General features: G+C 43.3%; 1 protein-coding gene across 1 annotated transcript; it reads left to right on the forward strand.

The window, feature by feature from the left end:
* The first annotated feature begins 19046 nt into the window (after positions 1–19046).
* On the forward strand, positions 19047–152834 carry LOC148502768 (17-beta-hydroxysteroid dehydrogenase type 2-like). Its single transcript, XM_088449399.1, has 5 exons — positions 19047–19324; positions 63444–63656; positions 67496–67681; positions 150226–150363; positions 151885–152834. The coding sequence occupies exons 1-5, from the start codon at positions 19048–19050 to the stop codon at positions 152247–152249; spliced, it is 1179 nt and encodes a 392-aa protein (XP_088305525.1). The 5' UTR covers position 19047; the 3' UTR covers positions 152250–152834.
* Positions 152835–288358: the final 135524 nt, after the last annotated feature.

A 288358-nucleotide genomic window follows, 5' to 3' on the forward strand; every position in this document is an offset into this window, starting at 1 on the left:
CAGAATGAGATTAGCGACTTGATCAATGTGCCAAGGACCTGATCCTGGGATACTATTGGAATCCACCTTCTGATGTACATCTTCATAGTATATACAGTACATACAGAGGGATGCAGGCAGGAAGCCGACGGTCGAAATGCCGACCGCCGGTTTCCCGACTGTCAAATCCCGGCAAGGTGCTAATGACCGGCATTGAAATCCCGACGCCTGTCATTAGTCCTACGCGGGGGGGGCCTGACGCCCGGCATACCGAAAGAAGGTTAGCTGGGCGCAGACAGCCGTAGAGGGGAGGGTTAGGTTTTAGGGGTCCCGGGGGGACAGGGTTAGGCACCCCCTCCGGAGGGTTAGGTTTAGGCTAGGGGAAGGGGAGGTTATGGTTAGGCACCGCCGGGGGGAGGTTAGGGATGGGCACTCCTCCAGGAGACTTAGGTTTAGGCTGCGGAGAAGGGGGGGTTAGGTTTAGGTACTAGCTGTCGGGATCTTCACCCCTGCCGGGCTTCCGCTGTCGGGATTTGAACCATGCGGCCGGCGGTATTACATACTGATCCCAATACAGACTACACTACCAACCAGAGTGCATGAGCTGAAGAACTTTTTGTTACCTTTTGGAATTCAGTGAGAGTTATATACAATGCTCAGGACACAGCCTGGAAACAAACATTGTCTCCCCACCGCTGCTGCTGTGATGCCAGCTGATCATTCTGTGCAGGAGGCTGAAGCACAGCCTGGTTATGTCACAATGTACACAGGAAACTTTCTGAGAAACGCTACTTGCAGGGGATTGTGAAGAACACACGTTCTCCCCCGGGCACGCTGCCCTTGAACATAATATTCACAGCAGCGAACAGAAGCCTCCTGACAGAGTAGTGTTCTCCAGGCCTTACATAACCAATTAGAAGGTGAATTTGTTGTACAGTATGTGTCTTGCATGGATAAAAATAATAATGTAAATCGGATCCACTTGTATCATAGTATTATACAGATGAAACTGCTTAAGTTGTTGCCCCTAGTTCATCTCTAATTCCTCTTTCCACACCCCCCACCCCGTCTTGCTCGTCTCATTAAACTGCCACTAAAACTAAGGGGTCTATTCACTAAGCAGTAAATAGTGAAAAGTGATAAGGTGCCAGCCAATCAGCTCGCATCTGCCATCTCACAGGCTGTGTTTGAAAAATGACAGTTGGGAGCTGATTGGCTTATCACTCTGTCTCCTAACACTGCTTAGTAAATAGACCCCTGAATGACCTAATTGTTTGTTATTTAAGATAATTTTCACAGATATACTGTACTGTACCTGTGAAAGTTTCGGGAAAGTCTTAGAACTAAAGTTATTTCACATAATCCTGGGATAATCCACAGATAATAATGTAAACTCATTTACATAGCTAGTATACATTCTACCGGGTGTAGTTTACGACCAGACGGCGCATGGCGGATTGTGCTTGTTCATTTATCCCAGTTCAGACAAGTCCATGAATCAATGGATGTGCAGTTGCGTCATCCATCATCTCAAAAGATTTATTGCGAACGCATCTCAGCATGCGCCATAGCCAAGGATACGCAACTTCCAACCACTACATCCGAATCAGAGTCGTACACATCACAGCCACATCTCCCCTTGTGGCTGAGGGCTGAGTTGGTATCACGGGGCATTCGTACATGGGCTAAAAGCCTGATTCATAGCTGCACGTTATAGCAGCCAAGAGTTTTTTTGCCTCACCGTGACTGCAGCTTTATTAGTGTTCATTCTAGCACCCTGCACCTGTCACAACCCGTGCAGTTCCTTTTTCCTGCCTGAGGTGTCGCTGTCTGTTCTGGTGCTTCTAGCACACTCAGCTAATACAACAACCTGCTGAGTTACAGACCATCAGAGTGCACTAGAAGCACCAGAGCAGAGAGTGACACCCCAGGCAGGAATGAGCAACTGTGACACGTGCAGGGTGCTAGAATGAAAACTTTATGCTAATGACACGGGTAATGGACTTCGTACAGAGACGTCCACCACCTGTGGCGCTAACCAGACGCACCATCGGAGATTGCACCTATTCTATAGCAGGTGCAAGTGCTCTGTCTGAACATAGTCACCAGGGGTCAGTACAACTGCAACTTTGGGGGCAATCGTGACCGTGAAACTCCCGTATCTGACTAGCCAACCCCGTGTTACTTCCCAGAAATGGATCTCCGTGCAATTGCAACCTGTGTCTTGGTGCGGTAACCATCGGGACGCATACACAAACTGACTTGGATGCAGGAGCAGACTGAAAACATTTTCCTCATTGCAGTGCAGCATGTATAACATACACAGTATGTGTCAGGATTTACATGGCTGACCTGGGAACTATGGGCCAGATTCAGACCCGCTTGTTAGATGCGTTCGCACGCAGCAAAAGTATAGAAATCCCGCAATCGCACAGCAAGGCATTAGCACGCCCACTATGTCTTGGCGTGCGATTGCGGTGTGTATGTAGACACCCAGCAGCCTGTTTTAAGACCCCCACTTATACACGTCATCTTCAGGATGTGTATGCAACCATCGAGTACCATCGGAAGCGTTCGCAGCACTGCGAGTGCTTCAGTGTGAATTTCAACCATGTGACGTGCACTATGACGCTGCATACCTCTGAAACGGCATTAAGACGCTCAGGCACGCCTGCGTTTGCACCACCACTCCCCCGTTTCCGTCGACTATCCCCCGTCACTACCCACAAACGGCTCGTCCTGTCACTCATTCTAGCGAGGTGGCTAAGCGCAGCAAGTGAACGCTTCCAGTTCGCATGGACTAGTTTGCTCACTGCGATGCATGTGCACATTGCAAACATCTTCAGAATGCATGCAAACTCATCCTAGCGAGCGGGTCTGAATCGGGCCCTATAATCCCAGTAAAGCTAACACATTGAGGCAACTTAACATTTTTTTCTGACTATTGATATGCAAACTACCCCAGATATGAAGAGGTTAAAAATGACTTAATCGTGCCAGGGCTTTGCATTTGGAAATTGGTAGAACATTGTGTCCTAGGTTAGTTAGGTCACATAGGAATGTATGCTACTTGAATTGAAACCAATCTTAATAAGTCCAGCACAAAATATGTCATATGGTTGCCAGACGAACAATTTGATACCAGGCGTGTGTGGAATACACATGATACATGGAGCCTATGCATAGTAAAAAAACCTGCATGTATGCAGCCTGCCTCTTATCTGATTGTAATGCAACCAAGCTGTTATGAACCAGGTCTAACCCAGGTCACAGAATGCATGGAACATAGGGCCTGATTCAGACCCGGTCGCAAGCGCTGAGCGCTCGCAACTGGGTCGATGGTGGCCCACAGCACATGCGCACAACAGAGCCGGCTCCGTCGTGCGCATGCGCGAGACCCGGCATGCAAAGCGCAATCCGTCGCTCCGGGTCACGCACCAAAGGGGGCGAGCTGTCGATGTTGAGTGACAGCTTGCCCCTTTTGGTTGGGCGGGCCTGGGGTGAGTGGCTGCCCAAATGGAGGTGTTCCCATGAGAACGCCTGCCATTTGGGGGCGGCCCCACTGACATCACGAGTGATGTCAGTGGAGAGATACCGGTTCTGTTAGAGCCGAAATCTCTTTTGGGGCTTGCAGCCACGAGACCCTACCACAATGGTCTCGTCGCAAGCCCGATGGTCGCGATGGTCTTGACCATCGCGACCATCATCATGGCCGTTCGCAATAGCTGTGGGTGCTATGCGAGCGGCCGCACAAAAAAAAACAAAAAACGCCCTGATTCAGAGCGAGCGCTCTTTCAGAGCATCCGTCTCTGAATCAGGCCCTCAGTGGGCTTATGCGAGCGGCCAAGGGGCCGATCCAAAAAAAAAAAAAAAGCCCGGCCCTGATTCAGAGCGAGTGGCTCTGAATCAGGCCCATAATCCCGGGCTTTTGGTGGAAAAGTGGTGTGGGCATATCAGTATTGCAACAGTCCCATTAGAAATTGTTCTTATTATATTATTATATGGACAGAAAACATCCAGCATAGAAGGAAGGTAAATAACCAGTTTGCACTTCATTGATGAGTTCATCAATGTTGTAACAGGTTCAATCAATCAGCAGGAGTTAATGGCAGGGAGATGGGCAATCCATTAAAATTATAGAGGTGAGTGGACACAGACAAAGGAATCCAGTTAACATGCAGAGGTTTGTATTTAAAACTGAAGCAAACTATTGCACATGCTGTGATGTGAGGAAGTGGCCAAAAATATCCAGTAAACAGAAGTCTGTGATAGAAGATGAAGGAAACTGTTTTAGTTTGCAGAGATATGAGGCTGCAGACAAGAATATCTGGTAAAAATTCAGAGGTCTGTGATTGCAGATGAGGGAAACTTTTCACTTGCAGAGATGAGTGGTAGAAGAGAAGAATATCCGGTAAACATGTAGATGTCTGTGATAGAAGATGATGGAAACTGTTTTCATTTGCAGAGATGAGAGGTTGTAGACAAGAATATCTGGTAAATATGCAGAGAGGTCTGTGATTGCAGATGAGTGAAACTTTTCACTTGCAGAGATACTGTAAGTGGTAGAAGAGAAAAATATCCGGTAAACAGGTAGAGGTCTGTGATAAAAGATGAAGGAAACTGTTTTCATTTTCAGAGATGAGAGGTTGTAGACAAGAATATCTGGTAAACATGCAGAGGTATGTGATTGCAGTTGAGGGAAAATTTTGACTTGCAGAGATGAGTGGTAGCAGAGAAGAATATCTGGTAAACATGCAAAAGTGTGATTGAAGATGAGGGAAACTGTTTTCACTTTCAGAGATGAGTGGTAGCAGACAAAGAATCCTGATTACTGTACAGATGTTTGTGGGTAACTGAAGATAACAATCCATACGGCAGACAAGGTCCTATGATAGGCTGCAAAAAAGGACATAACAAAAGTAGAGGAGCTGCAAACATATGACAAGGAAAGTCAGACTAAAAATAAAGGGGCTTGTTTGACTGACTGACTGACTCACTCGCTCACTCACTCGCTCACTCCCATGATTCACAGGAGTAGCTGCACACACTTAGCATGAAAAATGGTGACTCCCATGGCAGAAGCTCAGGATCACCATGACAATAGGATGCACTGCATAATATATAGAACCTGAAGATTATCTCTGGGCTTCAGTGTCCTGAATAATGCAATTTTTGGGGACCAAGATAATCCCCAGTGGGCTCTACTGACAAAGCCCCACTCTCTACTATTGACCTCAACCTTCCTTTGCTTAGTGGGGTAAGATGCTGCTCCCTACATTCTTAAACCTGATAACAGTGGCATCACAATGTCATTGTGTCATGTGACACCTGCGATACTGTCAGTAAGAATGGAGACAGAAAGGAGAGAACAATCTGAGAGGTAAGTGTGACCGGGAGAGGAGTTGAGGGAGTGGTGAGAAAGAGCTCACAACACCTCTTGCTCATCCCCATGGGAACTGGGTTACTCCCAAGTGAGCAAGCTCTGCGGTTGATCCAGTAATGTTTTCTCTGACTACGGTCATTGTGCCTTTCCTGGCTGCTCACTCCCTTCATCCCTATTCTGGGCAGGGTTTGTTCCATGTAGGCGGAGCTTGATGCAGTCACAGGAGAGCAGCAGCAGATATTGGTGGCTTCAGGTAGGAACATGGCCACAATATCTGTGACTGCTGTTCAAGGCCAGATTATAAGTGGGGAGGCAGGGGCTCCCACACAGTGACCACAATCAGGGACAGGCTAGCAAGGCTATTATTGCCCGGGGAGATGGGGGCACAGCCGCAGTCACCCCACTAGCGTTGTCTGTTAGATTGCTGCCAGCCATCAGGCATTAAAATCCAGCTGCTCTCTATGGAAGCGTGACCTCTGACATGCACTTTCTTTTGTGCATACACCGCTCACTGCTGCGTGTTTCCTCCACACCGTGCCACTGAGAAAGAGGAGCATGCAGGCTGTCAAAAAGGAAGGTAAGTTGGGGGCTGGGGAGTGGGTTGACTCTTGAGATGACACAAGAAGCTGGAGTGACAGGAGGCAGGATGCTGGAGACACTTGGGGCAGGAGGCTGGAGATACTTGGGGCAGGAGGCTAGAGAGACATGGGGCAGATGGCTGGTGAGACATGGGGAAGGAGGCTGGACAGACTTTGGGCAGGAGGCTGGAGAGACATGGGGCAGGATGCTGGAGTGATGGAGCAGGAGGCTGGACAGACTTGGGGCAGGAGGTTAAAGAGACATGGAGCAGAAGGCTGGAAAAACAAGGTCTGGAGTGACAGGAGGCTGGAGTGACGGATCAGGAGGTTGGAGTGACAGGACAGGAGGCTAGAGTGACTGGAGGCTGGAGTGATGGGAAAGGAATCTGAAGAGTCATAGGGCAGGAGGATGGAGTGATGGGGCAGGAGGCTGGAAAGACAGGTTGGAGTGATGGGGCAGGAGGCTGGAAAGACAGAAGGCTGGAGTGTCGGGGCAAGAGGCTGGAAAGACAGGCTGGAGTGATGGGGCTTTAGCTGGATTGACAGGGCAGGAAGCTGGAGAGACATGGGGCAGAAGGCTGGAGTGACAGGCAGAAAGAAGCTGGAAAGACAGGAGGTTGGAGTGACGGTGCAGCAGGCTGGAAAGACAGGGGTCTCGAGTGACGGAACAGAAGGCTGGAATTACGGGGTGCAGCAGGCTGGAAAGACAGGAGGCTGGAAAGATAGAAGTCTGGAGTGACGGGGCAGGAGGCTGGAGAGACACGGGACAAAAGACTGTAAAGACAGAGGACTAGAGTAACGGAGGGCCGTAGACTGGAGTGACAAGGGGAAAGAGGCTAGAGTGATAGGGCAGGAGACTGCAGTGACAAGACAGGAGGCTGGAAAGACACTGGAGTGTACACGGGGCAGGAGGAGACAAAGGGGGCACTAGTCTGGTTGAACCTCTGGTCTATGATGATGACATTCCTATACAAACAGGCATCTTCCAGACCATGTGATCACCTATATAAATAGTGAATACGAACTGAAGACACTTTCTGCCCAGGGAGGATCAATTTATTCATAGATTCCCTGTTGCAGAGAAACCACCATATAGTGGATGAGGTGAACAAGCCCTCAGCCGGGCGAAACATACGTCCTCCACTTACTACACATATATTGGAGAATCAGTCTGCGCACAGACCGGACTCCAGGCCACTGTAACATCGGTATTGTATGACCTTGCAAACTAGTTGATGGACCTCCGTGTCTAATCAGCAATGTAGTCACAAGCTCAGTAGGCATCGTGTAAATGCTGTGCATTTCTATCAAATTCCATGTCTGGCTAAATGCTTTACCTGTATGCAATGTGGTATGATAATGATGATAATGAATACTGATGCCTGTGTATACCTTTTCTATGGCACTCTAATAAGGAAGTGCTTACTACTCATTTTTTGAATGGTTTGCTATTTACAGCAAGGATATTATATGACCATATGAGCTAAGGTACAACATTGGATACAATACTTAGTGATGTTTGTTTGATGGAACTCTGATACTTTATAAACTGTTATGAGCACTGAGAATATTGGAACATTGTGATATGTAAAAATTAATATCTGTATACTATAACATAATGCACTGATATGACCACTATTTATTTAGTGATGATGTGACATATGGGTTGGTAATACCACCTTATTATTAGGGATGTGCGCTGGACCATTTTTGCCGGATTTGGATTTGGTTCTAATTTCATCATCTGGCTTTGGATTTGGATTTGCCAAACTGATTTGGATTTTTTTTACAAAAATTAACAACAAAAAAAGCTAAAATCACATAAATTGGGCTTTTTGTTGTTCCTAGAGTATTATTAACCTCAATAACCTTAATTTCCAGTCATTTACAGTCAATTTAGACCACCTCACAGTTTAAATTATAGTTTTCACCGTTATTGGCCAAAGGTTGCAGTGAGCTGGCTGGTTACCAAGCAACAAAGCAGCGGCACAGACACCACAGTTTAAAGCACATCTATGACACATTGCCACACAGCAGTGGCAGAAATTAAAAGTAGTGCACCCACCCAGTGGGGTACCGCCCTAGGAGTCACAGTGCACAATCCTATTCACATTACACCGCACATAGTGTCCCTGATTCACATTACACCATAAAGTAGTGTCTCTTGTTTATGTTACGACACACAGTAGTGCCCCTTTTACACAATGCCCACAGTAGTGACCCTTATACACAAAGCCCGCAGTAGTAATGCCCCTTATACAATGCCCACAGTAGTAGTGCCACTTATACAATGCCCCCAGCAGTGGTGTCCCTTACACAATGCCCCCTATGCAGTGCCCCCAGTAGTAGTGCCCCCATTAGCATGCCCCCCAGTAGCAGTGCCCCCCAGTAGCAGTGCCCCCCATTAGCATGCCCCCAGTAGCAGTGCCCCCCAGTAGCAGTGCCCCCCAGTAGAAGTGCCCCCATTAGTATGCCCCCAGAAGAATGCCCCCCAGTAGCAGTGCCCCCAGTAGTATGCCTCCCAGTAGTATACCCCCTAGTAGCAGTGCCCCCATTAGCATGCACCCAGTAGTATGCCCCCAAGTAGTAGCGCTCCCATTAGCATGCCCCCCAGTAGCAGTGCCCATTAGCATGCCCCCCAGTAGCAGTGCCCCATTAGCATGCCCCCCAGTAGTATGCCAGCAGTAGCAGTGCCCCCATTAGCATGCGCCCCAGTAGCAGTGCCCCCAGTAGCAGTGCCCCCATTAGCATGCCCCCTGTAGTATGCTCCCCAGTAGTAGTACCCCCAGTAGCAGTGCCCCCCAGTAGCAGTGCCCCCCAGTAGCAGTGCCTCCATTAGTATGCCCCGCAGTAGTATGCCCCCCAGTAGCAGTGCCCCCAGTAGTATACCCCCAGTAACAGTGCCCCCATTAGCCTGCACCCAGTAGTATGCCCCCCAGTAGTAGCGCCCCCATTAGCATGCCCCCCAGTAGCAGTGCCCATTAGCATGCCCCCCAGTAGCAGTGCCCATTAGCATGCCCCCCTGTAGCAGTGCCCCATTAGCATGCCCCCCAGTAGTATGCCCGCAGTAGCAGTGCCCCCATTAGCATGCGCCCCAGTAGCAGTGCCCCCATTAGCATGCGCTCCAGTAGCAGTGCCCCCATTAGCATGCGCCCAGTAGCAGTTCCCCCCAGTAGCAGTGCCCCCCAGTAGTAGTGCCCCCCAGTAGCAGTGCCCCCATTAGCATGCACCCAGTAGTATGCCACCCAGTAGTATGCCCCCCAGTAGTAGCGCTACCATTAGCATGCCCCACAGTAGCAGTGCCCATTTGCATGGCCGCCAGTAGCAGTGCCCATTAGCATGCCCCCCAGTAGCAGTGCCCCATTAGCATGCCCCCCAGTAGTATGCCAGCAGTAGCAGTGCCCCCATTAGCATGCGCCCCAGTAGCAGTGCCCCATTAGCATGCGCCCCAGTAGCAGTGCCCCCATTAGCATGCGCCCAGTAGTATGCCCCCCAGTAGTAGTACCCCCAGTAGCACTGCCCCCATTAGTATGCCCCCAGAAGAATGCCCCCAGTAGCAGTGCCCCCAGTAGTATACCCCCCAGTAGCAGTGCCCCCATTAGCATGCGCCCAGTAGTATGCCCCCCAGTAGTAGTACCCCCAGTAGCAGTGCCCCCCAGTAGCAGTGCCCCCATTAGTATGCCCCACAGTAGTATGCCCCCAGAAGAATGCCCCCAGTAGCAGTGCCCCCAGTAGTATACCCCCCAGTAGCAGTGCCCCCATTAGCATGCACCCAGTAGTATGCCCCCCAGTAGTAGCGCCCCCATTAGCATGCCCCACAGTAGCAGTGCCCATTAGCATGCCCCCCAGTAGCAGTGCCCCATTAGCATGCCCCCCAGTAGCAGTGCCCATTAGCATGCCCCCCAGTAGCAGTGCCCATTAGCATGCCCCCCTGTAGCAGTGCCCCATTAGCATGCCCCCCAGTAGTATGCCCGCAGTAGCAGTGCCCTCATTAGCATGCGCCCCAGTAGCAGTGCCCCCATTAGCATTCGCCCAGTAGTATGCCCCCCAGTAGCAGTGCCCCCCAGTAGCAGTGCCCCCATTAGTATGCCCCGCAGTAGTATGCCCCCCAGTAGCAGTGCCCCCAGTAGTATACCCCCCAGTAGCAGTGCCCCCATTAGCATGCACCCAGTAGTATGCCCCCCAGTAGTAGCGATGGGAACGACTAGTGATGGGAACGCCTCCGTCTGGCAGGCACGCCCCCGGCACGCCCACCAAAGGGGGTGTGCTGTCAATCAACATCGACAGCACGCCCCCTTTGGTGCGAGACCCGGAACGATGGAGAGCCCGTCGCTCGCCGGGTCTCGTGCATGCGCACGACGGAGCTCCCTCCGTCGTGCGCATGCGCAGTGGGGAACATCGACCCACTTGCGAGCGTTCTGCCGCTCGCGAGTGGGTCTGAATGACTCCCCTGATTCACTACCGATCGCGGCTGTGACTACGCACACAATCGGCCGATTGTTGCGTACTGCACATGCATCGCAGTGAGTGTGCGCCAACCGGCCACTATGATCGCAGTGACTACGCAGACCCATTGCAGAGTGATTGACAGGAAGTGCCGTTTAGGGGTGGTGATGGGGGAGGGGTGGTCAGGGAAACGCTGGCATGCCAGTGTGTTTGAACGCCGTTGCAGGGACGGGCATAAATTATCCACTGTGATGCCTTACGCAGCTTGAGGACACATAGCGTGCGGTGAAGTTAGCGATTCCTGAGTAAGGTCAGAGCTTGTGCAAGTGTGCGTGAGGCTGCGATGGTAGTCGATGTTACCGATAGTTTCGCAGTCTTGCTAAGTATTACGGATGTGTGTAAGGTAAAGTGGGTGTCCTTATGTTGTGCTGTGGCGGCATAGCGATCGCAATGGATTAGCATACTATCGCAGTTGCGATCGGTAGTGAATCAGGGCCTCAGTCAGAGGCTGCTGAGCAGAGTCCCAGAGGGATCAGGAGCTGTCCAGGACTCAATATAATTTGCTTCTCAGCATGATCCGGATGGTAGGTGAGAAAATCAGGTAGGTAGCCTCATGTGTCTACATACATATATCCACCGTGCGCTACAAGTCGCGTTACACATAACTCGCGAGCACAGCATGACTCGGTAGCGCCAAGCATCTTTTCGTGTGACTTTTTCCCTTCAAATGCATCTTATTCACACAGTGATGCAACTAGGATGCACAGGCAGCTTCTGCTGATTAAACTGATATGCGGCATGCCTTTATTCTGGGCCTGATTCAGAGCCGGACGCAATTAGCGCTCGCTCGTCCAGAAAATAGGGGTGGCTATTCAAATGAACCATTCGCTCTTTGCGGTCTGTTCACGCCTCTAGGTCTGAACGAGCGAACAAAACTTGCGGTCGTTTTTTGGAAAACTACACCCCCTGGCCGCTCGCATCCTACGTCATGTCCGCTATTTATTAGATTAATCGAGTACATCGACCAGCGTATGAACTGCTCGCTATTCTTGTGGTTGGTTTTAGCTACCACAATCTTGCGAGCAGTTCTGACTATAAAATAACCCAGTGACGTGGTCAATGACGCTGCTGTTTTAATTATGCACACCCTTAAAACGCCCGTTTTGACCTTTAAGCACGCCTGCGTTCGGATCTCCACTCCCCGTTTTCAAGCACCTTCCCCTGTTACCACCCACATACGCCTCATTCTGTCACTCAAAATAGAAGGCATTCGCTATTTAGCGAACAAACGAATTTCGGCTGCACTGACTGGTTCGCGCATGCGTATAACGATCCGTACGCATGCGCAGTTGGGCAAACATCGCTCGGAGCGAACGAGTGGCCGCTTACAAGCGGCTCTGAATCAGGCCCTCTGTGTGTAACTGCGGCTGTATCTGCATGTGAAACTCTACGTTACAGTGTCAGCAGCTATGACACTGTAACGATATGTGTTTGGACTTACCTCACTGGATCGCATGTAGAGAGCTGTTATACGCTCGACGTTGAGGAACCTCGGTGGATTGTTACCGTTCCAGCACAGAGTTATTCCCATATCAAAGGACGAACAATAAGACACGAGACAGATAAACTTGAATATATTGTTTCTTTTGTCCGCACAATTACAGAAATACAGCACGTAGTCACTTTAAAGGAACATTTGCACTTTTAGCACCAGTCACTTGTCTGGATTTCCATTATTGCACTATTGTGGCCCCTCTGGTATTTGCAGCCCCTGGAATATGTACTCCCCAGGGCCCATCAATTGTTAGACTCACACGGCAACCCTACAATCTGATTGGCGCACGATTAATACCCAACACATCTGAGTCCAGAAACATGATTCATATCCCTGGGAAAAAAATTCCTTGTTGCCGCAATGTACCTCAATAAGGAATGTTCATTTTCGGCAGCATATTGCAGTTTTTAATAAATATGCGTCTGATTATTATGAAGAGTAAATTGACCACACGTTAGCTGTAGTGATTTATTTTAATGTGTCACAGCTGCGTTGCCAAATCTGAAGAATAAATGCATGGCATAGTTACGCTGTCAGGAGTGAGGATATTAGAGTAGGATGAGAGGTGTATTTACTACAGGTGTCTTGAAAGGGGGGGGAGTAAGGGAAGAACAGTGGGCTTGTAGAGGTGGGTTTAACAGGATTGGGATTGGAGAGGTGAGGATAGTATTGTGGTGTGGGAAGGGTTAGGATTATACAGCCATGGCCATATTGGTTTTCACAGTGTTTTTAGACCTTTTTGTCAGATGTTACTATGGTATACTGTAGTAAAATTACAAGCATTTCATAAGTGTCAAAGGCTTTTATTGACAACTACATTAAGTTTATCCAGAGTCAATATTTGCAGTTTTGACCGTTCTTTTTCAAGACCTCTGCAATTCGCCCTGGCATGCTGTCACTCACCTTCTGGGCCACATACTGACTGATCTGATGGCATCCCATTCTTGCCTAATCAATGCTCGGAGTTTGTCAGAATTTGTGGGTTTTTGTTTGACCACCCCGCCTCTTGAGGATTGACCACAAGTTCTCAATGGCATTAAGGTCTGGAGGGTATCCTGGCCATGGACCCAACATTTCGATGTTTTGTTCCCCAAGCCACTTAGTCATCACTTTTGCCTTATGGCATGGATCTCCATCATGCTGGAAAAGGCATTGTTCCTCACCAAACTGTTCTTGGATGGTTGGGAGAAGTTGCTCTTGGAGGATGTTTTGGTGCCATTCTTTATTCATGGCTGTGTTCTTAGGCAAAATTGTGAGTGATCTGACTCCCTTGGTTGAGAAGCAACCCCACACATGAATGGTCTCAGAATGCTTAATGGAAGATACACACGGTCAGACCATCGGACTATCAGATAACAATCGTTATCTGATCGTCCTGCATGTGCTGGATCGAACATCCAGCATATGCAGCAACCCCCCAACTACTATAATGACCGTCGATCAACGATCGCGGGTCTCTATAGTAAACAGGCATGTTTGCCTGCATGCACAGGCAATGGTTGATATCTATATCGATATTCATGCAAGCGAATCGACCATCGTTTGGTCGTTTGAGGGGGCGAGAAACAGGACGATATGAACGATTGTACCGTGTGTACGCAGCTTTACTGTTGTCATGACAAACACTGAAGCAGCAAACTTTGTGAAGGCCAATACTTGTGTCATTCTCAAAACTTTTGGCCATGGCTGTACAGTGGAATGGGAGCAGTGTAGAAAAGGGAATATTACAGTGATTAGAGAATTAAGGATGGGTGGGGATACTAAAGGAAGCTGGAGGAATGAAGTATTAAATCCTGCTGTTCTGCCCGGGTCTCTTTGACCCAAAACAAAATTAATTTTGGAGTCATTTTGATATTTATGTAACTATGATTTTCACGTCATGACTTTTAATTTTAATTTTTAAAGGAAAATAGTTGTTATGATCAAATTATTATAATTTTTTAACATTTTTACAAGTCATGAGTAGTTAGTACTAATGAACCGTTCAGGTCGGTATGACCTGACTTGAATATTATACCAGTCAGTGACATATTTTTCAATACACATTATTTGAACAACAAAAATGTAAAAAAAAAAAAAATTATGAATACAATGTCAGTTTATTGTTTTACATGTGAAGTATGTCAGTATTTCACGTATTCAAATAGTTATACAAGTATGAACAAGTCCACATGTTGAGCCGGATATTTACGCTGAACTGCAAGTTTCTTCAAGTCTGTTCCATACCTCCCAGCTTTCAGTGGTACAGTCCTGTTTTTCTGGGACTGTCCCACCCGTGGGCCGCAGTCTCCCGCAGGTGGGGGGTGAATTGGGGTGGGGGGCCACTGTCACCGCTGCTCATGGTTTAGTGTGATTCCTATTCAGTTTGTGATTGATCTATGTACAATCAATCCCCACAATTAATCAATCAATATCCACTATGGCTAATCGAAAACCTTTGATCAAGGCTGAGATTCAAGTTCTGGTGGAAGCATCTGATGGTGGAGATGTATCTGAAGAAGAAAATCATACAAGTGATGAAAGTGAAGGTGTTGATTCCGGCAATGAGGATCCACCTGTTGCTACAACTCCATATGTTCTTTCCAAGGATGGTCAAATAAAATGGGAACTCGATCCTCCTCAAGATTCTGCTGGTAGTCTCTCTAAAGCCAATGTTATCTAGAATACTCTTGGTGTAACAAAGGGATGTAATTTAAATACCCGCTGTTGAGATGCAAGCGCTTAGAATGCCAGTGCCAGAATCCAGACACCAGTCAGAATCCCGTCCGCAGGCATCCCGATGGTAAGTAGTGGGGCTTAGGCACTAGGGGGAGGGTTAGGTTTAGGCATTTCGGGGAGAGTTGAGGTTTAGGGTGCGGGGAGGGAGGGTTAGGGTAGGGGTACTTACCTGTAGGCATTGGGATTGTAACCCAGTCGGGATGCCGGTGTCGGGATTCTGACCATACCCAACCCGTAACAAGATATGCAATAGCACGAATATATGATATGCAAAGTGCATTCAATGTTATATTTAGTTTCATCAAAAATACTCTCCCCAGCCAATCAATTTCTTTTAGGCGTTACGTGGTACAACTTTTTCACCTCCTACAATCGGGAACTACTTCTGCTCAAACTAAATATAACGCTATTGGGTACTATAAGAAAAAAATAAACCGGAACTACCGTGGTAAATCACAAGTAATCAGGGGCATAGATCATCTTTTTATTTCACTAAAAAAACAAAGGTAGTAAATGATGTTCCGAAAAAAACTACGAATGTCATTCTATTGAGCACCTTACATAATGACAAAGGAGTTATTGATAAGCCGGACAAGAAGGCAAACATAATTTTAGTCTATAACGTGACAAAAGGCGCAGTGGATACCCTAGAGATCAACCTGTGAACACGTACACTTGCAAAACGAACCAATGGGCAGTGATATTTTATAATATCATTGATGTAACTGCATACAATGCCTTTGTCCTGTGGACATCCATAAACCACAACTAGAACAGTAAGAAACTTACCAAGAGGAGAATATTTTTGGAAGAGCTTGAAAAAGCACTCATCAAGCCCCATATTTCCTGAAGGCAATCTATGCCATGGACAGAAGAGTCCTGGAAAATTGTGAAGACTATACGAGCATTCAACTACTCATGATCCTGAACCAGGAACTCCTGCAGGGAGAGTTGGAGCGGTGAAATGTGCCAGATGCAAATTTAGTCTGTCAAAAATTGATAATAAAACAAACATTACATGTAGAAAGTGCAACAAAAATATGTGCAAATCCCATATTACATATAACTGCCCACATTGTACAAACAGCTAAAAGCTATATATATATTTTTTTTTTAAATAATATCTTTTTAAACCCCCCAAAAAGTTTAGAGAATAGTCCCTTGATTTAATAATAATGAAAATTGTAATTTTATGATACAGGTCATATTGACCCGAACAGAACAGCAGGGTTAACTAGGAACTGTGGAGAGGGGGGATATTACAGTGGGCTGGGGAAAGTGAAGCGGTTAATTGCAGTAGCCTGCGATTAGTGGGGATATTACAGTGGGCTAATTGCAGTAGTCTGGGATTGGTGGGGATATTGCAGTGGGCTAATTGCAGTAGCCTGGGATTGGTGGGGATATCACAGTGGGCTAATTTCAGTAGCCTGGGATTGGTGGGGATATTACAGTGGGCTAATTTCAGTAGCCTGGGATTGGTGGGGATAATACAGTGGACTAATTTAAGTAGCCTGGGAATAGGGGGATATTACAGTGGGCTAATTGCAGTAGTATTGGATTGGTGGGCATATTGTGGATGGGCTATTTACAGTTGCCTGCGATTAGTGGGGATTTTGCTGTGGGCTAATTTCAGTAGCCTGGGATTTGTGGGGATATTGTGGTGGGCTAATTGCAGTAGCCTGGGATTGGTGGGGATATTACAGTGGGCTAATTGCAGTAGCCTGGGATTGGTGGGGATATTACAGTTGGCTAATTGCAGTAGCCTGGGATTGGTGGGGATATTACAGTGGGCTAATTGCAGTAGCCTGGGAATGGTGGGGATATTGTGGTGGGATAATTGCAGTAGCCTGGGTTTGGTGGGGATATTAGAGTGGGCTAATTGCAGTAGCCTGGTAATGGTGGGGATATTGTGGTGGGATAATCGCAGTAGCCTGGGTTTGGTGGGGATATTAGAGTGGGCTAATTGCAGTAGCCTGGGATTGGTGGGGATATTACAGTGGGCTAATTGCAGTAGCCTGGGATTGGTGGGGATATTACAGTGGGCTAATTGCAGTAGCCTGGGATTGGTGGGGATATTACAGTGGGCTAAAGGTTGTGGAGCAATGGGGATATTATTACAGTGGGCTTGGGGCCTGTTTCAGAGATGTACGCTATTCCAAAAATGTACACAGTTGAGCTATAATCGGTCTACTGCGCCCGCGTCGTGGTCGCACTGCATATGCTCCAAGGTACCTTTGCGATGCTGCTTGCATTGAGGATTACATTGCAAAATGATGGACAGGGACTGATAGGGGGAGGCAATGGGGAGTGGATAAAAAAAAACAGGCGTGTCCTGTCCGTTTTCAGAGTGCGATCCTGTATGCAGATAACGCGGTACCAGCGTCTCAGTTCAGACGGCCATTCTGTGTCACCATAGGGCTACTCAGATGGGGGATTAGCAAATGGTCTGCGACAGCGGCTCCATATTTGTATACACTTGCTTGGATCTGCGAAGCCTCCAGTGGGTGTTTCAGTACATTTTCAAGCCGACTAGAGCATTAGCAGAGTTTTGCACAGCAGCTGCGTACGGGATGGCAGGTGGGAATGAATTAGCGTACATATATGAATGAGGCCCTTGGAACAGATGGAGGGCTGGGAATATCCAGTGTCAGAGTAGAGAGAACTGGGAAGAAGGCATTACGTTGTGACTTCTATTCCTTACAATAGGTAACAATAGTCCGGACTGCGTACAGGTTTAAGCTGTCTGCAAAATCTTTTACTGTCATTCATTTTATATCAGGACTGGTTGCAGGTAGGGAGGCCTATTCATTTAACATGGGTGCTGTGTACATAATGTTAGTGATGGTCTGGTTGAGGCCTAGAGAGTGCACTCATTGCTAAACTTTTCATATTTCATGTATTTATCCCTTTTTTCAGAGTCCCAACATTCCAGGATCAAATAAGCAGCAGCAGGAAGTGAAATTGACACTGGTCCCGAGGTAAGGTTACTGCCCCACACAGTCGGTGAAAGATGAGCTGCATGAACCTGGCAGTAAGGCACGCAGCGTTGCCTGTGTATTTGAAGGACAGGTATGTGGTAAGGGTTTCGAGAGAGACCTCACACTGCCTAAATGGATAAAGGGGTCTATTTACTAAGCAGTGTTAGGAGACAGAGTGAAAAGTGATAAGAAAGTGATAAGGTACCAGCCAATCAGCTCCCAACTGTCATTTTTCAAACACAGCCAGTGAGATGACAGTTGGGAGCTGATTGGCTGGCACCTTATCACTTTTCACTCTGTCTCCTAACTGCTTAGTAAATAGACCCCAAAGAATCACTCAGGGCAGTTCTTGTTTTTCCTTCCGCACTGAGGTGGCTGACCTCGTTCATTCAGCGCTGTGCCACCGCCCTTTAGCCGGCCTCTATCACTGGATTCCCCTGGAGGGCCTTTAATGCTTCATGTCACTGCTAAGTGCACCTCTACCTCCCACCTGCCAAAGCTAGGACTGGCTCTGGAACTGATCAAAGCTAATTAGTGATGACATTTATTGCTGGTCTATTCCCTCCTGCAGTTTTTTTTTTGTATTTTTTATAAATACATTGCTATGTCTTTCGGTCTATACTCTATTTTCAGTCATGTCTTTATATCAACAGACAGTGTCGTGTATGTTCATTGCCAGTGGATATGGTACAATTTGCTCTCTGGATACACTGTTTAAAATGCTGGGTTATATCCCGGGGCATAAAAAAATAAACAACACTGCTATAATCACATGATTGAAAAGCACAGAAGGAAAATAAAGCACTGTGTTTAGTAGAAGTTGCAGGAGAACCTGTAGTCCAATTAATTAAAGTGGTGGAAAAAGAATTTAATTGATGGTATATGTTCTCGTGGTATCGATTTAGCAATAAGGTCCAAATGTAATAGGTCCCGATTTGGTAAAAGTTACATCTTTGCAATGTTCCTGCAGGATTTAAAGAGTTGATTCGTTTAAAAAGTCTGGTTTTGTATTTAAAAAAAAAAAAATCAACGCTATATATCATACAGGTCCTAATTACTATAAGTCAGCTGTTAAATACCTAAAACAAGAATTTAATACCTTCTAACCTGAATGGTTAGGGAGCCTTGAGGACATGAGTTAGGGGGAAACGCTGTATTATATAGTATGCTGGTAGTTTCTCCCCTCTATAACATCTTGTAGTAATGAATGGGTTATTGAAACTTCCTATACAAGTGAAGACTGGTGGGGAGGAGACAATAACATACTTATAAAACATACACACAAATAAAAAGAGGTGGGTAGCCAATAGTTATAACCAGTAAGTTAGGAACTACTCCTACAATTTGTGAAACACCCTTTTCTTCCCCTGTTCAATGAAGTGTCCTTGATCTGGCAGCTTAATCTGGAATATGAAAATGGTCCCGTGTGACTCTGCGCTCTTGTATTTAGCCCTGAGTGCTCTTTTCAGTGGATTCTTCATTTATAAATTGCTCAAGTACAAAGTGAAGATAGAGAATGCTTCTGTGTGTAGTCTGCTGTCACTGCTCATTCTGGAGATTGTCTGCTGCTGTGTTTTGTCAGGCGGCCTGGGGCTGATCCTCTTCATAGTAGCCTGTGTCATGTATTACATCTCTATACCTGTCAGGGAAATGGTACCCACCCAGGACAAGACCGTGCTCATCACAGGTAAGAGATCACTGCGTCACCTGTCCACAATGCTAGTAGCAACCAGTGGCTGTGTACTGTGTCTCACATTTATTCCACTGTACATCCTTTAAATCAGCATTTGCTACTTGTTCAGTATTATTATCATCACTTGCGCTGTTTTTGTTGCTTTGTCTGTGTCAAAGGTTGATACGTGCTGCTTGGAACCCTGGCATTTGCAATGCAATAAAAAAAATAGGGATATAAACCACATTATAGAGTTTATACAGGTGTTGGATGTGCATTCTGATGCGGTTACAAGCGAGTTCAGTCGGCGTGTTTAAAATGTGCGCCTGACGCAACAGGAAGTTTGTCTTGTTTTAACCGAAGGCACTTGGAAAAGGCGTAACTCAGTGCTTCTTAACTCCATGACATTACATTTAAGGTGAACTCCCATGGGGATGTGCATTTTCAGTTTATAAAAAAAATTACAAGAAGTGTTTTAAAAACAACACGACCCATGTGACATGCACGCAAACGCGCAAATATCTGTTGTTTTGCCTTTTGTACAAAGTTAGATTTTATTTTTGCAGTTGTCTATGCGAGCCCAGCTTGCATTAGGAACACAATTTAAATGCCAAATTGTACCTCTAATGTGCACGTAGCCTTAACCTACGGGTGCCTCAACTATAATTATTTGGGGACTTTATTTGTTTTAGAAATCTCTAAATCATTTTTACACACTGACCTTCAGAATTTTTCTCATTCAAAACTTAAAAAAAAAAAAAAAAGACACAAAAAGTTATTTTGCATTAAAAAATAACTTAAAAAAATGATTACAACGATTTTTGAAAGTGAATAATTACTATTAGATGAATATTATTATTAAGTATTTCAGATTTAAAATACAATAATAATAAAAATAAAATAAAGAAACCGCAGGTGTTACATGGATTTATTTATTTATTGATTGATTTTATTTAGGTTAAATACACATAATAAGTTACACTGGAAAAGAAGTAATTTTAAGTTGTATAAATAAATAACAAATATACAAATAAATCTGGTAACATATGTAAACTGGCAGATGGATGATATCCTAAATGAACCAATATATTTGTAATTATTTGTCTAAATAGCAGTTTGCTGTACAAAATAACTTATGTCTATCCATAAAAGTTTATTGGGGATGAGTTAGGCGCAAAGAAAAAAAGAAAAAAAAAAGGCAAGTAACTTTGCACCCGGACAAACCATGTTGCACTGCAAGGGTTACAATTACGTGTATTATTTTTGCATGCAGGGCAAATACTGGCTACTTTTGCATGCAGCCCACAAAATGCTGGACAGCTTTATTTTTACACTGCAATTTAGATGTCAGCAAGGACACGCCCCTCCTAAATCGAATCTCCCTGCACATCTTACATCTGCCCCCCCTGCAGTGCAGCATGGTGTTACCCAGGTGCAAAGTTACTTGCTGTTTATTGTTTTGCTCCCAACTCAGAATCACTCCCATTGTTTAGAATGTAACTGATGTGTTTGATGTATCAGCAAAGGGGCGATGGATTAGTTCTTACTACAAGATTACAATGTACCTGGGCTAGGTCACACTACGGAACACAAAGTTTGCAATTTATGATGAGACCGTTGCTACGACTGCTGGTTATCATGCACTTGTTCTTACATTACATACAGTATTATCTAATGTGAGTACATGTACCCATTAAGTCACTCTGCCTCCCCCGGTTTGTTTCATCAACCACACAATATTCAGGGCAGATTTTACGGATTCTTATGGGATAACCTAAACACACAGACACCCACTCACTCACACACACACACTCTCTCTCTCTCTCTCTCTCGCCGCTTTGCAATACCGTCCAACAAAATGTAAATCAGCAGGAATCCTCTGTATGTAATAGACACCTCCTTGCTACATTTGCGATCTGACTGCAGTGTCTAAAGACGCTGCCTGGGATCACCGTCGCAACCATAGCGACCGATGGTCCTCAATTGCCCATAAGAGGTCATGTATTTAATCATCCACAGGGGAGTTAATCTAAACGCCTGAAACACAAACATGACCTGTTGGGGTTGCTTGAGGGCTGGAATTAAATACCCCTGACCTAGAAGCTGCAATTTCTCACCTTGGCAAAATAATGATGCATTTCAGACAGATTTATATTTATAGTTGTCAGGATGGTGCAACTTAACTCTATATCACAGTGCAAAATTGGAGCTGGCCAGTATTTACGTGCCTCATGCCAAGGCAGGTTGTAAAGTAAATTGCATCATGTAATGGTTTATGTACAGTAGGTACAAATGTCTTATACTGGCATTGCTCGTAGCCCGGAAATAAGCCCAACCTCATTACATTGCATCCAACACGAATCTGTCATGTCATCACAGATTTCATTACAGATGAACCATATAAAGGCTTCTGAACAAATTGCCTGTTTTACATATATATATATATATATATACATATGTGTCCTCACTCGCCTTTGCTGCAGCCGCGTCAAACAGCCCCTCTTGTCGTGCCCGGTCCCGTGAGACTCTACTGGGGCCGGGCGTCTTTTTCGCGTCTTATTTTTAGCCGAAAATATGTCTGATTTGCAATGTGATGCACCCGGAGACTGTGCTGATTAATTTTATATGTGACACTTGTATATCTGTGCACGACCGAGTCTCTCAATCAGCATGCGAAGTGCTACGATGTAGCGGCCGCCGATTTTTTTCCACGCCAAGTTCCGTTTACAGACTCAGTCGCACATTGATATACAAGTGTCACAAATCAAATGAATCAGCACAGTCTCCTGGTGCGTCCGCCCAACGCTAGTAAAGTTGCACGGGACCTGGCGGCTCAGTCACGTCGGACATATCGCGCTGCATGGCGTATTGAGACTAGATGTGCAAGGACACATTTGTAGACTCTTGAATAAAACATTGCCTCCAGTGTCTATTGATTCCTAATAGTCGCTAGTCGCTATTTAGCGCTGCAACTCGCTTAAGAAAGAATTGCTTTCCAGTCCAATCGTGTGGTTCCAAAGCACAAAAAAGTTATTTATGTAAAGAAAAAGTAACACGGTGAAAGATTTAACAATTAGAGTAAAAAGCAATCAATAACAGTACAAGCCGATACATACAGTACATGTGTGCACGGGTCCCAGTATACAGTCATCAATCCTGAAGCCTGTGATTATCAAAGAGGATGTCTGAACACTGGGTTCGGGACACAGCTTATATACCTTACAGAGTTCAGAGTTAACAAAGAGACTAGTTGGCAAGTTTCCATTGGTTCTTGCTTCTGGATGATCTGGTCATTGGTGGGTTCATACGGTGTCATCAGGGGCATGGCTCAGTCCTCCAATGGTCTCTTTGTGTAGTTTCCCGCCGAACAACTAGTTAATACTGGCTACAACACTACATGTATGTTATAACATTACTATCCAATAACTCCCTATCATCCATAACTAGCGGACACATGATGCGACTTCTTTGCCTTTAGATACGGATGTCTGCAATTAAACAGGGATTTAGTATGATACCAAGCATGACGTGTCCACTATATATATATATATATATATATATATATATATATGTATATATACATTTATATCTGTGTGCATTATGTGCATCAATGTATGTATGTTGTGAATACGCAGTTTAGCGCATCGGATTACGCGACACAAAGTAGCGTCGTGGAAACACATCGTCAGAGCATAGACGATTAGATCGTCAGATAATAACCGATCATAACCGATTATTTGACTTTGACATGTCTGTACAGTGACGGGACATAATGTAAACGGTATTAATTTCCTGTGCTGGATTTCCCATATAGTCCTGCCCTTTTTATGATAAATAAAAACAATGACATAAGTTATGGTGCATGTTGCCATACACTGGAAAACTTGGGTCCAGCTCACAGTACCCTTACAGTAACTCTGCTGTGTCTCCCTAAATTGTCTTTCCTGCGCGTATATTAATGTGCTGATGCTGTCGCCTTGACGAGTGCTGCTTATAGGGTTACTGCAGACAAGAGGTGTGATATGTATCAAATCCCGACAGCGGCAGCCCGACAAAGGAGGAAATCCCGATCGTCCTAAAGGGTAAGTATAAACTAATCTAACCCTAACCCTCCTTTAGGGTGCCTAACCCCCCCTCTAAGTGCCTAAACCTAACCCCCCCTTCCCCGTGCATAAACCTAAGTCCCCCGGGGGGGGTGCCTAACCCTAACCTCCCCCCAGGGGTGCCTAACCATAACTCCCCCTTCCCTTAGCCTAACCCTCCCTACTCCTAGCCTAACCCTAACCTGCCAGGGGGTGCCTAACCCTAAGTCCCCCCCGGGAGCCCTAAACCTAACCTACCCCCCACGGCTGTCCACTGCGGCGCCCAGCATCCGCTCGATCGGGATGCCGGGCGCCGGTCTCCCGACGTCGGGCAAATGACAGGCGTCTAGATTTAGACGCCTGTCATTCGTCCCTAGTCGGGATTACAGTGTCTGGAAGCCGGCAGTCAGCATTTAGACCGTCTGCTCCCAGACTACATCCCCAGATAAGTATTGTACAGGTAGGTATTCACCACTGCAGTTTGGGCACACAAAGTGTGGGGGGCATGGTACTGTGAATCCTTTCATCTTGACCAGGGCCGGATTGGCACTTCTGGCAAATGCCAGAAGGGCCGATGATCCCAGGGCTGGCTCAAGGAGTGCGGCTGCCACTGCACAGGACGGAAATCACCTGCCCGACTTCGGAGGTGTCTCCAACCCCTCCTGCTGGAGTTCATGGTATGAGCTCAGGGGGATGGAAGGGATGACGGCATTGATGGGCCAGTCCGGTGTTAAATCCTTGCCGAGCAGCACCGCCTCCCGGCACTCTGCTCGGCAGTACTCCCCTTTTGCCAGCGCACACACAGGGGGGACTGCCAGGGCTGATCTACAGTCCCTGTCCGTCCCTGATCATGACCCTGGCTCCTGTAGTGTAAAGGCCCAGGAACGGGACCATGTGAAGTGGGCGGGATGTCTAGTCTCCTGTTGGCCTAGGAGAACGATCACAAATTTGTGAGTATCCCAGACATTCACAGGAGAGTAGGTAAGAATGGGTTTATTCAGGTTTACCCGGGGCATGGCCAAGCGCCATAGCAAACATTTTACAGGGGCCTGAAGCTGCTACTCTTGCTTCCTGGTTATCTGCTCTGCAGACCGATGGCCTCTTCTAAGCCTTATGGATTCACTTATTCACTGTTATATCCCCCCGCTGGCATCTTGCTGCTCATGTGCCAGACACTTGCATGGTTAGGAGAGGTCTTCACTCTGCTCTTGTGAAGGAGGCTGGGGGCCTTTCCAGGTGGTAGATTCCTACACCACCTCGGGTAGCAGTAGCTATGCCACCACCTATAGACAAGAACTGAACAAGCTGTGGCTCTCCAGATATACATGGGGAATTACTGCTGGCGACACTCTGCAACAGCCACTGCTGACGGTAGACCTTGATAAATAGCAAATAGGTATTTTTGGGGTTATAAAAGTAGTAATTATTACACCTTCTCCGTGAATCACAACCCCTGAGGAAGCCTGATTACCCAGGAGAAACATGCTGGCGACGATAGTCAAACAAGGGACATCAGATCACACACAGGGCCTTGATTCAGCAGCGCACGCAAAGCCGATATTTACGCAGATTGAGAGATTATTTGCCATTGAGCATTCGTGTAAATTGCACTGCGCACGTGTTGCGGTTACATATGCACAGAGGATCCACTCGCAAAGTGAGCGTTTGGGGGAGGTAACGGGGGGTGGTTAGGTAAACGCAGGCGCGTCTTACCGTTTAAATGCCGTTTTATTGATGTGCAGTAATTAGCCACTGCGATTGCGGCTGGTCAGACTTGCTGTACATGCTGTGTAACTGCTTGATGTGCTTCGATGGTACCGATGTTTATGCAGAAGAGCGACATCGGACAGATATGAGAAGGCAGCAGGGGGCGTCTTTATGCCGGCTGTGCTTTGGCAGGCATTAGAATATTTTCGTAGCCGCGTTCTGTGATTGCATGGGCGGCATAGATGAATCACCAAAACACCTTCCTCATAATATATATGTATGTCTCCCATATACGTTTTTCCCCTCACTGTCATGTAATAGTCTATATCGCTAATCAGGATCCCCCCTCCCCAGTATTTATGAACACATACACAAACAAATGCGACTTCACCTGGACTGACAAGAAGGATAACCTATTAGCTTCCAGGGATTAAACCAATTGAATACAGGAACCGGGACATTGATCGACCATTTAAATGGAAACATTTGAGCATACTTGGTAAGGCCACCGTAGCTGGCTGAAACGTGTTGGAGGCATCACCGCTCACGGCACCAACACCGCAAGACTACCAGCAACACCCAGCCCCAGGAAAGACAGGGATGTACTAACATTTTCGCTACTTACCGCCAGTCACCGCATCCCTACTGAGCGCATATGTACTAACATATGCGATCAGTACTGCAAAGAACAGCTCTTCCGATAAGAGCTGTCCTTTGCGACCTGCTCTTCGCAGTGGACTTCCGGGTTTATGTTTTATTTATAAGGTGGCGGGACTCGGGGCATAGCTCCGCCCTGGCCCGCACCCAGGTTCTGATTGGCCTACATGCCAGTTAGGCCCTCATTCAGAGCCACTCGCTAGCAGCAGTACGCTCGTTCCGAGCGATGTTCGCACTTCTGCGCATGCATACGGATCGTTATACGCATGCGCGAACCAGTCAGTGCGGCCGAAATTCATGTGCTCGCAATATAGCGAATGCCTGCTATTTTGAGTGACAGAATGAGGCATTTGTGGGTGGTAACAGGGGAAGGTGCTTGAAAATGGGGAGTGGAGATCCGAACGCAGGCGTGCTTAAAGGTCAAAACGGGCGTTTTATGGGTGTGCATAATTAATACAGCAGCGTCATTGACCACGTCACTGGGTTATTTTATAGCCAGAACTGCTCGCAAGACTGTGGTAGCAAAAAGCAACCACAAGAATAGCGAGCAGTTCATACGCTGGTCGATGTACTCGATTAATCTAATAAATAGCGGACATGACGTATGGTGCGAGCGGCCAGGGGGCGTTTTTAACAAATAAACGAGCGTATGTTTTGCACGCTCGTTCAGACTTAGAGGTGTGAACAGACTGCAATTTGCGAACGGATCATTTGAATAGCCACCCCTTGTTTTTGAACGAACGACCGCAAATAGCGAACGGCTCTGAATCAGGCCCTTAGTCACAAAACAGGGATGACCATCGGTTGGTGAAACCATCGATGGTCATCCACTGAATAGTTTGTGGCCATTGATGGTAACACCACCGATGGTCATCGCTAGGCCGGTGAGCAATTGAGATCTTAGTGCTCCTTTTTGTGAGTTACTCTATGAGCCTATAATTGTTTCACTATTAGAAACTAAGGACCTCATTCAGAAGCATTCGCAAAAAGCGAGCACTCGCTCTGAATAACCCCGCCTCCTGGCCGCTCTTAACCCCGCTCCTGGCCCTCCTGGCCAGCCGTCGCTATGGGTCTCGCACCAAAGGGGGTGTGCTGTCGGTGAGTGACAGCACGCCCCATTTGGTGGGCATGCCAGGGGCGTTGCTGCCCTGACGGAGGCGTTCCCATGGGAACGCCTACCGTCTGGAGCCGGCCCCACTGACATCACGAGTGATGTCAGTGCGAGTGCTTTTGGCTCTACCGCAGGGTCTCGTCGCAAGTCTGATGGTCGCGATGGTCTTGACCATCGCGACCATCATTTTGGCCGCTCGCATAAGTTGTGGGTGGTCACCCACAGCTATGCGAGCGGCCAAGAGGCCGCTCCAATTTTAGGTAGGAGGGCCCTGATTCAGAGCGAGCGCTCTGGTCAGAGCGTCCGGCTCTGAATCAGGCCCTCTGTCTCAACGGTACCTGCAGCCTGAGGGGGTGTTTTATTTTTTATTTGTACTCATTTCTATTACAAATGGGCGCTGACCCCCGTGTTTTGGATTTGGTTTTGGTCCAGAATCATCTTTGTGTTTTGGTTTTGAATCTATATTTTGCAAGAATTAAAAAGAAAAACCGCTAATATGACGTCATTGTGATCTGTTAGCATGCAATCCAAAACCCGAGTTCAGTTTTTAGATCCTAGTTCCGAACCGCGAGAAGATCCGAACTCGGACTCTGTTCTACTCGGGACCCCTAAATTCGGTTGTTGTCAGTTTTCTGAGAACCGGACCTGCACTTCTCTAATTTTTATTTTACAGAAATACAGAATCATAATATTTTAATTGATAAACTCAACCCCGAGATTGATATTTTTTAAATTCCAGAGTTTGGGTTCGAAAAAATGAGGCGGGATTGGCTTCCCTAATTTCAGCATAACCGGATGATATTTCTGTGCTAACCGGCACTTATTCCACGTTCTCTTTAGCGCTGGTAGTAATTACATTTGCGCCTTTTGGGAGTTTGGGAGATTCCAATCCACTCTCTAGCACTACACTACCTGGCAGCCGCTATTCAGTTTCCCGCTTCCCCTCTGTTACGTGGGCTTGCACTTTTTCTCCCTAGTTTTAAAATCACAGTCGCTATTATTATAGACTAAGGACCGTATTCAACTAGCCGGCGAAAACCCGTTATTTTCGCCAGTTTCACTTATCCCCATATTCATTTTTCGCAGGTGCGAAAAGTCTTTTTGAAAAAACGGGGATACATTTTCACCCCTGGCATAGGTGGCGAAAAAAAGGGCAGAATTGGGGTTTTGGGGTGCAGGCTTCAAAAAAAATAACCTGCACCTCTTGCAATGTCTCCTAAAAATAATCTGTGTCAAAAAAAATTCTCAGGACACCCCAAAAAATATACTTTCATTTTGGGGGCAAAAAATAAATAAATTGGGGAACAAACTTCTACACTAGCGAAATTGACTCGAGGGGGTCCCCAAGTATGCGGCAGGTGTTTTCTAGAATGCGGGTGGTTGCGGCAAGTGGATTTTTGAAGAATTTTAAAAAATCACTTTAGGGACTTAAAAATATGCTTGCACCCATTTTCATGCACCCCAAATTTGATGGGACTAATTATTTTTCCCAAAGAATGCTATTCCTCATCACTTCTTCACAGGCGAATTAATGCACCTGCCGCGGCGACTGTTTAAAGACCCTGACTACCTTCAGCAGGCCAAATCGGGGGTACCCATAGTGATCCCTCATGTCAGACCATCTTCTAGGGGGTATGGATGCCGTTTAGTCGCTAATGAAAAATGATTGCTTTCCAGTCTAATCGTGTGGTTCCAAAGCACAAAAAGTCATTTTATGTAAAAAAAAGTAACACGATAGAAGTTTAACAATTAGAGTAAAAAGCAAGAAATATACAATAAGTACAGCCGATACATACGCATGCGCACTGGATCCAGTATACAGTCATCAGTCCTGAAGTCTGTGGTCACAAAATGGAGATGACTGAGTACTGGACTAAGGACACAGGTATATATACAATTCAGTTTACATTGGAAACAAAGGACACTGGGCCTGATTCAGAGACGGACGCTCTGACAAGAGAGCTCGCTTTGAATCAGGGCCCTCCTACCTAAAATTGGAGCGGCCTCCTGGCCGCTCGCATAGCTGTGGGTGACCACCCACCGCTTATGCGAGCGGCCAAAAAGATGGTCGCGATGGTCAAGACCAACGCGACCATCGGGCTTGCGACGAGACCCTGCGTTGGGGTCTCGCTGCCGCAAGCCCAGGAGTGCTTTTGGCTCTATCAGAGCCAAAAGCACTCCCACTGACATCACTAGTGATGTAAGTGGGGCCGGACACAGACAGTAGGCAGCAACGCCCCCGGCACGCCCACCAAAGGGGGCGTGCTGTCACTCACCATCGACAGCACGCCCCCTTTGGTGCGAGACCCACATGCGGGTCTCGTGCATGCGCACGATGGAGCTCCCTCCGTCGTGTGCATGCGCACTAGGGCACCATTGACCCACTTGCGAGCGCTCAGCGCTCGCGAGCGGGTCTGAATCAGGCCCACAGTTGGCAGGTTTTCATTGGTCCCGCCTTCAAACCAGTCTGGTCATTGGTCAGGTCATACGGTGTCATCAGGGGTATGGGTCAGTTCTCCAACAGTCTCTATTATGCGTTTTCATGCTGAAGAACAACTTTAAACTGGCTACAACACTACATACAGAAAATAGCATTCTAATCAATAACTCCCTATCATCCATAACTAGCGGACGCATGATGCGATCTCTTTGCCGATAGAAATGGATGTCTGCAAATAAACATGGATTTAGTATGATACCAAACATGACATGTCCACTGTATCCTGAACCTTAGATCTCTAAAAGGCATATCTTACATTATTATTAATAACTATAAATAACTCTGGTTATGAAAGACAGTGTGTAGGAACCATTTTATAAGTGAATGTGTATGTGTGCAAATATATATAAATATGCATATGTATAAAAATGCGTTCGCATGTGATATGAAAATACAAGCTAGCACGCCGTGGCGTGCTAGTCGCATATTTTCACACAAAGATGATAATATCGAAAGATGATAATTGCAAACGACTTCATCCAATTGTTTGACTTTAACAGGGGTGACAGGCTGATTTCCCCAAAAGTGACAGGACTTTTCGATACTTACTTTTCCGCCAGGTCCCGTTTTCGCTGATTACTAATTGAATACGGGGATAAGCGGGCACGCGCCCGATACTTTATCCCAGCAAAAAACGGCTGATGGACTTTTTGCCTCAAATTGAATATAGCCCTGTAACTTTTAATTTATTTAATAATAAATGATACTTTCCAGGTGGTGATGCCCGTTGGTAGCCTTATATATATTTGTAATAAACTGAGCAGACGTACCCTCCATTTTCCCAAACGTTCCATCTGCTTTTGTGCAAAATAATAAAATAAACTCTGCAACAAACAAAGAAAAAGAAATCGAGCTTTATGGCAGAAGGATTTAACTAAAGTTCATTTATGACTGTGAAAGCCCAAATCATGTCCATGGCCCTGATTCAGAGCCGGACGCAAGTGGCTGCTCGTTCGCTCCGAGCGATGTTTGCCCAACTGCGCATGCGTACGGATCGTTATACGCATGCGCGAACCAGTCAGTGCGGCCGAAATTCATGTGCTCGCAAAATAGCGAATGCCTGATAATTTGAGTGACAGAATGAGGCGTATGTGGGTGGTAACAGGGTAAGGTGCTTGAAAACGGGGAGTGGAGATCCGATCGCAGGCGTGCTTAAAGGTCAAAACGGGCGTTTTATGGGTGTGCATAATTAAAACAGCAGCGTCATTGACCACGTCACTGGGTTCTTTTATAGCCAGAACTGCTCGCAAAATTGTGGTAGGAAAAACCAACCACAAGAATAGCGAGCAGTTCATACCCTGGTCGATGTACTCGATTAATCTAATAAATAGCGGACATGACGTAGGATGCGAGCGGCCAGGGGGCGTATTTTTAAAAAAACTAACGCAAGTTTTGTTCGCTCGTTCAGACATAGAGGCGTGAACAGACCACAAACAACGAACGGTTCATTTGAATAGCCACCCCTTGTTTTAGAACGAACGACCACAAATAGCGAGTGGCTCTGAATGAGGGCCCATATGTTTAATATATATGATTTTTGGTTACATTTTTTTTTTTATCCTTTTGAGCTTGTGGATAATCTCAGTATTTGTATTAATAGGAACGAGGGAGCGTTCTTTGCATCTCACCCCATAAATAATGGTTGCTAGGGAAGTTGCCTGCCAGTTATAGGTTCCACATGTGCTTCTCTTTCAAAGCCCTTTGATTAACTGTGGAAAGAAATGGCAGACTGTCAGCAAAGTGAGCTCGTCTTATATCATATCTGCCATATTACCGCCATATTACTTGTGCCCTGAATTTATTCTACTGACAGAACTGCTCAGTATAAAGGAGTAAAAATAATGTTCTATAATATAATGACATTGTATATTATGATGTATAGTTATTTAGAGTTACTAATAAATAATGGACAGTGTCTCGCAGATAACACACAAGAGCTGGCACTCCGTGTCTTGGGGATCACTGATCTAATTTTTTGACCTCTACAGTGCTACAGTGTCTTCTGTCGCAGCTTTCATCTTTAGACTCCCTGATGCCACAGCCTGGATATTCTTTGCTGACATTGGGTCTGATTCTGGGATTTACGCTAATGCAATCATAACTACAATCTCTTACGGATCACAGTTGCTAATATCTGCTAATGCCTTCCAAAGCATACCCCAGCATAGGACCGTACGCTGCTGGCTTCTCATATCCGTCCCACAATGTGCAACAGCGTAAACATCGGTAACATTGACACCGATCGGGCAGCCACTCAGCTTGTAAGTCATGTCTGACCTCAAGCACTGCTTCTCTCCTGACATGCAGAGAGCTCTAATGCTGCGAAGGAGATCGCAATGGCTAATTTATTTTATACACACCCATAAAATGGAGATTAAATAGTCCCGACACACCTGAGTTTGCCTAGCGACCCCCAGTGTTACCTCCCCCAGACGCTGACTACCTGTCACTCACTTTGCGAGTGAATCGCAATACAATCACTGCATGTGGGCAGTGCGGCACACTTTGTAAATATCGGCATTGCATAACTCTGGGAATCAGGACATTGTGCATCCCTTTATGGCCACAGTTTACACATCCTCTACTGGTTACTTCCAGCAGGGTAATGTGCCATGTCACAGAGCACACAGGGTTTATTTACTAAGTGCCTTATTGCTATTGAATTACAGGGCTATCACATGCGCTCAGGTCTGGTGTCTGTGCAGGGTTGGGGGTCGATGCCCAGTGTAGAGGGATGGTGAGTGTAGGGGGATGGTGGATGTAGAGGAATGGTGGATGTAGAGGGATGGTGAGTGTAGAGGGATGGAGAGTGTAGAGGGATGGTGAGTGTAGGGGGATGGTGAGTGTAGGGGGATGGTGAGTGTAGGGGGATGGTGAATGTAGAGAGATGGCGAGTGTAGAGGGATGGCGAGTGTAGAGGGATGGCGAATGTAGAGAGATGGCGAGTGTAGAGGGATGGCGAGTGTAGGGGGATGGTGAATGTAGATGGATGGCGAGTGTAGGGGGATGGTGTGTGTAGAGGGATTGTGGGTGTAGAGGGAAAGGTTGAGTGTAGAGGGATTGTGGGTGTAGAGGGATAGTGAGTGTAGAGGGATGGTGAGTGTAGGTGGATGGTGGGTGTAGAGGGATGGTGGGTGTAGAGGGATGGTGAGTGTAGGGGGATGGTGGGTGTAGAGGAATGGTGAGTGTAGGGGGATGGTGAGTGTAGAGGGATGGTGAGTGTAGAGGGATGATGAGTGTAGGGGGATGGTGAGTGAAGAGGGATGGTGAATGTAGAGGGATGGTGAGTGTAGAGGGATGGTGAGTGTAGAGGGATTGTGGGTGTAGAGGGATGGTGGGTGTAGAGGGATGGTGAGTGTATGAGTGTAGAGGGATGGTGAGTGTAGAGGGATGGTGGATGTAGAGGGATGGTGAGTGTAGAGGGAAGGTGAGTGTAGCGGGATGGTGAGTGAAGCGGGATGGTGGGTGTAGCGGGATGGTGGGTGTAGAGGGATGGTGAGTGTAGCGGGATGGTGAGTGTGGAGGGATGGTGGGTGTGGAGGGATGGTGAGTCTAGAGGGATGGTGAGTGTAGCGGGATGGTGAGTGTAGAGGGATGGTGGAGGAGTGTTTTGGGTGGATGGATGGTGTGGTTGATTGGGCTGATGGTATGTACCTGAAATGTATCTAGTGCAGGAAATGTGTTTGAATCAAAGGAGAGACAAACACTCATGTGTAGGACCAAATACCTCTTTATTGGAGTAGATACAGTGCTTCTCAAGGCTGGTTAAATAGGTGCTATACACTAAAACCTGATCGCATGTGATACCCCTATATTTCTATTGCACTACAGTAGGACCGGACACCCCGACTTCACAGTGCCGCAATCGTCGACTCACTCCCGTCCACCCCCCTCCAGCCACCCCTGTCCTTCTCCACCCCCTCCCCTTCCTGTCCCATTCCCCCATCCCAGTTCTAACTCCTACACACTTCACCACCCCTATGAAGCGCAACTCACCTCCAAATATTTCCTTATTGCTATTGGACTTTCCTCTTGCTAGAGCTCCAGGAGATTAACATGACACACTTGATCCTTTTCCCTAGATGATGTAGCTTCTAATTTACTGGACCAACCGAATCTCCTGGGGCCTTTGCCAGTGAGCAGAAAACTTACACTTTTGTATGGGAACTTACAGCAACAATTTGCCCCCTGATTTAAATGACCAGACTGCCGCTTACCCATTATGATTTTGACGCTGCCTCCCTCAGACTTCTACAAGGTCCCTGCAAACATGCTCAGAAGGGACCTGCACATTACAAGGGTACGACCGCAAGTTTTGTTTGCTAGTTCAGACATAGAGGCGTGAACAGACCGCAAAGAGCGAACGGTTCATTTGAATAGCCACCCCTATTTTCTGGACGAACGACCTCAAATAGCGTCCGGCTCTGAATCAGGCCCTGTGACCGGTAAAAGTGTCTGTCATAAACCTTAGTGGTTCCGTGTAAACATCGCTCGAACCATAGAAAAACACACAGCAACCAAATCACATAGCATTGTGTAGGAGACCAGTGTAGGTAAGCTCTTTGCTTTGGTTGTGCCACGGCCTTAGGCAAAAATGGTTGTGGCTTAGACATCTCCTGCATAGGGGCTTATTCATTTAACAGTACTAATTTAGTATCCAAATTGCTGCGAGTAGCAACGGTGGATACTAAAACACTGGAGCAATTAAACATTGCTCCGGTGTGAAGACAGCTGGTCCCAAGATGAGCTGTCCCCGCGATCCCTATCACCACCACTTTGTATCAGTGAAACTAGGGTCTGACTAGGCAGTGCTAGTGCGCATACGTGAACTAGGGTTTATGCACACGCATTAAGCTCCAACGGCCAGCGGAGTGAGCTGTACAGGGGTAGAGGGATCCGAAAAGATTCCTTTTCGTAACTCGAACTTCCAATAGGTGGTATCAGGGGTCCGGGAACAAACACCATCTGAATACAAGTTAGTATTTTTGGAGCACAATAAATTTCACCAGGCCAGATCGGGACTGAAAGGTACGCAGGAGATATCCGTGATATCTCCTGCTTACCTGTATAATGAATGGTCCATTGGTACTTCATTTCTAGACACATAGGTGAAAATCTTCATTTTCACCTACTTTTGTAGAACTTAAGGGATAATGAATAGACCCTACAGTCTCAAATCATTCTACAGTGATGGCGAGTTCCCCTAGTTTGTGGGTTACTCTGCAGGACCCCTGCACACCTCAGTCCAGACTAAAATGGGAAAATGATCTATTTCTAGAAACTCTTTTATTCACATTGCCAAATTAGCTTCGGGTGGAAGCCCTCTTCTAAGAACTGTAGAACAAAATCAGAGAGCTGTGACCCAAACGGTTTCTCTATTTCAAAGCAACAGTCAGAAAATTGTCAGTTTCTCTGAGCAACTGAGGCCCTGATTCAGAGCCGGACGCTCTGACAGAGCGCTCGCTCTGAATCAGGGCCGTCCCTGCTCCTTTTTGGAGCGGCCTCCTGGCCGCTCGCATAGTTGTGGGTGACCACCCACAGCTATAGCGAGCGGCCAAAATGATAGTCGCGATGGTCAAGACCATCGGGACCATCGGGCTTGAAACGAGACCCTTGCGGTAGGGTCTCGCTGCCGCAAGCCCTGGAGTGCTTTTGAGCCAAAAGCACTCCCACTGACATCACTAGTGATGTCAGTGGGGCCGGCCCCAGACGGTAGGCGTTTCTATGGGAACGCCTCCGTCTGGACAGCCACGCCCCGGCACGCCCACCAAAGGGGGCGTGCTGTCAATCACCATCGACAGCACGCCCCCTTTGGTGCGAGATCCATAACGACGGCTTGGCCGTCGTTATTCGGGTCTAGCGCATGCGCACTTGGGCAACATCGACCCGCTTGCGAGTGCTCGCAAGCGGGTCTGAATCAGGCCCTGAGACTCCAATGCAAGTCATATTTATTTGTTATATATATTTAATGCACACATACTAATATGTTAATCCTCTTATATTGTTTTGAGGTGTGCCATAGTTCACTCTTGTGCTAACCCCAGGGCTGTAGCTAGGGTAGTGCGGCCGGTGCCATCGCACAGGGCACCACAGGTCAGGGGGCGCTGTTTGGACCTGTCAAATGTCTGTTTATTATAATTCTCACTTGTCGCTTCCTCTTATTTCATCCCCAGCATCTCCTGGCCTCCCCAATCTCTTCCCTGGCCCTTCCTCATGATGCCATGGCCCTTTTTTGGGTGCATTATGTCCCTTTGAAAAATGAGGGGGGCGCCAATGCTCTTTCTGGCACAGGGCACCAAAAAGTCTAACTACGGCTCTGGCTAACCCCTACAGCAGAGGTTCCCAAACTCCGCCATTACAGTCTAGGTTTTAAGGATGTCCATGCTTAAGCACAGGTGAATCAATTTGGACTCAAGCACAGATAACTTTAAAACCTGGACTGTAGTGGTGGAGTTTGGGAAACTCTGCCTTACAACATGAAGCACACTGTTTCAACTCATTTACCCTTAATGGCAAATCCGGTTAGAGTCAATATCATCACCTCCCCATAGCGATGCATGAGGCGTGTACGCAGGCTTTGAGGAATTCTTATATGCAAATAAAACCCTGCCTGTATCTACAGCAAGTACCGGCCAGCATTTGTTTAACACTGATATAGAGATCGGCTAAGGTGTGCGCCTCTACCAAATCTAAAAGTGTAACACATCTTATATTTACCCCCTCTGACTTGAAGCATGGCTTTATCCAAATTGCACTCTCAGGTTGGCATCAGTCCTAATAGCTAAGACCCTTTACGTATTCTGCAAAGCAACACACTCACTTACTCACCGAGCCCTGGAGTCCCGGGGTCCTGCAAACCACCTGTCCCTGCTCTGGACACAAATCTAGCATTCTTTTGGGCTAGAGTAGGCCAAAGTATAAGTAAGCCTGTGCCATTCACTAGCACTCAGCAAGGAATGGCACACGCACAAAACATATGATATTTTAGAAGATGCAAATTGTGATTGTATGGGAAGACTTTTGGGGTAAACCAATCAGCTTCTAGCTATCATTTACTAGCATTTACTAAATACATACAGTATTAGCTAAAATCTGGTTGCTATGGGCAACATATATATATATATTTTAAGGGATATATTCATGATGCTAATTATCAGGGGCCGGAGTAAGTCATCATTGCTCTGGAGCGGAGACAGCTGATCCGAAAATCATCTGTCTCCCCGAAGTGTATCACTGCTCCTAAAGGAGCAGTCCCGATCGCAGTGGTCAGCTCGCGCATGTGCATTGCGATGCCTACGCATGACCAGAAGACATCAATCGACCGGGTGCGTGCATTTTTGAACTTGCAATCCTTGCTGAATCAGGCCCACAATGTACTAGAGATGCTAGGCTGCGACTTTAACTGCACAGGAATTGGCTTTACACACCCATTGGTCAGTAAGTACTATGCTGCCTGTGGACGCCCTGTTTCACTCCTCACTCGAAAGGGGAAATTAATTTATTTGAGCATCGCGGTGGTGCTCAGCTGCGCACATATCATCCACTTACAGTACCATGAACATCGCACATTTTCCTGCGCAGTGCTATGTTGGCATTGCGTTGCATTTAATCCCTCCCCCCATAGAATGGGTGGATATAGAGCTAGTTGGGGGGGGGGGGACTCCGTAGTGTTTTCATTCCCACCTTTATAAACTCGCTCATCATACAGAACTGCAGGTGGATCCATGTGATAATAACCCAGTCATTCACTAACTTACCATCAATATGCTGGCGCTATATACTGTAAGTCACGGTTAATAAAATAAATTATCTTCTTCCTGCAGCCCAACTGGTTGGCATGCTGGTGGCAGGCAGGATAATCTGCAAGGGAGCTTATGGCAGAGTCTAATGGGCATGACTGGAGAAAGAGTAAACTGTCATTATCTATCTTTACAGAGCCTGAGATGTAGTGTTCACCTTATCTCATGGTTCTAATGGCTTTATATCCAATATATCGCCAGTGGTTACTTTCACGATTTAAAAAGGATTTCTCCTAATTCTTGAAAAGAGGAATACCTGAGGTATGAGTTATATAAAGTCCGGGGAAATGTAAGTTTTTTGGTGTTTTTTAATTAAAGATAAATACAGGGGATAGAGGGATAAACTTTTTATTATATTATCATGGTACTCCTGTGGTACTCCAAGTCAATTGATGGAAGTTACTGTGTGATGGATCTTTTAGCAGATTTCGTGTTGCCTTGTTGCAGTGGATTGTAAGGAGTCCTGTCACGTCTGAGACTGGAGGAGAGGACGTGGTGGGCCTAAGTTGGGGAAGGAAGCGGAGACGAGGGGCCTGGATATAAGTTCTCCTCATCCACAGGTCTTGAGTGTTGGCGAGACCTGGGCAAAGGTGCGGAGTCTAACCCACAGGATGGTGTTCGCCAGTGACCCCCCCAATTGGGATTTGGGCTTAGCTGCACCCCGTGAGCAGGTCGCGGTCCTTTGACCAGGTACCCAAGCCCTGCAGGGATAGAGACACTACACCCGTGGCCCAGAGAGGTTATGCCTGCTTAGGCACAAAGCAATTCCTTAAAACACTGTACAGTAATACACCTTGACACGAGGAGCAATAATTAGGATTACAAGTGGGGAGCGACTCACGGTTACTTGAGAATTCACCAGAGATAGAAGGCACACAGGTAGAGGTGGTATACGCTGTAGCACGGATGTTCACTGGAGACGTAAAGGCACACAGGTGGAGATGATAACGCTGCTGCACGGGTATTCACCAGGGACGTAAAGGCACACAGGTAAAGATGGTAACGCTGCTGCACAGGTATTCACCAGAGACGTTTACGGCACACAGGAAAAGATGGTAACACTGCTGCTGTAAGGAAAATAGGAACCTGGACCAGGAACTCACTAAAGCACGCTAGGAGACAACCGTTGTTCAGGCAATTTCCTGGAACCTGTGGAACAGTTTTATACCCAGGGGAACCCTTAGACAGGTGCACAGCATCAGCTGATCACGGACCTATCAGGGAGAAGGATACAGTCACATGGGCCGACTGTCATGGCGGTGCCCATGTCTGGACTTGCGATGCCGGACACCAGCCCACCAGGAAGCCACTGCATGCGGGGAGAATACTCAGCTTCTCCCCCGCTGTCGCGCAAGCTGCCGGACCACCCAGGAAGACAGGGGAAGCCGGCGGCGCGGTAAGCGGGAGCCGATCCCCGGCTGAGCCCTGACAGTACCCCCTCCTTTAAGGGTGGGCACTGAACACCCATCAGGCTTATCTGGAAATCTCCTATGAAAACTCTGGATTAGTCGCGGAGCATGTACATCAGAGGCTCTGATCCAGGCCCTTTCCTCGGGGCCGTAGCCCTTCCAATCAATGAGATATTGAAGGGTGTTGAATCTGTGCCAGGAATCCAGGATCTTCTCCACCTCAAATTCAGTGCCTTGTAATGTCTTGACTTGAGGCAATTTAGGAGAACAATTCTGAAAACGATTGAGCACCAGGGGTCGTAAGAGAGAAACGTGAAAAGTATTTGAAATCTTTATTTGAGGAGGAAGTTCCAATTTATAAGTTACTGGACTGATTATCTTAAAGATACGATATGGCCCAACAAAATGTGGAGCGAGTTTCATGGACGGGACTCTTAAGCGAATATTCTTGGAAGATAACCAAACCCTGTCCCCAACTCTCAACAGTGGAACAGCCAAACGTCTTCTGTCCGCAAATTTCTTGTAATTCCTTGAAGATTGCTTTAGGGATAGGTAAATTTTATTCCATAAAACTGAAAAGGATTGGATCTCTTGATTCACAGCCGAGACATCTATAGATGGAAGCTCTGGAAATCTGGAACTCGTGGGTGTCTACCAAAAACCATAAAAAAAGGAGTGGATGTAGAGGAAGAATGGAATTTAAAATTATGAGAAAACTCTGCCCATGGTAGGAGGTCCACACAATCATCCTGGGAAGATGACACAAAGAGCCTAATGAAGGTCTCCAGCTCTTGATTGACCCTTTCCGTTTGACCATTCGACTGTGGGTGGTAGGCTGAGGAAAAGTTCAGTTTGATTCCACAGGTATTACACAGGGCTCTCCAGAATTTGGCTGTAAATTGAACACCTCGATCAGAAACTATTTCCTTGGGGAGACCGTGTAATCTGAAGATGTCTCGAATAAAATTTTTTGCTAATTGAGGAGCAGAAGGAAGGCCAACGAGTGGGATAAAGTGTGCCATTTTAGAAAAGCGATCCATGACCACCCATACCGTGTTATGCCCCTTGCACCGAGGTAATTCAGAAATAAAATCCATTGAGATGTGGGTCCATGGAGCAGCTGGGATAGACAAGGGACGAAGAGGACCAACCATCTGTCTACGCAGAGTTTTATGTTGGGCGCATTTGATACAGGAGCGGACAAACTCCGTGACATCCTTCTTCATGGTCGGCCACCAGTAAGATCGAAGTAAGAACTGGTAGGTTTTGGTGATTCCAGTGTGACCTGCGAACAAGGATGCATGAGCCCAAACCAGCAATTTTTTACGTAAATTAGGAGGTACAAAAATTTTCCCAGGCGGCAGAGACACTACTTGAGTAGGAGCAAATACAATTGGGTCCAAAATGGAACGAACTTGAGAACACTCCTCCTCCTCCAAGTTAGTCATAAAAGAGCGAGATAATGCATCGGTTTTCTTGTTCAACACACCAGGACGAAACTGGAGTTTTAAATTAAACCTAGAAAAAAAAAGTGACCATCGTGCCTGCCTGGCATTCAACCGGTGTGCAGTTTGCAGATAGATCAGATTCTTATGGTCTGTAATAATCGTGACAGGAAATTTAGACCCTTCAAGAAGATACCGCCATTCCTCCAAGGCTAAACGCATAGCTAGAAGTTCTTGGTCGCCTATAATATAATTCCTTTCTGCAGGGGAAAATTTACGGGAGAAAAATCCACAGGGATGCATCTTCCCATCTTCAGCAGACTGAGATAATACCGCCCCTACTCCAACAGAGGATGCGTCCACTTCCACAATGAATGGTTTGTCTATTTGAGGCTGACAGAGAATTGGAGCTCTAGAAAAGGCATCTTTTAGGTTTTGAAAGGCTTGTACTGCTGGAACAGACCATTTAGAAGGATTGGCTCCTTTCCTTGTGAGGGAGGTAATGGGTGCTACCAGCGTAGAAAAGTGTGGAATAAACCTCCTATAATAGTTTGCGAATCCTAAGAAGCGCTGAGTACCTTTTAAAGAAGTAGGCAGGGGCCACTCAGAGATTGCTTTTAGTTTATCAGGATCCATCTGGAGACTCCCCCGGAGATAATATGGCCTAAAAAAGGTACTGAAGTTTGGTTAAACATACATTTGGAAAGTTTTCCAAAGAGTTGATGAGTGCGAAGGCGGGACAATACCTCCCGTACATGAAGACAATGGCTCTGTAAATCTCTGGAAAAGATTAAGATGTCATCGAGATAAATCACAACAAATTTATGAAGAATATCCCGGAAGACCTCGTTGACATAACCTTGAAAAATAGCTGGTGCATTGCAAAGACCGAAGGGCATTACGAGGTACTCGAAGTGTCCGTCTCTGGTATTGAACGCGGTCTTCCACTCGTCCCCAGTTTTAATTCGAATCAAATTATACGCACCACGTAGATCCAGCTTAGTGAAAACCTGAGCCCCTTGAACCTTGTCAAAAAGTTCTGAAATTAAAGGTAAAGGGTACCGATTTTTTATGGTGATTTGATTTAAGCCTTGATAGTCTATGCAAGGGCAGAGTCCACCATCCTTTTTCCCTACAAAAAAGAAACCTGCCCCTGCAGGAGAAGAAGAAGGCCGAATGAATCCTTTAACAAGATTTTCCTTAATGTATTCTTCCATGGCCGCGGTCTCTGGCACGGACAAAGGGTAAACACGGCCACGTGGAGGGCTTTTCCCGGGAAGCAAATCAATAGCACAATCCCAAGGTCGATGCGGGGGAAGTTTATCTGCGGCTTGTTCACAAAATACATCAGCAAAGTCTTGATAAGCCTCGGGCAACCCCGGCTGGGGGGAATGTTTAGGAGACTCAGGACGGAGGAACTTCTTAGCTGGGTTGGCAACCGTCGCCTGGTTACATACTGGAACGACCTTGGTCAAACAATTTTGGAAACAATGTGAACCCCAGGATAGGATTTGCATAGTATCCCAGTCGAAGACAGGATTGTGTTTTCTCAACCAGGGTAGCCCCAATACCAGCTCATAGGAAGATTCGGGTAAAACAAAAAATTCCAACATTTCTTGATATAGGCATCCAACTTGGACAGTCACAGGATGAGAGAGCGAAGAAATGGGTATAGGCGGATTGACAGTAGAAGAACGGGCTGGTAGGCGTTCACCTCTTCCCCTACTAGCCCATCTTTCCCGGTGGCGAAGATCAATTTTGATGCAAAGAGAGATAACGTCAGCGAAAGATTCTGGCAAATCTCTGGAGGCAAGTTCATCCTTCATTCTCTCAAACCTTCCATGAAGGAAGGACGCTTTGAGAGCTTCCTCATTCCATTTTAATTCTGATGCCAGGGTCTGAAACTGGACTACATACTGCCCCACGGATCGTGTGCCCTGACGCACTCGGAGAAGGTCAGAAGATGCAGATGCAGAACGGCTTGGCTCATCAAAAATTCTCTTAAATGCAGAAACAAATTCCTCGTAGGTAGATACGATGGGGTCGGCCCGTTCCCATAAAGGGGAGACCCAGTCTAACGCTGCTCCTGTTAATAGTGAAATCACATATGCCACTTTTGCCCGAGACGTGGGAAAGTTCTGGGGAAGACATTCAAATTGGATTTCACATTGGTTGATAAATCCGCGGCACCGCCTGGGATCGCCGTCAAATTTTTCTGGAGTGGCTAACTGTAGTCGGGGTTTGGGGGTAGGAACCACCAGTGAAGGAACTGATGGAGAAGGTACAGGGACTGCAGCCGGGGGAGCCGGGAGAACAGAGGCCAACGTGGTTTGAATAGAAACCAGTTGCCTCAAGAGCTCCTGTAAATACTGAGCCACTTGTTGTTGTTGCGCCTCTTGGTTGTCCATCCGAGAGGTCAACTCTTGTAGTGACCCAGTACCTTGGGATCCTGCAGCCTCCATTGGGCCTGAACAAACTGTCACGTCTGAGACTGGAGGAGAGGACGTGGTGGGCCTAAGTTGGGGAAGGAAGCGGAGACGAGGGGCCTGGATATAAGTTCTCCTCATCCACAGGTCTTGAGTGTTGGCGAGACCTGGGCAAAGGTGCGGAGTCTAACCCACAGGATGGTGTTCGCCAGTGACCCCCCCAATTGGGATTTGGGCTTAGCTGCACCCCGTGAGCAGGTCGCGGTCCTTTGACCAGGTACCCAAGCCCTGCAGGGATAGAGACACTACACCCGTGGCCCAGAGAGGTTATGCCTGCTTAGGCACAAAGTAATTCCTTAAAACACTGTACAGTAATACACCTTAACACGAGGATCAATAATTAGGATTACAAGTGGGGAGCGACTCACGGTTACTTGAGAATTCACCAGAGATAGAAGGCACACAGGTAGAGGTGGTATACGCTGTAGCACGGATGTTCACTGGAGACGTAAAGGCACACAGGTGGAGATGATAACGCTGCTGCACGGGTATTCACCAGGGACGTAAAGGCACACAGGTAAAGATGGTAACGCTGCTGCACGGGTATTCACCAGAGACGTTTACGGCACACAGGAAAAGATGGTAACACTGCTGCTGTAAGGAAAATAGGAACCTGGACCGGGAACTCACTAAAGCACGCTAGGAGACAACCGTTGTTCAGGCAATTTCCTGGAACCTGTGGAACAGTTTTATACCCAGGGGAACCCTTAGACAGGTGCACAGCATCAGCTGATAACGGACCTATCAGGGAGAAGGATACAGTCACATGGGCCGACTGTCATGGCGGCGCCCATGTCTGGACTTGCGATGCCGGACACCAGCCCACCAGGAAGCCACTGCATGCGGGGAGAATACTCAGCTTCTCCCCCGCCGTCGCGCAAGCTGCCCGACCACCCAGGATGACAGGGGAAGCCGGCGGCGCGGTAAGCGGGAGCCGATCCCCGGCTGAGCCCTGACTGAGTCCACTCTTGCTCTGGCACTCTATCCTTGCCAGCACTGTTGCTGCTTCCCTAGATCCACACCACAGCAGAGAGGCAAGGTTTCCCACCCACAGACACAGTTAACCAAAATGATGCAAATAAATACTGTACTTTTACTTTATATATTCATTCATATATTATATCATTCATATACCATTAATATATTAAAAAAACAAAAAACAGTTAGCAGGCTTTATGAAAAATAATAAAATAATTAGAAGCTGGCATGCAGCGCCTTCTTACTGCTTTGTCTCCTGATTCCCAGTTTTGTTTTATCACTGTATTTTCTCACAAATGTAACGTGCTGCAGAATACACTGGCACTGTATAACTAAATGTAATGTGCTGCAGAATACACTGGCACTGTATAACTAAATGTAATGTGCTGCAGAATACACTGGCACTGTATAACTAAATGTAATGTGCTGCAGAATACACTGGCACTGTATAACTAAATGTAATGTGCTGCAGAATACACTGGCACTGTATAACTAAATGTAATGTGCTGCAGAATACACTGGCACTGTATAACTAAATGTAATGTGCTGCAGAATACACTGGCACTGTATAACTAAATGTAATGTGCTGCAGAATACACTGTCACTGCATAACTAAATGTAATGTGCTGCAGAATACACTGGCACTGTATAACTAAATGTAATGTGCTGCAGAATACACTGGCACTGTATAACTAAATGTAATGTGCTGCAGAATACACTGTCACTGTATAACTAAATGTAATGTGCTGCAGAATACACTGGCACTGTATAACTAAATGTAATGTGCTGCAGAATACACTGTCACTGTATAACTAAATGTAATGTGCTGCAGAATACACTGTCACTGCATAACTAAATGTATATAAACAAATAAAATGATGCAAAATGTTGATATGTGACGTTTAAAATTGTGTCATGTCCAGGAGACTCCCCCTAAAATTCAGGCGTCTCCTAGATGTTTTGGGAGAGTAGGTAGGTATGGTCAAGTTAATGATGATTTTTCTACCTGTACCCAGGTGTGCAGAGAAGCTAGTAAGATTGGTGCCAAGCACCTGTGCCCACGAATGCCTTGGTGGCCTGCAGTGATGAGTATGGTGGCAGATGGGCTTGGCTCCCAATCTATGAAGGGTTATAGGCAGGAGAAAGTGAATGCCTGAATCAATGCTATTGATCAGCAGAGACCTAGGCTGTGCACACCGCAATGTATTTTGCTGTGGGTAGTTTGCACGATCACACACGCATAAGGTGTTGTCCCCCCCTCTCCTGTTAAGATGCATACAGCGTAGAAGGGCCTAAGTAAACAGCCACCCCAGGGCACAGAGGAAGCCATTTTGTTGCCAGTCACTTTGTGGCACTGAGGGGTCTAGTTACTAAGCAGTGTTAGGAGGCAGAGTGAAAAGTGATAAGAAAGTGATAAGGTGCCAACCAATCAGCTCCCAACTGACATCTCACAGGCTGTGTTTGAAAAATGACAGTTGGGAGCTGATAGACAGGGGGCCAGATGTACGAAGCTCTGTGAAGTGATAAACTGGAGAGTGATAAACCAGCAGCCAATCAGCTCCCAACTGTCATTTTTCAAACACAGCCTGTAAAATGACAGTTGGGAGCTGATTGGCTGCTGGTTTATCACTCTCCACTTTATCTCTTCCCAGAGCTTAGTACATCTCCCCCCTAATGTCTTGGTGATGTCATTACTTATAGGCTGCATTGAAATTAATATTGCTAGAGCTCATATTGCCCGCACTGTGTCTATGACACCGATATATCTTAAAGGAAATGGTAGGTCAAAGGAATTGCCTGAGTGCAGTAGTTGGCAAGAAGAGATGGCAATTTGCATGGAGCACAACACAATACATATTTTTACAGAGCGTGTTTAGATGCCTCAGCAGTCCTGCTGTACCTCATCCTCCTTGCCACAGGCCGTCAATGACTCCCAAACACAGCGATTGTCCATAAATCCGAAGCACAGTCTATAAAAACCAATGTTCCCACACACCATAACAGAGGAAATTGTATTTCTCTTTAATGTGCTTTAGCAGAGTCCTACCCGCTAAACCATTACATCAAATTGTCCTTTGCCATTTGAATATGTAGTCCTTTGCTATTACGGCTTCACCGTAGCCTCCGCGCCTTCATTTATTGACTTATTATTTATAAAGATGGCTTAAGGTTTTTAGGTTTTAAAACTGAACAAATAAAAGGACAAACTGGGGAGAAGAGAAGTTTTGAGGTCGTGAGCCTGTTCGTTTCCAAGGGCACATCTTACTGACGTATGATTTCTCAATGGATCTGATAGTAGCCGGTATTTCATCCCTCAATCACAGTATATGTTACAGTCATCTTGCTGATTATATTTTTCTGTAATGAAAATTTTGTTTTTATTTTTTATTTTTTTTTAGTAGTTATTAGGCTGGAATCGGTATGTAATATCGCCGGCCGCATGTCCGGCGGTTCTAATCCCGACAGCGGAAGCCCGGTAGGGGTGAAGATCCGATCGCTAATTTAGGTAAGTACCCCTAACCCAGGGGTGTATCTAGGGATCCGAGCACCCCTGACAAGGTAATGGACTGGCTCCCCCCATAATTTCAGGAAGTGCCCCCAGTAGTAGTCTCCCCTATGCAGTGCCCCCAGTAGTAGTCCCCCCTATGCAGTGCCCCCAGTAGTAGTCCCCTCTATGCAGTGCCCCCAGTAGTAGTCCCCTCTATGCAGTGCTCCCAGTAGTGGTTCCCCTTATGCATTGCCCCCAGTAGTAGTCCCCTCTATGCAGTGCCCCCAGCAGTAGTCCCCCCTATGCAGTGCTCCCAGTAGTGGTTCCCCTTATGCATTGCCCCCAGTAGTAGTCCCCCCTATGCAGTGCTCCCAGTAGTGGTTCCCCTTATGCATTGCCCCCAGTAGTAGTCCTCCTTATGCAGTGCCCCCAGTAGTAGCCACCCCCCTATAAAGTGCCCCCAGCAGCCACCCCCCCTCGTGCTCTGCCAGAAAAGGATCACACACACACAAAAATAAAGCAGCTTACCTGATCCCCGCTCCTGCCGACGACCGCCGCTGTCCACTTCTCCAGGCCCGCTCTCGCTCTGCACTATGGGAAGGGAGAGACGTCATGACGTCTCTCCCATCATTCGCTGCGGGGGGGGGGGTGGCCGGAAGACGGAGCTCATGAGTGAGCTCCAGCCGGCTCCCTCCGTGGACGCAGCAGCCAATGAGAGCTGGCGGCTGTCTGTTTGTTACTGTGTAGGGCAGACTGTTCTTACTGTGGTCTGCCCTACACTTGTGGGGCTCGGGGGAGTAGCGGGGCTATTTCAAGCCCCTGGGGTAGTCCACCAATTGGATGCTGGTGACACTGCTGGACGGTGCCCCCCCTTTGGCCGGCGCCCCTGGCGAGTGCCATCCTGATCAATGGGTAGATACGCCCCTGCCCTAACCCTACCCTAACCCTCCTTTAGAGGTGCCTAACCATAACCTCCCCCCTAGTGCCTAACCCTAACCACCCTCTAAGTGCCTAAACCTAACCTCCCCCTTCTCTGCGGCCTAAACCTAAGTCTCCCGGGGAGTGCCTAACCCTAACCCCGCCTTCCCCTAGCCTAAACCTCCCCCCGGGAGCCCTAAAACCTAACCCTCTCTCCTTTCGTTCAGGATGACGGGCATCAGGCTCCCGGCGTAGTTCTAATGACAGGCGCCGGGATTTCGACGCCTGTCATTAGTACCGTACCAGGATTTGACAGTCGGGAATTTCGACCGTCGGCTTCCTGACTCCATTAGGCTCAGGCTGTATCTACACAAACACTTTAGGGCTGATTCTGAATCGCAGTGTAATCGCAATGTAAAGTTAAGACAATGCTGGATATCCGCTTGGACAGAGAATGCTGATGCGACTAGTTCCCCACATTCCCCGTAGTCATCCACATCTACAGTAAGTGATCGCACCGCCCCAGTCTTCCGTCCACGAGAGCAGCCGTCATCGCGATCATCGGCATTGACGCACAGGGTCTTAACTAAGGGTGTACGGCTGCAAAGAGCGCAGGGCTCCATGCGTGGCACCGCCTCTGCCCCACAGCCTTTGCTTCTGGCTAATAGAGTGCCCGGAACGGCACCCTGCTGTCAAAATAGCTGTGGCAGTGCCGCACGAAGCATCCTTTGGATGCTACAGGTAGGCACCCTGCCATAATTACAGCTGCCCGGAGTGTCTTCAAGGCTCAGAGCACTGCTGCAGTGCCGGTGGCCCCGCCTCCTATTATGATGTCATGCGTAAAGGGAGCGGGGCTGGCACAGGGCACTCAGAGCCCTTGTTACAACACTGGTTACACCTGGACTCATGCTTTTTTGAACTTTGTTGAGACTTCTATTTTGATTGAATGGCTTGAAAAAGGTTGAGGATGCCAACCGAAACATTGCCGCTTTTACTGCTATATAATAAGCAATGAATAAACACACCTATAGCTGCCTCTATTGGTGAGTGCCTGCAAATTTATATATATATATATATATATATATATATATACACACACACACACACACGAGTGGGCTCTGCTGCTAGCTGTGGACCTCCTCCTAGGTGCCGGGCCTCCGGGGCAGCTGCAATCCTCGCTTCCGCGTCAGATGGTATGAAATCCACTAGACGCGGAAGCCCTACAGCTAAACAGGCAGTGGCTGGGCAGCTCTGATCATGGTGAGTGGCCTGTGGCTGGTGCAGAAATGGAGAGAAGGCTGTCTCCATCTCTAAAAAACATTTGGTCCGTCAGGGGGTGTTTCTGAGAATGACGAAACCCCCCCTGCGTGCGCTATTGGGGTACCGTGCATACATACACTTGTAGCGGGTGCCGGAGCACTAGTCTCTGTATGTTCAGATCCTGCCCACTGCCGGGGGAACTTCTCTCTGTGCGTACGCAGTTGTGTGAGGCTTCCTGCTTCTGCTGTGCGGCAGGAGCACTGTTTTCCAGACAACCGGTCACTTAATAATATTCGGCCGAGCAGCAGAAAATAGCAGTAAAGTATGGATGGGGTACTGCAGGCTTGAGCATCTGCAAACCTTGACGCATTTCTCCGGGTATTCGCATCCACGTACAGAGACTAGTGCACCGTCATCCGCTACACGTATATGTATGCACAGTTCCCTGTGGATGGACGACACCTGTGCCTGAGTATGACAGCATACCCAGCTCAATGTATTAGAATCCTGGGGATTGATTACCTAGGAGACGGATTCTTACCTTTACATACCTACAACATAAAGGTTGTTCTTAAGTGTTCCCGTATTGCATACACAGTGATCCAGGGCCATCTCTTCCATTGGGCTTGTTGGGCAGTTGCCCAAGGGCCCGAAGCTTGTAGGGGCCCACCAACCCGCTGCCCTACAGCCGTAGTACTCACCTCAGTCCCAGTTTCACTTCATCAGCCAGCTTCAGACTAGTCAGACAGAGGGGGTCATTCAGACCCACTCGCGAGCGGCAGTATGCTCGCAAGTGGGTCGATGTTCCCCACTGTGCATGCGCACGACGGAGGGAGCTCCGTTGTGCGCATGCGCGAGACCCGGCGAGCGACGGGCTTTCCATCGCTCGGGGTCTCGCACCAAAGGGGGGGTGCTGTCGATGTTGATTGACACCACGCCCCCTTTGGTGGGCGTGCCGGGGGCGTGCCTGCCAGACGGAGGCGTTCCCATGGGAACGCCTACCGTCTGAAGCCGGCCCCACTGACATCACTTTCCTGGCCTTGTGGCTGGGAAACCCGACCGCAGGGTTTCCCTCGCAAGTCCGATGGTCGCGATGGTCAAGACCATCGCGACCCTCTTTTTGCACGCTCATATATGCTGTGGGTGGTGACCCACAGCTATACGAGCGTCCAGGAGGACGCTCCATTTTAATGGAGGAGGGCCCTGATTCAGAGCGAGCGCTCTGGTCAGAGCGTCCGGCTCTGAATCAGGGCCAGAGTCTCTCTGCATGTGTGGGAGGTCTGATGGGCATGCAGGAGGGTTTAATTTTATTGACCATTTAAATTATTTTCCCGTGAATGGGTGGATAGGGGGCCCCAGTTCATTAATTTGCAAAGGTCCCACACTGCTGTTAAGACAACCCTGCAGTGATGGGCACCTGGATACAGAGAGGAGATCCTGCGGATGGTGTGTGTGTATAGATTAGCACCTGAATAGTGAGTAGCCCCTTTTCCAGTGATCTATTACAGTATAAAGGACAATTGCTGCAATAAAGTAATATATGGGAGAAAGATCTTTTGGCGGTACCGGATCACATGCACATACGTCAGATGACTACAACAGTGTTTGAGTAATAGCGATCTTAAACTTCTGATTTAACTTTGCTGCTGAGCTTTGAGCAAACTATTTCACTAATTCTGAATATTGTTAAAATTGTAAAAAAAAATTGTGTACATTGGTGTTATTCAATATTTTTTTAGATTTTATATTGTGTTCACTGCTTCAAACAAGCGTTCCATCTATTTGAATTGGATTGTCACCAGCATAATTGTCCACTATTTTACCATTTCTCTATTGATCCTTCTTAAATAAGCTCCCCCATGCTAGCATCTACCCGAAAATAACCATCACTGACCTGGGTGGAGGTTCTTAAAAATTTGAGGTCTTATCTATAATAAATTAGGCCGCTGTATCTATAAAGAAGCTCACAGGAGCTTGTCTGACATGCTTCAAGTACACTATAAAAATAAAATAGTGTTAAACAAGTCATAGGCTGAAGGTTTTATAACTTGATTGTTTTGTACAGGTAGAAGGTAACTGTTAAGGCCGAGTAATGAAATAGCATCTTTCATTCTGGTCTCACTCTTGCTTTTTGTTGGTACCATAAGGAATATAAATAATATGCTTCGTAACTACAGAAAACAGGTAAGGGAGCAAGACCGTTTAATTCAATAGAATGTATTACCTTAATTATTATCACACTAATGAGCTCATGTTTCTAGACGGCACAGGGAACAGTCTTTATATCAAATAAAGTATTGGCAGGGCCTGATGTCGTTTTGGGTGACTGAAGCAGAGATGAAAGACCCCAAGACTCCTGTTTTTGTTTCTTTTTGTATTGTAGGTTTTGAAGAATTGTGAAGGCAGTGCTTTATACTGGAGCATTATTAAGAGGTTAACATGCCCTACCCTTTATAGCCACAGTGGGTGTCCAAAATATATTGAATAAGTTAATTATCAGAAATACTCTGTGCATTTTAAGCATCCTTTAGTTATTAATGGATGGGGTTGAGGAGCAGGGGTTTTACTTTATTTATTCGCTCCACCCAAATTATTGTGCATTTAAATGCTGCTGGTGCTGAGTTTGAAATATTTGCATAAATCAAAAAAATAAAAAAATGCAGACGCAGACATAAAATGCGTCTGCAAGAAAAATGTAATTGTATTCATATAAAAGTTGGTCGATCCACAAAATGCCTGCATCTCTGCACAGGTTTACGTCGGGCGTACATCAAACACACTGACGCACGATTTGATGGTGAAATATGCATATGGTATTAGGTTTGAAGGGTATAGAAAAGTTCTTGCATATAAAGTAGTTATAACATTCCCTGTATGTGAAGAAAGAAAATCCTGATAAAATTATACCCACACAATCATATAATTTATGCATGAGTAATGAACAAAGCACCTATCGGCTTCAGAGGCAGGTGCACAATCCTCCAATCAGAAGCGGTAAGCTAGTGTGCGCAATTTACCATCATCCACCTGTATTTGCACCAGCCCTCAGTCATCCACAAGGGATACAGCTACTGACAGGCACACAGGGCCTGATTCAGTGGAGGACACCATGGCAGCATCAGACGCAAGTGGCCAATGTATTCAGTCTGCGCATGCACATTTTTCCCGCCAAAAGTCACAGAATGCATTTGAGCGCAGGGAGAGGCAATTTCAGTGAGGCGTTTCTGAGTGGCAACAGGGGTGGCTAGTTAGTTGCGGTCGTGTCACAGTCAGCGACAGCGGCTTTTGCCACAGGTGCACTGACTCTGGCGGCCATGTTCAAACGGACATTCTGCACCTCCATTGGGCTGATACAATGTCAGCTGGTGTGACCGATGCGTCCAATGATGTGACACTTAATACGCGATGGATTAGCACCGCAGTGTGTGCATCTCTGTGCAAAATCCGTCAGCTGCAGCATCAGCATTAAAAACACAATCCGCGGAAAAGTATTGCGGATGACGTCATTTCGCCAGGCGGAAAGTTTCCGCCATATTCAATTCCACGAAAAGTCAATGCAATGTAATCGGCGGAAAAGTTTCGCCTATGAATAGCAGGCGGAAAAAAGTGCAGAATTGCGGTTTTGGGGTGCAAACTTCGGGAAATCCCCCTGCACCCTTGGGACAGTCCCCCAAAGATAAACTGTGTGAAAAAAAAACTTTAAAAGATACTTTCGAACCCCCCCAAAAAAGTACTTTAATTTTGGGGGCAAAAAAGTTCAAAGTTGGGGGACTAACTTAAAAACTAGCGAAATAGACTTCTGGGGGGTACCCAAGTATGGGGCAGGCGTTTTTTTTATTGCAGGTGGTTGCGGCAGGTGGATTTGTTACGTCATTGAAATCTTCTCTTTAGTAACTTAAAAATATGCTAGCCCCCATTTTCAAGTACCCCAAATTTGCTGGGAGTAGTTATTTTCACCCAAAAAAAATGCTTAATGCTATTCTTCACCACTTGTGTTAATGCGCTAATTGTCACCAATTGTCACAACTTAAGTACTCCAAATACCTTCATTAGGGCTAATTGGGGGCATCTATAGTGATCCCCAATGTTAGTGCATCTATTGGGGGGTGTCAGGCTGAGTTCCCTTTTTTTGACAGGATTTTTCGCCTGTTTCAGTTTCGCCAGGTGCCATTTTCGCATCCTTTTTAATTGAATACGGCGAATAGCGGGAGCACGCCCGATACATTTCCGCATGCAAAACACGCGATGTAGGTGAAAAGTCCGGCATGCGAAAAAGTATCGCGGGTGCGAAACTAATTGAATACGGCCCTTAGTGTCAGTCCCAAAGACATTTTTCCGAAAATGCAATAGTGCAAATCATGTTTTGTGACATCACACACAAACCTTTGCACTTCATTTAGACCCCCAGGACCTGATTCAGACTCGCTCGTTGCTGGCGATGTTTTCAAATGTGCGCATGTGTATAGTTCACAGTGTGCGTGCGCAAACTAGTACGAGTAATCGGGATGCGCTAGCTCGCCAAGCAAAGACAGCCCAGTGGAATGAGTGACAGGAGAAGCCGTTTGTGGGTGGTAACAGGGGCAGGGCAGTAGTAACAGGGGAGTGGAGTTGCGGACGCAGGCGTGCCTGAGTGTTTCTACGCCATTTCTGAGGCGTGCATAATTAACCAGCAGCATCATAGTACACGTCACCTGGTTGAATTATACACTGAAGTGCTTGCGGTAGGGTACAGTCAACCGCAAGCGCTGCGGTCAGATCCGATGGAACCCGATGTACCGATGGTTGTATATACTTCCTGGAGATGACGTACGCTAGTGGGCGGCTAAAGACAGGCTAGTGGGTGTCTGAAAACACAAAGTGATCGCTCGCCAATACATAGTGGGCGTGCTTATACCTTGCCGTGCGAGCGCCTACCTTGACGTCACTTAGCTAAATTTGCATATGCTGGGAGCGAGCGGCCGCATCTAGCGAGCAGGTCTGAATCAGGCCCCCAGTCTTTACATGCAAAGTGACACGTTTGCTCAATTCAGTTCTATGGGAAATCACGTTTCTAGGCATTTAAAAGGTGACACATGATATATCATATCTGCAGTGAATGTATGATGTGCAAAAATAAATGTATAAAGTGGGTGGTCCTAAAGTGTTAGTGGGTTGGATCTTGAATTAATATTTTCCTATTATATCTAAAGATGCTCAAACTTGTATAACAGTGGAACTGGTGCGTGAAATGGGCTCTGAAACTCCAATATTTGTTAGAAATTGTTAGATAGACTAAAGGATTTGAGATAAACCTGAGGCAAGCTGGTGTGACTGCATATTAGCTGGTTCGAACACGTCCGAGATTAATGCCCAAGTTGTAAGGTATTTCTAACCGTTTTCCCAAAGAAACAGTAAACCTTGTACAGTCCAAATTAACAAAAAGTTATTATTTTATCCATAACCGCAGCCTCAGCCATCCCTAACCACAGCCTAACCCTAACACCAGGGACATGCTTGTGCTGTAGATCAGCCCTGGCAGTCCGCCCACCTTAGGCACGCTCGCAAAGGGGGCGTGGTTAAGTTTCAACGAGCGTGCCACAAGTTACTGGGGCCCCCGTCTCTTCACGGCCGAGCAGAGCACACAGGCCCATCACTACCGCCACCCCACCCGTCTCCCAGAGCTCCCAGAGCTCATATCATGAATCCCACAGCGGAGGGTGGGGACACTTCTGCCCTCCTCAAGCCAGCCCCGAGGCCACCGAGATGACCAATCCAGCCCTGCCTAACACTAAAATGGGCTGACATTCACAATGTTGCCATACTGACTGCATGCCATAAAAAATAGCCATCTGAACAGACATTTTATAGTTTATTTTGGCCTCACGCAATAGGGTGAGGGTCTTAGGAAGGGTGCTGGCTATTGACAGGGAGCAGGAGCCTCAAACCTGGTGGGGTGACCCAGCATTGCCAGGCCATCCATCACCTCTGGTCCCACTAGTGACAGTGCCCTATGCTCACAGGCATTTGTACGTAATCTAGGTTCTTTTACTTTATCTTCTCAATCAAGTGTATTATTCTCTGAACAGCGAAAAGCTTTTGCTAAGCTTCAGTGGCTTCTGTCACAGCGTGATGAATGAAACCTTCTCCTTGGTTCAACTTTTATAATATTACTTTAGCACGCTTGAACTTCCCAGATATGAGTAATAAGCCACCTTTGGTGACTAGCTCCTAGTGGATTCACAGTCAGCTGTTTTATTAACTCTGATTTCACTAGCCCCTCATGCCCCAGTGATGTCGCTAGTTCCTAAACTGATAGCTTGAATATTGGCTCAGGCAACAAAATGGCTGCCTCCCGCAACAGGTGAACTTTAATTCATGGTGACAGGTGCAGTTTTGGTCTGTAGTCTTCTATTTTATCCTTTCCAGCATAAATCTGTACACACGCACACAGGGAGACGGCTGTATCTGAATGGGGGGTGTTAGAGCATACAGTGTGAGAGCTGCTAGATACGTAGACAGCATGTTCAGTATGTTAAACACATAGTAGGGACTATAAATAACAGACAGTCCCATCTGGACAGCTTAGATGTTAGTGACCTGCGTGACAGTATAATGTGATGGAGGTCGTCATAAAAATGTCTGATCAGTGGTTCCATCCATCTTTACATCAATCATTTGTTTTATTTACCACCAGAGATGAAGGCTAATGAGATTTATAAACCATTTGTAGTCATGTGGGGTTTCACAAGCAAGGACCATGCAGCGATTTTCTAATGTTTCCTAGAAAAGGTCTTTGTATCTGACTGCAAAACTAGAGCAAATTTTTGAGATCTCTAAGTTAATCCTCCTGATCAGCTCAGTTCACACTGAGGCCCTGATTCAGAGCCGGACGCTATTTGCGCTCGCTCGTTCAGAAAAAAGGGGTGGCTATTCAAATGAACCGTTCGCTCTTTGCGGTCTGTTGACGCCTCTATGTCTGAACGAGCGAACAAAACTTGCGGTCGTAATTTTGAAAAAAACACCCCCTGGCCGCTCGCACCATACGTCATGTCCGCTATTTATTAGATTAATCGAGTACATCGAACAGCGTACGAACTGCTCGCTATTCTTGTGGTTGGTTTTTCCTACCGCTATCTTGCGAGCAGTTCTGACTATAAAACAACCCAGTGACGTGGTCAATGACGCTGCTGTTTTAATTATGCACACCCTTAAAACGCCCGTTTTGACCTTTAAGCACGCCTGCGTTCTGAATTCCACTCCCCGTTTTCAAGCACCTTCCCCTGTTACCACCCACATACGCCTCATCCTGTCACTCAAAATAGTAGGCATTCGCTATTTAGTGAACAAACGATTTTCGGCCGCACTGACTGGTTCGCGCATGCGTATTACAATTAGGGGTGAGCGGGTTCGGTTTTACTCGGATTTACTCGGATCTTTAAACGGCATTTTATTGGCTATCGCCTATCATGTGTTTTGGGTAGCCAATATAATAAATCCGAATTTGCGGTAAAGTGGCGATAAGAACCGAGTAAATCCGAGTAAAACCGAGCCTGCACATCCCTAATTACAATCCGTACGCATGCGCAGATGAGCGAACATCGCTCATAACGAATGAGCGGCCGCTTACGAGCGGCTCTGAATGAGGGCCTGAGCCAGGTGGCATGCTAGACATGATTACTATTTCCTAGGGAAAGAGCCTCCGCGGCGACCTAGTAACACATGAATGCTCATCTGAATGTATATAGGTGGACATTCATGAGTTAGTAGGAGCAGAAGATGCCCTTTCTCAGCGTCTCAATTTTAGGAGGAATATTGGACTAGCTTTAGGTAGGGATGGCCATTCAATAGTTTACCATAAACGGTCCCCAGTTGCACTTTACATCGATGGCAGGAAACGATCAACGGGGAACCACTGACGTTTTGAGGCATAGATGGTCATCAGTGCTCTGAAGGAGACGGGCAAATCACGGAGGAGACGGGGCTGTATGGGGCTATGCACTTTGCACTGTCGCCGGTGCAGAAGGGGGAAAATAAATATCTCTGCCATCGATAGCAGAAAACCATTGGATCTCCACCACTGATGGCAAGACCATCAATGGTTGCTAGCCGATTTCACACAATTATTTTGAGGCCAGTTTTGCAATTTTTGAGGTTAAAATCGAAAGAATATGTGGAAAGGGGGGCCCTAGACTGCACACCCTGAAAATATACGTAATGGGAGGTGCTACCTGTGGAGACTATTGTTGCAAACATACAAAAAAAGATTTACAGATGCACAACTCCAACATTACTCATTATGTATAATACATTTTGCAATAGCATTTTGCAAATAATAAGAGGTTTTGGCATAATCACAGGTAGCACCTCCCATTACGTATATTTTCAGGGTGTGCAGTCTAGGGCCCCCCTTTCCACATATTCTATTTAGTGTGTTTTTATTAGGGATGTGCAGGCTCGGATAGGTTCGAGTTTGCACGTGGAGTTCGGATTTTTCCCTCCAAAAAAACGGAACTCAGAACGAGGCAAAACGTCATCTTACATGGACGAACATCATCATTCCTGGTCTTTTGTCCAGGAATGATGATGTTCGTCCATGTAAGATGACGTTTTGCCTCGTTCTGAGTTCCGTTTTTTTGGAGGGAAAAATCCGAACTCCACGTGCAAACTCGAACCTATCCGAGCCTGCACATCCCTAGTTTTTATGCACACTTGAAGGTATGAGACGCCTTCAATCTAGGCTAGCACCCCTTCCCACCTGTCCCTAATTGGTTTTAAGCAGGGATCTGGCATTTTGACTGCACTTTAACAAGAGGCACAATCTAGGTAAGTCCTAAAAATGGTTATACTGCAGTGCAGCTAAGGGTTGATTTTTGGGGCGTGGGTCCCCTGGATTGATTTGGTTGGGCTGCTTCAGGGCATCGCATTATATACACATTTTTCCTTTCTTTCACTTTTAGCACTTTCATTGTTTGTTTGATATATATGTATTATTTTCACATCTTTATTTCTCACCTCCCTACATGCAGCAGCAGCTGCTCTTATCTATCCTACTTTTTTACACTTCACCTTTCCTCATTGGAGTGATGCCCTGGGGTGGCTCAGCTGGGCTGGTTTGGGGGTGTCCTGCGCTCTGGATTTCAACCCCAGTAGGTTAGGGACCCACCCTCAGAGGTTACCTGGGCGCGGTGGGTGGGCCCATAACCATGGCCATGATTATGCCAAAACCTCTTATTATTTGCAAAATGCTATTGCAAAATGTATTATACATAATGAGTAATGTTGGAGTTGTGCATCTGTAAATCTTTCTTTGTATGTTTAAAATCGAAAGAATAACTGGAGTTCCACTTGTGACCACCAGATGATGATGATGTAGAGACATACCCCAGTTTTCAGGGGATGCCCGCAAATATTTAGTATCCCCTGAATGTATTATAGAGGGATCGCAGCAGGTATCTCTGATATTTGCTGCTGTTTTGCTTTTTTCCACCAGCAGCCGCAACCCCCCTATAGGTTTCTATGGGAGATGCTGTCAGATTTACCAAGTTCCGGAATGCAAAGCATTCCGGAATCTGTCCCTGCAGCTCTCCCCACCTGAAGATGGCGTAAGCCGCTGTAGCCTATGCTACACATTGAAACAATCCGGCAATGGCCACCTCGCATGTATGGATTGTAGACCGTGTATCTGCAGGATCCCCGGCACAGGAGCTATTGCAGCTACATTACTCCCAGCACATTGCAGGGACTTGTCATACGTACCGGCGCTGTGATCGGATACTGCAATGTGATCATGGGCGCTAATACCGCGCGAATGTGATCATTAATAAATGGGACTGTGAATGAGGCAGAATGTCTATACACAAGGCTGAATTAAGGCTTGTGGGGGCCCTGGGGCAAATAAATTGTGGGGGCCCCCACCCAACCACATGGAGCCTACTCCCCCCACCCACCACACGGAGCCTAATCCTACTCCCCCTCCCCCCACTTGTGTGTGTGTGTAAACACGCACACACATATATATATATATTTGTAGCAAACATATATTATATATAACATACTAACACACACATATATAGTATACACACACATAAACACATACAAACACACTAACACATATACATACACAGAGAACACACACTAACACATATATACACATTATATACACATGCATACACATATATACACACATACTGTATATACAATAGCACATACAGTCAGGTGCATAAATATTGGGACATTGACAGAATTTTCATATTTTGGCCTCTATTCACCACCACAATGGCTTTGAAATGAAACAAACAAGATGTGCTTTAACTGCAGACTTTCAGATTTAATTTGAGGGTAATTACATCCAAATCAGGTGAACGGTGTAGGAATTACAACGGTTTCTATATATGCCTCCCACTTTTTAAGGGGCCAAAAGTAATGGGACTATCAACTCAAAAGCTATTTCATGGACAGGTGTGGGCTATTCCCTCGTTATTTCATTATCAATTAAGCAGGTAAAAGATCTGGAGTTGATTCTAGGTGTGACATTTGCATTTGGAATCAGTTGCTGTCGACTCTCAATATGAGATCCAAAGAGCTGTCACTATCAGTGAAGCAAGCCATCATTAGGCTGAAAAATCAAAACAAACCCATCAGAGAGATAGCAAAAACATTAGGTGTGGCCAAATCAACTGTTTGGAACATTCTTAAAAAGAAAGAATGCATCGGAGAGCTCAGCAACACCAAAAGACCCGGAAGACCACGGAAAACTGTGGTGGATGACAGAAGTTGGCCAAATCAAGAACACTCTCCAGGAGGTAGGTGTATATGTGTCAAAGTCAACAATCAAGAGAAGACTTCACAAGAGTGAATATAGAGGGTTCACCACAAGATGTAAACCATTGGTGAGCTCCAAAAACAGGAAGACCAGATTAGAGTTTGCCAAACAACATCTAAAAAAGCCATTACAGTTCTGGAACAACATCCTATGGACAGATGAGACAAAGATCAACTTGTACCAGAGTGATGGGAAGATAAGAGAATGGAGAAGGAAAGGAACTGCTCATGATCCAAAACATACCACCTCATCAGTGAAGCATGGTGGTGGTAGTGTCATCTTGTGGGCATGTATGGCTGCCAATGGAACTGGTTCCCTTGTATTTATTGATAATGTGACTGCTGACAAAAGCAGCAGAATGAATTCTGAAGTGTTTCGGGCAATATTATATGCTCATATTCAGTCAAATGCTTCAGAACTCATTGGACGGCGCTTCACAGTGCAGATGGACAATGACCCGAAGCATATTGCAAAAGCAACCAAAGAGTTTTTTAAGGCTAAAAAGTGGAATGTTATGCAATGGCCAAGTCAATCCCCTGACCTGAATCCGATTGAGCATGCATTTCACTTGATGAAGATAAAACTGAAGGGAAAATGCCCCAAGAACAAGCAGGAACAGAAGACATTTGCAGTAGAGGCCTGGCAGAGCATCACCAGGGATGAAACTCAGCGTCTGGTGATATCTATGTGTTCCAGACTTCAGGCTGTAATTGCCTGCAAAGGATTTGCAACAAAGTATTAAAAAGTGAAAGTTAGATTTAGGATTGTTTAGTTTGTCCCATTACTTTTGGCCCCTTAAAAAGTGGGAGGCACATATTGAAACCATTGTAATTCCTACACCGTTCACCTGATTTGGATGTAATTACCCTCAAATTAAATCTGAAAGTCTGCAGTTAAAGCACATCTTGTTTGTTTCATTTCAAAGCCATTGTGGTGGTGAATAGAGGCCAAAATATGAAAATTCTGTCAATGTCCCAATATTTATGCACCTGACTGTATATATACACACACAGTACACAGTATCCAGCAGCTGCAGGTTGCTAATGGGGGCGGGCACCTCACATCATTAGGCCCCACCCCTCATGTCGTAATGCCGTGATTCCCGGGTGATATGGGGGCAGGGCTTGTCATCTTGGCTCCACCCCCATTATGGCTGATGAAGACGGGAATTGGTCCAGCACGTCTATCCTTCATGCTCAAGTGTGGAGGCTCCTCTGTGTATGGGGGATCCGGGATGACCGCCCCTGTTGCCCCCCCTTAATCCGGCCCTGTCTATACAGTTTGACTCTCCCATATCCAAAATGCTTGGGAACAGTGGCGTCCATCATTCAGGTGCCGCCTGGTGCGGGTAGGTGTGGGGACGGTTGTTGTGCGCGCGGTGAACCCCCGTGCCGGCACAAAGGGGGTGTGGTCTCCCAGGGCAGGGTGTGTCTATGTGGGTAGGGGTGTGGCTTCACTGCTCAATCCCCCTGTTTTAGTGACTCCGGGGGTCCAGGAGATGCGGGCTGCCCCCGGGGACAAGTCTCTTTCAAAATGCCGGCTCCCTCACTGTGTCAGGAGCCCAGTGCTGCATGGAGTGCTTCAGTGCAGCACCCGGGTCCTGTCACTGAGGGGGAGTCGGCACTTTGATGTCACCCCTCGGCGGGTGACATCCGGGTGCGGTGCGCAACCCCCTTGTGAAGCCACTGCTTGGGTCCAGGGGTATTGTGGATATCACATTTTTCTGTATTTTGGAATATTTGCATACCGTAATGAGATCTTGGGAATGGGACCCAAATATACACACAGAATGCAATTATGTTTCATATGCAGCTTATACACACAGCCTGAACGTGATTTTATACAATATTTTTAATAATTATGTGCCTTACACAAAGTTTGTGTACATTGAACCATCACAAAGCAAATCTCAGTCACGCTAAAAACAAATTCTGTATTTCTGAATATTCCATAGTTTGGAATATTTGGATATGGGAGACAGAACCTGTATACTATACTCATGGGCGATGGAAAAACCATTTACTACTTATTTATTTCAGCCCAGATAACTGCAGTATGTAAATAAATGAGAAGTTCAGGAGCAATGTCTATTTTGGTGGAAGTTGTTGCGATGGGGGGGGGGTACAATATTCCTGTCCATTGGCCTGCACATTTACTGCACAAACCGCAGAAGTAACGATAAAAAGAATACCATCCAATCAGGCAGTCCGTAGTCATTTGTGTATGCACCGCCGCACTCAGCATCAATCAGTGGCGAAATGAGAAAGAGACCCCTGTATATTAGTGACTGAGCATATTTGATTTATTTTTTATTTTGAAGTAGTTTAGTGAGAAGCTCTTTATGATCCTCACCTGCTCTCTCTCAGCTGTAAAAGACATGAGACTGAATTATTCAGCCTGATTTCATTTATCACTTTCCCTGGCAGCTTATAAGCCATCTCCATCTATCATGGGGCCAATTCTGCACATGCCGCGAGTTCCTTAGAAACGCTGCCAGCTTGTAGCATTGTGACTAGTATGGGGGCGATTATAGAACTGAATGTAAAAGTTTCCAGCGTCCATATGCGCCAATATGCGTCTGCACACTTGCTTTTCCTTATCTGCATTTTAACTTGTTTCCGGCATCTTAATATACATGCGACCTTAAATGTTAGTGTATAGATCTCTGTAATACAAAATCTCAGCGTTCTGTGCATGGCTTTACTGTACTAAATTTACGTTTAAAAGTCCCTGATCCTCCTTTTAAAGTGCAAATGTTGGATACGTGCAGCTCCAGTTTCTGGCACAAACACAGTCCGACAAATCTTAAATTGTGCAGTCAAGTGCACTCAGGCCCTGATTCAGAGCCGGACGCTCTGACAGAGCGCTCGCTCTGATCAGGGCCGGCCCTCCTCCTTTTTGGAGCGGCCTCCTGGCCGCTCACATAGCTGTGGGTGACCACCCACAGCTATAGCAAGCGACCATCGGGCTTGCGACGAGACCCTGCAGTAGGGTTTCGCTGCCGCAAGCCCAGGAGTGCTTTTGGCTCTATCAGAGTCAAAAGCACTCCCACTGACATCACTAGTGATGTCAGTGGGGCCGGACCCAGACGGTAGGCGTTCCCATGGGAACATCTCCGTCTGGGCAGCCACGCCCACGGCACGCCCAACAAAGACCCTTGGCCGTCGTTTTTCGGGTCTCACGCATGCGCACGACGGAGCCGCCTCCGTCGTGCGCATGCGCACTTGGGCACCATCGACCCGCTTGAGAGCGCTCAGCGCTCGCAAGCGGGTCAGAATCAGGCCCTCAGATCAAGCTTTAAATCACCCTCTATGTACAGTATATCACATTAGTAATGCATTATGTATTTAAACATTAAGGGGTCTATTTACTAAGCAGTGTTAGGAGACAGAGTGAAAAGTGATAAGAAAGTGATAAGGTGCCAGCCAATCAGCTCCCAACTGTCATCTCACAGGCTGTGTTTGAAAAATGACAGTTAGGAGCTGATTGGCTGGTACCTTATCACTTTTCACTCTGTCTCCTAACACTGCGTAGTAAATAGACCCCCTAGTTCTACTTATACCTCCCAACCTTCAAGACTGAGAAAAGCAATATAGACCAAGTCTCAGCTCTCATCCCTATACCCATAATGGAACGCAAACTGCACCTTCCAGCTGGTCTTGTAAACAGCATTTATAGATGTAATTCAACCTATATAAGCCAAACAAAACATTCAGCGTATAAATTTGCTACTTACTAGTGACACCATGAGGCATGAGGCACTTGGTATCCTCTCATGCTCTCAGTGAACAAACCAGCTGCATTCCCAGGAATAAATCTTCAAGCCACAGTATAGCTTCCTCCATTATATGTAGGGAACGGGCACCCCATGGGCGTAACTACCATAAGTGGAAGGGGTGCAGCTGCTATGGGCCCAGAGCTGAGGGGGGCCCATCTTCCTTCTCAAAGTTACATGTGTTATATACATTATTCACCATTGGGTGGTACATAGGGGCCCTTACAAACATTTGCTATGGGGCCTTCAAATACCTAGTTACACCCCTGGGGCACCTTATAGGTGTAATTTATCGCCATGGGAATTTTCTCATTTCATAAATTAAGCATGACGGGAAGCATTTTATTTGTTTTCTGAAACACTTTGTCTTCCTGTGCAGTCACTAGGTGTGTAGGTACAATGTATTCCTTTTTTTGGAACACTAAATACGACCACAGAATCAATGGGAAGGTGTCTGGTATTTTGTAAATTAAAGGATTATCTGTGACCAAAGGAAACCGTACAATATCTCAGCCAAGCTGCCAGACCTTAGGCTTGGCTGCCAGTGCTTCATGTCTCGATCCTGCCTTCAGTCACTTTAATGTGTTTAAAAGTTTATTATTGTTTAATGGCTTTGAAGAACTTTTAGAGCTTGTCAACAAATGTCATTCCTTGCGGATCCAATTATTTGTTTTGGCTGTTTTTTGCTAACTCTGTCCCTTCTCCCCCCATATTGTAGGGTGTGATTCTGGGCTTGGGCACGCTCTGGCTAAGCACTTGGATGAACTGGGTGTTCTCGTCTTTGCTGGTGTTTTGGATGAGAAAGGATCGGGTGCTGACGAGCTGAGAAGGGTTTGTTCCCCGAACCTCTCTGTGATCCAGCTAGACGTCACAAATTCCAGAGAGATAAAAACCGCTTACGACGAAGTCAAGAGTCAGGTACAGGACGCAGGTACAGACCTTATTTTACCACGTCCACTCAAGACTGACCAACACGACGGAGCGTTCACTTGCCGTACAGTTGAACACCATTACGTATACCAGTGGTGGCTAAATCTGGTACTCGGGGACCAATAACAGGTCATGTTTTCCAGATCTCCTAGCTGGTGCACAAGAAGTACTCATTACTACAGTAACTGACATATTTGAAAAGATCCACAGCTGGCCTGGAAAACATGAACTGATGGGGTCCTTGAGAAGTGAGCGAGAACCATACATTTTACAGCTAACCTAGGTAGAATTGACACTACCACAAGGCATGTGTCCTAATTAGTCATTGAGCGGCCAACATGTTCTTGTCTCTCTAGACAATTACCCCTATTCCATCCCTACCCACCATTAATAAGTCCTTCAACTACTCAAAATTATAAGTTTTATAACTGAGCCTAGTAAAGGAGGAAACCATAGTGAGACAAATGCAGAGCAGGAAGTAAGTTGGGCCTATGTTTGACAATATGCAGACTGCGCTCATCTTGAAATGCAGTCGCCTCTGTGTTTGTAGCATATATGTGACATACTTGATTACTCTCCCGGATCGTCTGGGAGGCTCCTGAAAATAAGGTGGCCCTTACTGATGCCCGGAAGAGTGGCAAGTCTCCCAGAGGCCATCCGCCATCCGTCCGTGGCTGCCCACCTTCCAGGTGGGCGATTTGGGCAGCTGATAACGCGGTTCGCGCCGAATGGCTTCCATGTGCTCCTCTTCACAAGGTAGCCACGATGATGTAATTGCTCCACCATACCGCCCACTTGCCCCCGACACTTCATTTGCACCCTACCCCCACCTCCAAGTGGGGGCAGCCCAAAGGTTGGCAAGTATGATATGTGGCTGTTTACAACTTGTCACCATCATCGATGAGCACTTATTAGGTGCACAGTGTATCTGATTCAAGATACTGTACGCAATGGCATCAGCTCCAAACTATTCTTCTGTGTACACTGTGAGCAATCTGCTCACTGCCATGTTTTAAGAACTTTGAGTCCAGAGCACAAACCCAATAAAATAGTATCCCGAATTCAATGGTGCAATAACCGGTTGGGTACGGGATGGTGGCACTTGGGATCCCGACAGTCATAATCTCAACGCCAGCATCCCTACAGGGTTAGGATACCGACAGCAGTCGGTATCCTAACCCTCCCTCCCCGGTGCTCAAACCCACTAATTACCTTCGGGATGCCGACGAAGGGATTCTGACAGGTGTCCAGATTCCACCGCCAGCATTCTGAACACCGGAATACTCGCGGTCGGTATTATGACCACATCCCGCAACAACCACCCCTTCCCCTAGTCACTATATCATGACCACAAACTATTGTGTGTTGTTTTGTTATTGGAGCATCACACATGTATAAAACTGACATGTGAACTCTCTGGGAGATAATAAGGGGAATAAGTCAAAAAGAGAATGACACTCACTGAATGGTAAACGAATCAATGCTGCCCACACACACCATGGTATCAGGCAACAGGCCTTATACCATCTGGCTTCAAAAGTACTGTGATGCCAAATAATAATCCTATCAAAAATAGATCAGGTCGCTATTAGGCATATTGATAGACTTGGGCCCGAATTCAATTTGAGCTGAGCCGCAATACTTTTTCGCCTCCCGGACTTTCCGCCTACTTCGCCTGTTGTGCAGGCGGAAAAGTATGGCGCGCGTGCCCGCGGATCGCCGTATTCAATTTGAAAGTACTCGAAAACGGGACCCAGCGAAACGTAAACAAACGGAAAGTACTGTCAGATTTGGGGAAATCAGCCTGACACCCCCCAAAAGATGCTCTGACATGGGGGTTAGCTATGGTTACCCCCGATTTGGCTTACTGAAGGTATTTGCAGAAAATAACTTATCCCAGTAAATTTGAGGTACTTGAAAATGGGGGCCAGCATATTTTAAAGTTGCTAAAGTGAAGTTTAAAAATCGTGAAAAATCCACCCGCCGCAAGCCCCTGCAATGACAAAAACACCTGGGGCATACTTGGGGACCCCCCCAGAGTCAAGTTCGCTAGTTTTTTATTTTGTCCCCCAACATTTTTTTTTTTTTTTGCCCCCAAATTCAAAGTGATTTTTTTGGGGTGTTCTCAAGTGTTTTTTTTTTTTTTTGACACAGATTACCTTTGGGGGACTGTCTGAAGGCTGCAGGGGGGTTCCCACAATGTTGCACCCCAAAACACCAATTCTGAAATTTTTTCTGCCTGCTATTCATAGCCGAAACTTTTCCGCATATTACATTGCATTGACTTTCCACCTAGGCGAAAAGTCATCCAATTTGAATACGGACTACATACAATATAGGCGATAATGACGTAATCGGCGAAAACTTTTCGCCAAAAACACGCAAATACGGCTTTTTGCTCCAAATTGCATACGGGCCTTGGTGGGAAGATGACCCCTCTGGGACTGTGTATACTCACCGCACTCACCCCCCCTTTATGTGTGTGGCCAAACTGCTCTGTGCAAGAGACAAGGGGGTAGATTTATTAAAGCTTCTAAAACAGACAAGTGTCGCTGTTGGCCATAGCAACCAATCACATTCTATCATTTTCTAGAATGCAATAGAGAAATGATTGCTACAATCTGATCGGTTACTATGGGCAATACCGAAGCTTTATTAAATCTACCCCAAGATGTAATATATATCCCACCCCCCCCACATAATGTCACTGCTGCCTCCACCCCTGCCCATGCGTGAGTGGGGCCAAAGGGGATCCCTCTATGGTAAACTCTTCCTATTCCGGAGCTTAGTAAATCCAACAGTTTAGCGGCCACGTAGGAAACAGTGGGGGCTTCTTTGTGGTAGGAAATGGGGGGACTGCAGCAGATAGCGGAGATATATGTCACAGTCCCTCCTTCTTAAATGCTGGGGGATCGGGGATAGGTAGGTTCTGTAAGGATCACCGCAATTTCACTTGAATAAATATGCCCCTATGTATATGTGCAGTGTATAAAACCAGGGGCCCAGGTGAAGAGGGGGCGTGGCCTAATCGCGCCCCTCTTGAGCAAATGGAAAAAAAAACACACTTCTACAGCGCTGCTAAGTTAGCCCCTCAGCCCGACGCAAAGCCAGGGGGGCGCAATCAGTGTGATCGCTCCCTCCCCACAGGCTTAGGAGACTGCCGCTGCTGTTGCTCAGCACACGCTCTGGAAGCCCGGCCCCGGGCACACATGACTGGCTGTAACTATGTGACTGATGAATACATTATTTTGAGCTGAATAATTCCCACAAAAAAAAGACCAGTAGCAACAGAGACATTTTTAATGCGAAATATCACAAGGAATGCTATAACCCATAGCACAGGTTCTCAAACTCTGTCCTCAGGACCCCAAACAGTGCATGTTTTCCAGGTCTCCTCACAGAATCACAAGATAAATAATTAGCTCCACCTGTGGGTCTTTTAAAATGTGTCAGTGAGTATTGAATACACCTGTGCACCTGCTGGGTGACCTAGAAAACATGACCTGTGTGGGGTCCTGAGGACCGAGTTTGAGAACCACTGTACTAAGTCATTCTCCCTGAATGATATAAACGCCTTAGAAATTAGGGTTGGCAAAAACATTTCCGATTTTGTAATGATTTACAAAATTGCCTGGAGCCCTAGTCTTCCTTCAGGACTGGGGAAAAAACTTTGCAGGTGGATTTAACTTTAAGTTTGTGAGTACAACAATACCATGGAACCCTGAGACCTGCTGTTACCAATGTACCAGCTGGGAATCCCTGTGTCCAAACAAAGGCAATATAGATGTCTGGTTTAGCTGCCCCAGGATTAATGTGTTTCTACTCCTATCCTTAATCTAGGTCTCTGGGGAATTGTACACAATGCTGGGGTGCTTGGCTACATGGCAGATGGAGAACTGCTTCCCATGGATGTGTACAAGCAGTGTATGGAGGTTAACTTTATCGGTGCCGTTCAAGTCACTAAGATGTTTATGCCCTTACTGCGAAGATCCAAGGGGAGGCTTGTGACCATATCCAGCATGGCAGGTGAGGTTCTGGAGCTTGGAAAGCTTACGATGCATGCACTGACCAGGAGCCTGCTGTGCCCACCCTCTGCATATCACTCTATACAGTAGGGGTGAGCGGGTTCGGATTTCTGAAATCCGAACCCCCCCGAGCCCCCCCGATCCGAGTCCGATCCGAGTCAGGCTCGACTTTTGCCGCCTGACTCGGATCTGAAATCGAGGCAAAACGGCATCATCCCGCCTTCCGAGTCTCGCGGGTTTTGGATCCTATATAAGGTACCCGCGTCGGCGCCATTTTCTCACTCGGCTGTGGACAGTGAAGAGGGAGGGTGGGAGTTAGGGCTGTGTAGTGTAGTGTAGTGCTGCTGTTGTCCACTACTTCAAAGTCCATAGGGGCTGGCTGTGTTGTGCTGTGCTGCTGTTGTTAATAGGGGCTGTGTCCACTACTTCAAAGTCCATAGGGGCTGGCTGGACTGTGTTGTGCAGTCAGTTCTCCATAGGGGCTGTGTCCACTCCAAAGTCCTGTGCAGTGTCCCAGTCCTAAAGGAGTGCTGTAGTGTTGTCCAGGGGGTGCTCTGTCCATCAGGGGTGCTCCCCCCAAGTGCTAAAAAAAGAATATATTTTCTGTGTTTGTGAATTGTGTGCGCAGTAGCCGCACGTGCATCAACAAAGTAGTGCCAAGCGTGCGCCTGTGTCATAAGTAAAGGGCCGGCTGGCTTGACCGTTAAAGGGTGCTGTAACCCCCGAAAGTACACTCCAGTCCAAACCAAAAAAAAATTATTTTCTGTGTTTGTGAATTGTGTGCGCAGTAGCCGCACGTGCATCAACAAAGTAGTGCCAAGCGTGCGCCTGTGTCATAAGTAAAGGGCCGGCTGGCTTGACCGTTAAGGGTGCTGTAACCCCCGAAAGTACACTCCAGTCCAAACCAAAAAAAAAATTATTTTCTGTGTTTGTGAATTGTGTGCGCAGTTGCCGCACGTGCATCAACAAAGTAGTGCCAAGCGTGCGCCTGTGTCATAAGTAAAGGGCCGGCTGGCTTGACCGTTAAGGGTGCTGTAACCCCCGAAAGTACACTCCAGTCCAAACCAAAAAAAAAATAATTTTCTGTGTTTGTGAATTGTGTGCGCAGTAGCCGCACGTGCATCAACAAAGTAGTGCCAAGCGTGCACCTGTGTCATAAGTAAAGGGCCGGCTGGCTTGACCGTTAAGGGTGCTGTAACCCCAGAAAGTACACTCCAGTCCAAACCAAAAAAAAAATTATTTTCTGTGTTTGTGAATTGTGTGCGCAGTAGCCGCACGTGCATCAACAAAGTAGTGCCAAGCGTGCACCTGTGTCATAAGTAAAGGGCCGGCTGGCTTGACCGTTAAGGGTGCTGTAACCCCCGAAAGTACACTCCAGTCCAAACCAAAAAAAAATTATTTTCTGTGTTTGTGAATTGTGTGCGCAGTAGCCGCACGTGCATCAACAAAGTAGTGCCAAGCGTGCGCCTGTGTCATAAGTAAAGGGCCGGCTGGCTTGACCGTTAAAGGGTGCTGTAACCCCCAAAGTACACTCCAGTCCAAACCAAAAAAAAAATTATTTTCTGTGTTTGTGAATTGTGTGCGCAGTAGCCGCACGTGCATCAACAAAGTAGTGCCAAGCGTGCGCCTGTGTCATAAGTAAAGGGCCGGCTGGCTTGACCGTTAAAGGGTGCTGTAACCCCCGAAAGTACACTCCAGTCCAAACCAAAAAAAAATTATTTTCTGTGTTTGTGAATTGTGTGCGCAGTAGCCGCATGTGCATCAACAAAGTAGTGCCAAGCGTGCGCCTGTGTCATTAGTAAAGGGCCGGCTGGCTTGACCGTTAAAGGGTGCTGTAACCCCCGAAAGTACACTCCAGTCCAAACCAAAAAAAAATTATTTTCTGTGTTTGTGAATTGTGTGCGCAGTAGCCGCACGTGCATCAACAAAGTAGTGCCAAGCGTGCGCCTGTGTCATAAGTAAAGGGCCGGCTGGCTTGACCGTTAAAGGGTGCTGTAACCCCCGAAAGTACACTCCAGTCCAAACCAAAAAAAAATTATTTTCTGTGTTTGTGAATTGTGTGCGCAGTAACCGCACGTGCATCAACAAAGTAGTGCCAAGCGTGCGCCTGTGTCATAAGTAAAGGGCCGGCTGGCTTGACCGTTAAGGGTGCTGTAACCCCCGAAAGTACACTCCAGTCCAAACCAAAAAAAAATTATTTTCTGTGTTTGTGAATTGTGTGCGCAGTAGCCGCACGTGCATCAACAAAGTAGTGCCAAGAGTGCGCCTGTGTCATAAGTAAAGGGCCGGCTGGCTTGACCGTTAAAGGGTGCTGTAACCCCCGAAAGTACACTCCAGTCCAAACCAAAAAAAAATTATTTTCTGTGTTTGTGAATTGTGTGCGCAGTAGCCGCACGTGCATCAACAAAGTAGTGCCAAGCGTGCGCCTGTGTCATAAGTAAAGGGCCGGCTGGCTTGACCGTTAAAGGGTGCTGTAACCCCCGAAAGTACACTCCAGTCCAAAAAAAAAAAAATTATTTTCTGTGTTTGTGAATTGTGTGCGCAGTAGCCGCACGTGCATCAACAAAGTAGTGCCAAGAGTGCGCCTGTGTCATAAGTAAAGGGCCGGCTGGCTTGACCGTTAAAGGGTGCTGTAACCCACAAAGTACACTCCAGTCCAAACCAAAAAAAAAATTATTTTCTGTGTTTAGCCGCACGTATATATCAAATCGATATAACATAAATGGAGGACCAAACTTTCTCCGATAAAAATAAAATAGAGAAAGATCAAGAACCACTTCCTCCTAGTGCTGAAGCTGCTGCCACTAGTCATGACATAGACGATAACATGCCATCAACGTCGTCTGCCAAGGCCGATGCCCAATGTCATAGTAGAGGGCACATACAATCCCAAATGGCAAAGTTCAGGAAAATGACCTTGAAAAAGACATTTAAATCAGCTGAAGAGAAACGTAAACTTGCCAATATGCCATTTACGACACGGAGTGGCAAGGAAAGGCTAAGGTCGATCCCTAGTATGTTCATGACTAGTGGTTCAGCTTCACATGACGATGGAAGCCCTCCTCCCACTAAAAAAATCAAAAGAGTTAAGCTGGCAAAAGCACAGCGAAGAACTGTGCTTTCTAAGAAGATATCACAAATCCCCAAGGAGAGTCCAAGTGTGGTGGTGGTTGCGATGCCTGACCTTCCCAGCACTGGACGGGAAGAGGTGGCTCTTTCCACCATTTGCACGCCCCCTGCAAGTGCTGAAAGGAGCACCCACAGTCCACTTGCTGATATGCAAATTGAAGATGTCACTGTTGAAGTACAACAGGATGAGGATACTGGTGTAGCTGGCGCTGAGGAGGAAGTTGGCGAGGAGGATTCTGATGGTGATGTGGTTTGTTTAAATCAGGCTCCGGGGGAGACAGTTGTTGTCCGTGGGATGAAAAAGCCCATCACGGTCATGCCTGGGCAGAAGACCAAACATTCCACCTCTTTGGTCTGGCAATATTTCTATCCAAATCCGGACAACAACTGTCTTGCCATATGTACCATATGTAAAGGTGAAATAAGTAGGGGTAGGGACGTCAACCACCTAGGAACATCCTCCCTTATACGGCACCTGCAGCGCGTTCATAAAAAGTTACTGTCAAGTTCAGAAACTTTGGCTAAGACCGTAAGCAGTCCAGGGACACCTAAATCCCGTTGTCCTGTTGTATCCAAGCGCCTGCAAACCACACCGTCAACTCCCTCCTCGTCAATTTCCTCCTTAGTCAGGATCGGAAGTAGTCCTGCAGGCCATGTCACTGGCATGACTGACTCTCCTATCCGGGATTCCTCCGGAGGATCCTGCATTGCTACGCCTACTGCTGCCGCTGCTGCTGTTGCTGCTGCTGGGAGTCGTTCATCATCCCAGAGAGGAAGTAGGAACACCACTACTTTTACTAAACAATTGACCCTCCAACAGTCCTTAGCGAGGAGGATGAAGTACGACAGCAGTCATCCTGAAGCAAAATGTATAACTGAGGCCTTGACTGCTATGTTGGTGTTAGACGTGTGTCCGGTATCCGCCATTAGTGCAGTGGGATTTAGACAATTGATGGAGGTAGTGTGTCCCCGGTTCCAAATCCCGTCTAGATTCCACTTCACTAGGCAGGCGATACCGAGACTGTACAGAAACGTCAGAAAAAGTGTCCTCAGTGTCCTGAAAAATGCCGTTGTACACAATGTCCACTTAACCACGGACATGTGGACAAGTGGAACAGGGCAGACTAAGGACTATATGACTGTGACAGCCCACTGGGTAGATGTATCACCTTACGCAGCAACAGCAGCAGCGTCACCAGTAGCAGCATCTCAGAAATGCCAGCTCGTTACAAGGCAGGCTACGCTGTGTATCACCGGTTTCAGTAAGAGGCACACCGCCGACAACCTCTTAGAGAAACTGAGGGAAATCATCGCCCAGTGGCTTACCCCACTTAGACTCTCCTGGGGATTTGTGATATCTGATAACGCCACCAATATTGTGCGGGCATTACATCTGGGCAAATTCCAGCACGTCCCATGTTTTGCTCACACAATAAACTTGGTGGTGCAGAATTTTCTGAAAAGCGACAGGGGCGTGCAGGAGACGCTTTGGGTGGCCCGAAAAATTTCTGGCCACTTTCGCCATTCAGCAACTGCGTGCCGAAGACTGGAGCGCCAGCAAACACTCTTGAACCTGCCCCGCCATCACCTGAAGCAAGAGGTTGTGACGCAGTGGAACTCAACCCTCTATATGCTTCAGAGGATGGAGGAGCAGCAAAAGGCCATACAAGCCTATACATCCACCTATGACATAGGCAAAGGAGGGGGTATGCACCTGACTCAAGCGCAGTGGAGAATGATTTCCGTGTTGTGCAAGGTTCTCCAGCCCTTCGAACTTGCCACACGTGAAGTCAGTTCAGACACAGCCAGCTTGAGTCAGGTCATTCCCCTCATCAGGCTTTTGCAGAAGCAGCTGGAGAAAGTGAAGGAGGAGCTAAGACGGAGCGATTCCGCTCGGCATGTGGGACTTGTGGATGAAGCCCTTCATTCGCTTTGCCAGGATTCCAGGGTGGTCAATCTGTTGAAATCAGACCACTACATTTTGGCCACCGTGCTTGATCCTAGGTTTAAAGCCTATGTGGTGTCTCTCTTTCCGGCCGACACAAGCCTGCAGAGGTGCAAAGACCTGCTGGTGAACACACTGTCAGCTGAAGCGGAACGTGACACGTCAACGGCTCCTTCTTCATTTTCTCCCGCAACTGGGGCTGCCAGGAAAAAACTTAGGTATCCTAAGCAACCCGCTGGCGGTGATGCAGGGCAGGCAGGACCAAGTTTGGACATCTGGTCCGGACTGAAGGACCTGGCAACAATTTCTGACATGTCTACTGTCACTGCATATGATACTGTCACCATTGACAGAATGGTGGAGGATTACATCGGTGACAGCATCCAAGTAGGCATGTCAGACAGTCCATACCTGTACTGGCAGGAAAAAGAGGCAATTTGGAGGCCCCTGTACAAGCTGGCTCTATTTTACCTGAGTTGCCCCCCCTCCAGTGTGTACTCCGAAAGAGTGTTTAGTGCAGCCGGGAACCTTGTCAGCGAAAGGCGTAGGAGGTTGCTTCCACAGAATGTGGAGAAGATGATGTTCATCAAAATGAATTATCAGCTCTTCCAGGGAGACCAGCCTCCAGAAGGTACAGAGGGACCTGTGGTGGTGGATTCAAGTGGGGACGAGTTAATACTTTGTGAGGATGAGGATGTACACACTGAAGAGGGTGAGGAATCGGTGGATGAGGAGGATGAGGATGACATCTTGCCTCCGTAGAGCCAGTTTGTGCAGGGACACATTAATTGCCAGCTTGTTTTGTGGGGGCCCAAACGAACCAATCATTTCAGCCACAGTTGTGTGGCAGACCCTGGCGCTGAAATGATTGATTTGTTAAAGTGTGCATGTCCTGTTTATACAACATAAGGGTGGGTGGGAGGGCCCAAGGACAATTCCATCTTGCACTTCTTTTTTTTCTTTGCATTATGTACAGTTTGGGGCCTAGTTTTTCTAACTGCCATCCTGTCTGCCACTGCAGTGTCACTCCTAGATGGGTCACGTGTTTGTGCCGCCCACTCGTGTCGCTTAGCATAGTCATCCAGCTACCTCGGTGCAACCTTTTGGACATGAAAACACTATTGTGAGGTGTGAGGTGTTCAGAATAGACTGGAAATGAGTGGAAATTAAGGTTATTGAGGTTAATAATAGCATAGGAGCAGAGAAACCAACAAATTCTGTGATTTTAGCTGTTTTTATGCTTTTTAAAAAAAAAATACAGATCCAAAACACAAAACCCAGAACCCAAAACACGGAAGGGTGGTTTTGGCAAAACCAATCCAGATCCAAAACACGAAGAAAGATCCAGATCCAAAACCAAAACACAAAACACGAAAAGTGGCCGGTGCACACCCCTACTATACAGTAATGCACCACGTGATTATGTTTGGTGCCTATAAATGTAATACATTTATATTTGTTTGATAGTGAAATCTAAAGTTATTAGAAATAACTTAGTAAATACCATCAATGCCGCAGGGGTGCGGTCGCTACAATGCGTGGTAAGGCTAGGACCTCATCCCTCGGCCCTCAGAAGATCAGAATTGTGCCTGTATAGGCCGTCACTGCTCAGGCATCAGAACCACACATTCTTTGAAAAATGGGGGGGCTTGGGCATGTCTCACCTATGAATAATCCACAATTCCATCCACACGCTCACTGGGCACTTATCCTACATGGGAATGCTCTGTTGCCACCCATTAAGCCACAACTGGAGATGTTGCTGAGATGCAAACAGTGGCGGCTCCAGAGGTGGGGCTGCAGCGTGGTCCAAAATTCAAATAGGGGACTCTCACCAACTGTCACCCCAAATGCTGCCAAACATAACTGGAAGTTGGTGTGGCTTCCCAGTTTGAATGTTGGACAGCACTGCAGCCCCACCCCTGGAGACGTCATCGGATGCAAATGTCCACCATCGCTCTATGTGGCATTTGTAGGCTCCGACATGTGCGCAGTTGCTAATAATGCATCCGCAGAGCGGACTATCGTGCACCTCTGAATTAGGCCCTTGGTCTGCGTCTCATGCATTTTATCTTGTATATAAAATTCATTGATATGTTTGTTTGTCTATCCGGTTATGCATTTGGACACCACCTGCACCGATTGGGATGAAACCAACGCGAGGTGGTCCAGTTGGATCTTGGCCAGGTTGTAGCTGGGTTAGGGTCCCGTTCGGACCTCCCGTTGGTGTTACGCTGGGCAGAACTTTGACCCGGGGACGCTGGGTAGAACTTTGACCCAGGGATCCTGTTCTGGGCCTTCCACTGGATGGATTTGGATGAGAACTTTACAAAGGGGTGGCAATTGGTCTGGGATGCCTTATGGAGTGGTTGGGGTCCAGGTCGGACCTCACAGTGGGTGAGTGTGCCCTGAAGAACTTTGACCCAGGGAGCCTGTTCTGGGCCTTCCATTGGATGGATTTGGACGACATCACATAATAAAACAATAACTTAAAGATTTAATTCAATAATGTTTTATTGAAGTTTTTTAACATACATACAGAATATACAGCAATTAAGCAGGATTAAATATCGAAAATAAATATAGCATGCAATGAGCAAGTGTGTAATATTGCACATAATAGTATATTATGGTATAGAATAACAGGATATGTGGAATACTCCTTATCATATATATTTAGAACAAAAGGGACTCGAAGGCGCCATTCGAGCACATAAATCCGGAGATAAGAGAAATACAGTATTCAAAATAAAGTGATACATACAACCTGCCGCAACTAGCTTAAACATAAAATTGCATATCAAAATAGAGTAAGATCAAAATAATAAAACATCCACATCTACCCAAATATCAAAATAAAACCTATATCCCTAAAATATTAAAATAATTATTAAAACAACCCCTTCCCTGGACCCCCCACCCTGTATAACCTAACCCCAACTCAGGCATACTTGGATCCCTAAATATCCCCCAAAGACACTAAGCTACCCTAACTACCATACACTAACTACCTAACCCCCCCTCCTCCATCCAGAAATACAGGATAACAGAAACCCATGTATCTGATGAGAGCAATAAACTAATGACCCTAAGCTAGCTTCTGCCCAGCTCTCCCACATTTTAATTGAATGGTGTTTCTTCCATATAAAATACGTAGCATTATACTTCTATATATGAAAACCAAATTAGCAGAGTAATTAAGTAATTCAAACAACTGGATAAATAATAATAAACAAAAATATAATATCCACAGACCTTAGATCAAAATATTAGGTTTCAAAATATTAATCTTAATCTGGCCAGGCCTCAGCCTCTTGTAGGATTATATAAATAGTCCCGTCCCCATCTCCCCAAGAACGCACTATGGAGCATGGAAGCAATAAATACTGTAAACTTTCTAGAATAAAAGTAAATGAACTGCGCTAGATATGTCTATATAGCTGCTCAGTTAAAAAACATCAAGTATGGAAAGGGAAAACGAACGCTTGTGCATACTAAATTGCTGAAAACAAAAAAGTTACCGGACAAATGAACAACCATAAAACACTGAAATCATATGTTTAAGCTCTTTTAGGAGAAAATTGATGGCAGGTCCAAGCAAGTGTGCAGTGGTATATTAGATCCAATGCGACCTAGCTGTCCCTACCTTTGTCTGTAGCTTCTAGTGCTGGCAGCGTGTTATACTGTCTGCACTACACGGGAAGCCGCACGAGGTATAAGTGGGGTAGCGGTGGTTGTGAGCAGCGGCACAGAATGACATCAGTGGATCGTGGAGATTGTCAAGTTGTAGTCCAGTAATGCTTCACTGTTCTTCCTCCATGCTAACCCTGGGGTCGAACGCGTTTCGTACCTGCCCAGGTACTTTTTCAAGGATAGTTTCATTCTCTCTGGATACTTCCTTATATAGGGAAAAATTTATTAAGCAATAATAAAAAACCGGAAGTGGTCATCATAAAAATGGCCGAAAAGAGCGGTGAGCTCATGGTCCAATGTTAAAACATATGGTTTCAAAAACAGTAAAATAAAAAAAATAAAATATAAACAAATAGGACAACATTGAAGACAAACATGAAACATATAACTAAAGAATAAAGGTGAAAAAGGGGGAATATATATATATTTTTTTATAAAAATATTTTTATAAAAATACATTAAGTTCAATATCTACATTAAGTCCTAATGGCTGTAAAGTTTTTAATAAATAAATCCATTTGGTTTCATTTCTTTTTAGTATGTCTACTATATTTCCTCCTCTCCAATGGGGGGCAATTTTTTGTATACCGGCAAATTTAAGGCCAGACCGATCTTGATTATGTTTCTCCAGAAAATGTTGAGACACACTATGAGGGGTATTCAATATGAAACGTTAACTTCACTGTCGAAGTTAACGTTTCATATCGGAGTTTTTACCTACGTTAAGTTATTTTTTTTCGTTTTTTTAAGTGGTCCCATCAAATTTGGGGTACATGAAAATGGGTACTAGCATATTTTTATGTCCCTAAAGTAAGTTTTTAAAAATTCTGCATTTGTGCACCTGCCGCTATAATTCTATTCTAGAAAACACCTGCCGAATACTTGCAGAATAGCCCTGAACCTATTTCCCTATTGTTAAACAATTTTTTCCCTTTTTTTTTTTTTCACCCCAATTTTTAAATTAATATTTTGGGGTGTCCCTATTTTTTTTTAAAACTTTTTTTTTAGTTCATTTTTAAATGTCATTCCCAGGGGTGCAGGCTATTTTTTTTAAACCTGCACCCCTAAACCCCAATTCTGCACTTTTTTTCGACACCTATTCCATGGTGAAAAGTTATCCCCGTTTTTTATCAAAGACTTTTCAAAACTGCGATAAGTCTTTGAAATTGAATACGGTGTAAAAGTCAAACCTGCGATAATGACGACAAAAGTGCAATATTAATGCAAAAACGATGTTATCGCTCCCATATTGAATACCCCTTTATGAGTTTTTAATCCTTTTTTATATTGTATATATGTTCAGATACTCGGATTTTTAGTTTTCTTTTAGTTTGCCCTACATATTGGTACCCACATGGGCATTCTAAAAGATAAATCATACCTCCTGTGTTACATGTCAATTGATTTTTGATTCGGTACTCTTTCTTGTCTTGGTTTGAGATAAATTTGGTGATTGGTCATGTATCTGTTTTTTGGTTTTTACACCCCTTGCATTGTAAACAAAAATGAAAACCTGGTGTTTTATTAGTCCTTTGTTCTTGTTCTTCCACTGTAATATAACTATTGGTTAGTTCCTGTTTAATATTTTTTGCTCGTCTGTAGATTATTTTGGGTTTAAGGGGAATATGCGTGTTAAGATCTTTATCTACTAAAAGAATGTGCCAGTATTTTTCTAAAATCTGTTCGACTTTTTTGTGATCTGTACTAAATTGGGTAATAAAACTAGTAGTGAATTTATTTGTTTCAACATCATTTGGTTTTGGTTTATATTGAATCAGTTAATTCCGATTATGTTTAGATACTTTCGTTATTTCTTTTTGTAAGAAAGTTTCTTTGTATCCCTTCTGTATACATTTTTCTTTCAATATTTCACTCTGTTCTAAAAAAGTGTTTTCTTCAGTGCAGTTTCGTCTAATCCTACGTAATTGACCGCCAGGGATGTTGTGGATCCAATTGCGGTGATGATTACTGCTATAATGTAGCATATTGTTTCCGTTCACTTTTTTAGTATGGCATCTGGTTCGAATGTTATTATCTTTTATAAAGATTTCCAGGTCAAGATATATGACCATTTCTTTACTATAGGTAGTGGTGAATTCAAGGTTTAGTGTGTTCTTATTAATGTAGGCAATGAACTCTTGTAATTCTTCCTCCTTTCCCATCCAGATGAAGAAGAGGTCATCTATATACCTATACCATCGAATTAAATTTTTTCGGTATATATTGTTTTTCAAAATTTTCTCGTCCTCCCAGTATGCTGCAAACAAATTCGCGTAACTGGGGGCGAAAGATGTCCCTATGGCCGTTCCTCTTGTCTGTAAGTAAAAATCACCATTATACCAAAAAATAGTTCTTCTGCAAAATAAAATTGATGTTTTCCATGATAAAGTTAATTTGACTGTTGTTAATATCTGTTTGTGTTGATAAATAGTGTTGCAACCATCTTGGTGTCATATGCACGTGTAAAGTGACTTGACATCACTAGTACAAAGAAAATAGTCTTCTTTCCATTCTATTTCTTCAATAACTTGTAACAAATGCATGGTATCTTGAAGATAACTTTTTTTTTCTACAATTGGCTGCAAGAAAAAGTCAATATATTTAGAAAGATTTGAGGTCATTGAACCTATCCCAGACACTATTGGTCGTCCCGGTGGGCTAACTTCGTCCTTATGAATCTTTGGTAAATGGTACAAGGTCGGGATCTTTGGGCCTTTTATGTTCAAGAAATCAAATTCCTTTTTATTAATAATTCTAAATTCGAGACCTTCTTCTAGATTTTCAGTCAACTGTTTTTGGAACTTTGCTGTTGGATCACTTATTAGTTTTTGATATGTTTCTCTGTCTGACAGAAGATTTTCTGTTTCTGGTTCATATTTTTATCTATCAAGAATGACTACCCCTCCACCCTTATCCGCCGGTTTAATTACAATTGTTTTGTCCTTTTTTAATTCTTCTAAGGCTTTTTTTTCTTGGATAGTGAAATTGTATGACAGTTTATTTCTCTCCGGCAATTCACTAATTTCTTTTTCCACCAATTTTTTAAAGGTTTCAATATGTGCTCCTTTAATATGGGAAGGATAGAATGTAGATGAGGGTTTGAAGGAGGTATGTTGATATTCTCTACTTTGAAGAGTTGCCTGTCTTGTAACCGGATCTTTTACAAAATACTTTTTTATACATAACTTGTGAATTAATTTCTCTGTGTCGATATATAGGTCAAATTTATTGACAGTTGAATGAGGTGCGAACTTCAAGCCTTTTCTGAGGAGACTTATTTGATCTGGAGTAAGAATCTTCTTACTTAAATTAAAAATTGTTTCTTTTTCCTCTATTGTGTTGTTTATGTTTGGCTTCTTGTTCCGGCTTCCGCCCTTCTGGAGGTGTATTGTTCCTTCTTTTTTTGTACGCTGTCATCGGCACATCCGGAGGTTTCTCTGTTCCGTTGATGAAGTCTAAAAAATCACTCTCATCTTCAGAATTTTCATCTTCCAAGAAGATCCTCTTTTGCTGTCTTTGGGGTGTTAAATCTATATGGCCATTTCCTTCATTTCTTTCTTGGATGTTGTTTATGAGAGTCCTGAAAATTGGAGGTTTGTTCTCGTTCGGCTTCTTTTGTTCCTTGTGTAAAAGACTGTCTAATAAGTGTGTAAGGATTCTCTCTTCTATAAGGTTTTTTCTGAAAATGATTTTTCTGGTTACATTGTCTTGCATTGTTTCTTGATTCATTGGTCGACTGATGTTGCATACTAAAATTATTATGGTTGTATGGTTTATAGATTCTTTCTGCTCCTAATTGTGTGGGTTGATCTTTAATTAACGGAATTTTGTATGTCTATTTCTGATTTTTCTGTGGGGATAATGTTCTCTTTTTTGAAATTTTGTCCAATTATTTTGATTTGTTTTATGTTTTCTTCTTTCGTTTGCCAATCTAATAAATTCTGTGTTTTCTTCTTTATCCCTTATAAACTGTTTTTGTTTTTGGGCTATAATGTTATTTAAATTTTTTAAAATTTTTTCATTCATCATACTAATCAAGTTTATGTAATCATCCATATTTTGTAAAGGTTCAAAATTCTTCTCTATTTTTTTGATGCTGTCATTAATTTTTTCTAGGGATTTTTTTCTATCCTCAAGAAAAAAATTTGAACCTTTACAAAATCGCAGTTGGATCCACAACATCCCTGGTGGTCAATTACGTAGGATTAGACGAAACTGCACTGAAGAAAACACTGTTTTAGAACAGAGTGAAATATTGAAAGAAAAATGTATACAGAAGGGATACAAATAAACTTTCTTACAAAAAGAAATAACGAAAGTATCTAAACTTAATCGGAATGAACTGATTCAATATAAACCAAAACCAAATGATGTTTGAAACAAATAAATTCACTACTAGTTTTATTACCCAATTTAGTACAGATCACAAAAAAGTCGAACAGATTTTAGAAAAATACTGGCACATTCTTTTGGTAGATAAAGATCTTAACACGCATATTCCCTTTAAACCCAAAATAATCTACAGAAAAGCAAAAAATCTTAAACAGGAACTAACCAATAGTTATATTACAGTGGAAGAACAAGAACAAAGGACTAATAAAACACCAGGTTTTCATTTTTGTTTACAATGCAAGGGGTGTAAAAACAAAAAAACAGATACAAGACCAATCACCAAATTTATCTCAAACCAAGACAAGAAAGAGTACCAAATCAATTGACATGTAACACAGAAGGTATGATTTATCTTTTAGAGTGCCCATGTGGGTACCAATATGTAGGGCAAACTAAAAGACAACTAAAAATCTGAGTATCTGAACATATATACAATATAAAAAAGGATTACAATCTCGCATAGTGTGTCTCAACATTTTCTGGAGGAACATAATCAAGATCCGTCTGGCCTTAAATTCGCCGGTATACAAAAAATTGCCCCCCATTGGAGAGGAGGAAATATAGTAGACATACTAAAAATAAATGAAACCAAATGGATTTATTTATTAAAAACTTTACAGCCATTAGGACTTAATGTAGATATTGAACTTAATGGGCGGAATTCAATTCTTTATAGCCGCTATCGCGCCCGACGGAGCTATTCAATTCTTGCTCCTGTCGGGCACGATGAGCTGCCAGCGCTACATTTCAGCTCGCAGCCCCTTGGGGATGAGAGCTGAAATGTGCGAAAAGTGACATGTTTGGGCGCCCAAACATCACTTTTCGCGATCGCGCCCAGCACTTTGGTTGGGTTTAGCTGCTTTACGCGGCTAAACCTGACCTCTATGGGCGCGATCAGCGCGAACATCTTGGACAATTGTATAGCGGCCCGCGATCTCCTGTCACTTTAGACGGGAGATGTGGGCCGTGAATACAATTGAATTCCGCCCAATGTATTTTTATAAAAATATTTTTATAAACAAAAAAAAATATTCCCCCTTTATTCTTTAGTTATATGTTTCATGTTTGCCTTCAATGTTGTCCTATTTGTTTATATTTTATTTATTTATTTTATATTTTTTATTTTACTGTGTTTGAAACCGTATGTTTTAACATTGGTCCATGAGCTTACCGCTCTTTTCGGCCATTTTTATGATGACCACTTCCGGTATTTTATTATTGCTTAATAAAGTTTTCCCTATAAAAGGAAGTATCCAGAGTGAAGGAAACTATCCTTGAAAAAGTACCTAGGCAGGTACAAAACGCGTTGGCCCCAGGGTTAGCGTGGAGGAAGAACAGTGAAGTATTACTGGACTACAACTTGATGATCTCCATGATCCGCTGACGTTATCCTGTGCCGCTACTCACAACCACTGCTACCCCACTTATACCTCGTGCGGCTTCCCGTGTAGTGCAGACAGCATAACACGCTGCCAGCACTAGAAGCTACAGACAAAGGTAGGGACAGCTAGGTCGCATTGGATCTAATATACCACTGCACGCTTGCTTGGACCTGCCATCAATTTTCTCCTAAAAGAGCTTAAACATATGGTTTCAGTGTTTTATGGTTGTTTGTTTGTTTGTCCGATAACTTTTTGTTTTCCCCAATTTAGTATTCACAAGCGCTCGTTTTCCCTTTCCATACTGTAAACTTTCTGCCAGCGGAGAGTAGATAAAAAGGGTCATGAAGTTCTGCAAGGATAAGTCCTGGAACTTTAGCTTGTCTATTGGAAGTGAAGAACGGATCTCTGTAAAAACCTCAACAGATCTGAAACATCCATAAGCCGAGAGGGCATCAGAATCAGAGGTAAACAGACTTCGGACAGGATACATCCAAATGTTGCACTGTTGCAGGAGACATGCGGACAGCAGCTGCAGAACTCACAAACACGATCATCACATCCTCAAGCTTGGTAAGCAGCCTCACAGTAAAGGCATTAATAGCCTGGATAATTTGGTGCATAGAACTAGCCATGTTTGAAGTATGTAGCCACCGGTGTAGTAGTCTCAGCAAGACAGGATAACCTGAGCAGCAGCCAGGAGGGAAATCAGTGGCAAGGTGATGGCGGCTTGCACACCACCAGAGCTTACCAGCACAGAGGAACCAGGAGGTCAACAGCTGGGGAGGTACAGTATCAGACAGCAGGTATAAAGGAGAAATCCTCAGATGACCGATGAAGTCGGGAACAACAGGGCAGATCAGCCGCAGCAGCAGAGATGTTGGTGCGCAGGGAGACTCGCAGTCACTGCCCGATAAGACAGGATGGCTGACGTCCGCTTCCAATACTCTCTAAACGATACAGACAAGAGCCGGCAGGAGACACACACTGGATCCCGCATGACAGTCAGGCATAAGGATAGAGTCCACAGGTAAGTATAATAACAGGAGTCAGCCCGGGAGCTGGAGACAGGAAAAACAGGCCCCAGTGAGAGAGGACCTGGCCGCTGCAAACTCCTGGAAATAAACTGGGAAATACTGCTTGCAAACTTCCACCTCGGACAGGGCCGGATTGAGGGCCACATGGGCCTGGAGCTGAAAAAGACCAAGGGCCTATTATGAGAAGCAGAGGAGGTATAACCAGTGCTGTGTGGGTGTGTACACCCCTATACTCTACCCAATGTCTCCCTAAATCTGTAAAAGAAAAAAATGCTTAATTTTGTGAGGTAAATAGATATACAATTTTACTACTTATGATTTGTGGCTGACCGTGTGGAGAGCAGATGGCCAGTCAACATCATGTTGTCATGACAATGGGCCTATTTTTATGTGGAGGCCTGTAGCTGTAGCTCCATCCGCCCCATTGTTAATCTGGCCCTGACCTCGGAGCCCAGTTAGTCTGGAGAAGGTAACACACTGAAATATCCAGTTTGGGGGAGAAACAACCAGAAAAACAGGATAATTGAAGGATATATGCAGGAGAGCTGGCAAAATGCTTCCTTCTCCTAGCTACTCCAGGCCACGCCCCAACTTAAAGATTTAAGCCCGGGCAACGCTGGGTATTTCAGCTAGCAGGGTCATAAAATACATTTCTTCTGTCCGTTGTGTCCGTTGTGAGCGACCATCCCCATGCGACCGGCGGTTCGATTCCAGGCAGCTGCAGCCCGACACTGGAACAGATCCCGGCAGCGTCAGTCCGACAGCGCTGGAAATCCCGATCATTGTAAGGTAAGTAATGACTAACCTAACCACCCTAACCCTCCTTAGGGGTGCCTAACCCTAACCTCCCCCCCAAGTGACTAACCCTAATCCCTCCTGTAAGTGCCTAACCCTAACCCCCCCTTCCCCGCTGCCTAAACCTAAGTCCCCCGGGGGGGTGCCTAACCCTAAGTCCCCCCCAGGGGTGCCTAACCCTAACCCTCCCTCCCCCTAGCCTAACCCTCCCGGGGGGGTGCCTAACCCTAAGTCCCCCCCAGGTGCGCTAAACCTAACCCTCCCCCTCGCGGCGGTCCACTCGCGTCGCCCGGCAACCCTTCGATCGGGATGCCGGGCGCCGGTCTCCCGGCGTCGGTGAAATGAGCGGCGTCTACATCTAGATGCCGGGCATTTCACCGTCGCCGGGATATGACAGTCGGGAAGCCGGCTGTCGGTATAATGTCAGCCGGCTTCCCGATTGCAACCCCCTAAATTAGTGCCCTACTACAGTAATTGTCAGCCCCCAGACTCCAGTGACTCCCGCATACTCCCGTATAATTACAGAGGTACTGGTCTTATAATATTATGCTGACAATGTGACGCTCCACCCATGATAAGCCCCTACAAGTAATTTATAGTGGATAAAGGTGGGTGAACCGCGCTCACTGGTGTGACTGTATGAGAGGAGTGTGGGGGGGGGGATGGTGGGGGGAGGGGTCAGGAGAGGAAGTGTTCATGTATCTGAAGGGGTTGGGAGTGTGAGAGTGCTGCACCTATGGTAGGAGTGCCTGATCCTACCTGAGATAAAGACTGGTAGAAGTTGGGTAAGGTGCGCTCTCTAGTGGGTGAGGGAGTGTGTAGTGTTGGTATATAATCAGTGAGATGTGTAACAAAGAGACTGAAGCAATGGTGCTGGGTCAAAAGCTTTATTAAGTAGGCACAATGCTGCTTGAGAACAAATGACCCAGGGGCAATGGGGTAGATCAGAGTGGTGGCACAGGGGGGAAAGTGGGTGGACCCTTTTAGGGGGCTCCTTGCCGTGCAGTTCTGGACCAGCACGTTGTCCCTGCTGGACCTTTAGTCAACAGTCTTGACACCCGGCAGTGTGGTGGTGGAAGTCCTTGGGGTGGATGGGGTAGCCGGGTCCCACAAATGTACAACTTACCTACCGGTAGGTGCCTGGGTAGGCGTTGCGATATGGGAGGATGGTGGTGATGATCGGCAGTCTTTTGTAGTTCAGAACGCCAGGTGACTGTGTTCGCTGGCTGCTCCTCGTATGCTGCGGCTCCTGGTGTGGATGTGCCCGTGCTAATGAATCTGGCACTCCATTTGTTGTGCTGGCAGACTGGTGGTGTCTGGGTCAGTGATGTAGCCGGACCCGGGCTGGGTCTGCAGATCAGAAGGCTGCAGCGGGCTGGCGGCTTCGTGGTGTGGGATGCACGCCTAATTCCCCTGTGCGTGTGCCGCGTGGGAAAGCGGGACGGCCAACGGTGTGTGTCCGGGTAGGGGAAGCCGCTTGCTGGAGGTGTTGAGCGGCTCCTCGTGACTCTCCTGCATGTGAGGTCACCGGATCTGGGCGGGAGTAAGTGGGCTGGGTGCCGGGAGTGCTGTGGTCACAAGGTGGGGATGCTGCTCGCCGGAGGTGCTGGCGGCTCCTTGTGGCAGGCAGTCACTGCTGACAGCAGGGGGGATCTCTGGCGATCACATGGGGTTCCGGATCACGGTTCTGTGACGGTGGCTGGTGTGATTAAGGCACAGCCGAAACGCGTTGGCGACCCACACCAGCCACCATCACAGAACCGTGATCCGGAACCCCACGTGATCGCCAGAGATCCCCCCTGCCGTCAGCAGTGACTGCCTGCCACAAGGAGCTGCCAGCACCTCCGGCGAGCGGCATCCCCACCTTGTGACCACAGCACTCCCGGCACCCAGCCCACTTACTCCCGCCCAGATCCGGTGACCTCACATGCAGGAGAGTCACGAGGAGCCGCTCAACACCTCCAGCAAGCGACTTCCCCGATCTGGACACACACCCCAGGCCGTCCCGCTTTTCCCAGCACAGGGGAATTAGGCGCGCATCCCACACCACGGAGCCGCCAGCCCGCTGCAGCCTTCTGATCCGCAGACCCAGCCCGGGTCCGGCTACATCACTGACCCAGACACCACCAGTCTGCCAGCACAACAAACGGAGTGCCAGATTCATTAGCACGGGCACATCCACACCAGGAGCTGCAGCATACGAGGAGCAGCCAGCGAACACAGTCACCTGGCGTTCTGAACTACAAAAGACTGCCGATCATCACCACCATCCTCCCATATCGCAACGCCTACCCAGGCACGTACCAGTAGGTAAGTTGTACATTTGCGGGACGCTGCTACCCCATCCACCCCAAGGACTTCCACCACCACACTGCCGGGTGTCAAGACTGTTGACCAAAGGTCCAGCAGGGACAACGTGCTGGTCCAGAACCGCACGGCAAGGAGTCCCCTCAAAGGGTCCACCCACCTTCCTCCCCGTGCCACCACTCTGATCTACCCCATTGCCCCTGGGTAATTTGTTCTCAAGCAGCATTGTGCCTACTTAATAAAGCCTTTGACCCAGCATCATTGCTTCAGTCTTTCTGTTGCACATCTCACTGATTATATACCAACACTACACACTGCCTCAGCCACTAGAGAGCGCACCGTACCCAACTTCTACAAGTAATTTATAGTGTCGAGAAATAAAGTCCATAGAGGAAAGAAACCAGTGTAGCTGTTTGCAGATGTGAGTGGCGCCATGCTCGGCCACTTTCCCAGAATATCCGCAAGACTCCCAAATTTGGGGTAAGCAACCTTCACAGATCCCGCCCACACCTCCAGTGATGTCGGTGAGATGTAATGATTCAGTACATCACTGTCCCCTCCAATCAGGTCTCACACCTTCCCCCAGGAACTCCCCTCCCCTGATCTCACAGAAGACACCATTAAAAAGTAGATAAATACAGCTTGTGTGGGTACCCCCCTCCCCACCAAGCGTAATTTTTTACATGAACTCTCTGCTATGAATAAAATATGTATGCTTTGAAAATACTGTCCCTGTGAATTTATTCCCTGCAAATTGGAGGAGTCTTTCGTATCTCTAAAGACTCCTCCGCAGTCTCAGTTTTTCGAAAAACTTGGAAATGGAGTCTGCGGGAGAGGGATTGCAAGCTCCCTCTCCTTTGAAAATACCTCCATAGGCATAAAGCAGCTAACGCCATCTGCGGATGGCAATAGCCCTCGTATTCAAGCTACAAATAGCTACACTATGGGGTTTGTGCAAAAATCTGCAAGTGTGGGGCTAAATCGGGATGTGAGGGGGCGAGTTGCTGTGTATTGCCACAGCGACTCACCCCCTCCATGTAATTGAATCAACCCCATAGTATAGGATGTGTACAGGGCAAGTATGTGCAGCATTGACACTAAGGGGTCTAGTTACTAAGCAGTGTTAGGAGACAGAGTGAAAAGTGATAAGAAAGTGATAAGGTGCCAGCCAATCAGCTCCCAACTGTCATTTTTCAAACACAGCCTGTGAGATGACAGTTGGGAGCTGATTGGCTGGCCCCTTATCACTTTCTTATCGCTTTTCACTCTGTCTCCAAACACTGCTTAGTAGCTAGACCCGTAATTCCTAATTACAGTGGCATGCAGAGATTGACAGCACACCTGGTGTGACACACTGTGCACCTGCAGCCCCTATAATACAGACATGCAATCAGACAGTTAGTTATGTACAAAAACATCAGCGGACGCATCAGTGAAATCTCTGAATCCATGTCCTAGACCCTGGCTATTAATTAATGAGCTCACTAGTTTGTCAGAACTTGCTTATCGCTTGCTTTTGATTATTTTGATTATTTAAGTAGTTACATGATTGTAATTGCGGATATGCAGAATCCCTGGTTTTACATGGAGAAGGACTAATGCGGGGCCCTGGGCAGATTATTGCTTAGCCGGTTCCTGCATTTATAAAGCTTTTAGGTGACAGCTCAAGTCCACTCGGCTATTTCCTGCAGCCCGACACTTCAGCCAGTGCCACATAAGCCTAAAAAAGGATCTCCTCTCTGCAATGTGCACTACTGCATATTATACCACTAAAAGGACCATAATAACAGTTAACATACTTTTATCTTAAGGAACCTGTAGCTTTGCAGGACTTAAGCTGCGTACACATGTAAAGATTTTCTGTCCAACCATCCAACTAGTTGATTGGTTGGAAGGAAAATCTGGTAACGTATGGGAGTAACTGATGATCAGCAATTTGCTCCTAAATGCCAGAAAACAGATGGAAATGGCTGTCAGACAAGTTTGTTAAATGTTTGATCTAAACAATTTGTTCAAACAACAGTTTTTGTCCATTTTCCGGCGTTTGGAAGCAAATTGCTGATTGTCATTTGCTTTCATCCCTTACCAGATTTTTATTCCAACCAATCAACTAGTTGGATGGTTGGACAGAAAATCTTTACGTGTGTACCCAGCAGATGGATAGATAGATACAACTACCACTAACCCCTGACTATTGAGTGGAAAACCAAAATAAAAGCAGTGATTCATCAAACTTTATAAAAGTGTTTTTTCACTATGCAAATGTCTCCTATAAGCCCGCCCCTTTCCCCATTTAATTACTGAAGTAAAGGGGCGTCTACCTGATGTCCTGCCATTTCCTCATCCCAACAGGTGCTTGGCCCATAGAGTCACTGTACAACTCCGCTGTCCAGCCTCGCTTAGCTTTGGGGCATCCAATGCACCGCTACAAATGATAGCTGACTTGTGATTGGATGGCGGTGGAATTCTCACAATTAGGAGCCAGCTGTCATTTCTAACTATATGTTGGATGCCTCCCTTTGTACCCAGAGATCAATTTAAGGTGACAGTTCAATTAGGGGCAACCCCGGTGATTTAATGCCTACAATCAGTGCCAACTATTAGCTTGTGCGTCTATGCTGCGCTTGCGTTAGCCTCTAAATTGTGTATTTCAATAAGCAGCCCCTAGGAGTGACATTGCCGGCGTTCCAATGGCACATCCGGGGCATTGCCCGTAATTCGCTACTCATTGAGTTGACCCCTAAATGTTGATCACCAGATGTTCCACTCAGTCAAGAGTTACAGGAGGGCGCTCCCATGCCCACCTTATGATCATACACTGACCTAGGGAAGGGTTAAAAAATAAGACCGTAAGGTGGTAAGGGTTGCAAAGCAAGACACCCATGCAGGGTGGGGTATGGTCTCAGGACTATAAGAACACAGCATGTTTATTCTTTTGTGTCTGGTTATAGGGGACAATTTCAGATACCAAACTACTGTACCTGCAATTGTGCAACTGGACAATGAGCTTGTTCAGGATTAGTTAGTACATCTTAGTCATTTTGAAGTAATACAGTGTATGCAAGTTCTAGCTTGTTATCAGATGAAAGGGTTGTCATACATAATGAACTGTACATGTGGTTATGTTTTACGTCTGCATGTACAGCTGAAACTGTGAAAGAACTGGATTTGAGGTCACTGTGACCTCCAATAAGCTATTCATTTCTTTTGGGATTAACTTTTCTGTGCAAAATAGAAAGAGCCTCAAAGTATTTAGCACAGAGGAATCCTCCAAACATTACAAATGCAAGTGCTCACAGGAAATAATGTTGTATACAGCAGTTGTAGGAAGCATCTTCACATAGGTTAGTATTACACTTATACTGGTCTTACCACTATTACCATGTCATTACTATATTGTTACACTATTACCATGTCATTACTATATTGTTACACTATTACCATGTCATTACTATATTGTTACACTATTACCATGTCATTACTATATTGTTACACTATTACCATGTCATTACTATATTGTTACACTATTAATTGGGCCGCACCGAGAGTCAGGAGAAGAAAGTTGTGACCATTCTTTTACACTGTATACAGACATAGGACACTACACCCCAACATGACCTGACCACTGTACATGACCATAATACACATCTATTACACTGTATACAGACATAGGACACTACACCCCCAACATGACCTGACCACTGTACATGATCATAATACACATCTATTACACTGTATACAGACATAGGACACTACACCCCAACATGACCTGACCACTGTACATGACCATAATACACATCTATTACACTCTATACAGACATAGGACACTACACCCCCAACATGACCTGACCACTGTACATGATCATAATACCATTCTATTATACCCTATACAGACATAGGACACTACACCCCCAACATGACCTGACCACTGTACATGATTATAATACACATCTTTTACACTGTATACAGACATAGGACACTACACCCCAACATGACCTGACCACTGTACATGATCATATTACACATCTATTACACTGTATACAGGCATAGGACACTACACCCCAACATGTCCTGACCGCTGTACATGATCATAATACACATCTATTACACCGTATACAGACATAGGACACTACACCCCAACATGACCTGATCACTGTACATGATTATAATACACATCTATTACACTGTATACAGACATAGGACACTACACCCCCAACATGACCTGACCACTGTACATGATCATAATACACATCTATTACACTCTATACTAGGGGTGTGCACCGGCCATTTTTCGTGTTTTGTGTTTTGGTTTTGGATCTGGATCTTTCTTCGTGTTTTGGATCTGGATTGGTTTTGCCAAAACCACCCTTCCGTGTTTTGGGTTCTGGGTTTTGTGTTTTGGATCTGTATTTTTTTGAAAAAAAGCATAAAAACAGCTAAAATCACAGAATTTGTAGGTTTTTCTGCTCCTATGCTATTATTAACCTCAATAACCTTAATTTCCACTCATTTCCAGTCTATTCTGAATACCTCACACCTCACAATAGTGTTTTTATATCCAAAAGGTTGCACCGAGGTAGCTGGATGACTATGCTAAGCGACACGAGTGGGCGGCACAAACACGTGACCCATCTAGGCGTGAAACTGCAGTGGCAGACAGAATGGCATTGAAAAACTAGGCCCCAAACTGTACATAATGCAAAGAAAAAAAAGAGGTGCAAGATGAAATTGTCCTTGGGCCCTCCCACCCACCCTTATGTTGTATAAACAGGACATGCACACTTTAACAAACCAATCATTTCAGCGCCAGGGTCTGCCACACAACTGTGGCTGAAATGATTGGTTCGTTTGGGCCCCCACAAAACAAGCTGGCAATTAATCTGTCCCTGCACAAACTGGCTCTATGGAGGCAAGATGTCATCCTCATCCTCCTCATCCACCGATTCCTCACCCTCTTCAGTGTGTACATCCTCATCCTCACAGAGTATTAATTCGTCCCTGCTGGAACCACAGGTCCCTCTGTACGTTCTGGAGGCTGGTCTCCCTGGAAGAGTTGATAATTCATTTTATGAACATCATCTTCTCCACATTTTGTGGAAGCAACCTCCTTCGCCTTTCGCTGACAAGGTTCCCGGCTGCACTAAACACTCTTTCGGAGTACACACTGGAGGGGGGGCAACTCAGGTAAAATAGAGCCAGTTTGTACAGGGACCTCCAAATTGCTTCTTTTTCCTGCCTGTACAGGTACGGACTGTCTGACATGCCTACTTGGATGCTGTCACCGATGTAATCCTTTAACAGACAGACGCACGCTTGTCGCTGCTGCTTTGAGGATGCAAGTGTGGCTACATCGCACACAAGTCACAAACACATTAAAAAAAATTTTTTGATTTTTTGGAGCACTTTGAGAGTTACAACATCCTTTAACAGACAGACGCACGCTTGTCGCTGCTGCTTTGAGGATGCAAGTGCGGCTACAGCCCACACAATTCACAAAGACAGAAAAAAAAAGAACAATATTTTAATTGTTTGTGTAGCACACTTTGAGGGTGTCACCACCCTTTAACAGACAGACGCATGCTTGTCGCTGCTGCTTTAAGGATGCAGGTGCGGCTACAGCCCACACATTTCACAAAGACAGAAAAAAAAAGAACAATATTTTAATTGTTTGTGTAGCACACTTTGAGGGTGTCACCACCCTTTAACAGACAGACGCACGCTTGTCGCTGCTGCTTTGAGGATGCAGGTGGAATCTAGACGGGATTTGGAACCGAGGACACACTACCTCCATCAATTGTCTAAATCCCACTGCACTAATGTCGGATACCGGACGCACGTCTAACACCAACATAGCAGTCAAGGCCTCAGTTATACGTTTTGCTTCAGGATGACTGCTGTCGTACTTCATCCTCATCGCTAGGGACTGTTGGAGGGTCAATTGTTTAGTAAAAGTAGTGATGTTCCTACTTCCTCTCTGGGATGATGAACTACGCCCAGCAGCAGCAACAGCACTAGGAGGAAGTGGTTCTTGATCTTTCCCTATTTTATTTTTATCGGAGAAAGTTTGGTCCTCCATTTATGTTATATTGATATATATACGTGCGGCTAAAGCGCACACAAACACAGAAAATATTTTTTTCTTTTTGCTGGAGTAGTGCACTTTGTGGGTTACACCACCCTTTAAGAAATGAGCCAGCCGGCTCTTTACTTATGGGACACAGGCGCACGCTTGGCGCTGCTCCTTTGTTGATGCACGTGCAGCCACAGTGCACACAAGTCACAAACACAGAAAATATATATTTTTTTGGTTTGGAGTGTACTTTGGGGGTTACAGAACCCTTTAACGGTCAAGCCAGCCGGCCCTTTACTTATGACACAGGCGCACGCTTGGCACTACTTTGTTGATGCACGTGCGGCTACTGCGCACACAATTCACAAACACAGAAAATAATTTTTTTTTTGGTTTGGACTGGAGTGTACTTTCGGGGGTTACAGCACCCTTTAACGGTCTAGCCAGCCGGCCCTTTACTTATGACACAGGCGCACGCTTGGCACTACTTTGTTGATGCACGTGCGGCTACAGCGCACACAATTCACAAACACAGAAAATAATTTTTTTTTTGGTTTGGACTGGAGTGTACTTTGGGGGTTACAGCACCCTTTAACGGTCAAGCCAGCCGGCCCTTTACTTATGACACAGGCGCACGCTTGGCACTACTTTGTTGCAGCAACAGCACTAGGAGGAAGTGGTTCTTGATCTTTCCCTATTTTATTTTTATCGGAGAAAGTTTGGTCCTCCATTTATGTTATATTGATATATATACGTGCGGCTAAAGCGAACACAAACACAGAAAATATTTTTTTATTTTTGCTGGAGTAGTGCACTTTGTGGGTTACACCACCCTTTAATAAATGAGCCAGCCGGCTCTTTACTTATGGGACACAGGCGCACGCTTGGCGCTGCTCCTTTGTTGATGCACGTGCAGCCACAGTGCACACAAGTCACAAACACAGAAAATATTTTTTTTTTTGGTTTGGAGTGTACTTTGGGGGTTACAGAACCCTTTAACGGTCAAGCCAGCCGGCCCTTTACTTATGACACAGGCGCACGCTTGGCACTACTTTGTTGATGCACGTGCGGCTACTGCGCACACAATTCACAAACACAGAAAATAAATTTTTTTTTGGTTTGGACTGGAGTGTACTTTCGGGGGTTACAGCACCCTTTAACGGTCTAGCCAGCTGGCCCTTTACTTATGACACAGGCGCACGCTTGGCACTACTTTGTTGATGCATGTGCGGCTACTGCGCACACAATTCACAAACACAGAAAATTATTTTTTTTTTCGTTTGGACTGGAGTGTACTTTGGGGGTTACAGCACCCTTTAACGGTCAAGCCAGCCGGCCCTTTACTTATGACACAGGCGCACGCTTGGCACTACTTTGTTGATGCACATGCGGCTACTGCGCACACAATACACAAACACAGAAAATAATTTTTTTTTTGGTTTGGACTGGACTGTACTTTCGGGGGTTACAGCACCCTTTAACGGTCAAGCCAGCCGGCCCTTTACTTATGACACAGGCGCACACTTGGCACTACTTTGTTGATGCACGTGCGGCTACTGCGCACACAGTTCACAAACACAGAAAATAATTTTTTTTTTGGTTTGGACTGGAGTGTACTTTGGGGGTTACAGCACCCTTTAACGGTCAAGCCAGCCGACCCTTTACTTATGACACAGGCGCACGCTTGGCACTACTTTGTTGATGCACATGCGGCTACTGCGCACACAATTCACAAATACAGAAAATAATTTTTTTTTTGGTTTGGACTGGAGTGTACTTTCGGGGGTTACAGCACCCTTAACGGTCAAGCCAGCCGGCCCTTTACTTATGACACAGGCGCACGCTTGGCACTACTTTGTTGATGCACGTGCGGCTACTGCGCACACAATTCACAAACACAGAAAATAATTTTTTTTTTGGTTTGGACTGGAGTGTACTTTCGGGGGTTACAGCACCCTTAACGGTCAAGCCAGCCGGCCCTTTACTTATGACACAGGCGCACGCTTGGCACTACTTTGTTGATGCACGTGCGGCTACTGCGCACACAATTCACAAACACAGAAAATAATTTTTTTTTTGGTTTGGACTGGAGTGTACTTTCGGGGGTTACAGCACCCTTAACGGTCAAGCCAGCCGGCCCTTTACTTATGACACAGGCGCACGCTTGGCACTACTTTGTTGATGCACGTGCGGCTACTGCGCACACAATTCACAAACACAGAAAATAATTTTTTTTTTGGTTTGGACTGGAGTGTACTTTGGGGGTTACAGCACCCTTTAACGGTCAAGCCAGCCGGCCCTTTACTTATGACACAGGCGCACGCTTGGCACTACTTTGTTGATGCATATGCGGCTACTGCGCACACAATTCACAAACACAGAAAATAATTTTTTTTTTGGTTTGGACTGGAGTGTACTTTGGGGGTTACAGCACCCTTTAACGGTCAAGCCAGCCGGCCCTTTACTTATGACACAGGCGCACGCTTGGCACTACTTTGTTGATGCACGTGCGGCTACTGCGCACACAATTCACAAACACAGAAAATATATTATTTATTTAGCACTTGGGGGGAGCACCCCTGATGGACAGAGCACCCCCTGGACAACACTACAGCACCCCTTTAGGACTGGGACACTGCACAGGACTTTGGAGTGGACACAGCCCCTATGGAGAACTGACTGCACAACACAGTCCAGCCAGCCCCTATGGACTTTGAAGTAGTGGACACAGCCCCTATTAACAACAGCAGCACAGCACAACACAGCCAGCCCCTATGGACTTTGAAGTAGTGGACAACAGCAGCACTACACTACACTACACTACACAGCCCTAACTCCCACCCTCCCTCTTCACTGTCCACAGCCGAGTGAGAAAATGGCGCCGACGTGGGTACCTTTATATAGGATCCAAAACCCGCGAGACTCGGAAGGCGGGATGATGACGTTTTGCCTCGATTTCAGATCCGAGTCAGGCGGGAAAAGTCGAGCCTGATTCGGATCGGACTCGGATCGGGGGGGCTCGGGGGGGTTCGGATTTCAGAAATCCGAACCCGCTCACCCCTACTCTATACAGACATAGGACACTACACCCCCAACATGACCTGACCACTGTACATGACCATAATACACATCTATTACACTGTATACATACATAGGACACTACACCCCCAACATGACCTGACCACTGTACAGGGGGTGCTCTGTCCATCAGGGGTGCTCCCCCCAAGTGCTAAAAAAATAATATATTTTCTGTGTTTGTGAATTGTGTGCGCAGTAGCCGCACGTGCATCAACAAAGTAGTGCCAAGCGTGCGCCTGTGTCATAAGTAAAGGGCTGGCTGGCTTGACCGTTAAAGGGTGCTGTAACCCCCGAAAGTACACTCCAGTCCAAACCAAAAAAAAATAATTTTCTGTGTTTGTGAATTGTGTGCGCAGTAGCCGCACGTGCATCAACAAAGTAGTGCCAAGCGTGCGCCTGTGTCATAAGTAAAGGGCCGGCTGGCTTGACCGTTAAAGGGTGCTGTAACCCCCGAAAGTACACTCCAGTCCAAACCAAAAAAAAATTTTTTTTCTGTGTTTGTGAATTGTGTGCGCAGTAGCCGCACGTGCATCAACAAAGTAGTGCCAAGCGTGCGCCTGTGTCATAAGTAAAGGGCCAGCTGGCTTGACCGTTAAAGGGTGCTGTAACCCCCAAAGTACACTCCAAACCAAAAAAAAAAATTTTTTCTGTGTTTGTGAATTGTGTGCGCAGTAGCCGCGCGTGCATCAACAAAGGAGCAGCGCCAAGCGTGCGCCTGTGTCCCATAAGTAAAGAGCCGGCTGGCTCATTTCTTAAAGGCTGGTGTAACCCACAAAGTGCACTACTCTCCAGCAAAAATAAAAAAATATTTTCTGTGTTTAGCCGCACGTATATATCAAATCGATATAACATAAATGGAGGACCAAACTTTCTCCGATAAAAATAAAATAGAGAAAGATCAAGAACCACTTCCTCCTAGTGCTGAAGCTGCTGCCACTAGTCATGACATAGACGATAACATGCCATCAACGTCGTCTGCCAAGGCCGATGCCCAATGTCATAGTAGAGGGCATATACAATCCCAAATGACAAAGTTCAGGAAAATGACCTTGAAAAAAACATTTAAATCATCTGAAGAGAAACGTAAACTTGCCAATATGCCATTTACGACACGGAGTGGCAAGGAACGGCTAAGGTCGATCCCTAGTATGTTCATGACTAGTGGTTCAGCTTCACATGACGATGGAAGCCCTCCTCCCACTAAAAAAATCAAAAGAGTTAAGCTGGCAAAAGCACAGCGAAGAACTGTGCTTTCTAAGAAGATATCACAAATCCCCAAGGAGAGTCCAAGTGTGGTGGTGGTTGTGATGCCTGACCTTCCCAGCACTGGACGGGAAGAGGTGGCTCTTTCCACCATTTGCACGCCCCCTGCAAGTGCTGAAAGGAGCACCCACAGTCCACTTGCTGATATGCAAATTGAAGATGTCACTGTTGAAGTACAACAGGATGAGGATACTGGTGTAGCTGGCGCTGAGGAGGAAGTTGGCGAGGAGGATTCTGATGGTGATGTGGTTTGTTTAAATCAGGCTCCGGGGGAGACAGTTGTTGTCCGTGGGATGAAAAAGCCCATCACGGTCATGCCTGGGCAGAAGACCAAACATTCCACTTCTTTGGTCTGGCAATATTTCTATCCAAATCCGGACAACAACTGTCTTGTCATATGTACCATATGTAAAGGTGAAATAAGTAGGGGTAGGGACGTCAACCACCTAGGAACATCCTCCCTTATACGGCACCTGCAGCGCGTTCATAAAAAGTTACTGTCAAGTTCAGAAACTTTGGCTAAGACCGTAAGCAGTCCAGGGACACCTAAATCCCGTTGTCCTGTTGTATACAAGCGCCTGCAAACCACACCGTCAACTCCCTCCTCGCCAATTTCCTCCTTAGTCAGGATCGGAAGTAGTCCTGCAGGCCATGTCACTGGCATGACTGACTCTCCTATCCGGGATTCCTCCGGAGGATCCTGCATTGCTACGCCAACTGCTGCCGCTGCTGCTGTTGCTGCTGCTGGGAGTCGTTCATCATCCCAGAGAGGAAGTAGGAACACCACTACTTTTACTAAACAATTGACGCTCCAACAGTCCTTAGCAAGGAGGATGAAGTACGACAGCAGTCATCCTGAAGCAAAACGTATAACTGAGGCCTTGACTGCTATGTTGGTGTTAGACGTGCGTCCGGTATCCGCCATTAGTGCAGTGGGATTTTGACAATTGATGGAGGTAGTGTGTCCCCGGTTCCAAATCCCGTCTAGATTCCACTTCACTAGGCAGGCGATACCGAGACTGTACAGAAACGTCAGAAAAAGTGTCCTCAGTGTCCTGAAAAATGCCGTTGTACACAATGTCCACTTAACCACGGACATGTGGACAAGTGGAACAGGGCAGACTAAGGACTATATGACTGTGACAGCCCACTGGGTAGATGTATCACCTTACGCAGCAACAGCAGCAGCGTCACCAGTAGCAGCATCTCAGAAACGCCAGCTCGTTACAAGGCAGGCTACGCTGTGTATCACCGGTTTCAGTAAGAGGCACACCGTCGACAACCTCTTAGAGAAACTGAGGGAAATCGTCGCCCAGTGGCTTACCCCACTTAGACTCTCCTGGGGATTTGTGATATCTGACAATGCCACCAATATTGTGCGGGCATTACATCTGGGCAAATTCCAGCACGTCCCATGTTTTGCTCACACAATAAACTTGGTGGTGCAGAATTTTCTGAAAAGCGACAGGGGCGTGCAGGAGACGCTTTGGGTGGCCCGAAAAATTTCTGGCCACTTTCGCCATTCAGCGACTGCGTGCCGAAGACTGGAGCGCCAGCAAACACTCTTGAACCTGCCCCGCCATCACCTGAAGCAAGAGGTTGTGACGCGGTGGAACTCAACCCTCTATATGCTTCAGAGGATGGAGGAGCAGCAAAAGGCCATACAAGCCTATACATCCACCTATGACATAGGCAAAGGAGGGGGTATGCACCTGACTCAAGCGCAGTGGAGAATGATTTCCGTGTTGTGCAAGGTTCTCCAGCCCTTCCAACTTGCCACACGTGAAGTCAGTTCAGACACTGCCAGCTTGAGTCAGGTCATTCCCCTCATCAGGCTTTTGCAGAAGCAGCTGGAGAAAGTGAAGGAGGAGCTAAGACGGAGCGATTCCGCTCGGCATGTGGGACTTGTGGATGAAGCCCTTCATTCGCTTTGCCAGGATTCCAGGGTGGTCAATCTGTTGAAATCAGACCACTACATTTTGGCCACCGTGCTCGATCCTAGGTTTAAAGCCTATGTGGTGTCTCTCTTTCCGGCCGACACAAGCCTGCAGAGGTGCAAAGACCTGCTGGTGAACACACTGTCAGCTGAAGCGGAATGTGACACGTCAACGGCTCCTTCTTCATTTTCTCCCGCAACTGGGGCTGCCAGGAAAAAACTTAGGTATCCTAAGCAACCCGCTGGCGGTGATGCAGGGCAGGCAGGACCAAGTTTGGACATCTGGTCCAGACTGGCAACAATTTCTGACATGTCTACTGTCACTGCATATGATACTGTCACCATTGACAGAATGGTGGAGGATTACATCGGTGACAGCATCCAAGTAGGCATGTCAGACAGTCCATACCTGTACTGGCAGGAAAAAGAGGCAATTTGGAGGCCCCTGTACAAACTGGCTCTATTTTACCTGAGTTGCCCCCCCTCCAGTGTGTACTCCGAAAGAGTGTTTAGTGCAGCCGGGAACCTTGTCAGCGAAAGGCGTAGGAGGTTGCTTCCACAGAATGTGGAGAAGATGATGTTCATCAAAATGAATTATCAGCTCTTCCAGGGAGACCAGCCTCCAGAACGTACAGAGGGACCTGTGGTGGTGGATTCAAGTGGGGACGAGTTAATACTTTGTGAGGATGAGGATGTACACACTGAAGAGGGTGAGGAATCGGTGGATGAGGATGACATCTTGCCTCCGTAGAGCCAGTTTGTGCAGGGACACATTAATTGCCAGCTTGTTTTGTGGGGGCCCAAACGAACCAATCATTTCAGCCACAGTTGTGTGGCAGACCCTGGCGCTGAAATGATTGGTTTGTTAAAGTGTGCATGTCCTGTTTATACAACATAAGGGTGGGTGGGAGGGCCCAAGGACAATTCCATCTTGCACCTCTTTTTTTTCTTTGCATTATGTACTGTTTGGGGCCTAGTTTTTCAAACTGCCATCCTGTCTGCCACTGCAGTTTCACGCCTAGATGAGTCACGTGTTTGTGCCGCCCACTCGTGTCGCTTAGCATAGTCATCCAGCTACCTCGGTGCAACCTTTTGGACATAAAAACACTATTGTGAGGTGTGAGGTGTTCAGAATAGACTGGAAATGAGTGGAAATTAAGGTTATTGAGGTTAATAATAGCATAGGAGCAGAAAAACCTACAAATTCTGTGATTTTAGCTGTTTTTATGCTTTTTTTCAAAAAAATACAGATCCAAAACACAAAACCCAGAACCCAAAACACGGAAGGGTGGTTTTGGCAAAACCAATCCAGATCCAAAACACGAAGAAAGATCCAGATCCAAAACCAAAACACAAAACACGAAAAGTGGCCGGTGCACACCCCTAATTATAATACACATCTATTACACTGTATACAGACATAGGACACTACACCCCCAACACATACTTGCCTACTTTTGAAAATGACTTTGAGGGAGATTGTAGATGGCTGCAGAATGCGACGCGCCTTTGTGGGGGCGTGGTCTGCTCCACCCAAAGGGTGTGTCTAACTCCACCTATGGGCGTATATATTCCTATAAGCTGACGCCCTAGCTCCCCCACTGTCATTAATACATCTCTACCCTGCCATATTGACATTAATAGATTCCCCCCAGACGTACACATTCATTTATATGAATAGATTCACACACATCACATGAATAGATTCATACACACACACACAGTCTCAGCACATCCCATGAATAGATTCACACACACACACAGTCTCTCACACACAGACACCCAGTCAGTCACACACATCATATGAAGATTTCACCTCCACACACACACACACACACACACACACACACACACACACACACACACACACACACACACACACACACACACACACACACACACACACACACATACATCACATTAGTACACACACACACATACATCACATTACTACACCCACACATACTGTACTACACATACATCACATTACTACACACACACACATCACATTACTACACACACACATTCTGTACTACACATACATCACATTACTACACCCACACATACTGTACTACACATACATACATCACATTACTACACACACACACATCACATTACTACACACACACATTCTGTACTACACATACATCACATTACTACACACACACAAATCACATTACTACACACACACATTCTGTACTACACATACATCACATTACTACACACACACATTCTGTACTACACCCACACATACTGTACTACACATACATCACATTACTACACACACACATTCTGTACTACACCCACACATACTGTACTACACATACATCACATTACTACACATACATCACATTACTACACCCACACATACTGTACTACACATACATCACATTACTACACCCACACATACATCACATTACTACACACACATACATCACATTACTACACACACACACATACTGTACTACACATACATCACATTACTACACCCACACATACATCACATTACTACACACACATACATCACATTACTACACACATACATCACATTACTACACCCACACATACATCACATTACTACACACACATACATCACATTACTACACACACACATACTGTACTACACCCACACATACTGTACTACACATACATCACATTACTACACCCACACATACATCACATTACTACACACACATACATCACATTACTACACACACACATTCTGTACTACACCCACACATGCTGTACTACACAAACATCACATTACTACACATACATCACATTACTACACCCACACATACTGTACTACACATACATCACATTACTACACCCACACATACATCACATTACTACACACACATACATCACATTACTACACACACACATTCTGTACTACACCCACACATACTGTACTACACAAACATCACATTACTACACATACATCACATTACTACACCCACATACTGTACTACACATACATCACATTACTACACCCACACATACATCACATTACTACACACACATACATCACATTACTACACACACACATACTGTACTACACATACATCACATTACTACACCCACACATACATCACATTACTACACACACATACATCACATTACTACACACACACATTCTGTACTACACATACATCACATTACTACACCCACACATACTGTACTACACATACATCACATTACTACACATACATCACATTACTACACCCACACATACTGTACTACACATACATCACATTACTACACATACATCACATTACTACACCCACACATACTGTACTACACATACATCACATTACTACACCCACACATACATCACATTACTACACACACATACATCACATTACTACACACACACATACTGTACTACACATACATCACATTACTACACCCACACATACATCACATTACTACACACACATACATCACATTACTACACACATACATCACATTACTACACCCACACATACATCACATTACTACACACACATACATCACATTACTACACACACACATACTGTACTACACATACATCACATTACTACACCCACACATACATCACATTACTACACACACATACATCACATTACTACACACACACATACTGTACTACACATACATCACATTACTACACCCACACATACATCACATTACTACACACACATACATCACATTACTACACACATACATCACATTACTATACCCACACATACATCACATTACTACACACACATACATCACATTACTACACATACATCACATTACTACACCCACACATACTGTACTACACATACATCAAATTACTACACATACATCACATTACTACACCCACACATACTGTACTACACATACATCACATTACTACACCCACACATACATCACATTACTACACACACATACATCACATTACTACACACACACATACTGTACTACACATACATCACATTACTACACCCACACATACATCACATTACTACACACACATACATCACATTACTACACACATACATCACATTACTACACCCACACATACATCACATTACTACACACACATACATCACATTACTACACACATACATACTGTACTACACCCACACATACTGTACTACACATACATCACATTACTACACACATACATCACATTACTACACCCACACATACTGTACTACACATACATCACATTACTACACACACACACATCACATTACTACACATACATCACATTACTACACACACACATACATCACATTACTACACACACATACTGTACTACACACACATCACATTACTACACACACACACACATCACTACACATACATCACATTACTACACACACACATTCTGTACTACACATACATCACATTACTACACATACATCACATTACTACACCCACACATACTGTACTACACATACATCACATTACTACACCCACACATACTGTACTACACATACATCACATTACTACACCCACACACATCACATTACTACACATACATCACATTACTACACACACACATACATCACATTACTACACACACACATACTGTACTACACACACATCACATTACTACACACACACACATCACTACACATACATCACATTACTACACACACACATTCTGTACTACACATACATCACATTACTACACATACATCACATTACTACACCCACACATACTGTACTACACATACATCACATTACTACACCCACACATACTGTACTACACATACATCACATTACTACACCCACACATACATCACATTACTACACACACACATACTGTACTACACACACATCACATTACTACACACACACACATCACTACACATACATCACATTACTAAACCCACACATACTGTACTACACATACATCACATTACTACACATACATCACATTACTACACCCACACATACTGTACTACACATACATCACATTACTACACCCACACATACATCACATTACTACACACACATACATCACATTACTACACACATACATCACATTACTATACCCACACATACATCACATTACTACACACACATACATCACATTACTACACATACATCACATTACTACACCCACACATACTGTACTACACATACATCAAATTACTACACATACATCACATTACTACACCCACACATACTGTACTACACATACATCACATTACTACACACACATACATCACATTACTACACACACATCACATTACTACACACACATACATCACATTACTACACACACACATACATCACATTACTACACACACATACATCACATTACTACACACACACATACATCACATTACTACACACACATACATCACATTACTACACACATACATACTGTACTACACCCACACATACTGTACTACACATACATCACATTACTACACACATACATCACATTACTACACCCACACATACTGTACTACACATACATCACATTACTACACCCACACATACTGTACTACACATACATCACATTACTACACACACACACATCACTACACATACATCACATTACTACACACACACATTCTGTACTACACATACATCACATTACTACACACACACATACATCACATTACTACACACACAAATACTGTACTACACACACATCACATTACTACACACACACACATCACTACACATACATCACATTACTACACACACACATTCTGTACTACACATACATCACATTACTACACATACATCACATTACTACACCCACACATACTGTACTACACATACATCACATTACTACACCCACACATACTGTACTACACATACATCACATTACTACACATACATCACATTACTACACACACACATACATCACATTACTACACACACACATACATCACATTACTACACACACACATACATCACATTACTACACACACACATCACATTACTACACACACACACACATCACATTACTACACCCACACATACATCACATTACTACACACACATACATCACATTACTACACACACACATACTGTACTACACATACATCACATTACTACACATACACATACTGTACTACACATACATCACATTACTACACACACATACATCACATTACTACACATACATCACATTACTACACCCACACATACTGTACTACACATACATCACATTACTACACCCACACATACATCACATTACTACACACACATACATCACATTACTACACATACATCACATACAAACACACAGTAATAGATCTCCCTCCCTCCCCCACGGCACTGACATGAGTTATACATGTGGCAGGGGCTGCAGTGAGCTCTACACTCACCGTCTCAGGCTCAGGCAGCTCCTCTGTCTCTGTTTTCAGTGTCCTCCAGCGTCGGCTCCTCCCCCCTCCCCCCTCTGTCATCACAGGCTGGCCAGGGAATGCTGGGAGCATCAGTCTGTGAGCAGGGGAAGGTGTGCCCAGGAGACCTCACAGCAGCCACACTCCTGCCTCCCTGCACCCGGTGAGTGCGCCCCTGCGTCTTAAGCTCGGGCCCCGCCCCCTTTACCTCCGGACTCGCGCATGCGCAGTCCGGATTTTTAGACAGGGCAGAGGGAATGCGGGGGATTCAACCTACTTTACGGGGTAGCGGGAGCTCCCACCTGTATTCGGGAGACTCCCGTGAAAATCGGGAGGGTAGGCAACTCTGCCCCAACATGACCTGACCACTGTACATGATCATAATACACATCTATTACACTGTATACAGACATAGGACACTACACCCCCAACATGTCCTGAACACTGTACATGATCATATTACACATCTATTACACTGTATACAGACCTAGGACACTACACCCCCAACATGTCCTGACCACTGTACATGACCATAATACACATCTATTACACTGTATACAGACATAGGACACTACACCCCCAACATGTCCTGACCACTGTACATGACCATAATACACATCTATTACACTGTATACAGACATAGGACACTACACCCCAAACATGTCCTGACCGCTGTACATGATCATAATACACATCTATTACACTGTATACAGACATAGGACACTACACCCCCAACATGTCCTGACCGCTGTACATGATCATAATACACATCTATTACACTGTATACTGACATAGGACACTACACCCCCAACATGACCTGACCACTGTACATGACCATAATACACATCTATCACACTGTATACTGACATAGGACTACACCCCCAAAATGACCTGACCACTGTACATGATCATAATACACATCTATTACACTGTATACAGACATAGGACACTACACCCCCAACATGACCTGACCACTGTACATGATCATAATACACATCTATTACACTGTATACAGACATAGGACACTACACCCCCCAACATGACCTGACCACTGTACATGATCATAATACCATTCTATTATACCCTATACAGACATAGGACACTACACCCCCAACATGACCTGACCACTGTACATGATTATAATACACATCTATTACACTGTATACAGACATAGGTCACTACACCCCCAACATGACCTGACCACTGTACATGATCATAATACATATCTATTACACTGTATACAGACATAGGACACTACACCCCCAAACATGACCTGACCACTGTACATGATCATAATACAATTATATTACACTGTATACAGACATAGGACACTACACCCCCAACATGACCTGACCACTGTACATGACCATAATACACATCTATTACACTGTATACAGACATAGGACACTACACCCCCAACATGACCTGACCACTGTACATGACCATAATACACATCTATCACACTGTATACTGACATAGGACTACACCCCCAACATGACCTGACCACTGTACATGATCATAATACACATCTATTACACTCTATACAGACAGGACACTACACCCCCAACATGACCTGACCACTGTACATGACCATAATACACATCTATCACACTGTATACTGACATAGGACTACACCCCCAACATGACCTGACCACTGTACATGACCATAATACACATCTATTACACTGTATATAGACATAGGACACTACACCCCCAACATGACCTGACCACTGTACATGATCATAATACCATTCTATTATACCCTATACAGACATAGGACACTACACCCCCAACATGACCTGACCACTGTACATGATTATAATACACATCTATTACACTGTATACAGACATAGGACACTACACCCCCAACATGACCTGACCACTGTACATGATCATAATACACATCTATTACACTGTATACAGACATAGGACACTACACCCCCAACATGTCCTGACCACTGTACATGACCATAATACACATCTATTACACTGTATACAGACATAGGACACTACACCCCCAACATGTCCTGACCGCTGTACATGACCATAATACACATCTATTACACTGTATACAGACATAGGACACTACACCCCAAACATGTCCTGACCGCTGTACATGATCATAATACACATCTATTACACCGTATACAGACATAGGACACTACACCCCCAACATGTCCTGACCGCTGTACATGATCATAATACACATCTATTACACTGTATACTGACATAGGACTACACCCCCAACATGACCTGACCACTGTACATGACCATAATACACATCTATCACACTGTATACTGACATAGGACTACACCCCCAACATGACCTGTCCACTGTACATGATCATAATACACATCTATTACACTGTATACAGACATAGGACACTACACCCCCAACATGACCTGACCACTGTACATGATCATAATACCATTCTATTATACCCTATACAGACATAGGACACTACACCCCCAACATGACCTGACCACTGTACATGATTATAATACACATCTATTACACTGTATACAGACATAGGTCACTACACCCCCAACATGACCTGACCACTGTACATGATCATAATACATATCTATTACACTGTATACAGACATAGGACACTACACCCCCCAACATGACCTGACCACTGTACATGATCATAATACAATTATATTACACTGTATACAGACATAGGACACTACACCCCCAACATGACCTGACCACTGTACATGACCATAATACACATCTATTACACTGTATACAGACATAGGACACTACACCCCCAGCATGACCTGACCACTGTACATGACCATAATACACATCTATCACACTGTATACTGACATAGGACTACACCCCCAACATGACCTGACCACTGTACATGATCATAATACACATCTATTACACTCTATACAGACAGGACACTACACCCCCAACATGACCTGACCACTGTACATGACCATAATACACATCTATCACACTGTATACTGACATAGGACTACACCCCCAACATGACCTGACCACTGTACATGACCATAATACACATCTATTACACTGTATATAGACATAGGACACTACACCCCCAACATGACCTGACCACTGTACATGATCATAATACCATTCTATTATACCCTATACAGACATAGGACACTACACCCCCAACATGACCTGACTACTGTACATGATTATAATACACATCTATTACACTGTATACAGACATAGGACACTACACCCCCAACATGACCTGACCACTGTACATGATCATAATACACATCTATTACACTGTATACAGACATAGGACACTACACCCCCAACATGACCTGACCACTGTACATGATCATAATACACATCTATTACACTGTATACAGACATAGGACACTACACCCCCAACATGACCTGACCACTGTACATGATCATAATACCATTCTATTATACCCTATACAGACATAGGACACTACACCCCCAACATGACCTGACCACTGTACATGATCATAATACACATCTATTACACTGTATACAGACATAGGACACTACACCCCCAACATGACCTGACCACTGTACATGATCATAATACACATCTATTACACTGTATACAGACATAGGACACTACACCCCCAACATGGCCTGACCACTGTACATGATCATAATACACATCTATTACACTGTATACAGACATAGGACACTACACCCCCAACATGTCCTGACCACTGTACATGATCATAATACCATTCTATTATACCCTATACAGACATAGGACACTACACCCCCAACATGACCTGACCACTGTACATGATCATAATACACATCTATTACACTGTATACAGACATAGGTCACTACACCCCCAACATGACCTGACCACTGTACATGATCATAATACACTTCTATTACACTCTATACAGACATAGGACACTACACCCCCAACATGGCCTAACCACTGTACATGATCATAATACACATCTATTACACTGTATACAGACATGGGACACTACACCCTAACATGACCTGACCACTGTACATGATCATAATACACATCTATTACACTCTATACAGATATAGGACACTACACCCCCAACATGACCTGACCACTGTACATGATCATAATACAATTCTATTACACTGTATACAGACATAGGACACTACACCTCCAACATGACCTGACCACTGTACATGATCATAATACAATTATATTACACTGTATACAGACATAGGACACTACACCCCAACATGACCTGACCACTGTACATGACCATAATCCAATTCTATTATACCCTATACAGACATAGGACATTACACCCCCAACATGACCTGACCACTGTACATGACCATAATACATATCTTTTACACCCTATACAGACATAGGACACTACACCCCCAACATGTCCTGACCACTGTACATGACCATACTACACATCTATTACACTGTATACAGACATAGGACACTACACCCCAATATGACCTGACCACTGTACATGACCATAATACACATCTATTACACTGTATACAGACATAGGACACTACACCCCCAACATGGCCTGACCACTGTACATGATCATAATACACATCTATTACATTGTATACAGACATAGGACACTACACCCCCAACATGTCCTGACCACTGTGCATGATCATAATACCATTCTATTATACCCTATACAGACATAGGACACTACACCCCCAACATGACCTGACCACTGTACATGATTATAATACACATCTATTACACTGTATACAGACATAGGTCACTACACCCCGAACATGACCTGACCACTGTACATGATCATAATACAATTATATTACACTGTATACAGACATAGGACACTATACCCCCAACATGACCTGACCACTGTACATGACCATAATACACATCTATTACACTGTATACAGACATAGGACACTACACCCTCAACATGACCTGACCACTGTACATGATCATAATACACATCTATTACACTGTATACAGACATAGGACACTACACCCCCAACATGTCCTGACCACTGTACATGATCATAATACCATTCTATTATACCCTATACAGACATAGGACACTACACCCCCAACATGACCTGACCACTGTACATGATCATAATACACATCTATTACACTGTATACAGACATAGGTCACTATACCCCCAACATGACCTGACCACTGTACATGATCATAATACACATCTATTACACTGTATACAGACATTGGACACTATACCCCCCAACATGACCTGACCACTGTACATGATCATAATACAATTATATTACACTGTATACAGACATAGGACACTACACCCTCAACATGACCTGACCACTGTACATGATCATAATACACATCTATTACACTGTATACAGACATAGGACACTACACCCCCAACATGACCTGACCACTGTACATGATCATAATACACTTCTATTACACTGTATACAGACATGGGACACTACACCCCAACATGACCTGACCACTGTACATGATCATAATACACATCTATTACACTCTATACAGACATAGGACACTACACCCCCAACATGACCTGACCACTGTACATGATCATAATACAATTCTATTACACTGTATACAAACATAGGACACTACATCCCCAACATGACCTGACCACTGTACATGATCATAATACACATCTATTACACTGTATACAGACATAGGACACTACACCTCCAACATGACCTGACCACTGTACATGATCATAATACAATTATATTACACTGTATACAGACATAGGACACTACATCCCCAACATGACCTGACCACTGTACATGATTATAATACACATCTATTACACTGTATACAGACATAGGACACTACACCCCCAACATGACCTGACCACTGTACATGATCATAATACCATTCTATTATACCCTATACAGACATAGGACACTACACCCCCAACATGACCTGACCACTGTACATGATCATAATACACATCTATTACACTGTATACAGACATAGGACACTACACCCCCAACATGACCTGACCACTGTACATGATCATAATACACATCTATTACACTGTATACAGACATAGGACACTACACCCCCAACATGTCCTGACCACTGTACATGATCATAATACACATCTATTACACTGTATACAGACATAGGACACTACACCCCCAACATGTCCTGACCACTGTACATGATCATAATACCATTCTATTATACCCTATACAGACATAGGACACTACACCCCCAACATGACCTGACCACTGTACATGATCATAATAAACATCTATTACACTGTATACAGACATAGGTCACTACACCCCCAACATGACCTGACCACTGTACATGATTATAATACACATCTATTACACTGTATACAGACATTGGACACTACACCCCCCAACATGACCTGACCACTGTACATCATCATAATACAATTATATTACACTGTATACAGACATAGGACACTACACCCTCAACATGACCTGACCACTGTACATGATCATAATACACATCTATTACACTCTATACAGACATAGGACACTACACCCCCAACATGACCTGACCACTGTACATGATCATAATACAATTCTATTACACTGTATACAGACATAGGACACTACACCTCAAACATGACCTGACCACTGTACATGATCATAATACAATTATATTACACTGTATACAGACATAGGTCACTACACCCCAACATGACCTGACCACTGTACATGACCATAATCCAATTCTATTATACACTATACAGACATAGGACATTACACCCCCAACATGACCTGACCACTGTACATGACCATAATACATATCTTTTACACCCTATACAGACATAGGACACTACACCCCCAACATGTCCTGACCACTGTACATGACCATACTACACATCTATTACACTGTATACAGACATAGGACACTACACCCCAATATGACCTGACCACTGTACATGATCATAATACAATTCTATTACACTGTATACAGACATAGGACACTACACCCCCAACATGGCCTGACCACTGTACATGATCATAATACACATCTATTACATTGTATACAGATATAGGACACTACACCCCCAACATGTCCTGACCACTGTACATGATCATAATACCATTCTATTATACCCTATACAGACATAGGACACTACACCCCCAACATGACCTGACCACTGTACATGATTATAATACACATCTATTACACTGTATACAGACATAGGTCACTACACCCCCAACATGACTTGACCACTGTACATGATCATAATACAATTATATTACACTGTATACAGACATAGGACACTATACCCCCAACATGACCTGACCACTGTACATGACCATAATACACATCTATTGCACTGTATACAGACATAGGACCCTACACCCTCAACATGACCTGACCACTGTACATGATCATAATACACATCTATTACACTGTATACAGACATAGGACACTACACCCTCAACATGTCCTGACCACTGCACATGATCATAATACACATCTATTACACTGTATACAGACATAGGACACTACACCCCCAACATGTCCTGACCACTGTACATGACCATAATACCATTCTATTATACCCTATACAGACATAGGACACTACACCCCCAACATGACCTGACCACTGTACATGATCATAATACACATCTATTACACTGTATACAGACATAGGTCACTATACCCCCAACATGACCTGACCACTGTACATGATCATAATACACATCTATTACACTGTATACAGACATTGGACACTACACATCCAACATGACCTGACCACTGTACATGATCATAATACCATTCTATTATACCCTATACAGACATAGGACACTACACCCCCAACATGACCTGACCACTGTACATGATCATAATACCATTCTATTATACCCTATACAGACATAGGACACTACACCCCCAACATGACCTGACCACTGTACATGATCATAATACACATCTATTACACTGTATACAGACATAGGTCACTACACCCCCAACATGACCTGACCACTGTACATGATCATAATACACATCTATTACACTGTATACAGACATAGGACACTACACCCCCAACATGACCTGACCACTGTACATGATCATAATACCATTCTATTATACCCTATACAGACATAGGACACTACACCCCCAACATGACCTGACCACTGTACATGATCATAATACACATCTATTACACTGTATACAGACATAGGACACTACACCCCCAACATGACCTGACCACTGTACATGATCATAATACACATCTATTACACTGTATACAGACATAGGACACTACACCCCCAACATGTCCTGACCACTGTACATGATCATAATACACATCTATTACACTGTATACAGACATAGGACACTACACCCCCAACATGTCCTGACCACTGTACATGATCATAATACCATTCTATTATACCCTATACAGACATAGGACACTACACCCCCAACATGACCTGACCACTGTACATGATCATAATACACATCTATTACACTGTATACAGACATAGGTCACTACACCCCCAACATGACCTGACCACTGTACATGATCATAATACACATCTATTACACTGTATACAGACATTGGACACTACACCCCCTAACATGACCTGACCACTGTACATCATCATAATACAATTATATTACACTGTATACAGACATAGGACACTACACCCTCAACATGACCTGACCACTGTACATGATCATAATACACATCTATTACACTCTATACAGACATAGGACACTACACCCCCAACATGACCTGACCACTGTACATGATCATAATACAATTCTATTACACTGTATACAGACATAGGACACTACACCTCCAACATGACCTGACCACTGTACATGATCATAATACAATTATATTACACTGTATACAGACATAGGACACTACACCCCCAACATGACCTGACCACTGTACATGATCATAATACACATCTATTACACTGTATACAGACATAGGACACTACACCCCCAACATGTCCTGACCACTGTACATGATCATAATACCATTCTATTATACCCTATACAGACATAGGACACTACACCCCCAACATGACCTGACCACTGTACATGATTATAATACACATCTATTACACTGTATACAGACATAGGTCACTACACCCCCAACATGACCTGACCACTGTACATGATCATAATACAATTATATTACACTGTATACAGACATAGGACACTATACCCCCAACATGACCTGACCACTGTACATGACCATAATACACATCTATTGCACTGTATACAGACATAGGACACTACACCCTCAACATGACCTGACCACTGTACATGATCATAATACACATCTATTACACTGTATACAGACATAGGACACTACACCCCCAACATGTCCTGACCACTGCACATGATCATAATACACATCTATTACACTGTATACTGACATAGGACTACACCCCCAACATGACCTGACCACTGTACATGATCATAATACACATCTATTACACTCTATACAGACAGGACACTACACCCCCAACATGATCTGACCACTGTACATGACCATAATACACATCTATCACACTGTATACTGACATAGGACTACACCCCCAACATGACCTGACCACTGTACATGACCATAATACACATCTATCACACTGTATACTGACATAGGACTACACCCCCAACATGACCTGACAACTGTACATGATCATAATACACATCTATTACACTCTATACAGACAGGACACTACACCCCCAACATGACCTGACCACTGTACATGACCATAATACACATCTATCACACTGTATACTGACATAGGACTACACCCCCAACATGACCTGACCACTGTACATGACCATAATAAACATCTATTACACTGTATATAGACATAGGACACTACACCCCCAACATGACCTGACCACTATACATGATCATAATACCATTCTATTATACCCTATACAGACATAGGACACTACACCCCCAACATGGCCTAACCACTGTACATGATCATAATACACATCTATTACACTGTATACAGACATGGGACACTACACCCCAACATGACCTGACCACTGTACATGATCATAATACACATCTATTACACTCTATACAGACATAGGACACTACACCCCCAACATGACCTGACCACTGTACATGATCATAATACAATTCTATTACACTGTATACAGACATAGGACACTACACCTCCAACATGACCTGACCACTGTACATGATCATAATACAATTATATTACACTGTATACAGACATAGGACACTACACCCCAACATGACCTGACCACTGTACATGACCATAATCCAATTCTATTATACCCTATACAGACATAGGACACTACACCCCCAACATGTCCTGACCACTGTACATGACCATAATACATATCTTTTACACCCTATACAGACATAGGACACTACACCCCCAACATGTCCTGACCACTGTACATGACCATAATCCAATTCTATTATACCCTATACAGACATAGGACACTACACCCCCAACATGACCTGACCACTGTACATGACCATAATACATATCTTTTACACCCTATACAGACATAGGACACTACACCCCCAACATGTCCTGACCACTGTACATGACCATACTACACATCTATTACACTGTATACAGACATAGGACACTACACCCCAATATGACCTGACCACTGTACATGACCATAATACACATCTATTACACTGTATACAGACATAGGACACTACACCCCCAACATGGCCTGACCACTGTACATGATCATAATACACATCTATTACATTGTATACAGACATAGGACACTACACCCCCAACATGTCCTTACACTGTGCATGATCATAATACCATTCTATTATACCCTATACAGACATAGGACACTACACCCACAACATGACCTGACCACTGTACATGATTATAATACACATCTATTACACTGTATACAGACATAGGTCACTACACCCCCAACATGACCTGACCACTGTACATGATCATAATACAATTCTATTACACTGTATACAGACATAGGACACTATACCCCCAACATAACCTGACCACTGTACATGACCATAATACACATCTATTACACTGTATACAGACATAGGACACTACACCCTCAACATGACCTGACCACTGTACATGATCATAATACACATCTATTACACTGTATACAGACATAGGACACTACACCCCCAACATGTCCTGACCACTGTACATGATCATAATACCATTCTATTATACCCTATACAGACATAGGACACTACACCCCCAACATGACCTGACCACTGTACATGATCATAATACACATCTATTACACTGTATACAGACATAGGTCACTATACCCCCAACATGACCTGACCACTGTACATGATCATAATACACATCTATTACACTGTATACAGACATAGGTCACTATACCCCCAACATGACCTGACCACTGTACATGATCATAATACACATCTATTACACTGTATACAGACATTGGACACTACACCCCCCAACGTGACCTGACCACTGTACATGATCATAATACAATTATATTACACTGTATACAGACATAGGACACTACACCCTCAACATGACCTGACCACTGTACATGATCATAATACACATCTATTACACTGTATACAGACATAGGACACTACACCCCCAACATGACCTGACCACTGTACATGATCATAATACACTTCTATTACACTGTATACAGACATGGGACACTACACCCCAACATGACCTGACCACTGTACATGATCATAATACACATCTATTACACTCTATACAGACATAGGACACTACACCCCCAACATGACCTGACCACTGTACATGATCATAATACAATTCTATTACACTGTATACAGACATAGGACACTACATCCCCAACATGACCTGACCACTGTACATGATCATAATACACATCTATTACACTGTATACAGACATTGGACACTACACCTCCAACATGACCTGACCACTGTACATGATCATAATACAATTATATTACACTGTATACAGACATAGGACACTACATCCCCAACATGACCTGACCACTGTACATGATTATAATACACATCTATTACACTGTATACAGACATAGGACACTACACCCCCAACATGACCTGACCACTGTACATGATCATAATACCATTCTATTATACCCTATACAGACATAGGACACTACACCCCCAATATGACCTGACCACTGTACATGATCATAATACACATCTATTACACTGTATACAGACATAGGACACTACACCCCCAACATGACCTGACCACTGTACATGATCATAATACACATCTATTACACTGTATACAGACATAGGACACTACACCCCCAACATGTCCTAACCACTGTACATGATCATAATACACATCTATTACACTGTATACAGACATAGGACACTACACCCCCAACATGTCCTGACCACTGTACATGATCATAATACCATTCTATTATACCCTATACAGACATAGGACACTACACCCCCAACATGACCTGACCACTGTACATGATCATAATACACATCTATTACACTGTATACAGACATAGGTCACTACACCCCCAACATGACCTGACCACTGTACATGATCATAATACACATCTATTACACTGTATACAGACATTGGACACTACACCCCCCAACATGACCTGACCACTGTACATCATCATAATACAATTATATTACACTGTATACAGACATAGGACACTACACCCTCAACATGACCTGACCACTGTACATGATCATAATACACATCTATTACACTCTATACAGACATAGGACACTACACCCCCAACATGACCTGACCACTGTACATGATCATAATACAATTCTATTACACTGTATACAGACATAGGACACTACACCTCCAACATGACCTGACCACTGTACATGATCATAATACAATTATATTACACTGTATACAGACATAGGTCACTACACCCCAACATGACCTGACCACTGTACATGACCATAATCCAATTCTATTATACCCTATACAGACATAGGACATTACACCCCCAACATGACCTGACCACTGTACATGACCATAATACATATCTTTTACACCCTATACAGACATAGGACACTACACCCCCAACATGTCCTGACCACTGTACATGACCATACTACACATCTATTACACTGTATACAGACATAGGACACTACACCCCAATATGACCTGACCACTGTACATGATCATAATACAATTCTATTACACTGTATACAGACATAGGACACTACACCCCCAACATGGCCTGACCACTGTACATGATCTTAATACACATCTATTACATTGTATACAGACATAGGACACTACACCCCCAACATGTCCTGACCACTGTACATGATCATAATACCATTCTATTATACCCTATACAGACATAGGACACTACACCCCCAACATGGCCTGACCACTGTACATGATCTTAATATACATCTATTACATTGTATACAGACATGGGACACTACACCCCAACATGACCTGACCACTGTACATGATCATAATACACATCTATTACACTCTATACAGACATAGGACACTACACCCCCAACATGACCTGACCACTGTACATGATCATAATACAATTCTATTACATTGTATACAGACATAGGACACTACATCCCCAACATGACCTGACCACTGTACATGATCATAATACACATCTATTACACTGTATACAGACATTGGACACTACACCTCCAACATGACCTGACCACTGTACATGATCATAATACAATTATATTACACTGTATACAGACATAGGACACTACATCCCCAACATGACCTGACCACTGTACATGATTATAATACACATCTATTACACTGTATACAGACATAGGACACTACACCCCCAACATGACCTGACCACTGTACATGATCATAATACCATTCTATTATACCCTATACAGACATAGGACACTACACCCCCAACATGACCTGACCACTGTACATGATCATAATACACATCTATTACACTGTATACAGACATAGGACACTACACCCCCAACATGACCTGACCACTGTACATGATCATAATACACATCTATTACACCGTATACAGACATAGGACACTACACCCCCAACATGTCCTGACCACTGTACATGATCATAATACACATCTATTACACTGTATACAGACATAGGACACCACACCCCCAACATGTCCTGACCACTGTACATGATCATAATACCATTCTATTATACCCTATACAGACATAGGACACTACACCCCCAACATGACCTGACCACTGTACATGATCATAATACACATCTATTACACTGTATACAGACATAGGTCACTACACCCCCAACATGACCTGACCACTGTACATGATCATAATACACATCTATTACACTGTATATAGACATTGGACACTACACCCCCCAACATGACCTGACCACTGTACATCATCATAATACAATTATATTACACTGTATACAGACATAGGACACTACACCCTCAACATGACCTGACCACTGTACATGATCATAATACACATCTATTACACTCTATACAGACATAGGACACTACACCCCCAACATGACCTGACCACTGTACATGATCATAATACAATTCTATTACACTGTATACAGACATAGGACACTACACCTCCAACATGACCTGACCACTGTACATGATCATAATACAATTATATTACACTGTATACAGACATAGGTCACTACACCCCAACATGACCTGACCACTGTACATGACCATAATCCAATTCTATTATACCCTATACAGACATAGGACATTACACCCCCAACATGACCTGACCACTAAACATGACCATAATACATATCTTTTACACCCTATACAGACATAGGACACTACACCCCCAACATGTCCTGACCACTGTACATGACCATACTACACATCTATTACACTGTATACAGACATAGGACACTACACCCCAATATGACCTGACCACTGTACATGATCATAATACAATTCTATTACACTGTATACAGACATAGGACACTACACCCCCAACATGGCCTGACCACTGTACATGATCTTAATACACATCTATTACATTGTATACAGACATAGGACACTACACCCCCAACATGTCCTGACCACTGTACATGATCATAATACCATTCTATTATACCCTATACAGACATAGGACACTACACCCCCAACATGACCTGACCACTGTACATGATTATAATACACATCTATTACACTGTATACAGACATAGGTCACTACACCCCCAACATGACCTGACCACTGTACATGATCATAATACAATTATATTACACTGTATACAGACATAGGACACTATACCCCCAACATGACCTGACCACTGTACATGACCATAATATACATCTATTGCACTGTATACAGACATAGGACACTACACCCTCAACAGACCTGACCACTGTACATGATCATAATACACATCTATTACACTGTATACAGACATAGGACACTACACCCCCAACATGTCCTGACCACTGCACATGATCATAATACACATCTATTACTCTGTATACAGACATAGGACACTACACCCCCAACATGTCCTGACCACTGTACATGACCATAATACCATTCTATTATACCCTATACAGACATAGGACACTACACCCCCAACATGACCTGACCACTGTACATGATCATAATACACATCTATTACACTGTATACAGACATAGGTCACTATACCCCCAACATGACCTGACCACTGTACATGATCATAATACACATCTATTACACTGTATACAGACATTGGACACTACACATCCAACATGACCTGACCACTGTACATGATCATAATACCATTCTATTATACCCTATACAGACATAGGACACTACACCCCCAACATGACCTGACCACTGTACATGATCATAATACCATTCTATTATACCCTATACAGACATAGGACACTACACCCCCAACATGACCTGACCACTGTACATGATCATAATACACATCTATTACACTGTATACAGACATAGGTCACTACACCCCCAACATGACCTGACCACTGTACATGATCATAATACACATCTATTACACTGTATACAGACATAGGACACTACACCCCCAACATGACCTGACCACTGTACATGATCATAATACCATTCTATTATACCCTATACAGACATAGGACACTACACCCCCAACATGACCTGACCACTGTACATGATCATAATACACATCTATTACACTGTATACAGACATAGGACACTACACCCCCAACATGACCTGACCACTGTACATGATCATAATACACATCTATTACACTGTATACAGACATAGGACACTACACCCCCAACATGTCCTGACCACTGTACATGATCATAATACACATCTATTACACTGTATACAGACATAGGACACTACACCCCCAACATGTCCTGACCACTGTACATGATCATAATACCATTCTATTATACCCTATACAGACATAGGACACTACACCCCCAACATGACCTGACCACTGTACATGATCATAATACACATCTATTACACTGTATACAGACATAGGTCACTACACCCCCAACATGACCTGACCACTGTACATGATCATAATACACATCTATTACACTGTATACAAACATTGGACACTACACCCCCTAACATGACCTGACCACTGTACATCATCATAATACAATTATATTACACTGTATACAGACATAGGACACTACACCCTCAACATGACCTGACCACTGTACATGATCATAATACACATCTATTACACTCTATACAGACATAGGACACTACACCCCCAACATGACCTGACCACTGTACATGATCATAATACAATTCTATTACACTGTATACAGACATAGGACACTACACCTCCAACATGACCTGACCACTGTACATGATCATAATACAATTATATTACACTGTATACAGACATAGGACACTACACCCCCAACATGACCTGACCACTGTACATGATCATAATACACATCTATTACACTGTATACAGACAGAGGACACTACACCCCCAACATGTCCTGACCACTGTACATGATCATAATACCATTCTATTATACCCTATACAGACATAGGACACTACACCCCCAACATGACCTGACCACTGTACATGATTATAATACACATCTATTACACTGTATACAGACATAGGTCACTACACCCCCAACATGACCTGACCACTGTACATGATCATAATACAATTAAATTACACTGTATACAGACATAGGACACTATACCCCCAACATGACCTGACCACTGTACATGACCATAATACACATCTATTGCACTGTATACAGACATAGGACACTACACCCTCAACATGACCTGACCACTGTACATGATCATAATACACATCTATTACACTGTATACAGACATAGGACACTACACCCCCAACATGTCCTGACCACTGCACATGATCATAATACACATCTATTACACTGTATACAGACATAGGACACTACACCCCCAACATGTCCTGACCACTGTACATGACCATAATACCATTCTATTATACCCTATACAGACATAGGACACTACACCCCCAACATGACCTGACCACTGTACATGATCATAATACACATCTATTACACTGTATACAGACATAGGTCACTATACCCCCAACATGACCTGACCACTGTACATGATCATAATACACATCTATTACACTGTATACAGACATTGGACACTACACATCCAACATGACCTGACCACTGTACATGATCATAATACCATTCTATTATACCCTATACAGACATAGGACACTACACCCCCAACATGACCTGACCACTGTACATGATCATAATACCATTCTATTATACCCTATACAGACATAGGACACTACACCCCCAACATGACCTGACCACTGTACATGATCATAATACACATCTATTACACTGTATACAGACATAGGTCACTACACCCCCAACATGATCTGACCACTGTACATGATCATAAATAATACACATCTATTACACTGTATACAGACATAGGACACTACACCCGCAACATGACCTGACCACTGTACATGATCATAATACCATTCTATTATACCCTATACAGACATAGGACACTACACCCCCAACATGACCTGACCACTGTACATGATCATAATACACATCTATTACACTGTATACAGACATAGGACACTACACCCCCAACATGACCTGACCACTGTACATGATCATAATACACATCTATTACACTGTATACAGACATAGGACACTACACCCCCAACATGTCCTGACCACTGTACATGATCATAATACACATCTATTACACTGTATACAGACATAGGACACTACACCCCCAACATGTCCTGACCACTGTACATGATCATAATACACATCTATTACACTGTATACAGACATAGGACACTACACCCCCAACATGACCTGACCACTGTACATGATCATAATACACATCTATTACACTGTATACAGACATTGGACACTACACCCCCTAACATGACCTGACCACTGTACATCATCATAATACAATTATATTACACTGTATACAGACATAGGACACTACACCCTCAACATGACCTGACCACTGTACATGATCATAATACACATCTATTACACTCTATACAGACATAGGACACTACACCCCCAACATGACCTGACCACTGTACATGATCATAATACAATTCTATTACACTGTATACAGACATAGGACACTACACCTCCAACATGACCTGACCACTGTACATGATCATAATACAATTATATTACACTGTATACAGACATAGGACACTACACCCCCAACATGATCTGACCACTGTACATGATCATAATACACATCTATTACACTGTATACAGACATGGGACACTACACCCCAACATGACCTGACCACTGTACATGACCATAATCCAATTCTATTATACCCTATACAGACATAGGACATTACACCCCCAACATGACCTGACCACTGTACATGACCATAATACATATCTTTTACACCCTATACAGACATAGGACACTACACCCCCAACATGTCCTGACCACTGTACATGACCATACTACACATCTATTACACTGTATACAGACATAGGACACTACACCCCAATATGACCTGACCACTGTACATGATCATAATACAATTCTATTACACTGTATACAGACATAGGACACTACACCCCCAACATGGCCTGACCACTGTACATGATCATAATACACATCTATTACATTGTATACAGACATAGGACACTACACCCCCAACATGTCCTGACCACTGTACATGATCATAATACCATTCTATTATACCCTATACAGACATAGGACACTACACCCCAACATGACCTGACCACTGTACATGATTATAATACACATCTATTACACTGTATACAGACATAGGTCACTACACCCCCAACATGACCTGACCACTGTACATGATCATAATACAATTATATTACACTGTATACAGACATAGGACACTATACCCCCAACATGACCTGACCACTGTACATGACCATAATACACATCTATTACACTGTATACAGACATAGGACACTACACCCTCAACATGACCTGACCACTGTACATGATCATAATACACATCTATTACACTGTATACAGACATAGGACACTGCACCCCCAACATGTCCTGACCACTGTACATGATCATAATACCATTCTATTATACCCTATACAGACATAGGACACTACACCCCCAACATGACCTGACCACTGTACATGATCATAATACACATCTATTACACTGTATACAGACATAGGTCACTATACCCCCAACATGACCTGACCACTGTACATGATCATAATACACATCTATTACACTGTATACAGACATTGGACACTACACCCCCCAACATGACCTGACCACTGTACATGATCATAATACAATTATATTACACTGTATACAGACATAGGACACTACACCCTCAACATGACCTGACCACTGTACATGATCATAATACACATCTATTACACTGTATACAGACATAGGACACTACACCCCCAACATGACCTGACCACTGTACATGATCATAATACACTTCTATCACACTCTATACAGACATAGGACACTACACCCCCAACATGGCCTAACCACTGTACATGATCATAATACACATCTATTACACTGTATACAGACATGGGACACTACACCCCAACATGACCTGACCACTGTACATGATCATAATACACATCTATTACACTCTATACAGACATAGGACACTACACCCCCAACATGACCTGACCACTGTACATGATCTTAATACAATTCTATTACACTGTATACAGACATAGGACACTACACCTCCAACATGACCTGACCACTGTACATGATCATAATACCATTCTATTATACCCTATACAGACATAGGACACTTCACCCCCAACATGACCTGACCACTGTACATGATCATAATACACATCTATTACACTGTATACAGACATAGGTCACTACACCCCCAACATGACCTGACCACTGTACATGATCATAATACACATCTATTACACTGTATACAGACATAGGACACTACACCCCCAACATGACCTGACCACTGTACATGATCATAATACCATTCTATTATACCCTATACAGACATAGGACACTACACCCCCAACATGACCTGACCACTGTACATGATCATAATACACATCTATTACACTGTATACAGACATAGGACACTACACCCCCAACATGACCTGACCACTGTACATGATCATAATACACATCTATTACACTGTATACAGACATAGGACACTACACCCCCAACATGTCCTGACCACTGTACATGATCATAATACACATCTATTACACTGTATACAGACATAGGACACTACACCCCCAACATGTCCTGACCACTGTACATGATCATAATACCATTCTATTATACCCTATACAGACATAGGACACTACACCCCCAACATGACCTGACCACTGTACATGATCATAATACACATCTATTACACTGTATACAAACATTGGACACTACACCCCCTAACATGACCTGACCACTGTACATCATCATAATACAATTATATTACACTGTATACAGACATAGGACACTACACCCTCAACATGACCTGACCACTGTACATGATCATAATACACATCTATTACACTCTATACAGACATAGGACACTACACCCCCAACATGACCTGACCACTGTTCATGATCATAATACAATTCTATTACACTGTATACAGACATAGGACACTACACCTCCAACATGACCTGACCACTGTACATGATCATAATACAATTATATTACACTGTATACAGACATAGGACACTACACCCCCAACATGACCTGACCACTGTACATGATCATAATACCATTCTATTATACCCTATACAGACATAGGACACTACACCCCCAACAAGACCTGACCACTGTACATGATTATAATACACATCTATTACACTGTATACAGACATAGGTCACTACACCCCCAACATGACCTGACCACTGTACATGATCATAATACAATTATATTACACTGTATACAGACATAGGACACTATACCCCCAACATGACCTGACCACTGTACATGACCATAATACACATCTATTGCACTGTATACAGACATAGGACACTACACCCTCAACATGACCTGACCACTGTACATGATCATAATACACATCTATTACACTGTATACAGACATAGGACACTACACCCCCAACATGTCCTGACCACTGCACATGATCATAATACACATCTATTACACTGTATACAGACATAGGACACTACACCCCCAACATGTCCTGACCACTGTACATGACCATAATACCATTCTATTATACCCTATACAGACATAGGACACTACACCCCCAACATGACCTGACCACTGTACATGATCATAATACACATCTATTACACTGTATACAGACATAGGTCACTATACCCCCAACATGACCTGACCACTGTACATGATCATAATACACATCTATTACACTGTATACAGACATTGGACACTACACATCCAACATGACCTGACCACTGTACATGATCATAATACCATTCTATTATACCCTATACAGACATAGGACACTACACCCCCAACATGACCTGACCACTGTACATGATCATAATACCATTCTATTATACCCTATACAGACATAGGACACTACACCCCCAACATGACCTGACCACTGTACATGATCATAATACACATCTATTACACTGTATACAGACATAGGTCACTACACCCCCAACATGATCTGACCACTGTACATGATCATAATACACATCTATTACACTGTATACAGACATAGGACACTACACCCGCAACATGACCTGACCACTGTACATGATCATAATACCATTCTATTATACCCTATACAGACATAGGACACTACACCCCCAACATGACCTGACCACTGTACATGATCATAATACACATCTATTACACTGTATACAGACATAGGACACTACACCCCCAACATGACCTGACCACTGTACATGATCATAATACACATCTATTACACTGTATACAGACATAGGACACTACACCCCCAACATGTCCTGACCACTGTACATGATCATAATACACATCTATTACACTGTATACAGACATAGGACACTACACCCCCAACATGTCCTGACCACTGTACATGATCATAATACCATTCTATTATACCCTATACAGACATAGGACACTACACCCCCAACATGACCTGACCACTGTACATGATCATAATACACATCTATTACACTGTATACAGACATAGGTCACTACACCCCCAACATGACCTGACCACTGTACATGATCATAATACACATCTATTACACTGTATACAGACATTGGACACTACACCCCCTAACATGACCTGACCACTGTACATCATCATAATACAATTATATTACACTGTATACAGACATAGGACACTACACCCTCAACATGACCTGACCACTGTACATGATCATAATACACATCTATTACACTCTATACAGACATAGGACACTATACCCCCAACATGACCTGACCACTGTACATGATCATAATACAATTCTATTACACTGTATACAGACATAGGACACTACACCTCCAACATGACCTGACCACTGTACATGATCATAATACAATTCTATTACACTGTATACAGACATAGGACACTACACCCCCAACATGACCTGACCACTGTACATGATCATAATACACATCTATTACACTGTATACAGACATGGGACACTACACCCCAACATGACCTGACCACTGTACATGACCATAATCCAATTCTATTATACCCTATACAGACATAGGACATTACACCCCCAACATGACCTGACCACTGTACATGACCATAATACATATCTTTTACACCCTATACAGACATAGGACACTACACCCCCAACATGTCCTGACCACTGTACATGACCATGCTACACATCTATTACACTGTATACAGACATAGGACACTACACCCCAATATGACCTGACCACTGTACATGATCATAATACAATTCTATTACACTGTATACAGACATAGGACACTACACCCCCAACATGGCCTGACCACTGTACGTGATCATAATACACATCTATTACATTGTATACAGACATAGGACACTACACCCCCAACATGTCCTGACCACTGTACATGATCATAATACCATTCTATTATACCCTATACAGACATAGGACACTACACCCCAACATGACCTGACCACTGTACATGATTATAATACACATCTATTACACTGTATACAGACATAGGTCACTACACCCCCAACATGACCTGACCACTGTACATGATCATAATACAATTATATTACACTGTATACAGACATAGGACACTATACCCCCAACATGACCTGACCACTGTACATGACCATAATACACATCTATTACACTGTATACAGACATAGGACACTACACCCTCAACATGACCTGACCACTGTACATGATCATAATACACATCTATTACACTGTATACAGACATAGGACACTGCACCCCCAACATGTCCTGACCACTGTACATGATCATAATACCATTCTATTATACCCTATACAGACATAGGACACTACACCCCCAACATGACCTGACCACTGTACATGATCATAATACACATCTATTACACTGTATACAGACATAGGTCACTATACCCCCAACATGACCTGACCACTGTACATGATCATAATACACATCTATTACACTGTATACAGACATTGGACACTACACCCCCCAACATGACCTGACCACTGTACATGATCATAATACAGTTATATTACACTGTATACAGACATAGGACACTACACCCTCAACATGACCTGACCACTGTACATGATCATAATACACATCTATTACACTGTATACAGACATAGGACACTACACCCCCAACATGACCTGACCACTGTACATGATCATAATACACTTCTATTACACTCTATACAGACATAGGACACTACACCCCCAACATGGCCTAACCACTGTACATGATCATAATACACATCTATTACACTGTATACAGACATGGGACACTACACCCCAACATGACCTGACCACTGTACATGATCATAATACACATCTATTACACTCTATACAGACATAGGACACTACACCCCCAACATGACCTGACCACTGTACATGATCTTAATACAATTCTATTACACTGTATACAGACATAGGACACTACACCTCCAACATGACCTGACCACTGTACATGATCATAATACAATTATATTACACTGTATACAGACATAGGACACTACACCCCCAACATGACCTGACCACTGTACATGATCATAATACACATCTATTACACTGTATACAGACATGGGACACTACACCCCAACATGACCTGACCACTGTACATGACCATAATCCAATTCTATTATACCCTATACAGACATAGGACATTACACCCCCAACATGACCTGACCACTGTACATGACCATAATACATATCTTTTACACCCTATACAGACATAGGACACTACACCCCCAACATGTCCTGACCACTGTACATGATCATAATACACTATATACAGACATAGGACACTACACCCCCAACATGACCTGTCCACTGTACATGACCATACTACACATCTATTACACTGTATACAGACATAGGACACTACACCCCAATATGACCTGACCACTGTACATGATCGTAATACAATTCTATTACACTGTATACAGCCATAGGACACTACACCCCCAACATGGCCTGACCACTGTACATGATCATAATACACATCTATTACATTGTATACAGACATAGGACACTACACCCCCAACATGTCCTGACCACTGTACATGATCATAATACCATTCTATTATACCCTATACAGACATAGGACACTACACCCCCAACATGACCTGACCACTGTACATGATTATAATACACATCTATTACACTGTATACAGACTTAGGTCACTACACCCCCAACATGACCTGACCACTGTACATGATCATAATACACATCTATTACACTGTATACAGACATAGGACACTACACCCCCCAACATGACCTGACCACTGTACATGATCATAATACAATTATATTACACTGTATACAGACATAGGACACTACACCCCCAACATGACCTGACCACTGTACATGACCATAATACACATCTATTACACTGTATACAGACATAGGACACTACACCCTCAACATGACCTGACCACTGTACATGATCATAATACACATCTATTACACTGTATACAGACATAGGACACTACACCCCCAACATGTCCTGACCACTGTACATGATTATAATACACATCTATTACACTGTATACAGACATAGGTCACTACACCCCCAACATGACCTGACCACTGTACATGATCATAATACACATCTATTACACTGTATACAGACATAGGACACTACACCCCCGACATGGCCTAACCACTGTACATGATCATAATACACATCTATTACACTGTATACAGACATGGGACACTACACCCCAACATGACCTGACCACTGTACATGATCATAATACACATCTATTACACTCTATACAGACATAGGACACTACACCCCCAACATGACCTGACCACTGTACATGATCATAATACAATTCTATTACACTGTTTACAGACATAGGACACTACACCTCCAACATGACCTGACCACTGTACATGATCATAATACAATTATATTACACTGTATACAGACATAGGACACTACACCCCCAACATGGCCTGACCACTGTACATGATCATAATACACATCTATTACACTGTATACAGACATGGGACACTACACCCCAACATGACCTGACCACTGTACATGACCATAATCCAATTCTATTATACCCTATACAGACATAGGACATTACACCCCCAACATGACCTGACAACTGTACATGATAAGGATACTGGATTTCAACCTCTATATGCACCTACCTATACTTCTAAACCCTGCCTATAAACCTCTAAAATTGACGCTATTTGCATACGCTGTCATATAGTAAAATAAAGACTTTAGACCTTGAACATGTGTTCCAAAGCACAAAGTATTATTCAAGTAAAGTACAGTCAGTTAAACGCTGTGATCTAAGTACAATTTAGCGCAAAGAATTATACAGACCCAAGATACAGTCATACATATGCACGCGCTCTGGACCAGATACCGGCATCAGCAAGAAACCTCCGTCAATCAGCAATCAGCAAGAAGACTAGAAACCCAGGGTCAGAGCACACATATTTATACCCCCCAGAAATAGACAACACAATAGAGGAGTTTGTTGCTGATCCCATTGGTTCCCAGTGCGGGTGCATTTCTTACAGGGCATTTAACAGGTTGGTTCAAATGGACACAGAACAGCCTCTAACAGCTGGTTGCCTCCTCTGTTCTCCCTGCATGCAAATCTAGGTTGTTGGTTTCACAAAAATACATTTTGGTTCTTTATGTCTTTACGGTCCATAAGTTGTGAACGCAGTTCCGATCTTCACACCGATGATACCGGAAAGCTGTGGATAAAGTGCGGATCAGTATAATATCAAACACGGCTTACTTATCACGTATTAAACCTTAGATACCAAAATAGTCTTTATTTCACAGCATTTGTAATAAATGAATAAAACTTGGATCTTTTACTTTATAGCTATGGAACCTTTTGTGTAAGTGTGCATTATGTAAGTATTAGGGATATGGGAAAAGACGCTAGTTACGTTTATATGATTTGGGGCAGATGTGCACGCATGCAGCTAATAAACAGCGTTCGCATGCAGGATATTGTGCATTCGCTACTGCGCGTCATGTTAGCAGCGCAACTGTGCGTAATGTGCGGTGTTTATGCATAAGATTCTATCTATGATGGACTTATATATATATATATATATATATATATACATATATACATACACACACATATTTCATTCCTTACTAAGGAATGTGAAGCTGGCGCCATTCTGTCTGGGAGTGAGACTAAAACCTGTTTAGGATTCAGACAAATTCAATTGTGTAGATCAATGTCTGGGTTATATTACAATTGTCACAACTATACTTGTCTATATACAGGGATTCCCAATTTGTATTTAAAACACTCACAGTATTCTGGTGTATTGTCTATTCTATTTACTTTTCTCAGGAGGCTGTTTTTCTAGTTGTTTTTGGTAGATTATCAAAAACATTGCCATCTGTACTTAGCTCGTGAGTTGTAACTTAAAATGGCGCTGGTCGCAAAATGGTGTCTTGCAGATTCTTATTTTTAAGATGGAGCCTGGTTGCCATTCGCAAGATGGCATCGCGCACGCTAATTTTTATGCTGATTCCGTCTCAGCCACTAATCCAGCTTTGACAGTCCACCCTTTGATAGCGAACAACATGCTATCACAGCCTGATGTTAAAATTAATTTTAGGCATACATACGTATATTAATGTTATTAGGGGATGGCACAAGGTGGTTCTTAATCCATCAATAATGTGTCTCTAGGAGGGGACATAAAACTACCATTATATGCACACCGCGGACCTTGAGAGATCATGTGAAAGATGTGGGGATGCACCAGTCCTATAAAGGAATTTTTGATGGGGAATTAGGGACTTACATTATTTGAGGTATTTTTAAAATAACATTTTGATAATACTTTTTATGCACATCTAAATATAATACATTATATGATGGTATTTCTAGTTCAGAGTTGTAATGCAGTTCTACATTTACCTCAGTATTCATATGGGTACTACTAACCACCATCATAATTTCGGTCTTCCGATTTACCTTATTTTTACATTTTCCACACTTCAACACATTAGGAACACACTTGACACATATGCCAATTACTATGATGACAACCAATATAAGGATCAGGAGTTGCCTACGCTTGCGATCATTTCCTGGGCCCATTTCCCTAGGCCTAAGAACCATTTTACAGGGTTCAACCATGACACCCATTTCTCTACCTTTTCCTCTACTTCAGCCACTGAAGCATTATGGTTCTTCCGAAATTCCCATTTCAGCTGCAGAATTTCATCCATCTTTCGATCTATTACCTCTTTGGGATCGCTGGTATCATTGGTGACATAGGTGCAACACTTCACTCCAAATTGGGTGGCCAAGGTTACGCAATATCCTCCAGTGACAGCGGTTAAATAATTTAACACTAGTCTGTGTTGCACCAGTTCTTTCTTGTACGCTTGCAATTCTCTACCTGTATACCTGAAAGTGTCATCATACATCTCGGTGATATTATCTATCAATTTAGCAAGATCCTGAATATATCTAAAATTTAGTGTACCCCGAGCGATCCTGGTGGGACCCAATGCTACTAAAACTTGAAAGCCAGTTGTCTCACTAATTAACTAAGTGGCTTTATGCACGTCACCAGGTATCATATTTCTTTGCTCTCTGTGTTCATACTGTGTGTGAAGATATGGTGATGGTGTGTTTTTATGAATACCAAGCATTTCACCATGTGTAAGGGTCAAAATTTCTGGAAGTAGTCTTCCCAAATAACATAACAATTATGGTACTAAGATTAGTCAGACACTCCCCTGATTTGGCATAGCACTCCTCCTCCTGACTCCACTCCATCAGCACTGCCATCAGCTCCCATCTCCTCTATCGGTCCTCCATCACAGAAACTGGGTATCCCCAAACAAACCAAGATGACGGAAACTCTGGAAGAAGAATACAAAAATGAACACAGCAGAACAATCCCTTGCTGCGACACTGATCTACAGTTTTTTTTTAGCTCAGGTTTCTCACTGTCACCTTTTTAATCCTCCCGGCACAAGCTCGCAATCGACAGGTCCACGTTATCGGCCTCATCTCCGCCTTGTATCTCCACCGGTTGGTTAACCTCCCTATAGTGAGTGGAATGGACAGATGTATCTTCCCCGGCCACCCTTTGAGGATGTGGTACTTTGTCAACAACCTCAGATACTGACCTTTCCACCGATCAGTCAGGCAACCTGAACATAAGAAATTATTGGATCATAACGGATTCTCCAGGTTTAACATCATGAGAGTTTGCTTCAGTCATGTTAGTTAATAACATTGTAAATTTAAGTTGTTCTTACTCATCTTCGTGAGACACTGCACAGTAACCTCATTATCATATTTTCACATGAGGCTGCCTGTTAAACAGTATCTCAAAGGGGGACAGGTAGACAGATGGTCTGGGATGATCTTGATATTAATACCCATCACCTTACACAGGTTATAGAAGACATTACGTGTGAAATGAATATCCCTCCTATATTCAATTATTCTAGGGATACTGTATTTGTACACAAATTCCTGCAATTTAAATTCTGTTATCAATATCTACTGCTCTAAATATTGCCTGGGCCCCTGGGTTGGACAGTATTCCAAGTATTTGACCTTAGCCTGGCATGGCTGCTGTTTGTCCTTAGCGAGCTTGTGTCCTGTGTGTGAGAGATAAAGCACAACAGTTTAATATCATTTAAACATGACCTAAATACAACAATAAATCGTCCACATTTTACATTAGAATAGATCCATTGGCAGGTTGAAAAGATTGTAAACAGTCATATAAGGCCTGGGAGAAGATACTGGGGTTGTCTATGAACCCATGGGACACTCGTGTCCATGTGTAGTGTACACCTCCCCCTAGGTGGGAAAAGAAAAATACTGACAGTCAGGGTGTTAGGGCACAGGGAAGAAAGCAGAACAGAGATTGGGTATCAGTTACATCAATTACCATTACCAGTTTTTCCCTAGTACTTCCCGTCAACCTGTCTATCTGCAGACCACAAGTATGACCCGACTCCTAGCGTTGGCTCCCACTCTCCAATAAAGCATTAACGGCCACAATTGGAGCTGGTGCCTGTTGGACATTTGCTGGTCTCTGTGCATATCCCTTATGGGGATATCCAGGTACTCCCTGGTTTGGGGGTCCTACCCTCTTTGCAGTGCAGCTGTTACCTATGTGCCCTGGCTGGTTGCAATTAAAACACTTTCGTGGGAAGGATTGTTGTGTAGGTTAAGCAGGAGAGAAAGGTGGTGGGTATCGGTAAGGATATTGAGGAAAAGGATATTGTGGGAGGTATGGACCTTGTGGGTAGTATGGGACTTGTGGTTGTGTAGGATAAGTGGGATAAGGCTGTGTTTGCTGTGGTGTAGGATTAGTGAGGGCGTATATAAGTGGGATAAGGCTGTGTTTGCTGTGGTGTAGGATTAGTGAGGGCGTATAACTGTTCAGGTGCAGGCAGTGGCGTAACTAGGGCAGGGCGGGCGGGGTTCATGCCCTGGGCGCCGTTGGACCGGCAGCGCGGGGGGGGGGCACCGCCGGCCACGGTACCGGCCCACCCGCCCTAGTTAGCCAGTGTAGCGCTGACCACAGTGAGTGCGGTCAGCGCTACACATTTACACAGGACCGGCGCTAGGCTTCCAGCGCCGTTCCTGTGTCACGCCTGAGCCCGTTCCCTCCCCCTGAGCGCCTGCCCAATAGCGCCAGGAGGCGGGCTCAGGCTGTGCATAACACACGCATCGCCGCCAGCGCTGGCGGCGATGCATGTGTTAAACAGCAGCCAATGAGAGTCAGATAGACTCTCATTGACTGCTGCAGCACCTACTGCAAGAGCCGGACTTCCGTCTGGCTCCTGCAGTGGGTAATGGGACTGACGTCATGACGTCTGTCCCATAATGCTGAGCGCGCCCGCCCGGGTGGGAGCGGCGTCGAGAGCAGGACCAGGAGCGGGGGAGGGGGGTGGCTACTACTGGGGGGACCTCTACTGGGGGAGGGGTGGCTACTACTGGGGGGACCTCTACTGGGGGAGGGGTGGCTACTACTGGGGGGACCTCTACTGAGGGAGGGGTGGCTACTACTGGGGGGACCTCTAGCTACTACTGGGGGCACCATTGGGAGGACCTACTCTACTGGGGACTACTACTTGGGGGGAACTACCACTGGGGGTATTATAAAAGGGGCCTACTAGAGGCACTGCACTGGGGGACCACTACTGGGGGAAATAATAGGAAGGGCCACTACAGGGGGCACTGGATAGGGGGGATCACTACAGGGTGCCTGCATAAGGGGACTACTACTGGGAAAACTGCATGGGGGGGACTACTGCTGGGTCACTATATAAAGGGCACTGCATAGGGGGGGGACTACTACTGGGGGCACCATATAAAGGGCACTGCATAAGGGGATACTGCTACTGGGCGCACTGCATTGTGGGGACTGCTACTGGGGGCACTGCATAAGGGGGAACACTACGTGGGGCACTGCATTTGGGGGGCCACTACTGGGGGTACTGAGTAAGGGGAACTAATTGGGGGCTGTATAAGCGGGACCACTATTGGGGATACTGTATAAGGGGCACTACTATGGGCCTGCATAAGAGGGACCACAACTGCATACTGGGGGTACTGTATAAGGGGTACTACTGGGGTTAAGGTGCATATGGATAGGAATGTTCAGCGTGAAAATAAAGCGTTGTGTCATGTTGACACGCCCCATTTTTAAGTGACCACGCCCATTTTTCCCGCACGCGCCTTTGGCGCGCGCACATATCAGTATGTTGGTGGGGGGGCTCAGTTTTCAAATTTGCCCTGGGCTCCAAATACCCTAGTTACGCCACTGGGTGCAGGTGTGGGTGCTGGTGTGTCTGCTGGCTGTGATGTTACCGTCGTTCCTTCCAGAGCTTGAATACTGACAGCCATTAGTTTCTTGCTCTGGGTCTCTCTCTTCTTTGAGATGTTTTTATCATGTTCTATGGCGGATTCTATGAGGGTATCTATTGTGACTCCCCTCCAGCCAGGCTGTGAGGTCTGAACCCGGGTTTTCAGGTTCTCTTTAAGGCCATCCATGAGTATGGTGACAATCATTCCCCTGCGGTGAATGCTATCTTTAATATCCTCTAACCCAGTGTACTGGGTGATAGTCTGCAGAGCCCGGTCGCAATAAAATATACACCCAATTGAGTTATAATGCGGGAAATATTACCTTGGTTTACTTGGTCTGTTAAAGGAACGTCACCATCCAATACACAATCCATGATAAATTTTCTCACGTCGATATTGCGTGGTAGACAGGCCCCTAACACCATACGCCAATCTTTATTAGTTGGCTCATGAGAACTACCCAAATTCCTCAAAAATCTTCGACATTTGACTAGTTCCTTTTTGGGATCGGTGAAATCATTTATGATGGGATTTAGCTCTGCTCTTGTCCAAGGACAATGCATTACCACATCCCTTGTAGGTACAACTCCGTTCGCGTCCGCATTCCCATTCGGAACAGTGATTGTCCGAATGGGATGCAGACCGGCCGCAGTGCTACCTTTGACCTTATTACCTGGCTGGGGATTTAATCTGTTTCTGCAACGTATAGTATTAACAACTTCCTCCACGGGCGCAGAGGAGTTTAACACTTCCCGTGCTGTTACAGATGGAGACCACTTGAGCTTGTCGTGGTGTCGCATTTAACATGTGCACAGCATGGGAAACGGCAGATATAACAATAGGCTCATCATCCACATCATAAACATTTTCTTTATGGTTACTTCAGAGAGGGTACAAGTTGCTTGTTACATTTTTATGAGTTTTTTTCATGACTGTATCTGCACCTCCATCCACATAAGGTGGCGGTGGTGCGCGTGAACTACTGGCAATACCTTCCGCAACGCTACCTTGCCGCACGTGCGCACCATTTTGTGGCACGCACGCATTGCAATCCAGAGCCGCGGGTGTATTTGCTGGCAATGCGCTCGCAACGCTAGTTTGTGTCGCTTGCACATTTTTAAGCCACGCATCATGCTGCCACAATTTTAAACATTCGTAATATTTTACTTTTTTCTCTCGAGAACGCATCAGACTGATGTGATCCCGGACATTATCTAATACATCTTTATCAAAACTACCAATTCTGGGAAACGGTCTAACACTCTTCATCGTTATTTTAAACCATACGTCACAATATCTTATTGCATAAGTAACGTACTTAGTATGCATAATACGACGGGCCGATCCAAGCGGCGCTTCCATTAGCAGCACATCATTGTCTAACATTTCTATTGTTTGCGTGGCTCCCATCTACGTTTTTCAATAAAAATTTAAACTGGTGAAAGACAATTAAGATACTTTCACTTACCTGCGGACGCCTTTGAAAAAGGGTGTATCCGCAAACCCTATAGAGGACTTATAGACGCTTCCACTCACCTACGGAGGTAAAGGTCGCTTCAACTCAGCAATCCCTTTTTGACTACCTTTCAACTGCTAGGGGGCAGCAAAGTACACTTTGTGTTCCAGTTGATTTCGTCCACCCTCCCACCAGCTCACAATCATAATCTAACCAAGATTATGCGGTTCAATTATAGTGTTCAAAGAAGCCTAACAGATCACACACATTGATTACTGAACGTTATAATCATGCTGGGGGCCGAACCCTAACAAAAATAACAACCCATACACCTGCTTTGTGTAAAGTAAACGGTAAGCTGCTACCGAGTCACTAGGCCAACTCCTGCACCTAGCACTTAAGGGTCCTACGATACCCTTAACATTTAGGTCCCGTGTTACACCCTAAACAAATACTCACTGATACACACTTCTTTCCTGCGCAGAAAAATACACATTAACCCAGTTATTGGCAACAATTGATAATGTAAACTCAATGGCTTTGTTTAAACACGTGGCAGCACAACCGGAAATGCGTATACGCTATTGTGCGACTAGTCGCATACACAATGATGCGACCACCACACAACCGTATGACGTACCCTTAGCTGCGTACGCAAAAGTGCATCCCTATTGCGGTCAAAAATGCAACTTAGCCGCGTGCGCAATACTGCGACACCCCTTTTAAACGCAAAATACTATCAACAAAGGAAAACAAACTTCTTCCTCTCTTGTCCCTGGATTCTAGTCAGCGTCTCTTGGTCACACGATAACGGGTAGCGATCTCTCAGCATCGAATGGTTGCAGGTAAGACTGCTTGTGGACACTATCCACCCTTTGCTGAGATATAGATATCCGTGTATATATCATGTGATTAGGTACGTGACTTCACTATGAGCCCCCAACTAAGGATACTGGATTTCAACCTCTATACGCACCTACCTATACCTTCTAAACCCTGCCTATAAACCTCTAAAATTGACGCTATTTGCATACGCAGTCATACAGTAAAATAAAGACTTTAGACCTTGAACATGTATTCCAAAGCACAAAGGATTATTCAAGTAAAGTACAGTCAGTTACACGCTGTGATCTAAGTACAATTTAGCACAAAGAATTATACAGACCCAAGATACAGTCATACATACGCAAGCGCTCTGGGACCAGATTCCGGCATCAGCAAGAAACCTCCGGCAATCAGCAATCAGCAAGAAGACTAGAAACCCAGGGTCAAAACACATATATTTATACCCCCAGAAATAGACAACACAATAGAGGAGTTTGTTGCTAATCCCATTGGTTCCCAGTGCGGGTGCATTTGTTACAGGGCATTTAACAGGTTGGTTCAAATGGACACAGAACAACCTCTAACAGCTGGTTGCCTCCTCTGTTCTCCCTGCATGCAAATCTAGGCTGTTGGTTTCACAAAAATACATTTTGGTTCTTTATGTCTTTACGGTCCATAAGTTGGGAACGCAAGTTCCGATCTTCACACCGATGATACCGGAAAGCTGTAGATAAAGTGCGGATCAATATAATATCAAACACGGCTTACTTACCACGTATTAAACCTTAGATACCAAAATAGTCTTTATTTCACAGCATTTGTAATAAATGAATAAAACTTGGATCTTCTACTTTATAGCTATGGAACCTTTTGTGTAAGTGTGCATTATGTAAGTATTAGGGATATGGGAAAAGACGCTAATTAGGTTTATCTGATTTGGGGCAGATGTGCATGCATGCAGCTAATAAACAGCGTTCGCATGCAGGATATTGTGCATTCGCTACTGAGCGTCATGTTAGCAGCGCAACTGTGCATAATGTGCGGTGTTTATGCATAAGATTCTATCTATGATGGACTTAACATATACAGTCAGGTGCATAAATATTGGGACATTGACAGAATTTTCATATTTTGGCCTCTATTCACCACCACAATGGCTTTGAAATGAAACAAACAAGATGTGCTTTAACTGCAGACTTTCAGATTTAATTTGAGATTTAATCCAAATCAGGTGAACGGTGTAGGAATTACAACGGTTTCTATATGTGCCTCCCACTTTTTAAGGGGCCAAAAGTAATGGGACTATCAACTCAAAAGCTATTTCATGGACAGGTGTGGGCTATTCCCTCATTATTTCATTATCAATTAAGCAGTTGTTTTTGGTAGATTATCAAAAACATTGCCACCTGTACTTAGCTTGTGAGTTGTAACTTAAAATGGTGCTGGTCGCAAAATGGCGTCTTGCAGATTCTTATTTTTAAGATGGAGTCTGGTTGCCAATCGCAAGATGGCGTCGCGCACGCTAATTTTTACACTGATTCCGTCCCAGCCACTAATCCAGCTTCGACAATGACCATAATACCATAATACACATCTGTTACAATGTATACAGACATAGGACACTACACCCCAAACATGACCTGACCACTGTACATAACCATAATACCATTCTATTATACCCTATACAGACATAGGACATTATACCCACAACGTGACCTGACCACTGTACATGACCATAATACACATCTATTACAACCTACACAGACATAGGACACTACACCCCCAACATGACCTGACCACTGTACATGATCATAATACACATCTATTACACTGTATACAGACATAGGACACTACACCCCCAACATGACCTGACCACTGTACATGATCATAATACACATCTATTACACTCTATACAAGACATAGGACACTACACCTCCAACATGACCTGACCACTGTACATGATCATAATACACATCTATTACACCCTATACAGACATAGGACACTACACCCCCAACATGACCTGACCACTGTACATGATCATAATACACATCTATTACACCGTATACAGACATAGGACACTACACCCCCAACATGACCTGACCACTGTACATGACCATAACACACATCTATTACACTCTATACAGACATAGGACACTACACCCCCAACATGACCTTACCACTGTACATGATCATATTACACTTCTATTACACTCTATACAGACATAGGACACTACAACCCCAACATGACCTGACCACTGTACATGACCATAATACAATTCTATTACACACTATACAGACATAGGACACTACACCCCCAACATAATCTGACCTCTGTACATGATCATAATACACTATATACAGACATAGGACACTACACCCCCAACATGACCTGACCTCTGTACATGATCATAATACACATCTATTACACTGTATACAGACATAGGACACTACGCCCCCAACATGACCTGACCACTGTACATGACCGTAATACACATCTATTACATTCAATAGACATAGGACACTACACCCCCAACATGACCTGACCACTGTACATGATCATATTACACATCTATTACACTCTATACAGACATAGGACACTACACCCCCAACATAATCTGACCTCTGTACATGATCATAATACACTATATACAGACATAGGACACTACACCCCCAACATGACCTGACCACTGTACATGATCATATTACACATCTATTACACTCTATACAGACATAGGACACTACACCCCCAACATGACCTGACCACTGTACATGATAATAATACACATCTATTACACTCTATACAGACATAGGACACTACTTCCCCAACATGACCTGACCACTGTACATGATCATATTACACATCTATTACACTCTGTATAGACATAGGGCACTACATCCCCAACATGACCTGACCACTGTACATGATCATATTACACATCTATTGCAATCTATACAGATATAGGACACTACACCTCCAACATGACCTGACCACTGTACATGATCATAATACACATCTATTACACTGTATACAGACATAGGACACTACACCCCCAACATGACCTGACCACTGTACATGATCATATTACACATCTATTACACTCTATACAGACATAGGACACTACATCCCCAACATGACCTGACCACTGTACATGATCATATTACACATCTATTACACTCTATACAGACATAGGACACTACACCCCCAACATGACCTGACCTCTATACATGATCATATTACACATCTATTACACTCTATACAGACATAGGACACTATATCCCCAACAACACCTGACCACTGTACATGATCATAATACACATCTATTACACCATATACAGACATAGGACACTACACCCCCAACATGACCTGACCACTGTACATGATTATATTACACATCTATTACACTCTATACAGACATAGGACACTACATCCCCAACATGACCTGACCACTGTACATGACCATAATACACATCTATTACACTGTAAAAAGACATAGAACACTACATCCCCAACATGACCTGACCACTGTACATGATCATAATACACATCTATTACACTGTATACAGACATAGGACATTACACCCCCAACATGACCTGACCACTGTACATGACCATAATACATATCTTTTACACCCTATACAGACATAGGACACTACAACCCCAACATGACCTGACCTCTGTACATGATCATAATATACATCTATTACACTGTATACAGACATAGGACACTACACCCCCAACATGACCTGACCACTGTGCATGACAGTAATACACATCTGTTACATTCTATAGACATAGGACACTACAAACCCAACATGACCTGACCACTGTACATGACCATAATACAATTCTATTACACACTATACAGACATAGGACACTACACCCCCAACATAATCTGACCTCTGTAAATGATCATAATACACTATATACAGACATAGGACACTACACCCCCAACATGACCTGACCACTGTACATGATCATATTACACATCTATTACACTCTATACAGACATAGGACACTACACCCCCAACATGACCTGACCACTGTACATGATAATAATACACATCTATTACACTCTATACAGACATAGGACACTACTTCCCCAACATGACCTGACCACTGTACATGATCATATTACACATCTATTACACTCTGTATAGACATAGGGCACTACATCCCCAACATGACCTGACCACTGTACATGATCATATTACACATCTATTACAATCTATACAGATATAGGACACTACACCTCCAACATGACCTGACCACTGTACATGATCATAATACACATCTATTACACTGTATACAGACATAGGACACTACACCCCCAACATGACCTGACCACTGTACATGATCATATTACACATCTATTACACTCTATACAGACATAGGACACTATATCCCCAACATGACCTGACCACTGTACATGATCATATTACACATCTATTACACTCTATACAGATATAGGACACTACATCCCCAACATGACCTGACCACTGTACATGACCATAATACACATCTATCACACTGTATAAAGACATAGAACACTACATCCCCAACATGACCTGACCACTGTACATGATCATAATACACATCTATTACACTGTATACAGACATAGGACATTACACCCCCAACATGACCTGACCACTGTACATGACCATAATACACATCTATTATACTCTATACAGACATAGGACACTACACTCCAACATGACCTGACCTCTGTACATGATCATAATACACATCTATTACACTGTATACAGACATAGGACACTACACCCCCAACATGACCTGACCACTGTACATGATCATATTACACATCTATTACAATCTATACAGATATAGGACACTACACCTCCAACATGACCTGACCACTGTACATGATCATAATACACATCTATTACACTGTATACAGACATAGGACACTACACCCCCAACATGACCTGACCACTGTACATAATCATATTACACATCTATTACACTCTATACAGACATAGGACACTACATCCCCAACATGACCTGACCACTGTACATGATCATATTACACATCTATTACACTCTATACAGACATAGGACACTACACCCCCAACATGACCTGACCTCTATACATGATCATATTACACATCTATTACACTCTATACAGACATAGGACACTATATCCCCAACAACACCTGACCACTGTACATGATCATAATACACATCTATTACACCATATACAGACATAGGACACTACACCCCCAACATGACCTGACCACTGTACATGATTATATTACACATCTATTACACTCTATACAGACATAGGACACTACATCCCCAACATGACCTGACCACTGTACATGACCATAATACACATCTATTACACTGTAAAAAGACATAGAACACTACATCCCCAACATGACCTGACCACTGTACATGATCATAATACACATCTATTACACTGTATACAGACATAGGACATTACACCCCCAACATGACCTGACCACTGTACATGACCATAATACATATCTTTTACACCCTATACAGACATAGGACACTACAACCCCAACATGACCTGACCTCTGTACATGATCATAATATACATCTATTACACTGTATACAGACATAGGACACTACACCCCCAACATGACCTGACCACTGTACATGACCATAATACAATTCTATTACACACTATACAGACATAGGACACTACACCCCCAACATAATCTGACCACTGTACATGATCATATTACACATCTATTACACTCTATACAGACATAGGACACTACACCCCCATCATGACCTGACCACTGTACATGATAATAATACACATCTATTACACTCTATACAGACATAGGACACTACTTCCCCAACATGACCTGACCACTGTACATGATCATATTACACATCTATTACACTCTGTATAGACATAGGGCACTACATCCCCAACATGACCTGACCACTGTACATGATCATATTACACATCTATTACAATCTATACAGATATAGGACACTACACCTCCAACATGACCTGACCACTGTACATGATCATAATACACATCTATTACACTGTATACAGACATAGGACACTACACCCCCAACATGACCTGACCACTGTACATGATCATATTACACATCTATTACACTCTATACAGACATAGGACACTATATCCCCAACATGACCTGACCACTGTACATGATCATATTACACATCTATTACACTCTATACAGATATAGGACACTACATCCCCAACATGACCTGACCACTGTACATGACCATAATACACATCTATCACACTGTATAAAGACATAGAACACTACATCCCCAACATGACCTGACCACTGTACATGATCATAATACACATCTATTACACTGTATACAGACATAGGACATTACACCCCCAACATGACCTGACCACTGTACATGACCATAATACACATCTATTATACTCTATACAGACATAGGACACTACACTCCAACATGACCTGACCTCTGTACATGATCATAATACACATCTATTACACTGTATACAGACATAGGACACTACACCCCCAACATGACCTGACCACTGTACATGACCATAATACACATCTATTACACTGTATACAGACATAGGACGCTACACCTCCAACATGACCTGACCACTGTACATGATCATATTACACATCTATTACACTCTATACAGACATAGGTCACTATATCCCCATCAAGACCTGACCACTGTACATGATCATAATACACATCTATTACACCCTATACAGACATAGGACATTACACCCCCAACATGACCTGACCACTGAACATGACCATAATACATATCTTTTACACCCTATACAGACATAGGACACTACACCCCCAACATGACCTGACCTCTGTACATGATCATAATATACATCTATTACACTGTATACAGACATAGGACACTACACCCCCAACATGACCTGACCACTGTACATGACCGTAATACACATCTATTACATTCTATAGACATAGGACACTACACACCCAACATGACCTGACCACTGTACATGACCATAATACAATTCTATTACACACTATACAGACATAGGACACTACACCCCCAACATAATCTGACCTCTGAACATGATCATAATACACTATATACAGACATAGGACACTACACCCCCAACATGACCTGACCTCTGTACATGATCATAATACACATCTATTACACTGTATACAGACATAGGACACTACACCCCCAACATGACCTGACCACTGTACATGACCGTAATACACATCTATTACATTCTATAGACATAGGACACTACACCCACAACATGACCTGACCACTGTACATGACCATAATACACATCTATTACACTCTATACAGACATGGGACACTACACCCCCAACATAATCTGACCTCTGTACATGATCATAATACACTATATACAGACATAGGACACTACACCCCCAACATGACCTGACCACTGTACATGATCATATTACACATCTATTACACTCTATACAGACATAGGACCCTACACCCCCAACAAGACCTGACCACTGTACATGATAATAATACACATCTATTACACTCTATACAGACATAGGACACTACATCCCCAATATGACCTGACCACTGTACATGATCATATTACACATCTATTACACTCTATACAGAGATAGGACACTACATCCCCAACATGACCTGACCACTGTACATGATCATAATACACATCTATTACACTGTATAAAGACATAGGACACTACACCCCCAACATGACCTGACCTCTGTACATGATCATAATACACATCTATTACACTGTATACAGACATAGGACACTACACCCCCAGCATGACCTGACCACTGTACATGATCATAATACACATCTATTACACTCTATACAGACATAGGACATTACACTCCCAACATGACCTGACCACTGTACATGATCATAATACACATCTATTACACTGTATACAGACATAGGACACTACACCCCCAACATGACCTGACCTCTGTACATGATCATAATACACATCTATTACACTGTATACAGACATAGGACACTACACCCCCAGCATGACCTGACCACTGTACATGCTCATAATACTCATCTATTACACTCTATACAGACATAGGACACTACACCCCAACATGACCTGACCACTGTACATGATAATAATACACATCTATTACACTGTATACAGACATAGGACACTACATCCCCAACATGACCTGACCACTGTACATGATCATATTACACATCTATTACACTCTATACAGACATAGGACACTACACCCCCAACATGACCTGACCACTGTTCATGATAATAATACACATCTATTACACTCTATACAGACATAGGACACTACATCCCCAACATGACCTGACCGCTGTACATGATCATATTACACATCTATTACACTCTATACAGACATAGGACACTACATCCCCAACATGACCTGACCGCTGTACATGATCATATTACACTTCTATTACACTCTATACAGACATAGGACACTACATCCCCAACATGACCTGACCACTGTACATGACCATAATACACATCTATTACACTGTATAAAGATATAGAACACTACATCCCCAACATGACCTGACCACTGTACATGATCATAATACACATCTATTACACACTATACAGACATAGGACACTACACCCCCAACATAATCTGACCTCTGTACATCATCATAATACACTATATACAGACATAGGACACTACACCCCCAACATGACCTGACCTCTGTACATGATCATAATACACATCTATTACACTGTATACAGATATAGGACACTACACCCCCAACATGACCTGACCACTGTACATGACCGTAATACACATCTATTACATTCTATAGACATAGGACACTACACCCCCAACATGACCTGACCACTGCACATGATCATATTACACATCTATTACACTCTATACAGACATAGGATACTACACCCCCAACATGACCTGACCACTGTACATGATAATAATACACATCTATTACACTCTCTACAGACATAGGACACTACATCCCCAAACATGACCTGACCACTATACATGATCATATTACACATTTATTACACTCTATACAGACATAGGACACTACTTCCCCAACATGACCTGACCACTGTACATGACCATAATACACATCTATTACACTGTATAAAGACATAGAACACTACATCCCCAACATGACCTGACCACTGTACATGATCATAATACACATCTATTACATTGTATACAGACATAGGACATTACACCCCCAACATGTCCTGACCACTGTACATGATCATAATACAATTATATTACACCCTATACAGACACAGGACACTACACCCCCAATATAGCCTGACCACTGTACATGACCATAATACAATTCTATTACACTCTCTAGAGACATAGGACAGTACACCCCAACATGACCTGACCACTGTACATGACTGTAATACACATCTATTACATTCTATAGACATAGGACACTACACCCCCAACATGACCTGACCACTGTACATGACCATAATACAATTCTATTACACACTATACAGACATAGGACACTACACCCCAAACATAATCTGACCTCTGTACATGATCATAATACACTATATACAGACATAGGACACTACACCCCCAACATGACCTGACCTCTGTACATGATCATATTACACATCTATTACACTGTATACAGACATAGGACACTATACCCCCAACATGATCTGACCACTGTACATGATCATAATACACATCTATTACACTGTATACAGACATAGGACACTACACCCCAACATGACCTGACCTCTGTACATGATCAAAATACACATCTATTACACTGTATACAGACATAGGACACTACACCCCCAACATGACCTGACCACTGTACATGACCATAATACACATCTATTACACTCTATACAGACATAGGACACTACACCCCCAACATGACCTGACCACTGTACATGACCGTAATACACATCTATTACACTGTATACAGACATAGGACACTACACCCCCAACATGACCTGACCTCTGTACATGATCATATTACACATCTATTACACTGTATACAGACATAGGAGACTACACCCCCAACATGACCTGACCACTGTACATGACCATAATACACATCTATTACACTCTATACAGACATAGGACACTACACCCCAACATGACCTGACCACTGTACATGACCATAATACACATCTATTACACTGTATACAGACATAGGACACTACACCCCCAACATGACCTGACCACTGTACATGACCATAATACAATTCTATTACACACTATACAGACATAGGACACTACACCCCCAACATGACCTGACCACTGTACATGACCATACTACAATTCTATTACACCCTATACGGACATAGGACACTACACCCCAACATCCCCTGACCACTGTACATGATCATAACAGATCTATTATACCCTAGACAGACATAGGACACTACACCTGCAATGTGACTTGACCACTGAATATGAAGCTAATATAGTAATTTAATATTCCAATTATTCACATAACAAGACCTCACTTGCAAATGGTTGTCTCCAAGCAGAGCTATAACTAAATTAGTCCTTCAGTAAGGTCCATTCACTTCTGAGAACCCATGTCATTCCCTCTAAATTGGTTTCCTGAATATTATACAGCTCATACAGGTCCTAATGTACAATGTTCTTTGTGGCTGAGCATTATTGAACAGGAGTAATGGTGATCTTCAACAAAGTCATATGTGTGGCACAGTGTGGGCACCCTGACCATGTCCTGTAACCAACTTCCCCTTGATATCCTGCACTCATACCGAAGGGTTCACGTCCCTACAAGGCCCTTGAAAATGAAAACTTGCATGGAGACCGGATCTACAAGGTTTTCTAAACAGGCAAATTCTGTGTTAGCTCACTAGACCTACTGCCACATGGTTAATTATCAGCATGCCTCCACCAAATGTATTATGAGACCTCATGTGTCCTCTGGGCACCTACTGTTACTCATTTGTTTTTGTGTTTGTTAATTTATTCTATCTCCTTCAGGACACACTCCAATTCCAGGATTTGCAGCTTATGCCGCCTCCAAAGCAGCGCTCTCCATGTTTTCTGCAGTGATGCGCCAAGATCTGTTCAAGTGGGGCGTGAAAGTGGCTGCCATCCACCCAAGTGGTTTCAAAACAAGTAGGTTTATGAAAGTGTAAGGGAATGCAGCAATGAATAGAGACCAGTCGTGGAACAATAGTTGTGGCAGGTTTGCAGCTATAATGGGGCCTGGAGGTGAAGAGACTGGGCCACACTCCCTTGCTTCCTCCTTATTTCAGGCATGTTCTCTGGTTGCATGCTTATTTGAGAACAGAGTGAGACTCCAGGATAGTGGCATCGCCAGGCGGAATCGGTATGAGATGCCGGCGCTCAGGTCCCGGTTGATAGTATCCCGACACCGGAATCCCGATAAGGTTAACAAACCGATACTTGTTGGACGGTATGTTAACCCTCCTCTTCTCCCTACCCTAACCCCCCCTCTTTGTTGCCTAACCTTTACCCTCCCCCCTAGTGCCTAACCATATCCTCCCCCTCCCCGTGCCTAACCATAAACCTCTCCCCTTAGGACCTAACCCTCCCTCCAGTGCCTAACCCCTAACCTCCCCTAACACCCTGATAATTACCTTCGGTATCCCGGCAGTCGGGATGCTGGTGCCGAGCTTCTGACTGCCGCCAGGATTTCGGCGCCGGTAATAGGAGCGTCAGCATCCAGACCACCGGGCCCCTAGCCTAGTATCACTACGGGGCCTGGCGATGCAATGTTCCGCCATTGTTAGAGATGACTAAAAGGGAGAACATACTGCAAACTGTAGATGTAATGGCAAGGAGGAAATGACTGGGGTACGGAGGAGCCGGAAGATTAAAAAGATTGGTACTAGACTTGAATAGTAGATTGGAGACAGCCCACGCTGAACCTCTAGGAGAATTAAAAGGTTCAAGAGGTTGGTGAAATTATATTGAACCAAAACGTGATGAAACATTCTGGAAGGTAAAAACATAAAAATAAGAGAACCAGGAGAACAGATGCTATAATGGTAAATCTTATACAATAACAGCTTCACCTCCTTTTACTGTGTTTTTTTTTAGTACCGGACGTAAGTATCAGTTGGACATATAAGGAGTGATTTAGGATGAGTAGTTTGCCAGTACGGCTCGCATCTCGTGCGCAATTTTGCTGTGCGCATGCCCAGAAAGCGTAACCAGACATATGCATGATTGCAGACCCAGACGCAATTTGCTTAATCCTTACGACCAACGAGGAGGATAGGGGATGGAAATGGAAAGTTCTCGGTCAAGCAAAGTACAGTAAGGGCGCATTCACGCGGCTGCGGATCACTCAGACCAGCAATTCTGCGCATATACACCTGTTTGGAGGCTAATATATTATACACCTGCATCAGGCAGGTACCAATATATGCTAATGATGATAACTGCTGATATCAGAACATACGCTTGGCGAGATGTGTACGCAAATATTCGGATATATGCTGTTCTCCCATGCACTTTTAATTGGGGCCATTTTTGCCCGTTTTTGCTACCAACTCTGTATCCGAACCCATTTATTTTTATGGACATACACAATGAGATGTTTTATTTTACACCGTGCGAAATATATAAAATCCATTTACGCCTGTTACAATGTCTCTTTCATTTCCGTAGACATTTTTGGCTCTCGAGAACACTGGTCAAGCCAAGACCAGAAGATCCTAGAGAACATGATGCCAGACGTCAGAGAAGATTACGGGGAAGAATACTTGGCAACCTTGAAAGACCTGCACCATCAGATGTTTACATTCTCCTCGTCCGACTTCTCCCCCGTCTTGGAGGACGTTTGCCACGCTCTGCTGGCTCGCAGACCCTATTCCTCGTACACCCCGGGCAGGTGTGCGTACCTCATCCCTTGTTTGTTCCGCTACTTCCCTCTTTGGTGCTACGATAACTTTGCAAAGCAAACTTTCCACATCCACAGGAATATCCTCCCAAGATCTCTGAGGATTTCCCAGACTAATAACAAAACAGACTAGGGCTTCCGTGGTGGAAACTTTCAAAGTGGAACAAAATAACCTCTAAAATGGGTTTTCGTGGTGGCATTTATGAAAGCTGTGATGCCCGCAGCGACCAATCACATCTGTTTTGTTTTTTTTCTAGTACAGTTGTTAACACAAAACTTCTGATTGGTTGACACAGACTACATCCCACCAATTACCTTGATGCGGTTGGCATCTAATTATTAGCAACCAATCAGATATTTGCTTTTATTAGTTTGACTCGTGCCTAGACATGATACATTCGATTATGTTTTTTTTTAGGTTTCCATGCTGGCAAGTGGCAAGCTGAGTATTGAATAAAGATGTGCACGGACACCCCTTGTATTGGTTTTGGCAAAACCACCCTCAAACGTTATGGTTTAGGTTTTGACAAAAACCACCCTCAAGTGTTTTAGTTTGGATTCGGTTTTAGTTTCAGATTTAATTAAAATTGATAAGATCTGCTAAAATCTTAGGGATGTAGTTACCATCCCGGTGATCAGGATGCCGGCGCTAAGAATAACGGCACCTGAATCCCAATAGCCGGTGGAATCCCGGCTCCAAAATCCCGACCACCGGCATCCCGACGGTAAGTATTAGGGGGAGGGGGCTAGGTTTAGACACTTATGCTGAGGGGGGTTAGGGTCAGGCTGCAGGAAAGGTGGGTTGGGGGAGGGTTAGGGGCTAGAGTTAGGCTACTTACCTTCAGGTGTTGGGATTCTGACTGTCGGGATGCCGCTTCCGGTATTCTGACCGGCTGCATCCCGACCACCGAGATCCTGAACCCAACCCAAAATCATGTAATTTGAACCTGTTTACATGCAATCTAAAACCGGAGATTCGTTTTTTAAATCCGAGTTCCGAATTTCTAGCAGACCGGAACCGAGACTCTGTTCAACTTAGAGCCCCAAAGTTCGGGTGTGATCTTTTTCAGGAAAACCGAACCGCACATCTCTAGTATTTAAAGCATTGTATTGTGCTTTCCACCTTTATCGAACTCTCGGCACAAGAGACCAGCAAATAATCCCTCCCGTCTCTTCCGGCCTCAGGAGCTCATTCAGACCCGGACGCTAAGCTGCGCTCTCACGCAGCTAAAAGGGGCTGGGTATGCAAATGCCGCGATCGCACTGTCTGGTGAATGGACGCCCTCTATGTCTTAGAGAGCGATGGCAGTGAGCGCACGCCGGAGTATAAAGACGCCCTCCTTCCTTTCATAGCACACGTCATCTCCAGGAAGTGTATGATTAATCGGTGACATCGGGAGCCATCGGAGCTGCACTCAGCGCTTGAGATAGACCCTACCCCACCGCAAGCACTGCAGACTGAAATACAACCAAGTGACGTGTACAATGACGCTTCCATGCTAATTATGCACACCCATAAAACTCTGTATGGACGGCCAGACACGCCTGCATTCGTAGCACCACTCCCCGTTCACAAGTACCTTCCCCACAAACGGCGCTGTCACTCAAATTAGCATCCAGTCTGTGTACTACGAGTGCACGATACCCGGACGCAGTGACGCGCGTGCGTACGATAATCACCCATAGCATGCATTCGCAGCTTAGCGAACAGGTCTGAATCAGGCCCTTAGTCCCGTGTGGATGCAATAAGAAGCACAGTTTGAGAACGTCTGTTTTCTGTTTAAAAGTACTTGAAATGGACTAATAGTAACATGAAGAACATCAATCATAATAGCAACACCATAAAGCAATCTGCACTTCCCATGAAATCTAGCTTAAGTAAAAATGTGACTTTAAAAACGCTGCATATTATCACGTCTGGGTGGAACGCTTTGTTCACTGAACTTTTTCCACTTTTCTCCTGTCATGCTGCCTCAATGATGTGCTAATTAAGTTACGGCCAGTGAGGAGACCACGGAGCTGCCTTTATTCTACATGTCACACATGTGCTTTTTGTTGTTCCCGTTACATTGGATTAAGACCTACAGCTGTTCCCACACAGCTCCTCTCATCCCTCCACATGTGTGTCCCTGACATCATGCTGTCACGTCCTATTGCAATTAAACGAGTAAACAAAGAGATATTTTTTTCCTTTATAGGGGATTAAACAAAATTTGAACATAATAAAACAGTAACATAAATATAAAAAAATGCAGATATTTCCTTTGTTATGATTCTCGTTGCGCATATCCAGACTCTATTTAATAAGGTACACATATTTGGTATTGATACCTGTATAATCATTGCAAATCTACAGCATAAAATCGGGGGGTTGTTTTGCAGGTTGAATTAATCATGCTAAAATAACTAAATACAAGAATAATTAAAAAAAATAAACAAAAAAATAAAATTGTATCCTGTTTTTATCTATGTAATGCAAAATTTAAATAAAGTTGTTTACTTGAAGATGGCATCGGGAGAATGATACAGTAGTTGCGTACAGAAAAAGATAATAAATTTCCTTTGGGTGGAGAAAAATCAAAAACAGTTATAGCGCTACTAATCTACTCGCAGCCAGATTAACAATGGGGTGGATGGGACTAAATCCCCAGGCCTCCATATAACAAAATTGGCCCATCATCATGTCAGCACAATGATGTCCAGCTGGCCACACGGTTGGCCATAAATTGTGTTGCGATTTTATTTTTATTTTCCTCCCAAAATGCTGCAATTTTTATGCTTTTATGTAATTAAGGGCTCATTGGGGCTGATAGTATAAGGGGTGTACACGCCCACGTGACACTGGCCACACCCACACAGCACTGGCCACACTTCCTCCGCCTCTCACAATAGATCCTTGATCACCAGGCCCATGTGACCCTTAATCCAGGCCTGAATTTACAGTATATGGCATACTGAGTAAGCAACACCAACCTCCGATGTTGAAGGGTTAAAAACGAATTCAAAGGCAGCAAACATACTTCTTAACAGAAGAAACTAAGGGGCACTGTGCACCCCTGCTGAATGAGTTGGCGCAGTCAATTGCTTTCTAAAATTAGTACCTGGCACCCGGCTCCTAACCATTCGGAGAATATTTTGTTCATACATGAAAACTCCTGTGCTATAATGGAATCAACCAGCCTATAAAGAATGTTTGTTACCTAGTAAACCACAAGCCAATTGCTTAGGTGTATTAAGCTTTAGATGTCTGTGCAGTGTCCCCAATGCAAAATGATGAAAGATACAGAAATGAGCTCAACTACAGAAGTGTCCTCACTTACAGGTTGTCTGTACACCATACGGCGCGAAACGGCTGGCACAATTGAGACACTTCTTATTTTTCCTTATAATTTTGCGTCTTATTTATATCGCAGACGCAGCCAAAAAGTAGCTCACAGTGTACGAGAGAGGTCATTGACTTTACTGTCACAGGAACTGGGTTTACACACATACTAAGTCGCAAAAGAAACACTGATATTGTGAGAAAGAGCTGTGTTTGTTCGCATCGGAGCCCTTACACAGATTCACTGCTGAACGCAGATTCCCAATATTCAGGAATCTGCGCAGTCGTCAGACCCATCTGTGCAAGTGCAGAAGGGGTCTGCGAGCCCCAAACGTAAACTGGCAGCAGTCTGTCAGTGATTGACAGTCTGCTGCCGTTTGGGGGCGGCGATGGCCTCCATTTCCTGAAACGGAGGCGTGTTGCTGATGTTGGGGGGGAGGGAACAGGCCAGGATCTCCGTAAGTCTGACAAAGATTTCCTGGCCTCTTCCTTGCAGCTACGACGGCTGGCTGAGTGACCCCATGGGTCACCTTAGCCCGGCCGATGGTCCGCAGAGTTTCCGATGCCCGGTTGGACAACGCAACTTGGATACGTAATGCAGCAGGGGGCGTGATGCCTCCTGCTGCATTACCATATCAGCACAGACGGAATAGCTAAGCGGCTTGTGAGCAGCTTAGCTATTCCGTCTGAAGCTAAATCAGGCCCTCAGTACAAATGGAGCACACCAAATTGATCAGTGTAAGCTTACGATGTCGTTTTGTTGCTTCTATGTGTTTTAATTATGTGAGTAAGATGCACATTTTGAGCAAAAAAGACGATCAGCGCAGGCGAGTTGCACGGGATCTGGTGCGCCGAGAGGGGGTTATTTGGCGCGACTGAAACAACGGTAAGAAAGGACACCTCTGTATCTCAGCTGTGGAAAGGCGCATATGAAAAGCCAATTAATGACTGCAACTATTCTCTACAGAAAACTTTATAGTAAACAGAAGCATAATTAAAGGAAAATTATCAACAAATGTCGTGTGTTATATTTTGGTATATTGTCAAGTGCTGTGATTTTTATCTCCTAGAGAAAATTACACAGAGCTATCATTTTGCAAATTATTAGTAATAAAAAAAAATAAAAAATTGAGAATTATTTTCCATGTTCCAAATCTATTCAATGTATTTAATTGGATAACTATATAATGGGATTTAATAGGCAGTTCTGCTATTATCAAAGCTTCTGTTTATCACTGTAGAAATAGGACATTTTATTATTTATTCATAATAAAAAAAACTTATTGGATAAAGAGGCTAAAATAAATTCATGTAACGGTATTTGACATGTAGATGATTTTAACGGGCAATTGTTGTGTCCCAAATTATTATTTTATTGTGATGGCAAATTAATTACATTTCTTTGTAACCTCATAAACAATTTTAAATAGAAAATAGTATAAATAATGTTTTATTATTTTTGTAATGTGGGAGAGATCTGTAGAACAATTACAAGGGAAGCATTAGCAATAGATGGAGAGTACATACTGTATATGCTTAGAAATAAAATAAAGAACTGTAATGGTAGACAACTGCAAAACTCTGCTAAACAGTACATATAGCATACAGCATTTATATTGTCTTTGCAATATATCCCCTGTAATAAAGATTTTGTTAGTTGTATAGCAAAGCAACCTGCTCTGTTAGGCAGACACCCTGATTATCGTGCATTGGATTACCGTGGATAGTGGTTTAGGGCAGTTGCTGTATTGTAAGCAAATTACACACAGTGTTCATCCCAGGGTTGAAGTCTTGAAACAAGTTTAACATTTTCTACATTTTAGAAAAGTGATATATAAAAACATAAAAAAAATGTTAGTGTAATGTTGCCCTTTTGTAATATAATTTGATAGTTGCAAACACTGTAGCAGTTGTCAAATTTCTGTATTTTGTTTCCATGCCCTGTTTGGGCATGGAAATTGTACCGTGTTTCCCCTATAATAAGACACTGTCTTATTTTCTTTTTTTGTAAAAAAAAAACACCATAGGGCTTATTTTCGGGGTAGGTCTTATATTAATTATCATTGACAGCAGTGCCCCTTATGCAGGCCCCCTTGTAGAAGTGCCCCTTATGCAGGCCACCCCTTTGCAGGCCCCCTTGTAGAAGTGCCCCTTATGCAGGCCACCTTGTAGAAGGGCCCCTTATGCAGGCCACCTTGTAGAAGTGCACCTTATGCAGGCCTCCTTGTAGAAGTGCCCCTTATGCAGGCCACCTTGTAGAAGTGCACCTTATGCAGGCCACCCCCTTGCAGGCCCCCTTGTAGAAGTGCCCCTTATGCAGGCCACCTTGTAGAAGTGCACCTTATGCAGGCCTTCTTGTAGAAGTGCCCCTTATGCAGGCCACCTTGTAGAAGTGCACCTTATGCAGGCCACCCCCTTGCAGGCCCCCTTGTAGAAGTGCCCCTTATGCAGGCCCCCCACTTGCAGGCCGCCCTGTAGCAGTGTCCCTTATTGTAGTGCACTTACCTGACTCGAAGCCGTCCGGGATGTCGCTCTCACTTGCGCGCTGACTGGATCTAACATGATCCAGCAGGCGCAGCCGCACAGGATCCTCAGCACGTGGGTGACGTCATGACGTCACCCGCGCACAGCATGACTGGGAACGCTGGTCTCTGCAGCGTTCCCAGCTCAAAATGAGATTCAGGTAGGTCTTATTTTCGGGGTAGGGCTTAATTTCGACCGGGTTACAAAATGAAGGGTAGGGCTTATTTTCGGGGTAGGTCTTATTATCGGGGAAACACGGTAGTACCTAGCAGTGCCAAATTATATTTATATTTACTATGAGATCAATGGCACAGGATCACTTCTCTATCTGTTCTTAGTATTCTCATGTGTGTGTGTGTGTGTGCGTGTGTGTGTCTGTGTGTGCGTGTGTGTGTAGTATTGGCCATATATCGTTATTGTTATTACAACAAATGAACCGTTGCCATATAAAATGTTTTTATTCAACCTGCAGAGTTTCTATTAAAGAACAAGTCACTACCAGCTGAGTAAAATAATATATGAATCCATTTAATTAAGCTGGTGCAGCATCACTTAACGTTGTAGCAATCCATGGTTTATGTCCGACATAAGCCCTATTCACACACATAAACTGTCCGATTGTACGAGCTCATGAAGTACTGATCTAATAAGAGCCCACTAACTTACGTGTTGTACACAGACAGGTACACATGTCCTCTTTAGGCATACATGACCAGTGTGGCACCGTTTGGGGGGGTGACGGGGGGTGGGTGGAGAAACGCAGGCGTGCCAGTGCGATGATGCCGATCCGTTGGGGAATCTGTGAAATTCTACCTGGTAAAAATCCCCAATTTGCTGATATTTTGATCATGGTCCTGTTGGATTTCACCAATGCTCCGACCCCGGCGTCTGGTGATCGTGGAGTTGGCCCAACCCAATGCTGATATATGGGGCCATTAGAAGAGTCTAAATCCGCATTTCAACCAGTAACAATGACAGTCTATGTGACGGATGTACTAAGCATCGCCTCTGCCTCTTATCGGGTACATACTGGCCATAATATCGCGGGTATGTACCTAGAAATGTGATTAAAATCACAAAGGACAGCTCTCCCGGTAAGAGTGGCCCTATGTGATAGAGGGACTTACGGGATTATGACCGGGAAGTACCCCTGGTCCCCCTGGTGTTCTTCTGCACATGCTCAGAATGACACGCACGCCACGGTGGGCGCTGAGAGGGATCCGATTGAATCCCTCTCAGGGGGAAGTGCAAAAAGAAGCTTATAGGCTTCTATTAGGTACCCACTGGGTCCAAGCTCCGGAATGTATCGCATTCCAGAGCTTGGTACATATAACAATGTGGCCAAAAGTGGGTTTTTTTTACCGCATTTCAGCCATTAGTAAACCTCCCTCTGGGGTAAATTCACGTTGGTCCAGATTTGTATTTTCGGGTGATAATATAACTTTTTTGCAAATCGTGAATTTACTATCATTAAAGTCGGGCGATCTCTTCACCTTGAAATCGGGTGGTTTAATGCCGCAAATTCGTCCGTTTTGAACAATAGAAATTATATCACCATTGGCTCAATTCGGAAATACTATTCACTTTTTAAATACAAATCGAGAATTTACCATTATTCATTTTGCTAAAGTCGCCCGTTTTACACTCAAATCAGGGACTCAATAGAAGATTTAAACGCACCACCTCCTGAGCTGCGAGTTGCCTTCGAACACACACAAATCAGTGCGATTTGTATATGTTTCTGAATGGCGAGTGTGTTCTAAGGGTTAAAAAAAAATAATAATGATGTAAGCCCCCCCTAAAAAAAAGGCTAACCAGCCCTGGACTTGCCAGCCAGTCCTGGTACTTAAAGTTACGGGGAACATTACGAGTGGGGTTCCACCATAAATTAGGTACCAGCACCAGGCTGCAGGGCCAGTCCTGGTTTTAATTATAGGAAGAAAAAATTGCGTATAGGTTCCCGTATAATTAAAATCAGCAACGGACCCTTTCTAGCGGGGGATGATGCCACAGCCAGGGGAGCCCTTTCACTGGGCCCCCAGCGGCAGCATCAGTCCCGACCGCTAGTTAGCCCAGGCCAGGAATCCCTGGGGAGTTGGGGACCCCTCCAATAAAGGGGTCCCCCTCTCCATGGCACCCCTGGCCTAGGCTGATAGTCCGGGGCTATCCCCGCCACCCTAGGGTGGTGGGTTAATAGTGTATGTAGTGTGTAAAAAAATTTAAATATCAACATTGTCATTACAGTGGAACTACAGGTCCCAGCAAGCCTCCCCCACATGCTGGTACTTGGAGAAACACATGTACCAGCATGCGGGGTATCAAGGGCCTGCTGGTACCTGTAGTTCCCCTGTACAGAAATGTGTAAAAAAACACACAACACACACACCGTAAAAGTACAGTTTATTACATACACACACACAGACACACACATACTCACCTACATTACCAGGAGTGGTCCCCTTGTCCAAAGTAGGCATCCAAGGTCTTCAGAATACAAAAAAGACACAAATACTGACCCACGAAACAGATACCAACCAGGATGGTTGATATCTCCCAAATGAAACACTCAGACACAGCTTCTGCCTTTATAGAGCCGTCTCTGAGCATTTATTGGCTGAGAGGTGAGCCCCTGCCTCTCTCAGCCAATGATCGGCTCCTCCATTGAAGTCAATGGTGGGAGCCGCAGGTTACTAAAGTTTATTCTGCGGTTTGCTATATTACCAAGTGATGCTGCTACAGTTTCATGGGGACTTATGAAATTATGTATAAATTAGAAATGGAATACAGTAGTAGCGAGTTATCCGTTACCAGAAACACTGCAGGATGTATAGGAAATGTGTATATAGCAGCACTGGCTCTGTTGTAGTAATTACATTGTACTGTGGCAACGCAGAAACCTTGCAGCTGGCAGTTTAATATTCATTTTTTTTTATTTATTTCAGTGCATTCATTGTTTTAATAATTTAGTATTATGTCTTTCCTCACCCCCTATAATGTATTGCTGCTGTGCCTATCTAGGGCAGCCATGTCCTGACTGAGGGATGGAGGCAGGAGGTACAGCTGTCTCTGGGCACAGCTGCTGTGTGTATACAGTATATTCTAATGCTGCAGGAGGCTTACTGTGTATATAGATGCCCACTGCTGGCTTCTGTGATCTGCTGCTGTGCCCAAAAGCCGCAGTATCCCATCATCTGTGTGACCATCGGTCATCTGGGTAACCCTCGGCACGGCTACAAAACAAGGAGGGGGCGACACATCCCCATTTTGTAAAATGCTTACCACCGCCGCCCCTAAGCAGCCGCAACAAGTCAATCATGGGGGCACTGTGAGCAATCTCGCGGCACACGCACACGACGGCATCTGCACATGCTCAGATCTCGCCACCATTGGACATGTACATAAGCCATTGGGTTTGTGTTCATCTCTGAATGAGGCTGAATATGAGCAGGACACACCTCTGAAGGGCAGGCCCTGTGATAGGCTGTGCTTACAGCTGTTCATCTCTGAATGAGGCCCAATACGAGCAGTACACACCATTGAGAAGGGCAGGCCCTGTGATAGGCTGTGCTTACGGCTTGACATTTGCAAAGGGCCAAGGTTCATTATACGGCCAGAGGTTTCTTCTTGCTATGTCTGGGACGTTATTTGTAGCAATCAGAGCACGACAGGAAGGTTCGGGATAAGAGAGAACGTTATAGACAGAATAAACAAGAGAAGTCAACATCAGGGCAACATGTTGATTTAAAGACTAAGGGGTAAATTTACTAAAGTGAGAGTTTTTAGAAATGAGTTTTAAAAGTGATGTTGCCCATAGCAACCAATCAGATTCTAACTATTATCTTCTAGAAGGTGCTAGTTAAATGTTAAGTAGAATCTGATTGGTTGCTATGGGCAACATCACTTTTAAAACTCACTTCTAAAAACTCTCACTTTAGTAAATTTACCCCTAAACAATGTGGAGGGGAGAACCTAGTGGTTATATGTCTCCCTCCCCACTTACATTGGGTCCTCTGTAGCAATGTGATTGATTGGCTGTGTATTTAGGGGTGGATGTGCTCTAGCTGCTGGAAAAGGGGCATTGTAAACCTGCCAGTTGATCTCCACCTTATTACTATAGTATCTCTAACTGTAGTCAGTCATTTGTGTGAATCCCCTCTCATCAAACTTTACAGCTGTGTTCTCTAATGTTCTGTTAAAAGAGAGAGAGAGAGAGAGAGAGAGAGAGAGAGAGAGAGAGAGAGAGAGAGAGAGAGAGAGATATCAAATGTAACTAAATGTAGAAGGGAATCCAGGAATACAGAGCAGTCACAACATTCTACAGCACCTGGAGCCAGTAGGAAACAGAACGCTACATTGTGTTAGAAAGTAAATAGGATTATACATGTTTGCAATCGCAGCACCCAGGGAGACATTTGGAGAACTGCCACTAAGGCCAATGTAACTTAATGCTGCTGACTGCGCGTAGTAACAATATCTCATGTGGACCCTCAGGGATGTTTAATGAAGTGACTTTGGTGAAAACGTGCTAAAAACTAAACTTGCTCTGTGCGTAGATCTTATAATAAAGGAGTTGGGTCGAGTCAATCCCTAAACAATAGCAGAAACACCGCAGGTCACGTCCCTGCTCCCCACCACACGTGAGGCTGCTAGTGGGGAGCACATTTATTTGTACACAGCTGGTGTTATTTCACAGAATAAAGCTTCGCTCATAGAGACGGTCAGGAAGGATGTGACGTCATGTTGGTTTGGAGGCTTTTAATCTTGTCATAGGTGATCCTATGATTCTGTTGTCAAACACAGAGATAGATTATGTAGTGTGCAGTGAGCACGTCAGCCTGTGCATGGTGTCACACAGGAAACGACATTGGCTGATATACTTCCCAAGATAAACTGAAGTAATGTTGAGAAACTGTCTATTAGGAACGTTATAGACTTGATGGCCATCGGAAACCAATGGTTGGCAACCATCGACAGTTCTGATCTGATGAAAATGCATTTCCACCAGTTTCCGGGACTGCAATGGTTGCCACCTTCTGATACTTCTTTCCAATGGCTCATCCGATGACTGTTGGCATCACTCCTGCGTAGGTGTTAATCCTATTAGCTGTGAGTTCCCTTGCGGTGTGAGTATGAGCGGCTATATGCTGCACTTACGGTAACTCTGGACTTACTGAGTTTTGTTAACAACTGCATATAATGTGGCGTACGAAATTCTGCAGGTCTGGGGCGAGACTTGTCCACGAGGGAGGAATTATGCCTACTGTACAGGACTGTCACCTTCTCACATTGCCAGTTACAGACCTATCTCTGCCTACTGTACAGGACTGTCACCTTCTCACATTGCCATTTACAGACCTATCTCCGCCAACTGTACAAGACTGTCACCTTCTCACATTACCAGTTACAGACCTATCTCTGCCTACTGTACAGGACTGTCACTTTCTCACATCGCCAGTTACAGACCTATCTCCGCCTACTGTACAGGACTGTCACCTTCTCACATTGCCAGTTACAGACCTATCTCTGCCTACTGTACAGGACTGTCACCTTCTCACATTGCCATTTACAGACCTATCTCCGCCAACTGTACAAGACTGTCACCTTCTCACATTACCAGTTACAGACCTATCTCTGCCTACTGTACAGGACTGTCACTTTCTCACATCGCCAGTTACAGACCTATCTCCGCCTACTGTACAGGACTGTCACCTTCTCACATTGCCAGTTACAGACCTATCTCTGCCTACTGTACAGGACTGTCACCTTCTCACATCGCCAGTTACAGACCTATCTCTGCCTACTGTACAGGACTGTCACCTTCTCACATTGCCAGTTACAGACCTATCTCTGCCTACTGTACAGGACTGTCACCTTCTCACATTGCCAGTTACAGACCTATCTCCGCCTACTGTACAGGACTGTCACCTTCTCACATTGCCAGTTACAGACCTATCTCTGCCTACTGTACAGGACTGTCACCTTCTCACATTGCCAGTTACAGACCTATCTCTGCCTACTGTACAGGACTGTCACCTTCTCACATTGCCAGTTACAGACCTATCTCTGCCTACTGTACAGGACTGTCACCTTCTCACATCGCCAGTTACAGACCTATCTCTGCCTACTGTACAGGACTGTCACCTTCTCACATCGCCAGTTACAGACCTATCTCCGCCTACTGTACAGGACTGTCACCATCTCACATTGCCAGTTACAGACCTTTCTCTGCCTACTGTACAGGACTGTCACTTTCTCACATCGCCAGTTACAGACCTATCTCCGCCTACTGTACAGGACTGTCACCTTCTCACATTGCCAGTTACAGACCTATCTCTGCCTACTGTACAGGACTGTCACCTTCTCACATTGCCAGTTACAGACCTATCTCTGCCTACTGTACATGACTGCCATCTTCTCACATTGCCAGTTACAGACCTATCTCTGCCTACTGTACAGGACTATCACCTTCTCACATCACCAGGTACAGACCTTTCCCCGCCTACTGTACAGGACTGTCACCTTCTCACATCGCAAGTTACAGACCTTTCCTCGCCTACTGTACAGGACTGTCACCATCTCACATTGCCAGTTACAGGTTTTCCCTGCCTGATGTACAGGGCTGTCACCTTCTCACATCGCCAGTTACAGACCTTTTCCCGCCTACTGTACAGGACTGTCACCTTCCCATATTGACAGTTACAGACCTTTCCCTGCCTACTGTACAGGACTGTCACCTTATCACATCGCCAGTTCCAGACCTTTCCCTGCCTACTGTCATCTTATCACATCGCTAGAACTGCAGCAGTTTCGGCGTTCTGAGCACGGCTTCCAGGACAATTTGCAATGTACTAATGCTGCAAACGGTAAATGACACTGCTTAGAAATCAGATCTCTAAAGTTGTCAATAAATTGTGAATTGTTAGTAACAAAATATATATATTTTTAATCAAAACTAATGAAACTTAACTAATTATGAAACTTTATTTAGTGTGGATACTGCATCTTGCTGCAATTAGCGTACCAGCACCAGGCTGCAGGGCCAGTCCTGGTTTTAATTATAGGGAGAAAAAATTGCGTATAGGTTCCCGTATAATTAAAATCAGCAACGGACCCTTTCTAGCGGGGGATGATGCCACAGCCAGGGGAGCCCTTTCACTGGGCCCCCAGCGGCAGCATCAGTCCCGACCGCTAGTTAGCCCAGGCCAGGAATCCCTGGGGAGTTGGGGACCCCTCCAATAAAGGGGTCCCCCTCTCCATGGCACCCCTGGCCTAGGCTGATAGTCCGGGGCTATCCCCGCCACCCTAGGGTGGTGGGTTAATAGTGTATGTAGTGTGTAAAAAAATTTAAATATCAACATTGTCATTACAGTGGAACTACAGGTCCCAGCAAGCCTCCCCCACATGCTGGTACTTGGAGAAACACATGTACCAGCATGCGGGGTATCAAGGGCCTGCTGGTACCTGTAGTTCCCCTGTACAGAAATGTGTAAAAAAACACACAACACACACACCGTAAAAGTACAGTTTATTACATACACACACACAGACACACACATACTCACCTACATTACCAGGAGTGGTCCCCTTGTCCAAAGTAGGCATCCAAGGTCTTCAGAATACAAAAAAGACACAAATACTGACCCACGAAACAGATACCAACCAGGATGGTTGATATCTCCCAAATGAAACACTCAGACACAGCTTCTGCCTTTATAGAGCCGTCTCTGAGCATTTATTGGCTGAGAGGTGAGCCCCTGCCTCTCTCAGCCAATGATCGGCTCCTCCATTGAAGTCAATGGTGGGAGCCGCAGGTTACTAAAGTTTATTCTGCGGTTTGCTATATTACCAAGTGATGCTGCTACAGTTTCATGGGGACTTATGAAATTATGTATAAATTAGAAATGGAATACAGTAGTAGCGAGTTATCCGTTACCAGAAACACTGCAGGATGTATAGGAAATGTGTATATAGCAGCACTGGCTCTGTTGTAGTAATTACATTGTACTGTGGCAACGCAGAAACCTTGCAGCTGGCAGTTTAATATTCATTTTTTTTTATTTATTTCAGTGCATTCATTGTTTTAATAATTTAGTATTATGTCTTTCCTCACCCCCTATAATGTATTGCTGCTGTGCCTATCTAGGGCAGCCATGTCCTGACTGAGGGATGGAGGCAGGAGGTACAGCTGTCTCTGGGCACAGCTGCTGTGTGTATACAGTATATTCTAATGCTGCAGGAGGCTTACTGTGTATATAGATGCCCACTGCTGGCTTCTGTGATCTGCTGCTGTGCCCAAAAGCCGCAGTATCCCATCATCTGTGTGACCATCGGTCATCTGGGTAACCCTCGGCACGGCTACAAAACAAGGAGGGGGCGACACATCCCCATTTTGTAAAATGCTTACCGCCGCCGCCCCTAAGCAGCCGCAACAAGTCAATCATGGGGGCACTGTGAGCAATCTCGCGGCACACGCACACGACGGCATCTGCACATGCTCAGATCTCGCCACCATTGGACATGTACATAAGCCATTGGGTTTGTGTTCATCTCTGAATGAGGCTGAATATGAGCAGGACACACCTCTGAAGGGCAGGCCCTGTGATAGGCTGTGCTTACAGCTGTTCATCTCTGAATGAGGCCCAATACGAGCAGTACACACCATTGAGAAGGGCAGGCCCTGTGATAGGCTGTGCTTACGGCTTGACATTTGCAAAGGGCCAAGGTTCATTATACGGCCAGAGGTTTCTTCTTGCTATGTCTGGGACGTTATTTGTAGCAATCAGAGCACGACAGGAAGGTTCGGGATAAGAGAGAACGTTATAGACAGAATAAACAAGAGAAGTCAACATCAGGGCAACATGTTGATTTAAAGACTAAGGGGTAAATTTACTAAAGTGAGAGTTTTTAGAAATGAGTTTTAAAAGTGATGTTGCCCATAGCAACCAATCAGATTCTAACTATTATCTTCTAGAAGGTGCTAGTTAAATGTTAAGTAGAATCTGATTGGTTGCTATGGGCAACATCACTTTTAAAACTCACTTCTAAAAACTCTCACTTTAGTAAATTTACCCCTAAACAATGTGGAGGGGAGAACCTAGTGGTTATATGTCTCCCTCCCCACTTACATTGGGTCCTCTGTAGCAATGTGATTGATTGGCTGTGTATTTAGGGGTGGATGTGCTCTAGCTGCTGGAAAAGGGGCATTGTAAACCTGCCAGTTGATCTCCACCTTATTACTATAGTATCTCTAACTGTAGTCAGTCATTTGTGTGAATCCCCTCTCATCAAACTTTACAGCTGTGTTCTCTAATGTTCTGTTAAAAGAGAGAGAGAGAGAGAGAGAGAGAGAGAGAGAGAGAGATATCAAATGTAACTAAATGTAGAAGGGAATCCAGGAATACAGAGCAGTCACAACATTCTACAGCACCTGGAGCCAGTAGGAAACAGAACGCTACATTGTGTTAGAAAGTAAATAGGATTATACATGTTTGCAATCGCAGCACCCAGGGAGACATTTGGAGAACTGCCACTAAGGCCAATGTAACTTAATGCTGCTGACTGCGCGTAGTAACAATATCTCATGTGGACCCTCAGGGATGTTTAATGAAGTGACTTTGGTGAAAACGTGCTAAAAACTAAACTTGCTCTGTGCGTAGATCTTATAATAAAGGAGTTGGGTCGAGTCAATCCCTAAACAATAGCAGAAACACCGCAGGTCACGTCCCTGCTCCCCACCACACGTGAGGCTTCTAGTGGGGAGCACATTTATTTGTACACAGCTGGTGTTATTTCACAGAATAAAGCTTCGCTCATAGAGACGGTCAGGAAGGATGTGACGTCATGTTGGTTTGGAGGCTTTTAATCTTGTCATAGGTGATCCTATGATTCTGTTGTCAAACACAGAGATAGATTATGTAGTGTGCAGTGAGCACGTCAGCCTGTGCATGGTGTCACACAGGAAACGACATTGGCTGATATACTTCCCAAGATAAACTGAAGTAATGTTGAGAAACTGTCTATTAGGAACGTTATAGAATTGATGGCCATCGGAAACCAATGGTTGGCAACCATCGACAGTTCTGATCTGATGAAAATGCATTTCCACCAGTTTCCGGGACTGCAATGGTTGCCACCTTCTGATACTTCTTTCCAATGGCTCATCCGATGACTGTTGGCATCACTCCTGCGTAGGTGTTAATCCTATTAGCTGTGAGTTCCCTTGCGGTGTGAGTATGAGCGGCTATATGCTGCACTTACGGTAACTCTGGACTTACTGAGTTTTGTTAACAACTGCATATAATGTGGCGTACGAAATTCTGCAGGTCTGGGGCGAGACTTGTCCACGAGGGAGGAATTATGCCTACTGTACAGGACTGTCACCTTCTCACATTGCCAGTTACAGACCTATCTCTGCCTACTGTACAGGACTGTCACCTTCTCACATTGCCATTTACAGACCTATCTCCGCCAACTGTACAAGACTGTCACCTTCTCACATTACCAGTTACAGACCTATCTCTGCCTACTGTACAGGACTGTCACTTTCTCACATCGCCAGTTACAGACCTATCTCCGCCTACTGTACAGGACTGTCACCTTCTCACATTGCCAGTTACAGACCTATCTCTGCCTACTGTACAGGACTGTCACCTTCTCACATTGCCATTTACAGACCTATCTCCGCCAACTGTACAAGACTGTCACCTTCTCACATTACCAGTTACAGACCTATCTCTGCCTACTGTACAGGACTGTCACTTTCTCACATCGCCAGTTACAGACCTATCTCCGCCTACTGTACAGGACTGTCACCTTCTCACATTGCCAGTTACAGACCTATCTCTGCCTACTGTACAGGACTGTCACCTTCTCACATCGCCAGTTACAGACCTATCTCTGCCTACTGTACAGGACTGTCACCTTCTCACATTGCCAGTTACAGACCTATCTCTGCCTACTGTACAGGACTGTCACCTTCTCACATTGCCAGTTACAGACCTATCTCCGCCTACTGTACAGGACTGTCACCTTCTCACATTGCCAGTTACAGACCTATCTCTGCCTACTGTACAGGACTGTCACCTTCTCACATTGCCAGTTACAGACCTATCTCTGCCTACTGTACAGGACTGTCACCTTCTCACATTGCCAGTTACAGACCTATCTCTGCCTACTGTACAGGACTGTCACCTTCTCACATCGCCAGTTACAGACCTATCTCTGCCTACTGTACAGGACTGTCACCTTCTCACATCGCCAGTTACAGACCTATCTCCGCCTACTGTACAGGACTGTCACCATCTCACATTGCCAGTTACAGACCTTTCTCTGCCTACTGTACAGGACTGTCACTTTCTCACATCGCCAGTTACAGACCTATCTCCGCCTACTGTACAGGACTGTCACCTTCTCACATTGCCAGTTACAGACCTATCTCTGCCTACTGTACAGGACTGTCACCTTCTCACATTGCCAGTTACAGACCTATCTCTGCCTACTGTACATGACTGCCATCTTCTCACATTGCCAGTTACAGACCTATCTCTGCCTACTGTACAGGACTATCACCTTCTCACATCGCCAGGTACAGACCTTTCCCCGCCTACTGTACAGGACTGTCACCTTCTCACATCGCAAGTTACAGACCTTTCCTCGCCTACTGTACAGGACTGTCACCATCTCACATTGCCAGTTACAGGTTTTCCCTGCCTGATGTACAGGGCTGTCACCTTCTCACATCGCCAGTTACAGACCTTTTCCCGCCTACTGTACAGGACTGTCACCTTCCCATATTGACAGTTACAGACCTTTCCCTGCCTACTGTACAGGACTGTCACCTTATCACATCGCCAGTTCCAGACCTTTCCCTGCCTACTGTCATCTTATCACATCGCTAGAACTGCAGCAGTTTCGGCGTTCTGAGCATGGCTTCCAGGACAATTTGCAATGTACTAATGCTGCAAACGGTAAATGACACTGCTTAGAAATCAGATCTCTAAAGTTGTCAATAAATTGTGAATTGTTAGTAACAAAATATATATATTTTTAATCAAAACTAATGAAACTTAACTAATTATGAAACTTTATTTAGTGTGGATACTGCATCTTGCTGCAATTAGCGCTGTGAATTTTATATTTGATCACTCCATAACCATTTTTGATGAACTGGTTTTCAGTAGTTTTTATTATTTTGGTTTTAAAATTTTTGATTAATAAAAAATATATTTTTTATTGCTCCTAATGATTTACTATTTTTTTTAACCTAGATATCTCATTTGTAAGTGCTGTCTGTTTCTTGTGTTGTTTTGCGCCTCTTAGGGTGCTTTTGCAGCTTGTTATACTCCAGAATGCCATTAAAGGATTTCGTTGAGATTTTATTTGGTACTGTGTTAAAGCTGGTGTTGAAAGGGTTTGCTGCATCCACATAGGTGTTGACCAAGCCACGATTTAAGATTTTTGTTACCCAGTCACACTTTTACTGAACCTCCCTTTCCCCCCCGGAGTGTGCCGCTGACATCTATGGTTTCACACCGTCTTGTCTGATTGGTCATCACTTGTTCATATAAAAGACATATATAAAAATGTATACAACGATCAATTTGTTGCCCCTGCAATACCTCATCCCTAGGTCTTCCTCTGTATTACCTATCCACAAACCCAGGCCTTGCCTTGGCAATCAGCTTCATACAGTTAACTTATGTGGCAATACATGATTGTTACTATACATGATAGAAATTACAGCTTCCTATGATGGTATAGAACGAGGGACCTGATGTCTGTCTAACGACCTTCATAAAATGTTATCTCTATACAATAAATACTTGGTCAGTACTAGTGCTTTAAATAATGTACGGGAAACATAGAGATTATGACAGCGGAACAGAGACGTACACAGATCAATATAAGACGTAATATAATATGTCGTCTCCAGCTTGGCAGAGCAGCTGGGATTTGACGGGATCTGTCAGAGCTTTTCTACAGATATGACAGTTCTAGCCAGGAGATGTTTCCAAAACACGGCGCATTTGGGAACCTGACACGCTATATTACAGTTATTACGCTTGTAGTTATCTTGGACAAGGATGAGGCTAAAAACAAATCTGTAGGTCTGTGGCAGGATATATTTTCTGCTGTTCCTTGCTAACAATGTTCAATTGTGTGATATGTCTAAGAAGAATAAGAGACCTTCCTTGTGCACCGTGGTGACAGATAGGAGATTATTCTAACTCGGATCCTGGCAGCCACACATTAGGATTTACATCTTTTTTTTGTTTTTGTTACAGATAATTTAATAAAGATGTGCAGCCGACCTTCAATTCTTATAGACATGTTGTTTATGGAACATGAATATTTGATACGAAATAAAACAATAAGGACAAGGGAGCTTTGAAGTTGGGAATAAGGTTTATAAAGGGACACCTAATACTTTGACTCTTCAGTGTTACTTATCCCCCCCCATACACACCCAATAAACAAAAACAAAAACTAAAACACCACTATTAGTGGATCAGTGATAATACAGCTAATACAGTACATCAGCATTTAGGACCTCATTCAGAGTCGGTCGTAAGCGGCCGCTCGGACGTATGCATCCGATGTTTCCAGACCACGCATGCGTACGGTTAGTTGTGCGCATGTGCGTACGAGACCTCGCGATCCAAAATGCTGTAGATCGTACGGCTTCCGAGCAGGAAGTGGCTTCCGGGAGTTGATTGACATGAAAGGCCGTTCGTGGGTGGTGACGGGGGTGGTGGTCTAAAAACGCAGGCGTTCCTCACCGTTTTCAGGGCGATTTAGGGGCGTACATAAATTACCTGCTACGAGCGACATAGAAGGCCGGAAGTAGTAAAACGTCTCTCTGCGAGCAGGTTCGAGGCCTGGCTGATTGTACAGCTTGAGGTTGGGTACGTGCTCTATCAAGCCCCAAAGTACCATCGATACTATCGAATGTTACTGATGTTCGGAGTGATGTTTCTATTTTGAGCCACACAATGCAAGCAGCTAATAATCGTTTGTTGTAGCTAATAACACTGCTAATTGGCCTGTAATTGATTCAGCTGCGTTTGCATTAGCGAATAATAAGAATACATATATTTCATGGGGATGGCTTATTCTATGCGTTTTTTGGTAATTTTTGGTGTAATTTGCACACAATACAAGCGGCCGCAACCATCAGAAGAAAATTAACATACAGCGACTGACAACGACTGACAACGACTGACTCGATCGCTAGCTGCTATCACTCGCTAGCTAGAGGAGGTGCATTGTTCATGTATGGGCGTCACTTTGGTTGCGACCAGCCGGCCGTGCAATTTGCTTCCCTTTTCAGTTTTGCGGTCGTTAGGCGTACGACCGAGCGGCCGCTTACGACCAACTCTGAATGAGGGCCTTAGTCCCTAGGGGGAGGGTTAGGCTGTGGGAGGGGAGGGTGAGCCTGGGGGGGGGGGAGTTTAGGATTAGGTTGCCGAAGGATAAGGTCAGAGTTAGGCTGCAGGAGGGGTGGATTATGGCTAGGAGAAGGTTTGGTATCGTTACCTGCATGCATCATGATTTACACCGACCTGAGTCTTAGGGAGGAGCCTAGATTGCCTAATGGATGATCCAGTTCTGGTGTAAGAGGGGTGCGGTACAGTGGCTGCTACCGTGCAGGTATACTCTCATGGCTTACCTGGCGTTGCACCCTCTCACCTTCAAGCCGTATGGTGAACAGATGGTCCTGGTATACCAAACTGGATACAGACACAATGACCTAGGTGAAAGGAGATGATGTGAAAACTGTCCATCCACAACGCCGACCGATACGCCCTACCGGACCGAGGAACACACAAAACAGGGATTCGGGTTTTAAGTGAAGATCACCAATGGCAGATTTGGCCTCAGATCTCGAGTTTTAACTATAGGTACTCAGCACCAGGTGAAGACTCAACCATGCACCGGAGTGCAAGGCCCACTGTATGCCCAGAAGGAAGAAAGACAGGAAGAGACAAACAGACAATAAGAGACAGTACACACACAGATGTTTCTCACCGTGTCCACTCTTGTTCTTCATCTGCTCACTTGCTAACAGGTCCCTGTAAGTAGATAACCAAACATCACAGCCATGCAGGGCCTAAACCCAGTGTGTCACACTCCTACACTCACTACAACATCACCCTCAACCTACTGTGTGTGAGGTGCGGCACAACATTTAACATCTAACAGTAACTTCTAACACGTTTGCCCTGCACGGAATATCAACCACACAGAGACTTCTAAAACTGCACTTCAGAAATAAATAGGCAGACGAGTTGCAACAGCAGGTGGTCGTCATCCCAACAGCTAGGCGTCATCATCCTGATGGGCTTATTTCTATATGGAGGCATGGGGCCGCAGTCCCACCACCTACCATTATTAATCTGGCAGTTCGCTTTGGCAGTCCGGTGGTTGCGCCTTATGCCCCTGCTAGCTGGTTGTTTTAAGAGCGAGCAGTATTTGAGGATAATATTTTTTTTCAATATGATATGAATGAAGGGGATGGTCCTAAAACGGCCCTAAAGTGCTTTTGCAGGTTGGACTTTGCAGTGATGTTCCACTATGTGCATTTTCTGGGGTCAAATCCAAGAACAGTGAAATGGGGGTGCACCTTGAAGTGGGCAGGGTGGAAAAGAAGGAGAAAAGATACAAGTAGCAACGCGAGTCTGCATTATTTTACTACTGGTAGATGAGCCTAAGGGCTCTATTTACTACAATACGCATATTGAATGCAGATTATAGTGGCAATATCACAGGGATTTACTACAAATCCCTTGCAGGGACAGAGCTTGCGATAAAGCTCTGTCCCTGCGAATCCCCTCCACACACTAGTCACGGTATTTTCGCAAAAAATACTGTGACAAAGTACCGGCGCATACGCCGACCGGCCGCCGCTGCTACCCCCCCCATGCGCTAAGCTCCGCCCCCGGTGCTAAGCCCCGCCCCCATGATCGCGGACCCCCCGTGACTTCCCTCTCCCTTAATTACACTTACTTGCATGATCCGGGCCTCCGGTGATGTCCTCCATGCCTCTGATCAGGTGATCTCCCATACTGCACTGGTACCCGATCATCTGATGACCGGGCCGCAGTGCACTGTGGGAGACCAGCTGACCGGAGGGAAGACATCACCGGAGGCCCGATCACCGGTCCCTGGAGTCAGGTAAGTAAAAAAAAAAATTGACTATTTTTTTTTCTTTTTCTTGAAGTGTATTAGCTTGCAGTCTGTTTAGACCACACAGCTGATTACTGGGACTGACTCCCAGCTGTGCTCTGTCTTTTAGAGTAGAGTAGGAGCCCGGTAACCGGGGGAGACCCTGGATAACGCCACATCCAGGTGGCGTTATTATCACAGGGCTTCCCCCGGTATTTTTTTACAATTTATTTTTAGTAACTTTGGTCGGATCACATTTCCCATTACAATTATGGGAAATGCCATCTGATTACTAAAAATAAGTGATACTTAGGGGTTGGAGTAGAATTTTACGAATTCTACTCCAATTGCCCTGTAATAACTATAGGTGATACTAAACTAATGTGAAAAGGGTGTGAAAACACCCCTTTTCACTTTATTTTAGTAAAAATAATGTTAATAAATAGAGCCCTAAGGGTGAGAGAAAATTTATCAAACCTTCGAAAGAGTGGAGAAATGTCAAGTGGAGACATTGCCCATACCAACCAATCAGCTTATACCTATCATGTTATAGAAAGTACTTGATAAATGCTAGCTAGAAGCGGATTTGTTACTATGGCCAACTCCTCCATTGTACTCTTCCACTCTGTAGAAGGTTTGATGCATTTCCCGCCCTTTTTGTGGAAGCTCTGTACTGTATACACTAGATAACCCTGCTGCTAGCTAAGAGCCATGTTATTACAGAAATCCTTATAATCACTTGTCTGGTTTTTTTTTCAGATAAATTTGAAATAAGGTAATTTTCATGAATATTTATAGATGCCTAATGTAAGAGCTCTGGCAGGGCCGACTCTAGGGGTGTTCGACTGTCCCGTTGTTACTGTCCCGCTGTTCCACCCGTGGGCCGAAGTGGCCCGCGGGTGTTCAAATCGGGGGGGTTGGGGACCCCCCGCCGCCACAGCTGTGCGGCAGTGTCGGAAACCCCGGAGTCTGAATGCCATTCAGTGCCGTGAGCGGGCTGTGGGAAGCCCAGCTAGTGAGGCTCCCCCCAGCCTTACATTATTTGGAGGCGTGCCGTGCGGGCATGCTCCTCAGATGACGTCACGTAAGGAGGCGTGGCCCTGAGCTCTGGCCTATTAGATGTTACTTATCCATCACCCTTTATATCATACCATTATTTACAAAGTTTGTTTCTCTTAGCTTTTCTACACAGACAACGTACAGAGTAGACTGATGCATAATTACTGCGGCCTCCGAAGTTGTAGACTAAAAAATCCATTCATTTAACAAGAATGAAAACAAAGCTCTGTGCAGACTGAGGAAGCGGGTGAGGAGGGGTGATCTGTATTCTCCGTACTACAATAGTAATTTTTGTAGAGCGAGCCAGCTCTTGGCACATCACTTGTCTGCATTATATATCTGGACACATCTAATGCTCTTCTCACAAAGGACTCTATATGCAGTTGTACTTAGGGACACATCCTTCCGCTTTTGGAGCAGAACGGCACCACGTGTAATTCTAACTTATTACATATGACGCAGCTCGGCTCAGAGGTGTGGGAGGGTTTTGGCGCTGTGAGTAGTACAGAGAGCTGACAAGTCGCCTCAAGGTAATGTTCATATTATTATCGCACATGTGTGTCCTCTTGCCTCACTCCTCCTCCAACCTTTTGTGTTATATGAATAAAATTGGGGAAATAGAACATTTTGGCTGAGAGCTTCTTTAAGCCATCCGTTTACTCTTCATCTGGACAATGCAGGCAAAATCCAAAAACTCCTTTTTAGTGAGCAATTTAAAAAGGTTTTAATTTTTTTTTAAGTTTAATTCCTTATAACCACATATTTCAGCAATAACAAATATTTTATCGGGGCAATTTATCAAAAGAATCATCACGTCACACGAGCTACGAAAAGAGCCCCGAGGCTAAAAAGTAGAGAAGAGCGGTTCTACTGACCCATACTTTGGGGTTCCTAGTAGTACAGAGTCCCAGTTTGGATCACTTTCGGGCTCCGAGTAGTACCGAGTCCTGGCTTGGATCACTTTGGGGTTGTGAGTAGTACCGAGTCTCGGCTTGGATCACTTTGGGGTTCCGAGTAGTACCGAGTCCCGGCTTGGATCACTTTGGGGTTCCGAGTAGTACTGAGTCCCGGCTTGGATCACTTTGGGGTTCCGAGTAGTGCAGAGTCCCGGCTTGGATCACTTTGGGGTTCCTAGTAGTACCGAGTCCCGGGTCACTTTGGGGTTCCTAGTAGTACCGAGTCCCAGCTTGGATCACTTTGGGGTTTCAAGTAGTACCGAGTCCCGGCTTGGATCGCTCTGGGGTTCCTAGTAGTACCGAGTCCCGGCTTGGATCACTTTGGGGTTCCTACTAGTACCGAGTCCTGGCTTGGATCACTTTGGGGTTCTGAGTAGAAAAGAGTCCCGGCTTGGATCACTTTGGGGTTCTGAGTAGAATAGAGTCCCAGCTTGGATCTTCTCGGCAAGTTCGGAACAGGGGCATATTCATAATGGGTGCAGGGTGTGCACTGCACACCCTGCACCCATATAATACTTACCACTCCGGAGTCCCACATCGGCACCGGTGTCAGCGCTGTAAAAACCGCCTGGAAATTGACTGCCGCGGACATCTCCCGGCATTTTGCGCATGTGCAATATGGAAGACACAGGGAAAATGGCCGCCACGGCCATTTTCCCGGTGACCTGTGCATGCGCTGTAGACTCTGGGCACACTCTAGTGCCCAGAGTCTATCAGTGCGGCGCTGCGCTCATTGCGCTGCCGGCTAAAGGACTAAGAGGAGGGGGCCCGGGACAGAGACTGCACACGGGCCCCCTCCTCTCTTGAAACGCCCCTGCTATCTTGATAAATACTAACAACTTTAACTAAGGTATTATAGAAATAGATTATTGTAGTGTGTTAAGTCTGATTCAGATTTAGGGGCAAAAAAGGAGTCATTTGCTCCTGGACAAACCATTTTGCAATACAAGGGGTGCACATGCATTTATCTTTTTGCATGCAACAAAAATACGGGCTGCTTTAGCATGTCCCCCTAAAATACTGTGCAGCTTTATTTTTACACTTAAATTGAAAATGAATCTAGTACATGCCCCTTCCCAACTATAAATCTCTGCACATTTGGGGGATGATTCTGAGTTGAGTTAATCAAAAACAGGAAGTGATTTTGCACCTGGCTTCTGCATGTGGCTGTCACGTTTAGCGTCCTGGAGTCCCCTACTGAGGGACTGGAAGTTGTGATCCTGGGTCATGGAAGGAATCAGGAGCGAGGGGTCTGGATGTTCAGTCTCCTCATCCACAAGCATCGGTTGTTGGCGAGACCTGACCTAGGGTGCGGAGTCTAACATTCCAGGAGGTGTTCAGCAGTGACCCCTCCAAGCGGGAAATGGGTTTCAGCTGCAACCGGCAAGCAGGTCGCAGTGCCCCGGTCAGGGATCCGATGCGAGTGGGAATAGAAATAGACAACGCTTTGGCCCACTGGAAATATAGGGGGTCATTCAAACCCACTCACGTGCGGCAGTCCGCTCGCAAGTGGGTCAATGTTCCCCACTGTGCATGCGCACGACGGAGGGAGCTCCGTCGTGCGCATGCGCGAGACCCGGCGAGCGAAGGACTTTCCATCGCTCCGGGTCTCGCACCAAAGGGGGCGTGCTGTCGATGTTGATTGACAGCACGCCCCCTTTGGTGGGCGTTCCGGGGGCGTGCCTGCCAGACGGAGGCGTTCCTATGGGAACGCCTACCGTCTGAAGCCGGCCCCACTGACATCACTAGTGATGTCAGTGGGAGTGATTTTGGCTCTGATAGAGCCAAAATCACTCTTGGCCTTGCGGTTGAAAAACCCGACCACAGGGTTTCACTCGCAAGTCCGATGGTCGCGATGGTCAAGACCATCGCGACCATCTTGTTGGTCGCTCGTATATGCTGTGGGTGGTGACCCACAGCTATACGAGCGTCCAGGAGGACGCTCCATTTTAATGGAGGTGGGCCCTGATTCAGAGCGAGCGCTCTGGTCAGAGCGTCCGGCTCTGAATCAGGGCCATAATCTCTGTACCACTAGTACAGAGAAGCACAATAGAGATGTTTCCTGGAGAGGTGCTGTGGGAGACCGTAGAAAGGAGATCCACTGAGGAGTATGTTCTGTAGCTAACACTGGAGTATAAGGATATGCTGCTGACTTGAGGAGAAGGAGGATCTGTACTTGTGCACCGAGTACACAGGCAAACGTATTATGGTGCACTGCTGCACCAAAAGGTGGCACTTGGAGTTGTACGCAGACAAACACAAGGAAATGGTACTCGTAAATATTACACAGGCAAAGACACTTGAAATAGCACACACAGGTGAGAGGTGTTCTGTAGCTCTGCTGTACCAGTGTATTACACTTGTAAATAACACACAGGTAAAGGCACTTGAAATAATCACTAGGACTCAGTCAGTACATAGGAGATGTACTGAGGATACACTGGAAATACCACTGGGAAGAGTCTCTGGAAGATTGCATTTGAAGCCTGGAATAAAGCAAACAGCAACCATCTGGGAATAATGAAGTTGATCAGGCAATTTCCTGTTCACCTGGAGTCCTGTTTATACCTCCAGGTAGCTGTCCATTGGATGAGCAAGTCAGCTGAGAATTGACACAGTTACCACTGGATAAGGATCTATTCAGCCAAGATGTCTGCACCCAGGACCATCACAAGAACTCCGATATGGAGGATTGCGTGACAGTAACCTGGGCCCCGGAGAGAATACTCAGCAAGTCACCTACTGCTGCACCCGACGTCTCACTGCACACTGTAGTGAGGAGAAGCCAGTGCCGCGGTGAGTAACAGCCGATCCCAGGCAGATTCCTGACAGTAGCCCACAGTATTCTTGCACTGCAAGTTACATCTGAGTCAGGGCACGTCCCTCCCAAATTAAACTCTCTGCACATATTACTTCTGCCCCACCTGCAGTGCAACATGGTTTTACCAAGGTACAAAACTCTTCCTTTTTTTGAATTGCTCCTAACAGAACCAAAACCTTAACCATGGTGTATTTATGATGGGTGCAGAGTGTGCGGTGGGCCCCTGGGTACAGGAAATTCTTGGCTACTTTCCCGGAATGGCGGGGAAGGCAAGTCTCCCGCGCCCCATTGCAGCCACCTGCATCCCCCCTAACAAAACACTCACTAGCCCTCACAGCCGCATGAATAAAGAGCACAAGTGGGCGGTCGGGGGGGGGGACGTTGACGCGATTCGCTCTGAATCACGTCATCATAGCCCCGTCATCGCTATACAATGCCTATGCGGCAGCCATGCCTCCTCTAGGTCGACCTGGCAGAAAAGTCGGCAAGTATGGTGCAGGAAGTCCCGCACCCCACACCCAAAGTATACTTACCTCACTCCAGCAAGGGGGTCACTCCTCCTCCATGGCGCCATCTTCCAGTGGCATTTTCGGGAAAATGCGCTGTGCAGTGACAGCAAGGACTACGGCATTGTGCCTGAGCCTACGCTTTCTAGGCCTGATTCAGATTTGGGAATAGAGTAAGACAGAGTAAGTAACTGTGCACCTGGACAAACCATGCTACAATGTAAGGGGTGCACATACATACATTGTTTTTGCATGCAGAGTAAATACCGGCTGCTTTTGCATGTAGCCCAGAAGTGCTGGACAGCTTTATTGTTACACTGCAATTTAGACTTCAGTTTGGACATGACCCTCACACATCTAACTCTCTATGTACATGTTACATCTGCCCCACCGGCAGTGCAGCATGGTGTTACCATGGTGCAGTTACTTTACTCTCTCTTACTCTATTCCCAAATCTGTATCAGGCCCTCTAGTGAGCATACGCATCTTCCCATATATCACTGGGACCCGCTTGTCAGAGCATGGTAAAATGCCTGGTTTGGAAGAGGAAGGGAGACGGACCTCGCTGCTTAGATGAGGGGGTATGCTGCCCAAGGCCCCTTTGGGGCATATTGCATAATAAAAGAAGTTTACTGCGCCGTGGCAGAGCACTATTTGCCCTGGGCTGGCTCTGCTAACCCCAGCACAGGGGGCTGGGACCAGCAATCTAAGTGCTGGGCAACTATCCAGGACAACTCCACTTGTCCTGATTACTGTGTTTGACAGACTTTCAAATATAAAGATATTTGGGGGTTATGCAGTAAGCTGCGGCTTGCAAAAGTCACCGTTTCCTGGCGTATGGAAGTCTGAAATATAAGGGGACACCCCGTGTTTTGCTAATTAAAGCATTGTCCTTTGAACTTTCACAAGCTGCCGCTACACCCCTTAAGCTGGCCACACACTAGACCAACTTACATCCAACCAGCCAACTTGATTGGTTGGAATGAAAATCTGGTAAGGAATGAAAGCAAATGACAATCAGCAATTTGCTCCCAAATGCCGGAAAATGAACAAAAACTGTTGTTTGAACAAATTGTTTAGCTCAAACATTTAACAAACTTGTCTGACGACCATTTTCATCTGTTTTCTGGCATTTAGGAGCAAATTGCTGATCATCATTTACTCCCATTCCTTACCAGATTTTCATTCCAACCAATCAACAAGTTGGCTGGTTGGATGTAAGTTGGTCTAGTGTGTGGCCAGCTTTACTGTAGGTGCATGAATATTTCAGGAGGCTGCACAACTCCCTTCCAAATCTCCCTTAGCCCAATCAGGGTCAAGTATAAGAATCTTCTTTTTTGTCAGGCAGGAAAAGAATCTCATTTAATAGTATTCCTAATCTGTCCCTCTGCAACTACATAACCAACTCTTTAGCATTGCAGAGCAATATATAGTGGCTTATAGCCCTCCCACTCCTGCCTCTAAGATGTTGCCCGTGCTGCTCCTCACCTTTGGAACTCTCTCCCTCTTCCCACCAGACTCTCCACCTCTTTACAATCCTTCAAACGGGCCCTCCAGACCCACTACTTCATCAATGCCTTCCAGCTCTCATTCTAACTTGCTGCTACATGCTCCCTCCTCCCTGGCTACACCATTTGTGTCACGCCTGTTTGTCTGCCCCTCTCCTTTGGAATGTAAGCTCTTGCGAGCAGGGCCCTCTTGTGCTTCTCCCTACTTTACTTTAATCTACTTCTTACCCCCCACCAGGGCACCTAACACTTGGTTGCATATGCTCTGTTGCTTATTTGGGTGTTATGGTTGCCAATGAAGCAATGTATATTATCCTTGTCCTTGTCCTGCATTGTATTGTATTATACCGTAAGTCACTTTTTTGGTTACGTACTTTGTAAGGTGCTGCGGAACACTTGTGGGGCAATATAAATAAACGATAATAATAATAATACATCCTTACCGTCAATAATACCATATTTTTGTGATGCAGGAAGATCCACTCCATGCAAGATAAACAGTCTCTGCGAGGCAGTATTACGTTTCCCATCTCTCAGTTAGGACCTCCAGTCGACCTTACACCTCACCTTATAGAATGTCTCAATTACGAAACCATCCGCTACTGGCACTCGCACCTCCGCATATTCTAACACCTTTACTCCAGGACGTTTACTAGCTGCAGATGTTTTGGCGCCCACTTTGGTGTGTTCTGGATCTGTGCCGCCGTGGGGTCATTTTGAACTCATTGCATATTCCAGGCCGGGAGCCATTGCACGGCAGCTCATGTTTCATGTATACAGAGCATCAATTTATGCTTCTCTTGTGCAGAATAAAGAAAAATCTCTGAATACATCGGATTCCAAACTCTGTGCCTAGGAATAAATAAATATATCCAAGAAGAGGAAACGAAAGGTTTCTGAACACCAAACAATGTGGACTTTCTACCAAACACCGTAACTGCACCTTCTCTTTGAGTCAAGACGAGGACAGGGGCAAATTAATCAAGCACGCTCGGTGGAAAAAAGCTTGTCGGTAGCTTGTGACCTGTACTGTGTGTCCTGCACTGCTGGAAAATCAGGGAAAAGTTAAGGAAGTGAAAACTTTTAGTTCTTACAGAACTTTTCATACTGCAGAGTAGTCAGTCACTCTGGATTAAAATGCACCGTGCAGTGATTGACAGCCTATGTATCAGCAGATATAGCCCTTATTCATCTGGATCCTGTGATGGACAAGCGAACGCTGAAGGAGCGCCAAGCTGTTAGAATCTCAGCCCCAGAGTCACCATGCCCTTGGTGCAAAAAGTATTGTAATAATGGTTAGCATTATCGTATGAAGGAGCCACGTGGGGCACAAGTTCACATCACGGTCTTCAGAGCCAAAATAAAATGTTCTCCTAGTCCCAGATTAAAGTAGGGATTAGAGATACTCGAACCGGCCACGTAACATCTCTCAAATTGGTTTGTCGAAAATGGGTGCAAAATTAAAAAACTTGCAGGCTGTCTCAAATTTTAGGGCCTGATTCAGAGCCGGACGCTCTGACAGAGTACTCGCTCTGAATCAGGGCCGTCCCTCCTAGTTTTTGGAGCGGCCTCCTGGCCGCTCGCTATAGCTGTGGGTGACCACCCACAGCTATAGTGAGCGGCCAAAATGATGGTCGCGATGGTCAAGACCATCGCGACCATCGGGCTTGCGACGAGAGAACCTTGCGGTAGGGTCTCGCTGCCGCAAGCCCTGGAGTGATTTTGGCTCTATCAGAGCCAAAAGCACTCCCACTGACATCACTAGTGATGTCAGTGGGGTCGGACCCAGACGGTAGGCGTTCCCATGGGAACGCCTCCGTCTGGGCAGCCATGCCCCCAGCACGCCCACCAAAGGGGGCGTGCTGTCAATCACCATCGACCGCACGCCCCCTTTGGTGCAAGACCCTTAATGACGGCTTGGCAGTCGTTATTCGGATCTCGCGCATGCGCACAATGGAGCCACCTCCGTCGTGTGCATACGCACTTGGGCAACATCAACCCGCTTGCGAGCGCTCACGAGCGGGTCTGAATCAGTCCCTTAGATCAATTAAAATAATGAAACAAAACTTTCTGAACCATATATTTTTAGAAGATGCCAACACATCAGATATTCTTAAATATAGCTTTATATAAGTGTATAAGTATTTAAAATGTCTGGTAAAAAAAATAACATTATGTTTACCTCCGTAACTTCCCTAAATAATAATAAAAAAAAATCAACAGAAAACGGTTGTGATGATGACACAAATATCAAACTCTTTCGTAGCACCTACAGGTTGGTGTTTCTTATATAAGTTTCAAATTAAAAGAACAACAATCAAAGTACTTACAAACAGTCATAGGGTGTAAATGTAAAAATTTGCACAACAAAAGTATTTTGGACAAAGACGTGTTACAAATACAATATAAATTAAGTTATTCTAAAAATGTAACTGAATTGATTACTGCACTTCTGACTTTTGGCCAATAGATATTTTTTTAATTATGCTTTTTAATTTTAATACCTTTTTGGATGGCATTGTCCGTTAATTCTTGTTGTTTTAACTCCACGCTGCTTTTTAATAGTGCCATTTTGGATACAACATTTAGAATCTCTTACATATCTGAACTGACAATTCAATGCTTGTGGACCTAAGGCTAAATTGCTCGGAGGTCTATAGACGTTTGCACAGTGCAGGAAAAAAATTCACTGGAAATCTTTCCAAATTCACAGTACAGTCTGTGTAACCGCGTGACCTCCAGACTGCGGCATACGAAGCCCACCGGTACAAACATGTCATTATACTATAAAAACTGATCATAACTCTCAGCTTTGCACAGAAATATTTTCATGTGCCCTCCACCAGTTTGCACAGCTGGCTATGCTCTGACAGATTCGAGCTTTGGGAGTTGTGATATATTGTTTCCCAGAATTGAATCATTTTCCCGGTGTACGGGTTTTATGTTTAGCAATGAGAATACTGCAGAATTACATCTGGGCCCCTGGCTATTTACTTTAAGGAGTCCAGTTCCACATTATTAGCTTAAGCATTGAGCTGATCTTCCAATGAGTGTTAAAATTACATTCCAATATGTAGTGTTGAGATATTATACTGAAATATATTATATCAGTCACCCCACATGGGTGATGTGGCTCTGTATTATTATAAGAAGAGGGGCAGCAGGCCTATCAGTTTATAGTGCCACTAGGGGCAAGTTATCCCAGGTCAACATTGTTTTTTATTGTTCCCAAAGGATTGCCCAGCAGGAAGAGATCCCCTCAGGATTTAGGTGAGACATATAAGTGGCAAACAAGGGTGTGTGGGTGAGTTTCATATTATAATTTTATATATGCGTGCATATTTCACTGAATTTTTTTTATAGGTGCTTTGCAGGTGTGAGCGGGCAATGGTCGTCAGGGAATGCTGGCACGTGTAGTTCTACAACTGGCATCATGATCTAGCAGCCATTGGCACACCTCCCAATATTGTGAGGTTGTAACATTGGGATGGCTGTGGCAATCAGGGGGTGTGGCCAAATATCCAGTGGGCGGGGCTACGTCCCAGCCTTTTTGTTTTTTCCTTAACAAAAACCCAAAAAACTATTTTTTAAGCTGAACGCCATAGAGGCACCAGTGGCATACCTCCCAACCACCCTGCAGATCGGGAGAAAAGTCTCATAGTGGGACAATCCCATAAACTTGGGGCTGTCCTGATGGAATTGAGACGGCTGGGAGGCAAGCATTGCATTGCTGGCAGTCATAGTGATCATCCTCAGTAAGAATTTTTACACTAGTGCTCAGGCTCTTGCAACAGGAAAGCCTAGTGATGGGGAGAGGTGCCCAGAGATCCCTTAAGTCCCCTTGTCGGGCTTAGTGTTCAAACATAACGGTTGGTGCACCAGCTACGGGTATCCCCCCACATCTGTGTGGCAGGAATTATTTCAGAATGAGCAGAGGTTTTCTTCATCTGACCTGATATGATAAACACTGGGCCTGATTCAGCAGAGAACGCTAATGCGATCGTTCTGCGATTTCACATGGAACGCAGATGTGAAAATATGCTAATGCCTGCCAAAGCTCAGCCGGCATTAAGACGCCCACTGCCACCTTCTCATATCCGTCCAATGTCGCCCTTCTACATAAACATCGGTACCATCGACAGACATCGCCCAGTCACATAGCATTTACAACAAGTCTGACCAGCCGCAGACACTACAAGTCTCCTCGCACGCAGAGAGCTCTCATGCTGCGTATGCAATCGCACTGGCTAATTTCTGCACGCCCATGTAACAGTGATCAGACGGACAGACACGCCTGCGTTTTTACGAACCACTCCCCCTTCACCACATCCAAACGCAGACATCCTGTCACTCACTCTGTGATGGATTCCTTTGTGTGGTCCGTAATCGCAAGGCGATTGCTGCGCTTGCTTAGAGCGGCTTATACACATGCGCGATGGCTAACAATCGCTATATCTGCGCTGGTAAATCAGGCCCATAGTGTAACAGAGAGTGCATTTGGTGTGACATGAATCATAGCAAATCATGACAAGAGTCCCCCGATTTTGTCCTCAGAGTCGCCGGATGTATAGGCCGGGAGATTTCTAAGGTTAGTAGGAAGCTTGATGGCGTCTTACAGCGACTTTTGGAGAGCTGTAACCTGTAACAAACTGAGCAATGCGTCGTTGCGTTTCATTATATATGGTGATTATTACAATACAGCAACATCACAAATTTGTTGGCTAATACACTACCTCCATATGAGGCTTTCCCAAAACTCCACTCCTCTTGTTGGTGTCAGATTCACCAAACTTCAATGCTGACTTATTATATTAAACCATAACATATACATATAACAATCTCATAGAAGCCATGAAGTATTTCTTTATGGCCGGGATGTACTAAAGGAAAAAATGTCTGGATTTTTACAGCATTTTCATATGTACTAAGCCCCGCCGCCCGATTTTCTATGCGGAGGGTAACGTTTATAGCCTATAGGCTTCTTACCGCATCCCACTCCCTGCCGTCACCCAGCACCTCTCTCTCAGCCTCCGGCGTGCTCCTCCTGGGTCCCCCGCCTCCTTCTCCTATTCTTCTTCTGGGTGCAGGGAGGAGGAGGAGGAGCCCGGGACTTCCTGCAGAGGTCACAAGCAGGAAGCTCCCGGGGCTAGGATGGGGGGGGGGGAGCCGCGGAGACCCCCTCACATGGCGTCGGCAGCTCCGCAAAGGGAAGTTCTTATCGCAAGAGCTGTCCTTTGCGATACTAGTCGCATATGTTAGTACATATGCGATTAGTAATTCTGCGGTGACTGGCGGATTGTACACCGCAAGGTTAGTACATATCTTTATAAACCTTTGCACACAAACTTTATGGAATTGGAAGATATGTTGCCTTTTGTGCAAGTTGGAATCCAGCAACGTTCAAGTTAGTACTATGATTACAAATAGGTTTTTCTTAGTAAATACCAAAACGAATCATAATATTTATTTATCTCTCAGAATTTGATTGGTTGGTATGGGCAACGCCTCTTCTTTAAGAGGTTTGATAAATCTCCTCCCTATAGACCCCACTGTCTCCTGTCTGTACTTTCTCTGTCTACCTTGTATGTAACCGTTATGTTTTATATATAAATCTTATCTGTGTGAGTGCGTATAGCTATGACAGTCTGTACTCAGTATAAGGGTGGTTTCCAAATAAGATCTAGCTATGTCATATCTATCTATCTATCTATCTATCTATCTATCTATCTTATCTCATATCTATCTAATATCTATCTATCCATCTCATATCTATATATCTATCTATCTAATCTCATATCTATCTATCTCATATCTATCTATCTATCTTATCTCATATCTATCTATCTATCTATCTATCTATCTATCTATCTATCTATCTTATCTCATATCTATCTATCTATCTATCTATCTATCTTATCTCACATCTATCTATCTATCTTATCTCATATCTATCTAATATCTATCTATCTATCTATCTATCTCATATCTATCTATCTATCTATCTATCTATCTATCTATCTATCTCATATCTATCTATATCTCATATCTATCTATCTATCCATCTATCTATCTATCTATCTATCTATCTATCTATCTATCTATCTATCTATCTATCTATCTATCTATCTATCTTATCTCATATCTATCTATCTGTCTATCTATCTATCTATCTATCTATCTATCTATCTATCTATCTATCTATCTATCTATCTCATATCTATCTACTTAACTCATATATCTATCTATATACCTATCTCATATCTATCTATCTCATATCTATCTATCTATCTATCTATCTATCTTATCTCATATCTATCTATCTATCTCATATCTATCTAATATCTATCTATTTATCTCATATATCTATCTATATACCTATCTCATATCTATCTATCTATTATCTATCTATCTCATATCTATCTATCTATCTATCTATCTATCTATCTATCTATCTATCTATCTATCTATATCTCATATCTATCTATATCTATATCTAATATCTATCTATCTATCTATCTATCTATCTATCTCATATCTATCTGTCTGTCTACTCTAAACTAAGATGCAGCATTATTAAATAATTATTCCAAAGTATCTAACTATGCAATAAATGAGCTATTTACTAATAAAAGCACTACTTATTAATCACAGTGAGCTAGCGCTCTATTTACTACAATCCCCATATTGAATGCGGATTGTAGTGTGATATTACCGAGTGAATTCAGGCAATATCACAGGGATTTACTATAAATCCCTTGCAGGGACAGAGCTTGCGATAAAGCTCTGTCCCTGCGGATCCCATCCGTACTCTAGTCGCGGTATTTTCGGAAAAAATACCGCGACTAAGAGCCCGCGCATGCGCCGACCGACCACCGCTACTACCCCCCCACCGACGCTAAGCCCCGCCCCGGTGCTAAGCCCCGCCCCCGCGATCGCAGACCCCCGCGACCCCCCCTCCCTTCATTACACTTACCTGCATCCTCCTGGCCTCCGGTGATCTTCTCCGGGCTCCCGATCAGGTGATCTCCCATACTGCACTGGGGCCCGATCACCTGATGACCGGGCCGCAGTGCACTGTGGGAGACCAGCTGACCGGAGAGGAGCCATCACCGGAGGCCCGATCACCGGTCCCTGGATTAAGGTAAGTAAAAAAAAAAAGTTTAATTTTTATTTTCTTTTTTTTACAGCAATCAGCTTGCGGTCTGCTTAGACCACATAGCTGATTACTGGTACCGGCTCCCGCCTCTGCTCTCCACGTTAGAGACCCTGGATAACGCCACCTCCAGGTGGCGTTATTATCACAGGGCTTCCCCCGGTATTTTTTTACAATTTATTTTTAGTAACTTAGGTCGGATCACATTTCCCATTACAATTATGGGAAATGCGATCTGCTTTACTATGAATAAGTGATACTGGGGGTTGGAGTAGAATTTTACTAATTCTACTCCAATTGCCCTGTAATAACTACAGGTGAAACTAAAATAATGTGAAAAGGGGTGTGAAAACACCCTTTTTCACTTTATTTTAGTAAAAATATGTTAATAAATAGAGCCCTTAGTGTGTATATAGTGTCATTGTGCTTTACTTATGGAGTCAGCCGTAAGCACAGATCCTCGGACTGCAGAGAGCCTGGCTCAGAGTTGTATCACATACTGTAGGAGTCCATTCATCATGTTATTTATCGGGGGCCCGGCTGCCCCCAATAACAAAGTATCCAACTCATTGCAAGTAGCAATACAATTCACCGAAGCAATTCAACATTGCTCCAATGGGGAGACAGCTGAGCTGAAAGTCATCTATCTCCAAGATCCCCTTCACATCTGCTTCTGGAGCAGTGAAAGTTTGCGCTGCCGGGCCTGATTCCGCAATGCTAGTGCGCCTGCGTGATATGGGCTTCAGAGCCCCAGCGGCTGGCGGAAGGAGACAGAGCGTGGCGGAGGAATCCGAAAGTAGGGGCGTGGGAGCAAACGTCTTCTGAAGGTGCCGAATGCTCCTGCAGTCAAGCTCTGAAAATATTAGATTTCGGAGCTTGATGAATTTAGGTCCCCATACTAGTGTATGGGGACAGCGGTCCAGATCGGGGCTGAAAGGTAAGCAGGAAATATCTGTGATACTAGTGTATGGGGACAGCGGTCCAGATCGGGGCTGAAAGGTAAGCAGGAAATATCTGTGATACTAGTGTATGGGGACAGCAGGCCAGATCAGGGCTGAAAGGTAAGCAGGAAATATCTGTGATACTAGTGTATGGGGACAACGGGCCAGATCAGAGCTGAAAGGTAAGCAGGAAATATCTGTGATTCTAGTGTATGGGGACAGTGGGCCAGATCGTGGCTGAAAGGTAAGCAGGAGATATCTGTGATACTAGTGTATGGGGACAATGGGCCATTCCGGGAGAGGAAGGTAAGCAGGAGATATCTGTGATACTAGTGTATGGGGACAACGGGCCAGATCGGGGCTGAAAGGTAAGCAGGAAATATCTGTGATACTAGTGTATGGGGACAGCGGGCCATTCCGGGAGAGGAAGATAAGCAGGAGATATCTGTGATACTAGTGTATGGGGACAGCGGGCCAGATCGGGGCTGAAAGGTAAGCAGGAGGTATCTGTGATACTAGTGTATGGGGACAGCGGGCCATTCCGGGAGAGAAAGGTAAGCAGGAGATATCTGTGATACTAGTGTATGGGGACAGCGGGCCATCCCGGGAGTGAAAGGTAAGCAGGAGATATCTGTGATACTAGTGTATGGGGACAACGGGCCATTCCGGGAGAGGAAGGTAAGCAGGAGATATCTGTGATACTAGTGTATGGGGACAGCGGGCCAGATCAGAGCTGAAAGGTAAGCAGGAGATATCTGTGATACTAGTGTATGGGGACAGCGGGCCAGATCGTGGCTGAAAGGTAAGCAGGAGATATCTGTGATACTAGTGTATGGGGACAACGGGCCATTCCAGGAGAGGAAGGTAAGCAGGAGATATCTGTGATACTAGTGTATGGGGACAATGGGCCAGATCGGGGCTGAAAGGTAAGCAGGAAATATCTGTGATACTAGTGTATGGGGACAGCGGGCCAGATCAGGGCTGAAAGGTAAACAGGAAATATATGTGATATCTCCTGAGTTACTTTCATAATGAATGGCCCCGATTCATAATTTCTACAAAAGTAAGTGAACATGTTAATTTTCACCTGCTGTTGTAGAAATTAAGTGATGATGAATGGACCCCATAGGCCGGTAGTCACAGGAGGTTTTCCTGCATCATCATCCTCTTGTTTTTCTGTTTTAAAAATAGAGCATACACAGATCCTCATCCCCAATGCTGTGCGCAGTAACAAGGCTCCCAGCCTATTTTCTCGCTGTTGCACCTGTGCTGCTATTTATATCTGTTTTTTTTTTTTTTTTAGTACATTGATTCATCTTAAATCCATGGTAACGTACGATCAACACGAAAAGAAAAAAAATGTGTGAGATAAATACTATTCTTTAACAATAATAATAAGAACTTTTTTTTTTTTAAAAAGCAAAAATATATGATAAAATGGTCAAAATAAAACGTGTGATTTTCCATAGGAGGCATGATGGCAGTAACAGTGGCTGGCCGGGGAGATGACGCAGTCACGCAGCTAACTTAATGCAGTAATGACATCTCACAGGAATGCGTTAAGGAGTACGGCGAGTAAATTGCCAGAGCACCCGCGGCTATAATGACACTGTTCAGTACCAGGAGGCTAAAGCCAATGGCCACTTTCATCAGGTTAAAATGGTTTGTTAATGACCCTGTTTGGTGCGGCATTACAGCAGCTGAGTCTTGTTCACTTGAGAAATGGTAATAATAATAATGAGGGTTTTCCAATAAGACCTGACCCCCTGATGCTCCATACATTTCAGATGCATGTTACATAATGTTACTTATGTGCAAAATGTACACTTGGGACTTGTGCCCATGCCCTGTAACAGAAAATCCTTTATAATAATATGTTCTAGGCTTTGACATCATATTGAGAAAATAATCCCAATTATCTTTACAAACCTGTTGCATCATTTCAACATGGACCTGATTGAGATTGAGAGTTGTACGGTACCGCACAGCAGCAGGGAAGCGGCTATTTAATACTGTACAACTACAATAATATGCTAGCGCAGCAGGGCAGCGACTATTTAATACTGTACCACTACAATAATATGCTAACGCAGCAGGGAAGCAACTATTTAATACCGTACAACTACAATAATATGCTAGCGCAGCAGGGAAGCGACTATTTAATACTGTACCACTACAATAATATGCTAATGCAGCAGGGAATCGGCTATTTAATACTGTACAACTACAATAATATGCTAACGAAGCAGGGAAGTGGCTATTTAATACCGTACAACTACAATAATATGCTAACGAAGCAGGGAAGCGGCTATTTAATACTGTACAACTACAATAATATGCTAACGAAGCAGGGAAGCGGCTATTTAATACTGTACAACTACAATAATATGCTAACGCAGCAGGGAATCGGCTATTTAATACCGTACAACTACAATAATATGCTAACGAAGCAGGGAAGCGGCTATTTAATACTGTACAACTACAATAATATGCTAACGAAGCAGAGAAGCGGCTATTTAATACTGTACAACTACAATAATATGCTAACGCAGCAGGGAAATTGGCTATTTAAGACTGTACAACTACAATAATATGCTAACGAAGCAGAGAAGCGGCTATTTAATACTGTACAACTACAATAATATGCTAACGCAGCAGGGAATCGGCTATTTAATACTGTACAACTACAATAATATGCTAACGAAGCAGGGAAGCAGCTATTTAATACCGTACAACTACAATAATATGCTAGCGCAGCAGGGAAGCGACTATTTAATACTGTACAACTACAATAATATGCTAACGAAGCAGGGAAGCAGCTATTTAATATCGTACAACTACAATAATATGCTAGCGCAGCAGGGAAGCGACTATTTAATACTGTACAACTACAATAATATGCTAACGCAGCAGGGAAATTGGCTATTTAAGACTGTACAACTACAATAATATGCTAACGAAGCAGGGAAGCGGCTATTTAATACTATACAACTACAATAATATGCTAACGAAGCAGGGAAGCGGCTATTTAATACTGTACAACTACAATAATATGCTAACGAAGCAGGGAAGCGGCTATTTAATACTATACAACTACAATAATATGCTAACGAAGCAGGGAAATTGGCTATTTAAGACTGTACAACTACAATAATATGCTAACGAAGCAGGGAAGCGGCTATTTAATACTATACAACTACAATAATATGCTAACGAAGCAGGGAAGCGGCTATTTAATACTGTACAACTACAATAATATGCTAACGAAGCAGGGAAGCGGCTATTTAATACTATACAACTACAATAATATGCTAACGAAGCAGGGAAGCGGCTATTTAATACTGTACAACTACAATAATATGCTAACGAAGCAGGAAGCGGCTATTTAATACCGTACAACTACAATAATATGCTAACACAGCAGGGAAGCAGCTATTTAATACTATACTACTACAATAATATGCTAATGCAGCAGGGAATCGGCTATTTAATACGGTACAACTACAATAATATGCTAACGAAGCAGGGATGCGGCTATTTAATACTGTACAACTACAATAATATGCTAACGAAGCAGGGAAGCGGCTATTTAATACCATACAACTACAATATTATGCTAATGCAGCAGGGAATCGGCTATTTAATACTGTACAACAATAATATGCTAACGAAGCAGGGAAGCGGCTATTTAATACTGTACAACTACAATAATATGCTAACGCAGCAGAGAAGCGGCTATTTAATACCGTACAACTACAGTAATATGCTAATGAAGCAGGGAAGCGGCTATTTAATACGGTACAACTACAATAATATGCTGACGCAACAGGGAAGCGGCTATTTAATACCGTACAACTACAGTAATATGCTAACGAAGCAGAGAAGCGGCTATTTAATACCGTACAACTACAGTAATATGCTAACAAAGTAGGGAAGCAGCTATTTAATACGGTACAACTACAATAATATGCTGACGCAGCAGGGAATCGGCTATTTAATACCGTACAACTACAGTAATATGCTAAGGAAGCAAGGAAGTGGCTATTTAATACCGTACAACTACAGTAATATGCTAACGAAGCAGAGAAGCGGCTATTTAATACCGTACAACTACAGTAATATGCTATCGAAGCAGAGAAGCGACTATTTAATACCGTACAACTACAGTAATATGCTAACGAAGCAGGGAAGCGGCTATTTAATACCGTACAACTACAGTAATATGCTAACGAAGCAGGGAAGCGGCTATTTAATACTGTACAACTACAGTAATATGCTAACGCAGCAGGGAAGCGGCTATACAATACCGTACAACTACAATAATATACTGCCTGCATTCCACAATATGAATATTGAATATGGCTCTTAGTCGGTATGACTAAGGAAAGAAAAAATTTTGTGGGAAAAAAAGGTGCAAATTGCGTTCGGGCCTCTACATTCACCCCTTTGTGTGACTTGCCATGTGTTTGACATTAGCCATGTGTGTGACTTGCCATGTGTATGACATTAGCCACAGGCGAAATTTGGATAAGGGAAATCATTATCTTAGATTAAGTAAATGACTGCAAATATGGGAGGAAATGTATTTTTTGTTATTACTCAAGGCCGTAGTCACTGATGTGATAATCCCTTGACTTGGGGTGTATGGAGAGTAATACTGAAGTGAATTTTATTTGTGGTTCCATTTTCTCTTGCATCCCATTTTTCCATATGTAAGCCAATTCTTGTCAGCTTATTCCCCAGGTGCTTAGTAATTGATATGCTCGGGTGCGATTCTGTCTCTTTGAGCTTAGCAGGGCCTAAACCCATGAAAAACGTATAGTTTCTGACCAGAAGGGGAGACGAGAATTTTAATGAAACACAGTTTGGAGTAAAAGTTATGTGAGTGAAGAGCCTGTATGATAGGGAGGCCACAGAGCCACAAGACAAGGTAATACTCACCACTTGATTACCTGGGTGGAGGCTGGTTGTCAGATCCAGTCCAGGTTTTGCAGTGTGCTGGGCTTCCCAACCAAGCAATCAGCACCAGCTGTGAGCTGGGCTTAAGGCTTTGCTAGAAGCAGAGCACAATGCTCCTGACGCCTGACAAGCTGGCCAGGCGATAGGCTGGGGGAGGTGGTTAGCGTTATGGTGCCAGGACCTGGAAAGTCCCAAGATTTTGTGCATGCTGTCTGTAAGGCAGAGTGGCAAACCTGGTAGTTACCGCCTCATCTTGTAAGATGTCTGTGACCTGCGGTAATACCAGACTTGATGGTTATTGTGCAGTGGCTGCTAAGCTGAAGTGAATAAACGATCCACTGGTTTACTGTACTGCTGGACATGATTCTTCCCACTTTGTGACAATATATATACATTTATATATATATATATATATATATATATATATACAATGACAATCTCTTGTTCCTCCCATCAGGTCCAGAGCAAGTGCCACATGGTCCTGCATCTGTAAAATAAATGGATCTATTGGGAGTAGCGGTGGAGGTGTGGCCCAGTGATGTGCTGTCAGGTGAGGCAGAGCCTCTCCTGTCATACTTAGGTATACTAGACAGTTTTTACTATATAAATTATAAGAAACATTTTAAAAAAAATATTATGACTTCTTGCTCCGCCCACTATGCAGTGAGCTGTGCCTGGCTGCAGCGTGAAAATAGGTCCCTCCGGACCCAGCATTCCCGCTATTTAACAGCTGTTTGACAGCCTCCAATCTCCTACCTGAAGCGCCCACTGATACTCCTGACCCTCCTTACCTGTATGGAATGGTATTTTCTGCCCTCAATGCCGGGGAAATCGCAGAAAAACCGCTCAGACCGCCGCCCGTCCGAATCCAAGATGGCGGCCGCGACTTCACTGCAGGGAGACTCTGTGTCCACTGTTACACAGTCTGCAGTACAGGCACCTTCTGCTTCAGCTACAGGTACCTCTGACTCCTTTATAACGTATGGGGAGGTAGTTCAGGCCATTAAAGAGGCTATGGGACCCATGCTTCAGGAACAGGCAGATCTTTTTCAGCAAACAATATCTGCCTTAAAGAGCCAGATGCAGCAATTATCCCAGAGAGTCTCGGAGACTGAGAATGTTTCTGGTTCCAATTTTCATGAACTTAGCACCCTCAAGGCTGACTATACTATCCTGCACAAATCTCATTTGCAGTTACTGTACTTTCTAAAGTTGACAACCTTGAAAATAGGTCGTGTGGTAACAATGTAAGAGTGGTAAGATTACCAGAAACTCTTAAAGGGACAGATCTTGTTAAATTCTTGTCTACTACACTCCCTGCTCTTTTGGATGTTGCTGAGGATTGTCGGGATATTATTGTGGAGCGAGCTTGCCGTTTGGGCCGTTTGGGCCCACAGAGGAACACCCCTGACTGCAGACCCCGAGTTGTAATATTCAGTTGCCTGATCTTCATTCATAAGGATATCAGCATCTCACAGACACCGGAATTTAGCATGGGAAGGTCACCGATTATTCGTATTTCAGGTCTTTTCTACAGAAGTCACTAAAGCCCGGAAATAATTTTCCCCTATCTGCCAAGATTTAATCCAGCATGGTCGCCTCTTTGCTCTTTTATTCCCGGCGCGTGTGAGATTATATGACGGTGATACTTATAAAGATTTCACTACTGCTGCATATCTGCGAGGGTTATCTGAATCTGAAACAGCTGCTAGACCCTCTACTCCTGCCTATTCTGCGGGGGATTGAACAGAATGGGTCTTACTAATACACATGTATATTACGTGTAGGGGTGTGCACCGGACACTTTTCGTGTTTTGTGTTTTGGTTTTGGATCTGGATCTTTCTTCGTGTTTTGGATCTGGATTGGTTTTGCCAAAACCACCCTTCCGTGTTTTGGGTTCTGGGTTTTGTGTTTTGGATCTGGATTTTTTCTTAAAAAATAAAAAAAAAACGCTAAAATCACATAAATGGGCCTTTTTTTGTTCCTACGCTATTAATAACCCCAATAACATTAATTTCCACTCATTTCCACTCTATTCTGAACACCTCACACCTCACAATATTGTTTTTAGGCCAAAAGGTTGTACCGAGGAAGCTGGATGACTATGCTAAGCGACACAAGGGGGCGGCACAAACACGTGGCCCATCTAGGAGTGGCACTGCAGTGGCAGACAGGAAGCCAATCAGCGTTATGGTGCCATTTGCATGTAGCACGAACCCGGGAGATCCGTGCTACATGCATCTGTGTGATTGGCACAGAGCAATGACAGGTCCGTGAGACCCGTCTGTGCTGCTGTGGTAAAAAAAAAAAAAAAAAACCTGTGTAAAAAAAGAAAAAAATGGCGTGCACCCCCCCAAAAAAGAGCAACCAGCCCCGGGCATTAGTAACCCAGTGCTGGGTGTGCTTAAATACAGGGGACAAACGACGTAGGGGTCCCCTGTACTTAAGCACAACCAGCACCGGGCTAGTCAGAACCAGCGCTGGTTGCCAAAATACGGGGGACAAACGACGTAGGGGTCCCCTGTATTCTGCGCAACCAGCTCTGGGCTCTGATCCGGTCCTGGTTCTGGAAATATAGGGGACAAAAAATGAGTAGGGTTCCCCTGTATGTTCCAGAACCAGCACTGGACTTTTTCTAGCGGGGGGCTGATGCCACAGCCAGGGGAGCCCTTTCACCGGGCCCCCCAGCCGCAGCATCAACCCTGACCGCTAGTCAGCCCAGGCCGGGGATCCCTGGAGAGCTGGGGACCCCCCCAATAAAGGGGTCACCCTCTCCAGGGCACCCCAGGCCCAGGCTGATAGCCCGGGGCTATCCCCGCCACCCCTGGTGGCGGTGGGTGGCGGGTTGATTGTGTGGTGTGGTGTAAATAAAGAATATCAAACATTGTCTTTACAAGTAGAACTGCAAGTCCCAGCTAGCCTGCCCCGCATGCTGGTACTTGGAGAACCACAAGTACCAGCATGCAGGGCATTAAGGGCCCACTAGTACCTGTAGTTCACCTGTAAAAAAAATGTTTAAAAAAACACAGGACACACACACCGTGACAGTATAAGTTTATTAAACATACATACACACACACACATGTACACATACTCACCTATGTAACCTGTAGCATCGGTCCACTTGTCCGGTAAAGTATCCCTAGGGGACCTGTGAAAAAAAACATACTCACCATCTCCTATGCGAGGTTCTGTCCTCTTCGTTCCAAAGTAGGCATCCCCAGACTTGGCAAAAAAAAAAAACGAAAACGCGATCCACGAACTTAGTACCGTTCTATAGAACGGTACTTCCCGAATGAGAGCTTAGCGGCGGGGTATCACCATGGAAACCCCGCTGCTAAGCGTTCATTGGCTGAGAGAGGTCATCTCCCGTCTCTCAGCCAATGAACGGCTCCCTCCATTGTAGTCAATGGTGGGAACCGCAGGGTAAACTTTAATAACCTTGCGGCTCCCAGCATTGACTACAATGGAGGGAGCCGTTCATTGGCTGAGAGAGACGGGAGATGGCCTCTCTCAGCCAATGAACGCTTAGCAGCGGGGTTTCCATGGTGATACCCCGCCGCTAAGCTCTCATTCGGGAAGTACCGTTCTATAGAACGGTACTAAGTTCGTGGATCGCGTTTTCGTTTTTTTTTTTTTGCCAAGTCCGGGGATGCCTACTTTGGAACGAAGAGGACAGAACCTCGCATAGGAGATGGTGAGTATGTTTTTTTTCACAGGTCCCCTATGGATACTTTACCGGACAAGTGGACCGATGCTACAGGGTTACATAGGTGAGTATGTGTACATGTGTGTGTGTGTGTGTGTATGTATGTTTAATAAACTTATACTGTCACGGTGTGTGTGTCCTGTGTTTTTTTTAAACATTTTTTTACAGGTGAACTACAGGTACTAGTGGGCCCTTAATGCCCTGCATGCTGGTACTTGTGGTTCTCCAAGTACCAGCATGCGGGGCAGGCTTGCTGGGACTTGCAGTTCTACTTGTAAAGACAATGTTTGATATTCTTTATTTACACCACACCACACAATCAACCCGCCACCCACCGCCACCAGGGGTGGCGGGGATAGCCCCGGGCTATCAGCATGGGCCTGGGGAGCCCTGGAGAGGGTGACCCCTTTATTGGGGGGGTCCCCAGCTCTCCAGGGATCCCCGGCCTGGGCTGACTAGCGGTCAGGGCTGATGCTGCGGCTGGGGGGCCCGGTGAAAGGGCTCCCCTGGCTGTGGCATCAGCCCCCCGCTAGAAAAAGTCCAGTGCTGGTTCTGGAACATACAGGGGAACCCTACTCATTTTTTTCCCCTGTATTTCCAGAACCAGGACCGGATCAGAGCCCAGAGCTGGTTGCGCAGAATACGGGGGACCCCTACGTCGTTTGTCCCCCGTATTTTGGCAACCAGCTCTGGTTCTGACTAGCCCGGTGCTGGTTGTGTTTAAGTACAGGGGACCCCTATGTCGTTTGTCCCCTGTATTTAAGCACACCCAGCACTGGGTCACTAATGCCCGGGGCTGGTTGCTCTTTTTTTGGGGGGGGGCACGCCATTTTTTTCTCTTTTTACACAGGTTTTTTTTTTTTTTTTTTTACCACAGCAGCACAGACGGGTCTCACGGACCCGTTAGTGCTCTGTGTCAATGACACAGATGCAAGTAGCACGGATCTCCTGGTCCGTGCGTGCATCTGTGTCATTGAAATACACAGCAGCACAGACGGGTCTCACTGACCCATCTGTGCTCTGTGTCACTGTCAATCACACAGATGCATGTAGCACGGATCTCACGAGTCCGTGCTACATGCAAATGAGCACCATAATGCTGATTGGTTGAGAGCCGTGACAGACGGCTCTGTCAGCCAATCAGCACTTTGCCCATTAAAGGCAAAGGCATTTTTTTTAAAATGGCCGCTCGAGGCAAAACCTCGAGATCCGACAGCAGATCTCGAGGTTTTGCCTCGGGAGAGGGATCCGGGGCAGACAGGGAGATCCGAGCTTGGGCTCGGATCGCCCCGGATCCCCGAAGTTCGGGTGGGTTCGGTTCTCAGGGAACCGAACCCGCTCATCCCTAATTACGTGTATAATCTACTATGCTCTCTAATGGTCTCTTTATGACAGTTAGAATGTACTGCTGTATTGTTTCTTACTACGCAGTTCTTAGTATGTTGTTTGCTCTACTTTATACAAGCCTAGCAGTCTTTATAACTCTCTACTCACTACTTTATACAAGCATAGCAGTCTTTATAACTCTCTACTCACTACTTTATACAAGCCTAGCAGTCTTTATAACTCTCTACTCACTACTTTATACAAGCCTAGCAGTCTTTATAACTCTCTACTCACTACTTTATACAAGCCTAGCAGTCTTTATAACTCTCTACTCACTACTTTATACAAGCCTAGCAGTCTTTGTAACTCTCTACTCACTACTTTATACAAGCCTAGCAGTCTTTGTAACTCTCTACTCACTACTTTATACAAGCCTAGCAGTCTTTGCACTGTAACTCTCCACTCACTACTTCATACAAGCCTAGCAGTCTTTGTAACTCTCTACTCTCTACTTATACAAGCGTAGCAGTCTTTGAAACTCTCTACTCACTACTTATACAAGCCTAGCAGTCTTTGTAACTCTCTACTCACTACTTATACAAGCCTAGCAGTCTTTGTAACTCTACTCACTACTTCATAGTTCATACAAGCCTAGCAGTCTTTGTAACTCTACTCACTACTTTATAAAAGCCTAGCAGTCTTTGTAACTCTCTACTCACTACTTTATAGAAGCCTAGCAGTCTTTGTAACTCTACTCACTACTTCATACAAGCCTAGCAGTCTTTGTACTGTAACTCTCTATTCACTACTTTATACAAGCCTAGAAGTCTTTGCACTGTAAGTCTCCACTCACTACTTTATACAAGCCTAGCAGTCTTTGTAACTCTCTACTCACTACTTATACAAGCCTAGCAGTCTTTGTAACTCTCTACTCACTACTTCATACAAGCCTAGCAGTCTTTGTACTGTAACTCTCCACTCACTACTTTATACAAGCCTAGCAGTCTTTGTAACTCTCTACTCACTACTTTTACAAGCCTAGCAGTCTTTGTAACTCTCTACTCACTACTTAATACAAGCCTAGCAGTCTGTGTAACTCTACTCTCTACTTCATACAAGCCTAGCAGTCTTTGTAACTCTCTACTCACTACTTTACACAAGCCTAGCAGTCTTTGTAACTCTCTACTCACTACTTTATACAAGCCTAGCAGTCTTTGTAACTCTACTCACTACTTTATACAAGCCTAGCAGTCTTTGTAACTCTCTACTCACTACTTTATACAAGCCTAGCAGTCTTTGTAACTCTCTACTCACTACTTTATACAAGCCTAGCAGTCTTTGTTACTCTCTACTCACTACTTTATACAAGCCTAGCAGTCTTTGTAACTCTACTCACTACTTTATACAAGCCTAGCAGTCTTTGTAACTCTCTACTCACTACTTTATACAAGCCTAGCAGTCTTTGTAACTCTCTACTCACTACTTTATACAAGCCTAGCAGTCTTTGTAACTCTCTACTCACTACTTTATACAAGCCTAGCAGTCTTTGCACTGTAACTCTCCATTCACTACTTCATACAAGCCTAGCAGTCTTTGTAACTCTCTACTCACTACTTATACAAGCCTAGCAGTCTTTGTAACTCTCTACTCACTACTTATACAAGCCTAGCCGTCTTTGTAACTCTCTACTCACTACTTATACAAGCCTAGCAGTCTTTGTAACTCTACTCACTACTTCATACAAGCCTAGCAGTCTTTGTACTGTAACTCTCTATTCACTACTTTATACAAGCCTAGCAGTCTTTGTAACTCTCTACTCACTACTTCATACAAGCCTAGCAGTCTTTGTAACTCTACTCACTACTTTATACAAGCCTAACAGTCTTTGCACTGTAACTCTCCACTCACTATTTTATACAAGCCTAGCAGTCTTTGTAACTCTCTACTCACTACTTCATACAAGCCTAGCAGTCTTTGTAACTCTACTCACTACTTTATACAAGCCTAACAGTCTTTGCACTGTAACTCTCCACTCACTATTTTATACAAGCCTAGCAGTCTTTGCACTGTAACTCTCCACTCACTACTTTATACAAGCCTAGCAGTCTTTGTAACTCTCTACTCACTACTTATACAAGCCTAGCAGTCTTTGTAACTCTCTACTCACTACTTCATACAAGCCTAGCAGTCTTTGTACTGTAACTCTCCACTCACTACTTTATACAAGCCTAACAGTCTTTGTAACTCTCTACTCACTACTTATACAAGCATAGCAGTCTTTGTAACTCTCTACTCACTACTTTATACAAGCCTAGCAGTCTTTGCACTGTAACTCTCCACTCACTACTTCATACAAGCCTAGCAGTCTTTGTAACTCTCTACTCTCTACTTATACAAGCGTAGCAGTCTTTGAAACTCTCTACTCACTACTTATACAAGCCTAGCAGTCTTTGTAACTCTCTACTCACTACTTATACAAGCCTAGCAGTCTTTGTAACTCTACTCACTACTTCATAGTTCATACAAGCCTAGCAGTCTTTGTAACTCTACTCACTACTTTATAAAAGCCTAGCAGTCTTTGTAACTCTCTACTCACTACTTTATAGAAGCCTAGCAGTCTTTGTAACTCTACTCACTACTTCATACAAGCCTAGCAGTCTTTGTACTGTAACTCTCTATTCACTACTTTATACAAGCCTAGAAGTCTTTGCACTGTAAGTCTCCACTCACTACTTTATACAAGCCTAGCAGTCTTTGTAACTCTCTACTCACTACTTATACAAGCCTAGCAGTCTTTGTAACTCTCTACTCACTACTTCATACAAGCCTAGCAGTCTTTGTACTGTAACTCTCCACTCACTACTTTATACAAGCCTAGCAGTCTTTGTAACTCTCTACTCACTACTTTTACAAGCCTAGCAGTCTTTGTAACTCTCTACTCACTACTTAATACAAGCCTAGCAGTCTGTGTAACTCTACTCTCTACTTCATACAAGCCTAGCAGTCTTTGTAACTCTCTACTCACTACTTTACACAAGCCTAGCAGTCTTTGTAACTCTCTACTCACTACTTTATACAAGCCTAGCAGTCTTTGTAACTCTACTCACTACTTTATACAAGCCTAGCAGTCTTTGTAACTCTCTACTCACTACTTTATACAAGCCTAGCAGTCTTTGTAACTCTCTACTCACTACTTTATACAAGCCTAGCAGTCTTTGTTACTCTCTACTCACTACTTTATACAAGCCTAGCAGTCTTTGTAACTCTACTCACTACTTTATACAAGCCTAGCAGTCTTTGTAACTCTCTACTCACTACTTTATACAAGCCTAGCAGTCTTTGTAACTCTCTACTCACTACTTTATACAAGCCTAGCAGTCTTTGTAACTCTCTACTCACTACTTTATACAAGCCTAGCAGTCTTTGCACTGTAACTCTCCATTCACTACTTCATACAAGCCTAGCAGTCTTTGTAACTCTCTACTCACTACTTATACAAGCCTAGCAGTCTTTGTAACTCTCTACTCACTACTTATACAAGCCTAGCCGTCTTTGTAACTCTCTACTCACTACTTATACAAGCCTAGCAGTCTTTGTAACTCTACTCACTACTTCATACAAGCCTAGCAGTCTTTGTACTGTAACTCTCTATTCACTACTTTATACAAGCCTAGCAGTCTTTGTAACTCTCTACTCACTACTTCATACAAGCCTAGCAGTCTTTGTAACTCTACTCACTACTTTATACAAGCCTAACAGTCTTTGCACTGTAACTCTCCACTCACTATTTTATACAAGCCTAGCAGTCTTTGTAACTCTCTACTCACTACTTCATACAAGCCTAGCAGTCTTTGTAACTCTACTCACTACTTTATACAAGCCTAACAGTCTTTGCACTGTAACTCTCCACTCACTATTTTATACAAGCCTAGCAGTCTTTGCACTGTAACTCTCCACTCACTACTTTATACAAGCCTAGCAGTCTTTGTAACTCTCTACTCACTACTTATACAAGCCTAGCAGTCTTTGTAACTCTCTACTCACTACTTCATACAAGCCTAGCAGTCTTTGTACTGTAACTCTCCACTCACTACTTTATACAAGCCTAACAGTCTTTGTAACTCTCTACTCACTACTTATACAAGCATAGCAGTCTTTGTAACTCTACTCACTACTTTATACAAGCCTAGCAGTCTTTGTAACTCTCTACTCACTACTTCATACAAGCCTAGCAGTCTTTGTACTGTAACTCTCCATTCACTATTTTATACAAGCCTAGCAGTCTTTGCACTGTAACTCTCCACTCACTACTTTATACAAGCCTAGCAGTCTTTGTAACTCTCTACTCACTACTTATACAAGCCTAGCAGTCTTTGTAACTCTCTACTCACTACTTCATACAAGCCTAGCAGTCTTTGTACTGTAACTCTCCACTCACTACTTTATACAAGCCTAACAGTCTTTGTAACTCTCTACTCACTACTTTATACAAGCCTAGCAGTCTTTGTAACTCTACTCACTACTTTATACAAGCCTAGCAGTCTTTGTAACTCTCTACTCACTACTTTATACAAGCCTAGCAGTCTTTGTAACTCTCTACTCACTACTTTATACAAGCCTAGCAGTCTTTGTTACTCTCTACTCACTACTTTATACAAGCCTAGCAGTCTTTGTAACTCTACTCACTACTTTATACAAGCCTAGCAGTCTTTGTAACTCTCTACTAACTACTTTATACAAGCCTAGCAGTCTTTGTAACTCTCTACTCACTACTTTATGCAAGCCTAGCAGTCTTTGTAACTCTCTACTCACTACTTTATACAAGCCTAGCAGTGTTTGCACTGTAACTCTCCACTCACTACTTCATACAAGCCTAGCAGTCTTTGTAACTCTCTACTCACTACTTATACAAGCCTAGCAGTCTTTGTAACTCTCTACTCACTACTTATACAAGCCTAGCAGTCTTTGTAACTCTCTACTCACTACTTATACAAGCCTAGCAGTCTTTGTAACTCTACTCACTACTTCATAGTTCATCCAAGCCTAGCAGTCTTTGTAACTCTACTCACTACTTCATACAAGCCTAGCAGTCTTTGTACTGTAACTCTCTATTCACTACTTTATACAAGCCTAGCAGTCTTTGTAACCCTCTACTCACTACTTCATACAAGCCTAGCAGTCTTTGTAACTCTACTCACTACTTTATACAAGCCTAACAGTCTTTGCACTGTAACTCTCCACTCACTATTTTATACAAGCCTAGCAGTCTTTGTAACTCTCTACTCACTACTTCATACAAGCCTAGCAGTCTTTGTAACTCTACTCACTACTTTATACAAGCCTAACAGTCTTTGCACTGTAACTCTCCACTCACTATTTTATACAAGCCTAGCAGTCTTTGCACTGTAACTCTCCACTCACTACTTTATACAAGCCTAGCAGTCTTTGTAACTCTCTACTCACTACTTATACAAGCCTAGCAGTCTTTGTAACTCTCTACTCACTACTTCATACAAGCCTAGCAGTCTTTGTACTGTAACTCTCCACTCACTACTTTATACAAGCCTAACAGTCTTTGTAACTCTCTACTCACTACTTATACAAGCATAGCAGTCTTTGTAACTCTCTATTCACTACTTTATACAAGCCTAGCAGTCTTTGTAACTCTCTACTCACTACTTTATACAAGCCTAGCAGTCTGTGTAACTCTACTCACTACTTAATACAAGCCTAGCAGTCTGTGTAACTCTACTCACTACTTCATACAAGCCTAGCAGTCTTTGTAACTCTCTACTCACTACTTCATACAAGCCTAGCAGTCTTTGTAACTCTACTCACTACTTTATACAAGCCTAGCAGTCTTTGCACTGTAACTCTCCACTCACTATTTTATACAAGCCTAGTAGTCTTTGTACTGTAACTCTCCACTCACTACTTTATACAAGCCTAGCAGTCTTTGTAACTCTCTAATCACTACTTATACAAGCCTAGCAGTCTTTGTAACTCTCTACTCACTACTTCATACAAGCCTAGCAGTCTTTGTAACTCTCTACTCACTACTTATACAAGCCTAGCAGTCTTTGTAACTCTACTCACTACTTCATACAAGCCTAGCAGTCTTTGTAACTCTACTCACTACTTTATACAAGCCTAGCAGTCTTTGTAACTCTCTACTCACTACTTTATAGAAGCCTAGCAGTCTTTGTAACTCTACTCACTACTTCATACAATCCTAGCAGTCTTTGTAACTCTCTACTCACTACTTCAAACAAGCCTAGCAGTCTTTGTAACTCTACTTACTACTTTATACAAGCCTAGCAGTCTTTGTAACTCTACTCACTACTTTATACAAGCCTAGCAGTCTTTGTAACTCTCTACTCACTACTTTATAGAAGCCTAGCAGTCTTTGTAACTCTACTCACTACTTTATACAAGCCTAGCAGTCTTTGTAACTCTCTACTCACTACTACAAACAAGCCTAGCAGTCTTTGTAACTCTACTTACTACTTTATACAAGCCAGGCAGTCTTTGCACTGTAACTCTCCAGTCACTATTTTATACAAGCCTAGCAGTCTTTGTACTGTAACTCTCCACTCACTATTTTATACAAGCCTAGCAGTCTTTGTACTGTAACTCTCCACTCACTACTTCATACAAGCCTAGCAGTCTTTGTACTGTAACTCTCTATTCACTACTTTATTCAAGCCTAGCAGTCTTTGTAACTCTCTACTCACTACTTCATACAAGCCTAGCAGTCTTTGTAACTCTACTCACTACTTTATACAAGCCTAACAGTCTTTGCACTGTAACTCTCCACTCACTATTTTATACAAGCCTAGCAGTCTTTGCACTGTAACTCTCCACTCACTACTTTATACAAGCCTAGCAGTCTTTGTAACTCTCTACTCACTACTTATACAAGCCTAGCAGTCTTTGTAACTCTCTACTCACTACTTCATACAAGCCTAGCAGTCTTTGTACTGTAACTCTCCACTCACTACTTTATACAAGCCTAACAGTCTTTGTAACTCTCTACTCACTACTTATACAAGCCTAGCAGTCTTTGTAACTCTCTACTCACTACTTATACAAGCATAGCAGTCTTTGTTACTCTCTACTCACTACTTTATACAAGCCTAGCAGTCTTTGTAACTCTACTCACTACTTTATACAAGCCTAGCAGTCTTTGTAACTCTACTCACTACTTTATGCAAGCCTAGTAGTCTTTGTAACTCTACACACTACTTTATACATGCCTAGCAGTCTTTGAAACTCTCTACTCATTATTTTATAGAAGCCTAGCAGTCTTTGTAACTCTCTACTCACAACTTTATACAAGCCTAGCAGTCTTTGTAGCTCTACTCACTACTTCATACAAGCCTAGCGGTCTTTGTACTGTAACTCTCTACTCACTACTTTATACAAGCCTAGCAGTCTTTGTAACTCTCTACTCACTACTTCATACAAGCCTAGCAGTCTTTGTAACTCTACTCACTACTTCATACAAGCCTAGCAGTCTTTGTAACTCTACTCACTACTTTATACAAGCCTAGCAGTCTTTGCACTGTAACTCTCCACTCACTATTTTATGCAAGCCTAGCAGTCTTTGTACTGTAACTCTCCACTCACTACTTTATACAAGCCTAGCAGTCTTTGTAACTCTCTACTCACTACTTATACAAGCCTAGCAGTCTTTGTAACTCTCTACTCACTACTTCATACAAGCCTAGCAGTCTTTGTAACTCTCTACTCACTACTTATACAAGCCTAGCAGTCTTTGTAACTCTACTCACTACTTCATACAAGCCTAGCAGTCTTTGTAACTCTACTCACTACTTTATACAAGCCTAGCAGTCTTTGTAACTCTCTAGTCACTACTTTATAGAAGCCTAGCAGTCTTTGTAACTCTACTCACTACTTCATACAAGCCTAGCAGTCTTTGTACTGTAACTCTCTACTCACTACTTTATACAAGCCTAGCAGTCTTTGTAACTCTCTACTCACTACTTCATACAAGCCTAGCAGTCTTTGTAACTCTACTTACTACTTTATACAAGCCTAGCAGTCTTTGCACTGTAACTCTCCAGTCACTATTTTATACAAGCCTAGCAGTCTTTGTACTGTAACTCTCCACTCACTATTTTATACAAGCCTAGCAGTCTTTGTACTGTAACTCTCCACTCACTACTTTATACAAGCCTAGCAGTCTTTGTAACTTTCTACTCACTACTTATAAAAGCCTAGCAGTCTTTGTAACTCTCTACTCACTACTTCATACAAGCCTAGCAGTCTTTGTAACTCTCTACTCACTACTTATACAAGCCTAGCAGTCTTTGTAACTCTCTACTCACTACTTCATACAAGCCTAGCAGTCTTTGTACTGTAACTCTCCACTCACTACTTTATACAAGCCTAGCAGTCTTTGTAACTCTCTACTCACTACTTATACAAGCCTAGGAGTCTTTCTAACTCTCTAATCACTACTTATACAAGCCTAGCAGTCTTTGTAACTCTCTACTCACTACTTTATACAAGCCTAGCAGTCTTTGTAACTCTACTCACTACTTTATACAAGCCTAGCAGTCTTTGTAACTCTCTACTCACTACTTATACAAGCCTAGGAGTCTTTGTAACTCTCTACTCACTACTTATACAAGCCTAGCAGTCTTTGTAACTCTCTACTCACTACTTATACAAGCCTAGCAGTCTTTGTAACTCTACTCACTACTTCATAGTTCATACAAGCCTAGCAGTCTTTGTAACTCTACTCACTACATTATACAAGCCTAGCAGTCTTTGTAACTCTCTACTCACTACTTTATAGAAGCCTAGCAGTCTTTGTAACTCTACTCACTACTTCATACAAGCCTAGCAGTCTTTGTACTGTAACTCTCTATTCACTACTTTATACAAGCCTAGCAGTCTTTGTAACTCTCTACTCACTACTTCATACAAGCCTAGCAGTCTTTGTAACTGTACTCACTACTTTATACAAGCCTAACAGTCTTTGCACTGTAACTCTCCACTCACTATTTTATACAAGCCTAGCAGTCTTTGCACTGTAACTCTCCACTCACTACTTTATACAAGCCTAGCAGTCTTTGTATCTCTCTACTCACTACTTATACAAGCCTAGCAGTCTTTGTAACTCTCTACTCACTACTTCATACAAGCCTAGCAGTCTTTGTACTGTAACTCTCCACTCACTACTTTATACAAGCCTAACAGTCTTTGTAACTCTCTACTCACTACTTATACAAGCCTAGCAGTCTTTGTAGCTCTCTACTCACTACTTATACAAGCCTAGCAGTCTTTGTAACTCTCTACTCACTACTTTATACAAGCCTAGCAGTCTTTGTAACTCTACTCACTACTTATACAAGCCTAGCAGTCTTTGTAACTCTACTCACTACTTCATACAAGCCTAGCAGTCTTTGTAACTCTACTCACTACTTTATACAAGCCTAGCAGTCTTTGTAACTCTCTACTCACTACTTTATAGAAGCCTAGCAGTCTTTGTAACTCTACTCACTACTTCATACAATCCTAGCAGTCTTTGTACTGTAACTCTCTACTCACTACTTTATACAAGCCTAGCAGTCTTTGTAACTCTCTACTCACTACTTCATACAAGCCTAGCAGTCTTTGTAACTCTACTTACTACTTTATACAAGCCAGGCAGTCTTTGCACTGTAACTCTCCAGTCACTATTTTATACAAGCCTAGCAGTCTTTGTACTGTAACTCTCCACTCACTATTTTATACAAGCCTAGCAGTCTTTGTACTGTAACTCTCCACTCACTACTTCATACAAGCCTAGCAGTCTTTGTACTGTAACTCTCTATTCACTACTTTATTCAAGCCTAGCAGTCTTTGTAACTCTCTACTCACTACTTCATACAAGCCTAGCAGTCTTTGTAACTCTACTCACTACTTTATACAAGCCTAACAGTCTTTGCACTGTAACTCTCCACTCACTACTTCATACAAGCCTAGCAGTCTTTGTATTGTAACTCTCTATTCACTACTTTATTCAAGCCTAGCAGTCTTTGTAACTCTCTACTCACTACTTTATAGAAGCCTAGCAGTCTTTGTAACTCTACTCACTACTTCATACAAGCCTAGCAGTCTTTGTACTGTAACTCTCTACTCACTACTTTATACAAGCCTAGCAGTCTTTGTAACTCTCTACTCACTACTTCATACAAGCCTAGCAGTCTTTGTAACTCTACTTACTACTTTATACAAGCCTAGCAGTCTTTGCACTGTAACTCTCCAGTCACTATTTTATACAAGCCTAGCAGTCTTTGTACTGTAACTCTCCACTCACTATTTTATACAAGCCTAGCAGTCTTTGTACTGTAACTCTCCACTCACTACTTTATACAAGCCTAGCAGTCTTTGTAACTTTCTACTCACTACTTATAAAAGCCTAGCAGTCTTTGTAACTCTCTACTCACTACATCATACAAGCCTAGCAGTCTTTGTAACTCTCTACTCACTACTTTTACAAGCCTAGCAGTCTTTGTAACTCTCTACTCACTACTTCATACAAGCCTAGCAGTCTTTGTACTGTAACTCTCCACTCACTACTTTATACAAGCTTAGCAGTCTTTGTAACTCTCTACTCACTACTTATACAAGCCTAGGAGTCTATGTAACTCTCTAATCACTACTTGTACAAGCCTAGCAGTCTTTGTAACTCTCTACTCACTACTTTATACAAGCCTAGCAGTCTTTGTAACTCTACTCACTACTTTATACAAGCCTAGCAGTCTTTGTAACTCTCTACTCACTACTTATACAAGCCTAGCAGTCTTTGTAACTCTCTACTCACTACTTATACAAGCCTAGCAGTCTTTGTAACTCTACTCACTACTTCATAGTTCATACAAGCCTAGCAGTCTTTGTAACTCTACTCACTACATTATACAAGCCTAGCAGTCTTTGTAACTCTCTACTCACTACTTTATAGAAGCTTAGCAGTCTTTGTAACTCTACTCACTACTTCATACAAGCCTAGCAGTCTTTGTACTGTAACTCTCTATTCACTACTTTATACAAGCCTAGCAGTCTTTGTAACTCTCTACTCACTACTTCATACAAGCCTAGCAGTCTTTGTAACTGTACTCACTACTTTATACAAGCCTAACAGTCTTTGCACTGTAACTCTCCACTCACTATTTTATACAAGCCTAGCAGTCTTTGCACTGTAACTCTCCACTCACTACTTTATACAAGCCTAGCAGTCTTTGTAACTCTCTACTCACTACTTCATACAAGCCTAGCAGTCTTTGTAACTCTACTTACTACTTTATACAAGCCAGGCAGTCTTTGCACTGTAACTCTCCAGTCACTATTTTATACAAGCCTAGCAGTCTTTGTACTGTAACTCTCCACTCACTATTTTATACAAGCCTAGCAGTCTTTGTACTGTAACTCTCCACTCACTACTTCATACAAGCCTAGCAGTCTTTGTACTGTAACTCTCTATTCACTACTTTATTCAAGCCTAGCAGTCTTTGTAACTCTCTACTCACTACTTCATACAAGCCTAGCAGTCTTTGTAACTCTACTCACTACTTTATACAAGCCTAACAGTCTTTGCACTGTAACTCTCCACTCACTACTTCATACAAGCCTAGCAGTCTTTGTACTGTAACTCTCCACTCACTACTTATACAAGCCTAGCAGTCTTTGTAACTCTCTACTCACTACTTATACAAGCCTAGCAGTCTTTGTAACTCTACTCACTACTTTATACAAGCCTAGCAGTCTTTGTAACTCTACTCACTACTTTATGCAAGCCTAGCAGTCTTTGTAACTCTACACACTACTTTATACATGCCTAGCAGTCTTTGTAACTCTACTCACTACTTTATACAAGCCTAGCAGTCTTTGTAACTCTCTACTCACTACTTTATAGAAGCCTAGCAGTCTTTGTAACTCTACTCACTACTTCATACAAGCCTAGCAGTCTTTGTACTGTAACTCTCTACTCACTACTTTATAGAAGCCTAGCAGTCTTTGTAACTCTCTACTCACAACTTTACACAAGCCTAGCAGTCTTTGTAATTCTACTCACTACTTCATACAAGCCTAGCGGTCTTTGTACTGTAACTCTCTACTCACTACTTTATACAAGCCTAGCAGTCTTTGTAACTCTCTACTCACTACTTCATACAAGCCTAGCAGTCTTTGTAACTCTACTCACTACTTTATACAAGCCTAGCAGTCTTTGCACTGTAACTCTCCACTCACTATTTTATGCAAGCCTAGCAGTCTTTGTACTGTAACTCTCCACTCACTACTTTATACAAGCCTAGCAGTCTTTGTAACTCTCTACTCACTACTTATACAAGCCTAGCAGTCTTTGTAACTCTCTACTCACTACTTCATACAAGCCTAGCAGTCTTTGTAACTCTCTACTCACTACTTATACAAGCCTAGCAGTCTTTGTAACTCTACTCACTACTTCATACAAGCCTAGCAGTCTTTGTAACTCTACTCACTACTTTATACAAGCCTAGCAGTCTTTGTAACTCTCTACTCACTACTTTATAGAAGCCTAGCAGTCTTTGTAACTCTACTCACTACTTCATACAAGCCTAGCAGTCTTTGTACTGTAACTCTCTACTCACTACTTTATACAAGCCTAGCAGTCTTTGTAACTCTCTACTCACTACTTCATACAAGCCTAGCAGTCTTTGTAACTCTACTTACTACTTTATACAAGCCTAGCAGTCTTTGCACTGTAACTCTCCAGTCACTATTTTATACAAGCCTAGCAGTCTTTGTACTGTAACTCTCCACTCACTATTTTATACAAGCCTAGCAGTCTTTGTACTGTAACTCTCCACTCACTACTTTATACAAGCCTAGAAGTCTTTGTAACTTTCTACTCACTACTTATACAAGTCTAGCAGTCTTTGTAACTCTCTACTCACTACTTCATACAAGCCTAGCAGTCTTTGTACTGTAACTCTCCACTCACTACTTTATACAAGCCTAGCAGTCTTTGTAACTCTCTACTCACTAATTATACAAGCCTAGCAGTCTTTGTAACTTTACTCACTACTTAATACAAGCCTATCAGTCTGTGTAACTCTACTCACTACTTCATACAAGCCTAGCAGTCTTTGTAACTCTCTACTCACTACTTCATACAAGCCTAGCAGTCTTTGTAACTCTCTACTCACTACTTTATACAAGCCTAGCAGTCTTTGTAACTCTACTCACTACTTTATACAAGCCTAGCAGTCTTTGTAACTCTCTACTCACTACTTTATACAAGCCTAGCAGTCTTTGTAACTCTCTACTCACTACTTTATACAAGCCTAGCAGTCTTTGTAACTCTCTACTCACTACTTTATACAAGCCTAGCAGTCTTTGCACTGTAACTCTCCACTCACTACTTCATACAAGCCTAGCAGTCTTTGTAACTCTCTACTCACTACTTATACAAGCGTAGCAGTCTTTGTAACTCTCTACTCACTACTTATACAAGCCTAGCTGTCTTTGTCACTCTCCAGTCACTACTTATACAAGCCTAGCAGTCTTTGTAACTCTACTCACTACTTCATAGTTCATACAAGCCTAGCAGTCTTTGTAACTCTACTCACTACTTTATACAAGCCTAGCAGTCTTTGTAACTCTCTACTCACTACTTTATAGAAGCCTAGCAGTCTTTGTAACGCTACTCACTACTTCATACAAGCCTAGCAGTCTTTGTACTGTAACTCTCTATTCACTACTTTATACAAGCCTAGCAGTCTTTGTAACTCTCTACTCACTACTTCATACAAGCCTAGCAGTCTTTGTAACTCTACTCACTACTTTATACAAGCCTAACAGTCTTTGCACTGTAACTCTCCACTCACTATTTTATACAAGCCTAGCAGTCTTTGCACTGCAAGTCTCCACTCACTACTTTATACAAGCCTAGCAGTCTTTGTAACTCTCTACTCACTACTTATACCAGCCTAGCAGTCTTTGTAACTCTCTACTCACTACTTCATACAAGCCTAGCAGTCTTTGTACTTTAACTCTCCACTCACTACTTTATACAAGCCTAACAGTCTTTGTAACTCTCTACTCACTACTTATACAAGCCTAGCAGTCTTTGTAACTCTCTACTCACTACTTTATACAAGCCTAGCAGTCTTTGTAACTCTACTCACTATTTTATACAAGCCTAGCAGTCTTTGTAACTCTACTCACTACTTTAAACAAGCCTAGCAGTCTTTGTAACTCTACACACTACTTTATACATGCCTAGCAGTCTTTGTAACTCTCTACTCATTATTTTATAGAAGCCTAGCAGTCTTTGTAACTCTCTACTCACTACTTTATACAAGCCTAGCAGTCTTTGTAACTCTACTCACTACTTCATACAAGCCTAGCGGTCTTTGTACTGTAACTCTCTACTCACTACTTTATACAAGCCTAGCAGTCTTTGTAACTCTCTACTCACTACTTCAAACAAGCCTAGCAGTCTTTGTAACTCTACTCACTACTTTATACAAGCCTTGCAGTCTTTGCACTGTAACTCTCCACTCACTATTTTATACAAGCCTAGCAGTCTTTGTACTGTAACTCTCCACTCACTACTTTATACAAGACTAGCAGTCTTTGTAACTCTCTACTCACTACTTATACAAGCCTAGCAGTCTTTGTAACTCTCTACTCACTACTTCATACAAGCCTAGCAGTCTTTGTAACTCTCTACTCACTACTTATACAAGCCTAGCAGTCTTTGTAACTCTACTCACTACTTCATACAAGCCTAGCAGTCTTTGTAACTCTACTCACTACTTTATACAAGCCTAGCAGTCTTTGTAACTCTCTACTCACTACTTTATAGAAGCCAAGCAGTCTTTGTAACTCTACTCACTACTTCATACAAGCCTAGCAGTCTTTGTACTGTAACTCTCTACTCACTACTTTATACAAGCCTAGCAGTCTTTGTAACTCTCTACTCACTACTTCATACAAGCCTAGCAGTCTTTGTAACTCTACTCACTACTTTATACAAGCCTAGCAGTCTTTCCACTGTAACTCTCCAGTCACTATTTTATACAAGCCTAGCAGTCTTTGTACTGTAACTCTCCACTCACTATTTTATACAAGCCTAGCAGTCTTTGTACTGTAACTCTCCACTCACTACTTTATACAAGCCTAGCAGTCTTTGTAACTCTCTACTCACTACTTATACAAGCCTAGCAGTCTTTGTAACTCTCTACTCACTACTTCATACAAGCCTAGCAGTCTTTGTACTGTAACTCTCCACTCACTACTTTATACAAGCCTAGCAGTCTCTGTAACTCTCTACTCACTACTTATAGAAGCCTAGCAGTCTTTGTAACTCTCTACTCACTACTTATACAAGCCTAGCAGTCTTTGTAACTCTACTCACTACTTTATACAAGCCTAGCAGTCTTTGTAACTCTACTCACTACTTTATACATGCCTAGCAGTCTTTGTAACTCTCTACTCACTATTTTATAGAAGCCTAGCAGTCTTTGCAACTCTCTACTCACTACTTTATACAAGCCTAGCAGTCTTTGTAACTCTACTCACTACTTCATACAAGCTTAGCGGTCTTTGTACTGTAACTCTCTATTCACTACTTTATTCAAGCCTAGCAGTCTTTGTAACTCTCTACTCACTACTTCATACAAGCCTAGCAGTCTTTGTAACTCTACTCACTACTTTATACAAGCCTAACAGTCTTTGCACTGTAACTCTCCACTCACTATTTTATACAAGCCTAGCAGTCTTTGCACTGTAACTCTCCACTCACTACTTTATACAAGCCTAGCAGTCTTTGTAACTCTCTACTCACTACTTATACAAGCCTAGCAGTCTTTGTAACTCTCTACTCACTACTTTATACAAGCCTAGCAGTCTTTGTAACTCTACTCACTACTTTATACAAGCCTAGCAGTCTTTGTAACTCTACTCACTACTTTATACAAGCCTAGCAGTCTTTGTAACTCTACACACTACTTTATACATGCCTAGCAGTCTTTGTAACTCTCTACTCATTATTTTATAGAAGCCTAGCAGTCTTTGTAACTCTCTACTCACTACTTTATACAAGCCTAGCAGTCTTTGTAACTCTACTCACTACTTCATACAAGCCTAGCGGTCTTTGTACTGTAACTCTCTACTCACTACTTTATACAAGCCTAGCAGCCTTTGTAACTCTCTACTCACTACTTCAAACAAGCCTAGCAGTCTTTGTAACTCTACTCACTACTTTATACAAGCCTAGCAGTCTTTGCACTGTAACTCTCCACTCACTATTTTATACAAGCCTAGCAGTCTTTGTAGTGTAACTCTCCACTCACTACTTTATACAAGACTAGCAGTCTTTGTAACTCTCTACTCACTACTTATACAAGCCTAGCAGTCTTTGTAACTCTCTACTCACTACTTCATACAAGCCTAGCAGTCTTTGTAACTCTCTACTCACTACTTATACAAGCCTAGCAGTCTTTGTAACTCTACTCACTACTTCATACAAGCCTAGCAGTCTTTGTAACTCTACTCACTACTTTATACAAGTCTAGCAGTCTTTGTAACTCTCTACTCACTACTTTATAGAAGCCAAGCAGTCTTTGTAACTCTACTCACTACTTCATACAAGCCTAGCAGTCTTTGTACTGTAACTCTCTACTCACTACTTTATACAAGCCTAGCAGTCTTTGTAACTCTCTACTCACTACTTCATACAAGCCTAGCAGTCTTTGTAACTCTACTCACTACTTTATACAAGCCTAGCAGTCTTTCCACTGTAACTCTCCAGTCACTATTTTATACAAGCCTAGCAGTCTTTGTACTGTAACTCTCCACTCACTATTTTATACAAGCCTAGCAGTCTTTGTACTGTAACTCTCCACTCACTACTTTATACAAGCCTAGCAGTCTTTGTAACTCTCTACTCACTACTTATACAAGCCTAGCAGTCTCTGTAACTCTCTACTCACTACTTCATACAAGCCTAGCAGTCTTTGTACTGTAACTCTCCACTCACTACTTTATACAAGCCTAGCAGTCTCTGTAACTCTCTACTCACTACTTATACAAGCCTAGCAGTCTTTGTAACTCTCTACTCACTACTTATACAAGCCTAGCAGTCTTTGTAACTCTCTACTCACTACTTTATACAAGCCTAGCAGTCTTTGTAACTCTACTCACTACTTTATACAAGCCTAGCAGTCTTTGTAACTCTACTCACTACTTTATACAAGCCTAGCAGTCTTTGTAACTCTACTCACTACTTTATACATGCCTAGCAGTCTTTGTAACTCTCTACTCACTATTTTATAGAAGCCAAGCAGTCTTTGTAACTCTCTACTCACTACTTTATACAAGCCTAGCAGTCTTTGTAACTCTACTCACTACTTCATACAAGCCTAGCGGTCTTTGTACTGTAACTCTCTACTCACTACTTTATACAAGCCTAGCAGTCTTTGTACCTCTCTAATCACTACTTTATACAAGCCTAGCAGTCTTTGTAACTCTACTCACTACTTTATACAAGCCAAGCAGAATTTGTAACTCTACTCACTACTTTATACAAGCCTAGCAGTCTTTGTACTGTAACTCTCTATTCACTACTTTATACAAGCCTAGTAGTCTTTGTAACTCTCTACTCACTACTTATACAAGCCTAGCAGTCTTTGTAACTCTCTACTCACTACTTATACAAGCCTAGCAGTCTTTGTAACTCTACTCACTACTTCATACAAGCCTAGCAGTCTTTGTAACTCTACTCACTACTTTATACAAGCCTAGCAGTCTTGTAACTCTCTACTCACTACTTTATAGAAGCCAAGCAGTCTTTGCAACTCTACTCACTACTTCATACAAGCCTAGCAGTCTTTGTACTGTAACTCTCTATTCACTACTTTATACAAGCCTAGTAGTCTTTGTAACTCTCTACTCACTACTTATACAAGCCTAGGAGTCTTTGTAACTCTCTACTCACTACTTATACAAGCCTAGCAGTCTTTGTAACTCTCTACTCACTACTTATACAAGCCTAGCAGTCTTTGTAACTCTACTCACTACTTCATACAAGCCTAGCAGTCTTTGTAACTCTACTCACTACTTTATACAAGCCTAGCAGTCTTTGTAACTCTCTACTCACTACTTTATAGAAGCCAAGCAGTCTTTGTAACTCTACTCACTACTTCATACAAGCCTAGCAGTCTTTGTACTGTAACTCTCTACTCACTACTTTATACAAGCCTAGCAGTCTTTGTAACTCTCTACTCACTACTTCATACAAGCCTAGCAGTCTTTGTAACTCTACTCACTACTTTATACAAGCCTAGCAGTCTTTCCACTGTAACTCTCCAGTCACTATTTTATACAAGCCTAGCAGTCTTTGTACTGTAACTCTCCACTCACTATTTTATACAAGCCTAGCAGTCTTTGTACTGTAACTCTCCACTCACTACTTTATACAAGCCTAGCAGTCTTTGTAACTCTCTACTCACTACTTATACAAGCCTAGCAGTCTTTGTAACTCTCTACTCACTACTTTATACAAGCCTAGCAGTCTTTGTAACTCTACTCACTACTTTATACAAGCCTAGCAGTCTTTGTAACTCTACTCACTACTTTATACAAGCCTAGCAGTCTTTGTAACTCTACTCACTACTTTATACAAGCTCGCAGTCTTTGTAACTCTACACACTACTTTATACATGCCTAGCAGTCTTTGTAACTCTCTACTCATTATTTTATAGAAGCCTAGCAGTCTTTGTAACTCTCTACTCACTACTTTATACAAGCCTAGCAGTCTTTGTAACTCTACTCACTACTTCATACAAGCCTAGCGGTCTTTGTACTGTAACTCTCTACTCACTACTTTATACAAGCCTAGCAGTCTTTGTAACTCTCTACTCACTACTTCATACAAGCCTAGCAGTCTTTGTAACTCTACTCACTACTTTATACAAGCCTAGCAGTCTTTGCACTGTAACTCTCCAGTCACTATTTTATACAAGCCTAGCAGTCTTTGTACTGTAACTCTCCTCTCACTATTTTATACAAGCCTAGCAGTCTTTGTACTGTATCTCTCCACTCACTTCTTCATACAAGCCTAGCAGTCTTTGTACTGTAACTCTCTATTCACTACTTTATTCAAGCCTAGCAGTCTTTTTAACTCTCTACTTACTACTTTATACAAGCCTAGCAGTCTTTGTAACTCTACTCACTACTTTATACAAGCCTAACAGTCTTTGCACTGTAACTCTCCACTCACTATTTTATACAAGCCTAGCAGTCTTTGCACTGTAACTCTCCACTCACTACTTTATACAAGCCTAGCAGTCTTTGTAACTCTCTACTCACTACTTATACAAGCCTAGCAGTCTTTGTAACTCTCTACTCACTACTTCATACAAGCCTAGCAGTCTTTGTACTGTAACTCTCCACTCACTACTTTATACAAGCCTAACAGTCTTTGTAACTCTCAACTCACTACTTATACAAGCCTAGCAGTCTTTGTAACTCTCTACTCACTACTTATACAAGCATAGCAGTCTTTGTAACTCTCTACTCACTACTTTATACAAGCCTAGCAGTCTTTGTAACTCTACTCACTACTTTATACAAGCCTAGCAGTCTTTGTAACTCTACTCACTACTTTATACAAGCCTAGCAGTCTTTGTAACTCTACACACTACTTTATACATGCCTAGCAGTCTTTGAAACTCTCTACTCATTATTTTATAGAAGCCTAGCAGTCTTTGTAACTCTCTACTCACAACTTTATACAAGCCTAGCAGTCTTTGTAACTCTACTCACTACTTCATACAAGCCTAGCGGTCTTTGTACTGTAACTCTCTACTCACTACTTTATACAAGCCTAGCAGTCTTTGTAACTCTCTACTCACTACTTCATACAAGCCTAGCAGTCTTTGTACTGTAACTCTCCACTCACTACTTTATACAAGCCTAGCAGTCTTTGTAACTCTCTACTCACTACTTCATACAAGCCTAGCAGTCTTTGTAACTCTCTACTCACTACTTATACAAGCCTAGCAGTCTTTGAAACTCTACTCACTACTTCATACAAGCCTAGCAGTCTTTGTAACTCTACTCACTACTTTATACAAGCCTAGCAGTCTTTGTAACTCTCTACTCACTACTTTATAGAAGCCTAGCAGTCTTTGTAACTCTACTCACTACTTTATACAAGCCTAGCAGTCTTTGTACTGTAACTCTCTACTCACTACTTTATACAAGCCTAGCAGTCTTTGTAACTCTCTACTCACTACTTCATACAAGCCTAGCAGTCTTTGTAACTCTACTTACTACTTTATACAAGCCTAGCAGTCTTTGCACTGTAACTCTCCAGTCACTATTTTATACAAGCCTAGCAGTCTTTGTACTGTAACTCTTCACTCACTATTTTATACAAGCCTAGCAGTCTTTGTACTGTAACTCTCCACTCACTACTTTATACAAGCCTAGCAGTCTTTGCAACTTTCTACTCACTACTTATACAAGCCTAGCAGTCTTTGTAACTCTCTGCTCACTACTTCATACAAGCATAGCAGTCTTTGTACTGTAACTCTCCACTCACTACTTTATACAAGCCTAGCAGTCTTTGTAACTCTCTACTCACTACTTATACAAGCCTAGCAGTCTTTGTAACTTTACTCACTACTTAATACAAGCCTAGCAGTCTGTGTAACTCTACTCACTACTTCATACAACCCTAGCAGTCTTTGTAACTCTCTACTCACTACTTTATAGAAGCCAAGCAGTCTTTGTAACTCTACTCACTACTTCATACAAGCCTAGCAGTCTTTGTACTGTAACTCTCTACTCACTACTTTATACAAGCCTAGCAGTCTTTGTAACTCTCTACTCACTACTTCATACAAGCCTAGCAGTCTTTGTAACTCTACTCACTACTTTATACAAGCCTAGCAGTCTTTCCACTGTAACTCTCCAGTCACTATTTTATACAAGCCTAGCAGTCTTTGTACTGTAACTCTCCACTCACTATTTTATACAAGCCTAGCAGTCTTTGTACTGTAACTCTCCACTCACTACTTTATACAAGCCTAGCAGTCTTTGTAACTCTCTACTCACTACTTATACAAGCCTAGCAGTCTTTGTAACTCTCTACTCACTACTTCATACAAGCCTAGCAGTCTTTGTACTGTAACTCTCCACTCACTACTTTATACAAGCCTAGCAGTCTCTGTAACTCTCTACTCACTACTTATACAAGCCTAGCAGTCTTTGTAACTCTCTACTCACTACTTATACAAGCCTAGCAGTCTTTGTAACTCTCTACTCACTACTTTATACAAGCCTAGCAGTCTTTGTAACTCTAATCAATACTTTATACAAGCCTAGCAGTCCTTGTAACTCTACTCACTACTTTATACAAGCCTAGCAGTCTTTGTAACTCTACTCACTACTTTATACATGCCTAGCAGTCTTTGTAACTCTCTACTCACTATTTTATAGAAGCCTAGCAGTCTTTGCTCACTACTTTATACAAGCCTAGCAGTCTTCGTAACTCTACTCACTACTTCATACAAGCCTAGCGGTCTTTGTACTGTAACTCTCTACTCACTACTTTATACAAGCCTAGCAGTCTTTGTAACTCTCTAATCACTACTTTATACAAGCCTAGCAGTCTTTGTAACTCTACTCACTACTTTATACAAGCCAAGCAGTCTTTGTAACTCTACTCACTACTTTATACAAGCCTAGCAGTCTTTGTACTGTAACTCTCTATTCACTACTTTATACAAGCCTAGTAGTCTTTGTAACTCTCTACTCACTACTTATACAAGCCTAGGAGTCTTTGTAACTCTCTACTCACTACTTATACAAGCCTAGCAGTCTTTGTAACTCTCTACTCACTACTTATACAAGCCTAGCAGTCTTTGTAACTCTACTCACTACTTCATAGTTCATACAAGCCTAGCAGTCTTTGTAACTCTACTCACTACTTTATACAAGCCTAGCAGTCTTTGTAACTCTCTACTCACTACTTTATAGAAGCCTAGCAGTCTTTGTAACTCTACTCACTACTTCATACAAGCCTAGCAGTCTTTGTACTGTAACTCTCTATTCTCTACTTTATACAAGCCTAGCAGTCTTTGTAACTCTCTACTCACTACTTCATACAAGCCTAGCAGTCTTTGTAACTGTACTCACTACTTTATACAAGCCTAACAGTCTTTGCACTGTAACTCTCCACTCACTATTTTATACAAGCCTAGCAGTCTTTGCACTGTAACTCTCCACTCACTACTTTATACAAGCCTAGCAGTCTTTGTAACTCTCTACTCACTACTTATACAAGCCTAGCAGTCTTTGTAACTCTCTACTCACTACTTCATACAAGCCTAGCAGTCTTTGTACTGTAACTCTCCACTCACTACTTTATACAAGCCTAACAGTCTTTGTAACTCTCTACTCACTACTTATACAAGCCTAGCAGTCTTTGTAACTCTCTACTCACTACTTATACAAGCCTAGCAGTCTTTGTAACTCTCTACTCACTACTTTATACAAGCCTAGCAGTCTTTGTAACTCTACTCACTACTTTATACAAGCCTAGCAGTCTTTGTAACTCTACTCACTACTTTATACAAGCCTAGCAGTCTTTGTAACTCTACACACTACTTTATACATGCCTAGCAGTCTTTGTAACTCTCTACTCATTATTTTATAGAAGCCTAGCAGTCTTTGTAACTCTCTACTCACTACTTTATACAAGCCTAGCAGTCTTTGTAACTCTACTCACTACTTCATACAAGCCTAGCGGTCTTTGTACTGTAACTCTCTACTCACTACTTTATACAAGCCTAGCAGTCTTTGTAACTCTCTACACACTACTTCATACAAGCCTAGCAGTCTTTGTAACTCTACTCACTACTTTATACAAGCCTAGCAGTCTTTGCACTGTAACTCTCCACTCACTATTTTATACAAGCCTAGTAGTCTTTGTACTGTAACTCTCCACTCACTACTTTATACAAGCCTAGCAGTCTTTGTAACTCTCTACTCACTACTTATACAAGCCTAGCAGTCTTTGTAACTCTCTACTCACTACTTCATACAAGGCTAGCAGTCTTTGTAACTCTCTACTCACTACTTATACAAGCCTAGCAGTCTTTGTAACTTTACTCACTACTTAATACAAGCCTAGCAGTCTGTGTAACTCTACTCACTACTTCATACAACCCTAGCAGTCTTTGTAACTCTCTACTCACTACTTTATACAAGCCTAGCAGTCTTTGTAACTCTCTACTCACTACTTTATACAAGCCTAGCAGTCTTTGTAACTCTACTCACTACTTTATACAAGCCTAGCAGTCTTTGTAACTCTCTACTCACTACTTTATACAAGCCTAGCAGTCTTTGTAACTCTCTACTCACTACTTTATACAAGCCTAGCAGTCTTTGTAACTCTCTACTCACTACTTTATACAAGCCTAGCAGTCTTTGCACTGTAACTCTCCACTCACTACTTCATACAAGCCTAGCAGTCTTTGTAACTCTCTACTCACTACTTATACAAGCGTAGTAGTCTTTGTAACTCTCTACTCACTACTTATACAAGCCTAGCAGTCTTTGTAACTCTCCAGTCACTACTTATACAAGCCTAGCAGTCTTTGTAACTCTACTCACTACTTCATAGTTCATACAAGCCTAGCAGTCTTTGTAACTCTACTCACTACTTTATACAAGCCTAGCAGTCTTTGTAACTCTCTACTCACTACTTTATAGAAGCCTAGCAGTCTTTGTAACTCTACTCACTACTTCATACAAGCCTAGCAGTCTTTGTACTGTAACTCTCTATTCACTACTTTATACAAGCCTAGCAGTCTTTGTAACTCTCTACTCACTACTTCATTCAAGCCTAGCAGTCTTTGTAACTCTACTCACTACTTTATACAAGCCTAACAGTCTTTGCACTGTAACTCTCCACTCACTATTTTATACAAGCCTAGCAGTCTTTGCACTGTAAGTGTCCACTCACTACTTTATACAAGCCTAGCAGTCTTTGTAACTCTCTACTCACTACTTATACAAGCCTAGCAGTCTTTGTAACTCTCTACTCACTACTTCATACAAGCCTAGCAGTCTTTGTACTTTAACTCTCCACTCACTACTTTATACAAGCCTAACAGTCTTTGTAACTCTCTACTCACTACTTATACAAGCCTAGCAGTCTTTGTAACTCTCTACTCACTACTTATACAAGCCTAGCAGTCTTTGTAACTCTCTACTCACTACTTTATACAAGCCTAGCAGTCTTTGTAACTCTACTCACTACTTTATACAAGCCTAGCAGTCTTTGTAACTCCACTCACTACTTTATACAAGCCTAGCAGTCTTTGTAACTCTACACACTACTTTATACATGCCTAGCAGTCTTTGTAACTCTCTACTCATTATTTTATAAAAGCCTAGCAGTCTTTGTAACTCTCTACTCACTACTTTATACAAGCCTAGCAGTCTTTGTAACTCTACTCACTACTTCATACAAGCCTAGCGGTCTTTGTACTGTAACTCTCTACTCACTACTTTATACAAGGCTAGCAGTCTTTGTAACTCTCTACTCACTATTTCAAACAAGCCTAGCAGTCTTTGTAACTCTACTCACTACTTTATACAAGCCTAGCACTCTTTGCACTGTAACTCTCCACTCACTATTTTATACAAGCCTAGCAGTCTTTGTACTGTAACTCTCCACTCACTACTTTATACAAGACAAGCAGTCTTTGTAACTCTCTACTCACTACTTATACAAGCCTAGCAGTCTTTGTAACTCTCTACTCCCTACTTCATACAAGCCTAGCAGTCTTTGTAACTCTCTACTCACTACTTATACAAGCCTAGCAGTCTTTGTAACTCTACTCACTACTTCATACAAGCCTAGCAGTCTTTGTAACTCTACTCACTACTTTATACAAGCCTAGCAGTCTTTGTAACTCTCTACTCACTACTTTATAGAAGCCAAGCAGTCTTTGTAACTCTACTCACTACTTCATACAAGCCTAGCAGTCTTTGTACTGTAACTCTCTACTCACTACTTTATACAAGCCTAGCAGCCTTTGTAACTCTCTACTCACTACTTCATACAAGCCTAGCAGTCTTTGTAACTCTACTCACTACTTTATACAAGCCTAGCAGTCTTTCCACTGTAACTCTCCAGTCACTATTTTATACAAGCCTAGCAGTCTTTGTACTGTAACTCTCCACTCACTATTTTATACAAGCCTAGCAGTCTTTGTACTGTAACTCTCCACTCACTACTTTATACAAGCCTAGCAGTCTTTGTAACTCTCTACTCACTACTTCATACAAGCCTAGCAGTCTTTGTAACTCTCTACTCACTACTTCATACAAGCCTAGCAGTCTTTGTACTGTAACTCTCCACTCACTACTTTATACAAGCCTAGCAGTCTCTGTAACTCTCTACTCACTACTTATACAAGCCTAGCAGTCTTTGTAACTCTCTACTCACTACTTATACAAGCCTAGCAGTCTTTGTAACTCTCTACTCACTACTTTATACAAGCCTAGCAGTCTTTGTAACTCTACTCACTACTTTATACAAGCCTAGCAGTCTTTGTAACTCTACTCACTACTTTATACAAGCCTAGCAGTCTTTGTAACTCTACTCACTACTTTATACATGCCTAGCAGTCTTTTCAACTCTCTACTCACTATTTTATAGAAGCCTAGCAGTCTTTGTAACTCTCTACTCACTACTTTATACAAGCCTAGCAGTCTTTGTAACTCTACTCACTACTTCATACAAGCCTAGCGGTCTTTGTACTGTAACTCTCTACTCACTACTTTATACAAGCCTAGCAGTCTTTGTAACTCTCTAATCACTACTTTATACAAGCCTAGCAGTCTTTGTAACTCTACTCACTACTTTATACAAGCCAAGCAGTCTTTGTAACTCTACGCACTACTTTATACAAGCCTAGCAGTCTTTGTAACTCTCTACTCACTACTTCATACAAGCCTAGCAGTCTTTGTAACTCTACTCACTACTTTATACAAGCCTAGCAGTCTTTGCACTGTAACTCTCCACTCACTATTTTATACAAGCCTAGCAGTCTTTGTACTGTAACTCTCAACTCACTACTTTATACAAGCCTAGCAGTCTTTGTAACTCTCTACTCACTACTTATACAAGCCTAGCAGTCTTTGTAACTCTCTACTCACTACTTCATACAAGCACTGTAACTCTCCACTCACTACTTTATACAAGCCTAGCAGTCTTTGTAACTCTCTACTCATTACTTATACAAGCCTAGGAGTCTTTGTAACTCTCTAATCACTACTTATACAAGCCTAGCAGTCTTTGTAACTCTCTACTCACTACTTTATACAAGCCTAGCAGTCTTTGTAACTCTCTACTCACTACTTATACAAGCCTAGCAGTCTTTGTAACTCTCTACTCACTACTTCATACAAGCCTAGCAGTCTTTGTACTGTAACTCTCCACTCACTACTTTATACAAGCCTAACAGTCTTTGTAACTCTCTACTCACTACTTATACAAGCCTAGCAGTCTTTGTAACTCTCTACTCACTACTTATACAAGCCTAGCAGTCTTTGTAACTCTCTACTCACTACTTTATACAAGCCTAGCAGTCTTTGTAACTCTACTCACTACTTTATACAAGCCTAGCAGTCTTTGTAACTCTACTCACTACTTTATACAAGCCTAGCAGTCTTTGTAACTCTACACACTACTTTATACATGCCTAGCAGTCTTTGTAACTCTCTACTCATTATTTTATAGAAGCCTAGCAGTCTTTGTAACTCTCTACTCACTACTTTATACAAGCCTAGCAGTCTTTGTAACTCTACTCACTACTTCATACAAGCCTAGCGGTCTTTGTACTGTAACTCTCTACTCACTACTTTATACAAGCCTAGCAGTCTTTGTAACTCTCTACTCACTACTTCATACAAGCCTAGCAGTCTTTGTAACTCTACTCACTACTTTATACAAGCCTAGCAGTCTTTGCACTGTAACTCTCCACTCACTATTTTATACAAGCCTAGTAGTCTTTGTACTGTAACTCTACACTCACTACTTTATACAAGCCTAGCAGTCTTTGTAACTCTCTACTCACTACTTATACAAGCCTAGCAGTCTTTGTAACTCTCTACTCACTACTTCATACAAGCCTAGCAGTCTTTGTAACTCTCTACTCACTACTTATACAAGCCTAGCAGTCTTTGTAACTCTACTCACTACTTCATACAAGCCTAGCAGTCTTTGTAACTCTACTCACTACTTTATACAAGCCTAGCAGTTTTTGTAACTCTCTACTCACTACTTTATAGAAGCCTAGCAGTCTTTGTAACTCTACTCACTACTTCATACAATCCTAGCAGTCTTTGTACTGTAACTCTCTACTCACTACTTTATACAAGCCTAGCAGTCTTTGTAACTCTCTACTCACTACTTCATACAAGCCTAGCAGTCTTTGTAACTCTACTTACTACTTTATACAAGCCAGGCAGTCTAACTCTCCAGTCACTATTTTATACAAGCCTAGCAGTCTTTGTACTGTAACTCTCCACTCACTATTTTATACAAGCCTAGCAGTCTTTGTACTGTAACTCTCCACTCACTACTTTATACAAGCCTAGCAGTCTTTGTAACTCTCTACTCACTACTTATACAAGCCTAGCAGTCTTTGTAACTCTCTACTCACTACTTCATACAAGCCTAGCAGTCTTTGTACTGTAACTCTCCACTCACTACTTTATACAAGCCTAGCAGTCTTTGTAACTCTCTACTCACTACTTATACAAGCCTAGCAGTCTTTGTAACTTTACTCACTACTTAATACAAGCCTAGCAGTCTGTGTAACTCTACTCACTACTTCATACAAGCCTAGCAGTCTTTGTAACTCTCTACTCACTACTTTATACAAGCCTAGCAGTCTTTGTAACTCTCTACTCACTACTTTATACAAGCCTAGCAGTCTTTGTAACTCTACTCACCACTTTATACATGCCTAGCAGTCTTTGTAACTCTCTACTCACTACTGTATACAAGCCTAGCAGTCTTTGTAACTCTCTACTCACTACTTTATACAAGCCTAGCAGTCTTTGCAACTCTTTACTCACTACTTTATACAAGCCTAGCAGTCTTTGTAACTCTCTACTCACTACTTCATACAAGCCTAGCAGTCTTTGTAACTCTCTACTCACTACTTATACAAGCCTAGCAGTCTTTGTAACTCTACTCACTACTTCATACAAGCCTAGCAGTCTTTGTAACTCTACTCACTACTTTATACAAGCCTAGCAATCTTTGTAACTCTCTACTCACTACTTTATATAAGCCAAGCAGTCTTTGTAACTCTACTCACTACTTCATACAAGCCTAGCAGTCTTTGTACTGTAACTCTCTACTCACTACTTTATACAAGCCTAGCAGTCTTTGTAACTCTCTACTCACTACTTCATACAAGCCTAGCAGTCTTTGTAACTCTACTCACTACTTTATACAAGCCTAGCAGTCTTTCCACTGTAACTCTCCAGTCACTATTTTATACAAGCCTAGCAGTCTTTGTACTGTAACTCTCCACTCACTATTTTATACAAGCCTAGCAGTCTTTGTACTGTAACTCTCCACTCACTACTTTATACAAGCCTAGCAGTCTTTGTAACTCTCTACTCACTACTTTATACAAGCCTAGCAGTCTTTGTAACTCTCTACTCACTACTTTATACAAGCCTAGCAGTCTTTGTAACTCTACTCACTACTTTATACAAGCCTAGCAGTCTTTGTAACTCTCTACTCACTACTTCATACAAGCCTAGCAGTCTTTGTAACTCTACTCACTACTTTATACAAGCCTAGCAGTCTTTGTAACTCTACTCACTACTTTATACAAGCCTAGCAGTCTTTGTAACTCTTCTCACTACTTTATACAAGCCTAGCAGTCGTTGTAACTCTCTACTCACTACTTTATTACAAGCCTAGCAGTCTTTCCACTGTAACTCTCCAGTCACTATTTTATACAAGCCTAGCAGTCTTTGTACTGTAACTCTCCACTCACTATTTTATACAAGCCTAGCAGTCTTTGTACTGTAACTCTCCACTCACTACTTCATACAAGCCTAGCAGTCTTTGTACTGTAACTCTCTATTCACTACTTTATTCAAGCCTAGCAGTCTTTGTAACTCTCTACTCACTACTTCATACAAGCCTAGCAGTCTTTGTAACTCTACTCACTACTTTATACAAGCCTAACAGTCTTTGCACTGTAACTCTCCACTCACTATTTTATACAAGCCTAGCAGTCTTTGCACTGTAACTCTCCACTCGCTACTTTATACAAGCCTAGCAGTCTTTGTAACTCTCTACTCACTACTTATACAAGCCTAGCAGTCTTTGTAACTCTCTACTCACTACTTCATACAAGCCTAGCAGTCTTTGTACTGTAACTCTCCACTCACTACTTTATACAAGCCTAACAGTCTTTGTAACTCTCTACTCACTACTTATACAAGCCTAGCAGTCTTTGTAACTCTCTACTCACTACTTATACAAGCATAGCAGTCTTTGTAACTCTCTACTCACTACTTTATACAAGCCTAGCAGTCTTTGTAACTCTACTCACTACTTTATACAAGCCTAGCAGTCTTTGTAACTCTACTCACTACTTTATACAAGCCTAGCAGTCTTTGTAACTCTACACACTACTTTATACATGCCTAGCAGTCTTTGAAACTCTCTACTCATTATTTTATAGAAGCCTAGCAGTCTTTGTAACTCTCTACTCACAAGTTTATACAAGCCTAGCAGTCTTTGTAACTCTACTCACTACTTCATACAAGCCTAGCGGTCTTTGTACTGTAACTCTCTACTCACTACTTTATACAAGCCTAGCAGTCTTTGTAACTCTCTACTCACTACTTCATACAAGCCTAGCAGTCTTTGTAACTCTAATCACTACTTTATACAAGCCTAGCAGTCTTTGCACTGTAACTCTCCACTCACTATTTTATGCAAGCCTAGCAGTCTTTGTACTGTAACTCTCCACTCACTACTTTATACAAGCCTAGCAGTCTTTGTAACTCTCTACTCACTACTTATACAAGCCTAGCAGTCTTTGTAACTCTCTACTCACTACTTCATACAAGCCTAGCAGTCTTTGTAACTCTCTACTCACTACTTATACAAGCCTAGCAGTCTTTGTAACTCTACTCACTACTTCATACAAGCCTAGCAATCTTTGTAACTCTACTCACTACTTTATACAAGCCTAGCAGTCTTTGAAACTCTCTACTCACTACTTTATAGAAGCCTAGCAGTCTTTGTAACTCTACTCACTACTTCATACAAGCCTAGTAGTCTTTGTACTGTAACTCTCTACTCACTACTTTATACAAGCCTAGCAGTCTTTGTAACTCTCTACTCACTACTTCATACAAGCCTAGCAGTCTTTGTAACTCTACTTACTACTTTATACAAGCCTAGCAGTCTTTGCACTGTAACTCTCCAGTCACTATTTTATACAAGCCTAGCAGTCTTTGTACTGTAACTCTCCACTCACTATTTTATACAAGCCTAGCAGTCTTTGTAATGTAACTCTCCACTCACTACTTTATACAAGCCTAGCAGTCTTTGTAACTTTCTACTCACTACTTATACAAGCCTAGCAGTCTTTGTAACTCTCTACTCACTACTTCATACAAGCCTAGCAGTCTTTGTACTGTAACTCTCCACTCACTACTTTATACAAGCCTAGCAGTCTTTGTAACTCTCTACTCACTACTTATACAAGCCTAGCAGTCTTTGTAACTTTACTCACTACTTAATACAAGCCTAGCAGTCTGTGTAACTCTACTCACTACTTCATACAAGCCTAGCAGTCTTTGTAACTCTCTACTCACTACTTTATACAAGCCTAGCAGTCTTTGTAACTCTCTACTCACTATTTTATACAAGCCTAGCAGTCTTTGTAACTCTACTCACTACTTTATACAAGCCTAGCAGTCTTTGTAACTCTCTACTCACTACTTTATACAAGCCTAGCAGTCTTTGTAACTCTCTACTCACTACTTTATACAAGCCTAGCAGTCTTTGTAACTCTCTACTCACTACTTTATACAAGCCTAGCAGTCTTTGCACTGTAACTCTCCACTCACTACTTCATACAAGCCTAGCAGTCTTTGTAACTCTCTACTCACTACTTATACAAGCGTAGCAGTCTTTGTAACTCTCTACTCACTACTTATACAAGCGTAGCAGTCTTTGTAACTCTCTACTCACTACTTATACAAGCCTAGCAGTCTTTGTAACTCTACTCACTACTTCATAGTTCATACAAGCCTAGCAGTCTTTGTAACTCTACTCACTACTTTATACAAGCCTAGCAGTCTTTGTAACTCTCTACTCACTACGTTATAGAAGCCTAGCAGTCTTTGTAACTCTACTCACTACTTCATACAAGCCTAGCAGTCTTTGTACTGTAACTCTCTATTCACTAATTATACAAGCCTAGCAGTCTTTGTAACTCTCTACTCACTACTTCATACAAGCTTAGCAGTCTTTGTAACTCTACTCACTACTTTATACAAGCCTAACAGTCTTTGCACTGTAACTCTCCACTCACTATTTTATACAAGCCTAGCAGTCTTTGCACTGTAACTCTCCACTCACTATTTTATACAAGCCTAGCAGTCTTTGTAACTCTCTACTCACTACTTATACAAGCCTAGCAGTCTTTGTAACTCTCTACTCACTACTTCATACAAGCCTAGCAGTCTTTGTACTTTAACTCTCCACTCACTACTTTATACAAGCCTAACAGTCTTTGTAACTCTCTACTCACTACTTATACAAGCCTAGCAGTCTTTGTAACTCTCTACTCACTACTTATACAAGCCTAGCAGTCTTTGTAACTCTCTACTCACTACTTTATACAAGCCTAGCAGTCTTTGTAACTCTACTCACTACTTTATACAAGCCTAGCAGTCTTTGTAACTCTACTCACTACTTTATACAAGCCTAGCAGTCTTTGTAACTCTACACACTACTTTATACATGCCTAGCAGTCTTTGTAACTCTCTACTCATTATTTTATAGAAGCCTAGCAGTCTTTGTAACACTCTACTCACAACTTTATACAAGCCTAGCAGTCTTTGTAACTCTACTCACTACTTCATACAAGCCTAGCGGTCTTTGTACTGTAACTCTCTTCTCACTACTTTATACAAGCCTAGCAGTCTTTGTAACTCTCTACTCACTACTTCAAACAAGCCTAGCAGTCTTTGTAACTCTACTCACTACTTTATACAAGCCTAGCAGTCTTTGCACTGTAACTCTCCACTCACTATTTTATACAAGCCTAGCAGTCTTTGTACTGTAACTCTCCACTCACTACTTTATACAAGACTAGCAGTCTTTGTAACTCTCTACTCACTACTTATACAAGCCTAGCAGTCTTTGTAACTCTCTACTCACTACTTCATACAAGCCTAGCAGTCTTTGTAACTCTCTACTCACTACGTATACAAGCCTAGCAGTCTTTGTAACTCTACTCACTACTTTATACAAGCCTAGCAGTCTTTGTAACTCTCTACTCACTACTTTATAGAAGCCAAGCAGTCTTTGTAACTCTACTCACTACTTCATACAAGCCTAGCAGTCTTTGTACTGTAACTCTCTACTCACTACTTTATACAAGCCTAGCAGTCTTTGTAACTCTCTACTCACTACTTCATACAAGCCTTGCAGTCTTTGTAACTCTACTCACTACTTTATACAAGCCTAGCAGTCTTTCCACTGTAACTCTCCAGTCACTATTTTATACAAGCCTAGCAGTCTTTGTACTGTAACTCTCCACTCACTATTTTATACAAGCCTAGCAGTCTTTGTACTGTAACTCTCCACTCACTACTTTATACAAGCCTAGCAGTCTTTGTAACTCTCTACTCACTACTTATACAAGCCTAGCAGTCTTTGTAACTCTCTACTCACTACTTCATACAAGCCTAGCAGTCTTTGTACTGTAACTCTCCACTCACTACTTTATACAAGCCTAGCAGTCTCTGTAACTCTCTACTCACTACTTATACAAGCCTAGCAGTCTTTGTAACTCTCTACTCACTACTTATACAAGCCTAGCAGTCTTTGTGACTCTCTACTCACTACTTTATACAAGCCTAGCAGTCTTTGTAACTCTACTCACTACTTTATACAAGCCTAGCAGTCTTTGTAACTCTACTCATTACTTTATACAAGCCTAGCAGTCTTTGTAACTCTACTCACTACTTTATACATGCCTAGCAGTCTTTGTAACTCTCTACTCACTATTTTATAGAAGCCTAGCAGTCTTTGTAACTCTCTACTCACTACTTTATACAAGCCTAGTAGTCTTTGTAACTCTACTCACTACTTCATACAAGCCTAGCGGTCTTTGTACTGTAACTCTCTACTCACTCCTTTATACAAGCCTAGCAGTCTTTGTAACTCTCTAATCACTACTTTATACAAGCCAAGCAGTCTTTGTAACTCTACTCACTACTTTATACAAGCCTAGCAGTCTTTGTAACTCTCTACTCACTACTTCATACAAGCCTAGCAGTCTTTGTAACTCTACTCACTACTTTATACAAGCCTAGCAGTCTTTGCACTGTAACTCTCCACTCACTATTTTATACAAGCCTAGCAGTCTTTGTACTGTAACTCTCAACTCACTACTTTATACAAGCCTAGCAGTCTTTGTAACTCTCTACTCACTACTTATACAAGCCTAGCAGTCTTTGTAACTCTCTACTCACTACTTCATACAAGCCTAGCAGTCTTTGTACTGTAACTCTCCACTCACTACTTTATACAAGCCTAGCAGTCTTTGTAACTCTCTACTCACTACTTATACAAGCCTAGGAGTCTTTGTAACTCTCTAATCACTACTTATACAAGCCTAGCAGTCTTCGTAACTCTCTACTCACTACTTTATACAAGCCTAGCAGTCTTTGTAACTCTACTCACTACTTTATACAAGCCTAGCAGTCTTTGCAACTCTCTACTCACTACTTATACAAGCCTAGGAGTCTTTGTAACTCTCTACTCACTACTTATACAAGCCTAGCAGTCTTTGTAACTCTCTACTCACTACTTATACAAGCCTAGCAGTCTTTGTAACTCTACTCACTACTTCATAGTTCATACAAGCCTAGCAGTCTTTGTAACTCTACTCACTACTTTATACAAGCCTAGCAGTCTTTGTAACTCTCTACTCACTACTTTATAGAAGCCTAGCAGTCTTTGTAACTCTACTCACTACTTCATACAAGCCTAGCAGTCTTTGTACTGTAACTCTCCATTCACTACTTTATACAAGCCTAGCAGTCTTTGTAACTCTCTACTCACTACTTCATGCAAGCCTAGCAGTCTTTGTAGCTGTACTCACTACTTTATACAAGCCTAACAGTCTTTGCACTGTAACTCTACACTCACTATTTTATACAAGCCTAGCAGTCTTTGCACTGTAACTCTCCACTCACTACTTTATACAAGCCTAGCAGTCTTTGTAACTCTCTACTCACTACTTATACATGCCTAGCAGTCTTTGTAACTCTCTACTCACTACTTCATACAAGCCTAGCAGTCTTTGTACTGTAACTCTCCACTCACTACTTTATACAAGCCTAACAGTCTTTGTAACTCTCTACTCACTACTTATACAAGCCTAGCAGTCTTTGTAACTCTCTACTCACTACTTATACAAGCCTAGCAGTCTTTGTAACTCTCTACTCACTACTTTATACAAGCCTAGCAGTCTTTGTAACTCTACTCACTACTTTATACAAGCCTAGCAGTCTTTGTAACTCTACTCACTACTTTATACAAGCCTAGCAGTCTTTGTAACTCTACACACTACTTTATACATGCCTAGCAGTCTTTGTAACTCTCTACTCATTATTTTATAGAAGCCTAGCAGTCTTTGTAACTCTCTACTCACTACTTTATACAAGCCTAGCAGTCTTTGTAACTCTACTCACTACTTCATACAAGCCTAGCGGTCTTTGTACTGTAACTCTCTACTCACTACTTTATACAAGACTAGCAGTCTTTGTAACTCTCTACTCACTACTTCATACAAGCCTAGCAGTCTTTGTAACTCTACTCACTACTTTATACAAGCCTAGCAGTCTTTGCACTGTAACTCTCCACTCACTATTTTATACAAGCCTAGTAGTCTTTGTACTGTAACTCTCCACTCACTACTTTATACAAGCCTAGCAGTCTTTGTAACTCTCTACTCACTACTTATACAAGCCTAGCAGTCTTTGTAACTCTCTACTCACTACTTCATACAAGCCTAGCAGTCTTTGTAACTCTCTACTCACTACTTATACAAGCCTAGCAGTCTGTGTAACTCTACTCACTACTTCATACAAGCCTAGCAGTCTTTGTAACTCTACTCACTACTTTATACAAGCCTAGCAGTCTTTGTAACTCTCTACTCACTACTTTATAGAAGCCTAGCAGTCTTTGTAACTCTACTCACTACTTCATACAATCCTAGCAGTCTTTGTACTGTAACTCTCTACTCACTACTTTATACAAGCCTAGCAGTCTTTGTAACTCTCTACTCACTACTTATACAAGCCTAGGAGTCTTTGTAACTCTCTACTCACTACTTATACAAGCCTAGCAGTCTTTGTAACTCTCTACTCACTACTTATACAAGCCTAGCAGTCTTTGTAACTCTACTCACTACTTCATAGTTCATACAAGCCTAGCAGTCTTTGTAACTCTACTCACTACTTTATACAAGCCTAGCAGTCTTTGTAACTCTCTACTCACTACTTTATAGAAGCCTAGCAGTCTTTGTAACTCTACTCACTACTTCATACAAGCCTAGCAGTCTTTGTACTGTAACTCTCCATTCACTACTTTATACAAGCCTAGCAGTCTTTGTAACTCTCTACTCACTACTTCATGCAAGCCTAGCAGTCTTTGTAGCTGTACTCACTACTTTATACAAGCCTAACAGTCTTTGCACTGTAACTCTACACTCACTATTTTATACAAGCCTAGCAGTCTTTGCACTGTAACTCTCCACTCACTACTTTATACAAGCCTAGCAGTCTTTGTAACTCTCTACTCACTACTTATACATGCCTAGCAGTCTTTGTAACTCTCTACTCACTACTTCATACAAGCCTAGCAGTCTTTGTACTGTAACTCTCCACTCACTACTTTATACAAGCCTAACAGTCTTTGTAACTCTCTACTCACTACTTATACAAGCCTAGCAGTCTTTGTAACTCTCTACTCACTACTTATACAAGCCTAGCAGTCTTTGTAACTCTCTACTCACTACTTTATACAAGCCTAGCAGTCTTTGTAACTCTACTCACTACTTTATACAAGCCTAGCAGTCTTTGTAACTCTACTCACTACTTTATACAAGCCTAGCAGTCTTTGTAACTCTACACACTACTTTATACATGCCTAGCAGTCTTTGTAACTCTCTACTCATTATTTTATAGAAGCCTAGCAGTCTTTGTAACTCTCTACTCACTACTTTATACAAGCCTAGCAGTCTTTGTAACTCTACTCACTACTTCATACAAGCCTAGCGGTCTTTGTACTGTAACTCTCTACTCACTACTTTATACAAGACTAGCAGTCTTTGTAACTCTCTACTCACTACTTCATACAAGCCTAGCAGTCTTTGTAACTCTACTCACTACTTTATACAAGCCTAGCAGTCTTTGCACTGTAACTCTCCACTCACTATTTTATACAAGCCTAGTAGTCTTTGTACTGTAACTCTCCACTCACTACTTTATACAAGCCTAGCAGTCTTTGTAACTCTCTACTCACTACTTATACAAGCCTAGCAGTCTTTGTAACTCTCTACTCACTACTTCATACAAGCCTAGCAGTCTTTGTAACTCTCTACTCACTACTTATACAAGCCTAGCAGTCTGTGTAACTCTACTCACTACTTCATACAAGCCTAGCAGTCTTTGTAACTCTACTCACTACTTTATACAAGCCTAGCAGTCTTTGTAACTCTCTACTCACTACTTTATAGAAGCCTAGCAGTCTTTGTAACTCTACTCACTACTTCATACAATCCTAGCAGTCTTTGTACTGTAACTCTCTACTCACTACTTTATACAAGCCTAGCAGTCTTTGTAACTCTCTACTCACTACTTCATACAAGCCTAGCAGTCTTTGTAACTCTACTTACTACTTTATACAAGCCAGGCAGTCTTTGCACTGTAACTCTCCTGTCACTATTTTATACAAGCCTAGCAGTCTTTGTACTGTAACTCTCCACTCACTATTATATACAAGCCTAGCAGTCTTTGCACTGTAACTCTCCACTCACTACTTTATACAAGCCTAGCAGTCTTTGTAACTCTCTAATCACTACTTATACAAGCCTAGCAGTCTTTGTAACTCTCTACTCACTACTTCATACAAGCCTAGCAGTCTTTGTACTGTAACTCTCCACTCACTACTTTATACAAGCCTAGCAGTCTTTGTAACTCTCTACTCACTACTTATACAAGCCTAGCAGTCTTTGTAAGTTTACACACTACTTAATACAAGCCTAGCAGTCTGTGTAACTCTACTCACTACTTCATACAAGCCTAGCAGTCTTTGTAACTCTCTACTCACTACTTTATACAAGCCTAGCAGTCTTTGTAAATCTCTACTCACTACTTTATACAAGCCTAGCAGTCTTTGTAACTCACTACTTTATACAAGCCTAGCAGTCTCTGTAACTCTCTACTCACTACTTATACAAGCCTAGCAGTCTTTGTAACTCTCTACTCACTACTTATACAAGCCTAGCAGTCTTTGTATCTCTACTCACTACTTCATACAAGCCTAGCAGTCTTTGTAACTCTACTCACTACTTTATACAAGCCTAGCAGTCTTTGTAACTCTCTACTCACTACTTTATAGAAGCCAAGCAGTCTTTGTAACTCTACTCACTACTTCATACAAGCCTACCAGTCTTTGTACTGTAACTCTCTACTCACTACTTTATACAAGCCTAGCAGTCTTTGTAACTCTACTCACTACTTTATAAAAGCCTAGCAGTCTTTCCACTGTAACTCTCCAGTCACTATTTTATACAAGCCTAGCAGTCTTTGTACTGTAACTCTCCACTCACTATTTTATACAAGCCTAGCAGTCTTTGTACTGTAACTCTCCACTCACTACTTTATACAAGCCTAGCAGTCTTTGTAACTCTCTACTCACTACTTATACAAGCCTAGCAGTCTTTGTAACTCTCTACTCACTACTTCATACAAGCCTAGCAGACTTTGTACTGTAACTCTCCACTCACTACTTTATACAAGCCTAGCAGTCTCTGTAACTCTCTACTCACTACTTATACAAGCCTAGCAGTCTTTGTAACTCTCTACTCACTACTTATACAAGCCTAGCAGTCTTTGTAACTCTCTACTCACTACTTTATACAAGCCTAGCAGTCTTTGTAACTCTACTCACTACTTTATACAAGCCTAGCAGTCTTTGTAACTCTACTCACTACTTTATACAAGCCTAGCAGTCTTTGTAACTCTACTCACTACTTCGTACAAGCCTAGCGGTCTTTGTACTGTAACTCTCTACTCACTACTTTATACAAGCCTAGCAGTCTTTGTAACTCTCTAATCACTACTTTATACAAGCCTAGCAGTCTTTGTAACTCTACTCACTACTTTATACAAGCCAAGCAGTCTTTGTAACTCTACTCACTACTTAATACAAGCCTAGCAGTCTTTGTAACTCTCTACTCACTACTTCATACAAGCCTAGTAGTCTTTGTAACTCTACTCACTACTTTATACAAGCCTAGCAGTCTTTGCACTGTAACTCTCCACTCACTATTTTATGCAAGCCTAGCAGTCTTTGTACTGTAACTCTCCACTCACTACTTTATACAAGCCTAGCAGTCTTTGTAACTCTCTACTCACTACTTATACAAGCCTAGCAGTCTTTGTAACTCTCTACTCACTACTTCATACAAGCCTAGCAGTCTTTGTAACTCTCTACTCACTACTTATACAAGCCTAGCAGTCTTTGTAACTCTACTCACTACTTCATACAAGCCTAGCAGTCTTTGTAACTCTACTCACTACTTTATACAAGCCTAGCAGTCTTTGTAACTCTCTACTCACTACTTTATAGAAGCCTAGCAGTCTTTGTAACTCTACTCACTACTTCATACAAGCCTAGCAGTCTTTGTACTGTAACTCTCTACTCACTACTTTATACAAGCCTAGCAGTCTTTGTAACTCTCTACTCACTACTTCATACAAGCCTAGCAGTCTTTGTAACTCTACTTACTACTTTGTACAAGCCTAGCAGTCTTTGCACTGTAACTCTCCAGTCACTATTTTATACAAGCCTAGCAGTCTTTGTACTGTAACTCTCCACTCACTATTTTATACAAGCCTAGCAGTCTTTGTACTGTAACTCTCCACTCACTACTTTATACAAGCCTAGCAGTCTTTGTAACTTTCTACTCACTACTTATACAAGCCTAGCAGTCTTTGTAACTCTCTACTCACTACTTCATACAAGCCTAGCAGTCTTTGTACTGTAACTCTCCACTCACTACTTTATACAAGCCTAGCAGTCTTTGTAACTCTCTACTCACTACTTATACAAGCCTAGCAGTCTTTGTAACTTTACTCACTACTTAATACAAGCCTAGCAGTCTGTGTAACTCTACTCACTACTTCATACAAGCCTAGCAGTCTTTGTAACTCTCTACTCACTACTTTATACAAGCCTAGCAGTCTTTGTAACTCTCTACTCACTACTTTATACAAGCCTAGCAGTCTTTGTAACTCTACTCACTACTTTATACAAGCCTAGCAGTCTTTGTAACTCTCTACTCACTACTTTATACAAGCCTAGCAGTCTTTGTAACTCTCTACTCACTACTTTATACAAGCCTAGCAGTCTTTGTAACTCTCTACTCACTACTTTATACAAGCCTAGCAGTCTTTGCACTGTAACTCTCCACTCACTACTTCATACAAGCCTAGCAGTCTTTGTAACTCTCTACTCACTACTTATACAAGCGTAGCAGTCTTTGTAACTCTCTACTCACTACTTATACAAGCCTAGCAGTCTTTGTAACTCTCTACTCACTACATATACAAGCCTAGCAGTCTTTGTAACTCTACTCACTACTTCATAGTTCATACAAGCCTAGCAGTCTTTGTAACTCTACTCACTACTTTATACAAGCCTAGCAGTCTTTGTAACTCTCTACTCACTACTTTATAGAAGCCTAGCAGTCTTTGTAACTCTACTCACTACTTCATACAAGCCTAGCAGTCTTTGTACTGTAACTCTCTATTCACTACTTTATACAAGCCTAGCAGTCTTTGTAACTCTCTACTCACTACTTCATACAAGCCTAGCAGTCTTTGTAACTCTACTCACTACTTTATACAAGCCTAACAGTCTTTGCACTGTAACTCTCCACTCACTATTTTATACAAGCCTAGCAGTCTTTGCACTGTAAGTCTCCACTCACTACTTTATACAAGCCTAGCAGTCTTTGTAACTCTCTACTCACTACTTTATACAAGCCTAGCAGTCTTTGTAACTCTACTCACTACTTTATACAAGCCTAGCAGTCTTTGAAACTCTACTCACTACTTTATACAAGCCTAGCAGTCTTTGTAACTCTACACACTACTTTATACATGCCTAGCAGTCTTTGTAACTCTCTACTCATTATTTTATAGAAGCCTAGCAGTCTTTGTAACTCTCTACTCACAACTTTATACAAGCCTAGCAGTCTTTGTAACTCTACTCACTACTTCATACAAGCCTAGCGGTCTTTGTACTGTAACTCTCTTCTCACTACTTTATACAAGCCTAGCAGTCTTTGTAACTCTCTATTCACTACTTCAAACAAGCCTAGCAGTCTTTGTAACTCTACTCACTACTTTATACAAGCCTAGCAGTCTTTGCACTGTAACTCTCCACTTACTATTTTATACAAGCCTAGCAGTCTTTGTACTGTAACTCTCCACTCACTACTTTATACAAGACTAGCAGTCTTTGTAACTCTCTACTCACTACTTATACAAGCCTAGCAGTCTTTGTAACTCTCTACTCACTACTTCATACAAGCCTAGCAGTCTTTGTAACTCTCTACTCACTACGTATACAAGCCTAGCAGTCTTTGTAACTCTACTCACTACTTCATACAAGCCTAGCAGTCTTTGTAACTCTACTCACTACTTTATACAAGCCTAGCAGTCTTTGTAACTCTCTACTCACTACTTTATAGAAGCCAAGCAGTCTTTGTAACTCTACTCACTACTTCATACAAGCCTAGCAGTCTTTGTACTGTAACTCTCTACTCACTACTTTATACAAGCCTAGCAGTCTTTGTAACTCTCTACTCACTACTTCATACAAGCCTTGCAGTCTTTGTAACTCTACTCACTACTTTATACAAGCCTAGCAGTCTTTCAACTGTAACTCTCCAGTCACTATTTTATACAAGCCTAGCAGTCTTTGTACTGTAACTCTCCACTCACTATTTTATACAAGCCTAGCAGTCTTTGTACTGTAACTCTCCACTCACTACTTTATACAAGCCTAGCAGTCTTTGTAACTCTCTACTCACTACTTATACAAGCCTAGCAGTCTTTGTAACTCTCTACTCACTACTTCATACAAGCCTAGCAGTCTTTGTACTGTAACTCTCCACTCACTACTTTATACAAGCCTAGCAGTCTCTGTAACTCTCTACTCACTACTTATACAAGCCTAGCAGTCTTTGTAACTCTCTACTCACTACTTATACAAGCCTAGCAGTCTTTGTAACTCTCTACTCACTACTTTATACAAGCCTAGCAGTCTTTGTAACTCTACTCACTACTTTATACAAGCCTAGCAGTCTTTGTAACTCTACTCATTACTTTATACAAGCCTAGCAGTCTTTGTAATTCTACTCACTACTTTATACATGCCTAGCAGTCTTTGTAACTCTCTACTCACTATTTTATAGAAGCCTAGCAGTCTTTGTAACTCTCTACTCACTACTTTATACAAGCCTAGCAGTCTTTGTAACTCTACTCACTACTTCATACAAGCCTAGCGGTCTTTGTACTGTAACTCTCTACTCACTACTTTATACAAGTATAGCAGTCTTTGTAACTCTCTAATCACTACTTTATACAAGCCAAGCAGTCTTTGTAACTCTACTCACTACTTTATACAAGCCTAGCAGTCTTTGTAACTCTCTACTCACTACTTCATACAAGCCTAGCAGTCTTTGTAACTCTCTACTCACTACTTTATACAAGCCTAGCAGTCTTTGCACTGTAACTCTCCACTCACTATTTTATACAAGCCTAGCAGTCTTTGTACTGTAACTCTCAACTCACTACTTTATACAAGCCTAGCAGTCTTTGTAACTCTCTACTCACTACTTATACAAGCCTAGCAGTCTTTGTAACTCTCTACTCACTACTTCATACAAGCCTAGCAGTCTTTGTACTGTAACTCTCCACTCACTACTTTATACAAGCCTAGCAGTCTTTGGAACTCTCTACTCACTACTTATACAAGCCTAGGAGTCATTGTAACTCTCTAATCACTACTTATACAAGCCTAGCAGTCTTTGTAACTCTCTACTCACTACTTTATACAAGCCTAGCAGTCTTTGTAACTCTCTACTCACTACTTATACAAGCCTAGGAGTCTTTGTAACTCTCTACTCACTACTTATACAAGCCTAGCAGTCTTTGTAACTCTCTACTCACTACTTATACAAGCCTAGCAGTCTTTGTAACTCTACTCACTACTTCATAGTTCATACAAGCCTAGCAGTCTTTGTAACTCTACTCACTACTTTATACAAGCCTAGCAGTCTTTGTCACTCTCTATTCACTACTTTATACAAGCCTAGCAGTCTTTGTAACTCTCTACTCACTACTTCATACAAGCCTAGCAGTCTTTGTAACTGTACTCACTACTTTATACAAGCCTAACAGTCTTTGCACTGTAACTCTACACTCACTATTTTATACAAGCCTAGCAGTCTTTGCACTGTAACTCTCCACTCACTACTTTATACAAGCCTAGCAGTCTTTGTAACTCTCTACTCACTACTTATACATGCCTAGCAGTCTTTGTAACTCTCTACTCACTACTTCATACAAGCCTAGCAGTCTTTGTACTGTAACTCTCCACTCACTACTTTATACAAGCCTAACAGTCTTTGTAACTCTCTACTCACTACTTATACAAGCCTAGCAGTCTTTGTAACTCTCTACTCACTACTTATACAAGCCTAGCAGTCTTTGTAACTCTCTACTCACTACTTTATACAAGCCTAGCAGTCTTTGTAACTCTACTCACTACTTTATACAAGCCTAGCAGTCTTTGTAACTCTACTGACTACTTTATACAAGCCTAGCAGTCTTTGTAACTCTACACACTACTTTATACATGCCTAGCTGTCTTTGTAACTCTCTACTCATTATTTTATAGAAGCCTAGCAGTCTTTGTAACTCTCTACTCACTACTTTATACAAGCCTAGCAGTCTTTGTAACTCTACTCACTACTTCATACAAGCCTAGCGGTCTTTGTACTGTAACTCTCTACTCACTACTTTATACAAGACTAGCAGTCTTTGTAACTCTCTACTCACTACTTCATACAAGCCTAGCAGTCATTGTAACTCTACTCACTACTTTATAGAAGCCTAGCAGTCTTTGCACTGTAACTCTCCACTCACTATTTTATACAAGCCTAGTAGTCTTTGTACTGTAACTCTCCACTCTAGCTGTCTTTGTAACTCTCTACTCACTACTTATACAAGCCTAGCAGTCTTTGTAACTCTCTACTCACTACTTCATACAAGCCTAGCAGTCTTTGTAACTCTCTACTCACTACTTATACAAGCCTAGCAGTCTTTGTAACTCTACTCACTACTTCATACAAGCCTAGCAGTCTTTGTAACTCTACTCACTACTTTATACAAGCCTAGCAGTCTCTGTAACTCTCTACTCACTACTTTATAGAAGCCTAGCAGTCTTTGTAACTCTACTCACTACTTCATACAATCCTAGCAGTCTTTGTACTGTAACTCTCTACTCACTACTTTATACAAGCCTAGCAGTCTTTGTAACTCTCTACTCACTACTTCATACAAGCCTAGCAGTCATTGTAACTCTACTTACTACTTTATACAAGCCAGGCAGTCTTTGCACTGTAACTCTCCAGTCACTATTTTATACAAGCCTAGCAGTCTTTGTACTGTAACTCTCCACTCACTATTTTATACAAGCCTAGCAGTCTTTGCACTGTAACTCTCCACTCACTACTTTATACAAGCCTAGCAGTCTTTGTAACTCTCCACTCACTACTTTATAGAAGCCTAGCAGTCTTTGTAACTCTCTACTCACTACTTATACAAGCCTAGCAGTCTTTGTAACTTTACACACTACTTAATACAAGCCTAGCAGTCTGTGTAACTCTACTCACTACTTCATACAAGCCTAGCAGTCTTTGTAACTCTACTCACTACTTCATACAAGCCTAGCAGTCTTTGTAACTCTACTCACTACTTTATACAAGCCTAGAAATCTTTGTAACTCTCTACTCACTACTTTATGGAAGCCAAGCAGTCTTTGTAACTCTACTCACTACTTCATACAAGCCTAGCAGTCTTTGTACTGTAACTCTCTACTCACTACTTTATACAAGCCTAGCAGTCTTTGTAACTCTCTACTCACTACTTATACAAGCCTAGCAGTCTTTGTAACTCTCTACTCACTACTTCATACAAGCCTAGCAGTCTTTGTACTGTAACTCTCCACTCACTACTTTATACAAGCCTAGCAGTCTTTGTAACTCTCTACTCACTACTTATACAAGCCTAGGAGTCATTGTAACTCTCTAATCACTACTTATACAAGCCTAGCAGTCTTTGTAACTCTCTACTCACTACTTTATACAAGCCTAGCAGTCTTTGTAACTCTCTACTCACTACTTATACAAGCCTAGGAGTCTTTGTAACTCTCTACTCACTACTTATACAAGCCTAGCAGTCTTTGTAACTCTCTACTCACTACTTGTACAAGCCTAGCAGTCTTTGTAACTCTACTCACTACTTCATAGTTCATACAAGCCTAACAGTCTTTGTAACTCTACTCACTACTTTATACAAGCCTAGCAGTCTTTGTAACTCTCTATTCACTACTTTATACAAGCCTAGCAGTCTTTGTATCTCTCTACTCACTACTTCATACAAGCCTAGCAGTCTTTGTAACTGTACTCACTACTTTATACAAGCCTAACAGTCTTTGCACTGTAACTCTACACTCACTATTTTATACAAGCCTAGCAGTCTTTGCACTGTAACTCTCCACTCACTACTTTATACAAGCCTAGCAGTCTTTGTAACTCTCTACTCACTACTTATACATGCCTAGCAGTCTTTGTAACTCTCTACTCACTACTTCATACAAGCCTAGCAGTCTTTGTACTGTAACTCTCCACTCACTACTTTATACAAGCCTAACAGTCTTTGTAACTCTCTACTCACTACTTATACAAGCCTAGCAGTCTTTGTAACTCTCTACTCACTACTTATACAAGCCTAGCAGTCTTTGTAACTCTCTACTCACTACTTTATACAAGCCTAGCAGTCTTTGTAACTCTACTCACTACTTTATACAAGCCTAGCAGTCTTTGTAACTCTACTCACTACTTTATACAAGCCTAGCAGTCTTTGTAACTCTACTCACTACTTTATACAAGCCTAGCAGTCTTTGTAACTCTACACACTACTTTATACATGCCTAGCTGTCTTTGTAACTCTCTACTCATTATTTTATAGAAGCCTAGCAGTCTTTGTAACTCTCTACTCACTACTTTATACAAGCCTATCAGTCTTTGTAACTCTACTCACTACTTCATACAAGCCTAGCGGTCTTTGTACTGTAACTCTCTACTCACTACTTTATACAAGACTAGCAGTCTTTGTAACTCTCTACTCACTACTTCATACAAGCCTAGCAGTCATTGTAACTCTACTCACTACTTTATACAAGCCTAGCAGTCTTTGCACTGTAACTCTCCACTCACTATTTTATACAAGCCTAGTAGTCTTTGTACTGTAATTCTCCACTCTAGCTGTCTTTGTAACTCTCTACTCACTACTTATACAAGCCTTGCAGTCTTTGTAACTCTCTACTCACTACTTCATACAAGCCTAGCAGTCTTTGTAACTCTCTACTCACTACTTATACAAGCCTAGCAGTCTTTGTAACTCTACTCACTACTTCATACAAGCCTAGCAGTCTTTGTAACTCTACTCACTACTTTATACAAGCCTAGCAGTCTCTGTAACTCTCTACTCACTACTTTATAGAAGCCTAGCAGTCTTTGTAACTCTACTCACTACTTCATACAATCCTAGCAGTCTTTGTACTGTAACTCTCTACTCACTACTTTATACAAGCCTAGCAGTCTTTGTAACTCTCTACTCACTACTTCATACAAGCCTAGCAGTCTTTGTAACTCTACTTACTACTTTATACAAGCCAGGCAGTCTTTGCACTGTAACTCTCCAGTCACTATTTTATACAAGCCTAGCAGTCTTTGTACTGTAACTCTCCACTCACTATTTTATACAAGCCTAGCAGTCTTTGCACTGTAACTCTCCACTCACTACTTTATACAAGCCTAGCAGTCTTTGTAACTCTCCACTCACTACTTTATAGAAGCCTAGCAGTCTTTGTAACTCTCTACTCATTACTTATACAAGCCTAGCAGTCTTTGTAACTTTACACACTACTTAATACAAGCCTAGCAGTCTGTGTAACTCTACTCACTACTTCATACAAGCCTAGCAGTCTTTGTAACTCTACTCACTACTTCATACAAGCCTAGCAGTCTTTGTAACTCTACTCACTACTTTATACAAGCCTAGAAATCTTTGTAACTCTCTACTCACTACTTTATGGAAGCCAAGCAGTCTTTGTAACTCTACTCACTACTTCATACAAGCCTAGCAGTCTTTGTACTGTAACTCTCTACTCACTACTTTATACAAGCCTAGCAGTCTTTGTAACTCTCTACTCACTACTTATACAAGCCTAGCAGTCTTTGTAACTCTCTACTCACTACTTCATACAAGCCTAGCAGTCTTTGTACTGTAACTCTCCACTCACTACTTTATACAAGCCTAGCAGTCTTTGTAACTCTCTACTCACTACTTATACAAGCCTAGGAGTCATTGTAACTCTCTAATCACTACTTATACAAGCCTAGCAGTCTTTGTAACTCTCTACTCACTACTTTATACAAGCCTAGCAGTCTTTGTAACTCTCTACTCACTACTTATACAAGCCTAGGAGTCTTTGTAACTCTCTACTCACTACTTATACAAGCCTAGCAGTCTTTGTAACTCTCTACTCACTACTTGTACAAGCCTAGCAGTCTTTGTAACTCTACTCACTACTTCATAGTTCATACAAGCCTAACAGTCTTTGTAACTCTACTCACTACTTTATACAAGCCTAGCAGTCTTTGTAACTCTCTATTCACTACTTTATACAAGCCTAGCAGTCTTTGTATCTCTCTACTCACTACTTCATACAAGCCTAGCAGTCTTTGTAACTGTACTCACTACTTTATACAAGCCTAACAGTCTTTGCACTGTAACTCTACACTCACTATTTTATACAAGCCTAGCAGTCTTTGCACTGTAACTCTCCACTCACTACTTTATACAAGCCTAGCAGTCTTTGTAACTCTCTACTCACTACTTATACATGCCTAGCAGTCTTTGTAACTCTCTACTCACTACTTCATACAAGCCTAGCAGTCTTTGTACTGTAACTCTCCACTCACTACTTTATACAAGCCTAACAGTCTTTGTAACTCTCTACTCACTACTTATACAAGCCTAGCAGTCTTTGTAACTCTCTACTCACTACTTATACAAGCCTAGCAGTCTTTGTAACTCTCTACTCACTACTTTATACAAGCCTAGCAGTCTTTGTAACTCTACTCACTACTTTATACAAGCCTAGCAGTCTTTGTAACTCTACTCACTACTTTATACAAGCCTAGCAGTCTTTGTAACTCTACTCACTACTTTATACAAGCCTAGCAGTCTTTGTAACTCTACACACTACTTTATACATGCCTAGCTGTCTTTGTAACTCTCTACTCATTATTTTATAGAAGCCTAGCAGTCTTTGTAACTCTCTACTCACTACTTTATACAAGCCTATCAGTCTTTGTAACTCTACTCACTACTTCATACAAGCCTAGCGGTCTTTGTACTGTAACTCTCTACTCACTACTTTATACAAGACTAGCAGTCTTTGTAACTCTCTACTCACTACTTCATACAAGCCGAGCAGTCATTGTAACTCTACTCACTACTTTATACAAGCCTAGCAGTCTTTGCACTGTAACTCTCCACTCACTATTTTATACAAGCCTAGTAGTCTTTGTACTGTAATTCTCCACTCTAGCTGTCTTTGTAACTCTCTACTCACTACTTATACAAGCCTTGCAGTCTTTGTAACTCTCTACTCACTACTTCATACAAGCCTAGCAGTCTTTGTAACTCTCTACTCACTACTTATACAAGCCTAGCAGTCTTTGTAACTCTACTCACTACTTCATACAAGCCTAGCAGTCTTTGTAACTCTACTCACTACTTTATACAAGCCTAGCAGTCTCTGTAACTCTCTACTCACTACTTTATAGAAGCCTAGCAGTCTTTGTAACTCTACTCACTACTTCATACAATCCTAGCAGTCTTTGTACTGTAACTCTCTACTCACTACTTTATACAAGCCTAGCAGTCTTTGTAACTCTCTACTCACTACTTCATACAAGCCTAGCAGTCTTTGTAACTCTACTTACTACTTTATACAAGCCAGGCAGTCTTTGCACTGTAACTCTCCAGTCACTATTTTATACAAGCCTAGCAGTCTTTGTACTGTAACTCTCCACTCACTATTTTATACAAGCCTAGCAGTCTTTGCACTGTAACTCTCCACTCACTACTTTATACAAGCCTAGCAGTCTTTGTAACTCTCCACTCACTACTTTATAGAAGCCTAGCAGTCTTTGTAACTCTCTACTCATTACTTATACAAGCCTAGCAGTCTTTGTAACTTTACACACTACTTAATACAAGCCTAGCAGTCTGTGTAACTCTACTCACTACTTCATACAAGCCTAGCAGTCTTTGTAACTCTACTCACTACTTCATACAAGCCTAGCAGTCTTTGTAACTCTACTCACTACTTTATACAAGCCTAGAAATCTTTGTAACTCTCTACTCACTACTTTATGGAAGCCAAGCAGTCTTTGTAACTCTACTCACTACTTCATACAAGCCTAGCAGTCTTTGTACTGTAACTCTCTACTCACTACTTTATACAAGCCTAGCAGTCTTTGTAACTCTCTACTCACTACTTATACAAGCCTAGCAGTCTTTGTAACTCTCTACTCACTACTTCATACAAGCCTAGCAGTCTTTGTACTGTAACTCTCCACTCACTACTTTATACAAGCCTAGCAGTCTTTGTAACTCTCTACTCACTACTTATACAAGCCTAGGAGTCATTGTAACTCTCTAATCACTACTTATACAAGCCTAGCAGTCTTTGTAACTCTCTACTCACTACTTTATACAAGCCTAGCAGTCTTTGTAACTCTCTACTCACTACTTATACAAGCCTAGGAGTCTTTGTAACTCTCTACTCACTACTTATACAAGCCTAGCAGTCTTTGTAACTCTCTACTCACTACTTGTACAAGCCTAGCAGTCTTTGTAACTCTACTCACTACTTCATAGTTCATACAAGCCTAACAGTCTTTGTAACTCTACTCACTACTTTATACAAGCCTAGCAGTCTTTGTAACTCTCTATTCACTACTTTATACAAGCCTAGCAGTCTTTGTATCTCTCTACTCACTACTTCATACAAGCCTAGCAGTCTTTGTAACTGTACTCACTACTTTATACAAGCCTAACAGTCTTTGCACTGTAACTCTACACTCACTATTTTATACAAGCCTAGCAGTCTTTGCACTGTAACTCTCCACTCACTACTTTATACAAGCTTAGCAGTCTTTGTAACTCTCTACTCACTACTTATACATGCCTAGCAGTCTTTGTAACTCTCTACTCACTACTTCATACAAGCCTAGCAGTCTTTGTACTGTAACTCTCCACTCACTACTTTATACAAGCCTAACAGTCTTTGTAACTCTCTACTCACTACTTATACAAGCCTAGCAGTCTTTGTAACTCTCTACTCACTACTTATACAAGCCTAGCAGTCTTTGTAACTCTCTACTCACTACTTTATACAAGCCTAGCAGTCTTTGTAACTCTACTCACTACTTTATACAAGCCTAGCAGTCTTTGTAACTCTACTCACTACTTTATACAAGCCTAGCAGTCTTTGTAACTCTACTCACTACTTTATACAAGCCTAGCAGTCTTTGTAACTCTACACACTACTTTATACATGCCTAGCTGTCTTTGTAACTCTCTACTCATTATTTTATAGAAGCCTAGCAGTCTTTGTAACTCTCTACTCACTACTTTATACAAGCCTATCAGTCTTTGTAACTCTACTCACTACTTCATACAAGCCTAGCGGTCTTTGTACTGTAACTCTCTACTCACTACTTTATACAAGACTAGCAGTCTTTGTAACTCTCTACTCACTACTTCATACAAGCCTAGCAGTCATTGTAACTCTACTCACTACTTTATACAAGCCTAGCAGTCTTTGCACTGTAACTCTCCACTCACTATTTTATACAAGCCTAGTAGTCTTTGTACTGTAATTCTCCACTCTAGCTGTCTTTGTAACTCTCTACTCACTACTTATACAAGCCTTGCAGTCTTTGTAACTCTCTACTCACTACTTCATACAAGCCTAGCAGTCTTTGTAACTCTCTACTCACTACTTATACAAGCCTAGCAGTCTTTGTAACTCTACTCACTACTTCATACAAGCCTAGCAGTCTTTGTAACTCTACTCACTACTTTATACAAGCCTAGCAGTCTCTGTAACTCTCTACTCACTACTTTATAGAAGCCTAGCAGTCTTTGTAACTCTACTCACTACTTCATACAATCCTAGCAGTCTTTGTACTGTAACTCTCTACTCACTACTTTATACAAGCCTAGCAGTCTTTGTAACTCTCTACTCACTACTTCATACAAGCCTAGCAGTCTTTGTAACTCTACTTACTACTTTATACAAGCCAGGCAGTCTTTGCACTGTAACTCTCCAGTCACTATTTTATACAAGCCTAGCAGTCTTTGTACTGTAACTCTCCACTCACTATTTTATACAAGCCTAGCAGTCTTTGTACTGTAACTCTCCACTCACTACTTTATACAAGCCTAGCAGTCTTTGTAACTTTCTACTCACTACTTATACAAGCCTAGCAGTCTTTGTAACTCTCTACTCACTACTTCATACAAGCCTAGCAGTCTTTGTACTGTAACTCTCCACTCACTACTTTATACAAGCCTAGCAGTCTTTGTAACTCTCTACTCACTACTTATACAAGCATAGCAGTCTTTGTAACTTTACTCACTACTTTATACAAGCCTAGCAGTCTGTGTAACTCTACTCACTACTTCATACAAGCCTAGCAGTCTTTGTAACTCTCTACTCACTACTTTATACAAGCCTAGCAGTCTTTGTAACTCTCTACTCACTACTTTATACAAGCCTAGCAGTCTTTGTAACTCTACTCACTACTTTATACAAGCCTAGCAGTCTTTGTAACTCTCTACTCACTACTTTATACAAGCCTAGCAGTCTTTGTAACTCTCTACTCACTACTTTATACAAGCCTAGCAGTCTTTGTAACTCTCTACTCACTACTTTATACAAGCCTAGCAGTCTTTGCACTGTAACTCTCCACTCACTACTTCATACAAGCCTAGCAGTCTTTGTAACTCTCTACTCACTACTTATACAAGCGTAGCAGTCTTTGTAACTCTCTACTCACTACTTATACAAGCCTAGCAGTCTTTGTAACTCTCTACTCACTACTTATACAAGCCTAGCAGTCTTTGTAACTCTACTCACTACTTCATAGTTCATACAAGCCTAGCAGTCTTTGTAACTCTACTCACTACTTTATACAAGCCTAGCAGTCTTTGTAACTCTCTACTCACTACTTTATAGAAGCCTAGCAGTCTTTGTAACTCTACTCACTACTTCATACAAGCCTAGCAGTCTTTGTACTGTAACTCTCTATTCACTACTTTATACAAGCCTAGCAGTCTTTGTAACTCTCTACTCACTACTTCATACAAGCCTAGCAGTCTTTGTAACTCTACTCACTACTTTATACAAGCCTAACAGTCTTTGCACTGTAACTCTCCACTCACTATTTTATACAAGCCTAGCAGTCTTTGCACTGTAAGTCTCCACTCACTACTTTATACAAGCCTAGCAGTCTTTGTAACTCTCTACTCACTACTTTATACAAGCCTAGCAGTCTTTGTAACTCTACTCACTACTTTATACAAGCCTAGCAGTCTTTGAAACTCTACTCACTACTTTATACAAGCCTAGCAGTCTTTGTAACTCTACACACTACTTTATACATGCCTAGCAGTCTTTGTAACTCTCTACTCATTATTTTATAGAAGCCTAGCAGTCTTTGTAACTCTCTACTCACAACTTTATACAAGCCTAGCAGTCTTTGTAACTCTACTCACTACTTCATACAAGCCTAGCGGTCTTTGTACTGTAACTCTCTTCTCACTACTTTATACAAGCCTAGCAGTCTTTGTAACTCTCTACTCACTACTTCAAACAAGCCTAGCAGTCTTTGTAACTCTACTCACTACTTTATACAAGCCTAGCAGTCTTTGCACTGTAACTCTCCACTTACTATTTTATACAAGCCTAGCAGTCTTTGTACTGTAACTCTCCACTCACTACTTTATACAAGACTAGCAGTCTTTGTAACTCTCTACTCACTACTTATACAAGCCTAGCAGTCTTTGTAACTCTCTACTCACTACTTCATACAAGCCTAGCAGTCTTTGTAACTCTCTACTCACTACGTATACAAGCCTAGCAGTCTTTGTAACTCTACTCACTACTTCATACAAGCCTAGCAGTCTTTGTAACTCTACTCACTACTTTATACAAGCCTAGCAGTCTTTGTAACTCTCTACTCACTACTTTATAGAAGCCAAGCAGTCTTTGTAACTCTACTCACTACTTCATACAAGCCTAGCAGTCTTTGTACTGTAACTCTCTACTCACTACTTTATACAAGCCTAGCAGTCTTTGTAACTCTCTACTCACTACTTCATACAAGCCTTGCAGTCTTTGTAACTCTACTCACTACTTTATACAAGCCTAGCAGTCTTTCAACTGTAACTCTCCAGTCACTATTTTATACAAGCCTAGCAGTCTTTGTACTGTAACTCTCCACTCACTATTTTATACAAGCCTAGCAGTCTTTGTACTGTAACTCTCCACTCTCTACTTTATACAAGCCTAGCAGTCTTTGTAACTCTCTACTCACTACTTATACAAGCCTAGCAGTCTTTGTAACTCTCTACTCACTACTTCATACAAGCCTAGCAGTCTTTGTACTGTAACTCTCCACTCACTACTTTATACAAGCCTAGCAGTCTCTGTAACTCTCTACTCACTACTTATACAAGCCTAGCAGTCTTTGTAACTCTCTACTCACTACTTATACAAGCCTAGCAGTCTTTGTAACTCTCTACTCACTACTTTATACAAGCCTAGCAGTCTTTGTAACTCTACTCACTACTTTATACAAGCCTAGCAGTCTTTGTAACTCTACTCATTACTTTATACAAGCCTAGCAGTCTTTGTAATTCTACTCACTACTTTATACATGCCTAGCAGTCTTTGTAACTCTCTACTCACTATTTTATAGAAGCCTAGCAGTCTTTGTAACTCTCTACTCACTACTTTATACAAGCCTAGCAGTCTTTGTAACTCTACTCACTACTTCATACAAGCCTAGCGGTCTTTGTACTGTAACTCTCTACTCACTACTTTATACAAGCCTAGCAGTCTTTGTAACTCTCTAATCACTACTTTATACAAGCCAAGCAGTCTTTGTAACTCTACTCACTACTTTATACAAGCCTAGCAGTCTTTGTAACTCTCTACTCACTACTTCATACAAGCCTAGCAGTCTTTGTAACTCTCTACTCACTACTTTATACAAGCCTAGCAGTCTTTGCACTGTAACTCTCCACTCACTATTTTATACAAGCCTAGCAGTCTTTGTACTGTAACTCTCAACTCACTACTTTATACAAGCCTAGCAGTCTTTGTAACTCTCTACTCACTACTTATACAAGCCTAGCAGTCTTTGTAACTCTCTACTCACTACTTCATACAAGCCTAGCAGTCTTTGTACTGTAACTCTCCACTCACTACTTTATACAAGCCTAGCAGTCTTTGTAACTCTCTACTCACTACTTATACAAGCCTAGGAGTCATTGTAACTCTCTAATCACTACTTATACAAGCCTAGCAGTCTTTGTAACTCTCTACTCACTACTTTATACAAGCCTAGCAGTCTTTGTAACTCTCTACTCACTACTTATACAAGCCTAGGAGTCTTTGTAACTCTCTACTCACTACTTATACAAGCCTAGCAGTCTTTGTAACTCTTTACTCACTACTTATACAAGCCTAGCAGTCTTTGTAACTCTACTCACTACTTCATAGTTCATACAAGCCTAGCAGTCTTTGTAACTCTACTCACTACTTTATACAAGCCTAGCAGTCTTTGTAACTCTCTATTCACTACTTTATACAAGCCTAGCAGTCTTTGTAACTCTCTACTCACTACTTCATACAAGCCTAGCAGTCTTTGTAACTGTACTCACTACTTTATACAAGCCTAACAGTCTTTGCACTGTAACTCTACACTCACTATTTTATACAAGCCTAGCAGTCTTTGCACTGTAACTCTCCACTCACTACTTTATACAAGCCTAGCAGTCTTTGTAACTCTCTACTCACTACTTATACATGCCTAGCAGTCTTTGTAACTCTCTACTCACTACTTCATACAAGCCTAGCAGTCTTTGTACTGTAACTCTCCACTCACTACTTTATACAAGCCTAACAGTCTTTGTAACTCTCTACTTACTACTTATACAAGCCTAGCAGTCTTTGTAACTCTCTACTCACTACTTATACAAGCCTAGCAGTCTTTGTAACTCTCTACTCACTACTTTATACAAGCCTAGCAGTCTTTGTAACTCTACTCACTACTTTATACAAGCCTAGCAGTCTTTGTAACTCTACTGACTTCTTTATACAAGCCTAGCAGTCTTTGTAACTCTACACACTACTTTATACATGCCTAGCTGTCTTTGTAACTCTCTACTCATTATTTTATAGAAGCCTAGCAGTCTTTGTAACTCTCTACTCACTACTTTATACAAGCCTAGCAGTCTTTGTAACTCTACTCACTACTTCATACAAGCCTAGTGGTCTTTGTACTGTAACTCTCTACTCACTACTTTATACAAGACTAGCAGTCTTTGTAACTCTCTACTCACTACTTCATACAAGCCTAGCAGTCATTGTAACTCTACTCACTACTTTATACAAGCCTAGCAGTCTTTGCACTGTAACTCTCCACTCACTATTTTATACAAGCCTAGTAGTCTTTGTACTGTAACTCTCCACTCTAGCTGTCTTTGTAACTCTCTACTCACTACTTATACAAGCCTAGCAGTCTTTGTAACTCTCTACTCACTACTTCATACAAGCCTAGCAGTCTTTGTAACTCTCTACTCACTACTTATACAAGCCTAGCAGTCTTTGTAACTCTACTCACTACTTCATACAAGCCTAGCAGTCTTTGTAACTCTACTCACTACTTTATACAAGCCTAGCAGTCTCTGTAACTCTCTACTCACTACTTTATAGAAGCCTAGCAGTCTTTGTAACTCTACTCACTACTTCATACAATCCTAGCAGTCTTTGTACTGTAACTCTCTACTCACTACTTTATACAAGCCTAGCAGTCTTTGTAACTCTCTACTCACTACTTCATACAAGCCTAGCAGTCTTTGTAACTCTACTTACTACTTTATACAAGCCAGGCAGTCTTTGCACTGTAACTCTCCAGTCACTATTTTATACAAGCCTAGCAGTCTTTGTACTGTAACTCTCCACTCACTATTTTATACAAGCCTAGCAGTCTTTGCACTGTAACTCTCCACTCACTACTTTATACAAGCCTAGCAGTCTTTGTAACTCTCTACTCACTACTTATACAAGCCTAGCAGTCTTTGTAACTCTCTACTCACTACTTCATACAAGCCTAGCAGTCTTTGTACTGTAACTCTCCACTCACTACTTTATAGAAGCCTAGCAGTCTTTGTAACTCTCTACTCACTACTTATACAAGCCTAGCAGTCTTTGTAACTTTACACACTACTTAATACAAGCCTAGCAGTCTGTGTAACTCTACTCACTACTTCATACAAGCCTAGCAGTCTTTGTAACTCTACTCACTACTTCATACAAGCCTAGCAGTCTTTGTAACTCTACTCACTACTTTATACAAGCCTAGAAATCTTTGTAACTCTCTACTCACTACTTTATAGAAGCCAAGCAGTCTTTGTAACTCTACTCACTACTTCATACAAGCCTAGCAGTCTTTGTACTGTAACTCTCTACTCACTACTTTATACAAGCCTAGCAGTCTTTGTAACTCTCTACTCACTACTTATACAAGCCTAGCAGTCTTTGTAACTCTCTACTCACTACTTCATACAAGCCTAGCAGTCTTTGTACTGTAACTCTCCACTCACTACTTTATACAAGCCTAGCAGTCTTTGTAACTCTCTACTCACTACTTATACAAGCCTAGGAGTCATTGTAACTCTCTAATCACTACTTATACAAGCCTAGCAGTCTTTGTAACTCTCTACTCACTACTTTATACAAGCCTAGCAGTCTTTGTAACTCTCTACTCACTACTTATACAAGCCTAGGAGTCTTTGTAACTCTCTACTCACTACTTATACAAGCCTAGCAGTCTTTGTAACTCTCTACTCACTACTTATACAAGCCTAGCAGTCTTTGTAACTCTACTCACTACTTCATAGTTCATACAAGCCTAGCAGTCTTTGTAACTCTACTCACTACTTTATACAAGCCTAGCAGTCTTTGTAACTCTCTATTCACTACTTTATACAAGCCTAGCAGTCTTTGTAACTCTCTACTCACTACTTCATACAAGCCTAGCAGTCTTTGTAACTGTACTCACTACTTTATACAAGCCTAACAGTCTTTGCACTGTAACTCTACACTCACTATTTTATACAAGCCTAGCAGTCTTTGCACTGTAACTCTCCACTCACTACTTTATACAAGCCTAGCAGTCTTTGTAACTCTCTACTCACTACTTATACATGCCTAGCAGTCTTTGTAACTCTCTACTCACTACTTCATACAAGCCTAGCAGTCTTTGTACTGTAACTCTCCACTCACTACTTTATACAAGCCTAACAGTCTTTGTAACTCTCTACTCACTACTTATACAAGCCTAGCAGTCTTTGTAACTCTCTACTCACTACTTATACAAGCCTAGCAGTCTTTGTAACTCTCTACTCACTACTTTATACAAGCCTAGCAGTCTTTGTAACTCTACTCACTACTTTATACAAGCCTAGCAGTCTTTGTAACTCTACTCACTACTTTATACAAGCCTAGCAGTCTTTGTAACTCTAAACACTACTTTATACATGCCTAGCTGTCTTTGTAACTCTCTACTCATTATTTTATAGAAGCCTAGCAGTCTTTGTAACTCTCTACTCACTACTTTATACAAGCCTATCAGTCTTTGTAACTCTACTCACTACTTCATACAAGCCTAGCGGTCTTTGTACTGTAACTCTCTACTCACTACTTTATACAAGACTAGCAGTCTTTGTAACTCTCTACTCACTACTTCATACAAGCCTAGCAGTCATTGTAACTCTACTCACTACTTTATACAAGCCTAGCAGTCTTTGCACTGTAAGTCTCCACTCACTATTTTATACAAGCCTAGTAGTCTTTGTACTGTAATTCTCCACTCTAGCTGTCTTTGTAACTCTCTACTCACTACTTATACAAGCCTAGCAGTCTTTGTAACTCTCTACTCACTACTTCATACAAGCCTAGCAGTCTTTGTAACTCTCTACTCACTACTTATACAAGCCTAGCAGTCTTTGTAACTCTACTCACTACTTCATACAAGCCTAGCAGTCTTTGTAACTCTACTCACTACTTTATACAAGCCTAGCAGTCTCTGTAACTCTCTACTCACTACTTTATAGAAGCCTAGCAGTCTTTGTAACTCTACTCACTACTTCATACAATCCTAGCAGTCTTTGTACTGTAACTCTCTACTCACTACTTTATACAAGCCTAGCAGTCTTTGTAACTCTCTACTCACTACTTCATACAAGCCTAGCAGTCTTTGTAACTCTACTTACTACTTTATACAAGCCAGGCAGTCTTTGCACTGTAACTCTCCAGTCACTATTTTATACAAGCCTAGCAGTCTTTGTACTGTAACTCTCCACTCACTATTTTATACAAGCCTAGCAGTCTTTGCACTGTAACTCTCCACTCACTACTTTATACAAGCCTAGCAGTCTTTGTAACTCTCTACTCACTACTTATACAAGCCTAGCAGTCTTTGTAACTCTCTACTCACTACTTCATACAAGCCTAGCAGTCTTTGTACTGTAACTCTCCACTCACTACTTTATAGAAGCCTAGCAGTCTTTGTAACTCTCTACTCACTACTTATACAAGCCTAGCAGTCTTTGTAACTTTACACACTACTTAATACAAGCCTAGCACTGTGTAACTCTACTCACTACTTCATACAAGCCTAGCAGTCTTTGTAACTCTACTCACTACTTCATACAAGCCTAGCAGTCTTTGTAACTCTACTCACTACTTTATACAAGCCTAGAAATCTTTGTAACTCTCTACTCACTACTTTATAGAAGCCAAGCAGTCTTTGTAACTCTACTCACTACTTCATACAAGCCTAGCAGTCTTTGTACTGTAACTCTCTACTCACTACTTTATACAAGCCTAGCAGTCTTTGTAACTCTCTACTCACTACTTCATACAAGCCTAGCAGTCTTTGTAACTCTACTCACTACTTCATACAAGCCTAGCAGTCTTTGTACTGTAACTCTCCACTCACTACTTTATACAAGCCTAGCAGTCTCTGTAACTCTCTACTCACTACTTATACAAGCCTAGCAGTCTTTGTACCTCTCTACTCACTACTTATACAAGCCTAGCAGTCTTTGTAACTCTCTACTCACTACTTTATACAAGCCTAGCAGTCTTTTTAACTCTACTCACTACTTTATACAAGCCTAGCAGTCTTTGTAACTCTACTCACTACTTTATACAAGCCTAGCAGTCTTTGTAACTCTACTCACTACTTTATACATGCCTAGCAGTCTTTGTAACTCTCTACTCACTATTTTATAGAAGCCTAGCAGTCTTTGTAACGCTCTACTCACTACTTTATACAAGCCTAGCAGTCTTTGTAACTCTACTCACTACTTCATACAAGCCTAGCGGTCTTTGTACTGTAACTCTCTACTCACTACTATATACAAGCCTAGCAGTCTTTGTAACTCTCTAATCACTACTTTATACAAGCCTAGCAGTCTTTGTAACTCTACTCACTACTTTATACAAGCCAAGCAGTCTTTGTAACTCTACTCACTACTTTATACAAGCCTAGCAGTCTTTGTAACTCTCTACTCACTACTTCATACAAGCCTAGCAGTCTTTGTAACTCTACTCACTACTTTATACAAGCCTAGCAGTCTTTGTACTGTAACTATCAACTCACTACTTTATACAAGCCTAGCAGTCTTTGTAACTCTCTAATCACTACTTATACAAGCCTAGGAGTCTTTGTAACTCTCTAATCACTACTTATACAAGCCTAGCAGTCTTTGTAACTCTCTACTCACTACTTTATACAAGCCTAGCAGTCTTTGTAACTCTACTCACTACTTTGTACAAGCCTAGCAGTCTTTGTAACTCTCTACTCACTACTTATACAAGCCTAGGAGTCTTTGTAACTCTCTACTCACTATTTATACAAGCCTAGCAGTCTTTGTAACTCTCTACTCACTACTTATACAAGCCTAGCAGTCTTTGTAACTCTACTCACTACTTCATAGTTCATACAAGCCTAGCAGTCTTTGTAACTCTACTCACTACTTTATACAAGCCTAGCAGTCTTTGTAACTCTTTACTCACTACTTTATAGAAGCCTAGCAGTCTTTGTAACTCTACTCACTACTTCATACAAGCCTAGCAGTCTTTGTACTGTAACTCTCTATTCACTACTTTATACAAGCCTAGCAGTCTTTGTAACTCTCTACTCACTACTTCATACAAGCCTAGCAGTCTTTGTAACTGTACTCACTACTTTATACAAGCCTAACAGTCTTTGCACTGTAACACTCCACTCACTATTTTATACAAGCCTAGCAGTCTTTGCACTGTAACTCTCCACTCACTACTTTATACAAGCCTAGCAGTCTTTGTAACTCTCTACTCACTACTTATACAAGCCTAGCAGTCTTTGTAACTCTCTACTCACTACTTCATACAAGCCTAGCAGTCTTTGTACTGTAACTCTCCACTCACTACTTTATACAAGCCTAGCAGTCTTTGTAACTCTACTCACTACTTTATACAAGCCTAGCAGTCTTTGTAACTCTACACACTACTTTATACAAGCCTAGCAGTCTTTGTAACTCTACTCACTACTTCATACAAGCCTAGCGGTCTTTGTACTGTAACTCTCCACTCACTACTTTATACAAGCCTAGCAGTCTCTGTAACTCTCTACTCACTACTTATACAAGCCTAGCAGTCTTTGTACCTCTCTACTCACTACTTATACAAGCCTAGCAGTCTTTGTAACTCTCTACTCACTACTTTATACAAGCCTAGCAGTCTTTGTAACTCTACTCACTACTTTATACAAGCCTAGCAGTCTTTGTAACTCTACTCACTACTTTATACAAGCCTAGCAGTCTTTGTAACTCTACTCACTACTTTATACATGCCTAGCAGTCTTTGTAACTCTCTACTCACTATTTTATAGAAGCCTAGCAGTCTTTGTAACGCTCTACTCACTACTTTATACAAGCCTAGCAGTCTTTGTAACTCTACTCACTACTTCATACAAGCCTAGCGGTCTTTGTACTGTAACTCTCTACTCACTACTATATACAAGCCTAGCAGTCTTTGTAACTCTCTAATCACTACTTTATACAAGCCTAGCAGTCTTTGTAACTCTACTCACTACTTTATACAAGCCAAGCAGTCTTTGTAACTCTACTCACTACTTTATACAAGCCTAGCAGTCTTTGTAACTCTCTACTCACTACTTCATAAAAGCCTAGCAGTCTTTGTAACTCTACTCACTACTTTATACAAGCCTAGCAGTCTTTGTACTGTAACTATCAACTCACTACTTTATACAAGCCTAGCAGTCTTTGTAACTCTCTAATCACTACTTATACAAGCCTAGGAGTCTTTGTAACTCTCTAATCACTACTTATACAAGCCTAGCAGTCTTTGTAACTCTCTACTCACTACTTTATACAAGCCTAGCAGTCTTTGTAACTCTACTCACTACTTTGTACAAGCCTAGCAGTCTTTGTAACTCTCTACTCACTACTTATACAAGCCTAGGAGTCTTTGTAACTCTCTACTCACTATTTATACAAGCCTAGCAGTCTTTGTAACTCTCTACTCACTACTTATACAAGCCTAGCAGTCTTTGTAACTCTACTCACTACTTCATAGTTCATACAAGCCTAGCAGTCTTTGTAACTCTACTCACTACTTTATACAAGCCTAGCAGTCTTTGTAACTCTTTACTCACTACTTTATAGAAGCCTAGCAGTCTTTGTAACTCTACTCACTACTTCATACAAGCCTAGCAGTCTTTGTACTGTAACTCTCTATTCACTACTTTATACAAGCCTAGCAGTCTTTGTAACTCTCTACTCACTACTTCATACAAGCCTAGCAGTCTTTGTAACTGTACTCACTACTTTATACAAGCCTAACAGTCTTTGCACTGTAACACTCCACTCACTATTTTATACAAGCCTAGCAGTCTTTGCACTGTAACTCTCCACTCACTACTTTATACAAGCCTAGCAGTCTTTGTAACTCTCTACTCACTACTTATACAAGCCTAGCAGTCTTTGTAACTCTCTACTCACTACTTCATACAAGCCTAGCAGTCTTTGTACTGTAACTCTCCACTCACTAATTTATACAAGCCTAGCAGTCTTTGTAACTCTACTCACTACTTTATACAAGCCTAGCAGTCTTTGTAATTCTACACACTACTTTGTACATGCCTAGCTGTCTTTGTAACTCTCTACTCATTATTTTATAGAAGCCTAGCAGTCTTTGTAACTCTCTACTCACTACTTTATACAAGCCTAGCAGTCTTTGTAACTCTACTCACTACTTCATACAAGCCTAGCGGTCTTTGTACTGTAACTCTCTACTCACTACTTTATACAAGACTAGCAGTCTTTGTAACTCTCTACTCACTACTTCATACAAGCCTAGCAGTCATTGTAACTCTACTCACTACTTTATACAAGCCTAGCAGTCTTTGCACTGTAACTCTCCACTCACTATTTTATACAAGCCTAGTAGTCCTTGTACTGTAACTCTCCACTCACTACTTTATACAAGCCTAGCAGTCTTTGTAACTCTCTACTCACTACTTATACAAGCCTAGCAGTCTTTGTAACTCTCTACTCACTACTTCATACAAGCCTAGCAGTCTTTGTAACTCTCTACTCACTACTTATACAAGCCTAGCAGTCTTTGCAACTCTACTCACTACTTCATACAAGCCTAGCAGTCTTTGTAACTCTACTCACTACTTTATACAAGCCTAGCAGTCTCTGTAACTCTCTACTCACTACTTTATAGAAGCCTAGCAGTCTTTGTAACTCTACTCACTACTTCATACAATCCTAGCAGTCTTTGTACTGTAACTCTCTACTCACTACTTTATACAAGCCTAGCAGTCTTTGTAACTCTCTACTCACTACTTCATACAAGCCTAGCAGTCTTTGTAACTCTACTTACTACTTTATACAAGCCAGGCAGTCTTTGCACTGTAACTCTCCAGTCACTATTTTATACATGCCTAGCAGTCTTTGTACTGTAACTCTCCACTCACTATTTTATACAAGCCTAGCAGTCTTTGCACTGTAACTCTCCACTCACTACTTTATACAAGCCTAGCAGTCTTTGTAACTCTCTACTCACTACTTATACAAGCCTAGCAGTCTTTGTAACTCTCTACTCACTACTTCATACAAGCCTAGCAGTCTTTGTACTGTAACTCTCCACTCACTACTTTATAGAAGCCTAGCAGTCTTTGTAACTCTCTACTCACTACTTATACAAGCCTAGCAGTCTTTGTAACTTTACACACTACTTAATACAAGCCTAGCAGTCTGTGTAACTCTACTCACTACTTCATACAAGCCTAGCAGTCTTTGTAACTCTACTCACTACATCATACAAGCCTAGCAGTCTTTGTAACTCTACTCACTACTTTATACAAGCCTAGCAATCTTTGTAACTCTCTACTCACTACTTTATAGAAGCCAAGCAGTCTTTGTAACTCTACTCACTACTTCATACAAGCCTAGCAGTCTTTGTACTGTAACTCTCTACTCACTACTTTATACAAGCCTAGCAGTCTTTGTAACTCTCTACTCACTACTTCATACAAGCCTAGCAGTCTTTGTAACTCTACTCACTACTTCATACAAGCCTAGCAGTCTTTGTACTGTAACTCTCCACTCACTACTTTATACAAGCCTAGCAGTCTCTGCAACTCTCTACTCACTACTTATACAAGCCTAGCAGTCTTTGTACCTCTCTACTCACTACTTTATACAAGCCTAGCAGTCTTTGTAACTCTACTCACTACTTTATACAAGCCTAGCAGTCTTTGTAACTCTACTCACTACTTTATACAAGCCTAGCAGTCTTTGTAACTCTACTCACTACTTTATACATGCCTAGCAGTCTTTGTAACTCTCTACTCACTATTTTATAGAAGCCTAGCAGTCTTTGTAACGCTCTACTCACTACTTTATACAAGCCTAGCAGTCTTTGTAACTCTACTCACTACTTCATACAAGCCTAGCGGTCTTTGTACTGTAACTCTCTACTCACTACTATATACAAGCCTAGCAGTCTTTGTAACTCTCTAATCACTACTTTATACAAGCCTAGCAGTCTTTGTAACTCTACTCACTACTTTATACAAGCCAAGCAGTCTTTGTAACTCTACTCACTACTTTATACAAGCCTAGCAGTCTTTGTAACTCTCTACTCACTACTTCATACAAGCCTAGCAGTCTTTGTAACTCTACTCACTACTTTATACAAGCCTAGCAGTCTTTGCACTGTAACTCTCCACTCACTATTTTATACAAGCCTAGCAGTCTTTGTACTGTAACTCTCAACTCACTACTTTATACAAGCCTAGCAGTCTTTGTAACTCTCTACTCACTACTTATACAAGCCTAGCAGTCTTTGTAACTCTCTACTCACTACTTCATACAAGCCTAGCAGTCTTTGTACTGTAACTATCAACTCACTACTTTATACAAGCCTAGCAGTCTTTGTAACTCTCTAATCACTACTTATACAAGCCTAGGAGTCTTTGTAACTCTCTAATCACTACTTATACAAGCCTAGCAGTCTTTGTAACTCTCTACTCACTACTTTATACAAGCCTAGCAGTCTTTGTAACTCTACTCACTACTTTATACAAGCCTAGCAGTCTTTGTAACTCTCTACTCACTACTTATACAAGCCTAGGAGTCTTTGTAACTCTCTACTCACTATTTATACAAGCCTAGCAGTCTTTGTAACTCTCTACTCACTACTTATACAAGCCTAGCAGTCTTTGTAACTCTACTCACTACTTCATTGTTCATACAAGCCTAGCAGTCTTTGTAACTCTACTCACTACTTTATACAAGCCTAGCAGTCTTTGTAACTCTTTACTCACTACTTTATAGAAGCCTAGCAGTCTTTGTAACTCTACTCACTACTTCATACAAGCCTAGCAGTCTTTGTACTGTAACTCTGTATTCACTACTTTATACAAGCCTAGCAGTCTTTGTAACTCTCTACTCACTACTTCATACAAGCCTAGCAGACTTTGTAACTGTACTCACTACTTTATACAAGCCTAACAGTCTTTGCACTGTAACACTCCACTCACTATTTTAAACAAGCCTAGCAGTCTTTGCACTGTAACTCTCCACTCACTACTTTATACAAGCCTAGCAGTCTTTGTAACTCTCTACTCACTACTTATACAAGCCTAGCAGTCTTTGTAACTCTCTACTCATTACTTCATACAAGCCTAGCAGTTTTTGTACTGTAACTCTCCACTCACTACTTTATACAAGCCTAACAGTCTTTGTAACTCTCTACTCACTACTTATACAAGCCTAGCAGTCTTTGTAACTCTCTACTCACTACTTATACAAGCCTAGCAGTCTTTGTAACTCTCTACTCACTACTTTATACAAGCCTAGCAGTCTTTGTAACTCTACTCACTACTTTATACAAGCCTAGCAGTCTTTGTAACTCTACTCACTACTTTATACAAGCCTAGCAGTCTTTGTAACTCTACACACTACTTATACATGCCTAGCAGTCTTTGTAACTCGCTACTCATTATTTTATAGAAGCCTAGCAGTCTTTGTAACTCTCTACTCACTACTTTATACAAGCCTAGCAGTCTTTGTAACTCTACTCACTACTTCATACAAGCCTAGCGGTCTTTGTACTGTAACTCTCTACTCACTACTTTATACAAGCCTAGCAGTCTTTGTAACTCTCTACTCACTACTTCATACAAGCCTAGCAGTCTTTGTAACTCTACTCACTACTTCATACAAGCCTAGCAGTCTTTGCACTGTAACTCTCCACTCACTATTTTATACAAGCCTAGTAGTCTTTGTACTGTAACTCTCCACTCACTACTTTATACAAGCCTAGCAGTCTTTGTAACTCTCTACTCACTACTTATACAAGCCTAGCAGTCTTTGTAACTCTACTCACTACTTCATACAAGCCTAGCAGTCTTTGTAACTCTACTCACTACTTTATACAAGCCTAGCAGTCTTTGTAACTCTCTACTCACTACTTTATAGAAGCCTAGCAGTCTTTGTAACTCTACTCACTACTTCATACTATCCTAGCAGTCTTTGTACTGTAACTCTCTACTCACTACTTTATACAAGCCTAGCAGTCTTTGTAACTCTCTACTCACTACTTCATACAAGCCTAGCAGTCTTTGTAACTCTACTCACTACTTCATACAAGCCTAGCAGTCTTTGCACTGTAACTCTCCACTCACTATTTTATACAAGCCTAGTAGTCTTTGTACTGTAACTCTCCACTCACTACTTTATACAAGCCTAGCAGTCTTTGTAACTCTCTACTCACTACTTATACAAGCCTAGCAGTCTTTGTAACTCTACTCACTACTTCATACAAGCCTAGCAGTCTTTGTAACTCTACTCACTACTTTATACAAGCCTAGCAGTCTTTGTAACTCTCTACTCACTACTTTATAGAAGCCTAGCAGTCTTTGTAACTCTACTCACTACTTCATACTATCCTAGCAGTCTTTGTACTGTAACTCTCTACTCACTACTTTATACAAGCCTAGCAGTCTTTGTAACTCTCTACTCACTACTTCATACAAGCCTAGCAGTCTTTGTAACTCTACTTACTACTTTATACAAGCCAGGCAGTCTTTGCACTGTAACTCTCCAGTCACTATTTTATACAAGCCTAGCAGTCTTTGTACTGTAACTCTCCACTCACTACTTTATACAAGCCTAGCAGTCTTTGTAACTCTCTACTCACTACTTATACAAGCCTAGCAGTCTTTGTAACTCTCAACTCACTACTTCATACAAGCCTAGCAGTCTTTGTACTGTAACTCTCCACTCACTACTTTATACAAGCCTAGCAGTCTTTGTAACTCTCTACTCACTACTTATACAAGCCTAGCAGTCTTTGTAACTTTACTCACTACTTAATACAAGCCTATCAGTCTGTGTAACTCTACTCACTACTTCATACAAGCCTAGCAGTCTTTGTAACTCTCTACTCACTACTTTATACAAGCCTAGTAGTCTTTGTAACTCTCTACTCACTACTTTATACAAGCCTAGCAGTCTTTGTAACTCTATTCACTACTTTATACAAGCCTAGCAGTCTTTGTAACTCTCTACTCTCTACATTATACAAGCCTAGCAGTCTTTGTAACTCTCTACTCACTACTTTATACAAGCCTAGCAGTCTTTGTAACTCTCTACTCACTACTTTATACAAGCCTAGCAGTCTTTGTAACTCTCTACTCACTACTTCATACAAGCCTAGCAGTCTTTGTAACTCTCTACTCACTACTTATACAAGCCTAGCAGTCTTTGTAACTCTACTCACTACTTCATACAAGCCTAGCAGTCTTTGTAACTCTACTCACTACTTTATACAAGCCTAGCAGTCTTTGTAACTCTCTACTCACTACTTTATAGAAGCCAAGCAGTCTTTGTAACTCTACTCACTACTTCATACAAGCCTAGCAGTCTTTGTACTGTAACTCTCTACTCACTACTTTATACAAGCCTAGCAGTCTTTGTAACTCTCTACTCACTACTTCATACAAGCCTAGCAGTCTTTGTAACTCTACTCACTACTTTATACAAGCCTAGCAGTCTTTCCACTGTAACTCTCCAGTCACTATTTTATACAAGCCTAGCAGTCTTTGTACTGTAACTCTCCACTCACTATTTTATACAAGCCTAGCAGTCTTTGTACTGTAACTCTCCACTCACTACTTTATACAAGCCTAGCAGTCTTTGTAACTCTCTACTCACTACTTATACAAGCCTAGCAGTCTTTGTAACTCTCTACTCACTACTTCATACAAGCCTAGCAGACTTTGTACTGTAACTCTCCACTCACTACTTTATACAAGCCTAGCAGTCTCTGTAACTCTCTACTCACTACTTATACAAGCCTAGCAGTCTTTGTAACTCTCTACTCACTACTTATACAAGCCTAGCAGTCTTTGTAACTCTCTACTCACTACTTTATACAAGCCTAGCAGTCTTTGTAACTCTACTCACTACTTTATACAAGCCTAGCAGTCTTTGTAACTCTACTCACTACTTTATACAAGCCTAGCAGTCTTTGTAACTCTACTCACTACTTCATACAAGCCTAGCGGTCTTTGTACTGTAACTCTCTACTCACTACTTTATACAAGCCTAGCAGTCTTTGTAACTCTCTAATCACTACTTTATACAAGACTAGCAGTCTTTGTAACTCTACTCACTACTTTATACAAGCCAAGCAGTCTTTGTAACTCTACTCACTACTTTATACAAGCCTAGCAGTCTTTGTAACTCTCTACTCACTACTTCATACAAGCCTAGCAGTCTTTGTAACTCTCTACTCACTACTTTATACAAGCCTAGCAGTCTTTGTAACTCTCTACTCACTACTTCATACAAGCCTAGCAGTCTTTGTAACTCTCTACTCACTACTTATACAAGCCTAGCAGTCTTTGTAACTCTACTCACTACTTCATACAAGCCTAGCAGTCTTTGTAACTCTACTCACTACTTTATACAAGCCTAGCAGTCTTTGTAACTCTCTACTCACTACTTTATAGAAGCCAAGCAGTCTTTGTAACTCTACTCACTACTTCATACAAGCCTAGCAGTCTTTGTACTGTAACTCTCTACTCACTACTTTATACAAGCCTAGCAGTCTTTGTAACTCTCTACTCACTACTTCATACAAGCCTAGCAGTCTTTGTAACTCTACTCACTACTTTATACAAGCCTAGCAGTCTTTCCACTGTAACTCTCCAGTCACTATTTTATACAAGCCTAGCAGTCTTTGTACTGTAACTCTCCACTCACTATTTTATACAAGCCTAGCAGTCTTTGTACTGTAACTCTCCACTCACTACTTTATACAAGCCTAGCAGTGTTTGTAACTCTCTACTCACTACTTATACAAGCCTAGCAGTCTTTGTAACTCTCTACTCACTACTTCATACAAGCCTAGCAGACTTTGTACTGTAACTCTCCACTCACTACTTTATACAAGCCTAGCAGTCTCTGTAACTCTCTACTCACTACTTATACAAGCCTAGCAGTCTTTGTAACTCTCTACTCACTACTTATACAAGCCTAGCAGTCTTTGTAACTCTCTACTCACTACTTTATACAAGCCTAGCAGTCTTTGTAACTCTACTCACTACTTTATACAAGCCTAGCAGTCTTTGTAACTCTACTCACTACTTTATACAAGCCTAGCAGTCTTGGTAACTCTACTCACTACTTCATACAAGCCTAGCGGTCTTTGTACTGTAACTCTCTACTCACTACTTTATACAAGCCTAGCAGTCTTTGTAACTCTCTAATCACTACTTTATACAAGCCTAGCAGTCTTTGTAACTCTACTCACTACTTTATACAAGCCAAGCAGTCTTTGTAACTCTACTCACTACTTTATACAAGCCTAGCAGTCTTTGTAACTCTCTACTCACTACTTCATACAAGCCTAGCAGTCTTTGTAACTCTACTCACTACTTTATGCAAGCCTAGCAGTCTTTGCACTGTAACTCTCCACTCACTATTTTATACAAGCCTAGCAGTCTTTGCACTGTAACTCTCTAATCACTACTTTATACAAGCCTAGCAGTCTTTGTAACTCTACTCACTACTTTATACAAGCCTAGCAGTCTTTGTAACTCTCCACTCACTACTTTATACAAGCCTAGCAGTCTTTGTAACTCTCTACTCACTACTTATACAAGCCTTGGAGTCTTTGTAACTCTCTAATCACTACTTATACAAGCCTAGCAGTCTTTGTAACTCTCTACTCACTACTTTATACAAGCCTAGCAGTTTTTGTAACTCTACTCACTACTTTATACAAGCCTAGCAGTCTTTGTAACTCTCTACTCACTACTTATACAAGCCTAGGAGTCTTTGTAACTCTCTACTCACTACTTATACAAGCCTAGCAGTCTTTGTAACTCTCTACTCACTACTTATACAAGCCTAGCAGTCTTTGTAACTCTACTCCCTACTTCATAGTTCATACAAGCCTAGCAGTCTTTGTAACTCTACTCACTACTTTATACAAGCCTAGCAGTCTTTGTAACTCTCTACTCACTACTTTATAGAAGCCTAGCAGTCTTTGTAACTCTACTCACTACTTCATACAAGCCTAGCAGTCTTTGTACTGTAACTCTCTATTCATTACTTTATACAAGCCTAGTAGTCTTTGTAACTCTCTACTCACTACTTCATACAAGCCTAGCAGTCTTTGTAACTGTACTCACTACTTTATACAAGCCTAACAGTCTTTGCACTGTAACTCTCCACTCACTATTTTATACAAGCCTAGCAGTCTTTGCACTGTAACTCTCCACTCACTACTTTATACAAGCCTAGCAGTCTTTGTAACTCTCTACTCACTACTTATACAAGCCTAGCAGTCTTTGTAACTCTCTACTCACTACTTCATACAAGCCTAGCAGTGTTTGTACTGTAACTCTCCACTCACTACTTTATACAAGCCTAACAGTCTTTGTAACTCTCTACTCACTACTTATACAAGCCTAGCAGTCTTTGTAACTCTCTACTCACTACTTATACAAGCCTAGCAGTCTTTGTAACTCTCTACTCACTACTTATACAAGCCTAGCAGTCTTTGTAACTCTCTACTCACTACTTTATACAAGCCTAGCAGTCTTTGTAACTCTACTCACTACTTTATACAAGCCTAGCAGTCTTTGTAACTCTACTCACTACTTTATACAAGCCTAGCAGTCTTTGTAACTCTACACACTACTTTATACATGCCTAGCAGTCTTTGTGACTCTCTACTCATTATTTTATAGAAGCCTAGCAGTCTTTGTAACTCTCTACTCACTACTTTATACAAGCCTAGCGGTCTTTGTACTGTAACTCTCTACTCACTACTTTATACAAGCCTAGCAGTCTTTGTAACTCTCTACTCACTACTTCATACAAGCCTAGCAGTCTTTGTAACTCTACTCACTACTTTATACAAGCCTAGCAGTCTTTGCACTGTAACTCTCCACTCACTATTTTATACAAGCCTAGTAGTCTTTGTACTGTAACTCTCCACTCACTACTTTATACAAGCCTAGCAGTCTTTGTAACTCTCTACTCACTACTTATACAAGCCTAGCAGTCTTTGTAACTCTCTACTCACTACTTCATACAAGCCTAGCAGTCTTTGTAACTCTCTACTCACTACTTATACAAGCCTAGCAGTCTTTGTAACTCTACTCACTACTTCATACAAGCCTAGCAGTCTTTGTAACTCTACTCACTACTTTATACAAGCCTAGCAGTCTTTGTAACTCTCTACTCACTACTTTATAGAAGCCTAGCAGTCTTTGTAACTCTACTCACTACTTCATACAATCCTAGCAGTCTTTGTACTGTAACTCTCTACTCACTACTTTATACAAGCCTAGCAGTCTTTGTAACTCTCTACTCACTACTTCATACAAGCCTAGCAGTCTTTGTAACTCTACTTACTACTTTATACAAGCCAGGCAGTCTTTGCACTGTAACTCTCCAGTCACTATTTTATACAAGCCTAGCAGTCTTTGTACTGTAACTCTCCACTCACTATTTTATACAAGCCTAGCAGTCTTTGTACTGTAACTCTCCACTCACTACTTTATACAAGCCTAGCAGTCTTTGTAACTCTCTACTCACTACTTATACAAGCCTAGCAGTCTTTGTAACTCTCTCCTCACTACTTCATACAAGCCTAGCAGTCTTTGTACTGTAACTCTCCACTCACTACTTTATACAAGCCTAGCAGTCTTTGTAACTCTCTACTCACTACTTATACAAGCCTAGCAGTCTTTGTAACTTTACTCACTACTTAATACAAGCCTATCAGTCTGTGTAACTCTTCTCACTACTTCATACAAGCCTAGCAGTCTTTGTAACTCTCTACTCACTACTTTATACAAGCCTAGCAGTCTTTGTAACTCTCTACTCACTACTTTATACAAGCCTAGCTGTCTTTGTAACTCTACTCACTACTTTATACAAGCCTAGCAGTCTTTGTAACTCTCTACTCACTACTTTATACAAGCCTAGCAGTCTTTGTAACTCTCTACTCACTACTTTATACAAGCCTAGCAGTCTTTGTAACTCTCTACTCACTACTTTATACAAGCCTAGCAGTCTTTGCACTGTAACTCTCCACTCACTACTTCATACAAGCCTAGCAGTCTTTGTAACTGTCTACTCACTTCTTATACAAGCCTAGCAGTCTTTGTAACTCTCTACTCACTACTTATACAAGCCTAGCAGTCTTTGTAACTCTCTACTCACTACTTATACAAGCCTAGCAGTCTTTGTAACTCTACTCACTACTTCATAGTTCATACAAGCCTAGCAGTCTTTGTAACTCTACTCACTACTTTATACAAGCCTAGCAGTCTTTGTAACTCTCTACTCACTACTTTATAGAAGCCTAGCAGTCTTTGTAACTCTACTCACTACTTCATACAAGCCTAGCAGTCTTTGTACTGTAACTCTCTATTCACTACTTTATACAAGCCTAGCAGTCTTTGTAACTCTCTACTCACTACTTCATACAAGCCTAGCAGTCTTTGTAACTCTACTCACTACTTTATACAAGCTTAACAGTCTTTGCACTGTAACTCTCCACTCCCTATTTTATACAAGCCTAGCAGTCTTTGCACTGTAACTCTCCACTCACTACTTTATACAAGCCTAGCAGTCTTTGTACTGTAACTCTCCACTCACTACTTTATACAAGCCTAGCAGTCTTTGTAACTCTCTACTCACTACTTATACAAGCCTAGCAGTCTTTGTAACTCTCTACTCACTACTTCATACAAGCCTAGCAGTCTTTGTACTGTAACTCTCCACTCACTACTTTATACAAGCCTAGCAGTCTTTGTAACTCTCTACTCACTACTTATACAAGCCTATGAGTCTTTGTAACTCTCTAATCACTACTTATACAAGCCTAGCAGTCTTTGTAACTCTCTACTCACTACTTTATACAAGCCTAGCAGTCTTTGTAACTCTACTCACTACTTTATACAAGCCTAGCAGTCTTTGTAACTCTCTACTCACTATTTTATAGAAGCCTAGCAGTCTTTGTAACTCTCTACTCACTACTTTATACAAGCTTAGCAGTCTTTGTAACTCTACTCACTACTTCATACAAGCCTAGCGGTCTTTGTACTGTAACTCTCTACTCACTACTTTATACAAGCCTAGCAGTCTTTGTAACACTCTAATCACTACTTTATACAAGCCTAGCAGTCTTTGTAACTCTACTCACTACTTTATACAAGCCTAGCAGTCTTTGTAACTCTACTCACTACTTTATACAAGCCTAGCAGTCTTTGTAACTCTCTACTCACTACTTTATACAAGCCTAGTAGTCTTTTTAACTCTCTACTCAATACTTTATACAAGCCTAGCAGTCTTTGTAACTCTACTCACTACTTTATACAAGCCTAGCAGTCTTTGTAACTCTCTACTCACTACTTTATAGAAGCCTAGCAGTCTTTGTAACTCTCTACTCACTACTTTATACAAGCCTAGCAGTCTTTGTAACTCTACTCACTACTTCATACAAGCCTAGCAGTCTTTGTACTGTAACTCTCTACTCACTACTTTATACAAGCCTAGCAGTCTTTGTAACTCTCTACTCACTACTTCATACAAGCCTAGCAGTCTTTGTAACTCTACGCACTACTTTATACAAGCCTAGCAGTCTTTGTAACTCTCTACTCACTACTTCATACAAGCCTAGCAGTCTTTGTAACTCTCTACTCACTACTTCATACAAGCCTAGCAGTCTTTGTAACTCTCTACTCACTACTTCCTACAAGCCTAGCAGTCTTTGTAACTCTACGCACTACTTTATACAAGCCTAGCAGTCTTTGTAACTCTCTACTCACTACTTCATGCAAGCCTAGCAGTCTGTGTAACTCTCTACTCACTACTTTATACAAGCCTAGCAGCCTTTGTAACTCTCTACTCAGCACCTCTGACCGCCAACCAAATCTTTCTCCCAGTTCAGCCACCTGGTTACTTCCCTCTGTTTTAGATTATAAATCCTTCTGACCGCCCACTTAGTGGTTACAGGCTCATTGAGTGCTGTGTTCCCTACTCCCCCTTGTGTGACCCGTCACTGCGTGCTTCTACAAGCCCTAGTACTGTACGTCTCTCTATCCTACCCTCTACTCCTCCAATTCCTGTGTTTGGTTTATCATTGTTTTTATGCTGGGATCAGTATGAAATATCAAAAACCCGACACGGAAGACCGGCAGCAGTGAAGATCCCGACGGGATTAAGGTAAGTAACACCAACCCTATCCCCCCCCCTAACCCTACCTTAGGGGTGCCTAACCCTAACCTCCCCCCTAGTGCCTAACCCTAAACCCACTGTAAGTGCCTAAACCTAACCCACCCGTTCCCGCAGTCTAAACCTAACCCTCCTGGGGGGGGTGCCTGCCTAACCCTAACCTTCCCCCCGCAGTGCTTAACCCTAACCCTCTCTTCCTCTAACCCTCCCGGGGGGTGCCTATCCCTAAGTCCCCCCCCCAGGAGCCCTTAACCTAACCCTCCCCCCTGCGCGGCTATCCACGCCCGCCTTACCTTCGTTCGGTATGCTGGGCGTCGGGCTCCCAGCATAGGTATGGCAGTCGGGAAGCTGGCCGTCGGCATTTCCACCGTCGGCTTCCTGACTGCATCCCATTTATGCTTATCCTATGTATTTATGTAATATTTGTATAATTGTTCTTACTGTATGGCGCTGTGGACAACTTTTGGCTCCCTATGAACAAATGTTACTATTATTATTATCAATAATAATAATAATAATAATAATAATATTAATAATAATAAAAATACAACCCCCCCTCCTCCCAAGTTTACTGTGGAGCCAGGCTTTTGTGCATAATGCCCTTGTCTTCGTGGTTTTAATCACATCCCTTTGTCTGATGCATGGTGGTGGTACAGTAGCCTGGGTCACTAGCTGTTGATTGCCCCCAGGCATTGCCGTGCTTCAGTACATGTAAAGAAAATAACTGTGAATATAGTTTAAACCAGTGGTTCCCAAACTTTCTTGAATTGTGGCGCCCAAGAGTACCAGTATTTTTTTCACAGCACCTGTAAGCCTGAGAAATTCGGAAATAACGGTAAATTGTGATTATATGCCATCCTTAGGGTCAGTTATGAGGAGGCGGACACGGTTGCGCTTCTGTTCGTTGACACATATTTTATAATTGGCAGCCACCAGAACTAGTTTTTCCTATCACATTGACCATAAATATTTTAATTTGGTCCTGGACCACCAACCCATGGCACCCCGGCAAGTGCCCCACGGCACCCCAGCGTACCGCAGCACCCAGTTTGTGAACCACTGGTTTAAACCGTCCACTTTAAATAAGCTGCTCATTTTGTTTACTTTAGCAACAACTGTGTAACACACTTTGTACAGGGAGAGGCGTAATACAAATATGTAAGCAATAAAAACAAAGCTTATTTTTAGTGAGTTCCAGGTTTGAAGTCAGTTTATTATTTTCTGAATCCTGCGGAATTGTGTAATTAAAATGAAACATTTTGACATTTCACTGACCTAGAAACATACCCCAGGTCACATGCCTTTTCCATTATAACAAGCATCGCCCCAGTGCAAACACATTTACATTTTTTTTTCTTCTTTTTATTAGCTTTATTAGCTGTTATGGTTGGGCTTTCCAAAAAACATGGGGATGGGGGATGGGGGGGTCCCTCCTTCCCAAACCGCACAGTAGAATGTGCCTGAACATTCCATTTGTGTAGACATATTGTAAGTGTAATTGAGGTGGAACTTATAGACCACCAGACGCAACGATTGAAAACAATACAAAATACAGCTTACGTTCTCTCTGGTCTGAGACTGGAAGTTCATGTAACTCTCATGAAAGGCTGTATAAGTATGTCTGATGTTCCATCAAGCACCATATTGCTAAATCTGCTGGGTGATGTACTGCAGAGACAAATGCAGGATTTCTAGGTGGCTCAATAAGTACGGTAACAAGACCTCTCACGTGTGTACTGTTCTATATTTCATTCTTATTTCCTGCCAGGCCAGAGCAGGTAGACCACCGCTTCCCCTCATGCCCATTAGACTGTGCCTCCTATCAGTCACACTGCCTCAACATCAGTTGTAAGATGGTGGGGCTGGCGGACACGTGGTCACACATTAAGGTGCGTAGTGTCTAAAGGGCACATCAGCAGCTGAAATTCCTCGCCAACTTGACAAGGTGTAGTCATGTGACGGAAACAGGTTTGGTGCGCTGCCTTTGATAACGGCAGGACAGACGTTCAAGCAGGGGCCTTTAAAGAGAGGAGGGGGCCCGTGTGCACTCCTCGTGCGGGGCCCCCTCCTCTCTCCCTGGTGGCTGGCAGCCGACTGCCGCGGCTGGCCAGGCACCGGAGAATTAGTAGACTCCGGGCACTAGAGTGTGCCCGGAGTCTACTGCGTATGCACAGAACGCCGGAAGAATGGCCGCGGTGGCCATTTTCCGGCGTTCTGTGCATGTTCAGTAGACTCCGGGCACATTCTAGTGCCCGGAGTCTACTGCGCATGCGCAGAACACTGGAGGAGGGCCGCGGTGGCCATTTTTCCGGAGTTCTGAGCAGCAGTGACACCCGACACGGGACCTCGAACAGGTAAGTTAAAAAAAATATTATATATATGCTACTGCGTTCAAGGTGAGTAGTGATCCGGCCGGCCAGGCACGTCCACCACAGATGACAATTTGTGCCGCATTAAAGTTCTTATGCAGGAGGACAGATGCATACGAGTTAGTGATATTGCTGACGAACTGAACATCTCAGTGGGTGCTGTGCACAAGATAGTTCATGAGCAACTGGGGTACAGGAAAAAGTGTTCGCACTGGGTACCAAAGAAACTCACAGAACCAATAGGATGCGATTGTCTCTTGTGCACTTGACGCACTACCATGAGGAGGGAGCGCAGTTCCAGCAGCGTATTGTTACAGGCGATGAAACGTGGGTGCATCATGTGACATCGGAGATGAAGCAAGCATCCATGACATGGTAACACTCATCGTCCCCACCTTCAAAGAAATTCAGAACAACTCCATTAGCAAAGAAGGTCATGGCGACCATGTTTTGGGACCACAAGACCATGTTTCTTGTTGATTCTTCACAAAGGGGCCTTTTCAACATACGGCCTCCGATGACTATGTAATCATCTTGCTGCGAGGAAAAGCAGCTGTACCCTCGGTTAGTATCGCAGCTACAGAAGAAGCTGCGTTAGTTACCTCCTCCCCGTTGGCGCGACTACGCATGCGTGTCCCGAGGTTGTGAGAAGGCGCCCGAGGGATCTTTCAGTTTTCAGAGTTTGCTGAATATCAGGTGGTCCATTTGGGACCCCTAATGATGAATGGCACGGTAACTAAAATATGCGTAAACTAGCATTTCCGCATGGTCACTGGGCCATGTATTGATGATGAATAGGCTCCCAAGGGAGATACTGTGAATGCTGTCCGCTATGGTTACACATTGAGCCGGTTGTGGTGGCCAATTCATCAAGAACGAGCTTGGTTACTGCGAACAGGCATCATATTGCTGCACGATAACAACGCGCCATACTCAGCCAATCGCCCGAGTGAGTTCTTACGGCGCTACCATTGGGAGGTACTGAACCATCCCCCCTACAGCCCTGACCTGGCACCGAGTGATTTCCATCTCTTTGGACCATTGAAGAAGCATCGAGGTGTAGATGTGTCCTCTTGCATCTTTGCCGATCGCGCTGCAAACGTGTGCACGCATGGCGCCATGCGATTAGTTGCAGCTGCGAGTGCTATGTTATGCCAAGCTGCGTGCTGCCTTTGCACCGTGCAATCCTATGAAGTCACGCGTGCAAACCCAGCACGTGTACCCCATTTACTGATTGTTTATTATTTGGCAGGTTAAGTGCATATGGGCCAATTTTGTAGCAAATGGGGATCTGTAGAAATGTGGGGGCATTTTAGTGCAAATGAGAGGTCTGAGGGCCTGATTCAGAGCTGGACGATATTTGCGAACGGTCGTTCAGAAAAAGGGGCCGGCTATTTAAATTGAGCGCTCGCTCTCGCGGTCTGTTGACGCCTCTATGTCTGAGCGAGCGAACAAAACATGCGCTCGCTATTTTGTAAAGACGCCCCCTGGCCGTTCGCATCATACGTCATCTCCGCTATTTATTAGATTAATCGAGTACATCAAAAGGCGTCTGAACTGCTAGCAGTGCTTGTGGTAGGTTTTACTTCCCGCAATCACTGCGAGCAGTTCAGGCTAAAAGACAACCAAGTGACGTGGTCGATGACGCTGCTTTGCTAATTATGCACACCCATTAAACGCCCATTTTGACCGTTTGGCACGCCTGCGTTTGGATTTCCACTCCCCGTTTTCAAGCACCTTTCCCTGTTACCACCCACAAACGCCTCATTCTGTCACTCAAATTAGCAGGCTCTCGCTGTTTTGCGAGCGCACGATTTCCGACCGCAATGACTGGTTGGCGCATGCACATTATGACCCATACGCATGCGCAGATGTGCGAACATCGATCGGAGCGAACGAGCGGCCGCTTACGAACGGCTCTGAATCAGGCCCTGAGTGTCATGTGGTGGGAATTTTGAGCAAACTGTTAAAGATACTATATAATAACTTACATAAGGAGCTTATTGCATTGAAGTTGAAATGTGAAACAGTTATACTTAGTTCCATACCTCCCAACCTTATTGATCCAGTGACACCATCACAAATCTGGTGAACTCCACTACAGCACTATGGCCCTGATTCAGAGCTGGACGCTCTTTCAGAGCGCTCGCTCTGAATCAGGGCGTTTTGTTTATTTTTGAGCCGGCCTCCTGGCTTGTGGTAGGGTCTTGTTCCCGCAAACCCCAGTGAGCTTCCTGCTCCAATAGAGCAGGAAGCTCAACTACTGACATCACGAGTGATGTCAGTAGGGCCGCCCTCAAACGGCAGGCGTTCCTTCGGGAACACCTCCGTTTGGCCAGCCACCCCCCTTCCCCACCTACAAAACGGGGCGAGCTGTCAATCGACAGCCGTCCCATTTTGTTGTGAGCCCCGGAGCGACTGATTTCTCGATCGCTCCGGGCCGAGCGCACTGCCCGGCCATCGACCCGCTTGCGAGCGGGTCTGAATCAGGCCCTGTGTACACACATTACACTAATGTTCACCTACAGTATACAGTATACTGTATCCAGGGCCGGATTAACAATGGGGCGGATGGAGCTGCAGCTCCAAGCCCACCTATGAAAATAGGCCCACACCAGCTGCTTTAAACAGGAAAATTAAATTCCTTCTACAGTGGCCTGGCAAGGACAATCCGAGGCAGCCCATCCCCCCAAACAGCCTCAGGCTGCTATACCCTCCCATCTATTCCGGCCGCGGTCTGCTACCCGACCTCCCCCTCTCTCCGGGCCGTTATCCCCACCTCCCCCTCTCCCGGTCGCTGGCAGGTAGTGATCACATTATGGCAGCGCAGTGGACAGCTTCTCTAGCCATCCCTGCGCTGCATACACAGTGACTCCGAGTGGCTCCCCCCCACCGTGTGAAGTCTCCGCCCCGACAGCGCTCAAGTAGAAGTACTAAGTTCCCGCCCAGCACAGCCCTGAACACAGCGGTCACAGGCAGCTCCGGGAAGGTGGCCCAGCAGGTTGTCCGATCCTCCAGACTGAGGTGAGGTTTCAGCCTTGCTGGGTGGCTGCTACTGCTGTGTGATAATAACAGGTGATATGCACAAAATGGTCCGTTTCATGAGCGTGTTATGGGAGTTTGGCTAAAGTATTTGCATACACAGGCCCTGATTCAGAGCCGGACGCTCTGAAAGAGTGCTCGCTCTGAATCAGATTGTTTTTTTTTTTTTTTGGAGCCGGCCTCCTGGCCGCTCGCTAAGCTGTGGGTGACCACCTACAGCTTTTGCGAGCGGCCCGGTGATGGTCGCGATGATCGGGTTTGCGATGAGACCCTTGTGGTAGGGTATCGTTCCCGCAAGCCCCAGTGAGCTTCCGGCTCTAAATAGAGCAGGAAGCCCAACTACTGACATCACGAGTGATGTCAGTAGGGCCGCCCTCAAATGGCAGGCGTTCCTTCGGGAACCCCCCCTCCTCGTCTACAAAACGGGGCAAGCTGTCGATCAACATCGACAGCCGCCCCGTTTTGTTGCGAGCCCCGGAGCGAGTGATTTCTCGCTCGCTCCGGGGCTCCTGCACGCACAGTGCGCACTGCCCAGCATCGATCCGCTTGCGAGCAGGTCTGAATCAGGCCCAGAGACGCAATGTCGCTCACATAGGAGGCAATAGTCCCGTGTAATGAAAAATCTGCACCTGCCATAGGGCTGATTCAAGTTTTGATGGTGCGACAGATTATGGTGGCTAATGACTGTCGGCCTTATTCAGAGATGGGCGCTAATGCGATCACAGCTGCAAAATATGCTAATGGTTCTATATATCACCCGAGCATAGGGACGCCCACTGCGACATCGCTTTGCTGCATAAATATCGGTAACCGATCAACATCGAGCAGCCGTCTTGCCCTTGCGCAAGGTCTGACCAGCTACAGACTCGGCATCTCTCCTAACTCACAGAGGGTCTCATGCTGTAGATGAGATCGCAAGAGCTAATTTATGCACGCCCATGTAACAGCGTTTAAACTGTAAGACGCACCTGTGTGTTTACGACCACCTCCTCTGAGCACTGACTACCTGTCACTCACTTTGCATATGGATCCGCTGTGCACGTGGAATTGCAAGATAATCACAGTGCGTGCGTGTGGGTTATACGCATTTGCTAGATTTTAATAAAAATCGCCATTGCGTCTGTCTCATGCTGAGAGTGTGCGTCTCAGTCCTTGCACATTTGGACGCGGCATCCATTCCTCTTCTCCGGGGCTGGCACTGCCGCACAGCTGCGGCGGTGGGGGTACCCAACCTCCCGACCACCGGAGGGACACTTCGGCCCAGGGTGGAACAGCAGGGAGGTGCCCGAAAAACGGGACTGTCCTGCTGAAAATCGGGATGGTTGGGAGGGGAGTGCCCTCTATGGGGTAGCGCCCCTGTTCAAACGCACTGGTTGAACATGCCTCGAGCCGGCCCTGACTAACACTAATTTATATTCCTTCTAGCCAGCCCCGTAAGGAGGGCAGTGTGGCTGGTGCCATCGCACAGGATGGAGAACTCTGTGGGTGGCATTGTCACAGCCCCATAGCTCCTGCATCAGGCTAGCACAGGGTGCCTGGAACAGCACAGACCAAACCCCTTGTGCAGACCACACCCCTTATATCAGTAGTGACCCCCCCATTGTGCTGGGCACACCTCCTGCGGCAGCTTACAATAGACCCTTCATACATTTCAGCTCCAGGCCCATATGGACCTTAATGCATACTTGCCAACTCTCCTTCATTGTCAGAGAGACTCCCTGAAATAGTAGCAATCTCCCTGTCTCCCTGAAGAGTCTAGCAATCTCTCTGATTGCCAGTGCCAGATTAAGGTCCACATGGGCCTGGAGCTGAAATTTAGGAAGGGCCTATTGTGTGCCGCTGCAGGGGGTGTGACAAGCGCTGTGGCGAGACCCATACAAACGAAAATGGGGGACATATAAACTACACACAGATCGGCCATAACTCATAATTCATGGCCTCTGTTACAATGAATATCACAGTGACAGCCATATAATACAGAGCATCACAGTGACCACCATATAATACAGAGCATTACAGTAGACCACCATATAATACAGAGAGCATCGCGGTGAGTGCCATATAATACAGTGCATCATTGCTCATCATATAATACACTATAGGGCATATCCAATTAGCCATGGGGTATCACCCGCGGCTAATTATCGCGTTGGTCGGGATCCTTGGGGCCTAACCCAAACCTCCTCCTCTAGTGCCTAAACCTAACCTCACCTTCGCTGCACCCTAAACCTCACACCCCCTCCCCAGTGCCTAAACCTAACCTCCTACCCTAGTGTATAAACCTAACCTCCCCTTCCCCGCTCCCTAATCCTAACCCTCCCTCCCCCGAGGCCTAACCCTAACCCTCCCCCTAGTGCCTAACCCTCCCACTGCATCCCAATACTTACCTTTGGGATGCCGACGGTCGGGATACTGGTGCCGGGATCCCCACCTTTTGGGATTTCGGCGCCAGTATTAGGACCGTCGGCATCCCGCACGCCGGGATGCCGACTACATTCCCATATACAGTATATATATATATATATACATATATATAGACATATATATATATATATATATAGACATATATATATATATATATATATATATATATATAGACACACACATACATGGATAGATAGATAAAAATCAGGAGGCATTCAAGTCGTTTTCAAATAAATTAAAAATGGTCCTTTATTAGGTTTCCAAAGTTTTGAGAGTCACCCTTTTATTACGGACAATGCCTACATATACACACACATACATACATGCATATACACACACATACATACATATACAGTGTGTGTATATATATATATATATATATATATATAAATATATACATGCAAATACACACACATATATACTGTATATTTATATGTATATATATATATATATATATATATATATATATATATATATACAGTCAGGTCCATAAATATTGGGACATTGACAGAATTTTCATATTTTGGCCTCTATTCACTACCACAATGGCTTTGAAATGAAACAAACAAGATGTGATTTAACTGCAGACTTTCAGATTTAATATGAGGGTAATTACATCCAAATCAGGTGAACAGTGTAGGAATTACAACGGTTTCTATATGTGCCTACCACGTTTTAAGGGGCCAAAAGTAATGGGACAAACTAAACAATCCTAAATCTAACTTTCACTTTTTAATACTTTGTTGCAAATCCTTTGCAGGCAATTACAGCCTGAAGTCTGGAACGCATAGACATCACCAGACGCTGGGTTTCATCCCTGGTGATGCTCTGCCAGGCCTCTACTGCAAATGTCTTCAGTTCCTGCTTGTTCTTGGGGCATTTTCCCTTCAGTTTTGTCTTCATCAAGTGAAATGCATGCTCAATCGGATTCAGGTCAGGGGATTGACTTGGCCATTGCATAACATTCCACTTTTTAGCCTTAAAAAACTCTTTGGTTGCTTTTGCAGTATGCTTCGGGTCATTGTCCATCTGCACTGTGAAGCGCCGTCCAATGAGTTCTGAAGCATTTGACTGAATATGAGCATATAATATTGCCCGAAACACATCAGAATTCATTCTGCTGCTTTTGTCAGCAGTCACATCATCTATAAATACAAGGAAACCAGTTCCATTGGCAGCCATACATGCCCACGCCATGACACTACCACCACCATGCTTCACTGATGAGGTGGTATGTTTTGGATCATGAGCAGTTCCTTTCCTTCTCCATACTCTTCTCTTCCCATCACTCTGGTACAAGTTGATCTTTGTCTCATCTGTCCATTGGATGTTGTTCCAGAACTGTAATTGCTTTTTTAGATGTTGTTTGGCAAACTCTAATCTGGTCTTCCTGTTTTTGTGGCTCACCAATGGTTTGCATCTTGGGGTGAACCCTCTATATTCACTCTTGTGAAGTCTTCTCTTGATTGTTGACTTTGACACATATACACCTACCTCCTGGAGAGTGTTCTTGATTTGGCCAACTGTTGTGAAGGGGTTTTTCTTCACCAGGGAAATAATTATTTTGTCATCCACCACAGTTGTTTTCCGTGGTCTTCCGGGTCTTTTGGTGTTGCTGAGCTCTCCAATGCGGTCTTTCTTTTTAAGAATGTTCCAAATAGTTGATTTGGCCACACCTAATGTTTTTGCTATCTCTCTGATGGGTTTGTTTTGATTTATCAGCCTAATGATGACTTGCTTCACTGATAGTGACAGCTCTTTGGATCTCATATTGAGAGTTGACAGCAACTGATTCCAAATGCAAATGTCACACCTAGAATCAACTCCAGACCTTTTACCTGCTTAATTGATAATGAAATAACGAGGGAATAGCCCACACCTGTCCATGAAATAGCTTTTGAGTTGATATTGCCATTACTTTTGGCCCCTTAAAAAGTGGGAGGCACATATTGAAACTGTTGTAATTCCTACACCGTTCACCCTATTTGGATGTAATTACCCTCAAATTAAATCTGAAAGTCTGCAGTTAAAGCACATCTTGTTTGTTTCATTTCAAAACCATTGTGGTGGTGAAAAGAGGCCAAAATCTGAAAATTCTGTCAATGTCCCAATATTTATGGACCTGACTGTATATACACACACACACTAATACATACAGTACACATACACATACGTATACAGTATATTATATATATATATATACACACATACATACACAACTACAAACATAAGTGGCAGACATTACACACCAACCTGTGGGAAGGTACTTTGGTTGTGCATGCATGCTGGTTTTTTTCTTATGGTTGGTGGTGGCAGCAGCTCAGCCTCTGCGCTCCACCTGCAGGGCTGACTTTTCTCATCATGTCTGTGCCCAGAACTCGGTTGCCGAGGGAGGCAGGTAGGGGCACTGGGGGATGACCCGGGGACCAGAACTTCTAGGGAACACACAGGGACGCTTTAGCACTACATGGGGGCGGGGCTTCATCGGCATGGGGGCGGGGCTTCGAATTGCATGCAGAGACTATTTGGCTGGCCATGGGACGGAGATTCAGACGGTCTGGGGTGGAGCTTCGGAAGGCCGATGTGGGGAGGGGGGACGGTGAATGATCGGTACTCCGGATCCTTCAAGTGCAGTGCAGACAGTCTTGACAGGTAATTTTTTTTTTTCCTGTCAACACTGTCTGCACTGCAGGGGATGCTGTGGGCCTATTTTCAAGGTGGGCCTGGAGCTGTAGCTCCACCCGCCCCATTATTAATCCGGCCCTGCTGATTGCACCAAACCCCCATTATGTAGCTATTATGATAAAAAAACAACAGAGATATATACATTCAAATGGGATCATTAGTATAATTTCCCTGCATTGGTTATAAGGCACAATGGGCCTGATTCAGAGCCGGACGCTATTTGCGCTCGCTCGTTCAGAAAAAGGGGCCGGCTATTTAAATTGAGCTCTCGCTCTTTGCGGTCTGTTGACGCCTCTATGTCTGAGCGAGCGAACGAAACATGCGCTCGCTATTTTGTAAAGATGCCCCCTGGCCGCTCGCATCCTACGTCATCTCCGCTATTTATTTGATTAATCGAGTACATCGAAAGGCATCTGAACTGCTCGCAGTGCTTGTGGTTGGATTTTCCTACCGCAATCATGCGAGCAGTTCAGGCTAAGAGACAACCAAGTGACGTGGTCGACGACGCTGCTTTGTTAATTATGCACACCCTTAAAACGCCCGTTTTGACCGTTTGGCACGCCTGCGTTCGGATCTCCACTCCCCGTTTTCAAGCACCTTCCCCTGTTACCACCCACAAATGCCTTATCCTGTCACTCAAATTAGCAGGCACTCGCTATTTGGCGAGCGTTCGATTTCCGATCGCACTGACTGGTTGGCGCATGCGCATTATGACCCATACGCACGCGCAGTTGTGCGAACATCACTCGGAGCGAACGAGCGGCCGCTTACGAGCGGCTCTGAATCAGGCCCAATGATCCCTATGGTTACATGCATTGTCTGAGATTCACCAGTGTGTTTTCATCAACAAAGAAATTACTAACTGCTTTTGAGCTAATTTACATGTGGATGTAAGTTAATTGTCTGACACGCCTCTCAGATGTAGCAGTACACGCCCACTTTACCGCCGTGCTCATAGGTGTTAAGGTTCATACACGTAACAATTTTTTTGTATGATTTGTCGATAACGACGTCGTTATCGATAAATTGTTCAAAAAAATCGTTCAGTTTATGAGTTATAACAATGAGCAATAATCATAAATGCGCACTGCCGTTTGTAGTTATCGTTCATCGTCCATTTCAGACTGTCCAACGTGACGATTTTCATTAAGGGAAGGAACATTGGGCCTGATTCAGAGCCGCTCGTAAGCGGCCGCTCGTTCGCTCTGAGCGATGTTTGCCCAACTGCGCATGCGTACGGATCGTTATACGCATGCGCAAACCAGTCAGTCGAAATTCATGTGTTCGCAAAATAGCGAATGCCTGATAATTTGAGTGACAGAATGAGGCGTATGTGGGTGGTAACAGAGGAAGGTGCTTGAAAACGGGGAGTGGAGATCCGAACGCAGGCGTGCTTAAAGGTCAAAACGGGCGTTTTATGGGTGTGCATAATTAAAACAGCAGCGTCATTGACCACGTCACTGGGTTATTTTATAGCCAGAACTGCTCGCAAGATTGTGGTAGCAAAAACCAACCACAAGAATAGCGAGCAGTTCATACGCTGGTCGATGTACTCGATTAATCTAATAAATAGCGGACATGACGTAGGATTCGAGCGGCCAGGGGGCGTATTTTTTCAAATAACGACCGCAAGTTTTGTTCGCTCGTTCAGACATAGAGGCGTGAACAGACCGCAAAGAGTGAACAGTTCATTTGAATAGCCACCCCCTTTTCCTGAACGACCGTCCGCAAATTGCGTCCGGCTCTGAATCAGGCCCATTATTCGTTCATCGTTCAAAAAATTGTTCATTACACTTCAAAAAATCGTTCACTTTTTCAAGGGAAAATCTGACAGAAAATCTGAAAGAAAATCGTTGGTTACAAAATTGTTACGTGTGTATGCACCATTACTTTCACAATCTCCCTGAAATGCTTTTTCAAAAGTAGGTAAGTATGCCTTAATCTGGTACTGACTGTATCCCGCTCTCTCACACCACTGTTGACAAAAGATTAACTCTGGATATATTTAATAAAGGGAAATATGTCAGAAATATAGACTTCTCCCTAATTAGCAAACTCCCTGGCTACCTCTGGAGATGGCTCCACCACCTATTCAATGCAATGCCACAATCTTCTTATCACTATGGCTATCTCAGGATGGTAATAATGGAGGACCCCTACAGGTAAAAAACACTTTGTTATTAAAAAACTTTTCCTGCAGTAAAGCTATTAATATAATATATGTGTAATATATATATATATATATATATATATATATATGTTTAGCATTTATTATCCTATTAATAAGACTAATACTCAGCTGCCCCAGCAAAATTTTATTAGTAAAATCTGGCGTGAAAAGACTTTCTATCATTGTAATAGGTTTTCCAAGTGCCATCATGGCTTGGCAGGCTTGCTGAGACCAGTAGTCCACTTGTAAGGAACAATATCAATATTAAGTATTAACTACCTCCTTACCCACCACCACCACCAAAGATATGGCAATAGCCCCTTATGGAGGAGGGCACCCTATCTTTCGTGGGGTCCCGACTTCCTTAGGGGGATGATTGACATTATGGCAAGGGAACCCCTATACTGCATATCTCCCTGCGAAACTGTCACCATCCTTGGCTGTCTCAGCATAGTGATGGTTACTGAAAAATAAAGGCGACTTTCACCACCCAAATAGCGGCGGCTTTCATTAGCAGCCGTTCATTGGCTGGGACCCACGTGGACGAGCCGCTCATTGGCTGTCCACGTGTGTCCCAGCCGCTAATGGAAGCCGCCGCTGATTGGCAGGCGGCCCGGACACTGAAGTCATTCCTGATACTGTAACACCATGCTGATACATGTTGTTACAGAGTGTCCGGCCTCCTAATAGGATTTCTGCGGAGAATATCGAGGGACAAAAGGTGAGTATTGGCTTTTTTCTCAGGTATTTCGATTGGAAACTTTACGTTGAGAAGGGGACGTGACCATCTGTCAGCAGGTAAGTATGTGTGTGTATGTATGTATGTAATAAAACTTTATTCTCACGGTGTGTGTTGTGTTTTTACACATTTCTTTACTGGTGAACTACACATACCAGTGGGCCCTTAATGTCCCGCATGCTGGTACTTGTGGTTCTCCAAGTATCAGCATGCGGGGGAGGCTTGCTGGGACCTGTAGTTTCACTGTACAGACAATGTTGTTATTTCTAATTTTACACTACATCTACACTATCAACCCGCCACCCACCACCCAGGGGTGACGGGGATAGCCCCGGCTATCAGCCTAGGCCAGGGGTGCCCTGGAGAGGGGTACACCTTTATTGGAGGGGTACTGAACTCCCCAGGGATCCCTGGCCTGGACTGACTAGCGGTCATGACTGATGCTGCGGCTGGGGGGCCCGGTGAAACGGCACCCCTGGCTGTGGCATCAGCACCCCGCTAGAAAGGGTCCAGGGCTGGTTTTATTTATAGGGGTGCCCCTACGCAAATTTTTTACCCCTATAATTAAAACCAGGACTGGCCCTGCAGCCAGGTGCTGGTTCCTAATTTACGGTGGAACGCTATTCATTTTGTTCCCCGTAATTTTAGGTACCAGCACAGGCTGGCAAGTCCGAGGCTGGTTAGTGTTTTGGGGGGACCTCACGTCTTTTTTTTCAGAAAATTAAATAACAATTAACAAGGAAAAAAAAATATATTGATTTGTGCATGTCTCAGCAAAACTCGCAGATCTGGAGAGGAGTGTTTAAAACGTCAATTCGGCAGCGAGTTTGCAGGCATCTCACCCGAGATTCTAATCTCGATTCTTGGTAAATTTGCAACATGTATGTTTTAGGTGAGTGAGAAGATTCGAGTTTGCTAACTTGCCTGAGTTTTACGAGTGAGATTAGAGAAATCTCTCTGTAACTCACCCGAGTTTGCCTTTAGTAAATTTGCGAGATGAAGAACATGCCTAAACTCACCCTAGATTGTCATCTCAAACTCGATTCTTAGTAAATTTACCCCCAATAGTCATTCAATGTTCTAATCTATTCTGAAGTGTGGCTTCTCTGTGCTTTTGCAGCGGGTTTGAGTTGAATAATTCTGCAGGATGCAATCCCACCGGAAAAACCACCAGAAAAACAAACTCGCCACTTAG

Source organism: Taudactylus pleione, unplaced genomic scaffold, assembly GCF_031769625.1.
Source record: "Taudactylus pleione unplaced genomic scaffold, aTauple2 ptg000484l, whole genome shotgun sequence".
Lineage (NCBI taxonomy): Eukaryota > Metazoa > Chordata > Amphibia > Anura > Myobatrachidae > Taudactylus > Taudactylus pleione.

Coding starts and splice junctions, on each gene's coding strand:
- LOC148502768 (XM_088449399.1), top strand. CDS start 19,048: ATGAAAATGGTCCCGTGTGACTCTGCGCTCTTGTATTTAGCCCTGAGT. Junction 19,325..63,443: donor CAAGACCGTGCTCATCACAG/GTAAGAGATCAC, acceptor CCCATATTGTAG/GGTGTGATTCTGGGCTTGGG. Junction 67,682..150,225: donor GACCATATCCAGCATGGCAG/GTGAGGTTCTGG, acceptor TATCTCCTTCAG/GACACACTCCAATTCCAGGA.